Below are 274,592 nucleotides of genomic sequence, written 5' to 3'. Positions count from 1 at the left end.
TTTTTTAAACCGCTCCGAGATTCGTTCTGATCCATTGATCCTAGAAAGGAACCTGGCAAGTGACCAAGCTCATAAACCGAGCTTTAAAACGCTATCGGATACGTCCAATAACGTGTCCCCTCTACTGGTGACAGCTCGCGTGTACCAGTTCACTGAAAGTGCAGTTCGTTGCACACTGGGACAACTCCTCTCTCCTGAGATGATGGTCCCTATACTCGCCCAAGTCCTGTTGGACGTTAATCCCGGAAAGAAATTCGATAATCCTTCCCTTCGCGACCCTAAGTTATCGACACCGTTTGATCCCTACTCGAGCGACAGCTGTTATGGCGGCTAGATAGGAGGCTATTCTCGTTGGGCGATCGAATTTTTAGGGTTTACTCTGGGAATTGGTAATCAAGGGATAAACGACGTTAGAGGATAGTACGAGGCTGGCATAAAATTCTGATTAAAGATCAAGTTGATTTCTGGCCGGTTAAGTTGATCCGGTCGGCTCGATTTTCTCGCGGCAGCTTAGGCTGTTAGAATTGCAGTTTCCGGTGCAGGAGGCGACGTTGTATTCGCATTGAGCGTCGCTGCGTCTCAAGGCCGGACCGTCCGAGAGCTAAGGACGACGTTAAGCCCGTCTCGTCCCGCGGACATCCCACCAGGTCTCCACATGCATCTCCGTGCTCGCCACCGTGATCCCTCCTTTACCTCCTCTCTCTGTCCTTCCTTCTGTCTCTCCCTTTCTGGCATCACGCTCGCGTTCTACACGTCCGTCGCTCTTTCTTCCTTCATGCGGATCATCCTTGTCCGACTCTAACGTTCGGTGTAGTCACGGCTCGAAACGAAACTGCTCCACTGCGTTCCACTCTCCTGCCGTGCATTATAAAACTGGACGCTGCGTTTCCTGCCCAGGCGAATGATTTACCTGGCTCTCCTATCGTCGAGCCGCGAGAGATGGAGGGAAATGGCGACGCGGAGGCGTAATTACGTTTAGGGGACCAGCTTCTGGTGCCGTTGCAACCCTTTCGCGGTGCTCTTGACGGCTGCGAGACCGTTCGTTTCGATGGTTATAGTGGTCACTCGAGTTTGGGCTGGGTGACTTTGGAAAATTGCCGATGAATTGGTCTATCGTTCGATTTCGTTGCGTTTTCTTCTGTAGTATAAAAATCGTGGTTGTCAAAGTTTACGATAGACCTCGAAAAGCATTCTAATTGCGACACGAAAGGAAAAAGAGTAAGGAAATTCTTTGCTGCTGAAGAAGTGGAATCGTTGCGTTCGTTTCGCGAATCGCACACGTTTTCCCGCGACGTGACTGACTCATCCCCGTGTAGGAAGTAAGGGCATCACTTCGTTAGGATTCCTTACATGTCACTGGGTTACTATACTCGCATTCCGCGCATAGAACGGAAGTCTTTAGTATGAAAGAAACTACTTCAGAATCTCGAGCCTCGTTCATCACGCTGCACCGGCCTGGCTGAAGGGCTTCTCCCATTGTGAATTAATTTCCTGCTTCTTTTGCGCGCTCTCCGCCATTCTGTACAGTTACTTTCGATAAAATCGAGCGTGCCGCGAGTTCAATAGACACCGGACAGAAACAATGTTCAGGGGAAATGGATCAGTGTCACGCTCAGGCTCGTCCGGTTGCAACTTCGTCGATCAAATGCGCACGAGGTTTTTACGTGAGTCATGCTCACGTTCTAGAATTGCATAAACCGTGGTGGTGTCGGTGATGGAGTCGATTTCATTCAGTTATTAAAAATCGTATTTACGTTCGAGGATCATGACCGTGTTACGCAACAGGGGTCTCGTAACCGCTTCCTGGAAGAGGCGCAGAATTCATTAAGTATAATTGGTGGAGGAACAACCGCGGCCAGATTAACTCAGTCAACTTTCGTTTTTCTTTTTCCTTCTTTTCTTCTTTTTTTTTTTCGTGGAACAGGTGCACGACAGGCCTCGTGTATCCAAGGTCGCATAATAGGCCAATTCGAAATGCTGGATCAAACTAGGCCCCTATTCTTACGACATCTGGACAACACACCCAACGCACCTTGCTCGCGCGTTACACCACGGATACTCTCCTATTCGTACGGGTGTGTTTCCATAATCGTTTGATCGTGTTCGCGCGAGCATTTTTCGCAAATTGAATTACACTTTCGTATCGCATCGAAAAGCGCACGAGTTTTTTAGCGCACACGTGTAGCAAACCCAATCAGAACTCTGCACGTCCTATTTAAAAGGTTAACTGCCTCGATTGCGAGGAGTCGAGCATGGAAACGAGAAAAATCAGCGACACGTGGCCGGCCACGGTTTTCCGCGGACAATTTCCACGAATCGGTCGGATCCTGTTTAAAATCCTGGTTTACCGGGGCCGGAGCGAGGTTCTCGAATGACGCTCCGGGGCGAAGTCGCCTAATTTACGACCGCCATCCGCTTTCGAGGGCGTTATTTTGGTCGTGCGTGAAAAATCATCGCGAAGGAATGACGGTGATCGTGAATCAGATGGCGCCTCGATTCTCGTGTTGGCCCGCGAGTAACAAATCGATGCGACGAATATTTTCAACGCAACGCCGTGTTTTATGGTGAACAGGAAGTACACGTGATACCACACCCGGTACCCTTCCTAAGGACTGGGATTGTGGAACCGTTAACCTGGCGTGAGCTGTCCTCTTGATGAAAATTCATAACTACCTGACGCTGGACCCATTTTAAATAACGACTTTTACGTAACGTAATTACACGTACTCCTTTGGTGGAGGGTATCCCCGTTGTTATATGACCGGTGCAGATTAACGGATGGGAAAGTTGCGAAAGGATAGAGAGTTACGTAACGTCGAGCGGGAATTTTCTTAATTTTTACTAGTGTCGTCCGGAGAACGCGGCACGTGCCGGAACGAATTGAAAACAGAAATAGACGAACAAACTGGCAGACGGCTTGGCGAAGACGCGCGGGGCATTTACATAATTTTCCCATTCTTCGGGAGAGGAACGGTAAAGCCGCGAGAGAAATTGCGCTGTTAAGGTAAGAAAGTGAAATTTATGGGCCGCTCGCGAACACTTTAAACCTGCTTTTACACGTTAAGCATCGCCCGGATTCGCTCGCCGCTCATTGTTTCGCCGGGACTAAACAATTTCCCTTTCCTTGATTATAAAATTGATACCCGGTATAACAGATACCAGACACTTTCAAACGTACCGAGTGATTCTACATTGAAAAGTGAACGGACGATGCCGAAACGAACCTTTTTTTGTACGTAGCTCCTTTCTCGAGAAAATCGAATTCAAAAATCTATAGGGCTCGCGTCAACGCCCCGCGAATCATTCAATTAAGTTCTCTCCGCGATGGAGTGTCCTATAAGTAATCATCGTACCACGTTTTCGTCTCAGCTTTTCGTGTGCAACGAATTCCAGGAGCGAGAAATTGAAAAAAGATGATCCACCAACTTAGTGGCCGCGTTCAGTAAGAATGTTCGGGCAAGGTGAACCCTTTTATGCAATACGGTCGACCGCAACGGCGTATTTTTCGCGAGGGATCGCGAACCGGTCGTGGTGCGAGCCAGCTATCGGTTCTTTCCATGATTTTCGATGGACATACCTCGATACTCGACTTATTTATAATCGTAGCCCGGATGAAACGGCAAAAAAGAGACGACGAAGGATACACGGAGAGTGGGAACGTAACGAAAGACGAACGAAAAAGACAGGATAAGCCGAGACGGCCGGGCAGGGTGGTGGAAAAGCAAGGAGGGAGAGTGAAAGAAGATCGAAGGGGAAGGGGACAATATGTGCAACTGCAGTCCAAGGCCAAGCGATCGTGACTGGTTTAATGGCATTCGAGTCCCAGCCTCGAGTGCAATTATAATACACTCGGGGAATGTGCATCCACCTTTGGTCCTCTGACATACACGCTCGTACGTGCACACCTTCCCTCCCTCCCGTTCCTAGTTCTACCCTACTCCGCTTCTATCTGTCCCTCTCTCTCTGTTTCTCTGTGTCAGCGATACGAGTTTAGGAGCGTGAGTTATTCGCGGCGAAATTACACGGTTTAGGTTAGGTTCGAGTAATGCTGGTCATGTTGCTTTCATTTAACAGACAGTTGTGACTACGGCGTATCCCGCACCGTGCTGCTAAAATCCATTAAACCGTAGAGGCGAGCCAACGGAAAAACGGGACGTTATTGTCCCACAATTAATATAATGGATCGGCTGTCCTATAAATTTTCAGTACCACCCGACGGAGGTGGAAATAGAATGCACAGTTTGTTGTCGAAGAAGCGAGGTAGATAAGAGAGGAGATAAGATTAACCCTTTGGGCATCCAGTTTCTCAAAACCGACAGATTCCTCAGAAAATTTCCATTTGTCAGCAAACAAACGTAATTTTTCTAGAGATAACGCGTCGAGTGTAAGATTATTTTAATCGAAACGGTTTACTATCGTACAGTCGGGAGGAGACACGATCGCCGCTATTAGATCTCAAACTGTGAAACTTGTATGGTGGATTTTCAGTATTTCGAAAGGCGCAGATTAAAAGTGAAAAATGTAATCGCGAGAGGAAGAATCGGTAGGGACAGTATAAACGGTCGAAATTCGCCAAAAGGAACCTGTTTCTGTACGTGCATGTGTACGTGTCTGTACGTATGTGTGGCAAGCACAGCGGCAAGCTGTTTAGAATTCTACGCCAGGGCGATACGTTATTCCGGTTTCTCTTTTGCCAAACTGCACGCAAACTGCCGGCATTTCTGCGGGGCTTCCCCATTGGCGGGAACATAGCGCAATCAGCGGGCCACGATCTGCGCGGATCGTTCCTTTTATTTCGCGGATTAAAAAGGATTTAAGTGTATCATTTGCATGGCAAAGAGTTCCGTCCTGGTCGGGCCAACTAGTTATCGTGTTCTTGCCTCTTGCTTGATCGATGAAGACATGTTCATCGACGAGTGGGCCTCTTTCGGTGCTAATGTGATTTCGAGGCCAGGGGTACCTAATTTTTCTAATTTCTAGACCAACATCCAATTGATGGATTCAGTTTGAGGTTGCAGAAGAACGTTCATTTACAACCCGCTCGTCCTCGTAAACCCTGCCACGATATTAATAACTAACAAAGCTACGATAGAAGTTCGATCAGGATCTACCGGTCTGGCCCAATAAAACGTGCAAAACCCCGACAAGCCCTATGGGGGCTACTGAAAGAAAAGTGCGTGCAGCAGTGCACCCCGAGATACGTATGAATTAATTGGCGGGGAAGATGGTTCGTTGCATGGTCATGTTTCATGGCCACGGTACGGTGAATATTCGCGCGCGTTCGCAGCGACGCCCGGCGTCGGTCTGCGTGCGTGTACAGCCGCACTGCGTTCGAAACCCGCGGTAGGACGTAGAATATCCCGCTGGTATTGATCAAGGAGTGGTAGCGGGTGTTCTTGAACCCTGCTGCTCTTGCTCCCACTTTACGATGCGAGGCAAAGCACCAGGCTCGACCATTACCTGTACAGTGTGCACCATAGCGACGCGGATACACGTAAGTATACACCGTCGTTTCGACCGAATGGAAAGCTCTGGACAGAATGAAACTCGTTCGTGACAACGCGCCGCTTCGTTCACCGGGAGTGGAATTATTGGATGACTTGGCCGGTGCTAGCGATCTGGCATTAGCAAGATTGGTTTCATGGGGGATTTTTATGTTGGCACGCTTGTCCGATCGACAGGCGCGAGAGGTAAAAATGTTTCCAGCGAGCGCAAGGTGTTTGGACGGCATGGTTTCGTATCGCCAACAGTATCGTTGAAATGTCCCTAGGCTCGATCGAAAAATGTAACCGATGGTGGTCTCTCGCCCGATGCCGACTGAATGAGCAATCCGTTCGTGCGACGGTGTTTGTCTATGCCACGACGAACATCTATAGGTGGTCATGCTAAAAGCATTTACGAGCGATCATATGTGACCTTGCTGAGACATTGCACCGGCGTAAACAGAGACCGCGCGTGCATTCGTGGGCGTGTTTTATAAATCCGCTCTATTGGTACGCCTTAAAGTGGTCCGGACTCTCGTTAACTTGACGTAACGTGACGCGATGGCAATGAACGAGCGTAAACGATCGACATTTACCATTAAAAGTGTCAACCGTGACACGTCCTAGGGATTTTATGCCACGCGATTACACCACACCGGCAAAAAATTCTCAATCTCCCTAGCTGTGGAATGCTTCGATTATAACGCAACGAACTCCCGATTATTCTATTAACCCGCACGACTCGATGATTATGTGGTACACGAGCTGTTTGCGCCATCGATAAGATCTCATTCTGTTCAAGATTAACAATAGAAATTGAATTCGCTAGGAAATCGTTTACATTGTAATAATATCCTAGGCGCGGTGAGAAACAAAGAGCCGGGCGGGCGGATATGATCAGGCCTGGTGGAAAAATGGCGGACAGATCGGCCGTCCGTTAACGCTCAACGTGTACTCTTCGATAATTTCGCGCCGAAAGCGCACACGACGCCAGGTTTCCCTCTCGCGACAACGTAACAATTTCACTCGATAATCGAAGGGTTAGGCCAACGAACCGGTTGATTAAAGGTTAAGCTGGAGAGACCGCGATGCGGGCGCCCCGGCCGATCGCGCGCTTTTTCCTTCGGAATGTCTCGCTGGTCTAACTACCATTCAATTATCGAACCGCACGATCTTCAGCCGTTTAAACGGTACCTTTAAATATTTCGCTGCCATCATCGACGCGGTGTTCGCGGACGGCTGTCGTGCCGCTACGTTCCTACGTTCAGGGTATAACGTCCTCGTGCTAAAAACGACGCAATGTCACCGCGCGCGAAAATACGCGCCAGGTGATGCACGCCATTCGCGGAAATCGGTCGCACTAAAAATACCAGCGAAACGAAAGTCAAGTATACGGCAGCTGTAAGAACGATCGTGCCCGTGCGTACGACTTTCGCTGATCTTCTGCCGGATTCTGGCTGTTGCGTCAACGATTCGATCGATTCTGAGGAATCCGGCGAACTCTAGGGATATCGAATGATTTTAGACAGACGATCGAGGAATTCGTACGGTTACAGGGGAAGTTATCGACCGTTATCGAGTGGTGTTACAGAACGGCGAAGAGAAGGTGGCGAGGATCCTAGAAAAGTACGGTTTCGACGATCGTTATTTACCGAAGCGAACGAGCAAAATTCCAAGTTCTAATCTCTGTTGACTCTGCTCTCGAACTCCACGGCGACATTCGCCAGTGATAAGGCTCACGTTTCCGATTGTTCCGACGCGACTACCAGGTGAAGCAGGGCAAAGACCAGAAAGAGAGTACGAGAGGGAACGGAAATGTCTCCAGAGGGACCCGACGACCAGTACCAGGGACAGGATAAACAAATCATCCGCGTCGGATATGAGGCGAGCAAGAAGCAAAGCTGACTCCAGATAAAACCTGGCTACCGGGTATAAAACGAGGAAACGAATGGGAGAAACCAGTCGCGAAGGAAATAAGAGGGAAAGTCGGCAAGAAAACAGTACATAGTCGTCACGGTTATTCTACGGTATTGGAAAAACCAGCGAGCCGTCGAAGAAGGCCGCGTGAAACCGAGAAAATTGTTTAATGTACACTTCCTTTTAATTGTCATTCGTGTTCGTGTCTCCACCTTGTATCGAGAGTAGACGAAGGAACGCGAATAGATCGCAGCTACCATCTCGAGAAATAGACCGCGTTCCTTTTGCGAGCGTTGCGAGCGATCCGATTCGAGTCGATCTAGGAGCGCAAGGACGACGACTATGCTATCGATGTCACGATACTCTGCATCGAGTCATCGGCAACTCTCGATCTCGCTCCCGCCGCGTCACGTCGCGACGTGACCGATCCAATATATCACCAGCACCTAGCACCGGGTGCAGGTTCCCATGGTTCCCCTTTGGAACATCAAGCGACCGGGAATGATGGAAGACTGGATGGCTGCGCGGCGGTGTACGCACGAGGATCTCCCCTTTCGACGCGGCCACGTGGCATCGAGCTGGTATTCGGGGATGGTTCGAGCCGCTCGACAGGGTAGGCACACCCGTTTCTATGACAACAGACGCGCAAAAACCCCATTGATACGAGGAGATGTACGAGCGGAGGCTAGCCAGTTTCCTTCCACCGCTTACGCACATACGTCGGCCAGAAAAATGCTTTCTGGCTGGCCGGATGAAACCCTCATCGATACAGGCGCTGCTGGAACGCTTCGACGGCCGTCTCTGATTGTTATGCGTCTGAACGAACGCGGATGATTTAGTATACTTTGATCGTTGTTTCGCGCAACGAAACCTGTGGACGTTGGACGTAGAAAATGCACAGCATCGAACTTCACTTTACCGATCCCATCAACTACGCACCCGGCAACTCGTTCAGAAACGGACAGAGCGCATGAGATCCTCATCGATTAACCAACAAATCCTCGGAACAGTGTTCGGATCAGAGGCTCCGGCAATAGTCGAGAGGATTATTTGCATCGGCACTCTAGCCCCGGGGCGGCAAACAACGAAACGACGCGATAGGGTAGTTCCAGAAGCCGGGGTGTGCCTGTAACGAGGTAGGAAGAGTACCGAAACCATTTAACAGCAGGGTGAATCGAAAAATTGCGTCGTCCTCTGGAACGAATTTGTGGCTTGATAGGGATACTTGGCGATTACGAGGAATTTATACTAAAGGAAAGTCTACAATTTTTAAAACACTTAGAGGAATTAACAATTCAGAGAAAAGACTAGGGGTTCTTACATTTCATAGAGGTATAGTTCAAACGCAATATTCTCACACGAAGATCTTGAAAACCGTTCGAACGAGCACGATCGACGAAAAATCAATAAAATTCCAGGGCAAGTACCGCAAGGAGGCGAGCGGCAGGTGTAGGCGTTCCAAGGTGGCCAGCCAAAAGGGGTGGAAGTCCTGAAGAGGGGACAGGGTTGTTAGCCGATGGTTAGAACGCCGACGTGGCTGCCCACGCATCGGACCTCCCGCGAGGTTCTCAACCTTGTTTACATAAATCATCAGAAACGGTCTGGTTCCTCCGCAGACGCTGCTCGCGCGTCCTTCGGTCGATCCAACGACCCCATCTCAAATAAACCCGACCGCGCGAATAAAAGCGAACCGCCACCGGGAGGAAGGACGCGCACGAGGTTGGCCCATGACGAAAGTTCAACAAAACTAACGGAACAATATCAAACAGCGAAGACAGAAGTGCAACGCGATGTATCCGGTTTTACGGTTCCCTCAAAGGCTCTTGGGTCACCTTGGGTTGGGTGCAGGAAGTCGAGCAGCTTGACTCTCCCTGTCACCCGTGACGGATCTAGAGATCCGAGTCTAGAACTTTAGGATGGCAAATCTAGGTTTGTGGGTCTTGAACTCGGGAGATTTGAATTTTAAGACGCAAAGGACTCGAATCTGTTCCAAGCAAAGCGTTACTGCGAATCAAAGTAGATATGCACGGAACAGCATCACGCTTCAATAGCGCCAGGAACATTGCAGGGACAGGGTTCGTTCGGTCGCAATAAATATCACTCGCGATGCAAAGTGTCTCGACTATGCGAGGACGGCGAGGAAGGGAGGTGTCGCGACGCAAAAAGCGACGAGCGAAAGGACGCGCGGCGTGACGAAGGAACGTCTGAAAGGAGAATGAGAAACGTAGCGAGCGTAGCTGGAAGATAAAGAGCGACTAGAGGCGCGCTATCGGGCTGGAACGGTTTCGCAAATAGCTCAAAGGCGGTCCTCGCAAGCTGGATGCGAATAACACAGATTTTTCGCCGGGCTGTCCTAAAAATACACGACACCGCCCGGCGATGCGATATTTCTGCGAATATCCCGCGAAACAACCTCGATTCGACTCCCACAAAGTCATCGAACAGCTTCATTGAAAAGAGTCGTGGCCAGCTAGGCGTTAATCGTTACCGCGGTCTCCGTTACGCGCTGCCCACGCGTGCATGCAACGCGCGATACGATACGAGGAAACGGAACAAGCAGATACCCAGCTTTAGATACCCAGCAAACGTCACCAGCCCACCCATCGGTGACCAGTGTCTAAACGGAAAGAAACGGCAACTGGTGCCGGGCGGTGGGACAGTTGTGGGCGATAAGGAAGAGCCAAACTCGATGGCAGGGACCCCGTGGAATCGGCGTGCGGAGTGCAGAGGGCGCGGTGGGAGCCAGGAGGACGAGAGGGCGCGGTCTTGCAGCGGCGGGAAATCGAGGAACGCGGGAAGGAAGGGGCGTCTGCGTCTGCGACCTTGGTTGGGGTCGCTCCAAGGTCGCCGGAATGCCTCCTACCCCGTGGCTCCCCGCTCTGGCTGCCGAGACGAGACTTGCTCTCTTCCCTTGTCACCCGATCGCCGGGCCTTCGCTTGAAACGGGACCGCAACTACGTACGCACCGCACGCGGCATCGTTTCTCTCTCTTTCTCTCTCTCTCTCTCTCTCTCTTTGTCCGTCTGCCCCTCTATCTCTTTCCCGACGAGGTACTGTGTGTGGTGTCGCGAGATCAATGCCAGGGTCAATGTCACGGCTGCCACGGAGCTACCGTGTGCTGGGTCGCCGGGTTTCGGCCAAGCCCGTCCCGCCAAGAGCGACAGTCAATGAACTCGATGATCGCGATGACCTGGACAACTTTTCGTGGCTACCGGTGCCACTTTTAACCCTCGACGCATCGTTTCCTTGGCTTCCGGTCTGGTAGCGACAGCCTTGGTCAATTTTTCGCCAAGTGTCCCGGATTCTTGATCGATTCGATCGACTCCTCGCGTGGATTTGCGAAGGGTCGATGCGAGACTTTGAGTTGCTACTCCGCTTTCTAGCTTCGTGATTCGATGGCACGTATTAGCGGAACACGTTACGCAAAGGTGAAGGAGTGAAGAGTAATTAGGTTTAGGCGAACGAAGCCCCAGCTCGACTGCTGCCAGTAGCTTCAACTTTGCTCTACCAACTTGTTTCAAAACTTCTACCAGCACAGGCTCGCTCGCAATAGTCAACGATCATTTTTAAAACCCTATTCCTGCAGCAAATATTGGAGAACACTTGATGAAAGATTCGATAAATAGGTAAATGAGATTAAAACAGTTCCACGTGCACGGAGCCATCGACCTGCCGTTTTTCTTCAAACGAAACATATAACACTCCGTCTCGATCTTATCTTCGCCTTGTTATACTTCGCCTATAAATCTTATCAACCTGATAGACATCAAGCGTTCCCTCGGGCTCCTGCCGCACTGTCTCCTCGATGCAAACGTTTTCCGAATTATTCATGCAACAAAACAATTTATCCCAATCGCACGTGCATCAGATTTACCTCGAGGGTTACTTAATTAATAGAACTTGTATCATTTCCGTATCGAATGTGGAAGGTGTTCGTGGCGTAGGATAGGCTAACGCGTGGGCGTTAAACAGTTAATTAACCGAGTTCCAATGCGTGCTTCTGACCTGGGAGAGCTGTGCGTGGACGAAATTACAGAGCGAGCACTACGATAAATTCGCAGAGCCATGACATTGACACGTTATCAGAGCGGTTGCTCTTATCGGCTGGTCGATAACACCCGCGACGAGCGAACGTGCTCGTAAAATCTCGAGTCCCGACAGACTGTCGTCCCGTTAAATGACCGTAATTCAATTTCTAATAAAACGTCGGCAGAAACGCAAACAATGAAGAAATCATTTTTCGCGCGAGATATACGTGTAGCGTCGACTACAGCCCTATTGAAAGGAAAACGTTTGTTCGTACACCGAATTTTTAGCAATCGTTCCTTTGATAATTAATTAAAAATAATTACAGCTCTCTATCTCGGCAAACGATGCTCCTGCAGATATTCGCGTGGTTTTTAAACGCTAGAGCGAACGTAGAAACAAGCTGCTTTACGAATGCAGCGGGAGGTGTTTGATCTTGCCACGGCTGACGTCATTTCTCGCCGCTACGTTAAGTGATTATTCCTAAACAAGCCAGAAATAAAGGAGCACGGTTCACGGCTTATTGAACAATTCAGAACGAACGCGAGGGGATCGTGCATCGACGTCTGACGTAAGTGTATTTACGTCGGCTCTCTCGAAAGATAGGAAAGCATTTAAAAATACACGATCGATCGCGGTTCGCGACCTTTCCCTAATATCTCATCGTTCGCTGATGTCAGCGCCAGGTATGAGAAAATACACAACAACGGAAATTGATCGTCTGGGATTCTGAACGTTTTTCTACATTTTCCAGGCCCCTGCTGAGTATCACGACAAAATACTCCGATCAAAATAGCCTTTCCTTTTTCCAACGATTCAGACATTTTAATAAACACAAAGATGTATTGGCATATCAAATATACAGGAAAGAAAGGCAGGAAATTCGAGACTTTTTAATAATCGAAAGCACGCGATCGAAAGGGGGCAAATAGTCGCTAAACAGGCGCCACGATCGTCCTTCAACTCTCCGCAGCGAATGAACGGGTTCACGGTTTACCCTTCTCCCCCTCCCTGGCCAGTGTGCCCCCCTTTTTCCCTCCACCTTTCTCGAACGGTGTGTATTATGATCTTGTCGAGAGGCAGACGGCCTACAGACTTAACGATCGATAGAGCTTTCCCTTCTCTGGGGAACGTTCTTTGCCCATCGTGCGACTCCGGTTCCACGCCACTTACGCGCGTACCCCTACCATCGAACGCCTCTTCCTCTTGACCAATCAAGTTGCGCCAGGCAGACTATGGCGCGCTTCACGCGACGCACGGACAGTGGCGTCCACGAGGGTTTCTAAGAGCCTCGGTCAATGTTAACCCCGTGCAGTTTTCCCTTTTCTAACGTAACGCGTAATTCGCAGACTTCTCCATGATCCGATTTTCAAGCCACGCCGCGTGTATCATTCACGAGAAGTTGAATTTTTCAAGGAGAGACTTTAAATTTCCCAGTCAGTCATATAGCATCCCCAATAACCATAAAAGTCGTATCATCGAGCCATTCTTTAAACTAAAGGTCTCTTAAATCTATCTTCGAAATCGATAATGAAGGGGCAAGGGATGAAGCGCAGACTGGAGAGCTGTACTTGTCGAAGAAATATCGGGAAATGCACCTGTTCCATTTTACATTATTCAGATGCGCGGGCGGCATCCATTTAAGAGGACACATTAGCGAAGTTCGCGTCTATAAATCGAAAGCAATTTTGGACGCACACCCACACATCAACCCCCACCCGATCGTGGCTCGGTCTGGGGATATCCAGACCGTTTGCATTCGCGAAATTAAGGCCTAGGTCGGGAATGTTGCAGCTGCACGACACATTTGCATTTCTCGAATCCAGTATTTCCACGTCACGTACCCGCTTTTACCCTGGATACGCTGACGAGGGAGGAAATGATGTATCTATGGGGTGGTATCGAGTGCAATCTGCTTTGCTTCTATGACATAGTAATTTCCAACCCCTATTTCCTACCAGATATCAAAAAATTGTTACTTCTCCCCAATTGGACGTTCTCAGAGCGTATAGTTTACCGTATCGTTCAATAAAAAGCGAACAAACAGATCTCTAACGTAAAATATAAAACTGATTCGCGTATTTGGTACGTAATTAGGTCGAAGAGGACTCGAGGGTCGTAACAGGGTTAAAGCCGTATCCTGTCATCCCGAGTCCCAGCGATCGGACTCGAACGCTCGTGGTGCGCGACCCAAAGTCGGTCGAGCGGGGCGTCGCGACGCGTCCAGGAACGAAAGCGCGTCCGGGTTCGAGCGTCGTGCCGGAAAGGGAAAGAGGAGCAGGGAAGCAAAAGCAGCAAGGCTGGCGACACAGTGGCACCGGTGCAGCGGCCGAAATTTAGACTGGGCCCGCGGGGCGTCGCGGCGCCCGGCGCACGACCAACTGCTCTACCGTGTCGGCCGCGTTTATTGATCGACCCGATGCAAGTAACCAAGCTGGGCCACAGCTGGCCGGGCTTACCAGCCTCGCTCGTTGCAAGTTCGAGCCGCCTCCGCTACGTTCGAAACCTTCGCTCTGTTTACTCCCCGTCGGGAGACCTATTTTCGAACAGCGTCGCGCCAATTATCGGGATCGACGATCGAAGGTGCGAACCTCGCCTGGAAATGTTCAACCGACAGCGAGAAAAACAAGCCAGCCAGAGAGAAATCGTCGTGCAGAAGTTATACAGAGAGACAGTACCGACACCGCTTTCCTCGACATCGAACCGCGTGCACACGCCGCGGGAATAAGAATCGATTTCGAAATCGGTGGCTCGATGAAGAATTCTCGAACGGCTCTATTTGAAACAGACGCGCATGTTCCGTTCGACCGCGATATGCACGGAAAAAGTTTCAATTGGAAAGTTTTCCAGTAGCATAGGACGGCGATGTCTGAGCATCCGCTACCACTGTCGGCGGAGAGTTTACTGTGAAGTAGAAAATAATCGACAATGGCAGACAAGCTCGAGAGACGATGAACGGTGTCTGACTTTGACGGACTGATTCTATTCTGGGATTTCTATGCCACCAATCTTTAGGAACCAAGAAGGGAAATAAACCGAATAATCGATTATTGGCGTTATAATGCATATTATTATACTTTATGCTATCCACGATACATGTATCTACCGCAGCGAATGAAAGAATTAGCAATGCAATTCCCTTCACAATTTCTACTCGCGAAATCGAATATTCTAATAACTATCCGTGGTAGCGCGTGTCTAAATATACAGACGTGTACCTTGCAGGCACGTCGACAGTCGTACGTATTGATTTAGTCGGATCTGTATGCGTACGAGGAGAGAGCTTTGTGCGGAGACACCGCTCAATAACCACCCCTTTACACTGGCTTTGGCCTTTGCCAGCCGACTTACATTTCCCTCGCCGTTGCCAGTGTCGTTAAAGGATCGTCCCTGTAAAATACCCTTCTCCTTGCCACGCCTTGCGACTAGTTCTAAATTCCAAGACATAAATAAATCCTGTATGTATATTCAGCTCAATTTTTCTTTATCTTCTCGATTGACGGCAGTATTACTCAAAACGAGTAACTAAATCACTTCCTCGAAGTCGTAAAGTCGTATAACCGCGAAGTTCGTAACCTTGAGATCCTACAACCGAAGACGGAACGAACAAGAGAAGCCCACGCCACAGGTTCAAGATCGAAGATCCGTGGTCGTGAATCTCAAGAGCCAAACCAAGTCCTACGGTCCTAATTCACGAGGGATCCACGCGGACCCTAAAGGACTTACGGAAGTCCAGGACCTCCTCATCAGAGGTCTTAATTTCTGGTAGATCCTGTACGGATTTTATGAGCGATACTTTAGAACAAAGTAGGTCTTACGACGGCAAAGGTGAACTCGGGTGGGTCTAACAACTTTGAAGTACAACGAGTAGAGTTTCCTAATCCCATGCAATCCCATGTTCTGCCATGCAATCTCCCACGACCCGGGGATCACGTGAATGCCAGATCGATAATCAAGTTTCTACGAAATTTATAAGCGCCCGCGTTTCATTCAAGGTGCCCAGCGAATCGTTCAGGTTGAAAGACACACACAATAACTATCAAAGAGTCGACATGGCGGATCCTCGATACCACGGACCGAATGATCCGGCAGATCCTCAATCGAGTTTCTCACGGAATATTCGCCCATTCTACGTACACGATTCTCGCGGTCGAGGATCGAGGCGATCCGTTCACGATCGATAGACCAGTCGTGCATCAGATCGCGGCACGGCGTGTATAACGTGGTAGTTAACGAGGCCGATAACAGGGTCGCCGTGTGCTCGCGTACGTGCTCGTGAATCTGCATAGTAGCGCGGTTAAAGAACCGGGTTATTACCAGCGATTCAACCCTGACATTTCGTACGATGACGCTAATGCCTTACACGTACAGGGAGCACACCGGTACGCTGCTGGTCGGGCTCGTGAGCCAGCGCGCCACTCGAGAACGGTCTCGATGGCTGCCATGGCGAGGAAAGAGGTCGGGTACGAAAATAAACGGGAAAACGGTGGAAGGTTGCGGATTGCGTGCGGACAACTGACCAATTAGGGGTGAAACTATCCGTGCCTCGTCGATGGACACCGATTCTATGCTTACTGGGGAATTTCTGAGGGTTGTCGAGCACGCGTCGAATCGATTGCCTTCAGCCTGAGGCGAAGGCGAGAGGAAACTCTGAGGGCTCTCGCGATTTCAAATGTTACGTTTGGGGTTGCAGTCGAGTATGTCAAGCGAGGATGTCAGCACCGTAGTGCCCTAACCTCTTAGAATCCTAAGAAACTAACCCTGCAGTCTATCGTTCCTTTCGTTCACCTCGAATGCGAGAACAGTGAACTTTCCATCGTCTTTCCTCGCGATATACACTTTTTCGACAGGCGGACAAGCTATAAAAAGATTGTTTACCCGTAACCGCCAACAGAATCGTTTCTGGGTGCAACTATAAAAAGATTGACACTAACTCATCCAACGCGATGCAATTTACCTACGTCAGTATAACCTATCACAGCCATTCTTGACGCAAACGGTGTCCTTTATAAATAGTAAAAAACTTAATTGTTTTAAAATAAACTGTCTCCCGCGTTCATTCACACCGCAGGAGTATTTTCGTTCATTTCTCTATGAAAATAAACTCCGTTTAATCGAATTCTTCCAATGGAGATCGGATTCTCCAAATTGAACTATTTATAATCTATCTACAAGCGGTCAGACGTTTATTCGATATTAATTGTCACGATTAGAATAAAAAGCTGTTATTTGTAGTGGTACCAGGTCCATTGGCCCACAAGTAAATACTTATTGAATCCAATGGTATTTTAAAAGCCTCGAATACGGTAAAGGAATTCGTAAAAGATAATAAATTTCCACATAGGACATTTTAATCGGGGATGAGAGGACTCGTGGCGACGATTGCATTCTAATAATCGTAGCTTCGATCTTATCGAGGGTAAATATTCTAATTCCAACTTGAACTTGAAACGTTCAGTCGTAGACAGACGCGGTCTGACTCATTTCGATTGTTCCTATCGAGATTATGACTCTTTGGCAAAACTTCCTGATAACGAGCCAACGATAGGAAGGATCACAATAATCTTGCGAATCCGTGGGGCGCGATCACGGCCACAACAGGCTCCAAGAAACTTCACACAGCTTCGCCTCGGAAGAACGAATGTTTCTCTTTTGAGTCATTCGACATTCTTTGTTCAGCTTGTGCTAATGAATCTCCTGGCTGCTGTCTGCTGTTGTTTCAGGCATACTGTTCGCTGAACTCGCCGCCAAAAACATTTTCCTCTTTGTTGCAGCCGAGGTTAATGAAATACGCGTTTCGATGCCTTCATCCTGTATTTTATACTCTCGTGATTTTTAACTATTCCGAACAAACAGTTTGCAGACGTTCCGCTTCTCTAAATTAACCGTTATTTGCCTACACTTTTCTGGCAATTGAAAAAAGAAAGGGAAAAAACAAGTCGAGTCTCGATTTCGAGAACGTAAAAGCGGCCCACGCTTTAGCGAGAATACGTTTTGCACAGCGGACTTAACAAAAAAGTATCCGATGTCGGTCGGATTATTTTTGTCCGGGTAGTTCCACGGATTTTCGAGGGCGTAAAATCGAGTGCAAGAAACCCGTGGTCCCGATCGTTGACTCACCCGGAGAAACACGATTTTCGCACGCGAAGCATTGTTTCCTGGTATTCGGTTACGCGCTCGCTTATGCAAACAACAATCCCGCCTCTTATTATCGCGGCTCTGTTCGTGCACGTGATAAAAGTTCAAGGTGCCGGATCTCCGATGGCTGCCTGGCTGGCTGGTGGACGCGCGCGCATGTTCTCCTCGCGAGCACACACATGTGCGCTCTGTGACTCGTGTTGTGCTAACACAGACGGTTATTTTCTGTACCTGTTGGACTTTGGGAATTCGCTGGTAACCAATTTCCGTTAATCTTAGTAACGAACGGTGACGCAACCGGAGAAATAGCTAGGACGATCTCCAAATACTCTGAACGATATCGAAGCGAATACCGAATAGCGATCTTAGCCCAAAAATTGAATTCAGAAACGTTTGTACTGTACCAACGATCTCCTGAATTACTAGAACGAAGAAGTGGAGCAAACAATTAGCCCCTCGTTGGAGTCGATCTCCGTAGGCGCAATCTGAAACCCAACGGAACGGGTTTTATCCGAGTCCGAAACGGGGATCGATACGACTTCCGGTCTCGCAGGGAGCGAGAGGAATAATTATTAGCATCGAGACGCGGATACTTTCAGTGGAACGATGTAAATAGAGGCAGGGAACGAGAGAAAGATAGGGTGCAGTAGGTACGGTCGATCGAAGAAGGATGGCTCGCGAGCGTCGTGCCCGCGGAGAGGGAAACGGTCTGAAGAGAGAAGTCGAGGGGAGACAGAGAGATCCATAGAGCGGAAAGTTGCAATGCCGACCGCCGCAGCAGTTCAAGGCCTCCGGTATCTCTTCTCTCTTTCTTTCCCCTTATCCCTTTCTCACCTATCTCTGTTTGTTTCCTATATTCATTCTATTTTCTGCTTCCCCTTCCAATCCTCTCGCTCACTCATGATCCAGCAAATTTTGCATCCACGCTCCCCCGATCCTCCTTCTTCCATTCGAATGTGGTACCACGCGTTACGTGCCACAAGGCAGTTACAAGACTACTCTTTTCGTCGAGGAAACATTTTCATTGATTCTCGTATTCCCTTTTTATAGTCGCGGATTGGAGCAACGCGTGAAAGTGTGACTAGCTGCTAAATCTCCATTCGCGGTTTTCGATTACCGATTCGGTTGTCCTGCGATATGTTCACCTAACCCTATTCATTCTCTCGATCTTGGTCCCACTCGGATTCTGCCGTCACGCCACTTTACTTATACCCAATCCCTCCTCCCTCTCTTCAACCCCACCGCTGTCTTCTTCCCCACTTCTTCACCCACTCGCTCGCCCTTCATTCGCTAGGCTCGTCCATCGCTGCATTCGTTCCTCTAATCTCTCTCTCGCTTCTATGCGCCATCGTTCCTTGCCTTCATTTCCTACTGCTCCGTCTTTCTTCGACCCGGTAACTTCGTCTCCGTTCCACCGTTGCCTCTGGCACAAACCCCTTTTTCCCTTCAACAGCTTCCCGCGGCATTAAATTGTGCTGATTGATACATTCTCATCGCGACGGAACGTTTCCTCCTTCCTCGCCGCTTGCCGCGTTTCGCGGTATTAATTGCCTAGAGATTCGTCGGTTATACGATTAACCAATTGAAGAGCGAGCAGCGGAATGACTGCAACCGATGTGCAGAACCTTTCATCGTTTTTTTATTAGCGTGAAACCTTTCCTATTTTAATTAATAGGACTGGAAATCTCGTACGATTATATGCTAATTAGTCTGGATACGTGTGAAGGATTAATTGCAGCATTGAAATCTTGCAGTGGACACGCTCGAAGGAGGTATCAAGGTTTCGATTCGTGGATGTAGTTGAAAGGATTCGGTGGGAATTTTAGGGAAACCCCCCTCGGAGTTCATTGACGGAATGCTGGTTACGTAACTGGTGGGGTGCAATTGGGGTACGCGTGTACGTATTTAACTAAGCGTATCGGGTTCGATTCCCTGTTTGGTTTAGTACGCGTACTATTCCATTCCTCTTTCGTTCTCCTGGCCTACAAGCGTTGGAATTCTTGAACGAAAGGAAAGACTATTCCCTGAGGACTTCTAAACTTCTACGTTAAGAAGTGCAGATGACTACACCGGGATTCTAATCTAGTCTGTTTAGTATATTCTATTCATTTGAGAAATGTTATCCGAGACTCGTAGACGTGTGCAATTCATAGATCTTTAAGGTCGACTGCGTATAATGCAGTAGTTGACTGCACTATCGACCGTGTGCAACCGTTGCATCGCGTCGCGGCGTCGTGACGTCACAGTCACTAATGCCCGAGTTACATAAACCCCCATTGCGTGCGTTGTCTCTCTCTTTCTCTCCCTCCCCACATCTCTTTACCCTTTGATACATGCCTCTCGCTTCCTTCCTCTGCCTACCATGACCTATTCGCGTCGATGCCGAAGAATGTGCTTCCAAAATGTTCCAAGAGCTCTGCTCCTACAAACTGAGGCCCTCCGTAGCGTTCTAACTCTATACGTCTGTTTAATTGGATTACACTCGGTATTCCTTCGATTCGTAGAAATAAAACACGATATCGAAACCCTTCGCGAGCGTTTCCGTTCATTTGTTCATATAAAAATGACAGTAACGTGTAGCGTTTTTCTTGAGGTTCTTGGATAGTGTTACGAACACACGATACTACTCTGTAGAATTATTTTTAGTTCAAGTAAAACGACGAGTCGAATAAAAATGTCAACGATCCTCCAATATCGTCGAGTATTTATCTGCGTGTAACGTTATAAATAACGAATTATTTTTCACGACCTCTACTTCAACTAAGCGGAACCCGTTTTTAAAACACCTTGCGTCTACTAACTGTAATAACCCTCCGCGACCGAATGCAAAAGATGCGTAAAATGTTTTAAAACTTCCGTGAGGGATAACTCTAAATAAAATTCGTCCGATTCACCACGACAGAATTCGAATCTCCATCGAAAGTTCACAAGGGATCCTTTACGCTAGGTGCACATGCGTGCAAGCCACGATGCCATAAATTTCCTTGGGATACGGACATTTACGAGACTCTCCAAGGGTCAACGCAACGCGTCCCGAAATGAGGCAGGTTCATCGTGTCTTCCACGAGGACAGCTGAGGAAACGTAACGCGGTGGCCTACGGAACCGTGAGGTGTTTTAACCCCAAAATGCACGCTTTGTCGTTTCAAGTACTACAGTCTCGAGGCTGTACGACGTTCTCATTCATTAGGGCGAGACCATATCCTTTCTCGAGTCTCCTCTAAGCCTCTTACCTAGCCCAAGAACTGTTTTATAACCCCACGGAGAGTGGCTCCCTCTTGCTGTGTTTTTTAATTAGATATACAGATACACCAGTTCTTGTACAACAAATTTGCAACCCTGGGGGGTGACAATGCGCCACCGTGTCGATGTTCCCGCGTTGAAAATCGGCCTTGCAATTAGTCAACCTTACCGCGATAACCATCGGTTATTGTCTCACGCGCTAATTACGAGCTAAGTCGGTAGACACGTTTGCGCGAGTCTTGGGATTCAATCGTGGGAAATTATTTGGCGTTTTGTGATCATTTTCATGGGGTATTGTTCGATACTTTCGTGATTGTTCATAGAAATCGACCCTGAGATTACTCTATTATGCTTTCTAATCATTAAGCTCTTAAAATATTAGGATAGGTGAGAAATTCTAATTATATACTTTTTCTGCTTATAAACGTAGCATAATTTCGACTGTAGAGAGTCGACTAAAAACTATTACAACATGAATATGTGAACGTGTATGACTCACCGGAGGATGAAAAACCAACACCGACACTTTCCTCTCCTTGAATCGTGGACGAACACAGCCAAGAAATTTACTCTGTAACACATTAAGTTCCATTAGAGTTATTCTATGCATCCACAACAATAATGGTTCATGTAAAAACTGAAAACAGTGAATGTTGAAATATATGTATCATAAAGAAAAAGCTAAGAAGACGAATACGATCTAGACGAAAAAATTTTAAAGGAAGGATAAATGCTACAGCCTCATTGAAAACAGTCGTTTCGTGGTGTAACTCGAGTTTCGATTTAAGGCTGGCTTGCAGGGCTCGTAAACTTGCACCGTAATTACGCGCAAGCGATAAAGTGAGACTTAAAATATACGATGGACCATGACAAACAGTTGCACAGCACGAACTAGAAACGTCCAGTAGACTCCGCAGTCATTTGCTGATTAAAAGCTTGCTAATGAATTGAAAAAATAATTTTACATCGACAACTGGTTAGAAAAAGATAAGATAATTTAGCGGTATGCAACTGCATGGTGTGCATCGTAATTCGTAGTGGATAAAAGCTAAAATTTTGCTTGCAAAATTAATAAAATACATCTTCGATTGATATTGTTAAACATTTAAATGAGCTGTACCAACATATTTTACATCTTTTTCCCTTACGTACATAAATAAAAGTTTAATTTTTCATAGGAAACAAAATGTTTAGACAAAAGATGAAACTATGCGCCATCTATCAAAGAAAGTCTCAAATTTGGTATAATCGATCATAAGTATAAGTAAATTTACCGACAGATGATATGTACCATCTGCGGTTATAATATTGTCCTCTTTCAAATGAATAATTAATCTAAGATAATATAGAAATATTATCTCTTGTCGATGAAATGTTTCCCTACTAAATCGGGTATAAAAATACCATAGGTTAATAATATACTTTGCTCATGTTACAACCAAAATGATTCTTTTATGATAGATTTATATACAAAGCTAAAATCATTACCAACATTTGAAAAATGTGTTGATATATATACGTAAGGAAAATGTACATGAAAAACAAAAGAAAGTAAATATAAAAGAAAAGACTGTTTCCGCCCGGGATCGAACCGGGGACCTTGTGCGTGTGAAGCACACGTGATAACCACTACACTACGGAAACTACGTTGAGTACGTCGATCTTAATATAGCAGATAACTACGCATTTTATATACAATAACCTATTTAATAAAATATATGCTTTTAATTATACTTATTACTACAACATACTTCAAATAAGAAATGTAACATAACATTGGACTTTCATAAACAGAATCTCATATCTTTAAATGTCAATAGGTGTGAACATATTCTTTAATAATATTCATTAATCATAACATTTAATAAACAGTAACGTGGAATTAAATAAAGAATGAATATATTTAGGAATACGTATAAGTTTCACGATATAATTTTAATTGTTCAGTAATAGTGTATATACCTATATTGTCGAAGTAAGCTGTACTCACCCTTCAATTTTTCAGCGTGATGTTGCTCCAAATAAGTTGTTAATCCTCCTGCGTACCATTGTCAGTCACTTGAAACACATTAGCACTTGTATTATCGAACATATTATCGACGTAAACGCGCATAAAACTACTAATTTACAACAAAATAACTGGTACTTCAACGACGCGTGCACTCCCGTATTCAACTCAAACGAAACTAATATGGCGTCGGTACGAATAGTCAAGCGACTGTCTCAACGTGCGTAAAAATAATTATTTCTAAAGTAATTTTTCTCAAAAAATACCTAACTTATATAACCAATAGCAATTAAACCATATATATACACACAAAATCACCTTTTAATATATTATTTAAAATTGATAATCGTAAAACAAATTTCTCAACAGACTCTCAATCGATTAGACAATAGTTCAACACACATATGTATTTACTCCCTTGACTCTGTCTAGTATTCTAAAATGTCTAAACAAAATAAACACTTTTAACAATAATGTAACAACGTAAAAGATAAAAGATCCACTCATTGATTAACAATCACGAGTAATTGTACAAGTAAATGGAACATTCTCGTAGGAAAATGCGACGTATCGTATCAGACACGCACTAGTACGTCTACGCGCCACGGGTATCAACAAACTACTGAATGTCCGGTCGACGTTTTCTCTCAACTATTCTATCCGTGTGGTTATTCGCCTGTTTATGACGTAGTTTTTATTTAACTCGTCGTCTACACAGTGCTGTGTCCAATTGAACTGCCCTGCGACATATTACACAAGAAACATGTATTAACCTCCTTAACATTGCGATATTTAACAACTTTTCGTAACAACATTCGATGCGTGCGTGTGTGCGATACGAGTGATGATAAAGAATGTATTGCAAATTATAATACACGAATTTAATAGCTATCACCTCTGATGATACCAGCTACCAATGAGTTAATGCAGAGCGAGACACGTGCGTAATGTTCGGCGTCTCGATGTCGATAAGTTTACGTGTCGCTCGGTCAATCATAGACAAGCATTATCGTCTGTAGAACGAGACAAAGTAAATACGTCGATATTGTCATCGTACGTGATATTCGGGCCGCTATAAGAAGCGAAGTAACGAAATATAAACAAATATCGAGACACACGTCGATCTCGTTCTAGGAGACACGCAAATTTCGTTTCGTCTCTTGTCGTGAAATGGGAAAAGTAAGACGCAACGATGCGGCCAGTGACGCGCCAGCTGATGGACAGAACGAGACTGTCCGGGAAGAACAGAAAGTTCGTCTAAAGAAGAAGAAACGCAAAAGGGACCTGACAGATCTGCACCAAAGGATACTAAAAACGAAGAAGGTATCGTACAAACGCTCGTTCTTGTCATTATCGAGTCTCAGTCGTGGCTCTGTATATTCTACGCGAGATATTTTATTCATTTTCATTTACAAAACGAATGAAGGAACGTATAATGTTGCGTCTGATGTACAAGTATATTTGAAGTTTTACAATGTTTATGGTTATGTCAGATGATTGACACGCGTCATTGAAAGTTTTGTAAGTTATTCTAATATTTCTATACAATTTTTTGTACCAAATATTGTAAGGTGAGCAACAATCTGAGAACAAATTATGCTCAAAGTATTCTTGAAATGATAGAAATATTGGATTGATACGTACAGAATTAGATGTATATTTAACACTTCTTTTTAAATATCAACTATCGAATAGAAACTAGATTTTTTTAAATCAATGCTAGGTATGTATGTGTTGAAATGTTTCGATATATCGAATAAAATCAAAAATGTAAAAGGAATGAAACAAAATATGAAATAACGCGACTATTTACATTTTAAAAAATGTTTCTCACAAATGTGATGTTTTGCATGCAATTTTTCCGCAGAAGCCGCAGACATACAAATTTTGGCAGAGTAGTTATGTAAAACTTTTACAATGTTTCGCGGGCAGACGAGAGGAATATGTATAGCTTTAAAAATTAATTTACCTTTACACCTCCTCTTTTGTGATCCTCATGTGCAAACGAATTTTTCAGGACAAGAAAACGAAAATCGATGGCAAATTGAATAAAACGCGAAACACAAAACCGATATCGAACAGAATTCTTCCGAAACCTGTAAATATTATTAATTATTGTATCAAAAAATTAAGAGAATTAACATAATGATATTAAATTGCGACATTTTACCTCAGGTAGCTGGCATATACAGGAATGGAGCGACTGGAAAAGAAATACGAAAATGTATGTGTTGTGAAATATAGCAAACCTTCGTTATATGAAATAATTAATTGTGGAATCTAATTTTTTATAGTTCAAGTTCCATCAGACGATGTAAAGAACGCTCGTTTGCAAGGAAATGTACAAAAGCTTTTAGATGGCTATGATTCCAAATCAGAGTAAGTAAAAACAGTATGGAAGATTGTCTTTGAAGTAAAAAACATATTCTTTTTGTTTCACAGAGGTATACTAGTTGAAAATGATAATGACCAGGTTTCGAAAGACCTGCTATTCGATGCTAGCATTAGAAATATTTTGCAACCAGCATCTCTTCAGGATATATATTTAAGTCCAGTCTTATGTAAAGTGAATGGGTAAGTCTCAGGTAATTTCATAGATGTAAAGATACATTAAAGAAAAATCACCAAAAACTAATCGGAAAAAGACAACGAAGATGCCAATAATTTGGTCAGTGTAACAGTTTATACACTGTTTACAGAAAAGAAAAGTATTTAGAAGATCAATGCACAAACGATGATGATTCTGATGATCTTAAATGCATTGAGTTCACCAACAACTATTTCAGAGAAAAGAATACGATTAACACGGAAGATTTACGTAATCGTGCATTCACTAAGTACCAGGAATTGTGTAAAATGGTTTGTTCCGAAAATTTCTCACAACAAAATATTTTGGATCATTTTACAACAGGTACGATATTTCATTATTCTTATGATTTTACGATTCCGTATCTTTTAATTTTTATTTCGTACAGATCCACTAACAACAGTGAAAAAAAAATTAAGGAACATATATACGGAATCGTTTCATAGCCAATTTTTGCGTGATATGGTTAAACGTGGCTCCATTCTAAATGATCGCATTGCTTCAAGTGTCTCCACTACTGCAACCACGTATTTACCAGAAATTAAATTGCATCCTTCTGAGTGCACCCAAAAGCTTGTATCCACAACTGGCCATAATTCAGACCGCCAACTTGGTTGCGCAACAAACAAGGAACACGACGAAGAAAACCAAAATTCATTGTTAATGCCGTATGAAAGCATAGAAAGGAAAAGACACGAGAGAGCCGCGTCGAATTTATTATTCGATGTATCTTCGCTGAATAGCTTTGGTGCGAGAATAAAGAACACCAATGAATCGGAAATGGTTAATACAATGAATAATGTAGTAAGTGATCACAGTTCGACAAGTGTACACAATCATACGTCCTTAGAGGAAAACTGTTCTACATCCTCTATATTCAGAAACAACAATAGTCTCGAGTATTTTGTAGCGAACGAAAGGGTGAAACCAAAAAATCATCTTAGTCCTTTCGTTTCGGCGAAACAGCAGAGCAATTGTGTCATTGATAAGAAACACGTAACGAAACGCAAAAATCAACGTGCACAGACGATTCATATCTCAAATAAAGGACCCAGGAGACATAATGGAAAACAGAATTTGAAAATTCCGCATCAAGTTAAAATGAAGAATCTGAAGCACATCCCAGCTATATTGCGGAGGTGCAACAACACTGTAGCGAATGATAACAGTCGACTAAATTTATTCCACGAGTTGATGCATATTAATAAAGAGCCACGAGAGATGCTGTTCGATGCGTCGTCGAGGCAGAACCTTCGTTTCAACCCACACTCTTTGATATCGGAACTCGATGAGAGCTCGAGGAGCTTGCGGTCGTCGAGCATTGCAAGTGACTCGTGTAAACCTACAAATACACAAGATCCCGATGTAAATACCTGTGTAATCGCCTCGCCTAATATACGTAAAGATGAAATACGTTTCGTAAAGAAACAACAGCAGAATGCCCAAAGAAACATTTTCGTGAACAAGAAATATGCATCGAATCAAAAGACTGTAATGTTTACAAAGAAAGACTCGAGGGATATAGGAAACTATTTGTATCTGAACAATTTAATCACTGATGGAACGAGGGATAATTCTAATGTTTGTAAAATGAAAAGGAATGTGAGTATGCAACAGCAAAAATCGATGAGGAACACTTGCGAGGTGCACAAGAATTGCCAGAGAGTGCCAGAGACTTGTTACAAAACGCTTCATTGTTCACAGAATTCGGATAATTTAGGTTGTTGTAGCCAGGAATGTAAGGAGATTAATGCGTCGCAAGTGCAAAATTTGCAGGTGTGTCAGAAGCCAATGATCTGTGAGAAATTGTTGCTACGAAAGGTAGAGCAACAGCATAAATGCGAAAATAGTCAGAAGTGCCACAACGATCAGCACGTTTGCTACGTTGTCGTAGATCAATGCAATGATTCGACTGCTAAGTGTTCGAACGATATTATACCACAGATCGAGAGATCCAGAACGTTTCAAGCTGAACGATGTTGCCAAGGTGATGTGGCTGATATTAGTATCCTCAGGGGTGTACAGAATTTGAAGATTTTGCCTATAGATGAACGGAACTCCCAAATGAAATGTGCTAACAGCCAATGTATGGAAGATGCTGTAGTACTTGAAGAGCAGCCGATCAAGTATTTGGCGTATGAAAACGACTCGAAGGCACAGAAAATCCCCATATACGTCCAGAGGAACAAACATGTTCCTTCCGTTGATAACGTAGAGGTAATTGACCCAAGCATTAATTATCGAATGGTATCATATCCTCAAGAAGTGGCCCGGAAAGTAATATACGTACCCACATGCGAACAGAACAAAGTTGTATACGTTCAGCAACCAAATTTGGATCATTCGAACGTTTCCTACGAGGAATGTTCACATCCAAGGAAGGTAGTCTTGTATCGATCTGAGGTCGAATACAATTCATCGAATGTATGTAAAGTTCATGTTCCGAAACAAAGTATGGTGGAGGTAAGACCATCCAAATGTGAAACGGTTGTGACGAATTTATCACAAGGGGATAACAATAAAAAAACGAGACGATCTATTGTTAACTGCAAGGAAATTCACTATCGACCTAATCATGGTACATTTAATATCAATTCATTTTTTAAAAAGGAAACTTTCAATAGTTAATATCAGTTAATAGTTTTTATTTATTTTTTTATTTCAGAACACAATGCTTGTATGGGAAAACAAGTATTTTTCTATGAAAAATAAATCTGCTATATCATTTGAAATAAATATCACATATATATTTTCTATCATATTTAATGAGGTAAGTAGAATTTATTTATTACGTTTTTTCCCTAATGATATTTGCAGTAGTGCTTATAAATATTGTAATCAGGAAAACAGAACAAATAAATGTTTATTAGTAGGAAGCACTGATGGTCTTCAAGCAATTGTTATAAATGATCAAATATTATTTCTATTTTTTAGGTTGATTAGGTGTAGGTATATTTATATAGAAATGCAAGATTTAGGAAACTAAGTGAGGATACTCGATTTTGGAATCGTATTTAAACTGTATTTTGTTTTGATATATGTGTCTCTTGTAAAATATGAGAGAGAAAATAATTTAGCAATTTGCATACGCCACATACGAGACGCGTTTAATGTCAGTTTTCCGTTATGTTTAGAAATCATTCAAGAATTTGATACCTGATAACATTGCCTTTGTATAATTCCGCATATTAAAATTGAATGTTTCAATACGTCGAAGTTTTGTTCTTTTGGAAAATTAATCACTCCTAAAGATTATCGAACGTTACATGATTTCATGATATCAAATTATTCTTTCCAATATTGAATCGAAGTATTTTCGTTTTTTTGTGGAGAGCCGGTATTAAAATGGAAACTTACCTTGCTATGCGTAAAGATATATTGACAGTCTAACGATAGCGAGAACGGTTGATACCACGTTCACAATAAATTCCTAATAAAACTGTTTTTTATTGTCACTTATAATCTTCGTCTGTACCTTCCTTTTGCACTGTCCAACGTGGGCACTCCCGCCAACGAAAAAAGCTTCGTTAAATGTGGTGGCGCTGCCCGCCGTGTTCAAAATTTGCAATAGCACGATCCAAGTTACGTGAAACCTTTGACTTGTACATGAATTAATAGTAAATTCACGTGTCTACCATTCTTATTAGAGAGATAATAATTTCACAATGATTTAATTAATTACATTAATCGTGATTGTATCATTAAATTCAATTTTTAATAGTATTGCTCGACCGTGCCACCTGTTGGCAGCTCGTTTAAAAAATGCGTAATGGAAAGTGACAGTAGGCGTATATATTTCCGGTAACGATACAGGATATCGTTGTATGTTATGCAAAAAGTGCATTGTTTGCGATATCACCGTGGTTACGTGAAAACTCTCTTACTTCGATCGCAATTGGTAAGTTAGTTTACGTTCTCATTTAATATACTCAATGCACAGTGTCCTATTTATAACCTAGTTGATTGAGGTTACAATTTTTTTACACGATTTTTTGATACACAAGGACGAAATTATACCACACCATGACGTGGTGGAGAAAATAACTGTGTGTACATGTAGATATGCGTAACATGCGATAAATAGGATTAGCTGGTAATAACGTTGTACGAAAGTGGATGGCAAACGAATAATTGCAACCCATTTTAATCAGCAGGCAGTAAAATTTTACACCGAGCTAATTATCCCCGTAATATATTTTATGCCTCATTATACCGGAAATACCGACATGGTGTTCGTAACGATCATTGAAAGGCTTAGAAGCTGGAAATATTACGCGATGTATTCTTTACGATCAAAGTATTTCGACGCCGATCGGATGAAGGGTGCATATTTAAGGTACTCGAAATTTTGTAGCATAACCTTTTTAATTGCGTTCGATCTGTGCTTGTGAATTAAAGAAGACTCTTGTCTCGAGAGATATTTTTCGAAATCTAACAGAGCCAGTGATATATGTAAGTATGAAACGATTTCTATCGCAGAAATGCAAGACGATAGTGACAGAGCCGCGTGTAAATCGAAAGAAAAATAGTCGACTTTCCCTTGGACGTGGAAATATTAAATTGTATTCCTATGGGTCTTCGAGTCGACGGGGTGGAAGCGCAACGGGGGGCGAAGGGCATCCGAGATCACTAACCAATATTTAATCAACTTTCCAGGAGAATATTATTCTCCGGACAAATCAAGGACATATGTATCAGACCGCTAAGGGGGGTTGACGTTCTCTGTATTGATATAAAAGACAAAACGCCGGTTTCTAGGGGTGTTTGTGTGTGTATGTGTGTGTTTACGCGAGTGTACGTGTTTGAGCTGTTGCCATTGGCGTGGATATCGATCCAACGATTACATTTTACTTACCCTCCGATAGAACGATCAATTTATAATCTTTTCACATTGATAAATTGACAAGTAATGTACGAAGAAAGGTAAGTTATGTTTTTACGACCTATAGATACGATAACGAAAGGTTGTCGTTAAGCCTGTATCTTTTAGTAGTGTAATCATCTGCAAATAACTTTTCAAATTTGTAAGGAACATCATAATTTAATTCGTAACATTGTATTTGCATAAATAGGTGCGGTTCGAGTTCTTCTTACTGTGGCATGGGAAAGTTATGGAGAAGTCTACGCCAATGGCTGAGTCCGTACCTATGTGTTGTTAGTATATATACCACAGACGATTTGGTGTTGCACGGCGTGTACTATGTTCGTGTACCCTGGAAGAGAATTCCCCCGGGACGAGACACGGGGAAGAGGGTCGAGAGCACCAGGACTGCTCTCATCGCGGCCCTTTCGTGAGAACAAGTGCGAAACAAGTGTCGCACAGGTTCCTACCACCTACCTAAGGGCGGCCTCGTGTCATGTTTAGTCATGTAATTTCTCTATCTTTGGATAAATCATATTTCGGCCTCTCTGCTCCCATGGCCTCCCAACTCTTATTTATGCGCTATTTGATGTTTCCATTGTCTTATGTAACTGGTTAAGAGACGTAGGAGTGTGTTAATACCATAGGAGGATTATTTATGTACGATATTAATTGTTGCTCGTATTCCTGAATTTCAACAGAACCCATTCTGGGAATACCCATAATATAATAGTATGAGAAGAAATGATTTTACGATATTTTCGAGCGATTCTTATTTCAATAGATCTGTAGTAGCGAAGAATCCCAAGATCTTAATGTTTAGTAATACTCGTAGTGACAGAAATTCACAAAAACAAGTGTCTACAGCTAGTGTCTACAATCAAGACGCGGCAGCAACTACCTCAAGTTCAACCCATTCACCCCAAACACGAAGTAATCCATCATTCTCAATTCATTCAAAAACTAACAGGCCGGCATCAGCAGAGAGTACCATCCGGGAAGCCAATCCTCATCGTACCAAGACAGCCGCGAAAGGAGCCAGGCGTAAACACACGGGGGAGTGTAAGTATACATAGCTGTAGGAGCGTGGCTCTAGTGTCCAGCGGAAACGGCCTGCTACGGAATCGATCGTAAAATCGAGACCAGGGGAGAGGGCGGGCATCATCGAATGATAGCGTTCATTCGGGCTGATGGCTGTTGGGGAGAGGTTGGTTGTGGAAGCGGGGATGGCATGCAGACGGGGATGAACATACAGAAGCGCTCGTGTGGGCGGCGACTTCCTCTCTCGTTCAACCCTGGGGGTGGCACGCGGATCGACGAATCAGCACTCAGTGAACGCCAGACAGTGACCAAACCCGTTCCTCCGTAACGGACCGGCGGCCACACCCCCGGCGTGGCACCCTCTCCGTCAGTTATTGAATTAAGCTTATCATTTGATTTTGAGGAGACCCACCAGTCGGTCGTATCGGGCTCTCTTAAGCGGGCCGAAAAACTTCTTTCTATCCGCGGCTATAATCGCAATAATTTGATATCGCTGATCCGATTACGCGTCATAAGCCGCCGCTATCGAGCAACCGGCTGCTACCCGCGTCCCTTAGCTTGCTCGTCCGCGCACCAGAGAGAATTACGTGACGCTGCCATCGCGGCCTACACACACCCTGGGCTTCCTGCGATTAACCGAGATTTCCACGCCGAAGAAACACGCCACTGCTGGGGCCGAAAGGAACGCCGCGGCTAGGGCCCGGCCGGGGCCCTCAGCGTCTTCTTCACCAGCGCTCTGCTTCTTCGCTCGATCGTATCCAACCTCGAATAGTACGAGTCCAACATGTTCAAGTGATTGGAGGAACGTGCTAGTCTCGTTTACCGGCGATCATCTATCGATAACTTAAGGGACTCGATTAATCGCCTCCTGTCGCGCAAAGAGTCAAGATGGGAAAGAAATAAGGAGTATATCAATGCAATGTCCAGGTGAACTGTGATCAGTGCCGCCGTCGAACTGCCCGTGACGTCCGTGACGAAGACTGTCTCTCTGTTGACCTCTGTCGTTCCGGTGCATCGAGTGAATCATGGATTATTCCTACTTGAATCAGGCGGCAGCAGCCGCAGCCGCCGGTTTCGAAGCCTCCAGCTGTGCCCTGGCGGCCAGCGAGATGCAATGTGGATACGGGGACCTCAGCTCGTGCTCGCAGATGAGTCAAGCCGCCTATCGGTACACAGCTGCGAGGGCTGCCGGTTATCCAGGAAACGCGGGAACCGCGAGTACCGGGAGTACCACGCCGCTGGGGGCCCATCACACCACCCACTCTCATGCCCACGCGCACCACGGGGCCCACGCGACTCCCTGCTCGGTAATGGCTGCCAGATCTCAAGAGGTCCATCGACACGCAGCCTCGATCTTCCCGTCGGCCATTAATCTGCAGAGTGAGTAGACCATTATTGTTTCCTTAGTTGTTGCATTTTTTAACCGGCTTGCATACGTTTCGGCTATGTTTCGCACATTTCGAGATGTTATACTTGTAAGGATTTAATCTGGAGGAATATTGGCGAATTTCTTGTTGCACAATTTTTAATACAGTTTGTCTACAGAATATTAATCGTTTCGATGAAAATTTCGATGAAATTTTGCGATGAACTAGCTTGTGCTTGCTGTACTCTGTACATCATTAATTTACTTTCCCATCGGAGGAGTGAAAAATTAAGGTCTTTATCCATCTAGAGATTCAGAACTTTCATCGCCTTCTCCATGCATAATCTGTTGACGATTTAATTGCTCTTCTATGGTCCCCGTCCTTAAAATAACTAGTCTTCGGTATTTCAATGTGGATATAGGACACACAGTCAATTATCGAATGAAAACAGTAAGGAATAAAAAATTAGATTAACGAGCCAACATTCTGAAGTAACTCTTCGATAAATCTAATTCAAATCCCTTCATCGATTCAACACATTTCCATTCCACAACCACGAATGAACAAATCAAGCACCGAGCGTCGTTAAAACTGCAGAATTTACGAGGGGACAATCAATCGAAGGCGCAAGAAGGTAGGATGTACGGGCGGAGCGAAGGAGCACGTTTTTCCCCAGAAAAAAGAGGGTGGTCCTTCTTTTCTCAGGGGAAAGTTGCCGCGATGGCTCGTCTCCGTGCTGGAACCTACCACCGGTATTTCCTGTGAAAACGACGACAAGATGGCACTGAAAATCAATGGATGTACTCCGTCCTCTCTTTCCCTCTCATCCTCTTTCGTATTCTTGCCTCTCTTTCCGCTCTTTCTTCGTCTCTCCCTCATTTACCGGCTCGTTCCTCTACAGCCGGCTCTCGTCTGTCTCGTACCGTGTCTCCTTCACCCCTGGCTCACTCTTTCTCACCCTCTCTCCCTTCAGTCACTCATTGCTATGGTTACGTTGCTCGCAAACCCAGCCATCCTCACCTATATTCTATAATCTATAAGCTGCCACGTCCTCGTAGGCACCAGGTTCTTGGATACGCTGTTACCCACCCAAGTAACTCGACCACACTGATTTCCTTCATGTTTTATCAATCTTCGTAATGTATGGGTGATTTGGGAACTATAGCAGCAGGTAGTTGTTCGATTTTTGATCGCTGATTGGAAAAAACTTTGGACTAAACTATTTTAAGGGTAACATGTCATGATACGTCGAGGTTTTATGATAAATCAGACATAGTTCAAATATTTTTTATGATATTCTTCTCCACACCAGTCTTAGAAAATAGAAAAAGCAGTAATGTGCTACCAAGCAAAATTTTGATTCTTAATTTTCCTTCTATTTTCAATTTTCAGGTGGGCTAGGATATAAAGCTTACTCCGGGCACGACGGATTAGCGGAAAAGCGGAAACAACGTCGGATACGAACAACCTTCACGTCGGCCCAGCTTAAAGAATTGGAGCGTGCCTTCCAGGAAACTCACTATCCGGATATCTACACCAGAGAAGAGATCGCCATGAAGATTGATCTGACGGAAGCTCGAGTCCAAGTAAGTCATGTTTCATTTAAAAAAATTACAGCAAACGCCGCAAATTCTACTCTATACATTTTATTTCTATCGTGCGGTAGCAGAAAACAGCTACGCGAAAGGATTAACGCTAAAAGCTTAACGGATCCAACAATCTCTTTTTATAAAAAACGTTTCACGGTGATTACAAAAAGAACCGAGTTAGAAGGAACTAAGCGGGAGATAACACCTGCAATAGGCTGTTCTTTCGTCCGCTTCTACTTCAGGGTCCTCCCTCCGGCGTCACCTAAAATGGAGGGCTGGAGACGGAGGGACAAGGGCGATGGCGGAACACGGGTGCCATGTAATTGCATTACAAGCCCCATTTTCGTTTTCACGGTTACCTGGAAGTCACTGCTTGATGGATTATACCGTCTAATACGTGTGACGGATTAACTTGAACTTCTTGCACGCTGGAGATTCAGAACGGATATCCCCGTGTCCTGCTACGACGCGAAATCGAACGAGCGAAATTTATGATCCAATCAACTTGTTTTGCATTTTCGGCGGCTCACGAGCTTTTACGGACACCCCAATTCCGTTTCCGTCTACGAACGTATCGACGTCCATTCTTCACTCCGCACTCGTATCTTCCTCGTCTTCTCGATCACGGATTTCGTTAGCATTTCACTTGATTTAATCTCCCGCGGTATTATTCGATACATCTTGCAACCCTCTGAAAACTGTACTATCTATGAAAGAGATAAAGTTTTCGATAAGATGAATGAATCTCCCTTGACTACTCGTCTGACACATCTCGCGTCTCTTCCAAGAGATCCTAGATCTCACATTATTTCGATTAGCCATGTATTCTTACGTCAATCGATCTTCCACGTCATTTTTAATCTTCGGAATCCATAGCGGGGAAAGGGTGATTATACTTCGGTTACTTGAATCCCCGAGATAAATGGATTCAAGGTGAATGACTTCCGGTTACCGTCTTGCTTCCTGCTTCGCGGTTGAACTTCATGCATCATGAATATTACGATCCCTTTGAGGATGCACACGTTTCCAGCAGGTGTCGGCTGTGGATCCAAAAATAGGCGGGTTCGATAGACGTGGAATATGTCAGGAACCAACGTCTTTCTTAATCTCCGGTCCTCGTGTAATAATAATTACGCTTGCCAATCACGGATGCTACGTTAATGCTCGATAAAATCGTAGTCACGCGACGCTATGGTACAGCCAACTCTCGAATTGAATTAAATTTATTATACCGTAAAATTGGCGAGGATTACTCGCACGGCAATCATGTCGGCAAAGTGAATGAAATTTTGTTAGAACTTACTAAATAATGTATGCCTACAGATTAAAAGATGGTATAATTGAAGTAGATCTGTGAAAGATACATTCTCGTTTGTTACTTCCCATCATTCGTTGATATGGTAAATATCTAATAAGCATTATGCAAAGCCTGTATTCCTATCGATGGAAAGATGAGCGGAGGCAATATTTTTGGAGCAGAAATTGCCATCCACCGACGAGGACAGATTTAATGCCGCACAATTTGTATTTCTCTAATTACGAAACAGGTTGTTCACTTTCGTCACTTATCGTCGGCTGGCGAATTCAGTTAGCGGCAAACTTTATTGCTGATCGCGCTAATCACTAATGCCCCAGTAACATATTCTGAAAATGCTCCGAAATTGCATTTCAGCGAAAATGTAATTTCCTCGATGGGGCACGGCGGGAAATATGCCTGAAATAAACAGGCTTAATTGCCTTTGCAATGCCATTCTATTCGAATTAGTTTCTTCCGTGCGAAATTTTAGTATTCTGATACTCTGTAAGTGTATACACGTTTTGCAATAACCATAATAATAACATAAAATTTAATACTCTCCTATAACTTTGTAAAAAATGTAGTACAGATTATCAGAAACAAGGAAATTATATATTATGCCTAATTAGATGTTTCGCTTAGTTCGTTCAGAACCTGCAAGCGTGAAGGTACATGCACACATGATAATTAAGCAGGAAGTTACTATCAATTTTCTAGTAGTTTGCGGCGTCGCGGACCGACCGCCATTTTCAAGGAGGTTTCCCCAGGCAGAGGGTAGTCCTCTGTCAGTTCGAATCTCTTCTAATTCGAGCCGTTAGGTCCACCTTTAATTAAAGTGCCTCGTACTTACTCTTACCTAAGTTAACTTGTCCTAATCATTCAGTGAAATGAAAAATTAATTATCCAACGAATTAAATGGATTTGAACTTGAAATAAGAAGAAGAGACGAAGAATATTTTGCACTTAACTTTCAAACACCAAGAACTCGACCAACTCGGTATAAAGCAACGAATAATTGGGTTAAAATCCTGCAAGGAGACGGAACGTAACTTGAAAGAAACAAGAAGAGAAGAACTTCAACGTTTTACGGAAGAAAATTCATTTCTCTGTAATTGAAAGGGAAATAGGAAGATTTCCAGGGTAAAGATTAAAAATCCAATCACTTTAGCGTGCAGCTTCCCTTGCTACCAAGGATCAGGTCTCCTTCATCGTTCCCCATAAATCAGCGTATCCGTTGAGAAACAGATCCGGTCGATTCGCCAGCATTATGTATGCTCGCAGGTTGCATGGATCGTTAATGGAGTTGTAATTCATACGGAATGACATGTGACTCAGAATAGTGAAACGTGTCGCCACGCGACACGCGAGCACCCTATGCCCACGGTGTCATCAATGGGGACGTACCAGGGTGCAGAAGCGGGTGGAGGGTGAACAGGCTGGTGTTACTTTGCTGGACCAACAATCGTTGCTCTTACGAGGTCGTAAGGGTCCGCATCCAATTGAAAGAAGTGGAACGATCTGGCTAAGCACAATTAATTCTACGTTGGAATCGTTTCGAGTACCACGAGGCCACCTAAGTTTCATGGAATGCGGTTTTTGTCAAATTAGGGTGGGATAGAAAGAAAATTAGAGAATTTAGAGACGAAGATATCATTAAATGAGTATTTAACCAGTGGAATCTCCTGATTCTAATTTTTCAACACTTTTCATTTCGTTGAAACCTTAAAAAATTTAAATTCGATCAAACTTTCACTATCGGAAGGTATGAAAAGCTCTCACGGTGATATAACAAAGAAATACAGGGGCAATTTAGAGATAGACAGCCTTGGGAGAATCCCGGAAAATCAACATGAATTTCTTTTTCCCCGTGGGACACGGTCGAGCACCGTCACGGGAAGCAGAAGGTTAATTCTGTGTAGGGGCAGGGGTAGGCGGGGTGACCGGGGAACAGAGGCGACTCTGATGAAGTGCCCTCGCCGGTGAGAAAAGACATTGTACTCGAAAAAAAGATAGTAAGAAAATCACTCCCGGAAAATGTCGAGACAGAGGAAAGAAATGCACACACCTGCTCGACTGGAACGCAAACATGGAAGAGTAATGTACATCTCGAAACGCTGGCAGCAGCGCTTTCGAATGCAAAGGAACCATGTAGAATTTTACTTTATTTTTACGTGAGAAAAAGTGTTTCTAATATTTCAATAGATTCCAAGGCCTCGATTAATCCAAGTGTGTTACTCAGCATCTCTTACGTTTAATAATATTTATCGAAAGAAAGTAGGAAAGGAAGCGGAAAAAGCTATCCCCCGCGTAGGTGGATGAATGATAAATGAACGGGAAGACGTAGGAAAGATCAAAAAGCAACGAAGGAATAGGCAATAACGCTTCCAACTCGAAAGGATCCTCGTTGGCGAGGCAAGCAAAGGAGGCGAGGTGGGGTGGCTCGCTGGCACCGAGGGATGAAATGGGGAAAACATTCGAGCTGGCTTGGCTCTGGTAGGCCGAGGGTGGCTGATACACAAGGGGCCCATGGCCAGAGTGTACCCTGGTAATTGCGAGCTCTATGTAGATCCACTTACGGTGATTAAAAACTGTCCTGCTGGGTATCATCCACGGAGAACGACGTACGCTGTTGCAACGCACACCACCTCGTGCGACAGTGTTCAACGTTTGGCTGGAACTCCTGGAACTTCTTCGGTGCCGGTTCTCGCGTTATCGTGCTGATGCTTGAGATTAAGCGGGATAATTGGTGTTAAAAATGGCCTGGCTGGAGGATCCTGGAAGAAGTGAAGGTAACCGGGAGTTACCTTCAGGAGAATAGCAAAGCATTGGAATTACACGGAATCCGCTTGTTGCGAGCAAGTTTATGTTCCTCAATTTTGGGGGCTGTTTTAATCACTTCGCCACAAACGTTTGCAATTAACGAAAATATGTACGAAATATTTTCAGTGGCAATAAAAATGTACATAGTTTCATTAAAGTTTCATTGCGAAGTTATGGAATGCACCGGACAGTGAATCGTCGTGGTTATGGTCAGACACGAAAGTGGATACGCAGTTAATGAGATCTGTCCATGGCGATTTATTCATCAGACGAGATGGCATCGGCCCGTCCAATGCATCTCTTAATCAGGATTTTGACTGCAGAGCCATGCGTTTCCGCCCCGAACTTATTTGGCTAATTGAAGAAGACGATTCCTGCTGGCTGAGAGTGTAGCAATCACCATTGACTGCAATTCTGTTATTGAACGTCTGATTTAATAGTCCTAACGAATCCTCGAGCAGTATAGCTTAACTATTTGGCCCCTAAATACACACACCTATAATAAATTATCTGCTATTTTTCGCATAATGTTAAACTTTTGGACGACAGATAACGAGAAACTTTTACTTTTAAGTATCACAATTAGAAGATTAACTTTTAATTATGATTAAATGGCCCAAACTTATTCCGACTTGCTGGCAAAGCGGAAGTAGTCAGATTGAACATTGATTTCCTCCGACTTCCTGCCGCCACGATATTGATGGCATCATTTCGGATAGATCTTTATAACTCGCTTAATGTGACGCATCGAGAGAATCTTGGACGTGTCGTGAATGTTTCATAAGTTTCAACATCCTACAGCGAATCGTTTGGTCTGGTCTTGAGTCATATTTTTCACTTTAAACGTCTGGATTGGAAATTCTAATGGAAGGTAAAAATTGTAAAATTACCAAACAACCTTATAATTAGAAATACCCATCTCTGGTGTCTTTCGTGAACTCAAAGAACCACTGGTTGCAACAAACTCTATTTGGAACTCTATTTATCAAAATGAACAAATCTTCGATCCTCCTATTTCTCGAACGATATTTCACGATGGAATAATGTTGTTTTCCGGCTTAAGCTTTCATCCGTAGGTTCCGATCAAACCCCTGAGGCTGACACGGAACAAAATCCTTGGCTAATCCGTCCAGAAGGAGGAAATCACTGCGACTGAGAATCATGGGGGTTAATCGAACAAGTAAACACACAGGAAACCCGTTTCTACCACCACTGAATCCCTAATGACGGCTCTATAAGCTTCCAGGGTTCTTTCTGTCAATCCTATATTTGCTGTGGCGCTAAAAATTCCTGTTCTCCCTTTTCGAGAGATGGTATAATCCAAGAAGCACAGTCTGGTGTATTCCAGTGGATAAAGTAACTTGTCATTTGGCTATTTCCTTCGTGTTAAGATGTTGAACGAGGATGTTAAACGTGATTCTAGTGGAAAATATTGCAAGGGAGTAGTAATTTCCATCAGTGTTATGAGTCGAAGTTCTAATCACCGAAGAAAGTTCCCTCCACGGGTCCGTCGGCACTTCTTACCTCGAATTACTTTCACAGCTATAGCCTGCTCATTTTCTCAAACGAATTTCAACATACAATACTAGCGACTGTTCCATCGGTTCAGTTTTTCACATCCTTCGCGTCTTCCTAAATTTTTCGCAAAATCTTTCGAAGGAATTCTTAAATAATCGTGAAGATTGAAAATTTATAGGATGCTATAAAATTACGATCCACTTTTCCGAAACAGTAGAGGACGAAGGAAAAAGTTTGCGCAAAACAAGCAAAGACTGATTGGCGGCGGGTGAAAAGAGGCGTGCGGAGGCAGCAGAGCGCGTAAAGCGAGGCTTAAATATTTATCTAGAACGCGGTGGACATCTGTCGGTGCGGCTCGTTGCATTTTATTTAGGCGTACCGTATTTATTTAACATTAACGCCAGCACGTAGGCTCCCTAATTCACGCCGTCGTCGTCGTCCGTTCGGCAAACAACGGTACACATGCTACGGTCTCTTCGGGGTTTGGTCCGTGGCCAAATACGAATTATTAGTGTTGTCACTGGCACGTACTGGCTTCTGGTCGACGATGACGTAATTTTATTAGACCACCCTCGACAGTGACGTCGCATTTATTAACGGCCAGCTTTCCCTCGCGATAAATACCTTAGAACTACCCTTAAGAAATTCGTGCGCTCTTCAAATGCGAAACCTACATTAGGCAAACTTCAGATCGCGGTTCTCCACGCGGTCGATTATAAAAATATGAACTTTTTTATTATCAGAAATACAAGCCTCGAATTTCAAATCTAACAGCAGCACGCCACACGAAACTTACCCAGGGAAAAGGATCGTAAAATCATCGCCCGATTAATCAACAGAAGCACCGAAGGATCGAGAGTAGTGGGAGGATTTAAACACGTTCGACGTCCCGGAGTTTGCTAGAATTTCTCGAACACCTACCGTTGAACAACAGCAGCAGCAGCAGCAGCTGATAAAAATCCAATAGCAGTGTTTGCCGTCCGGAAAGGGCAATCACGTTCATCATGGTGTCCCGCGCCCCTGACTCTCTGAATCCACCCCTTTCCCCCTCTTTCCCGGTTTCTACCACTAGGAAGCTTGAGCGTGGCCGCCCCTGGAAAATCTAGGGGAGGGATCCACGTGCACACACGTCGAAGAACGAACGAAAGGGGATAGCCGAGGGGGGGGGGGGGGGGGGCAAGAGAGAGCGAGACAGACTGGCTCAGGGGTAGAGAAGAGGGTGGCTTTTGCTGGTCAGATAAACGGTAAAGCAAATAAATCCGCTACTTTAACATGCAGGTCACCACCGCTTTCCGTTTATTTTATTCGTTAAATATTTCATTTGGCCAACTAGAGCCAATTACGAGCGCTGCCTGTGCCGACGTTTCGCTCTGACGAGCTGGACACGACCGACGCTTTTCCATTTGCCCGCTGTTTCTCTCCGCCGACCTGGGCTCCGATATATTTTTGATTGGGTTTCGCAAAATATTCACTGGAATTTATTGATTTCGAATAATTGCGAATTATAGTTTAGAAACATGGAAATAGGGGAACACGTTTCTTTCGTTTCGCTTTCAACCAAACGAACTCGTTACTGGTCACTGGATGAACCAGAATTTGCGTTCTGATTCCAGGTATGGTTCCAAAATCGTCGTGCAAAATTTCGGAAACAGGAGAGGCTGGCCCAACAAAAATCGACATCTCAGAGTGGCATAGGGGTGGACAGCGGTGCCTCCAGCCCAGTGGCAGGGAACGTGAAGGCAGAGGGTCGTTCTCCAAGAAGTCCAGCGACCCCACCGGGCAGCTCCAACAGTGTCATGTCTACGAATGAGGTGAAACCGAACGCAAACCCGAATCTGGTGAGCGTGAAGCACAGTGACACGTCCGCGGAGGTGAACTCGTCGAATACACGAGGAAGCAACGGCGGCGGTGGTACATGGGGCTCATGTAGCCCAAGGCCCTTCTCAGCAGCGTTACCACCATATCTATTGGATCCGCTGCCGCTGAAAACCGCGAATCTTTACTAATCGTCCCGAAGAAATCACTCCATCCCAGTGAACCTGTGTAAATATAGATAATATCGCGCGCCAGAGCGGAAACCGGATGCTGTTCAGGCTCTCGATCCGTCGCAGGATCGCCTCCGTAGGTTGTCCCATTGTATTCTTCTTTGACTTCGGTGAAAGGTTACTGGATTTTTATTTAATTTATTTAGATATTTCATCAAATTTATTTCTCACTTTTCTCATTGGTTTTTAATGTCCTTTTATTTTATGATTTTCATTAGAGACTGCGGGTGTTACTACAGACTACTCGTTAGGATTGGTTAGGTAAGTTTTATTTTATTCGTATTTTATTTATTTATTTATCTTTTTTTTGTATTGGTGATCAGTGTATTTATTTCTTTGGTGATGATAGTGCTTGTGAAATACGACCTTATTGGGAGATACTGATAACGATTCGAAGTGATTCTTACTGGAAAACTTAGTGATACCGATACCTACGTACCGTCCTATATTCCTCATTGATTAGCACATGAATGAATAGCATTTATGCCGATAAATTGCACACGAAGGCGTTTAAAAGCAAAACCTATCAAGGAGAAAAGATGTCAAGAAGGAACCAGCTAAGATTCGAACGAACGAATGAGAAAATTTTTAGTCCGACCCCAAAAGTGATCGAATACAGATTTTCACCGAAGTTTTGACTTTAGACGTCTTAGGAACAATGAGGGAAACACATGAAAAACAGAACTGAACAGCGTTCCTTCCCGTATTTTCGTCAGAGTGAAAGTAAACGACATGTTAATGGAGGATATCGATGTGGCCGGCACCTGTACAGTTGTTGCTATAAATATAGAAGATTAGTGTTTTACACCGTAAACTCATACCTACTATCCATCGAACGAGAACGAAGGATACCTTCGAAATGGACAAAACGGACGAAGTAAAAGAAAAATAAGAAAAAAAAAATATAAGGAACGACAGCGGATGTAGTTACACTGACGTGTGTATCATTGGCCATTCAATATACATTCACAGAATTATACATTAGCTTAATAAGATTTATTAAGGTCCATTCGTAATAAGGATAATGTTAGTCCGTGTCCCTGACGATAACCTTGAGTGATTATTAGAATGTGATCAAGAGAGAGGAAGAGAGAGAGAATGATGAGTAAGTGAACTAGAATGAAAGAAAGGAGGGAAAACGAAAGGCAGTCGTTCCAAATAGTCGAAGGAAAACTTATCGCTCTTCCGTCTGTCCGGTTAATCGCGGGAATTAATCCTTAAACCGAAGAGAAACGACGCACGTCCCGGCCGTTTAATCTTTAAGTGCTCGCGAGGGGTCGATAATCAACAGCCTGGTCGTTTCAGGGATCGAGAAGAAATATTTATTTTACAGAACAGCTCGCTAAATATGATCCATCGATCGCGTCGTGTATCCGTTTACGACTACTTAAAGATTAAATCATAAAAATTCCACCCCGTCCCAGGGACGCATTCCCACAGAGACATCCCCATGGGCTTCGAACGCGTCGTTACTCTCACGATATCCAAACTATTTTTATATAGTAAATGCTTCGGGGGTCTATCTTCTATAAGGACGCACCGAGGCTCGTTTGAAACGATGACTTTTCCTTCGACGAGGTCTTCGATCAGACACAAATGGAATGTCGAGAATGCCGTCGAAACGACGTTTCGCCGCTTCCCTTTCCACGAAACACACAGGCCAAACATTCCCTATTTCTTTGGTTCTCTGCTTTTTTTTTTGTTTTTTTTTTTGTTTTTTTCGAAATATACATTTATTGAAAATAATCATTTTTGCATCTGTTTGTTCATCTGTCGCTCGTCACTTTTGTCGCGAGTTATTACAATCGTTGCTCCTGATTGCGGTCCAGGTATATACGGATTTGCTCTTTGTACTTTCTGCGTCATGCTCACCGGTCCTTTTCCCGAGGTACAGACCCTTGTTCGTTACCCCAAGATCGACGTAGGGACTTAGCCTAACATTGGCCCCGTGTATCGAACTCTGTCCGCTCCAACGGAACTGGACGCGGTTCTATCCAGGGTCTGCTGCATCGGGAAAAGGGAACCGAGCTTCCATCATGCGAATGCTCGCCGTACAAAAGTAATAAAAACTTGCTCGTTACGTACTTTGTTCGATTATAATCGCGGTATCTCGGTCGTTCGTGCGCCACGTCGTCGAAGAGGATCGACGAAACGTGCGTGCAGTCTTCGTTACGATCGATTCGGTCGTCATTAGCGAGAAAAAGAAAAATTTTCCTTCCGTGTTGTTTTTTTTTTCTTTTTTAGATTTTAAAAATTTTAGAGCAGCGTATTCTTCGTTACTTCGTCGGAGTTAGTCGAGGAGTCAGGCGTCTATACATATACATATCCCTATACCTACGAGTAAACGATGAACCAAACGCAGCGTTAGCCGCGCTGGCTCTGACCGTTTATTCGCACGTATATATCCGATACAATTATAATTATGTTTATATTTATATTTATATATATATAAGACTGGTTCGAGCGTATCGATGTTTCTGTAGAAGTTAGGCCATCGTTAGAGTGCCCGCGCCCATGCCGAAGCCTACCCCCTTCGGCCCGAAATTTCGGTTGTAACAACCGCGACAGTAGATGTCCCCGTCCGGGCCATCGTTCAGATTCGTCGAGTCTAACGAACGATGACACTCAGCGCAGCTGAAGCAACGCTTGTGCCATAATCGATTTTTCGAGATCATCTGCTCCGCAGCGTACACCGGATAGCCGCAACGTGCGCATCCGTGTCCGTCGTTTCGCTTCTGGCCAACCTGGGGCTTTGGATCAATGCTGGAATAAAGTGTGTTGATACGAACGAAATTAACATTCATACAGTGCCACTTTTTCACCGGACGTAACAACAGGGCTCGAGACTTACTACGAGGGAGCATGATCTCCGTTCGTTGATACTAGAGTCGGGGTGTGACCGAATCCGAATCCTTTGGGTCCGAAAAGTTTACTGTAGCAGGATCGGCAGTGAATTTCCTTGTCGGGGCCGTCGCAGGCCAGCATCGAGTCTAATGGCCGGTGACACTCGGCACAGTTGAAGCACTTCTTGTGCCACATCGTGCCTTTGGCGAGCTGTTGTTCAGCGGCGAATACCATGCCACCGCAGCGAGGGCAACCCTGACCAGCTGGTGCCTTGATAGCCGTCGTGTCGGGGTTGTAATACGGCCGAGTGGCTGAAATTTCTTCCTCCCTAAAAGAAGAACACGCATTTAATCGTGGGTTTATCAGGTTTATCAATTGTCCCTTTACTGATTATTATTCGATAACTCGTTTGAACGAATTTACGATGAACGTTACTCACGTTAAGCCATCAGTTTGTAAGAATCCTGATCCACATGCGAATCCGTATCCGTGCGGTCCCCATTTCTTTCCGTAGCAGGTCTTGCAGTAGACGTCTTTGTCGGGCCCGTCGCAGGCGATGATCGAGTCGAGAGTTTTGGTGCAGTCACGGCACTTGTAGCACTTCCTGTGCCATTCACGGCCCTTCGCAAGCACCTGTTCAGCGGCGAATACCACCCCGCCGCATCGTGGACAACCCTTACCAGGAGGAGCCTTGATTATAGCGGTGTCGATCACGGTCGTACGAGGAGCGGCGTCGCTGTATTGAAAAATTCAACGATTTCACGATCGACCCACTTAATAAATTAAACGAAACGTCGAGTCGCTAGAATGGTAAATAAATTTCAGCATTTCTCAATTGTATAGATCACGTGAAGGAAGTTCAACTTTCTTTAAGATATTGAATAACGAGATTAAAATTTATTCTCGTTCAAACGACTCGTTCCGGTTGAATGGTTGGAAACTTCAAACCAATACAGTCAGTCGCATGCAAATAGTCGATAATGATGAAACATTAAATTCCAGAAAAAGGGTTTTTAATAGTTATAATCAGAAAAGTATTAATGTGGAAATTTAGAATTTAAGTTGAATCTATCTCTTTTATAGTGTAATCAAATTCTACACGCGTGAAAGGGAACATGCTTTTAGTGCATAATACTACATTAGAAATGGACGGAAAGCTACGCACTGTCAAAAAATCACTTCAAGAATTAGGGTCGCACGCTGTAAAACGGTTTAGTAACTCGAAGATAGAATAGTGGTGAAGGTAAGTAATAGCGCAAAGCGTTAAGGCGTCGATTCGTATATGTATGTATGTATGTATGTACACGTATACACGTGAAGACACATGCAAATGTCCGTTCATTCATTCTTTCACTCGTAGGCCGGATTTCTTCAACTTTGAGTAGTAAATGGAGCTCGATCGGCATCCTAATCCCCTTGAAATAGCTCTATATTTCAAATTTTAATTAAGACACAATTATCCTGTCGTTCAATCCCATCAAGGTAAGTACCATTTTGAGGTACCGTCTAAACTGAGCGTCTACCGTGAAGTAACCATAGAGTGTTCAATCCAAAACACAATTACACAAATTGGCAAGTCTAGAGACTAATTTAATTCCTAAAAATTGAATTCCTCTTGGAAATTCCTCGTCGACTCGAATCACCATCTCTATCGTTACTTCGTGAGACGATGCCAAGATTATGGGGTTTGAAAAGTGTTTCTATTGGACGACTCCATTTGGCGTGAGAATTAGTTGTAAGAAACGGGGCTTCCTGATGATCGACGGGTACAGACGGACAGACAGACACACACACAGAGTGGCGAATAGTGGAATAGCATAACTAAGGGGGCGCGTACCCCTCGTCCTCAATATCGCACTGCAGCCCGATCCACATAACCCCAGCGTGGCCAATACCTCGCGGACCGAATTTCTTCGGATAGCAAGCTGTTAAGCAGACAAGCGCATCATATATAGTGAGAGTGTAGAAGCCGAGGCGGGATATCTCTCGCGTGTTCCCGTCTCAGTCTCGGCTCTGAAAACCCACCCATTGGCGTAGCAGTCGCTTTGTAAGGCGCCACCACCCTGACCATAGCCATAACCCTTCGGTCCGAATTTCTTTCCGTAGCATACTGCAGAGAACATCGGTTAAAGGTATCTGCTCAATCTTTCGCCCTGTTCGCCGGACGTACCAAGGACATGACACATCTGAACATATTCTCTCGACACGAGCAATTAACATGGACGTAGGTTTTATCGTACGAAAGACGAACGTTTCGAGAGGGCGAGAAACGGTGTCGAGCTAACTGTTACTTGCAATGGTTACTCGCCATTGGTATCGATCGATTTCATTTATCGAACATATCCAATGCGTCATGTCTCTGGCGGGACAATCGTGGCATGTTCTTACCTTTGCAATAGATGTCCTTATCAGGACCTTCACAGCAGTTGACCGAGTCTAATCTCTTGGTGCAGTTGGCACATTTAAAGCATTCCTTGTGCCATTGCTGCATGAGACACAAAGGGACATATGTTAGTCACTGAAAGTAGGAGGGACTAACGAATCGTACGTTCTATTACACATAGTTATTCCTTATTTTTGCAATATTTTAGAATAAATTTAGTTGGATAATCTTGCGAACATTCCCTCATCGAAACAGAGACTGAGGTGTTCTGCTGTGATCTCTCAGCTTAGTGTTATAAAATCGTAATAGAACTGGACACTTGTGGGTGAAAAAAGATATAACAGTGGGTTAAGGGGGTATACGCTTCTCAGGCCAAGATGTCGAAGTTTGTTGTTCTCCTAGAACAACGGCTTCCTCTCGTTCTCTGAATAAACGACAAAAAAAAAAAGAAAACGTAGACTACGACAGCGATTCATTTTGTGTGACAATTTACGGAACACTTTGCGCCAGTGTGTGATCATAGAACAGTTCTTGGTTAACCAAGGGATTATCGTCGGAGTGGAGACAAAGGACACAAAGAATTAATTTCAGTACACGCGGGGGGCTGTTGTGATCGAGAAAAAGAGACGAGCAATTGGTAAAAAAAAGTACAGAGTTGTTGGATTGCAAAAGATACCTCGACAATATATCTCGCGATCAGGACCATCGCAATGAAGCGTAGAGTCCAGAGACCGATGACAGGCTTTGCAGCTGTAGCATGACTTATGGTAAGCCTAATCACAAGAAGCAGGAATAACCATTGTGTGCCCGTCAACGGATGAATATCTTCTCGCATGATCGATTCGACAGAAACTTAGTCTTGGTGCCGCGACGTTTTTCTTTCAAATTTTTCTCGACCGTCACTCATTTATCAATCGAAAGGTACTTTCTCAACCGATTGGGAATCATCTCCGCGAAGGGTTAATACCCTAGCTTGAAAACAAAGATCGTATCAATGTATTTCATTTGTATCCCAAAAACTGAGTCGAATGAAAGATTTGGGATGTCTCCAACTGGCCAACAGCTTCGAATCTCGTGTACGACAATAGACAAAAGTTGGAAATAAATTACGCGTTTACATCGGGACGTTCTGAAACTCGATCTATGATAGAAGCTTTGAACGTAGAGACATTCGAACGTATCAAAGCAGTGAACGAAAGCTGGCTGTTCGAAATAATTGAACGCGTCGCGCGACCCTTTGATAGAGGCTGATCCGCGACACAGGTAGTACAGACAGTTGCCTAAGAAAGGCAATTAGCCTCCATCGGTTTACTCCGCGATTCTGCCGTCTGTTCCAAGTTATTTTCCAACATCGAAAGCAAGTAGGGCCAGTTGGTAGTCTGCCAAGCCCGACGAAGACAGGAAAAGCTCTTGGGCTGGCACCAACGGCAACAAGCCGCCGGCGACTCATACTACGGCTTCTCTTTCCGCTCGTATTTTTTCCCTCATTGTTATGAAATTACGCGTTTCGTCAGTCGAGAAGATTACGGTGGCACGTCACGGTCCACGAGTAGCTGGCACCAGCGATCTAGTCAATTTTAGCATCGAGTAACGCGAGGCCGTCCACGAATCCCGCGGACCTCCCCGCGGTCCGATTAATCCTCCCCCTGCTTTCTCTGCAACGATCAAGGAACCGGCCATCTTATTTCGACACAAGTCTCTCCAGAACGTTCAGCGGTAAGATTAGCCGTGACTAATCGGTCGCGAACGAGATTCAACGAAGTTCGGGGAGTCCAATTGGCGGCGTCGATTAATAACTGCGGATTTCATGGACTGTTTACAACTCCCCTCTACTTGGACCACTTTGGTATCGGGTTGCTTGGATAAAAATAAAGCGTACGTAGTCCGAGAATATTCAGCGAGACTTCTTCTACTAGTTTGTTCTACTAGCCGGCGACATAACTCGCGAAATTGTTCTCTAAGCTATTCTATTGGCTATACCGATCTGTTAATTGATACGATTCCAGCTTTGCAAGCTTGTGCAATATTCAAACGTTATGAAAGACTCTGAGAATGAAATAGAAGCTTTTTGGTGTATTCGATGGACATGTGGCGAGTCGCAGCACCAAGGTATAGTACAGTATTCTGATAGCGAACGGGTCGACCAATTTTTACGGAAACTCACCCTTCCTCGAGCTAACATCTGCTCAGCAGCGTACACGTATCCTCCGCATCGAGGACACCCTTCTCCTTCCGGCGCCTTCGCGATGGCTCTTGGTTCCAGAATGGCGTTCGATCCTCTTGCGAGATCCCTAAAAACGTGTCCCTTGTAGAGATCAAATTGTCACTCTGGTCCAGGATCGCGAGGCAAAGCTGTGATCCCCAATTGGCATGCCAGCGCCCCATATTTCCACGGACTAATCTCTGAGGACTTTCGAAATTAACTATATTCACAGCCGGCATTTCCCTAGCATCGAGACAACTTTTAGCCGGTTACTTTGTGATTTTCATTAACAAATCATTCGTCACGTTACCAAAATGTTACTCGATTGTCTTGCAATTCTATACGTGTCAATTTAAAGAAGAAAGTCTAACAGTCCGCGTCGACGGCTGCGAAAATGTTAATTCACCATCAGGATACGTGAATTAATGCTGACGAACTTTTGAATTTTTGTTTAAATTTGGTTACAAAATGATCAACAGGGGTGTGGTGAACGGGGGCGTTGGAACACCGGGGGTGAAAAACCACCGGGAGCAAGCAGATAGTACAAGAAAACGCCACTGCAAGAAAAATAAAAAAAAAAGAAAAGGGGAAGTCGATCTGTGAAATGGTGCAGTCACTCACAGATCGACGACACAGGACTCCAAGTGAACAAATGATTACCAGAAACCGGTGAAAGAGTAACAACCCGGCGGTTAGAGTGTTAGGCACATGTTAGTAATTAGTTAGTACCCCGTGACCCCTTTGCAACCACGCAAGTGGCTTCCGCCGAGCCCCGAGAGGAGAGCCAAGAAGCGGATCGTGTATAACAAGAAACCAAATAATAATACGTTTTACTCAGAAAAAAAAAACAAGTGAGGACAGAGCAAGAGGCACAAGAATGAAAGAAAGAAAGAAAGAAACGGGTAGACAGAAGTAAAATGGAGGGGAAGCCAAAAAACGGGACAGAGAAAAGCTTGGGTTTGATTAAAATTGAAAGAAGGTTCGACTAAAAATTCTTTTAGCAGGGTGTAAAAAGTAGGGGGAAGCTTTTCGTCTACGTATGACACCTCTACGCGTGTATCTGTAAGCGAGCGCGCGTGTACGCGTCAAATCGCGTCTAAATAGAAGCACCCACAGAGTTAAACGTGTTAGCAAGGTTACGAGGTTACGTGTCTCGAAAAAAAAGGTACGAGAGGCCGTGCAGGTGTAGTACGGATCGATAAATCGTTCTAGAAATTTAGTATAGAATCTTTTCTTGGATGATGGTGGAAGAAAATGGAATGACAAAAAAAAAGAATGAAAAAAGAAAAAAGAGAGAAAAAATACTAAAACAAGAAAAACGAGAAGTAGAAGCGTTTGGTTTCTTATATGAGGCGGTTGAAGATATAGAGGCAGAGAGATAGAGAGAAAGAGAGAGAGAGAGAAAGAGAGAGATTCATGAGAGAGAAATATAATAAGATATAGAGAGAGAGAGAGAGAGGCGGAATCTGACTCGGTGCTCACCATTTTTTTCTTTTGTTACTCGCTAGTTCCCTTTATCACGAGGATTTCGAGCGCAGGCTCGTGATAAAGCGACAACATATATTGTTCGATCATGGGCCTCCGGTTGGCTCGCACTCGGCGGGGCTGGCGGGGGTAGTAGGGTTTTTTGCGCTTGGCTTTTTCGGTCGGTTGTTCGTTTACTTTTTTTTGTGTTGTTGTACTTTCTTTCGTTTCTTTCTTAGAGAAGACAAAGAAGGGGTAAGGGGATGGAGTAACAGGGCGCAGGTTTCTTGGTTGCTAGAACGTTAACAAAAAATTGAACAGCCTGGCTGACATTCACATTTCTCGTCCTTAAACTGTGTGCTCGTTTCATACCCCACTGTCGTCGATGCCAGGTCGAAATTTTAAACGCATTTTTGCTGTTTTTTATATATATATATATATATCTAAATATTTCTATATATATAGCTAAAAGGAAAATCACCCAACCCGAAAATTCTACTTTTAAATAAACTTTGCATATGTTCGTAAAACATAACGAATTATGCAAGGAACGATCATTTTTACAAATTCCGTTTGAGGAAGCAAAGTCGACTCTTCAAGCTTTCGTATCATTTCAGATTTTTGAATATAGTTTCGTAACACGGTGCGAGATAGAGCTTGCTGTAATGTGTAGTATTAATGTGACACTTAGAAGGAGCACAAGATCTAAAAATCTTTTAACAAATCCTGTTCACTATAGATTTTCGTATCATTTTCTCAACAGAGTATCATTCTTTTCCAGATACTTGGACTGTTTCTTTCCATTTTATTTCACCTTCTTTCCAATAAACGATAGCTTTCGATTTGTAATCCAAGACCACCCTTCTCACATGCACATTGCTCTTCTTATAATTCTTTCTTCTCTTTTTCGAGAAGATTTTCAGATGACGTTTAATAAGAAAACCGTCCAAGTGTGTCACAAAATTATGTTCAAAAATTGTAATTGAAGATTCAGACCTCGATTCCACAAAGTGAATTCCCTTGCATTCTTTGTTATGTTTCCTCCCTATGTGTACGCGTATGCAAAGTTTCGTTACAGCCAGAATTTCGGTGTAAATAGGTGTGTAAGCATGTACAGTGGGTCAAAAATGTTTTTGACATACTAGAGTGACGGATCTAACTGTCAAGCAAGCTTCGAGAGCTTTTTCTCATCTGTACCATAGTAATCTGTTTTCTCTTCCTGTCTCTTCGAACATTTTTTGCCAATGGCAAGAACATTTTTGTCCGACCGTCAATGCGTTTGAAAATGCACGAAGCACTGTCAATGAAGAAGACCAAATTCTTCTGTTTTTTCTTTCCCTTTTTTCGTCTTTTAATGGCATTTATTACAGATGGTACAAATGATTCTATAAACTAGCGTAATGTAGTGTAGTAATCGCATAAAAGAAACGAGAAAGAGTATATATATAATGTATATACCTATATATATATATACGATTAGAAAGAAACGACTGTTCTTAATCCAGTCGTTCACACGGACAACAACGAAAGAAAGAAAAGAACCAAAAAGAAAAACGAACGAAACGAAACAGAAACAAAAAAAAACGAGAACAGTAAACAAAGAGACGTGAGAGACAGAGAAACGAAAAAAAGAAAAATGAGAGAAGACCAGAAAACGGGAAGTTAAATGTGACAAAGAAAAACGTCGACTAGATTAAACACAGTTAATCATCAATTATTATAAACGTCGTCGTCGTCGTCGTCGTCGTATCATCATCACCATCATCGCTGTCGGTGCCGATGGACGACGAGAGGATTACGAGGGGATAGTGGGTTTGGGCTAGGGGGGTATTAGGTCGATCGGAATTGTACAAAATAAACGTAAAAGTTACAATTAAACGAAAAAACAGAAACAAAATCGGGTAATTAAAATTAGAAATGCTGAATGACAATAAAATGTGGGGCAAGAGAATTTTCCAAACGAAGAAATAAAGAGAGAAAAGGGGTTATCCGGGTGTGAGAAGTCAGGATTACGGGAGACGTAGTTTACACAGTCGTGATGCTGTATACACATATACGCAGACGCATGCTCTCGGTCCATAGGTTCTCAGTAGTAGTTCTGCTCGTGCTCCTTCCAATTCGTTCTTCCGGATACGGTTTATTGTACCAAGAAGAGGATCATGCTGTTGGATCATTGGGCTGTCGATGGTCGGTTGTTGGTTGAGTCGGTCGAATTCTTTTTTTTTTTTTTTATTTTGTGATGTTTTAGTTAACGGCACGTGTACGGTTCTCTATGGGAGATGGTCTGTTCGCACAAACGACTGAGGGAAAAATTTTGTTTATACGGTTTAAGAACAAAGGATGCAGGATAGGGCAGAGAAGTAGGGAAAGGGGTGGTTGGACGACGAGCAGGTGCACTCACTCGCTACTCTTCAAGTGTTCGCCTTGATCCATGGACAGGCAACCAGCGCCTCCACCAAAGCCGTATCCTTTAGGACCAAACTTGCGTCCGTGGCACACTTTGCAATAAAGCTCACCCTCGTGCTCAGAGCAGTTTGTCGAGTCGAGCAATTTGCCGCACAGACCTGTAACACACAGGCATGGATTCGTTTGGCTGCGGCCTATACCGTCACCTGGGTATCGAACTGCTCGAACAAGTAGATTCGTCCGTTCGAAACCAGACGCGATTCTAGAGATCGGATTCGAATTATCGTGCGGCAGCTAGCTTTAGATTATTAATCAGCGACCACTTTGATGATTATATAATCATTAAGTATTCGAGAGATTTTACGGATTTGAATAAAGGCTGTGAAATATTCAAAAGTGTATAAACGCCAGTGATCGCGATAATTTTCGGTGCAGCTTATTTCGGCCGGCACCCGAAGCCGCGGATGAATATTCAATGGGGTTCCTATTTCGAGTAGGATCACGAAGTACGGATTTTTCCCGGCGAGCTAGCACGGGTCGTTGCACCCTCGGCTGCTTCGCGCTGGGTGGTTCCAATTGATTTCTGGCTAGCATACAAAACTAATTAAGGCCAAGACAAACCATCCGGGACTGGCATAAAACTTATTTATAGACCCGGCTAAATTTAAAAACGTCCGATGGTGTTTTGCGCAACGAGTTGCGCGGATCCCGTGATTGATGATAATTCGCGGATCGATTCAACATTTCGTCAAATCCTGTTCAGATATTGATTCACCGATAGCTGAACGATATCGCTAGATACGTTTCACGATGTGTCAGAAACTATAAGTGAGAGTATAGGTGCGCAGAAATTGGACAAATTTTTAGGCGAATATATACGACGCTCAAAGAATATACAAACATGGTGTTCAAGACACACGTTGAAAGAAAAGTTTGAGAAGTTCTGAGGTTGAACGTCGAATCATAAGGCGAAGGAAAACACGTGGCATGCTCTTGAAACAGTCAGTAACAATTTAAGCGAATACTCACCGCACTTGAAGCACATCTTGTGCCATTTGAGTCCTCCGGCCACACGCTCCTCCGCGGCATACACGGATTTACCGCATTTGGGACACTTGGGGTGCTCTACTGGTTTGAAAGGCATTTTGTCTGTACTGAAAACAAAAAAGAACCCCTGGTTAATGATCACGATCGATATCACAAGTCGTAAAAAAAAAGTTCTCGGTTACGAGTGGAATGACTCTAAGTTTCAGATTATCCTCGAGGGTGGAATGAAGCGCTCGTATGCACGTGCCGAATTTTTAACTCCTTTCACGATACGTAAACAGTGGATATAATAGACATAACACCGGTAACTCAGCCTTGCGATTACCTAATCCTACACGAGGAACATAAACAGTTTCAATCTCCACCCGACTGCCGGTGAACGAGTCTATTTTTGCCAGCAGTTTGAACTCCCTCGTTTATATTCCGTAACTAACATCCACAAAAGAACCGAGTAAAAAAAGAAGATAATTTTGGATATTACGATACGAACGAAGAAAATCGCAATAGCTCCACTACTTCGAGGACAGACCTTTTCCCTAAAACTTCGTCGATAAAGATTTTCGAAATCCTAGAAATTAAAATTCCCTGTCACGTGCTGTAATATAACCTACGATTCGCAGCAATGAAGCTTACGTAAATCTTAGTCGAGCATCGATACGTACACCGGAAAAGTGAACAAGTATTCCTTGGTAGACAAAGTAGTTAAGAAGTCGCGCGACTTTTGGAGGCGGCACTGGTGGCGAGTACAGTAGCCACGGTATTAGTAGAATTGCTAGAGAGACTACGAGGGAGCAGAAAGAGAGACAGAGGATTCTATATCCGTGCAGACATATGCCGGATCGCGAGCCCGTATTAGGGAAGGTGCTAGATTCTCCACAACGCGGTCGCCATTACCCCTACCTTCCCATCCTGATGTCTCTTCCAACCTGTATTTCATTTTTTCTATACCTTATCTCTCATTTCCCGGATCAATAAAATTATTTCCCTAGAACTCGAATAATTGATGGATAACTGAAAATCTCTTTCGATTTTTCGGTCCTAAGTGATAGATCCTAAATGTTTAACGATTTTAATCTATTTTGATTGCTCCGATTTAATCGCAAAATCAAATAATTAAATTCTAAAAAATTTCCATTGGTTTTGTTAAGCTATATATCTCGATTGTTTGTATATAAGTTAACGCGGGTTACATCATAACAGCCGAAGAATGCCGCGCCACCCCCGTGTATACTAAATCCGTACGATCTCAAATTTCATCGCGTTTCAGCTTGCCTCGCGTTTTAACTTTATGGACCGCTGTGTAACTTCAACCCTACAGGCACTGGCTAAATGCAGCTGTCCATCGTAGACAACCGGTGTAGCTCTCAAAATCCTGCTTCCTATCGTCCCTTTGGTTTTACAGCGTTTACGTACATGGGACCGTTCAACCTCGACTCTAAATCTCGATTATCAACGGGATACATTATCGACGAGGGACGAGGGAGAATCCAAGGTTCTCCGAAGCGTGGAAAAGCGACTCACTTCTCCTAGACGGTCGAGTTCCAAATCACAAGGACAATCGACAATGGTCAACGCGTAAAGGAGCCCACTCTCTCTAACTTTGTATCGCGATTCTCCACTCGGAGGATCCTGAAAACCAGCCGGGACAGACGTGCGTACGATGATCCCTCACCGGGTCGCGGAACACTGTTGCTACTCACCACCGGGTGTATCGGTCGAAGTCACGAATGAAAATCGGTAAACTCAGGGAGGTAGACAGGCGTCAAGATCAAAAAACACCGAGAAGCACTCTACACCGCACTAATACTGGATTCGAATGGCAGTTCTCGCGTCGTGGCCGTCCTAGTCATAGCCAGGCATTTGCACACGGCACGTGTGCATCGGAACGTCAGTGCTGTTGACGACAACGTCGCGGTGGCAGAGGGAGTACTAGCCGCCTTCCACCTAGCGGGGGTGTTACACTATACTTTCGGATACCGAAACGGCCACAACTCGTTAAGATGCTGGATCTTCTCCTACGGCTGCGATTGTCACCGAGTTTTCGAGAAATTATGACTATAGGAGACTATTCGGGATATTATTGGAAGCCAACCTGCCCGGCTCTTCGCTATGACTGTTTTTGTCGTACAGTTCCAAAGGAATCGGGACGATCGTGGAACGTTTGGGATACCGAAACCGAAGCTTCCCGGTGTCGGTGCTCTGTTACGTTTCAACCAATCGCGTTTCGAGAAGTTCGAGCGATCGGAGAACGTGACGAATAACAGAAAGCTGGATCGAACGTTCGCATCAATCAACCCTGGAGAACGCGCGATGGGGGGAAATTGAGCCTATTCTGAATCATTTTTTCGCTAAGAAATATCCAGTTCTTAAGAAACTGGTCCGTTTTTGCTAAACATTATGAAGGATGCGGCAAATTAAGACAACAATTCGAACACTTCGGAACAAAATATTTATGACCGGTGAAAGAGAGGTATGCGCCACTGAGACGCTAGAGAAATATACAATATGGCGACCAGCGTTTTGCAATAACGTAGATACAGACGGATCCTTAGAAAGAGACCGTAACGCAGCCAGCATAATCTGTAAACGAATCCAGAGAGCAACGAAAGCGGAGGTATGCAAGATGTTTTAGGGAAATCTATAGAAGAGATGGAATTTGAGAACCCGGTACAAAATTTTATTTTGTGGGACGTAGAGTGAAGTCTACTCGTAACTCCTGACGACCATTTTTGTACGGCTTGTTCGTACATCGATCAAACGAGTTTTGAATATAATTAAAACTCAATTGTAATTTTGTTAGAATTTATTCGTTTCGCATTACGGATTAAAGCTCGATATTTTAAGCGGGCTGGCCAAGATCTGTCAATAGCGCCATGAATCAGGTTCCTAGCGATATGGTGCTCCGATATTCGTTTACATTGTACAACACTAGAAAATGTGTTTTCTGAGCGATGAACCAGCGAGAGACATACCGAAATAAATTTATTACTCATACATTTTGGACTAACTCCCGGGCTCTAATGGCATTCGCGGACAACAGCAACGCGATACCATAATTTTTAGATTAACACCAGTCGAATTGGCAGTCTGTCAGTCCGCAATGAAACATACTCGAAACTTTTTCTCTATTAACCATTAAATTTCTCCTCGTTACATTCTAGCAACCATGTTCGCCAAATTTCCCAGAATTCAAAATAAGAAAACGATGAACGAAAGCCTGTTAACCTAAAACAATCATGTAGAACTCGAATAACTGCAATCAAAATGGAATTTTTAAATTCTCTTTAACGAGGGACCAATTTCAGGACGCTCGTCCCGCTGATGAGGAAATTCGTTGGGAACCAAGATGGCGCTGGTTCATTTTGATCGGACCTTCATGGCGGTCATTCATTTCGATCCAAAAATGGGGTAGAGCCACGGATCCCAAGGATCGAATTCCGTTTTTCTTTCGTTTGGTAGGGGCGGCCTTTCCGAAAAGCTGCTCGTTACCAGCGAGCAAAGCCGAGTGAGAAGCACACACACCGGCTGTGGGTACACACTCATCCGCTATTAATAGCATCTTGCTCAAATTTCTATTTTTAGAAAGACTTATATGCGTGCACGTGGCTTCATGTAAAAAGCTCGCCGAGTATATGATCGCCCTGCCCGCGCCCACGCGAACCAGCTTTCGGGAAGCCATTGTGCTGGACTTCCTTCGTGGAACTCTCTTACCGTTACGTGGAATTTATTGGTTTGAAGGTTTATCAAAATTAGAAACTCCCATTGTCGTAGTTGCTCTGGAAATTTTTGTTGCTGCTAGATTAGATGGTTTAGATCGGATTTTGATGCTCGATTAGAAGTATGATTTCTTTGCGTGATGTTGAAGCGGAATATTACGTTCTATTTCTTGCTTGGTGAGGTCTGGGTGCTCCGTTAATTTAAGATTACTAAACTCGGTTATAACATGCTCCTCTTTTTTTTGGAGAAGGTAAGAGAATTTAATTCGATGTTCGAAACTCTGGAATACCATTACGACTTTCCGCCAAATATTAAGTACTGCTATTTTCCGTAGCTATTTTAATACAAAAACGATAAAATATGCATGGATACAGGTACATAATTAGAACATTGTCCGTAGACACGTGGCACATCATCGTGGAGCGTTGTCTCGTTGATTGACAACGGAATCCGATTATGTTTCTGAGAATAGGTGTTCGTTCGATCGTGTCAAAAATAGCGGAAACCGTAAAGAGGAAGTGCTTAAAAATTCATCGCACCGCGAAAAGTAGTCGTTTTATTTATATTTAACCAAGCGGTGCAACGATCTCGACGAGCATCTACTATGCAACGCAGCTGCAAGGGAAATTTGCAAAATGCCCGATCGAAATGTTGACAGAGACGTTAAACGACGCGTATGGTATCCCAATGAGTTTGTACAGAAATTGAACCATATATTAATCTTGAAGTTTTGATCACCGTTTGTGATATAAAGTTCTCTAGGCGTTGAAATTCAGTCGATAATAGCGGTAATTTCACGCGACATAGAGATGGGTCCTATTAACGGGCATCAAATTGAGCTAGTGCAGCGCATAATGCAGAAATTCTTGACTCGTTCCACTTGACCGTCTCTCTCCTTCACCCCGCTTCAGAAGCTGAAATTATTTCCGTCCCACTGCGGGTGTTACATGATCACGGAAGAGTTCTCGTCGTGGCATCCCTCGAAAACCATTGATTCAACCCTTCCTTTCTACAAATTCACCGAATCCTGCGCCATTTTCTCCGAAATCCAACTCCGCGATCACGAAAATTTCACAAGAAAAGCCCAGAGATTGCTCTAAAACTATAAAAATAAGAAAAAAAAGTGGTAAACTAGCTGCTCGGGTTCTCGCATGATTCACTCGGCGAAGATTCATTCTTCTGCTTAGAAGCGATCGGAGCCTGTACAGCCGATCGTTTGTCTTCCGCGGGATAAAGTCGAAATCATGTAAAAATAACGCGTGTTTACAAACACGATACGATATAAATAAAAAAAAGTAAAAGAAACGTAATCGAGATCCTCTTTGCTAAATCCCGCGTTCATTTTCGAGTGTCAACGTTCCTGCAACGCGCAACAAGTTCATGAGAGTTTCGTAATGGACGATGTGCTAGCGATGCGATCGTGGCACTTCCTCCTTTATCACGATAGGTTGAGATCGCGAGGCTCGGGAAAACAGATATAAGTATAGAAAGAGGACGGCCTAGTTGCCATCGCGGCCATCCGAAATATTAGAATAAACCCACGCGCGTAATACAATCCCGATGGTAAGGTAACCAAATTTAGCATGTGACTTAGCAGACGCCCTCGAGACACTTGCACGCAGGATGACTCAGCCCGAATAGCGGAGAACGGAATCGAAGGCAAAAGATGAAGGGTGTGAAGACTCTTGGGTGTGGGAAGTCGAAAAAAAATAATAATAATTAACGGCAGTGATCTGCTTTTTCTTTCATCGTGCAAGAACCTCCAAAAGAGCTGTATACCTTGTGGTTGGTAACTATCTGGTTTACAGGTGCTCTAAGTTTATGCAAGTTGGTAAGACTGAGAGAAGATAATGTATTCTGATTATTAATTGCATATTTAAGTTTAGCGAGATTCTCGTTCTGAGGGTATTGGACTAGGAGAAAGTTCTAGTTGTAGTTGGTTTCTATCTCTGGTCGCATTTAAAACTTGGGTTAAGCTTTCATTCTGCGAGTCTTACCGAATTAAGAATCCATCGTGATTAGACTCCAGTCTAAGTCAGCCTCGTGTGAATCTAAGTTAAGCCTGCGTTTAATCTAGACTAACTTTTGCAATAGTCCTTGGTTCGGTCGTGGTTAGGTCAGGGTTGGATCGAAATTAGATGTAAATAAAGTCTGACAAGAGGCTCGCGAAGTAAATCTTTAGTACTTATAGTATTTTTTGCGATAATCCTTGATCTGGTCCAAGTTTAGCTCGGCTGTAGTCTTGTTCGTTTCCAAGCAGAGTTCAAGTTTAATATACGCAACCTAGCAATCACTCTGAAGTTTGTCCAATGCGGCTAATTAAATTCGTTAATTTTAATTAGTGTTCTTCGAAGTGAACGATTCTTTTAGGCCACTATACAATAACGTATACATACAGGTTTTATAACAACGATCCTACCAATTATAGATAGTGCCTCGATTAATCTTATGGCTTTGTTGAATAGTGGAGTTTAGTGAATACGAACATTTAAGTGAACGACCTACTTATAGAATGTAAGAGTTTGGCACAAGCACAATGGCTCCTATCGGCCTTTCAATTGAAAGAGATTAATTAGATGGATTTTCGGAGTGATGCCGAAGGTTTACCACTTTAACTAACTATTGCCCTAATAATGTCTTCCATCTCAACTTGCTAGGAACTCCGATTCAATCTGTAACGCATACTAACTTTCCAGCACCAGTGTGCATCTCTCAACAATTGCAAGCTTTACAAACTTCACAATTTACACGTGTCAGGATCTTCAATAGCCGACACCTTGGATCCATTTAAAATTCTCTACGAAAGAGAGGCTAGGGACTTTTCAGTTGCGGTTTGGATTCATTTTGGGCCAGGTCTGCGCAAGCACCCAAGAGTCTGAAACCGTGGATCGCTATATACCGTAATTGTTAAAAGTAGAACCGAGACACAATGACTAGTGACGAATTATGTGTTTTGCAAGCAGTATGAATCATTAAGTGCATCTTGGATAACACAAACTAGTTGGCGACAACACCGGTCTTCCTCGCAAACAATTTACTCGGTTCCCAAACTCGCTTTCTTCCTATATGCCCACCCCAAACACGTAAATTATTTATTCATTTGTTTTACAACAATACAAGGATAATCTCTGGCGTGGGTCATATAACGTAAAATACGCGAAGCATCAAGAAGAGAGCGTTCCAATATTTTTAAACAAACTTCCGAATGTTCACTGTCCGCGTTCTTACGCGATATACTGATCCCTCGTAGATATTTCAACCCATAAATATTCTTATTACGCCTTTTTAATTTGCCAAAAATAAAATTGATCCGTTCAAATTTATTAACGTGTTTCGCAGAAGGACAAAAACTTGGTGCAGTTTACCAGAGTTAATTATCGCGAGATTTATGACGCGGCTTCCGGTACCGGGTTGCCTATCAATCACGATGAAATACGCGGTCCATTCGCCATCGAATTTTGGCTGATCGAATTTATCGCGCTGGAGAATTTATACGCGAAATTCGAGTCAGGCGCGATGCTGAAATCCTCTCCTAATTTTCATAATATCGATTCGAATTACGGCCGGTGAATTTCTGCTATGAGAAAAACGACGATCCTTACAACGCCGAATCATCATCAAAGAAAGCTCTTACGTTTACGCGCTTACTCGTAGTTAATTATAGAGGTTCATTATTCACCAAGAACTACTCTGCCAATATTACTTGGACAATCTTCAATTCCCTTTTCCAATGGCACAGTCAGCATCCTAATTTTGATACAATTTCGCGCACTTTGTTGCCGTGCCCGCCACGCATCGAACACCCGGCTTAATTAGTCGCCATTGTTGGTCGGCTTTTAGGATGTAACGTTCGCGTGGACCGCCGCTCGTCGTTCGCCAAATTAATTGCCCGGCTTAGCTTGTAAATTGTTCGTTCGATCGACCGTCCTGAATTCGGTTGAATTGCATCACGTTGTAATTCATATATACACGAGAATCTTTTTCTTCTGTTTCTGATATTACGCATTTACTCAGTCAATTTTTCCCTATCCAAGTTTAATTTACTTTTTCGATGAACAATTCCGACGAATCGGTCAGAACGCGCTTACTCGATTAATCTCGCGCAATTAGGGCCCCGAGGCTTCCGTGCGCGTTACTCTCCGCTCGTTAATCGCTCATTAACGCATTCGTTAAACGTGACAAAGCAGATTAGCCGGCCCATGTCGCACGTGCGACAATTTATCTCGCGGCCGGGGATATTTCGGTGGGCCAATAAAGTTTCCTCAATAATGATGATATCTGATAGGGATCCGATAATAGAAAGGCAGGCAAGAAGTTAGGCAGCCGGCCCAGTTTTTCATGTAGCCGTAACCGCGCGTCCACCGGTGACGAATATTTTTCAAGGTAACCCGGCTGAAATATCCCGCCACCTTCCCTCTTCTGCATAGCCGATTTAATATTTCCCCTCTGGCTGCCAATTCCAAGTCCGCTAACTCGTTACATTAGAGTGACATAATGACGCGATCGCACGCGAATCGTCCTGGACACTCCCGCGTACAGGTTGCGCAAACCTGCTCGCGTGACGAAATACGATCGCAAGTTTAATTGCCAGAATAGGGTGTTCACTGGAATGATTGTATCGTCCATGGATAGTTACGCGTCGTTAGATGTGGTTTCATCAATTTTAGAAATTGCCACAGTTCGTTCTTTGACCGCACGTTAGACTCGGTCAGATTAGGCTAGTCTAAAGAGTGCAAAATAAATATTCCAAAAAGAAGGTTGCATAAACAGAGCCGAGTTTCTGAAAACAAGGTACTCTAATATTTGGCGCGCTATTTCGTTCGATGAAATATGAATGACACGTAAGAAATTTGATCAGCGTATCATGGTTTCTAGGCAATTTGCAAGTGCCTGTTAGGAATTGCCCACAAAGGTGTATTTTCTGATCCTCAAAACGCGTCAAATAATTTTCCAATCGCGTTACTAAAAAATAGTGCCTGAAAATAACGCTGTTAGCATTGTTTACAGTCTCATTAGCAGGTTACAATATTTCGCTCGTGACACGGCCAGTGCCAAGATCTATGAATTGGGAAATTTTCTACGAGACGTTCTCTAGAAATCCGATACGAATTCACTCGGATTATCATACTCCGCCGCTTGGAGAAACTGTTTGAAAATGATTTAAACAAACGGTCGAAGGTAATAGTGGAAAATGATTTAAATTAACACGGCGGCAAATGCTACGACTATGGCTGGCGCCATATCAAAAGGCACAGTTGCTTCTCACGCCAAGTATGTAAGAAATGAGAACGACTACCTCGATCATGTCTATTCCTGAGTCCAAAGTATTCTAGTCTGGTTAACTTCACTTCATTTTATTTTACATTCACCAACAGTAAAAGTTACAACTTGTCTCAATTTGTTAGTTGGCAATATTTGTTTCAATACTATCTCCAACTTTGAAACTACTCCAGGATTATACTTGCAGAGCATTCGATGGAATAACTTGGGCTTTCAATATAGATATTGCGAATATACTTAATTGCGATTGAAGTGATTGCACATTGCAATCCTTTAGAAACATATTAATTTATTTAAAAACAACCTGTTATAAATATTGCTTGAAGTAAATATTTCTGACTTTTTTTCGAGTATTAGGAAAATCCCATATCTGCTTCCTTATAACTTTGAAAATTCAAAAATGACGCATAAGGTTCATGCAGTGCCATCTTCGTTAATAGTACTGCAACATGTTAGGATAGCCCCGCTGGTAGCTACATCGATATTTTACCGACAGTGCTATCCAACAAGTGGTGCTATCTTATTCCACCGAATATGAACCATTTACGTTATTCTACATCGAACTATGATAAGATCAATATTATAATTGCAATTACAAATTATTAAATTTCTTTTTTCTCGTTTCTTTATTAATTGCAGAAAGTTAATTCAGAAAGACACTGAACAGTTCTTAAAAATTTGCTAATAAATATCATATTCGCGATAGATTTGTTTTATTGTTAAAAAATACTTACAATTACTTGCAGAGTGGTACGTAAACTTTTTTTATACAATAAAAAAATCTATGAATGCAATGTACCAACCGAATGAAGTTACTACAATTATCGTTAAAGATACACGCGGTTGTATTTCACTTTGCCACACTGGCACAAAACAGTTCCTATCTTTATCCCCTGATTTATTATGCCTATTCACGTCAATTTGTCTGCATGCTTTTATAAAACATTACATCTCCTCACCTCCAGGTATTCTAATTTTCTCAATGTCGCATTGCAAAGAATCCTTTTCACCTTGAACTTAATAGCAACCGATCGTAAAAGAGCGCCTTTACATGTACCTTAAACATTTTATTTCAAACATTCCTCCAAATTGTACAATCTTTATTCACTCGCTCTCTTCTACCAAAACAAAAAGTTTCTCGTTCTAACTATGTTTTCCCACTGTAAAGAAATAATAAAATTCCTCTGGTAAAGAGTCCAAGGTAAAATTCAAACGAGACAATGATCAATCATTGTGGATTGTAACAACTTTATTTGTGTGACAAAAGTACTCTCTCGTGCATATTTTATAGTTGGCAATAAACAATCATTTTTCGTTCTGTAAATAACACTATTACACCCACCAGATTTGTTTGTGGAGTGCAGTCGCGCGATCTCGTCCAATTTCCTAGTCCCTTATTTCACAAATAGTGTACCTCTGACCGTCCCGAATCGAATTATTTAAGTTCCCGATGGATCCAACATGGCTGACGGTTATAGGATATTAGCGACGATGATGGAACACGTTTCTCCACCGTTTTCCAAAATTGTAACGGCGCAGTTTCACGGCTCCTCGCGTGTCTGGAAGGAGCAAAAATAAATTTAGACCGACCTGTTACGAGGAAGGCCGTGCCAAACTCGCGAATCCCGCGTTGGTTCTGTATACAACTGCGATACACAGTTGCTAATTACAATATCGCCTATTTTCGTGCCGTTCCGTTGTCAGAAGCCAACCTGTCCTGTTGCAATTCAATTCTCTTCCACCTGTTATTTGTCGTCGAGCAATAATTTTCCACGAGATTCGCATTCCGTGAATAGAATTTTTCGATCGCGTTCAAGAATGTCCAGCTTTCTACATTTTTATAAATGTGACGTAAACTTATGCATTTTCAATCCATTTCGTAGCGCTTCTATATGTTTCACGATAATGTACCCGTACAGCAATACGAAACGTTTACTTTCTCGGTTAATGACAAACATAATACGACAACGGATGAGTCTAACACGAAAGTTAGGGTGACAGCAAAGTGCAATCTCAATTACAGTGGAATTTATTATAAATATAACGCGATGCATTTAGTAAATTTATCGTGTATATTTTACCCTGTCTCAACCTATTAGAGTATAGTCTCCGAAAATCATGTGGAACGACCGGAAAATATCATGCATTTCCACTTGTTTGCTTACCTTTAAACAGCGCACGTTGAGACTTTCCGCAAATCGTTGTAACCTTCGACTAGACGTATATTTTTATTTCCACAATTCTAATTATACGCTCGATAAAACGTCATCGCGTGATTTGCCAAAATTCTGCTGTTTCTAGTAAACACGTTCCAGTTTTCTTTTTTACAAACATGAACACGTGAAACTATCCGAGTTATTAATTCAAAATTTTGTGATGAACACGTGAATGTAGTCGAGATATAGGTAAGAAATGAGGTTTTTGTTACGATTTCGAGAACACTCAGCTCGAATCGTCCAAGAAATCGGGATAACTCCGTGGTTATATTTAAAGATCAAAGTGACGAAGATTTCAGTGTGACGTTTCTATTAAAAGACCTACTAGGAATTAGAAAATATCTTAATTATTACCAGGCCCATATCGAGAAAGGAATTTTACAGAGCATGAAAAATATAGGATGCCGTAAGGCGTCGTAAATGGCCTAATTGGGCAAGGGTAGCGTCAATTCAATCAGACCATTATTAAACAATAAATATATATTATACGTATTATTTAATTACAAAATACAAAATAAGTACATAATTATATGTCTATACATGTACATACAAAATAAAAATTTTTCTCCCTGTCTAAACGAGTCAATGGGGTTGTTCACTTTCCCAGAAGGATCTTGCGGGTAGCACCAATACTCTGGCCAGACTGGGTAGCACCCTTGTTGGAACCGGCCTGGAGACCAATCACAGACTCACCAGAGCGCAATTGTTCCTCGGTGAACTCACGTTTGCATTCCTCAGCTGGTTTCGGTCCCAGGTAAGGTCCTTTCCATTCTGGGTGCTTGTACGTCTGCGAAAAGGGATTGAGAGATCAGTTAAAGTGGACAGCTCGAAGGGTGGCGTATCCTGTGCGTGGAATCAATTTAAATTCAATTAAACGGACGTTATTTAAGGTTTCATTCTAACGAAACTCACCGTACGACCAAGAGCGAAGAGGGTCGTAACCACCTGAGCTATGTCTTTCTTTTCCCACAAATCGACCGTTTGGAATACATCAACATCGGCCACGCCATAATCCTTTAGAGCTTTCTGGAACCTAATTCAAAATGGTATTATTTCAGGGATCGTATTGGACAAATGCGTGCCTTAATTTAATGGGACAGAAAAAGTTATAAACTTACGCGTTGATGTTTTCCATCATTTTGAACTGGCCACCGCTACTGTTGATCTTCGGAACGGACCCAGGGGCGATCTTGTTCATCAAGTGGCACAGAACTTGTCCATCCTTGAGAACATCCTCAAAAGTTTCACCAGGTGGGAACTTCTTGCCCAAGATGCTTTCGATCCATTCCTGGGCTTCCTTTTCCTGTTCAGGGTTGCGCTTTGCAGCGATCTGGAATGAAAGTTCGAATAAATCAGATCTTTGAAAAACTTGGAAAATTTGCAAAAAAATCTCTCATCGTTCCGAAAAAGCACTCCTTAAACCTCTAAAACCCCTAAAACTTCTACAAATTTTCAGATATCTATATTTAATCAATAGATTGTCACTAAAACCAGCGATAAAATTCACAATCGATCGCAACGGGGTTTCGAAGGTGGTGAAATCTTAACACTTGGCTAAATTATCCTTCGTGTTCACGCTAAAAATCCACGCACAGAGATCCTCGTACTCATACCTTGGCGCGCACTTGACGTTCGAGAGCCATGCTTGTATCCTGCGGGCTTTCTTGGAGAGGACTGAAGTGCTTAGCCAGAGGGCTGGTGCCTCTTATACTCCACAAACGTGGCGGGAAGACGGCCCACGCTCCGAAGGAACCTGTCCAATCTGTATTTCGAAAAAGACGACGCCACACGGGTGTCGATGTGTGCACGTGCTTGTGGGTGAGTGCTTTCCACGCTTTTCGGTGGTCTAATATTAGCGACTTATTCACTTAGACAGAAGGTAACACGTAGGATTTCCAAAATCGCGGCTGCCAAGCTGTGCCTCCACAACTGACTCGAGAATCCTGCTTTATTGTAACCGTTTGTTAATTTTAAAGACATAGAAGTCCTATTATATCTAATTTTTCTCTATGGAAAATCTGACGTGAATAGTTCTAGTCAAGGATAGCGATCGTTGGGTCACAGGATGAAGAAACAGGAGTTGGACAATGTTTAAGGGTGGCTTGAGACACAGTGCCAATCAGATGTGCAGAAAGTTGGTGTATTTTTTATTGCGCGAGGTGATTTTTCATAGTGAAATTAAATTCGTATAGTTTTAGAATCTCATAGTTTTAGTGCATGGTATAATACTTCTTTCGTTCTGGACGTTTCGTGTGATCTCTTTGGTAGAGATACTGTAGGTGGTGATAGATCGGGAGGCTGACTAATTCTAGACAATTCTCCTTACACTATCTTGGTCACTCTACTTGTGTCTCGCCTCTTGCTTCTTTCAGTGGTTATTTATGTTAACGTTAAACATTTGCTTCTTAAACAGTCGGATAAATAAAGAGTTGCATTTAAAGTACAACAGTCCACGCTTTTACGATTGACTCGCTTTTAATCTAAAATTAATATTTGTTTTTAATTCAAAAACGGGTTTACGGAAAGTATAATATGTGAAAATAATTTTGATTTAATATTTAATTAAGAATTCGATTAAAATAAAGGCAATATCTTTGTTCGGTATCATCTTGCATTCCTCAACTTCCGTCACACAGGACCGCCATATTGCTATCCACAGAGGCGAACAATATATGGCCCTCTCCGTCGTTGCATCCGATGTTTCGAGTATTTGAAAAAAGAAGAAAAAGAAATTGGATTGCGTAAAGTGTCATAGGTTTTTTTCTTTAAATAACCAGCCGCTATACGGGCCGAGTTATTATTAAGTTGATCCACTTTTCGAATTCATGTGAAGAACAGAGCGATTGAAGATGAAAATTTAAAAATTTGTAATCTACATAATGTTTTCATATAAAAGATTTTCATCGTTTGAAACTAAAAATACAATTGCTTACGAAATATAAAAATACATTACATATTTATATCAAAATAACTGGAGTACAGTTTAAAAATGTTTTTAAGGCGACTAACGGAGCTTATTGTTTTAATAAAAAATATGGTCATCTTAGAATTTGTATAGATAATTATATCAAGCATTTAAATAGTTAATTGTCGAAAAAGACCGCCACTTTTATCGCAAAGTAGGACTTCCCCTTTAAGGCCGTTTTCTATATAAACGTTTATGCACATCCAACGTGATGAGTTGCATAATCAATGCGACTTTTAATCCAATAATATGGAAGATTATTCACTGGTGAAATCGCTGGCTACTGACTCAGGTTTAAATATAATCACGGCGTACTGTGTATTTCCATTGCCCCTCTGCGTTCCCAGAATGCAAACTTTTCGTCGAGTTCCAATAATCCCGGTTATTTCGAACTTAATCAAAGCCAGGACCATTACATTTTCTAGCAACCACTTTGCGGCTTTAACGATGAGGCCATAATCACGGATGCTTGAATCAATTTTGAATTTAAGCGCGTTCTATCAGCTATTAAATGCTTACCGTTTGAAATTAAATTTCCACGTGCCTCATGATAAATCGCTACTTTCATGAAAATCCGTGCGCGCAGGTGGTATTCAAGGTATTCTATTATTACCGTTTATTAATCATTTATTCAGTGCTAGAGAATGTTCAAGGTTTTATTGCTATTGTTAGAGAACTCTAGAAACTTAAATTCCCAAAATTTATGAAAAACATTCGTATTATTTTATCCAGAAAAGTTGACAGTAAATAGTAAACATAATCAGGATATAGTTACGTTGAAAGAACTTGTCAATCTTTTTATCTAATGAAAAATAACAAAAAATCAAAGAGTCAAGGAAAACTGCTTTCTTAAAAACACTGTCACTACAGTGTATAGCTGTTTTTCAAGTTAATTACGTTTAATTCAATTGAAACCATCCGTTACAAATGAATTATTTAATCGCTTTACAAACATGTAAATTGGTCTTTAGTCATTTAAAATTGAAGCGCTCAGTGTAGCCAACAAAAAGGAGAGTTTACGTTTCGAACAAGAATTTAAATTTCTCGCAAAAATTTGAATTGAATGATGTCGGTAACATACCATCACTTTACGTCGACAGTGGCTCCCCTGAACGGCGAGATGGGTGACTATTCGTCCGTGATCTGCCGCTTTACAAGAATTTAGTAATCCTGGCAGAAAGTGAATAGAAGCTTTAAAAGCGTAAGTTGTTTGTTCATTATTAGTTGTACTTTACCTACTTTCTCGTGGTCTCACACTTAAATTTGCATCGAACGATATAATATCGCAAGCTAATTAGTGTACAAGTGAACTTGTGTTGTGATAAAAAGTGCACTCCATTCTTACTGACGTCCAAATAAAGTTCTAACAGTGTTTTAATGCTTGTTTTCTTTATATTTCTACCAACTACATGTAGTGGAGTTACCACTATTTAACGTCAATTGCGTTAAAACATTTTAACCTATAGCATAATTAATTCTAACCTAAACAAGATTATAATTAGGTATATCATTTAAGGTTATGTTTTTGTTTTCTCATAGTTTGACAGAAAAATTTTACTACATATGTTTAAAAGAACAGCATTAGTACATTCAGTGTTCTAGAGAAATTAAATGATTTTGTATGGAGAACAGGCAATAAGATACAAGTAAACTTGTTTACAAAAGTTAACATTTGACAACACCAAACATTCTTGATAGCCACTTACCTGAACTATATGTTTGTAAAAGTTATTTGCAATGGTGAATAACATATTGGTGTAAATAAAAGACATGTTCTTCTTTATTGGCAGGGTAATAAGTTAAGAAACATGGCGCAAAGGTTTCCTGTGCCAAATACAGGGAATAATGGCCCTCCACCGCAAAGATACGCAGCAGCATCCGTGCCTCCAAATTTACGGCAATATTCCGGGCCAAATTTTCCTGTGAGTATACATAATAAACTAAATATCTGAATTCTACATAACGATAAGGATTTTTAAAACAATTTTTCAAAACGTGCAGATACAACAGAGATCTGGATTTACTCCACCGCCTCAAATGGCTAATGCGGGTCCTGGACCAGCCAGTATAATAAGAGCAAATCAGCCTTATACAAATATGCGTCAAGGACCCATGCCTACTCCACCAGTTGGAAAGAGAAATGCAGATCAACGTATCCCTATGTCTCAACAGAAACCGTAAGTGCATCACCCTGCATGATTTTTTGTTTACTTTCACATTTGTGTTTGTATTAATTTGCTCATAACTCACTACATCAATGAGGTATTCGTTCGAACATCCCCAAACTATTAACAATTTTTCTGAGCTTTCTTATTTTATACAGAAACTAGAAGCTTATACAGGGTGGTTTACTACTTGTGTGACAAACTTTTACAGCTGATACTATACCTTAAAAGCAACAGAAAAATTCATATTAATTTTTGTTTTTTTTGAGAGAAACGGCAGTTTCTCTCATATTATTGATCGTATCTTCCATACCGTTAGTCCTACAAGAAAATGACAAACAATATTGAAAAGAGCAATAAATTTGCTATTATAATAGTCCCTATTTTACTCTGAAACTCGAAACAGGTGAAGTAATAAAAGTTTAAACTTATTTTGGGATACGAAATTTGTAAATTGTGAAAACTTTGATACCCTATTTAAGTAATTATTTTTAGACGTGGAGGGTAGCAAATTTCATAAAAACTTCTTGATTTACTAAGCTTTGCCATTTTTGTAAATCGGACCTAGGTTTATGTAAACTTTTTTGTTGCTTTTCAGGTGTAGTATCAGCTGTAAAAATTTGTTACTCGAGTAGTGAATCACGCTGTATATTACACATCTATTGCTATCTTGACTTAATTCCTGCCTCTCCCTTCTCTCTGCTGCTCTCTCTCTCTCGCATCTTAATTATAGAATTTTAAAGTACTGCTGATTGAATAACGAAATTCCTTAATTTTCATTAAATAAAAAGAGTCAGATAAATTATATCGCCCGCTTTAGAAGTAAGAGAGAGAAAGATGCTACAAGAGAGAGTGAGACAGATGTTACCGACCCTACTCTAGAACCTCTGGCGCCATCTCTCTAAAAAGTGCTCAAACTGGTCGCACAGCGTTATCGACAGCGAAGTAAACTACTCAAGTACTACTAGCGTCATCTCTTGGAGGAGGGCTAAAACTAGTCGAGCATTAGTTTTTAGTATTTTCCGTAGAGATAGCGCCAGTAGTCGGTAGGTAGTTTACTTCGCTGTCGATAATGCTGTGTGATCAGTTTGAGCACTTTTCACAGAGATGGCGCCAGGGGTTCCAGAGTAAGGTCCATATCATCTATCTCACTCTTTCTTATAGCATCTTTCTCTCTCTCACCTCTAAAACGGGAGATATAATTTATCTGACTCTATTTAATGAAAATTAAGGAATTTCGTTATTCCATCAGCAGTACTCTAAAATTCTGTAATTATTCTGTAATTAAGAGAGAGAGAGAGAGAGAGAGCAGCAGAAAGAAGGAAAGAAAAGCGGAAATAAAGTCAGGAGAAAATAGAAAAACAAAAATTTTTATCTTTCTGATTCAGTTCGAACGAACATCTTCTTATCTAATTAATTTATTTAATTTATCAACTAATCATCTTTTTTTATTAAATGAACGTAGTATGTAGTATTTATAATTTTATATTTCAAAAAGCAATACGTCAATTGATTTCAATTGCTTAATAGTTAATTCGTTAATCATCATCAAAGCAGCCACGTTGAAAAAAAATACCATTTACCAAATTCACCAGGAACTTCACTGCATTTCATAATTGCTTCAAAATTGGTTTATTGATTTTTGAATCTATGGTTTTTTACATAAACTCATTTAGGTATTTTTGGAACAGTGATTTTTCACATTCCACATCCAAGAAGAAGAAAAAGCTGGCAGATAAGATACTGCCACAGAAAGTGCGCGATTTAGTACCCGAATCTCAAGCGTACATGGATTTGCTAGCGTTCGAAAGAAAGCTGGACGCGACTATAATGAGAAAACGATTAGATATACAGGAAGCATTGAAACGTCCAATGAAGCAGAAAAGAAAATTACGAATATTTATTTCTAATACGTTTTATCCAGCGAAAGAAGCTGGCGAGGGTGAGGAAGGTTCGGTTGCATCTTGGGAGCTTCGTGTCGAAGGACGACTTTTAGATGATACAAAAAATGATCCTAATAAAGTAAAGATCAATAATGGAAAATCAAACATAATCAAACGAAACTAATTAATCATTGGTATTAATTTATATTATGTTACAAATTTTGCAGGTAAAGAGGAAGTTTTCTTCGTTTTTTAAAAGTCTAGTTATAGAATTGGATAAAGATCTGTATGGACCCGACAATCACTTGGTTGAATGGCATCGTACATTGACGACGCAAGAAACTGATGGTTTTCAAGTAAAAAGACCGGGAGACAAAAATGTCCGATGCACTATTCTTTTGTTGCTTGACTACCAACCCTTACAAGTAATATTCCTAATATTTTATTCATACTCCAGACAAAATAAAAAATCTTTATTATCATTTCCAAATTTGCTATATTAGGTAGTAAATATACAATTTGTAAACATTTTTTTATTACAGTTTAAACTAGATCCCAGATTAGCACGACTTTTAGGTGTTCATACTCAAACGCGACCTGTCATTATTTCCGCTCTCTGGCAGTATATAAAAACACACAAGCTTCAAGACAGTCACGAAAGGGAATTCATAAATTGTGATAAATATCTGGAGCAAATATTCGCTTGTTCAAGGATGAAATTCGCGGAAATACCGCAACGCTTAAATCCACTACTACATCCTCCGGATCCTATCGTAATTAATCACGTTATTAGCGTCGAAGGTACCTATTAATAATGATTTACCTATAGATTAGAACATATAAGTATTCAAGACCACAATCTTTTGGTCCCCATCTCAATAGTCATTTCTAATCCATTACTTGTGTTGCATATGTCCCTTTTTCTAAATTACAGGTACAGAAACAAAACAGACTGCCTGTTACGATATAGACGTAGAAGTTGACGACACATTAAAAACTCAAATGAACAATTTTCTCTTGTCCACCGCGAGCCAACAGGAGATTCAAAGTCTCGATAACAAGATCCACGAAACGGTTGAAACTATTAATCAGTTAAAAACGAATCGAGAATTCTTCCTTAGTTTTGCCAAAGATCCACAACAGTTTATCAACAAATGGATAATCTCGCAAACACGGGACTTGAAAACAATGATAGACGTGGTTGGTAATCCCGAGGAAGAGCGTAGAGCGGAATTTTACTATCAACCATGGGCACAGGAGGCCGTCTGTCGGTACTTTTACACAAAGGTCCAACAAAAACGCGCGGAATTGGAACAGGCGCTCGGTATCAGGAACTCATAAGCATAATCGAAATAACAGTAAACTGGTGACATCGCTATGTAAAGTATTTATACGAATTTTTTCCTTGTTCTAATTGCGAAACCCGATCAATTAACGTGTTTGACGTTCTTGCCTCGGTGTTATGTACTTCTGTGACGTTGTCTTATTATAGTACGCACGACGCCACATTGGCGACATACTTTTTTTTATTTTACAAACGTTTAAGGATGACGGAAACAGATGTGTACAGTAACCCTTGAAGAATGAATTCCACGGAATGCAAGTATATATTCAATCTTGTATATCTTTATTCAAGAATTTTTCAGGAGCCTTTTTCGTGAAAACATGTATCACGAATCCGCTATGCGCACTATATCCACGATGAAATTCTGTATAATATAATAAAATAAACCTTTGATATCGCTGAAACGATTTTAAAGCTGGATCCCGCGTAGCGGAATAAATATTTTCATTACAATAAAGTAATTATTGTACGATCGTGTTTCGATTTATACAAGTATTTTGTTACAGAAATTTAAAGCCTTGTAACAATTAAATAGTACTATGTAATAGGTCAAATATCATTTATAGTGAATTTCAACTGCGTAAAAAAAGTACATGGAATCAATATTTCGATTCTGTTCCAAATAGATCTGATGGTTGATTAATTTTTAATAAAAAATAGAAGATGGTACTAAATATTTTGTGGCACTGTTTGTCAGAAAAAAATTGAATGTTTCGATAAATATAAAACAATAAATTCCTAATCTATATTGAAGTGTTAGATAAAAAAAAAGATGAAGGAAAGGAAAGAGTCATCAATTTTTCTGTTATCCAATTCTTATTTCATTTGTGCAAGTAAATACAATCTCTTACATAATCAATACACGTTGATGCAAAATATTATTTCCCCGCGGAAACGGCAATATTCGCCAAATTTAAAACGCAAGGAACACGGATCCTAAATTCCTTACGGTTTTTGTATTCTTTATCATACTTGTTTCTTCCTTTTTTTTCCCCATTTTACGGAAATTCCAATTTTTCATTTCAATCAGTGTGAAAGTGCTTTTCTCTTACTCAAAGAATATTATGGATTAATTTGATTTAGTATTACAACATTAACTTTCCAGACATTCACACGGAAGAGAGGGGAGGATGAGAAGTTCTGGTACCATTGTAATGAGTTACATGGCTAGCCATTTCTTTCTTCCTTCTTTCGTTTTCAATGAGACGTTAAGCATTTCACGTACTATCTTGCGAAAACGATTCGTCGAAGAAAATAATCTTGATGTTGCATCGTTCCAATTACACACGCAAAGTTCCTACGCCTTTCTTTTTTTAGAGACGCTAAGCCGGAACGATGCACGCGTGTTACGAAACGTTCTTCGCATACCTACGAGTATTACACGAAAAGCACTCAATCGCGCTTCTATTAGATCGTAACATGCGAACACTAGTAACCAAAAGCTCAAAATATTAACACGTTCGATTTTTTGCTGCAAAAACTAACACATTATCCTGTTCCACCGTAAAAAAATAGCATATTTTCTACGAAGCTAGTCAAATATGCTTGTTTTCGTCGCTACAAACGGTACATGTTACTTTTCGCTAGAAAATCACTCGAACGTGTTAGTTTTCATTGCGAAAGACAAAAAGTGCTATGTTTCATAATACACGCCCTAGTAATCCATGCCATATGCAATAAAAATCCATTTAAAATTTGCAAAAAAATTAAAACGAGTCGCTGCTCGAGTGCAACTCGTAAAGTAACTTCAAACAAGCGTGGCACAGCGACCTTTTTTTTCTTGGCGATAAAATTTAAAAACTTCATATTTTTTTCCTTGCTTGTTTTCCCTTCTTTTACCCTTTCTGAACATAATTCTACCGAAGATCGCATACGCGGTTGTACAACACACTAAATCACACAAGTGCACCAATTGATTGTATCGTTTCTAATACAATAAACTCTGATTAAATTCTGACGTATTCGCTCCGACATCCAAGTCACCCATGAATAAGCGAGTCGCGGTGACTTTTACCCGGTTCAAAGTGCGAACGAACACGTCACGATTGCACCGTTATGAGACATCAAGGTTTATTGTATATAGATTCTTTTTTAACATTCCCTAATCTTAATTACATACGTACATTCACATATATTTCGTCGTACAAAGTTTTAAATATACATAATTGGGTGGTGACAAGACAAGGTCCAACGCATCTTCTTTATTTAATTAGACGATATTATTCACCTAAATTATGTATGGAAGTTTCTACCTTAAAGGAGTAGAGGCAAGGGAAGATGAGGGATTAGAAGTACAGACTAAACACACTTTTCTATGCCCGCGATAAGAAATCCACAAAGATCACATTTTACCCAACAACGAATAGCGATCGTGAATCTCTATACACTCAATTATATCTCATAAATAATCATGGTTCGCTTATCGTTAATTCTTGATTGGATAAAATTTTTTTTTCTTTTTTTTTCGTATTCCATGTTGTTCCTTTTCTTTTAACCCCTTGGAGGTGCACTTTACAGTGGTTTCATTGTGGGATCACCTGTATGAAACGCATCACAAGTTAAGAAATGGTGATCTTGCAATGAAATCACTGCTAATCTTCTGCATTGTTTCAGAAAATAGAAAATAGAAATGATTCGTTTCATGAGAATCTCACGGTAAAATTACTACCTTCCAAAGGGTTAACTGGGGATCGAGAATGCTACAGAGATCGTATATACGATTTTTTTTCGCAACACGAGGTAGCCTTACAGCCTCGAATAGCTTTAGTCCTTTCTTTCTTCTATGTGAAGATATTTGCTATTACATTAATGATCACATCGTGGATGTTGCTTTTTACATTTTTTCCAATAGAGACAAAATTTTCTGCTTAGTTTTTTCATTCAACATCCGACTATCATGTGTACATTCCATACTTGATAACATACTCGTCTTATAGTCCTACTTTGCCATTTACCAAGTTCTTTCTGCACGCATCTGTGTGTAGACGGTGGAATTAATAATAGCGAGGTCATAAAGTAATTCACATCAATAAGCGACAAAACAGATTGGTTCTATAAGATCTCAGGATCGTATACGATTACTTTCTTTTACTTGCGTATATGAAATATTTTCCGTATTGAATTTGACGAAAAATATTTGTAATATACATTTGTGTATATAGTATAATAATAGAAAAAATTATAGTTAAAATTAGAGTAAAATCTGTTTTTTATAATTCCATTATAGCACCGAAATATGCTATAACAGAGTTATAGTTATAACACCGAAACACGTTTCATTAATATTACAGCACTGAGAGATGCTATAATAATAGTTTAGCGCTAAAGTACACTATAAATTTATTTATAGCACGCATGCAGTCTTGAATAAAGTGTAGAGACATTGCATTTTTATAACTCTATCAAATCTTTTATCCCATTCAGCACAATAGAAGCATTGTTAACGTTCGCATATTTTACAGCCTCGCTATATTCCTTCCAGTAATCATGTGTGTGATCTTTTAAGAGGAAGGTAAATTCCATTTGTGTGCAGTCTTATTTTTTTCGATTTTAAGTATAAATGTGAGATATATCGGTGCAAGAGATCCTTTGAGTTTTAAGTTCACCTCCTTCCTCTTGTACAATGACTATGGATACACTTTACGTTACACAATAGCTCGTATGTTAAATGACCGCCAATAAAGCGTATAAATGTCACCTATGATTGCGCTTTGACAATTTTTCGTAACACAAAACACTGATTTGTACTGTTACGTTATTTCGCATGGACAATCACGCGTATGATTCCTTTTTTTTCATTTACAATTTCATTAAAACGAGGCCGTTAGAACAAAGAAGTTGTACGTACATTTATTATGATATTATTTTTTCGAGACAAACATTTAAAAATGATCAATAGCCTCTACCATTCGAACGAGTATAACACGCATATAAATAGAAATTTAAAATCTTGAAATTAACAACATGATTATATAAGTAACAAAGCAATTAAAAAATTGTCGATATGATCGTTACAATCTAAAAAGTTTAATATGTCTCTAAATTTAGGAATGTCGCTTCCCATTCTTTCTTTTTCCGTCCACACGACTTAACAGGAATATTTTTTTTTAAATGCCGCACTTCTGAACAATTACCTAAGAAAAGGAGGAACAAGATAAAACTTACGGTAGAATAAAATTTCTACTTCTCTGATAATTTTCAATACTGATTCGGCACTGGAGCAACGATAGGTGTCATTTCCACGTTTTAATTACTACTATGCCAGTGATAATATCATCTGAAACATATATGCTTTCATTACATTATCAAACAAATTCTTTGTTTCCTTTTATTTTTCGTGTAAGCATCCAACGCGGAATTTTGCATATTTATTCCCCTATATAAAAAAAAAGTGTATTCTTCTAAAATAAATAAAAGAAAAAAAAAATTTTATTAATTCGTTACGCTACGACACAAAGAATTAGATATATGTATATATATTAATCGTTTCGACCCAATTGTATTTTTACAGTTGGATCGTGAATCGATAAACATAGGATATACATAGAAATTATTTGGTATAGTTACAATAGTTTGGAAGATATCTTGTTAGTTGATCATCCTTAATAACATAAATAATTATTACAGACAATGGAGTATAGAATGCAATACAAAACTAGATGTGTTGTAGAAGAACGAACGTTTTCTACTTGTACATCACACTGGATGGATCGTACAGCAAGGCAGTTCCGTGTACTTGTAAGGTTTTTTTTATTACTTGATATGCGATGCGCACATAAATAACTAACAAAGTTAGCCGTTGTACTGAGATAAGTCAGATATTAATGCTTACGATTTCAATATGAAATAATATTACGCTAGAATAAAAATGTGCAGTCATTTGATGGTTTTTTTTCATTTTTTTTTTTTTTTTTGTTCGTTTTGCTTTTCTTTTTCCCCATTTTACGTTCGATCCAAGTGATAATGATAAATTGGCAATTTGAATCGCGTTTTCACGCAACTCGTTAAGGCTTGAATATGTCTTTGACTCGTTCCAAAAATCTGAGCAAATTCGTTAAATGCTTCGACAAAAGTCCTTGCAAACACATGAGCATTAAGAAGAACGAGGAAAGTTCTTCAAAGTGTTTTAGCTTTTTCGAGTAAATCGTTAATGAATTTCTGAAACATATAAATAAACAGATGACACTTGTGTTAGTGACATGTATCAGCTTGATCGAAGAAATCTTCCCAAAGAACGGTGAAAGATACACGACGAGCTCATTAATTCACGAGAACTACTTTGATATTAAGTTTAGGTAGAATATTATGAATTAATAAATTAGTCACGATGTATTACATTCTAGAAAAGAAAGTACTACAACATGAAGGAAATAGGTATACTCACGTTTATATCGTGTGGTGGCTTTTTTGTATCGACGAGTAATTCCTGTAAAGAACAATAAATAATAAATTGAATTGGTAGTTTAAAGAAATAAGAACATTATTAAACAAAATGTATTAACATACTTGTAAAAATCTTCGTCTATGATCGTCGCTATCCATATCAAGAAGTTCGTCTATATCAATTTCAACTTCCCGATTTTTACCACTTTCGTTCTGCAAAATTAAAAACAAAAGATTGATAAATAATTATAATTTATATTTCATTTTAAATGGCGCAATATATTTTAATCCTATAGTTTTTCCAAGCTCTTGAACTTACCACTGATTCGTATAACTTTTCCAGCTCATCAAACAACCACATCTCAACGGCAAGTCTTTTACGAATAAGAGACATTTGATGTGACCCATACTTGGCCGTCAGGAATTTCTCTCTGCGCTCCTTTACCTCTCCCTTTTCACTAAATGCTACATGTAGATTCGCACGCGCTGGACTGCGTTCTGCTGTAAGTACTCCACCTCCTTCCATTATAAGATTACCTATGAATGAAAAAAATATTTTTAATACATTAAACAATAAAAACTACAAGATTATTATATTAATATCTTATATATTAAAAATTAAATAATACTGTCTAATCAGGAACATTAAACAGATAATTAACACAATACATATAAAATTAAGTTCTTTTAAATAACTTCTATTGTGTATTAATGAAATTTCTATTTTTATTATTTCTTAGTAATAGCTGGCTTTTTATACTACAATAAAATTATTGCACTCTATTACACTAAATAAATCTACTAAATAAAGGGAAAGGAAAGTAAAGCATGGTAAGAGTAAGGAAGAATTGTGGGAACGAAATATTTCTTAGTCCAGTCACATCCGTTCTCACGGACTTAATGATGTGCGCGATTTACTTGCAAAAAAAAAAAGGTAGCCGCGTGATCGGTTATCGTGAATCTGAATCATATTAATCGAAGCGGATAATTGTTGCACTCAAAGCTGCGATAAATCGCCTATGCGTTTAACGTTTTTTAAAATTGACGCACATGCCGACCATAATCTTGCATGCTACGATAAACAATGGAACGCCGATTTTGCTAATTGAAACGTTATTCAATGCAAATGTAACCTCGGTCAGACGCGACGCTTTGGCCAGACAAACACCGAAAGAGTATCGAAATAAAATTATTAATAACAATCTGATACAATATAGTGTGGCGAATTAAAACGAGAGAAAATATTCGTGCTGACGATCTTGTAAATAAAATGTTACGGACAATCGACTCGCGTTTGCAGTTCTAATAAAGGATCAAGCGATTCGTGTCAGCATTAATATAAACAAATACCAAGCTTGTCGTTCCTTAGCTAATTACATGGATTAGTAGGAAAATAATATTATTAACGCGCGTTCGTATGATCGGTTGATATTACTTACAGTCACTGCTTCTATTTCTGAATGTACACTATTGGAGCCGTAATACAGTATCGTAATGCCACAATCCATACGAATAATAAACTTTCTTGAAGTTAGATATGTCTGATAACATTTTCCCACTAGGCATGGTTGCCATATACCACATGAAATGGTTCTATTTTATAGCAAATCCTGGTATGATTCAACTAGGGACATTATAGCGTGAGAAATCTGCATATATTATTTAAATAGCAGCATTGTCGTCACTATTATCGATAGTCGACAATATCAGATTGCAATAGTAAATTTTTTACATTGGAAATTTAAATATTTAACAATGTTTCTTCTTAAACAACTTGACATGGAAATTTTTAAGACTCAGCTTAATTTAGTTTAAGGTTGGAGAGTATTTAAATGATTATAGACACAAAAATTTGACAAAAACTATTTATTAATTAGAAATAAATCAATCTTGACTTGCATCAACATTTTCTGTTTGTAAACCTTTAAAGGTAGCAACTGGTATGTACGTGACAAGAGTGTACAACTTGTTCGCAGAATCTTCATCGTCGTTCCTCCTCCTGCTTAATCGTACACGTACTCTAAATGGTACATTCCTAAAAATATTTACATTTTAATTGAGAGATATGTAATATCGCTATGCTAGCATAAACAATTCAATTCTAGTGGAATACTTACCTGATTCCTTTAGACCAAAGCTGTTTGTTGAGACGCGTATCGATCCTTACATCTGGAGTTCCCATTTGTTTCTCGGCGAATTTACGGATTTCTTTGATCGCTCTTGGAGCACGTTTCTTAAATCCAACACCGTGAAGACGTTTGTGAAGATTCACTGTGTATTCACGAGTGACAACCTCATTGATTGCACTCTTTCCCTTCTTCTCCTTGGATTTGGCCATTTTGTACTGGAAACACAATTGCAAAACTATCACAATGTGACATAACCAACTAAATTTCAATAATAGTTAAAAATTAGCTTATGTAAACTTGTGAAGACTTTGCGGAATTCGAGCCACACTTTCTTAAAACGACTAGTGCATTTCTATCGTAAAATATTAAGTTAGGTTTTACATTTATCTGTTAGTTGCTGAGAAAGCAGTAAACAAAACAATGTTGCGCTCATGTATGTTCTAATTATAAAACCTGTTAGGTTATCAACGATAATATTAGACGCGTATTATTACACAGTAATTAATCGACATAATTACACTGAATCTTATTTATTTTTAAAAGATCACAGCCAGATGTTTCTCGATTCTATTTTACGAAAAATTGACAGTACCTCTCCGACTTATGGTTGGACGCAAAAGAACCAACGTTCTTCGCGTTCCTAAACCCAACAATTTCCGGTTGCACTATGTTGATAAGGCTTAACAAACACAAACATTCGTAGTGCATATACAAAGTACGAATTTAATTTTTCTAGAAAATCAGTACTCTATAACTATATATTTATGTACTGTACTATCTGATAATGGAAATAACGTCTTCTGTGTAAATAAAAAATAGAGATTGGCTATTGGAGGAGCGTTGTTTAATAACAAAGAGCCGAGACTTGGTGTGATGTATGGCATAAGGAAGATCGCGCCACGATAGCTTCGAGGACGCTTGCAATAGTGGAAAATGGAGTCTATTAACCTGTGATGTTGATACAATTGTTTTTAATCATAAAAAGCCTTTAATGGAATTAAAATGGCTGGTAAAGTGTGGAATACAGAAATATGGAAAGCTTGGGATAAACATGGAAAAAATGATTTGTAAGTGGTTAAACCGCGTTAGCGTCCGAAAGTGCGTTCGATTAATATTGAATTGATACTGCATACTCTGTGCAATTGATGGTTGCAACTTATCTCTCCTCGTTTCTCGCTCTTCTGAAGAGTTAATTGTCAATTAACAACTGTTTGCAGCCTCAAGTTAATCAAGCACAAATTTAAGGAAGGCAACACTGCAGGTGAGCTTGCGTGTATTTTCCCGTTTACTTTAACAGCTTGAGTAGCCACGTATTTTAACTGTGTAAAATATATTGCACGCGTTCGAATTTCCGACCTCTTAATTTTATCGAACTTTCCTTTGTTTTTTTCTGAAAGGTATAACATTTATTTCTAAGCAAATTTCATCGCGTATATCAGATATAAACTGTACACGAGCATTAATTGTTCAAGAAGTATTTGTGTCCAAACATTTAACTTCTACGTTTGAGCAAGATGTAGTCACAATACTTTTGTGTTTTAACCAGTTATAATTAAAAAATAATGTAACAAGTAAATTCTTTGGTTTACATTTGTGTACGATGTTGTTTTTCCTTTTAGAATGGAGAAGAGGATTGTACGAATTAATATCGAATGGAATCCATGGGAACATAAAAAAGGACAATGTAGTTCAGACATTAGGTGAACTGACGGTAAGATTAACAATTGGGAATTGTGTATTGTACAATGTCTCAATGATTTTTTTATTTATTCTGAACCAAGTTTCTTTTAATATACCTGTAGTCTATGAAATATATTTGATTTCAGAATATTGATGGGGCAATACCATCTGCAATAGTGGATATATTTACGTTAATAGATGCAGAAGCACATAATGAAGAAAGGAATAACTTTTACTATATCGTTAAAGAATCAGAAAAGGTATCATTTTATAGGATTAGCAAAACGATCAAAGTATTTGCTTATACGTTAAAACATTTCTAATGGCATAATTAACTTATGTCATTTGCTTGTTATATAGTTTCTCACAGATAGGATATTGAAGGAACGTTTAGAGATTGATACACTGCAAGATGTAGGAACACTGAAAAACAAAAATTTTCAAACAAAATTCATCAAAGTGAAGACAAAATTGTAGTATGTATTTTACTTTTCCAATGTGTTCCCACTATAATATTTAACATTGATTTGAACGCACACCAAAATTGATGTGAAATATTAATTTACAGTTATAAACAGCGAAAATTTAATTTATTTCGAGAAGAGAGCGAAGGATATTCTAAACTTATAGTAGAATTGAATCAGGAACGTCCAGAAAGTGAAGTAGCGTCGATACTAGAGATTGTTAAATCTCTTATCGGTAAAACATTGTTTCCATGAGTTTTATAATACAATTGAAATAACAGATGACATTACGAGCGTTCGTTTTCTTGTTTTTTAGGATATTTCAATCTTGACCCTAACAGAGTACTCGATATTTTATTAGAAACATTTGAGAATCGACCTCAAGACGACGCGCTTTTTATTCCATTAATTCGTTCGTACATGAGTGATCAACTGGTTCTCTGTGAAGTTTTAGGATTTAAATATTGTTCGACTGTGAACGCTACCCCGTTTTCGTTGCAAAAAGTCACCGCGCTTATGTTACAGCACGGTGTTATTAAATTAGACGATATATTACCATGGTTAGTGCCAGACGATAAGACAATTATCAAAGAACACGAACAGGCAATGAAACAGGCGAAAGAATATGTACGGAAGTTGAGCGTGATTTCAACTAAGGACAAAGAAGAAGTGCCGGAAGAAAGAGAAAATCCTCAGGTATCTAAAGTAAATTACACTTTAATTTCAATTAACTTTAATGTTAATAAGATTCTTGTCTATTGCTTAAAAGGATAAATATGCGAGTAATCAAAAGTTTGGGTTGTGTGAAGCATTATTAGAGATAGGAGCTTGGGAAGTAGCACAAAACTTGTTCAATCGTTTACCAGAACACAGTCTTACCGACCAACGTCCCATCGCGTTAGCCTTGTGCAAAATGATTCAATCCCTTATTGAACCCGTTTATCGGAAGTAAGTTACACTGAAACAATACTAGTTTCTGTATGGTATGCTGTTATATTTTTATTTTGATACGGTGCTATTACATGATATTCCAGATATTGCATAATATCGCCAAAATTGCAAGGTACAAAAGTTCCACCGCTGAAGAGCACCCTTGCGCCAAAGCCAATCGAAAATTTTGAGGAGATCCACGATCAACTATTACCGATGCTTATCGTGCTCGGTCCCAATTTACATCACGATCCCGTTTTAATGTATAAAATCATGCGAATATGTCACACAGCCATAAAACAGTGCCCATTAGATTCGAACAAGCTACCAGTCGATAAGAATAACCATTTATATTACGACGTACTAACTATTCTTGACGTAGCGTTACTGCCCTCGTTGTCTTTCATGGACTGCAACTGTTGCGTTGCTGAGGAACTTTGGAACATTTTAAAATATTATCCATATCAAAATCGATACTGTTTGTATGCTCGGTGGAAGAATGATACACCGTTACAGCACGCCGCGCTTTTACGTAAAAGGGCAGATGCGCAAAAGAAGATTAAATCCATCATGAAAAGAGTGAGCAAGGAGACGATAAAACCTGTGGGGAGATCGATAGGCAAACTCACGCATTCATCACCTGGTGTGCTGTTCGATTATGTTCTTGTGCAAATTCAGTTGTACGATAATCTTATAGGTACACGGGCCAATAGATTATATTTATACAGATAGATAGATTTTTTTTATCGAATTGGTCAAAAAGTCTGACTGTTCTTTTTAGTACGAGATCTAGTATAAGATATTAGGCAAATAGAGTGTTTATTGTCTTAAATGTTACAGGACCTGTTGTAGATTCCTTAAAATACCTGACTAACATCTCTTACGATGTACTTGGTTACTGTCTCGTGGAAGCTTTGGCCGGTGCCGACCGCGACAGGTTTAAACATGACGGCACCAGTATATCACTTTGGCTCCAATCTCTCGCCTCGTTTTGTGGCGCCATATTTAAGAAGTATAATATCGAACTCACTGGTTTGCTGCAATACGTAGCTAATCAACTTAAAGCACAAAAAAGGTACATTGTACTTTGTTACTCTATTTAGATGAATCGAAGGACCAACTATTCGTGTAATTAGATCGTTCCAACAATAATTAGTTTGTTCTTTATTTTTTCAGTTTAGATTTATTAATATTGAAAGAAATAGTACAAAAAATGGCAGGCATCGAAGCTGCTGAAGAGATGACTTCTGATCAGCTAGATGCAATGGCAGGTGGAGACTTATTAAAAAACGAAGTAATTATTTTTATATTTTAAACAATCAGCGCATATGCACGTTCGTATAATCGTTTAAAAAAATTTCAGGCTGGTTACTTCAGTCAAGTACGGAATACTAAAAAATCATCGCAACGATTAAAGGAAGCTCTCGCGGAGCATGATCTCGCTGTGGCATTATGCCTTTTGATGGCTCAGCAGAAACATTGCGTTGTGTATAGAGAAACGGATAAATCTCATCTTAAACTTGTTGGTAAGTATTTTCTACGATATTCTTTTTTTCATTTTACAGGAAAATATACAGAAATGTATTACCCAATTCTAAATCGTAGGGAAATTGTACGATCAGTGTCAAGATACGTTAGTTCAATTCGGTACTTTTTTGGGATCTACCATGACGGTAGACGAATATGTGGAGAGACTACCTTCTATTCATTCTATGCTACAGGACAATCATATACATTCTGATGTCGCATTTTTCCTCGCAAGACCAATGTTTGCACATGCCATTAACGTAAGAGAATAAGATTTGTTTGTTTTTATTCGATCTACATATAAGTATCATGCTTTAATTTCATGTGTTAAATCCAGATTAAGTATGACGCCCTGCGTAAAGCTGACCCAAATTATAAGAAAATGTCCACCGCTATGAAACAAGCGAAATACGCAGAAGCTGCGCAAGCAGTTATGGCACCTGTTGCTCAGTCAGTTAGACCTTTGCATCCTTTGAAAGTATGGGAAGATATCTCGCCACAATTCCTCGTAACTTTTTGGTCCCTATCAATGTACGATTTATACGTTCCTGTCGAGAGTTATCAGAGAGAAATTAATAAACTAAAGCAACTCGCAGCCCAAAGCGCTGATTCCAAAGATATGGTTCGTGTTGATAACTTTTCTTACGCGCAGAACAATCTGTATAGTCCATCGATCTTAAATTTATATATGTATTTTTTTAGAATGTTAGCAAGGGAAAGAAAGAACAAGAAAGATACACTACTTTAATCGAAAAGTTACAAGACGAAAGGAGAAAACAAGAGGAACATGTTGAAAAGGTTTTTGCATATTTAAGGTAAAATTTTATTAATTTAACGCCGATGCATTTTGTTGAAAAGACTAGTTTGTTTCGTTTCACGATGAATACTAATTTTATTAGGCAAGAAAAAGATACCTGGTTCTTATCGCGCAGCGCGAAATCAGCGAAAAATGAAACGATAACACAATTTCTACAGCTGTGCCTGTTTCCACGATGTACGTTTACAACTGTCGATGCCATGTATTGCGCCAAATTCGTTCACACTATACATTCTTTAAAGACTGCAAATTTTTCAACCCTTCTTTGCTACGACAGAGTAAGTATGATTTACATGATCGTTTAAATATTTAACTTAATGAATAATATTTAATTTTGCAGCTTTTCTGTGATATAACATATTCAGTTACCTCGTGCACTGAGAACGAGGCAAATCGTTACGGAAGATTTTTGTGCGCCATGCTGGAAACAGTAATGAGGTGGCATTCCGAAAAAGCCATATTCGATAAGGTATATTGTTTTGCAGCTTTAAAAGTATTAAATTTCTAAAATTCACATAGCATTTATCTTCATTTCAGGAATGTAGCAATTATCCGGGATTCGTAACGAAATTCCGTGTTAGCAATCAATTTTCTGAGGCAAATGATATGGTAGGGTTTGAAAATTACAGACACGTATGCCACAAGTGGCATTACAAGATTACGAAGGTAGCGATTTTGTGAACTAAATTTTTGTTCTTTTTAATCACAATAATTGGTATATAATTGAAATCGTATATACGCAATTTCATAGGCGATCGTAGTTTGTTTGGATTCCAAGGATTATGTACAGATAAGAAATTCTTTGATAATATTAATAAAAATATTGCCACATTTCCCTGTCCTGGCTAAATTATCTCAGATTCTCGAGCGTAAAGTAGAAAAAGTAAGAGAGGAGGAACGTGGACAACGCCAGGATTTACACGTTCTGGCGACGTCGTATAGTGGTCAGTTGAAAGCGAAGACACCCAATATGATTCGCGAGGCAGATTTTCATCACGTGGGAGATAAGGTTTGTATCAAATTTCAATTCTGATAACTATAAATATATTTTCATTTTGTGTAAAAACATTTTTACATTATTATCTTTTTCTTTTGATAGGCCGGAAAAACTCAAGATTCAACTTCGAGCAATGATACATCGGAGAAGGTTGGCGATGGAATATCGACCAAAGAAATCACGAACGGAGACAGTAGGATAGACAAAGAAAACAAAGAACAACGAGAGAAACGAAGTGCTTCGAATCAATTACATCAGTAAGTCGTAGTTTTAAGCAACAGAAGATTCAATTTCTACTTAACATGAGTATTCAGAATTTTTCTATCGAATTTTTATTTCACATAGCGACAGTTCGGAGAAAATCCGGAAAAAAGAAGAAAATAAAGAAAGTTCAGATGGGAAAGAAAAGCATATGAAAAAAGATGAACTTAAAGAGGATGATCCAACAGATAAGAAAGACCGAAAATATTATAAAGTAATTATAGGTTTCCTACAATTTATCGTACATTGTTTAAAAAATATATTATCTTGTCATAATTTTTTTCATTTTGTGTTATAGGAGGAACACTATTACAGCAGTGGTGTAGATAATTTAGACCGTGATCTTTCTAGTGTATCAAATAGTAGTGCTAGTTCTGGACCAACGCAGGATGGATCGGATAGAGGTTTGCATCAGGAGATTACAAGCGTTGTCGAAGCATGGCGTGTGATCGAACGTTCTCGTAGTAATTTTTTTTAGAGAAGATTAGACTTCAAGGAAGAAGATGTTGAGAAAACATTGCATGCGTTAAATTGTATATAATGTATCCTAAATTACAAAATTTGATAATCTCTAATTTCAGATGCCAAAAGAAGAAAAGTTGAGAATGTACAAAAGGTGAGGATCACTAAATTTTACGATGGTAATATTTTATTGAGTATATTTAATTCGATTTTCAATCGTTAACAGGAAGGAAGACGCACGGAGGGAAGTTTCGATAAAAAGGAACGCTCGAGTAAAGGAAAAATAAGGGATGAACAGAAAGAGTTGCGTAAAGAAAAGAAATTTGCAAGAAAAAGAGTACGTTTCTTATTTTCAATATGTTTAACATTATTTAATATTCTTTACTATACGTAATTTAATATATCTATCAACTTTTCTCGTATTGAAGCAGGATAGAACAGACGAGTCAGCAGTCACAACCGAACAGAAACGAAGAAAGGATGACGAAAAAGGTGAGAAACTTGTATATCAATTTTACTAATTCGTTGTAACGCAAATTTTCCCGTATAAAGAATGAACATTATTTTTAGCAAAAGGAACACATCAAAACGGTGATATTCCCGAGCACAGGGAAAAGCACCATTACAACAAGGTTCGTAATTTTAAATGAAAATTTTCACTATTCATGTATCAAAGATATGAAACATTGTGAAACAATGAAGCCGTATCTTTATCAGGATACATACGTATCTTCGATAGTATGATATTTTATTGAAATTAATATAACCTTTTTCCTGTATTGGTGTATAGTTAAAATGGTCGCTTGAAGTAGTGTTTGTATCTATATTAATATATATATATATATATATATATATATATATATATATATATATATATATATATATATATATAACCCTTTCAGTGGTACGGTAGTTCATGTACATATAAATCCATCCTCTTGATTAACAAGTACGTGACGATATTAATATTTTAAAACAAACGTTATTCACAGAATAGATCTGAAGTATACATCTCGTAAAATTACTCGCCACTAAAAGGGTTACTCATTGATTCACAAGATTAGTTATACGTCATAAATAGGGTCATTACTTGTCTTTCCCATACGCAAAATTTGAGATAATCTCGTGCAATTGTCCTGGTTGACGAGAAACGTACATGACAACATATTCCTACTAAAGGTGTCGCACCCGTTTTTTTTCTTTTTTTTTTTCTTTTCTTGCTCGACAGATCCGATAAATTCACAATTTTTACATTCTATCCCGCACATTCAGTCTATATAAATTAACTTTTTTAAATCATTTTTCTAACACTATTCCTTGAACCCCTTAGTTGATAAAGACGTCCGCTTCGAGTACATTGAAAAGACGAAATGGGAGACAATAGCAAAGACCAGAAAAACTAGGTGATACTATCAAGTACCCAAACGCCAATTACAGGATAACATGGCATTCAGAAGGTTCATATGAGAATGTATTTTCAGGAAAAGTCACCCTACACAAAGGAACGTACTCACGAACGGGAGGGCCGTGAAAGTCGGGACAAACAATATCCTTTTTCAAATACTATATTTCTCAATGTTGCTGTTAGAGTAATCTAGAATTGACCAAACTTTCTTGTGATAGTCTTCATGTATATCTACATATACTATTAGTTTGTAGGTTATTATTGTTAGTATTTTTCTCTTTTATTATCGATGACATTGGCAAAAGGAAGTACGATCCTTAATTCTAAGTACTAGGAGGAGTTCGGATCCCAAACGAAGATGATGTACAACTATGGAAAAAATTTGACTTAACATTTTATATACTACGTTTGGTGTTGCATGTAATTAAGGTAGAATTCGAATAATAAAGAAAAAATAGCGAATAATTTGTATATTATATTAACGTCCAGTTTTATAAAATAAACTAGGTAATAAAAGCACTTTGGTATGCATTCTATTCAGTCTTCAAATTTGTACATATACAATTAAAATTTTATATAATTTATAATAGCAATTATTATATAGATGTCGCAATAAAAATTCAATAAGACAACGGTCATGTATACCATTAATTACAAAACTCCTGATTCTGTATTAAAACTAGGGGAACAATGTGATTACATTATTGTTTTAATTAAAAAAAATCGGCAGAACTAGTACTAGAGAAGAGATATTATATTTACATATGTTTCTTTAATGGTCATTGCTTATGGTGAGTTGTTGATGAAGTTGTAATAATACTGATCTGCTTTCAGGCTTTCTTCCTCTAAACGTTTAAGCCTCAGTTTCGCATCCTGAAGAATGTCTTCTGTCGAACTACTTTCGCTGATAATCGTATTTACGTTACCAGTTTGGGCCGCAACTTCCACATTGATGGGTCTTAACGAACGTATCCCCTCTACTTGTCGTGACAACTGAAGGGCCCGTTGTGTTATCTGTTCTATTCTCAGTTGTTGATCCCTTATAAGAGCAGTTAATTCTTCCTTCTCTTTAGTAAGTACCTCAATTTTATCTTTCAACTGTAAATCGTTTATAAAATCTGTCTGTACATCGATGTTTCTTAAAAAATGATTAAACGATTCTATTGGAAGTCCCGTCTGAACCCCTTTTTGTTCGCGCGATTTTTTCAGGTCTTCTTCAATTTTTTTATAGTCATCTTGCTCCCTTTGCAATCTGTATAAAAACAAAATATTTAATATTGCTCATCCCTATTATAAATTTTGTACATTTACCTATCTGCTTCTTGTAACAATAATCTTTCTTTCAGTGTTAACTCCATTTCTTTCTGTAAGATTCGTTGCTCATTATTGTGCTTCCTTTCCTTTAATTGTTTCTCCTTTAAACTTATATTGTGCATAACATTCTGTGGAATTAAAATTTAAAAGGCATTCAGTTTAATTTAATTAATTATAACTTAAAATTGCTATTACCTGGACTTGATATAATTTTGCATTCAATATTTCTATATGTCGTTCAATGAGCACTGCTTGCTCTTTTAATATCATTTCTCTCTCACGTAGCTTATTATCAACCATTCGTTTGTGCATAGAAATCTTTCTTCTCAGGGCATTTAATTTCTCTACGTGTAAATTGTGAGATTGCCAAGAAAATTCTGTCTGAGTGGACTGGTTGCAAAGAACCACCTTTTCTTTTATCGGCACATCATTGTGTATGTTGTAAGTAAACATAGTTATACATTTTAATATGCATAAGAGAAGAGGCATATCATTTTCAATGTACTGCGATATAATGTATTGCCCTTTGGTGTCGTGAGGATTGATACCTAATGTTTCCAAAACGTGCAATACATAATCGCTCTGTAATTTTTTATTACTCTCTTCCTCTTTGCTATCGGCTCTTTGAACTGTTTTATTAGAAAAATTAATCAACAGCGGCACTTCGCTAGCGAATACGGATAAGGTATATGCATAATTGTGATTGAACAAATATTCTGCTATTAGTAAATCATAGATATACTGTTTTGCACACTTGGGACCGTCATTTTTCAGACCAATATCTTTATTTTTCAATGCATTTATTAAGTTTTGACGCAAATGCGTTCTTATGTTCGATATTATTCCACATTTTTCGAACCTATAAATAAATGTTCGATATATAAATTTGATCAAACATATACAAGAACTTAACCTATATCATTTTACACAATAATATGAAGTTTTTATAATACACCTACCATTTGTACAAAGTGGAATAATAATCTTGATCCATGTTACGTTAAAAAATTGAAAATGACTTTGTTGTAAAAGTTGTTATACAAAAGATTAAAAATTGTTGATTTTAATTAAAGACTGTTATATATACATGCACAAAGTTTAAATGCCACACATGGTCCAACATGGGCCCGTCGTATATCGATATATCGAAATTCGAAAAACATTATCTACAAATATATATCAATTTATTATTAATACATTTTAAAAACGTTGCCAATTTTATGTACATTATGTAGAAACGTCTTGCATAATTTAAATAACATACATATCATTAATAAATTACATTATTTAAACGCTTAATATCAACTCGCAAATACTCGTATCACAACTTATATCGACAGAGAACCACACACTTTCCATTTACCTCAATGTATGTGTGGTTTAAAAAACTTGACTACGATACTCAGTATAATACTGAAAGAAATATAAGCTACTCCACGATAACTTATAGATTAGCTGGCAAAGAGTTTTCTAAACGAAGTATATTAATATAAATTACATCTATGATTAGTAAATGACGCATAATATTTATGAGATAATACTATCGCGAACCAATTTAAGAGACTTTAGTCTTTTTCGCGTCTGTTTTATTATGCTTTGTCCGCTTGTTAGTCGACTTAGTCTCCTCTGAGAATTGGTATCTAGCTGCCAGTCTCTCCCTTATGAACAAACCCTGAATCAGCCTTTTCCAATTTCCGTAAACCCGTTTCTCTCGCTTTTCCTTAGCTCGTTTTGCTGCCTCAACTTGTTCGGCTTCCCACGCTTCTCGCAGTGTATCCTCGTATTCGGAACAAACCACGTATCCCTCGATGGCAGGCACTGCACCCATGCATCCAAAATTGAAACCAACCACGGCTGGTGCACAATCGATGTTCAGTTTTCGAGCAATCCGATTCAATCCTGCCACTGTACATCGAGCATATTTTTTTATTAACATGATGTATTACTTAACACATTTAGACGTTATTTCTATTTGTCTAGTTATGATTCAACTTACGATTTATATGAACGGTGCCTTTCGGAAGCATACTCTGTTGGAACAGATCTACGTTTCCATATTCATTTCTTGGAACGATACCATCTTTGGCTTCTGGTGGTTCATAAGGCTTAGTCTGCCATTCGCCAAATATTTCTAGCGGCAAATCCTTTATTTTTGCGCCTGACAGCTATCGGAATTAAATTATTTTAATATATTTAATTATCATTCTTCTTGAAATTAATATTCGAGTGCACGAGTACAAACGTAGTATTTACCTTATCATACTTAGGCCGCGACTTGACTATTTTATAAGGCTCTTGGTTCGGTTTCACGACTCTGGCTTTCTTTAACCAAGTTTCTCTTGAGCAAAGGGTATGTACACAGTGACGAGAGTAAATAGCGTCGCCTGTAGAAGTGTATCCTAAAGGCGCGCAATCTGGAGGATACAGCGCTTCAAATTTAAGCAAATGCTTTTGAATTACATACAACGGATGTCCCTTGCACGCACCGCTTGTTTTTGGCAATGGTTGCTCCAATTCTCTGAAATATTTAATATCAAATATTTGAATACCGGACTCTCTGATTACTGAACTTGTTTTAATTAATTAACAAGATACCTTTGCAATAGCATTTCATCTTCGGCTTTAGAAATTATTGTATCTCTTTCTTTCCAATAAGACAGGGTCTCGACCCACCATTTTTCATCAATTCTTTGTTTGCGCGTGATTGTTAGCCATTGCGAACAGTAACGTCGAGTTACATCTTTTATTAAACTCTGCGAGTTCCAAGCTACCACGTACAGAACAGGCTTCGTCGTTTTTTTCTGTAACAGAACATAACAGGATATTATTATCGCGTTGTGTTTGAGTCCGCGACTAACTTACATATACTTCAGTCACGCAGTGAATTTTTTCCTCCATTATACTCGCACAAATCCAGCTTTCCTCTGATTCCAGATATATCTCAGCCCAAATATCTTGCCTCTTCTTTGTACTATTCGCCTCTTCATCCTCGCTATCCGAGGATACTAATTTTTTGTTGCTCCTTTTTTTATCACTCTTAGAGGTTTGAGCCGTTGCTTCCTTGGCATTATCTGATTTCGTTCTCGCTGGGCGTTTCGGTTTCGGCTGAAACTCTGTTTCGGAATCTGTCGAATTTTCTTCCATATAATACTTCGATTTTGTTCCATCGGACTTTGAAAGCAACTCTGCGGACTTTGTCGGTTCGCTATCTTCCGGATTGATATTAATTTTACGAGATCTTAATTGTCTCAAATTCGGAAAGCTCTTCTTCTGTTCCACAGCCTGAGATACATCTTTCTCGTCTGCGCTACTAGACTTTTTAATTTTTAAGTCCTCGTTAGTATCAATTTTACTTTTCTTCGTCTTACTCTGTGACTTTGAACGCAAAATTTCCGCTGCCCTCTTCTTAGCTTCTGCATTTGCAATTTTCTTTGCTTCTGGACTATTTTTAATCAGATTATCACCTTCTTTCCTCTCTCCTTTCTTCCCCTTTGAGCTTTCTCCTTTAGCTGTATTAGATTTACGTTTTGGTTTATCTTCCTGCCCTTTCGTATCACCTTTAAACAGCGGACTATCGCTGAATACTCTATGAGGAGGGCAAAGCGATATGACCAGCCTGCAATTCAAGCCTAGTGCCCTCAACGCAGCAATATACAAGAGTACCAGCTCCTTGTAACCGGAAACTTTCTTCTCCCTCAGTATTTGTAACAAAGTTTCCTTATCTATTCGTTTGTTGTTATTCGTCTCGACAAGCTCCATCGTAAATACATGTTTAAACCATTTTGTAAATTTCTCTAAATAGGCAAGATCAATTCTATCCTTTGGATAATTACAAGTCGATATCAAAGATAACACCCCGGCCATTACTTCAGGTTGATTGATCTGACGGTTTAAGTGAAAACCATACGCCAACCAGCAAAGTAATCCTACTTTCTCTATCAATACCTGACTGGCTCTTAAACGTCTTCTCAATATCGTTTTCAAATCCTGGGCTTTCTTTTTTTTTTTATTGATTATCATGCTAGTGCCAGGTAAAACGATCTTGACACCATCTTTTGGAATCGTGTACTGCTCAGAAATCTCTTCGTCTTCCTCATTCTTCGTCGTTAGATTTCCAGAAGCTTTTTTGGACGGCGAACCAACGCTACTCTCACCCTGCAGCAAAAGCTCGTCTATTTCATTGAACGAGGTAGAATTATTTGTCTCATTTCTTATCTTTTGATTGTCTTTCTTAGTTTGTTTCTGTGGTACAGAAAGCTGTGAATCTGCCTGCGTATTTTTAGTGTTTTCATGGTCAAGTTCTGATTTTTGTGAATGTTCCAAGTTCTTTAAAACCTGAGTGAAAAGTTCGATGTTACCCTTTTGTCGGACATCCTCGAGATCCTCATCGTCGGTGGTATCACTCTCGGTGCTGTTTTCCACCGTAACGGTCGTTGTCTTTGGCTTTCCTTCCGTAAAGAAGCTCGAGTTCAAATTGATTTTCTCTGGATCGATTAGATATTCACTGCTACTATCGGAACTGTCGTCCTCCGATAAAGCATTCATTTTGAGAATGTTTTCAATAGTAGATTTTTTTCTTTTCTATTACCATTTAATCGTTGCGCGGTTTTGCATCATTTTGCGACACGCTTCTGACGTTTACAAATCGGTAAAAATGCACGAGTGCTCGTAAATGTGTAATTTTATCTTCAAATACAATCTACTGCGGTATTTTTAATCTTCATAGCGTTAGTTTACATTTAATTATATTTTGTTATAATAAAAATTTTACAATTTCTTTGAAAATTTTTTTATTACTCGTGGCGCCATCTCTGTGAAAAGTGCTGAAACTACTCACCGAATAGTTTCCGCGCTCGCCATAGAGATGGCGCTAGTAGTACTTGAGTAGTTTACTTCGCTGTCGATAATGCTGAGCGACCAGTTTGAGCACTTTTCACAAAGATGGCGCCAGGGGTTTCAAAGTAGAGGTGGCATCATCTGTCTCACTCTTTCTTATAGTTTTCTTATATATCTTTCTCTCTCTTATCCCTAAAGCGGCAGATATAATTTATCTGACTCCTTGTATTCAATGAAAATTAAGGAGTTTCTTTATTTAATCAGCAGTACTCTAAAATTCTGTAATTAAGACGAGAAGCAACAGCGGCGAGAAGATAAGAGAAGCGGAAACGAAGTCAGGAAGGCAATAGATGTATAATATATATTAATTTTGTATCGGTATCTATTAGTTTTAAGGGAATTGTTATAATTTTTATGTAAATATACCTTAGACTATTTAATTGTATTGATAGATGGAAATAATATTATATTGTAACTAATTGTATTATATTAAACTTTAGTTTTATTGTATTTTGTTATATATTTCAATCGTTTTGTAAATTTACATAAGTTTTAGTTATAAGATGTATTGTAAATTAGTTTATAACAATAATTTACAACAATTAGGCTGTAAAATTACTCTGTACATTATTTATACATACCAATTATATGTATTCCCGTATGTAAATCATTAAAAGGATACAATAAACGTTTAATCATTCTTAATTAATTTGTTAATCAATTAATACCTGTCCAACAATCCTAGAAAGAGCAATCCCAGTCCTTAAACGAGAAAATACTCGTACATATCCATTCTGGACACAGTTAAACTAAGATAAAGTTTGAATTTCCCGCGCTTTTATTTTGGATACCTCCTCGCATATCATATTCTCCTGATACAAAGTCCAAAAATCGGGATTTTTCAAGCAAAGTGCCCATTTCTGAAATTTGAATTTCCCGCGCTTTTTTCGGATACCTCCTATGACGTCATGTTCTCCTGATACAAAGTCGGATTTTCGAGATTTTGTTCGAAAAATCGGAAATGTATCAGGAGAACATAAGTAGTGAGGAGGTATGTGTGCCACTTCCAGGAAAATGACGTCACTTCCAAGAATCGCCGAAATTCCAGGAATTCTCGATGACGTCATTTCCAAGAAGTGGCACTATTCGGATACCTCCTATGACGTCATGTTCTCCTGATACATTGCCGATTTTTCAACCAAAATCTCGAAAATCCGACTTTGTATCAGGAGAACATAACATATGAGGAGGTATCCGAATAGTGCCAGTTCTTGGAAATGACGTCATCGTGAATTCCAGGAATTTCGGCGATTCTTGGAAGTGACGTCATTTTCCTGGAAGTGGCACGCATACCTCCTCACTACTTATGTTCTCCTGATACTTTTCCGATTTTTCAACCAAAATCTCGAAAATCCGACTTTGTATCAGGAGAACATGACGTCTTAGGAGGTATCCGAATAGTGCCAGTTCTTGGAAATGACGTCATCGAGAATTCCAGGAATTTCGGCGATTCTTGGAAATGACGTCATTTTCCTAGAAGTGGCACGCATACCTCCTCACTACTTATGTTCTCCTGATACATTTCCGATTTTTCGAACAAAATCTCGAAAATCCGACTTTGTATCAGGAGAACATGACGTCATAGGAGGTATCCGAAAAAAGCGCGGGAAATTCAAATTTCAGAAATGGGCACTTTGCTTGAAAAATCCCGATTTTCGGACTTTGTATCAGGAGAATATAATGTGCGAGGAGGTATCCGGAAAAAAGGTGGGAAATTTAAATTCGGGTTATTGCGGATCTGATTGTTAAATGATAAGACTGTGCTCAATTTCTCTTAAATAATTAATTTATTTAAATAAATTATTACAATATACAATAGATTACAATTAAACTTCATTTTACAACGGTAATTGTACTTATAATACAATATTTTGTATACCTAACATTACAATTAAATGTAGCAAGCCTTATAGTACTAGAGAATATAACAGTTTACTTAAAATTAATAAAAAATGATACGAAATAAATGGTGTGACACGCTATCCTCTTCTTTTTCATCTTCGGTCGTCGTTTCGAAGCTTTCCTGCTCTCTATCTCCCCCTGTGGCACCTAAAAGAAAAGAAAAACCTGTTAGCTAATCCACATGTATATCAATGTATTCGATACATATAAAACAATAATGCTATAAAGTTTCACGAAGCGATAGAACATTATTTCAATCAGTTCGCATTGAATCGGTAGGACTGCAAGCGAACACTAAAATTTACTTCACTGCCGATAACGACGTGCGAACAGTTTGAGTGTCTTTTAAAGAGATGCCACCACCATTAACTATCGATAAGAAAAAATCGATAGTTTTCGATAGTACAAACTACGAGAAATGATCGATATGCTATCGATATTTCTTTACGACTACTGTGTTGGCTATGCTAGAGGTGGGAGCTTGCTGTAGGGTTCACTTTTGCTCAGGATCTGATGAGAGGTGGTCACGAGGTAAGTTACTTTTCTGATTTGCGTAATCTGCGTTCATCGCGTGCATCGCTACAAAAGATATAAAACGATAAACATTTTTAAAGCAACTGGCATCTTAGCATACCATTCATTCTTATATTTTCGTTAATTTGCCACTGCATTCTACGCACTTTTCGCTTTATGTGATGACACGCACATAGTCTCGTTCGTATGATGTATTTCTTGATTATAAAACTTAGAAATACGACTCTGAATATGTTAATACACTGAAATCACTTCGACGGCTTAATTCAATCGATCAATCATTCGGATTCTGGTTTATTTGTTCTTCTAGAATTAGCTTAAAAGCGCGAATAGCGTTAAGATTAGTCAGAAACGTGTTTTGGATGGCCTCTCGCTGATCAACTTTGTTTCAGCATGTTTGCAATTTTTCTAGTGAGTATTATTGTTTTAAGTCACTTTCATAAAACACCATATTCCGTATTATTTTGTAGAAGTACTATTCTTTCTGATTTTACCATGATTTCCGTTTATTCTGTTCTTTTGATCTCCATTTCATTCCATCTTTGTCAGTTTTTTGAAACTCTCTCTCACATTTCCAATTAATATTCGTTAAGATACAAATTTCTACAAAAATTGGTATTTCTCATGATGTTAAGTTACTGCCCCAGTCTGATTAGTATGTGAGTGATTCAGTACTCTGAAGAAAATAGTATAAATTATATAGAACTTATTTAACTTAACAGTGAGTAAATTTAAGATTCTTTCTTATCTTTTAGTTAAAAAGGACCAGAAAAATGGATGTGCAACATTCTATAACAATTTTCTTAAGTAGCAATGGTAAGTTTCCACATCTATATAAGTTTAAAAATAGTACTAAATATTTTTACATTTCTCTCTCTGTCTCTCTCTCTCTCTCTCTCTCTCTCTCTCTCTCTCTCTCTCTCTCTCTCTCTCTCTTCTCTCTCATATTTACATGTATATATCACAAATGAATATGATGAATATTAACAGCTCCAGTCAAACAGATATATTGTGAAGAAATAGTAAAACTGAAGATTTAATACAACAAATAGATGTTTAATTATTCATGATTTCTAATAGAAGAATGTATGTAGTAATAAATGTACATGTATCATTTCAGAACCACATAATGAAAATGGCTGAAAACCTAATTTAATTGAAGCATACAAATCTAGATTGCTTATGCAGCAATAAAAAAGAGTAACATGAATTGTGGAAGATACAGGTAATATAAAAAAAAAATTTATTTTATGACGTATATGAATATCGAAAAAACATGTGATGAATAATTTAAGTTATCCCTGTCTTACATATATACATGGTGATACCCACTTCCTGATAAAAATTTAGGATCTTAAAAGTGAAACCAATCATCTATACTGTTTGTATAATAATCTGAAATTATTTAATTACAGGAGTGAGAAAAACACTACATAGACAATTTTATTGAACCATGAGGTCTTCTTCCAGCTAATAAGAAAGTAAATAACTTTTTATTTTTTACCAAACATTTATCTCAATTCGAATTGTTTCATGATGATTTAAAAAATAGACAAGCATATGTCTGATCAGATTGATGCCACTTATTTTCTGACTACAGTTATTGAAATTAATATTACATTTACAAATTGATGTATAAGATTAGCAGTAATGACAATTATTATCATTTTGTTAGGTTTTTCCAATGATTTCACAATTGACTAAGTATAGCATCGTTTCACAATTAAGGTGAGTAATGCTTGCACATTTAGAATGTAACTTAAACTCTGTACTTAATCAATTTCTTCGAATATCAACATTCATAAACAGCTACAAATTTTATTAATAACTATGATGTTACAAAGAAATATACGCTAATATGATCTACCACAGTGATATCCACTTGCCCTCACTGAGTTTCAATTCTTAAATCGAAATACAATTAATACAAATACATGTAAATTTAATGAAATTTTACTTTTTGTCTGTGAAGGTATACTACAATTCTATTTAGAGTGCAGTATAGCACAAGTGAACAACAAGGTATAACACTCTCTAAATAACTAAAAATTAAAGAATATCGTTTTTATTATTATAATGATGCTCGCAATATACGCTATGAATTTTAATGATAATTAGTTCTTTCACTGAAGCTAACTTGAACTTATTATATAACTTGCTTAATCCTGCAAAGTCTAACTTAAATTGTTATAATTTTGGTTCCAGGTAAACTTTGAAAAAGTCAGCCGCCATCGATGTATTTTTATTTTAAATTAATCAAGCAATATGTATTTATTGTATTTAATAAAGAAATGCAGAGACAAACTAGTTTTTATTTCTAGAATGACCCTTTTTTTTAATTATTAAAAAGAATTCAACATTCGTATAAATAATATTTTCCAATCAAAAGTTTTCTCTTTAATAACTTGATTCAATCAATAATAAGCAATAGATTTAAGTGACTGGAAATAAGGAAAATAGTATGGACTAGATGAATTGTTTTATTGATGATTCAAAATTAGTGTAATGCCACTGAGATGCTGTAAATTTAATACTAATAAAATAGTCATCGTAATATCTGTATGTATAAAATAAGTATAATGAGAGAAATAAATCATACAATCTGGTAATCTGAAAGTGGTTTTAATGTTAATATTGAGCATTGTTACTTAACTGACTCCAATGGATAATTAGTTTATAGATTACTTTCCTTACAACCAAATAATTATTGCTTGAACAAAGTTTACGTATTAAAAATTATAATATATTATAAATAGAATGTACAAGTTCTCTAACAAATTAATATCAATAAATGTGTATTTAATAAAAAAAAATATATGATTGGTAAAATTATTGAAATTGTTTTTAATTTTGCCAATTTTTTTTTTATTAAATACGATATTTTACTGTTTAAGTTTCTTTAAAATTATTGCACACAAATGCATTTTTATCATCTAGTTTTTGATTTCGAGGCCGCTTATACATGGAGACTAACTTCAAACAAAAATATATATAATAATCTTAATAATATTCGGAGTGTAAGAGGAAAGATAGTAACAAATGTGAAACAAGAAGAGTATCAAAACACACATTTGCTCACTTTCATATAATTACTATCGGAAATAGAACTTACACGTATATGTGCATTTTTGAGATGAATAAAATTGTGTAACACAAGAATGTTACGTATGATTTTATTCATTTCAAATTCCCTATGAAAAATAATCTCCTATAAATGCCTTAGTTTTTATCGAATGTTTCAGTGAAAAATCGTACTACGTTACAGTTTAATATTTACTTATTTTAGTACTAAGACAGTGTCGCGCGTTTTTAATTCTCAATTCTAAAAAAGATTATCGTTTAGCGTTAATATGGATATGCCTTGAATTCTTTTTAATCTTTGTTACACTTAATATATCCTGGTCTAAAATTTCTAGATATGCAACAAGCTCGAATAATACTTATGTATCTCTTAACTCTTTTGAAACTTTTCTCAAGAAGCTTTCAAAGAGTTCTCAGATCTTCTGTTACCGACCAGTGAGCAAACTTACTGCAGTTTGGCAGCAGTCTGACTCCAGATTCCTTCAGAACCTTGAAGTTAGAGAGCTTGGAAGAGATTCAATTCTTTGAGGAACAAGTTTCACCATTGGTCTTGCGAGGTCCAATAATTTGCTATTTTTTTTCTTTTTTTTTTTTGCCAGTCCATTTTGGATTCGCAAAAAAAATTTGAAAGCGTAAAGAGTTCATAAGCGCTTGTCTAGGCAAGCTTGCAGCACCACTTTTTCAATGTGAACGAGGGCACTTGTGATAATTCCGTTATCTGTGCAGATAAGCTAACAATTATAACCATTCTACACAGTGATGGTGTTACGTTCTCATACTAGATATTCCTATCGCACGCTGTACCACATACGTCACAATTGAAGCTGGTAATCTGTGAGCGGGTCAAATTCTCTTTGATGGCTGGAGTTTGAAGCCATAACGTAGCCCCACAGCCGCATGGCTGTAGTACACACCCTTTGTATCTCATCTACTTCGACAAAATCAAGATCCGTTCGCCAATGGAACGGAGCCACTTTTGAATTACGAAATGTACTCGAAACACCACCCGCATCGTTCTTTGTGTGTGTGTCCAAAAACTTTTTTACGTTTACATGAAAATCCAAACCGTAGAAATTGTACAGCTCTTTTACGTGTCTGTACGGATCTACGGATAAGTCCTCATAACGTACTACCCTATTAAATAAGAAAAACGAAGAATAAAAGATCGTTTCAACTATTAATAATATCGTACGCAAACAGTGAGTCATACCTAAAAGTACGTGGATACTTTTTTATTAATCGTATAGCTACGCTAAAGTCCGAAACCATATCTGCACATACCAGTGCAGGATCTGAACAATCGGGATTAGTAGGGCACCACTCCCTATGCTTTCTTGATTGTAAAATCCCTCTTGGATCGCGAATCAATAGGACTAATCGTATTCCTAAACTGAAACAAATTATTTCTTTCATTTAGGAAAAATTATTGATGGTTTCAATATTTAATTGGAAAATTAAAACGCGTCTCTCACTCTTCTTGCTCCAAGAGTTTCTCCGCAGCGCGTAATCTTAATCGAACGATTTTCATCGACTGAAATGGAAATAACTTGCAAAATTTGGAAACGAATCGTGGATCCCAACAAAGTCTTTTATGAATCTGGCATTGCTTCCATAAATGCGTATTGTGATTGAAGACCCAAGGATGTGTTTTACCATAATCCAAATATCGATCTAAAATAATGCATTATTTTAACAAAATTATACACTTTATTGGAAAATATAAGTATGTGCCAATGCTACTGGATTGTTTTTTAATGATCCTATAGGAAATATTCATACCAAGGTTACTAAAATCACATCTTAGCAAAGATTCGAGATTTCTAAGAGCTTCATCAGCAAGTGGTGGCCCCCTAATTTGTACGATTCCAAAGTCAAGCAGAGGTTCATAGTGATAAAAATTTGCTGGATGTGCGTTAACTACGTCGCCAAGAAACGTGCTTCCGCTTCGCCAACTTGTCAGGATTACACTTCTCATAGGCCTACCACCTTTTTCCAATACTAAGTCTTCCAATTTACTATAACAATTATATTAAACTATATACCCGTAATAACTACATACGTTTTTTATCTGCGTTTTAATTTCTACATTTATGTAAATTTTCCTCAATACTGCATTTGGAAAAAAATTTTTTTATATCAATATTATAGTCATAGAGATCTATGTACCTAACATTAACTCCATACTTTCCATCAGGGTACTTGTATCCTTCCATTTCCCTCTCGATCGCCTTCCTTTGCTGATCGACGACTTCCTGTATCTCAGCAAACGTAACATTTTCTATAGACCCTCTAAGATATCCCTGTAAGCCATATATAATACAAATTTAAAATTCTCTTCTATGTGTACATAACTTATTTTTACACATAACACAAGTAAAAGTGGCAGGATATTTCCATCGTCGTACCGAAAATGTTAAGCGTTAATCGCAAGACAAAACATTTACTTACCTACTTGGATACTTTTTTAACAAGTACTTAAATTTTGTTAAATAAAACCTCAACCATATTACTTTAAATGTAACAAGTACCATTCATAATCTTTTGAATCATTCTTGAATAATGATGATTAATCTATAGTACTTATTCTGGCAAACAAAAGTGTCAAAACATACATAAAATTTACATGTGATCATGCTTGTTGCTTACCATCACTGGATCTTGAATTTTGACGATACGTGGCCTTAATTCCACATCCTACATTAAAGAAAATATCAACATGTTAGCATTCTGAAAGTGCATTGTACATTTTGTGAACACGGTAATGCTGCTGATGTAACCAGGACCAATATCTTTCTCCCTCTTTCTCTAGATAGATAGTGAATTTGTGTCCAAAGTATGCAGTTACGTGAACAAAATTGTAGTGGACATTCTTGTTTAAAATTATTAATACACTTGCCTAAATATAATAAATGTCTGATGAAAGTTATGATATCGCATTAATACTATTCAATAGGAAGTGTGCATAGCAACAAAAAATAAAAGATGCAAGGAAAAGGGTGTCGATTTCCCTTGTCTTTCATCCGTTAATAAAACATGCAAAAGTACATGTGTCTTCACTATATATTGCCATTTTTTATAAATTACTCCACATCTGTACTATAAGTTTGGCATAATGAAAGCTGTGCATTTTAATCAGTAGTGGTACGCTAAATATTTACAGCGGTCTTGTTAGTTTTATTTATGAATTACCCCAAAGATACTTCCAACATGATCTCCGATAATTGTTATGTGTGATGCTGCATGAACAAAAATAATGGGAAGGGAGAAGGCTGGAAACAGGGAGAAAGAGAGCTGGTAAACTGTTCGCAAATGGTTGGGTAGTTCATTGTTAGTGCACGAGTGGAAAAAAGTTAGGTGCAAAAGTTAGACTTTACCGTCAGAAAGAGCGTGTTTGGCGTGACTCAATTTAGAGCAATCCCCACCTCCGATTTTTTACTGACCGATATCACCGGCTGCAGTCGATGCTCAAGATAGCTGCTGTAGCGTTGGTTAAATGCTAAGAAGAAGATGCAAAGGGACGCCAGGCCTACTAGACCATAGAAGCTCAGTCGTTTTGACATCGTTGGTCCTGTGGGCAAATTAATTACATTTGTGAAATTGTATACTAAATACACATTCTTTTATCACCCATAAATCTCAGTTACGCTTAATTATCATTATGTTCTAATTCAAGATCAGTAGTAATAATGAAAGAAAGAAACAGACTACATATGATAAACTTTAAATGCTGATGCGGTCAAGAATCGTTCGTAATTCATTAAAAATTACGTCAACTCTTTAATTTTATCGGATCACATTGCGTACAAATAAGCGCCATGTATTTAATGATTTACCGCATAGCAAAGTGCGAGCGTCATAAGAGCGGTGTTGATACACTGGGCTCTCCCTCACCTCGGGATCGAACGGTATGGTGCGTCTGAAGAGTTCCCAACTAGGAATGACGCGGTTGGCGAAGATTTCACATTTTTCTTATCATTTTGACGTAGTGCAGGCACCGTGTAACGTTCATCGTGTGGTCAGCCTAAGCAGATAGGCGCATATTTCGACTAACATAAATCAACCATATCATCTGTCGGCTTGCATGTGTATAGGCTAATAAAATCCACCACATATGTGATTGCTTGGGCACAACTATAACGCACGGTGACGGGAAATACAATTGACAGTAACAATCGTTACGATTGTGTTAATTGCCGCGATTACATATCTGTAGTTTTAACGAAAATCACTTACTACTTCCCGTATAGCGAAGCCGTACTTTGTTTTATTTAGTTAGCTTTGTAAGTATTTTTAGGTCAATTGATCGCCGCGAAATGGTACGTTCGATTGAGTCGCATTGATACCTTTGTTCTTATATACATGTGTGGACCTTGGTCCGAGATATGAACTTAAGTATTCGTGGTATAAGGCTAATAATTTTGCAGTGCTAGCATAAATTCGATATCGTGGCTTGAGCGTTTTAACGTGTTATACCCACTGTGTGTATAATAATATTGGATACATTTTTTGCATAGACTTAGCGTATTTCATTTAAACAGTAATGTCCATGTTGTGATAGTGAGATTAATGGCTAAACTCCAACACCTACAATTAGATGTACTTATAACTCGAATGCATTTGTTGCAAATGCAGTTTTGGAAATTCCATTGGAGTATGGATTTTTATGTTGGGAACATTCTTAGGAAGTGACCCGTACTGTGATCGTAACGAATAATACATCATTCCATTCGTCTTGTCAAGTATGTGTTTGATTTATACGTAATTATTTGCGGAATCTATCTTTTTGTTTAAAATTTGTTGTAAAATTTTAATAAAAAAAGTAAGGTTAAGCATGTGAGGTTATACCGTCAAGGTCCTACCGCCGCAACAATATTAATAAAACCAGTAAGTGTGCTATAGGAGAAATTATTGTTATGTACAGACGACAAGCGTAAACGTAATTGCAATTGTTAATTCAATAAAAATGGAAAATATAAAAATGGCGAATCCCTTCATTACCGATAGTTTTATCTACAGTCGATGAAAGAGCGGCACTAGCCACAATGGCTTCCAGTGAAACAGTAAAACGTTCGCAAACACTCCACTTAAAAGTGTAATATTTAACAGAATAAAATGTAAAAATACATCGCCTCGTTTCCCCGCTATTTTATCAGGTAAGAAATATTGATCAAGGAAACTCTAACAAGAGTAAAATCTTGCTTGTATATACACGTATTTTCTATGTACTCTCTATTTATTCATTACGCCCAACAACTCGAATATACTGTTACTCCGACTACTGAACCTTCAGATTTCTGGAGCTCTGGTGTTCTAATCAAATTAGGATCTCCATTATCACCGATGGACTCGTGGAATTACACCAGACGTCGCCACCAAGAACAGAATAGGCCGCCCATGGTGTTGATAGACCCAGCAAGCGAAGCAGTCGGATGCTGTTGCTCGAGCAGTGCGGTTGTTGCCGTTAGGGGGAGGTACTTCGCTCGCACGTTCTTGTCCCTTTCTCTTTGGACCTATGTCACGCTCTTAGCTCTTTCGGATTTTTGACTCGCATTGTACAGCAGGCCGGGTTGGTTGCGCGACCAACACGCATAACACGGCCGTCGTTCGTGTCTGTGTATCCCTATATGCTATCGCGTCTCTCCCTCACGGAGCGTCCGAAAAACTGTGCAGCATCGCGGGGTATATTCTCAAAGTGGTGGGACCTCGTGATTAGCGAGCCGTTCCGCGAGCAAGTAAACGTGAATTCACGCAAGCCTGTGTACACGGGCAGGGAACGTCTGCCGGTGAAAGAGACGTGCGAGCCGTGCGTGCATCGCAACGATGCACGTCGCCCCGTGCTTCTCGTGACTGGACGTGATCGGGATAATTCGTGGTGCGCCCGCAAACCAGGCTGGACTGCGTCGACGGCCGGGTCGGGAAATCGTGCAGCGCGACATTTTTGTGTGATCCACGACCACGGAGAAGATGCCACGCTGAAGGGGCTTACGGTGAGTCCGTTCTTCCTCACGATCCGCAATTTTTTAACCGCCCGATCGACTTCCCGATAGCTTCGCCGCTTCTCTTTACCCCGCTGTTTTGACGGGAGCGAAGGCATTGTTTATGCCGGTCGAAATAAGGGTGCTAAATTACGCATCCGCGGTGGCTAGCACGGCGGCCTACATATAAGGGGTGCAATATATGTTTATCCCCGTTTTCCACGACCTGTGACACTCTTCTTGCTCTTGTTGCCATTACTTTGGACTATCAGTGGACGTGATTTCTGGAGGAAAAATATTTCGAGGCCTGCGTAAACAGAGGATGAACGTGGCAGAACATTTAACTTTCCGCGACAATTAAAAGGCTTGACTTAATTCTCGAATGTGCACAAGTAGAGAATTAAAAATTTATCCGATAACGGTACAATGGAATTCTATTACTATAACTGTTAATAGAATGTTGCAAGTTGTTACGTTTCTCGAATTAGAAAAGTTTATTAGAGACCATTAAACTTACGATCCATTCGATGGAATGAATGTTCAATTGTTCGACTATTAAGGTACAACGATCACCACCGCAATTCATCAAAAGATTTGACGTAATAATTAAACTTGCAATTGCTATACGTACAATCGATTCCAATAACAGTTTCCATAATCCAATTAACACGTAATTCCCGATGAAAAAATATTTAACGAGTGACAAGAGTCATACCAAACCAGAATTTCTGCCTGAAAGAAAAAAGGGAAAGGAGAAACATTTAAAAAAGGAGTAGGAAAGAATAAATGAACATTCGAATCGATAACTGCATGTCACCAAAAAAGAAATAGAGAATCCGTACGACAAATGCGCGCGAGTGCACGAGGCAGTAGAAAATTCCTCCTTTCACCTTTCTGCTCAGTTCTCCCCAATTTTCTTGCCGGGGGATTACTCGTCCGAAATTTAATTGCGTGCCTCCACCTTTTGGCCGCGGTCCAAACGATAAAAACGAAAACTGCCGGCCAACCGGCGAATCTCAACCCGTCGTATGATGCAGGGGGAACGACGTGGATGAAAATGTATCGTGAAGCCCGTGCAATTGTGTCAAACAGTGAATAATTTCAATCGATTTTACATCGAATTGCGTTTAGTCGTATTTAAAGTGGCCCAAAACGAGTTTGCTTTGCTCAAACAAAGTACTATTATACTGGAAGACTAACGAACAATATTTGCTTATAACTTGGTTACCGATAAGATTTACTCTTGTAGCTTCGCTTCACTTGTCGGGGTCCTTCAAAGTTGACGCCATCGCTCTTAGTCATTGGAACTGATTTTTCCTGCTTCCTCAAAATCCGGACCCCAACAACTCCTAATATATCATCGATGACGTCGCTGCAGATCCACGGGAGGCATGTGGAATAACATCTTTTATTTTATCCTCGTGTACAGTTAAATAAGTATAGAATTTTATGCATGCGACTCCTTGGACGTAATACGATACGTGACAAGAATGAGGAAAAAAGGCGGGCACGTAGTGTTTGCTATTGCTGCCGACAGGGGGCTAAGTAAAATATGCGATACATATATGAACGTAAAGCTATAAATAATTATCGACATTAACAGTGACATTCCTCGATACACGGTACATTATTAGAATAGTGAAATCTACTTGTCCCGTCTCATAAAAATCGCCCGATATATCGCGTAACAGCAGACAGGTTGGAAACCGTATTGGTTCAACGCGTTATCACCATGCGCTATGAGACCGAAAGTAACAGTTGCTAATTTTAAAACGTGGATCGTTGTAGCCGTAATCGCGAATACTACTGAAATACACACGAGATTGGCACGATTCACAATTTTTAAGTTCACAACGAAACGACCTGGGGAGAAACGAGCTAACTACGATTTATTTATTCACTTAATCAATTATCCATCCAAGTTCGATATTTGAGGAGGATGACCGTGCGACGAATTCCTCGCAGTTTTACCAGTTTCCTGTTCCTCTGATGTATTTGGTTTAATACCTCTGCGTAATTTCCATTCCGGAGCGCAGGATTAATAATCGTTTAGTTATTTATAGTTGGGTGTCATTGGTCGAATTCGAGAGATAAGTTACCAACAAAAAAGTCGTCGCCCTTGTTCTCCACGAGGGAAATGAAACGCTGGACACGAGTTAAGTTACGGCGTGCTTTTACCATTTCCTCCGTGGCCCCCTCGGTTTTACTCGCGTTGTCTAATTTTTGCGCCGCCGTCGCGGAGAGGAGGCTAATGACCGGAATTACGGTAACTTTTGCCGGTGATACGCGAGGAATGTTCGTGATTTGGGGAAGGTAATAGTCCTGGACAGGCAACGCGCATAAGTCAGCCCCGCGAGAAGCATTAGTGAATGAATTGTAGAAAAATACTCGTCAGGGAGGATTGCGTGCGGCCCCGGTTGCTTTGTTGAACACGTTCGCGGAGGAAATGGAAGTATTATAATCGATAGAGAGCACACTCCCGTCCGTTTATTCGTCCACGCAATGTCTGCACATCTCTCGGACGATTATGGCTCGACTTTTTTTCCTTTTAAACAGCGGAATACGTATTCGCTCTACTGCTACTCATTTCGAGCTGCGTGTCGACACGCGAAATGAGAGAAAAAAAGAGGAAGAAACAACTGGAAAGTGAATTTAAAGGAAGAACCGAATTTTCACGGAATTGCCTCCTATTTGTTATTGTTTGAAATTTGTACGCATAACGGAATGGAAGTATGCAGAGCGAACTCTGTTTCTTACCGGTTCGTTAAACATCCGCTGTTCGCATTTGTTCCTTCGGTTTTCACTGCCGTTTTTTTCCTATATAGTTAAAATGAGTCACTGCTCTGCGCAACGGTAGCCGCTGATCAATTATTGATACCTGTACCGTTGAGTATTTTATTCTTTTAGAACTGGAAGGTATCGAGGGACGAGTTACGACATAACTTTCTACGATTCTGCCTTATCTTTATCTACTTCTTCAGAGTATGCAAATTCTTAAACGGAGAATTGCGGCTACCAATACAGTAGCCGCAAGATGAGATCTTGGATTCTTTTTATCAGTCGAGGAGTTGAATAACAGAGTTAAATAAGGCAATCAGGCTGCTCATATCTTTTAGCGTTAATAAATCTTGTAATTCTACAAAATTTCTCTTTAACCCCTATAAATCTCTCTGTCTCATGCGAAACAACTGCTTCTAAAAATATTGTCAGACAGCCAAACGAGGTCATTCAGTCTTCTGTGGGTCATATTACTTATACGAAGATCACGTTGCCAGGAATCGTTAGCCTGGCATGTGACCACCCTTAAAAGCAGGCAAAGTCTATATACGAGGACACGTAAATACCGTTGGTCGTAGTTTACGTAAAATGGTGCCCGCATAGGAAGATTGTTTTTCGGTTAAAAAGGGTTAAAATATGGCTACAGGGTGGTCACAACCTATGGCGGACACGTGCGCGCCATACGGTGGCTGAAACCCGAGGCCAACGTTTGTCGTAATTCGTGAAACTAGTGCTGCCGTCCACCAATTGCCGCGGAAATGCATCGTCCTTGGGCTAGAACTCCTCGTAATTATCTAAATCCGAAGGATTTCATCGGATGACTAACGAAGACCCAACTTTTAACGCCACAATTCCTGGTGTTTTGCCAGACACGGTGTCTGCAACGTTATTGGCGTGTCTGAAAATTGACTGAAACAAAGTCCAAAAGTTCTCGAAGAAAGCGTGCTATAGAACGGTGCATAGAGACAGTAACCAATCAATATTGAAAGCGAAGAAAACGAATGCGGGGACCTATCCAAGCGACATGGCCACGTTTTCGGTTCTCACGGCGTCAATTACTGTGCAGTAGTAATTTATTAACCGGGACGTTCATCTTGGGGAACGTTAACTATAGAGGAGCCATGAATACAAACTGGAAAATGTCGGATTACCTGATCGACCTGGCCTCGCCTACCTCCAATAATCAGTACTTAAAGAAACAGGGATGGTGCAAGGGAAACTTGATAGGATCCCCCAGGAATCCTTCGGACAAAGTTTCACCACCTGCGAGTCTCTACGGTCGTAACTAAGGGGCAAGGGTTCTAAGAGTTCCCGGCTTGCGAACTAATCAGTGCCCGGAGATAAAGTAAAATAGCGAAAGCAATTTAATAGAAAACGCACGGTTGACTAAGCAACCTAACCCAACCCTCCGTTCTAGGTCGACTTTGGAGCTTGCAAGTGCTCAGGCCGGACTGCATCCGAAGATTTAAGGGAATTCCTATGAGGTAATAGAAATTTACGCTGGAAAACCCGGCGCGTATGCGTTTTGACATGCAAGAAAGCGTGTCTTGCACAGTTAAAGGCTTATGACGGCCACGCGTATCTTCGACCGACTTGGCAGAGTATTAAATATTTACCACAGCTAGGTATATGCTGCAGCGGTCGGTCAGCAGCGGATCTCCATGCATATTCCATCCGGAATGACGCAGAGGTCGACTAACATCCTCGAAACGACCTTGACGTACGGCATGTCGGGGAGAGACTAGAAACGGGGACGATCGTAAGGTGAAAGCTCGGCCTTCTCTCTTACGTCGACGCGAAGTTGAGCAGACGGTAATGATGATGACGTTCAGGGATGTTTTTATCTGCTAGCATCGTTTATCGCCAGGCTATCGTGTGGAATCCCTTTTTCCAAGAGTTCGTTAAGTCCTTAATGGAAATTTGAGCTTGATAAAAGGTATTTAACGACGATTAGTTGCTGAGGAAACTGATAAGAAAAGTATTCCGTTGTGCGATCAATAGATAACAATTTGTTACCAAAACAGTTTTTACACTTTGTAAATTTCTTGAAAACTTGGACAGATAGTCTTGGCAAATATTACTGTAGTAACGCTACCGAGAATTTTTGCCGCTGCCAATAAAAAAACTCGACATTTTCACTGCAAAAAAGGCACGCTCGTTAGCATTCGGTAACGCTTTTCTGATCAAGGATAAGTATATACAGCTGGTCTAGATTCCTAGCTACCGCGTAATTCTTCGCAACGGATAAGTTATTCATGTGGCAGACAATCACGTGTACACAATTACGACCACACTAGAATTAAACAAAGAAATCGATATCGCACGTGTCATACCCTTTAGAATTATTAATTATGTAATTAAAGGGTGAAGTGAGGACCTGAAAGAAAGTGTTTGCGTCATGATCTATCTAGCGACCAGCCCAGGAATCCACGAAGTAGTTTTCTAAAAATTTTGTAGAAATTGTACATATAATGTATTATTAAAAAGAAAATATGATACTGTAACCTTAATACATGAACAATATAGAAAACCTTCCTTTCTCTCTTTTTTTTTAAACGCATTACCACTCTGTCACGAGAATGGCGATTGCAAATATTGTTTATATAGCTTAACTGCGCGGGAGATAAATATTAGCAGTAATTTACTGGCTAATATATACGCCCTGTTCGCAATAATAATTGGTTGGTGCACGCGATAGAAATTACGACGAAGTTTCCTTTCGGGAAATTATAATTGGCATCGATCGTGGGTAATTATCAGCATACTAAATAGCGTGCGCAATGTTTATACTCGGAGGAGTTAATTATGGAAAATAAACATGGATGAAACTGAACTTTCTCGTTTGACGATCTCGTCGCCTTCTGCATTTCGCGATAGAAGAATAAAATTTAACCTACCATAAAGGACTTAAATATAATTTTCATTACATTACTATTGGGAATCAGTTTTCGCGAACAAATTGCTATTTCTTATCGGAGAGACAGAGAGAGAGAGAGAGTCATTTTAACAGTTTATATAGTATCTTAACAAGCAACAAGTGTTAATCATATGTCTATGCCAAGCCCAACAAACCCAGCCCGCAACGAACAATTGTACAATCAGTAAATAGTACTGAAAAGCGTACAATCCTAGGACTTGAAATTTGCCTCGCTTCGCCAAGACTCCCACGGTGTTCGTACTATTTTTGCAAGCACTGGTTCTCCATATTAAAAGGTACACGCGAGTATAAATCATCAGGAATCATTGGGAGCAACGTAACAGCAAGCAACAAGTCCGAAACGTGCGAGCATACCACCACCGTGGGTAATAAATTGAAAGCACCGCGAACAATCCCATGGTCCATAAATCTCTGTCGGGGTACCTGGGTATGGAGCAAATTAACAAACTCGCCGCGTCTTTTTCCCGCCTTGCCGGAAGAGCGTGCACGAAAAGCGTCACAGCCTGCTCTGTTAGCGGGCACACACTAAGGGTGTACCTTGACACGAAAGATTCGCGAAGCTGGCCTTGGTTTCGTAATCGTGAAGAAGACTGGGGCAAGACCCTCACGCATACCTACACAGGTTCAAACAGTGACACGTACCCGGAGACCCCGCACACGTGACCACATTCCATGTGAGAATACATGGGAGGCATCGTTCTCAAGGATACTATTTTCATTATCGCATTGCCACGAGATAGGAGCAGAGGTAAATGGATACCTAGGAAATAGAAAGCTCGATCGATTGCATATTTTTGGGGGTGGCGTCATTATCTTGGTACATACTCGTTGGGCAACACGTGAATTATAATCCATGGGTAGGCGGACTGGTTCAATCGGACCAGCTCATATCTACAGTGAATGTAAAATATCAGGGTGGGGAGTGCACCCAAAAGTTTGCTGATAACTGCGTAATGCAGGTCAGTTCTTTGCCTGGAAATCCTTTAAATTCGTCGGATAACACGCTACCTTCGACCCTCTCTCGTTACTTTATTATTATTTGACCGATCAGTGTAATTAGTTGGATAAGTTCTAAGTGAACTTCTTAACTTGTTCAACTTTCAAACGACTCCTTTTCGGCTGAGAAATAGTCGTGCACGTTTACACGTGGCTAAGACATCGTTATTACCACGTTCGGGTCTGGTTTCGAGGGGCCAGAACCGTCGAATCGAGTTCATGGACGTGAAGCGGAGCAGCGAGTGCTCCGATTGAAAGGTAGGATGAATCTACGGGGATATACGTGACATAGATGCGCATACTTGAAATGATCGACGTTAATGGGCAAACAACGCGAGTTACGCACGTAGTCCGGCGGTCATGGGGCAATTTAAACGGAGTCTGCTTGGGCAATTTGTCAGCTACCTGTGTGTATCATGCCAGCCTAGTCCCATAACGGTGGGCCGCTGGCAAATGAGCGGTTCACGGACACTTTATATTGTCGGGATTCCTAAAAATTCTACGGCGAGTCGTAAAGTCCGTGTGGCACGATTCCCCGATGCGTGTCAATGCCATCACGTACGTATGAAAAACTGTTACCTAAACAATCGATACATCGGTTTTAAAAAGAAAAATCAGCCGTGTTTAATAATGGAAAACATCCATTTAGCTGGAAGATACATTGCATACCGACTGAGTCATACTTGGTTCATTATCGAAATAAAAAATGTTCGTTAACACGTGTCTTCAGGTACGACAGCTGGAGATGAATCGGCTATTTATCTTCACGCGGATCATTTACAGATGGGTCCTGTTGTATTAATAGACGTCAGCCCTATAGTCTTTTCTATACCGAAAGTGGCATCTGCAAGTTTCGCAACGAATACTTTCACATAAATGCATCTTCGAACCGTCTCTCTCTTCCTCCTCGGACTATTTCCCCGTTCCTCCCGCGGGATATTATAATGTCTGTGATCCCGATCCCAAGATAACACGCGTGCATCTTCGCACGTTCCACAGCTGATGTAACGGTTACGTAACTTTCCTGCGACCTACTGACACCCAAGTCCGGCTGATTTTACTTTCGACTACTGGAACAGAGCGTGCGGCTGCTTTAGGGTGAAGAAAGTGCCCAGACCTCTCGGACTTTCCCCATTTTCACGGCTCCGTGAGATTCCTGAGCATACTTTCCCGTGGCTGCGCGCTCAACTATGAGCGCGCAACAGTAAAAGCGTTTCAAAGAGAAACTGTGGCACGCGTTCGAGGCTCTCTCAGTGGGTGACCTGATAACCAGAGACGACCGAGGAATTTCGACGCGGTTCATTCGTTTCTAGACATATGCTGGGCTGCAAGGCCCGTTGAACGGTCCATCGGAGCCAATTTCTGGGTATGTACGCGTACGTTTTTAAAGGAGCCACGATGGAAGACCGCTGCTAATGATATGCCTGACAGTTTTACTCGTGCTCTGTGGAACGTGCACTTCTCTCTGCGTCCACGCACAAAAGCGTCTTCAGACAAATAGTCTTCAGTATGCGAGTGCCATTAAGCTGAAGCGAAAAGAGAGCGAAAAATCTACGCAGCGTTTGACTTCACGCTGTTCTAAAGACACCGACGGACTCTCGGTCCCTTCTGCAGCAGCTGTATCACCAATTTATTACAAGAGACAAAGTGCGTTCAGAGGGTAAGAGGTAGGAGGTGAGCGACCGGTCAAAGAGCCACTCCACGTTAGAGTACCTAGCAGAGAGCGACAGAGAGAAAAAGAGGGATAGAGAGCGTCGGTGTAATCAATAAAGCCGGAAAAGAAAATAAAACGGTACGTTATAAACGACGAAATAAAAACAGCAAAATCAACTTGCAGTATCAAATGTTAAAAGTTATCTCTCCTGATAGTATGGATCGATTCGTTTGTTATCTATCTTCCTATTCGCTTAAGTGGAAGTCAGAATTCCACGTATAACGTATTACCACGTATAATCGCTCAAGGTTAATATCATTTTTAACTTTATTAATAATATAGATCCTCTTAATTTTGTTTGCTTTCCTACCTTTTTTATACTCCATATTATTTTCACACCCTTGTTGGCATACGGATCATCTGCGTCTCTCCCCGGCTCACCCTAGTTTTGCTTGGTTTTTCTTGGTTCATTTCGTCTTTCGTTGCCCTTATTTAACTTTTTGATATCCTTCGAAAACTATAATCCTCGTTTCTACTTTACAGAAGTGACTCTTAGCCAGAAAAATGAAAAAGTTAATTGAATAATAACTATATCGTTCGCAGATGTCACAGAGAAGTTGCATTTCATTAATTTAATTTCTGTATCTTCTCTCTTCTACCTAGCATTTTTTAATTCATGATTTTATGCCACCTGTTGCGACAAGTCCGGTGCAATCATAAATTCAACTTTTTATGTTATTTAAAATTCGATTACGATATTGATGATTCAAAGTTATTAGAAAACCCACTTAACTGTTTCATAAACGTGATAGATAAATATTATACTTATCGTTTTTCCTATCTTCCATTTGTTTTTTATAATTATAACACTCCTCGTATGTTGTTCTTGCGTTAATCCAAAATGTGCGTTGTTAGTTTTCTGCGAATTCGTGCGTAATACGTAGTATGGTAGACATCGGTTTATAAATCAAGTTGCACGTTAACGCGTGTAGTGATTAAGCAATCATCGAACTATCACGTATGTCACGAGGCAAGGATAATTAAAACGAAGGCATCACCATCGTGTTCCCAATTAGATTTACGCAAGAATTAAGCTGTGTATACTTTCTCTGAATCGCACGTAAGAGCAATTTACTTATAATACTTTCTCAAACAAACGTAGTAAAATGTTTGTTCAAACGCAAGAAGACTCCTATCTTCTTTCCAACGGTATTTAACAAAGTCTCGTTTGACGACGAGAAGGTAGAATCTGGTTGATAGCGCAGTAATTGGTAAACGTGTCAGTGAATAATGAACGATGAAAATTGAAAATCTCTCTGTAATTGGAACGTATTCAGTCTACGAGCCCGTGATATTCCGCGCTGCAAAATTCCAGCTGAATAGAAATCGAATCTGACGTCGACTTCCTTATTTTGCTTCTAATCAATTCGCCGTCCGATCTCTGAAACTATATCGATTGATTCGACTGTATTGCTATCGATCTGGTCTTAACTTTCCCGTGAGGTAAAAAAAAGAAATGGTCGAACGTGACGGCGCGCGAAAGTTTTAGACATTACCAATCCCCTTGGCGAGCAGTTTTCGATCAAAAGCAATACTAACACAGAACCGAACCGATTGAATTACGGTATCGAAAATATTTGTTGCATCGCTCCAATATTAATCACGTTGTCCATTTACTTGGTCTATTTTTAAGCGCATATAAAATACACGACATTTTATTAATATATCGAGCGTAACATCGTATATAGAGTGCACATGCGGCTTTGGACGAGGCCAGTACACGCAAGGGTGCACCAGAGCCACCAATATCCCGTGTCTGAGACAATTTTCATCTGGTTCGCCGATTTCCAAACGGATCTTCTTCTAATACAAGACCGAAGCCTCTTCGACGATTTATTAAATTATTCGAGATTATATAAATCAGGCTAACACCTATTGACACATCTTCTAACGCTTACATAAGGCACGTCCAGCTGGATTCTGGTAGGCAATCGCTTCGATCAAGATTCCTTGGAAAAATGATGTGTTCGAGGAAAACAGATTGTTCGTTGAATTAATTGCATTTTTTTGCAATAAATTCCTTCAAGCAATCTTGTCTCCTGTAAAATTGTCTGTATTAGTACAATCTGTATTAGTACCCTATTAAAAAGAGAATCGAGGCAGATTTCAAAATTTTACGTATAAATGGTAAGCATAGAAGTGATACTATTCGAAAAAATGTATTAAAATTTTGCTACACGTAGCATTCGAAGGGGAGGTCCGAAGTATCAGTTCTGACTTTATCGATGCACTCGACGGTGCAAAATGAACGCCCGCGAAAGTAGTATTCGTCCTGACCCAGACTTTAGTCCTGTTTTGCTCTCGAAGCACCCTGCTTTTCTTTCTACCGACGCACCATAAATTATTCAAACCGTGGGACGCGCGGACATTCGTGCTTTATTAATCCGACGCGGTGCTTTTTTACTAATAAATCTTCTCCACGCCCGCCTCTCGCCGAATCTCTTGCCTGGCTGTTTTCCTTTTTTCCCTTTCGTTTCGCTTAATTAACGCACGGAGGAACGTGTTTCATTAGGGTTCGTCCGTTCTCTTTCTCCCGTTGAATTTCGCGATAAAAATGTTCTCCGCGGCTTGAAAAAACGTTCCAAGACCAGCTCTCGTAAATTCATAACCGTTCGCCGGCGAGAATCGACGAATGGAAACAAACGGCGTTGTGTTCGTGAAAATTAACTATTTTTGGACAACAATTTCTTTCAGTACAACATACAGTATCTTTCCATTAATTTATAGACGCAACAACTTTACCATTTTTTAGTTTCACACGGGATGAGAGATCGCATGGACGGCTGAGTTCTCTGGTTTAACGCGGGTAAATGGCAAGATCAAAGGGATGCACCGTCCGGCAGCGTGTCGACTGTCCTACTGATCAGGTGTAGAAGGAAATGGCTGGGAAAGCAACTGGGACTACCGATTTTTCTGGCGTCCGGTTCTTACGAGCGCTCGTCAAGCTAAACATCACTTTGTCCGTGGCAACGTATTAACGTGGCGAAGCATCAGTAGCAGGAAACGGGTCTTCGCGATTATTTATAGTGCGGTGGCATGCACTGGTTAAGCACGTTGCCCGTTATTTCGTCAGCTAACTCGTGGCGTTATGAATAATGGGAAGTTTCAAGGGGTTGCTCGTCCCTGTTGGGGTTGACGTTATCGAGAACGTTTTATCGATAGCTGAAAGCGAGTCCTGATACGCGCTTTCTCTACATCCTGAAATGCGACTCACGTTTTTGTTTAGCATATCGGATAGATAACTGCCTTTCAGTTGGCCACAGTAAAAGTTCCTATTACCATGCTTAATTATTCTAATTTCTCTTAGAGAATGGTAAAGGTAGTTTGTCGCTTTCGTGTCCGTATGAACGTACCATTAAGCTCGGGACCCATTCTGGACTTGCACTTGGTGGTCCACGTGTGCACCCTTAAGGGACGAACTGGTCGATTTCCGCCTCGTTTTCTTCCTCTTGCGGATTAAATCGGCGCGGTCAACCTAAAAATCGTATCACCGTAGGCAAAATGGCGCACGGTCGGAGAATGACGATCCTGTTTCCGGGGTCAGGGCGATCTAGCTTCGGATGGGAAAAGTTCTCGGAAGCACGATCGGGGTGATCGCTCGAGGGCGTAGTTGCGAAACGTACAGGCGATCGAGAAGTCGTCCCAAGTGGACGATCGACGGTGGTAACAGGCTCAGGAACCGTGAACTTGCCCATTAGAATTTGTAAGGCTTCCCCACCTTGGTGAAAACGTGGTCTGCCTCGGCTGGTTGCGAGACTTCTCAAGGTTGTCGCGGGAGTTTAACCGGTTCTGAAACTACACTCTCTCGCCTATCCCCCTGCCTCTTTCCGCGTATATACACCGGGAATCATTAATGTCTGTCTGCTTGGGGGAACCTACCCCCACCACTTCCTCCTATGAGAACCATAGCGAGGCGGAACTTCTTTGGGAGCTGGATCAGATTCGTTTTTCGTCCAAGTTAGATAGTTCTCGATCGGTCGAGATTATTCGTTACAGAATTAATACTTCTTTTTTGTTCGAAACCTTCAGTAAACTATGGCGTGGTAAAAATTTACGAGTATCGAATGATTTTTGTCAAAAATTTGACGACTTGAGACGGTCGAGTGAGCTTATTACTCTGTTTGAATATCTAGTCAGGCATTATCACTATTTCAAGATTGATTTTTGGTTATCTATCCAAGCATGCAATATATAATCTCAATTATCCATTACATCAACTTGAGACAGATAATTAGTTAAAACAAGTGGTGAAGAGTAAATATAAGCTATCGTCAAATCTTTATTAATCGCCTCAAATAAACTGATATCGTTTGATACGGATGACGGATGTTTGTCAAGTATTTGCGTACGATGTAATCTTTTCCACGGGTCTTCCACGAATGGAGGATCGGCTAGGTCAATAGAAGTATTAATTCGTGTGTACTGACAAAATGTCGAAGGAGAACGGCGAGCAAACGCTACCACGTACAAAATTCGCGTAACGATTAGATACACGTAGGGGGTACGACTGATACAGTTTTCACGAAGTTTCAGAGCTGCGTGTCTAACGTTTATATTTCACATTTGTTAACCGCACGTTGCTAGGCAAGGAGAACGTGGCAGCAGCTACGATCGTTTCGAGACAATTATTTTCAAAAACGATATTATATAACTTGACCAGCAGGTATTATACGCCTGCATTTATCAAATTCACAAAAAAGTCGAATGCCTTAAAAGTTATTATGCAAAACATTTTTAGATATTTTCACGCGAATCTTGAAAAAAAAATGGATGAGAACTAAAGAACCAATAATAATTCGGTACGAAAATGCAACTGGGTGATCGTTGGTCACCCAGTATAATTCCTGTTCCAATTTCTCAAATGAATTCTGCTTTCGACGGATCGATCTCGATCGCGATCCGGAACGCCCACAATGTCCGGCCGTTCGTCCGGCCGCTTCCGGAAGTAGGCGTAGGTGACCGAAATTGATACGCGAAAGGAACGCCGGGCACACAGAAGTCGTCGTTCACCTCGTCGCCGGGCACGTGTACCACGGTGAAAAGAGAAAACGTTGTTTCGCATGTCGGCGAACAATGTTATCGGGCTGCTCGTTTCGATAACAACCGTGACGGTGTCTCTCAACGTGGAGAACGGACGCGTATCAGGCGGTGGGTTCCATTCGATTCTCCATCCTTTGCTTTTCCGTGCCAACGGCTTAATTATTTTAGTCCCGTGGTGCTTATCTTTTTTTGCAATTAGATATTTGCCTTTGGACGGCTAACTCATTGTCTATGAAAGCTCACGAGGACCAATGGAGGGTCTGATCGTGAGAGATAATACATTTACGCGTGCCTGCACGGAAGCCATTAGAGGTGATGAGCAAAATTTCCGTGGAAACGGAGACCTTTCGACTGAACAACTGACATTTTCGATGTTCCGCAAGTTTGTCAAACGAGCATACGGCTTTTAACGTCGTTACCAATACGCCAGGCTCAATTTTTCGATTTTAATCGCTCGCTTTTGGAGGAGGCGTCGTTTTTGATAACTTCGTTACGGGACTGCACCCTGTGTACTCTTGCAGGAGTATCTATCCTCTGCGGAAGTGCATATTAATATTGTGCATCACGCTCACCATGCGCGACAAGTTAAATTGTTTTTAAACCCGTGGTTTTATCGCCGGAACGAATGGTAATGGTTAACAAGAAACGATTTACAACCGTGTCGATTTGCCTCCTCTCAGAACGCCTAGGAAACATCGACTACCATGAAAAGTACAAAGAAGTTGCGATGCAACATCAAAATGGTTCTTCTCGAGCTCTTGAAAAAGTCGAATGCTAAGTGAAACATTCAAATTATATTAATTGGGCGAGGAGGATTATTTGACAGGCGATTATGAAATTAAAAATAAAAGATGAAGGAGTGGAGCTGCATTGCAGTCCGTTAATTAAACTACTTCATTCCAATTTCAATCCGCGGAGGGAAGGGAATATTTGCTTTATACTTATGGGATGGCCCGATACACTCGGATCGAGGGAACTTTTGAGGGGCTTTAGTGGCTTTCCACCACTATTCAGGCTCGTAACACTTTTTCCGCGACGCAGAGGGACTTATTGAGCCCGTTAAAGTCTATTACCACCGCCGTGGCGACGGACTGTTTCAGCGTTGCCCTCGACGGAGACTGGCAACGCAACGTGTTGTGCGTTTTGCACGGTAATTGACTCCCGATGAATCACTCGTATTAACAGCCGCATCGATTTTCTTCCCCCCACTAACCGATGCGGTGACTTTGCATTACGACCAGGTTCGTCGACCGTTGCCCACCAGTGTCTTCTTTTCGCGCGGTGCGATTATCTTATACAATATGGCGTAATCGGTGGTTGGAGCTCGCGAAAACGGTGTCCTGTCCGCGGCCATTTTTTTCGAAAGTTAGCGAGAGAAGCTCCCCTACGTTATTAGTCTGTTAGGCAACGTCACGTGCATTCCATTTTCCCATTTTTCGTTTCGCAATAGGTAAGGACCTCCTCAACATAGCGGCGGGTAATCTTCCAACACTTTGCCGCACAGTGGTTTTATTAGTTCTTCGTTTGAGCAAGAATTTTCGCAACTCTGTTCACGTGGCTCGATTCCAGCATTGCTTTAATTCAAGATAGTTCTTCGAGATCGATATCCCACTCTTCTCTGTCAGCCAAGAAATTTTTCGTTCACCTCCTTCCTCGACCGAGCAAGGTCGCCCTTCCAGTTGGCTTCAAGTTTTTCCACGTTCAAGATATGCATTACCGTAATTCCCGTTGCATTAAGATAGGACCGTAAATCAGAACGGAGCAATGAAACGGCAGTAACGAGTAAATTTCTAAAGATAGAGACTTCTTCCTTGATCTCGAAGTGGTATGCTCCTTTATTGCGCAAAAAATGGCCGCGTAATGTTAGCCTAGCGCAGGGGCTGGCTTCCTCCCCGTCGAACCGCCGTCCGTTTAATCCGTTCCTCTGGTATAATAACCATCGGAAGCAATATCGCTTTGCGTGGCTCGCAGCGGCATAATGTTGCCCAACTTCAGCTGGCTGACGTGCAATTCAACTTCAGAAACTACTGCGCTGTCTGGGATATCGTATTAAGTCGCGACACAAAGTGCCGTGCCAATTTCGAACGGTCGTTTCCCGGCTGCTGGCTAATAACCGAGGCTCAAGGATTGTTCGACGAGCGGGGCACTCTCGCGGACTCCTCAGGGAGTGGTACAGGAAAAGGCTCGAAAGAGCAGACCGAGATAATGCCAGTCGTAGAGGAACGCGACGTGATAGTAGATAAATGTATCAGTTTCAAAACGTTAGACCATCTATTCGTATGGACCGAGTATCATTAGTCATCCAGTTATCGCTGTTTCCTGTTCAAAGAAGCAATTTTTCAAGATACCTTGTATCTAGCGATAACAGAATCCCATTGGTTACACACGTTTTTACATTCTGCACGCCGATTTGCTGCGGGGGCGAAAAAAAAAGAAAGAAAAACAGTCTCGCGATTCGTAGTTTCGCTCGTTTATACGCGGTCCGTCAAAAAAGTAATGACGCACCGTTTCCCGGTGTCAGACAGAGACCACGTTCGACAAAAGAAACTATCACACCTCTGTCAAAAATAGGTCAAAGCACTCTCGACATGGGAGAGAGGTAACAAAAAAGCAGAACAAAGCGGAAAGGAACAATTTTTGTTACCAAAAAGAATGATTCACCCCATTGTGGCCTTTGTCTAGAGGGAGGCATTCATTGACTAGACCTTGCCCACTCGATCGAGCCGTGGCTTCGACGGAAAACATCGGACAAAAACGAAATTCAATTACGCGATTGATCGCCAAGGCATCGAACTCCGATTTCATCGAGTCTGTTTCTATTTGCGTCTGTTACACTGAAAAATGAATCCGCCTGCATCGATTTTTGACCCGCCAGTTCACCCGCCAGGCCTCTCTGATTAAGAAACGTGCCTAGGTAACAGACTTAATGATTTCTACTGGGCCGCCTCGATTTCACTGGCTGTTGCACAAACGCGGATCGTGATCCCGGGAAGCTCTCTCGAGGCTGCTGAAAGAATTGTTAACGACTCGTTAGTAAACCGGTTACCTAATTCGAGCGAACGGTGATAATGACACGTTGAAGTGGATTCTATCCTTTTTGTTTGGCCTCTCTCACTACGCACGAATAGTTGCGAACGAGCCTGATAATGGTCTCATTGTTGGGCAGGAACTGGTCACGGTGCATTGTGGTTTCTCGATGCAAGAAAACGAACGTCAAACGATCGTGAAATCAATAATAATAATATCTGCTAGAAAATTGTTGCCGTTACTGAAACTGAGTCTTCCTGGCAGCAAGTAAATCGATATCAGTCGACAATAGCTTCCTTCTGATATTCTTTTAGATTAGATTGAATCGCGACCAAACTTGGTTGTCCGCAATGTAAATTTGTACTCGTTTAATATTTCACTTGGACAAACTCAGCACAACTGCGAGTTCGACCTCTTTCTTTCCTGGAAAAAGGCTTCCTAGCCTCGAAACGTGAACAAAGGAGTATTCTTAAGAATTTCCTTAAGAACACTCTGTTTGGATGACCGATTTACGACTCCACGTGTCTATTTCACACGTTTCAAGTGGCGTGTAGAAGAAAAGTTAGTAGCTTCCACTAAGGGCAACTTAATTCTTGTTTCAGCAAGCGGTAAGAAGGAGGAGGTCGAGGCACCCCGGAATCATGCTCAGGTCCTGATCGCGGAGCAGCACGGGCCCCGTTGGGGTGGGGTGGTGGTGGAGCATTGCGTCGAAGGGAGCGAGGTGCTCGCCGTTACGATCTCTATAGGACGGTAGCCGGTTCGTGGTCCTGGAGGAGGCTGGAGAATGAGCATGTTCAGCATACTGCGTAGAAATTGGGCACTTCGGGTGTCTGTGGTGCTCAACGTCTGCGTGTTGCTCTACGTGTGCGCCCACTTCGGCTCCTCCGGGCCCTGGATCGAGGAACCGCCGACGAATTGGGCGGCACCGTTGCAGTCGGAGACGTTCAGCGGCGTCGACATACTGAACGGGACCCAAAAGGGCGCGACCTTGTCAGTAGTGCCAGCGACGAAGGATGCCAACGGCAAGAGTGTCCGCGGTGGCAACACGACCAGCCTGGCCAGGACTAGACTGATCACCACGAGGCCGACGCCTAACGAGGCCAAGGCTGAGATTGCTGAGATTAGCGACAAGTCGGAACATCGAAGCAATCAGACGGTAAGATGAGTTTCCCTGGACTTTGTTGTACGGTTCAGCTATGACTAATCCTTGTCTGTATGGATCTGATGATCTCGCGCGTCACGGTGTCCGAGTTAAAATAGGCTCGGATGTCCCCATTTACAATTGGGAGCTTCACTTCCGTCATAATAGCAGAAACGCGCAACGCTGACCTTCCCCGTAAGATACGTTTGCAATTTTTTTTAAAGGAAGTGCTTTTTTATCTGTTGTTTCCGTGTCTCGTTGCATGGTTACTGCGATGCGTTTCAGCGACAGCACGAACACTTAGCATGGTAGAATCGATGCTGCACATTACGAGGACCTTATTACCCCGTGTTTCCATGGGAGTACACGGTTCGTGTCTATAGAGATTATCTCAGCATAATGCGCTTGTGTTACGTGGGGAAGTTCGTCATCGTGGACAGGATAGATTCGCCCATGTCTATTATAGTCGGAGAAAGAAGTCTAGCAATTTGTCAGTGGAGCGATAAAATCAGAGGGGACGTCGAATAGGAGCGTCTTCTACAGGGCGTTCAGTAAATGATAGCACAATCGGCGGACTGCGCGAGTAAAAAAGTTGAAAGGTTAGAAAATGAGCAACAAAAGACAAGCAAAACAAACCGAGCAACCAGTCACGGCCTATCCGAGAAATGATTAGTCACCGGAGCGACTGTTCGATGGAAAGTCCGATGAGACGAGATTTCTCCCGGCGTTTTTGCTCAATTATCACGGTAACACGTGCGTCTGTCGCACTTGGCCAGAAACTGAGGCCATGATTATTAATCGTGCTCTGGCAATCTGTTCGCGATCGTGATCCTAACAAATGACCCGCGAACTGCCGCTGATCGAATCGCCGATCGATCCGTGAAATTGGCCATGGTTCAGGACATAAATAAACGGGACTGTGAATAATTCATTGACCCTTATACTGATTCACTGAATAAGATGAGGCAACAAGAGGTAATATACAGCGCATCCTTTCCTTCTCTCCGCGCTTCTATCTGGATTAATTAACATGTATAATCACGATTTAAATACGAACGAAGTCCATCGATACAGGTTCTTTGCCCGGTCAATGCTCCACTGGATTCTCAATAAACAATGAATCCTGATGGGCACTTTCTTTTTGCCACCTGTCCCATTTACCTTGAGTGCACGACCAGCGTCGCTATCCTCTTGACTTGGGTTCGTGTTTTGTGAAATCGCATCCACTGTTGGATACTATTTTCGCTGAAACCAAACCGTTCATGCCAAGCATTGCCTTTTTCTCGTTGCATGGAACACGAGTCGACGAGTGGAGAGGCCTGGGTGACGCGAGGAGCTGGTGGGTGCACCCCAGTTCTGGGTTTATCTCTGTAGGTTTCATCGCGGGAGAGTGTGCTCTGTACGATCGGCTTTCATCCAAAATTTACTAGTTGAAAAGCAACTCGACCTCGATTGAAATCGTGATTATTGGATAAGATCCGTAGCCTCTCTCTCTCTCTCTTTCTCCCTAGAGACAGGGGTGTGTATACAGAAGTGGTTGCTTTCGCATTGTGCTCGTCGTATAATTTGATCACCCGAAAAATCTGAATAATTCACCAGTTATCCGACATAAGACGACTACCCGTTGCCTTTCCCCTGCGAGACAATGGACAGTATGATTGCAATAGCTTTCCACGGCCTCCTTAGAGCAGCCTAAACGAATTACGTCACGTTAAACTGGGCTCAAAAGCCGCTCCAACTGTGCAGTTCAATATTTCAGAGGGGAAACTTCCACTTGTGTCTCTCTTGCTCCCCGATGCATCCGTCTCCGTGCAAAATTGAAGCAAAAGCTTTTACCTTCTGCTCCATTCAACCTTTCTGCTCGAGACTGATGTAAGATGCTATGCCTAACAGTAATTCGCTAATAACGTAAGACGCCTATAATGTCACGTGCATAATTTACCGTGGAAAGTCGGTTGGAAGTAGCTGGATATCCATGCCGGTGTTATACTTCGGCGCAAATTACTCCAAGAGTGAAAACCCATTATGTCACATGGCTAGACATTACGACACGTTTCGGTATGTGTTTGCTTCGGCTTTGGCTTCCATGAATTTCACCGAGGAGTGAATTTCGCTTCGAACGCGACCAATCTAACCCGAATGCTTCTCTTCCGTATATTTAGAAATCCTATATCTATTTGTGGACCAAGAGTGAACCAGATGTAATCTAACTCGATCCCCCACCAGAGCCTCATCCGAGTCCATCCTGCGTCAATTTCTGACCCTTTCGACGAGAACCGTCCCTTTAATTCACCTGGTGCCCACCAATTAACCGTTTCGATTTCTAATTAAGGCGAAGAGCGGCACGCCGATCGTACAGTCGACGATGAGCCTAAAGGAAGCCGTGTCTTGCAATGAGAAGTCGTCTGAGCCGAGGAGAGCACAGCGGGGCGATTACTGGGTCCTCTACAATTACGTGCCGATGAGCATGGCGGTGAGATGCTGGGAGAGCGTGACCTACACCACGCACGCGGACTATACGTTCCTGGACAATCTGGAGCCGCTCCTGGAGCGATGGAGGGCGCCGATATCGATTGCAATGCACGCTCCTGGCACAGACTTCGCGGCGACCCTCGACGCCATCAAGTACTTGAGAAATTGTGGCAGTCCTCTGGTCTCACAGTTGGTCACCTTCCACGTATTCTTCAGCAGCAAACACGTGCCAAAAGTGGTGAGTTATGTGCCTGCATTCCGTCGCTTTTCTTCGGTCACCTTCGTCTCCTTTTTACGCGGTCCGCGCACTTTTTCGCCTTAGCGGTGACATCTTGAGTTCCGTAGATTCGACGCGCGACGATCTTTTTATGTACTTCTGTACAGTGGTTTGAAGAAGACAGTAGAAATTGAAAAATTCTTCGAGAGAGAACACGTACCTTTCTTTCAATTTAATGTATCTGTTTAATTTAATGCATTATATTAAGCAGACTTCTGCGTATCTTTGGAAAAATGATTTCATTGCAAGGTAATACTAAAGGTTCGCTGTACGTCTCATTGCTTTTTATTTACACTTAATAATATTGCGTTTTTATTCTGCTCGATTAAATACATCGTTCTTCATTTCTAACTAGTATCATAAACATGAGGTATTAAATCTATCAAAGAAACAGAAATTGAATATCAATCGAATTATATTAAATATTTGCCCAAAACCTATATTCCCATTAATAAATAAATGGAATTGCCTCTACAAAATGGACGCTGACCACGTTGTTTGCAAGACGTCGTAATCTTTCCTTTACTAGTTGCTTATCCGTCATTTCAGTTCTAACAGCAGCCACAATCCGAACAAATTTGTGGGTTGAATTTGGTAGGCTGGGGCACACTCAGAAACACCTGCTCCTTATAAACAGGCTGACTAGGGACCACAAACGCCTCTTCCACTTCTGAGACAATTTGAGCTGAGCTTTGAGCTGAACTTTGTGCTGAACCTTGCGTCTCGTACACGTTCACAGTTTGGTATAGTGGCGGTATCAATTGCTTTGGTGGCGGTTGTGGGACTTGAATGCTGAGAGTTTCGACAGTTTGTGGTGGTGGTTGTGGGACTTGAATGCTGATCTTTTCGACGGTTTTTGGTGGCGGTTGTGGGACTTGAATGCTGATTTTTTCGACGGTCTTTGGTGGCGGTTGTGGGACTTGAATGCTGATTTTTTCGACAGTCTTCGGTGGTGGTGGTTGTGGGACTTGAATGCTGTAAGTTTGGATGACAGGCTTTGGCAGTGGTTGTGGGACTTGAACGCTGAAAGTTTGGACGGCAGGTTTTGGCGGCGGTTGTGGGACTTGAATGCTATAACTTTGGACAGGTTTTGGAGCTGGTTGGATGTTGAAAGTCTCAGAAAGTTGTTCGGATGCTTGAATACTATAGCCTTTGGTGGGTTGCTGAGGTGCTTGGATGCTGATAGTTTGACTGGCCTGTTGACTGGATGGGAAACTTATCGTACCGGAAGGTTGTGGGGCTGGTTGAGGGACCTGAAAGCTTAAAGTTTGGACTGGTTTCGGAGCTGGTTGCTGGACTTGAAAGCTGAGAGTTTGGACAGGTTTTGGTGCTGGTTGCGGGATTTGAATGCTATAACCTTGAATAGGTTTCGCAGCTGGTTGGAAGTTGACAGTTTCGGAGAGTTGTTCCGAAGCTTGGATACTATAACCTTTGTTCGGTTGCTGAGGGGCCTTGATGTTAATCGTTTGATCAGCTTGCGCTTGAACGGATTGGAAACTCAGCGTACGCGGAGGTTTTTGAACTGGTTGGAGATTGACGATTTGGGCAGGCTTTGAGGCTTGAATACTATACGTTTGGACAGGTCCTTCGGCCGCTTGAAGGCTGTACGTAAAGGGTTGTGGACGCGACTGCACGCTGACAGCCTGTACAGGTTGCGAGCCAGACTGGATCTTCAATGTTTGAAGTCCTTCTATGATCTCCGAGTTGGTGTACGTCTGAACAGGTTGTGACTGCACCTTCGCACCTGAACCATCTATGACGTATAACGATTTCTTTGATCTGGTCTTATCTCCGTCAAATTCTTCGATCTTCAAGTGCCTCTTATCCAACGATTTTACAGCGTCCTCCCGTGGATTGCCATGGCAAACAGCCAGACACAGTAACAGCGTTGCGAAACAGATATTCAGGTGCATTTTCTTCAATCCCAAGTTGCTCTTCGATGCCCAACTGTGGCGATCCTAAGGACCAAGCCTGGTTTTAAAGGAAACCACGGCATTTTGTCGGCACGTCTGATGTGGATATCGCTCACGTATCCCAAACACGCGACACCGCTGATCGTGCAGAATTTCGACGTTATCGAGGCACTTGTTGACGCTGACCATTTTACTGAGCGCAGTGCGTGTTGGTCTGTTCGTTTTATCGCTTCGTGACCTTATCCTATCTCCCATTCTTCAGATTTATAATAAAACAGATTACGATACAAACGATGAAAAAGTCGCGCTTACGTCAGCGATCGAAATGTCTGGCCGCGCATAAAACTTCACAAGGCAAATCGTGAATTTTTATCGCGACTTCGTACTGAAAATCAGTCTTCCGAAAATCGATAAAGTTTCGAAAGCTAGTTAGGTATCTATTAGAGACCTGTATCGAGTAACTGATTGGAAACACGATCCAGCATTCTCTAGCGAGAAAGGCTGTAAAGTGGATCGAATTGAAAGGTCGAGAAAGTGGTAATTAAACGATAGTACCGATCAGCAACCGATATCTCTTTATTCCTTTCTGGCCCGCATACATAATCCGCGTGGAACAGAATCGTCCTGGAAACAAAGTGGGACCTTCACGCGTGCAATTGGCGCGCCTCGGTTCGAGTAGCTGCAATCGTGGTTTCGCGTTCTAATTAATTACGTGCACGTGTATTGGCGTTACGTCGAGATACAGAAGGAATTAATAACGGAGTTTCGCCATAGAAAAGTACGGTCGCAGGAAGTGCTTCACCTTAGTAATTTATTTCTCATGCAACGTGTTTGGAAATCATTTCGTTTTTGTTAAATACTATTTCCATTGCTGAACTCGATTCGAACGGAGATTGTAACGGACGACAAGACAATATCAAATTGATATGAAGAAAAAGTGGGAAGTGATTCCAAGTGGCTGATCGATAACGCGGATACTTGGCTTCTCATTTATACGACATTATAGCGGGTTGATTACTGGGTATCGATTTCCGGGCACTTGTAATGGGTTAAAATAGCCCTTGTATTATTAAGTCCAACCTCGCAGCATCTTTCCCAAGGTGTTGGTATAACATAACATGATCTGCTTCTAAAATAGGTACCCCCGACCGAGAAAGTCATGTTTGACACGTACAACTGCTCGCTGGGACCACCGTGGGTGAACGCCACGCTTTCGAAAATGTACAAAAACGAGAAGAAGCTGTTGTACCCTGTGAACGTTGGCCGCAACATAGCCCGTGAATCGGCGCCGACGTTCTACGTGTTCGCCAGCGATATCGAGCTTTATCCGAGCCCGAACTTGCCTGAAAAGTTCCTCGAGATGATCAGAAAGAGGGATCAACCAGCCCTCTACAGTCCAAACCCCAAGGTTTTTGTACTGTCCATCTTCGAAGTGGACGAGAAGAGTCAGGCACCCAACAATAAAACGCATTTGGTACGTTGTAGTCAACTTTTGTATCTAATCTAACTTAACCTAGACCTAACCCAAACCCCAGGGAACTTAACTCTAATCAATCAATAGGAAGCCCTAACGATATAATTGATCCCATAAAGTAATAATGGCACGGTAATAGGATACTTTTAATTACCGGAAATTGTCGAGTTCTCGAGTGGGTGACAACGAGGCATCGTGTCACAGGGTCCATTCGCGTTTAAGGAAAGCTGAACCCGATGGTAATTAAACGCGTGCGAAAGAGCGCAATGGCGGCCACACAATGTCCGGACAATGCGTTAAATGGCACGAACGCGAGGGTCGTTTAATCAATGCCGCTTCCTTTGACCGTGGACCTTGATACGCACAATTAGTAGTGACGCTACGAAGTGCAGCTGGCCACTGGCCGCACTTCTATGGGATATTCAATTCAATTCCGCCACTTCTATGCACCATTCAATTCCATTCCAGCTTTTTTTTTCCAACCGGACTTATTTCATTAGCGTGATATATTACCGTCCCCTCGGCAAATCATACCGCAGAGCCATCCGAATGATGAAGCTATAGTTACGGATGATGAAAGTGCGGTTAGACGAGGAACCGTTGAACCCTTGGGTTTCGCGTCTAAAGCCATTCTTCCTTTCCCGAACTTCCAAGACCTTGAACGCTTAATGGCACACTTCCGTGTCGCGTTACCGCGGCCCTTAAGCGAGATAAATTCCAGACCAAAAAGAGAATAATGTCGAAAACAGGTTCAGATGTTGAAGGCCGGCACGGCGATCCCGTTTCACAAAAAGCTGTGCTCCGGCTGTCACAACGTTCCTCGAAGCAAAGAATGGCAGGAGGCGCCGGAAACGGAGGGCCTCCACGTGTTCCACGTGGGCAAGAGGATAGGCAGTTTCGTTCACTGGGAGCCGATCTTCATCGGGACCAATAACGATCCTCTGTACGACGAGAGGCTTAGTTGGGAGGGGAAAAGCGACAAAATGACACAGGTACGAACGATCTCGCAAAGCCGGCTGAAATGCCAATTCACGCGACGATCATAAAATCATTCTACCGAGCGCGATTTCTCTGAAGAGGATCGTTAACCCAGTTCAACAACCGTTTTAGGGTTACGCGTTGTGCGTGCTCGACTACGACTTCCTGATCCTGGACAACGCGTTCCTGGTCCATCGTCCGGGCATCAAGATCTTCAAGAGGGACCCGCACAGGGAGATGTTGACGGCGAAGACGAACGCGTTGATAAAGAAGATCATAGTCCCGGAATTGAAGATCCTTTACGGGACACGGAAGGGTTGTGCCGTGTAGCCCGTGGAGGCACGGGCACGCCGCGTGCTCCACAGGTGTGTCCCGGTCAAGTGGCAACACCTGAGGTCGTTCTTGACGCCGCTGACGCGACGGGAGACCAAGAACGACGGTGGCCAAAACGGCCAAGAACTCGTACTGATCGCACGTGGACACAGTGACCGCGTTCACCCGCCATTTCTTACAGTTTCCGGTGCGCAGACTAACCTAAAGGACGTTCGTTGCGACTAATAGACGTCGACGGTTCAGAGACGACAATGCCAATTGAACGGTGCCGAAAGTAACAGTTTGTTGGTCAGGTTCCGAGGTGGTGACCTCGCGAGTTTTCAGCAAACTTCTCCTACGATCGTTAGTTCCTGCAGTTCCTCTTCGTTTCACGTCGCTGACTTCTTCTTTCTTCTTCTTTGCAGTACAAAATTGTGATGGCAGCATAAAAAAAAAGAGAAATAAATGGGAGGATCAATTGGTAGAGGCCAGACCTATGCAGCTGTCGCGACATCTGACTAGCGGTCAAACGATCTGGCTAGCCTAGGTCTTTAAAGGGTAATACCACTGCGGGAGGATTGGTACACGAACTTCAGTTGCATGGGCCTGAGTACAGAGAACATTAATTGGTAATATAAGTAGTAATGTTTCTCACAATGATCACGTATAGTTGTCATAATCGTGAAGGGATTTTGTCGCGCATATGTATTTTTCACCCGAGAGTGCAAGGAAGGATGAAAAAATTGTACATATCAGTGTTTTAAAATGGTGCCTCGTGTATACTTGTACATTTACAGGAATGTGTGGTGGCCTGTCGGTGAATGTGTGCATTTTGTCTCATTCCACGATCCCCCTGAATGGGGGGAAACGGGAACCGTGTTTTATGCGGATGACTGTGTTGGTTATAGAAACATGCCAAAAATGGTACACTGCTCAAGTTGGTTCAGGGACGCAGACGTTTTTGAGAAACGTAAGAGGTGTCTTTAATTTTACTCTACTTTATCACTATTATTATCGTTGCTATTTTGAGCAGTACAGGGTGCAGGTGCATAAATAAACTGTAGCTCAAATTTGCGTTGAGGCAGTGGTTGGTCGAGCATTTTTTGTTCCTATAATTTTCCAAAAGTTTATTTATTGTATCAATATACGAAGTTTTGTAAAGTTTACTGCAAACCAAACGACTGAAACGACTTCGTTTTTATCCTCTGCATTTGTGTGCATATACACGAGCATAATGGAAGGAATTTTACTGTTCGAAGATTAAATTGTGAGAAACAAAAAAAAAAAACACAAAAACAATCGATCACGCACTTGAGCGACGTATAAGAATGCCCTTATATATTCAATTAACTATTTAGTTTCGTTCTTAAACGAATACGATGGAAAAAAGAATCAAACAGGGACTACTCGCGAATCAAGGAAAATTTTACTCTCCTAAGACTGAGAAATCTTTGATAACAGTTTATTAGGACTTTAATCCTAAAGATCTTTGATTAAAGAACGTCAAGTCATTAGTTATTTAACGATTCTTTTATTATAGCGTAATCGATTAAGGTTAAATATATTAATCTTTCTTTATACATCTTTCTCCTATGTCTGATAAATATGAATTTGGTGCTTCCAATACTAGGTATCAATTACAACAATCACGAAAGAAATATTGCATTCACTTTTTGCCATTAAAATATATGTTGCAATGAGTCATACAGGGTATTCTGTAATATGTAATAAGACTGAGTATAGAATGAGTATAGAGATAAAAATAAATGGAAAATGTAGAATACGATTTTTTAACGCTCTTGAGATGTTCAATACCAATTTTCTCACAAACGAATAGAAATGTTAAAGAATTTTATTCTACATCTTCGACTTATTTTTATATATAGAAACATTTTATGCACAATATTATTATTATTATTTACGGAACACCCTATATATTATGATTGAAATGGAAGAGAGTAAAGGAAAGCCTCACGATGAATTTTATTCAGAGCAAGGATAATCATTTGGTATCATTTCCCACGAAATCGTGCAAGATCTATTCCGTAACTGTACATTATGTGCTAATACTTTTACTCGATAATTACTGGAAGGGGTTGTATGTGTGTACGTGTATGCGAAAGATTCGCGGTTAAAGGGAAGTGTGCGTGTATTCTTATGCAATTACCATTTCGCGTGTCATAACGTGAGATGAAATTAAAAAAAAAATCTTGAGGAATGTCTAAAATTGTGTATAAAACGAACATGTAAATATTCCTATACCTTATAAGCGTTAGCGCGTAAGTGTAACGTAACTGGTACTACTTTTACACGACTAATTAGTCACATAAATGGGAATTTGAAATTCTAAAAAAGGTATACTGTCATGAAATGTTCGACGCGTTTCAATTTTTGTAAACTTCTAACAATTTTATTTTTCGTGTTATATACGCAGAAAGTATTTAATTTTTCTAGGTAGAAAATCAAAGACTTGGAAATGCTTTAGTTACTCATTTACATTTACATTAGACACGATAACATTTCCATTTCTTATTCTACTTAAGTCTTGTGTAAAGCCAGCAAAAGAGAATGCCATTGTTTAATATAATATTTTTATTTAGTCATTAAAATTGTATATATATATATGTATGATATATAATGTAAAAAGAGGATATAATATGGAACTTTGAAACATAACAACTAATTTTGTTTTGATTAGATTTCGTGCAATTACTTTTCGTTTGCAAGAGTGAATATAGTGTTAAAATAAAAAAGGAAAGTCAAACAAGCTATGACAGTAAATGAGTGAGATAATTAAAAAAAAAATGTGCATAGATAACATCGCTATTCATAAGAGTACTTTCATTAACTTGGAAATGGAGTAAATTTTATTTACGATTTTTTTTACCAAGATTTGCATTCTTCGTGTAAAACTACATAATTCATTAATGGGAGTACTCTTAACGACGCGTAACGTGTACGAAATGCACAACACTTATAATATCGTTCATGTATACATACATATATTTGCAATATTTTTTTTATCACCGCCCCGAGTAATATGAAAAAGGCTATACATGTGTGTATGTAGGTACTTACATATATGCGATCCTTCATGATGACAAAACGAATGAATTCAAAAGCAGTTTTGGTGAAAAATGAGAAGCTGGCTCATCTTTTGTGATAACCCCAGGGCACAAACTAATTATCACTTCAATAATTCTGTATCTTGGTGCATTGTTTAATTTGTCCTGCAACAAATGGAACAGAGTTAGAAAATGTTATTTAACACAAACAATTTGTACATAAAGATATTTTGTATGGAGGAAAATATTTTTTGTTAATCTAAATTCATTATTTTGTTCGCGTGGAGACGAGATGCCCTGATAAATCATTTTTCTTCCGACGCAGAAATCTTCAATACAAGTTCCTTTCGTTCTCTTGCCTTTTTTCCCATTTATCGGGGCTGTGCAACCATGTGTAATGATTGCTCGTAAGTAATAATACATATTCTGTGCCTTATCGTCTTTGTCTTTTAATACATGTATGCGTGCGCGTGTGTTTGAATCGGAAACACGCTAAAATACCGACTTAACTGTAAATTGTTTAATCACGATAATAAACCAATTTCACGGTGCGATAATTCTTTGAACAATTCGTTTTTATGAAAACAAATGAATGGTACTCTTTAACATTGACAACTATTAACATAAAACGCTGTAATTATTAACATTTGTATACTCAACTGTATTACTCTTAAGTACCCTTAGGTAACAAAGATCCATTTATAACAATTGAAATCCTTTTTATTTTGGCAAAAAGTTTTTGCTATTAAAAAAATTGAAAATTTTAGACAACGTTTCCGTTTGGTCATAAAATAATAGAATTATGCAATTAAAGAAAAATTGATTGTAGCCATAGAACATAAAATCTGCTACGAAATGCATTTTAACCTATCGTGTTAAACATTTTATTATTAAAAAATTGTTCTCTTGTACACAATTGATCATTCGAACTCCCATTTTAAATAACTCAGTGTTCTCTTGTGAAAGTTGAAATAATCAAAATTTGATGTAACATTAACATAATACAATCTGAAATATTTGTACTGTTCATAAAATGAAAGTTGTCCATAAAAAATCGCTGGTACAATAAAACAATTGAACGGAAGAATAACGCATAGTTTTTAGTATAAATTTTAGGTTTTACAAATTTCAGTATTGTCTTGTAAAGCTACAGACAATTTTTCTAAACTTCGGATATTCTCTCTATGTGCGTTTAATAAAAAAGAGGAAGCTATATATATATATATATATATATATATGTGTGTGTGTATACATCACAAAATAAAAAGCACTTTGCGTTAGACCATGTACAAGTCATGTATGATAATTCTTCTAAGGAATCGTATTCTGTCGTTTCTTGTATTCCTCTTTACATTATAATCCATCACATGACACTATATTCAAATGTCCTGGTAAATGTGATGGTTTAAAACAAAACGAAAGTAATTATTATTGGTATATAAGTTAAATCAAATATATTTAGCATGTACATTGTTATGTATGATACTATATAAATTAACATTACATCTTCAGACGTGTATGTATATGAGCTAAGTATACCTGTGCAAATGCCTACAAACATTGTGCAAGTTACATAGAAAAAGAAAGAAAGAATCCGACTTAATTGTGTCTCTGTATATATGTAAAATTGTATTTTTTCAAATAACAGCATAGAAATATATAACAGTGGTTTAAGTAATTGCTGAAATATCCAATTTCTCCTTTTAAATTTTTTTATTTTATAATTTAACCAATTAATATATTAACTATATGTTTAAGTCTGTCATGCAATTCTGTTATGGTTTGAAAGCAGAATGAATATTGTCTACATGATTTTGAATTTCTATAGAATGCACCGTGTGAGTACATCCTAGGATATATGAAGGAAACATATCCTGAAAACATTTATATATTCAGTTTATTTAATTAAAATGTACAGCTTTGAAACGTGATCACACATTTGTTCGAGTTCGCACCACTCTTTTGACCTACGCTTAACCTGAGATAGACCACTATAAATTTTTTCTATTTTACGCTCCTACCACTTTTAGAAATCTTATTTCTCCGCCTTTTTCCCCTATCCTTTTATTTATTTTGCATCTCGGAAAATACTTTATTCTGCTTCTTCGTCTTTTAATTCTCACGTTCCCTATATGACGAATAATAAATCTACAAGCGCAATCAGACGGATACCTCCTCCACGTCCTCATTTTTCCTACAATTCTTCGCCCTTCCTATGTATATTATAATTTCTCATGTATATAAATAAACACTAGCGAAGAGTTTCTTTATTTATCCCTAAGAGCATAATTAGCTACAATTTTTTTTTGTTTGTATCTACACGTATATAGACAACTTACAAATATAAGTGTTTTCTTTTTTTTCTACATATGTATGTATATATACGTTTCCATGTACATATATTTACATACATACTTATATATTTATATGTATACATAGTGCTACTTTTATCGCATACACCAAGAAGAAATAAATAGTTTTACTCGATGATCTTACTTACATGTATATATCTATATGTATACTTCATCTTTTTTACTTAATTTATGTATATCTTTTTTTGGTACTTGTAGCAACGAAAAATGTACTTTCTTCTTGGTCCATGATGTATGGATACACTTTATACATATACATATATACACAATTAAATGGTAACTATTGTAGGCACGTGTCATTTTATTTACTCCTTTTTTCCCTTCAATATCCTCTTCCCGTCTTTAATATAATTATGTTTGTCTGCACTGTCTATACGATGAAACATAAAAATATAAAAATATCGACAAACTTGTATATAAACATATGCTTCTCAACGTATATTAAATATTCCATTATTTTTAAAAATAGTGGATACAGTAAAGTCTCTTTGCGCAAGATATTTGTTAACTGATAGATTAAAGTTAACTAAAAACATGTCGGATGATGATTCTACAAGTAACGTTGTATACTTTTTAAAATAGATTTTCCGACTCTCTTCTGTGAACATGTAAATCGACATTGTAATACCTACATGAGAGAATTTACTGTTTCCACCACAATTATTTTCATTTGCAACACACATTCAACTAAATTTTCAATCTAAATTATTTGCAAGGTAAGTTACTTGCTACTTTACAAGTTTGAAATTATCTTAATACAATATATAATACAAGTTAAAGATCACATTCCTAAGAAGAAAGAAAAACGAAAGAGAAGACACCAATAGAATTCATATTTTCTACTTAACAAATTTAAGCACAGAATTGTTATTACTTTACACTTATAAACAAACGAATCTGTTACTAGATATTTTTCATTCTAACAAACTGTTTTCCTTTTATTCCCTACATATAATCTAAATTTTCGTATATCGCATTATAGACAGTCATTTCGTGACCACTTCGCGCCAAGATGGTTGCTATTCAAAATTCTCTTCCAGTCCAGTGACTGGTTAAATGCTTACGATAATGAGTAGCCTTACGAGTTGTCTACAAGTCTTTTAAATACAAAGAGACGCTCTGTTACTTTGTGCTGCCATTGTATCAAGTTCGATATAAAAATTTAATTATTACACGTTTCGCCTTAGTGTCGACCGACGTACGAACGAATTTTGAATAACCACGCTATGCTTGGCCAAGGCGGTCTTGTGATTACGTACCTACGTACTTACTAATTTTAACGTTTAATCTTACCGTAAACGAGTTACGTTCTCTTTAACGACTTCTTAATTCCCTCAAAAGTCACTTCCTTCGTAGAAGACTGCAATAACTTAGAGCGATTATTGAAAAACAAACAACATGGCTTCCTACAAGTCACGCATGCGCTCTGTCGGTACAGTCACTCTCTGTTCCCATTAACCTTTTCACGATTCACACGTTTTATACACGTTTTCACTTCAACTTTTTCCCTCGTTTCCCACTATATGATCAACGCTCGTGTAAGCTAGTCAAATATTGTCGAAAGCATAAAAATAATGGAAGGGGTCTTAATATTGATTGATCAATTGTTAAAGAAACGAAAGGTAACGAAAGGTGTTGTTAGCTTCCACAAGCGGCAAAATCTGTCCAGTTCGAATGTAACTGCGGCATAGTAGCAAAGAAGAACAGTTTAATCATATCTAAAAAGCGAGATAACACAGACCCTCTAAAATGGAAAAGTATGTGTTGCCAGAAGTAAAAAAAAAAAGAAAAAGAAGCATATTCAGAAACTTGCGCACATGGGCAACAGTAAAATATTCCTGTGCATAAATTACAATTTACAATAATTATATATATATATATATGTATATTATAAACGAAAAATAATCGTGTAATTCTATTCGTATTGCTCACTTTGAAAGATCGAGCACAGAAAACAAAATTAAAAATTAAATTATACGTTTAATTATTTAGTTGGTGTTAATACTATTGCTAGATATTCTTCTCATAGTATGCGTGTAAAATACACGGATACGAAAAATACAATCGACTTTTTATCTCCAGTATGTTGTGAAAGTTGCAAAACCCTACTGTATCGATAATGAACTGTTGCTCTATTTAAAATATTCTCACGCAGTTAATTAGTATGTACATATTCAACAAAATGATTTAAAGGGTGGTTAGAAGTAGGAGATTTGGATGTGCTAAAAATAGGAAACAGCGAAAACCGATGATTTTCCTTTTTTTTATACGAATTGTTTGGTTTCGTGAAATGCAAACCCAATTCAGTAAAGATGTTTTAAAAGTTGACAGAATTTTGCCAATGGTGTTCATTGAAAGTGTAAATACGCGATTCACTTGAACTCTAAACAAATATTGTCAATCGAAGGAAATCACCGAACAAAAGTATATTGGTCAATTAAAATGAATCACAAAAGTGCATTTTCGCCAGAAATTTTAAAAGAAAAAAATGCAACAGTATAAACGGGGATAGTTTACGTTTTGTTTCTCCTGTTTTGATCAGCCTTTCCTTGTGAAGATGAAAAGCGAAACGTGGAATAAATAAAAACTTATTGAGGGTAAGAAAGAATATACCCTGTGTGTAATGTAACAACGTATGGTTGCCCTACCTCATTTTCCGAGGCGTTTAATGCGAGATCGCGTGCTTAATGATCTTGCGCTTGGATTATAGGGCGATTTCACTCTCTTAGCCATTCCTGAACTAGAGTTACATCCTGTATTCGTTGGACTGATAGTAGAGCAAGCTCCGTTACCAGCATTACTGCCGTTCTGTTTTATACTGGACGATAACGAGGAAGACCTCACTCTACTCGTCTGTAGAAATCCGCCATTACTCGGCTGCTTCAATTTACTTGGTAAAGATAACCGATTCTCCTTTACCATTCCGCACTGATGTACTAATTGCGCGGATATCGTGTGACCAGTTATGTCTACATTACGCGAACGTAGTGTTTTTACAAGTGTCGCTGCGATGGTGTCTGACCTGGAACGAAAAACATGGATATATCACCTACACGACATTGCCGATAACGTTTAACGTATGAATAGTGTTTCAGGGAATAAATTTTTATGTATAAAAGGTAATAAAACGAAAAGAGTAGAAGGAGAACCAACCTGAGCCAACGTTGTGGAACCGTTGTGCTATCCGAAGAACCTATAATAGACACAGTTCGATTTATCCTTCGCTCGTTACAATTATTCGATCGATTACTTCTCCCCTGATCCCATTCTCTTGCGCTGAAGCTAGCAGCCAACAATTGTTTCAACAGACCTTTGATAGATGGTCTTCGGATGGCCTTCACCGGCGTCACTTTCTTTCCCAAATTTCTTTGGAAGTTATTTAACGAGGATAGCCTCTCTTGTACAGTTACAGTGGTAGCACCAGACGTAGAACGTGCAATATTAGTCTCCGTGGTGGGCCAACTCATGTTACCACTCATGTCTTTCGTCGTTTGATTCGCAGGGTCATTTTCGTCGACGGGATTAGGACGATCCTCTGAACGTGTTCTCCTTTTAACGGAGGGCTCTTGTAACATAAACGACGGCTCGTCGACCGTATTAATTACCGTCTGGGATATTGCATTGTGCTTTCGTTTGGTAGCTACAGTACTACCACTCGTTTTACTCGTAGAGTTCTGCACACCCTCTTCTGCAGTGCTCCCAATTACTCTTGTACTACGCGACTTAAGTCTAGAATTCACGTACGTTTTCGTTTCTAAAGGACCACTCTCCACAAGACCGTTCGCGCGCGAATGCGTATTCAAACTATGTCTCCGTCTCGCGCCATGCACTTCCGTTTTTGAACCAAACAATGCGGGCTGTTTATGACGCAACGCACTCAGTATTTTCGCCCTTATCTCTTTGTGCTTGCGAATGATATTTGTGGATTCTGTGTCATTACATTCGCTAGAAAATGCACTTTGGTGTATCACATTTGAGACATTTGGGTCACTTTTGCATTCCGATTCGCATGGTTGTTTGGATTTTGGATCTTGTTGCTTGATTAAATCCTCCTGCTCCTCGCTTGCTGGTTCTGTGTGTACTTCCACATTCTCGATGCTTTCTTCTGGTATTTCTTTAGATACAGGATTATCTGTTTCTACATTTTTTTCTAATGCTTTATCGGTCGATTTTTCCTCAATATTTATTTCTGGGGGGGTTTCTATAATTTTTGTGTGCACTTCATCTTCCTGATTTTGATTTTCTTCGAGTTTTTCTACGATTGATACATTTTCCAAATTAGATTCATTCTTACTCTGATCTGGTGATTCTGGTCTTTTAAGATCGACAATATGGTTTATAATGGGAGTAGGTCTTGGTATGCTGGATGTAATTGAGTTGCAGTGCAGTTTTTCTGGACATTCTGTAAGCATAGGTGCCGGGGTGTGTATGGTATGATGTGTGACAACACATTCTTTTTGACTTAGCAAAACCTTGAAAAAAAAACAATTTATTTAAGTTAAGGAAAAAATTCTTCAAATTCGATATATAACGAATATAACATGTTAAATAATTATACAATGCATACCTCGCTACGAGATGGACCTGGTGGGTCTAGCATTAACGTAACCACGCTTGTATTATCCGCGCGTAGCCTCTTCAGCGACCACTTTTCCAATGCTCTATCCACTAGGTTTTTTGAGGGATTTATCCATAATTGAACATTATCTGCATGCTGTTTAAAATTATAATTAGAAACACCGCTGTTACGCTTTCAATATTCTATAAAAACATTTCTAAATGTACCCCATTGCATGTCTGTTGTGAAGCAATCAGATGTTTCTCATTATGCCTATCTGCATTCTGAACAATAGTCACTGCAGCCTGTGGCGTCAACATGTTCCACAGTCCATCAGTTCCAAAAATAAGGCAACGATGTGATTCAACATCAATTGCAACCACTTTAACATCCGGTTCGGGGGATACAACGAACGTGTTCAATTCAGAATTGTAACTCCACAGATCACCTGTAAAATGGAACATGATTAATCGTAAAGTAATCCATATTTATCTTCGTACTTTTATCAATGCATACCTAAAGATCGTGCAACAGCAAGAAAAGGAATTTCATCTATATGAGTCGATCTTCGAACTGGACCTTTGTGTCCTATGCGAGGTCTGTTCCATACGACTCTTGGTACCCCGGACTTATTGACAACTTTACCACCGGACTCCCGTATCCTGTTCATTTCAGGTCCGCTTTCCGGCTTGTGGTCCTTGGTTAAAGCCTTAGCGCGCCACTGTGGGTCACCGTCCACTTGGTATCCCAGTATTATACCCGAATCGCCAACGTGACCTATGTAGATCTTGCCCTTACGAATGAACGCTATGCTGGCCGTGGTCCCGGCTGTAGATGGTAGTCCTGACGCGGTTCTTGGCCACTTGTCTGTCGTAAAAGCGGGTCGACGTCAACATTTGTACCCGGCAAGAATCGCCGCGGTTGAATCACTCTTAACGATTCCTCGTATCACGACGAACGAATCGATCACAGAAATACCGACAGCGTTGAACATTTTCTCTCAACTACTTTTTCGCCGAGTTTCGAATTTTCAGGTTAGCTCGGATTACATAACCTAAATTCTAACCTAATCGGGCACAGGTGGTGGGGGAAATACGCGGGACAATGAGAGAAATTCTCCAAGGGACGATAAATACACGAAGTTTTCAGGCGAATAGGCACGGGAGGTAGGATGGTTTTGGCGGGAAACGGGTAATACAACGATAATAACAGAATGGAAGACACGAACGGATAATTCTTACCAAGCTCCCGCCACATCGCATAATGCGTGTTCACGTATCCGTCTCTGATGGCTCTTAACACATCCTCGTCGCGATCACTCCAAAAATTCTTCTGCTTGACGATAACGTTCATCAGGTGCTCCTTGGCGAACGTGGCCGCCTCGCCGCCTCCGTGGCCGTCGAATATACCGAAGAAGGCGTATTCCAGATCTTTGTCATCCGGTGTCGATTGAAAGGCCACGCTGAACATGTCCTCCATGTACTTACGACCGCCCTGATTACAGTGTCCGGTCACTCTTAGGTTAACCCCAATACTCAACGGCATGATGGACACGCCGGTGACACGGGACGGCGTCGGGACGAGACTTCTTCTCTTAACTACGCACTCTTTCGACACGTACACGGGAACGGAAGCCTCGTATTTACTGGGCAGGTCTGCGCGTAGCTCGAGGGACGCACGCACACACACGAAACGATCATGGCCCCACACAGCACAATGACGTTGCGCGCTACGAGGAGTAGGGCAGGAGGGGTCGTCCCCTCTACGATTTCACCGTCGTCCCAGTGCGCCGCACCACGTCCGATGTTTCTCGAGAATCTTCAAAACGGAAGATTTCCGAGAGGCGCGACGCGTTCCCTCGGCGAAACCATTCCTTTAACCTCCACCAAAATCCCTGCGAAGATACATTAAAAATGGATCACCATGGTTATCCATACATGGATGAAATTATCTTTAAGTCCACGCTATGCGGATACAATCGCTCGTATCGTGTCCGAGATATTCCAACGTTTTACGTCGTCCAGTCGAACATGCCTATTTAAATCGATTCGCGCGCTGAAGCCTGCTCTAAACCGGCCGTATCAAACGATACATTATCTATGCGTTCGATAATCCGCAAAATTTGTCAGGCATACGTATTTCCAAGATATAATTATTCCCGTTAGCTCGATTTCCATGAAGCATATGTCGAACGGGTAAGAGAGCGGATCGATTATCGTCGCTGGACGATTCGATTTGCCGCGCTTCGAATTTAACCGGGAAGCTAGATGCGTGCTCGTGAAATTTCCAAAAACCCTCCGTAAACAGCAACTTGGTAACATTACCTCGGTTATATTACCCACACCGACGACTACCACACGCGGCGGCTATCATGTCCCCCTTTCGTCCCAACGTTTCCCGGCCATCCCTACCATCGTGGAAACTTTTACCCCGTCCCTCTCCCCTCTCAGCCCCTGACAACGGGCCGGCCCATCAACGTCGGTGCTATTCATGCCGCGCATCTCGGCTCACGCAGTTTCCTGCGTTGCCACGTTTTCTTCATCGAACCTGAACTTTCTTGTCCAGCTGTGAATTCGAGCTTCCTCTTCGAGAAATTCTTTTCGAAATCACACGTTCCACAGGAGACGTACGCCAAGTAATTACGTACAATCGATCACGATTAATTTTCTGTTGTATTTAAGAAAGATGACTACAATTTTGGGGAAGGTTACGCGATATTTAAAATATCCGTCGAAACGTGTAATATTTAAGACCGTTCACAGATTTAAGTTTCCCTCTTCGTTTGAATATTCGCACGGTTTAATGTTCGAAATGTACGATGCGGGTTCGCCAACTATAGCTACGAGTATTGTTGGTTAAATATCGTAGAATTTTTCTATCGTTTGCGCGGTTTTTTCGCATCGAAGTTAGAGGAAAAGCTTTACGACATATAAAGTGGAAAGCAAACATTCTGTTTTGCCAGGCAGTGCAGTTATCTCTTTCCAAGAGCAAAACACGGGGCACGTGTTTGAACTTGCTCGCCTTGCGACGTGGCAACGTCGCGGCCCGTTCAAAATAGCACTCCCAGCTGGCGGCTTTCGCTTAACATCCTATAGGCTATGGTTTGATGGGGTCTGTTTCGATACATCGCAAAAGTTAGAAATGATTTCGTTGACATTTCGTCGTACGATCTGCATTTTCGTTTCGAACGGCGGCAAAGAAAATTCACCGTTTAAAAACGATAGGCGATACGGTCGATATGTGTCATCGATTGCATCATCTCCTCAAAAAGATGGCTGTCCCTTTCTGCTTGGAAACAGTTATGCGGAAATACGCCGCCAATCAGTTACCGGTTACTCGTTTCTAATATATTGTTCGCATGAAACATTCATCCGATTGTTAATGTTCCAGGAAAATAATCGCTGACGTACTTTCGCTGTTGAATCCCGATTGCTGATTAAACGGTAAAAATGGTAAAAATCATTTTAAAAGTAAATGAAGTTCGGAACTGGCCAACAGTAGTTGAGCTACCATCTAGTGGCAATTAGTAGAATCACTGAAAGTAGCGGATATTAAAACGGGTGTAAAAATAGGCGCGTACCATAATAGTATAAAATTACTTTTCCCAAGTATCACGGTTGAAATATATCCAATTGAATTAAAAAATCACTTTTTCATGGTACTCTACATTGTGATTACCAAATAAAAGATCAATATATCAACGCAGTTTAAAGATTCATACTTTTTTCAATCTACGAGACAAGAACTACGATGTAATATTTGTAATATTAGACATTTGAAATAATCTGATGTAAATCAAATACTTATTGGTTAATCGACAGCAATATCACGGTATGTTTCAGAATCGATGCATAAGAAATGTTAGAGGAATGTGCAAATTGAAGCAAATTCATATTTTAGAAAGTAAAGGCTATTTTTGGTTAATTAACGCCAATTAGCGTAAAATACATAATTCATGCGCGTTTGAATTTTCGAAGTTATTTTTTCGCGGAACAACAGGTATGAAGAGGAATGCGTCAGGTCGAATGATTCAGATACTCTCCTCTCGAACAAGTCGGTGCACGTTTAGTCTTGTCGGGACACACCTAACGACATCTTCGAAGCGCCGATGTGTTACCAAGCCGAATACATTGATTGTTCCGATGCAGAGTGTCTGGTGACGTTTCCTTCGAGATATGCGATAGTCATTTATTTGATAAGAACAATTATTCGATTCATTAACTTACACCGATTCGCTGAATTAACATATAACTTGCGTGCTTGCCGCAATCGTCAGTCGTGTTTCATGCGAATTAATTATAACTTCTACGATTTTTTACCAACATCGTGATGCTTCGTATAATTTAGAACGTAGAATTTAGAAATTGCATTCAAACTTGAAATAAATTCTTTTGTCTTGCGAGACTTGTAGATTAATTTTACTTTTAGGACTTTGTGACACATGTTAATGGCAGCCGCTAGGCGGCATCCAACCGGATTCGCTCTCCCGCGAGCGAATTGCATTAACGCATAATACGCAGTGCAACCACTACGTGGCGCAGCGCCTGAAGTCTTTCTCGCAGTCATTAGCGCAGTGCTAGCGCTGATAAGCATTTGCTTGTTGCTAAGTGTAGAGATTTTTCTTTCAGTTTTCAAATTAATTTCATCTGTTTTGTGAATTGTAGATGTGGGTAAATTACTATCAGAAGTTATGAGTATTCTTTTCAGCTGATATTGTCGCGAATGCTTGGTTATTGACTGGTACTTGTGGTACAGATATTCATTTCGCGGTGGTTAGTAATATAGACCATGATCAGTATAAGTTAGCAATAATTGGACTAGTATATGATTGGTTAAATTATAATAAAACTATTGAAATATACTATAAATTACAATAGAACTAATAAAATGTACAATGAGCTACAATAAAACTTAAGTTTTATATAATACAAATAGTTATAATTTGTGATATTTCAGAATTAATATATATTACACATCTATTAGCCTGATGACTTCGTTTCCACTTCTCTTTCCTTTTCTCTGCTTCTCTCTCTCTCTCATCTTAATTACAGAATTTTAGAGTATTGCTGATTGAATAAAGAAATTCCTTAATTTTCATTGAATAGAAAGATATCTCCCGCTTCAGAAGTAAGAGAGAGAAAAATATACTAGAAAGCTATAAGGAAGAGTGAGACAGATGCTACTAACTCTACTCTAGGACTCTGGCGCCATCTCTGTAAAAAGTGCTCAAACTGGTCGCACATAATTATCGACAGCGAAGTGAACTACTCAAGAACTACTAGCGCCATCTCTACGGAAAGTACTGAGACTAATGCCTGACAAGTTTCAGCACTCTTCCGAGAGTTGGCGCTAGTGCTTCAGTAGTTTACTTCGCTGTCGATAATGCTGTGCGACCAGTTTGAGCACTTTTTACAGAGATGGCGCCAGGAGTTCTCGAGTAGAGTCGGTAACATCTGTCTCGCTCTTTCTTATAGCTTTCTTATATATCTTTCTCCCTTTTACCTCTAAGCGGGAGATATAATTTAGTCGACTCCTTCTATTCAGTGAACATTAAGGAATTTCTTTATTTCATCAGCAGTATTGTAAAATTCTGTAATTAAGATGAGAGAGAGAGAGAGAAGAAATATTATATTATAACTATTTGTGTTATATAAAACTTTTTTATTGTAATTTATTGTACATTTTATAGTTTTATTGGGTCTCTTGAATGAGAGGAATGGCTTACGTACGAACACTGCGGAGTTGCAGCAACCTCTGTTTCCATTTAGTAAAATTGGTCGCAAAATTAAAATTGTTAATAAAATTGGTCATTACTTTTGTGGAAAGCCGCCTTTAGGGTCAAAAAGGAAATTAATAATAAAAGGAATAAAGAAGTTTTTGCGAAGTTTTCTGCCCTCCACGTCTAAAAATAATTACTTAAACAGAAGATCAAAGTATTCGTAATTTACAAATTTTTCCTCCTGCGATAGGTTTAAACTTTTATTACTCCACCTGCTTTTTAAGTTTCAGGGTAAAATAAGGACTGTTATAATAGAAAATTTATTGCTCTTTTCAATATTGTTTGTCATTGTCTTGTAGGACTTGCAGTTTGGAAGATGCGATCAATAATATGAGTGAAACTGCTGTTTCTCTGAAAAAAATGAAAATACCAATCTTCTCTACCATTTTTACAAACCGGACCTAGGTTTATATGAACTTTTTTCTTGCTTTTGAGATGTAAAAATTTGTCACACGAGTAGTGAGTCACCCTGTATACAAACGCGGGGATGGGAGTGCGGGAAATTTGGGTGGTTCTGTTACATTTATACGAAAGAATTGCATTTACATTAATACCACTTAATACCAGGTGTTATCGATTCGAATTGGTAATTGCTGGATGAAGTCTACTCGCTGGTGGACCATGCAATGGCACAGCAAGAATCCCAGTTATCTCTCCAACCTGCCCTAAAACGATAAAAAGCACATTTGCGTGGATCTCTTATTAAAATCACGACTCTCTCGAGCAACGAGATTTTCCACTTTGATATTTATCCTGGAAAAAAGATTTTCCACGACAACCACTATCTCGTTCTGTTCCATCCATCATGGTTGGCATCCGGAAGTATCCGATTTGAGGGACGAATGGTACGAGAAAAAAAAAGTGAACGCTGGTGAACGCGTTGCAAATTTCATTTCAAAGGTGGAACGGAGCAAGAAGATTCCCCGTAATCTTGTTAGCTTGTTTGTTGGCAACGCAAAAGAGTTGGTTTCTCCGTTTTTCCCCTTTTTTTTTATATATTTCGTTCCCCATGAAAAGAGTACACGTTTAGCGGATAAAGGGACGCGGCGTCTTTGGCGTGCGGCTTTTTATAATTGAATCTCTCTAGACCATAAGGAAGTTTCTACTTCTTACGTTGTCCGTGTTTCCGTTGGGGAGCCTCGTTGATTCTATTTCATACGATCGATTTTCATTCAGCTGCAGTTGCTCCGGGGCCTCTGTAATTAATTCGCTGAATCTGGCGGCTACTTGCTTCCATTTTACCAGGTCAGCCGGCTGTAACGGCGAACAATCGATCAGAGTTCAGATACGGTGTCGATCTGCATCGCGGATTCGTTCGCGCGGTGTTTGCCTCGAAACTAGGAAGCGTGTTTGTTCAAGAGACGAGGGCGCAACTGGGTCGAAGAGGACCCGGGGTACATATCCTGTGGTTCTCTAATGAATCGCGATTCACCGCGTTGCTACCCTTATTGCTTTAATTTCCACGTAACAAGAAAAATTACCGCTCCCAAGTCACCATTCATTAACCTTGCGCATACGCTTGAAATCGCTAAAGTGACCGCTTACGCAAAGAAACCGACAGTCCAATTTCCCTTTCAACCCTCGAAACGTTCATGCAGGACAGCGCAGGAAGAAAGATAGCCAGGGTAGAATTTCACGTAGAATTCTGAACAATGTTTTACCGTTCAAGTCGCCTCGAACTGTTCCATTACAATAGTAACGATAATTTAAAGTGGCGATTCTTCTTGCTCCGTCCTGTACAAGCTGCGAAGCGAATTGCAGCGGGTGCCCTTTGATCCCAGATCTATTTGACGTTGGCTGCCCGTTTGCGAGTTGCCACGGCACGCGCCACTGCTGCGGTTAGGCCTCCCCTTTTCGGATCATCGTTGTACCACTGCTATTCCCCTTTCCCCCTTCAACCATTCGCGACGCGTGCCGCGTATGCCATCGGACTCTTTCCCTTGGGAATTACCATTAAATCGCGATAGTCGAGTGGTAAGTCGAGCGATACACAGCTGATCAATATCGATCAGCCACGGTCGAGTAGGTTTAGAGGACCTTGCGGGTATTTACCGTCAGAGTGAAGAAGACCGGAAGCAGCGCTATCGGAAGCGGCGAGCCACGGAGTTCCGATCTTTCAGACGGTGGCCCGGATAGAGTCAAGTGTCTCAGCAGATCGAGCAGACCAGCTAATAGTTCACCGTGTCGGCCTCCAACGTCCTGTCGTATTAGCCCAAGTGCATCCGTGGCGATCATGCGAGTAGTCACTCCCGGATTGTCAGCTGGTCCACATAAAACCACTATTTTTAAACGACGCTCGAGGGGCGCACAGGCGCGTCTGTTAATGGTTTTCTAGAGGGGACTATTGTATCGCGACTATTGACCGTGTCGACTGGACGATTCTGCCTTCAGAGGGTTGATCGATCGTTTAATTTATCATGTTTACTAGTTGGTTCAACTATTACGCGCGCACGTGTGTCATCCTCCACGTCCGTGTGCGCTGGTGTCGTATCGAAACTGCGCTCGGTTATTTGAAAACGTGTCAGAGGGGAAATGCGAGGGCAATCATAACGTTTGCAAATATCTGCGGTTAGGTAACATACAGGATTATTACTTAACGTGCCGCCGTGCAAACCTGTTAATTTTATGAACGACGCGAGTCGTTTCGGTGAATTGCAAACGCGCACGATACGCGGCCAGAAATTTGTTATGTTAATCGGCTAATTTAATCGCACCGGGATTCCAGGGGTCGCGAGCTATTATAATAATCTTCGCTGGTATAATGAAAAAGGAACTCGGGGCGGAGGGACGATTGAGGCATAAATTTGTACGAAAAGTCGTCTGGTTAAAAGTACCCAAGAGGAGTTGCTGGATGTGTTGAGGCATCACCGGTTTTTTCAAATGGCTCAGGAAAAGCTGCAACGCCGCCGCGCATTCCAGGGCCACGTTATTGTTGCCCAAATGAGGTTTTTCCCCTTTCTTCAGCGAATTTAATATTCTTCTTCGGAGATCGCGACGGCCCGCGCGTCGAAATAAACCTTCCTCCCTGGCATCTTGAATGAAAAAAGTCAGTCCAGCGGTATTTCTTGTCCAATGATCGTTTAACGGTAAGACGTTTAGCGAAAGAAAAATTAAAGATACATATATCTAAACGTTTTTCTGATTTCTACGATGGATCGTGGGGATAGAAAAAATACTTGTTCTTCGACTAAGACTCCTTACGTTCCTTCAGGAAATTGATGATCAGCTTGACCGCCTGCAGCGATTTCTTCGATATTATATCATCGTCTGTGTCTTGCCTGAAAAGAAACGTTCACTGGGTGAGCATTTTTATCGCAGCGTGTGGCTGAAAAAAGTAGACAGCGAACGCTGTATCGACTGGGGGTTTGCGCAAAGCCAGTCCACACGGTGATTTATAACGAATTCATTCAAAAGCCTTTTACCAGCAGTTTATACCTGCAACAATCCCCGAGAGCATTAGCGAAAATTCTGCAACCGCAAACATCTCTCGTATCAACGCGTTGCGCTGTTCGTCGACCACCATGGACGACATTTTCCTTTAAATTCCTGCCTTTCGCATTTTTTTTTTCATTTCCGCGATCCTTTCATCTTCTGATTCGTGCGCGCACGTTACTTTATCCCGACTGAAAATTCGAGGGGATCGCGGAAGGTTGCCTCGCGTGCCGGTTGGCTCGCCAGGAGTTTAATTCGAACGAATGGGAGGCAAAAGTGACGCGTTCGAAAAAGGTGCGGGAGTTCCGAAGCGAGTCGAAGTATCGACTGAAAAAGGTAGGAGTGTCTCGCGCGCGCGGAAAGGCGAGGGGTACAGTTATGAATGCGACAGTCGCACGTGTAATTGGGCGACGGTAAACAGTAATTAGTGTAATTGTTCTGCGTGTACAAAGCGCAGTTCGGGGCAAATATGCGTGGGACGAGGAACGGAGGCACCTCGCGTATTTCACGGGGAAACTTTAGTCAGCGCTTGGGTAACTGGTGCGCGCCTCTCGCAACAACGATGTATCGCGTTATTTATTATTATTTTACGCCCGCTGACACCGCATGCATCACTGTTTTCTGATTATTTTCACTCCGTTCCCTTTCGCGTCCGCGTAGCTGCGATCCGCAACGCGATCGGTCATTGGGTAAAAAAAAAATCGTTCATTTTTCTACTACCGTTCTCCGTTACTCGCGTAAAAAAGCTTTTACGCTCCGTTTTGCTGCATCAACAATTGCGCGGGGAAGTGGATCAAGGTTAGAATCACGACGCGATTCAGCGGAATCAGTAGAGAAAGATAGCCAGCGGCCGACGGACGAACTCACTTCCGGCTACGTAAAGGAAACACAGACGGTTCTGATGCAACGCGGAGGAAACACGTCCTTGTTGGGCGTGTAGCTTATAAAAAGGCGGCGATCGGCTTTGCTTTCGATAACCATATAACATGTTCGAGCGAAACTTTCGAGCGTTCGCTCTGCTCTGGCTGCTGGTGAACGCGATCCACGGATCGCCGCAGTTTCACAGTTGGGACCAGACGAGGCGTTTCAGGCATGCTACCTGTCCCTCTTGCCGACGTGAACGGCCCGACGCCCTGGTGTCCTGGTGAGAACACGAACCCTTCGCCATTTCTGGCACCCGTTCATCTTCCATCAATTTTCCAGCGATATCTCACGGAATAATGAATATTGAATTATTGCCTCCAGGGACAGGCCACCCAGAAGAGGGTTGTATCCTGAATTCGAGCCAGAAATCGATCCTTGGCAAGTCAGTCAGCCGTATCGAGCGAAACCCAACTTTTACCCACCCCTACGCAGTAGTCCATACGAGAACCCGTACACAGACCCATACACCAGTCGATACAACGGAGCCTCTGGAGGCAGAGGAAGCCCAGGATTCGCCAGACCCGAAGGTGCCGTTAGACGCGAGAATCTCTTCACGATCGGGCGAGACCTCGATTTTGACATGGCTCCTGCACAGACCGCCCCTCTTCCGGGTATAAGTGGCTTCGTCCCGCCTGTCCAACCTCGCATACCATTCCCTAGACCCTCGATCAAGACACCGTACAGAAGACCCAGCTTCTACGACCCGATCAGAAGCCAATCGAATCTGGTATCAGACAACGGATACAGCGATTACAGCCAGTCCGTCAATGAACCTTACTTTGACGACACGAAGAGGTACTCGAGCCTGTACAGGGAGTCCAATAGGGAGTTTAGGCCAGTGTACAGGACCGACAGGTATCTCGACGACTCGTTCGAACAGAGCAATCCCATGCTCGAGCACTTCAGAGGACAGATTACCTACGGAACAGGTCCAGCAAGTATACAAACGCAGGAGAGAGACCAATTTTTAAGGCCTCGGAAGAATCAACTTGAACACGTTAAGATGATCAATCCGCCGGAAGTTAAGTATAATCGTCACGGTTCTTACAGCCTGCCATCGGATTCGAACGTGTTTAGGACCATGCAGAAGTATGGTAAAGGGGTTAATGGGGTTGCTAATAGCAGCAGATTGCAGAATTGGTTGGAGGAGCAGAAAAGACAGCAAGCTGGCGGACGCGGTGCAATCAAGGGCGAAGAGAATGGCAATCAGATGAGAGTGGTTGTGGAAACGAATGACAGTAATAGAAATGGCGGTCGTTTTGATCTTAGTCAGAAGCTGGGGGAGAATATTGGGCAAAGGAATGGTCGAGACGAGGGCAAAACTTCCGATGGATCCTCGATTGGAGATGTCTCGCAGTCTCAATTGGTGGTCAACGAGAGAACTCCTCAATCTGTGGTATTGGAGGCCACGACCCCGCAACAGCCTATAATCGTCGGCTAATTAACTGGGAATGATAATTGCCAGCCTAAACACTCACTGTTGTGGAATTGATTGTACCTGTACTGATTCTTGTGACTGTAACCCTTCGACAGATGCTTTGGAGAAATAAATTTTTATGAGAGAAAACTGTCCCCTGTATCAATTTCCATAATTGAAATAACAAATGCGAGAGACGGACGCGGTACGTTCGTCCTTTGTAAATAAAATGTTTCATTCGCTCGTTGTTTTTCCACGCGAGCTTCCTTTGCGAAAGAGGGCATGAATATTCAATCCGATTTCTGCCTGGGTAAAATTTCTAGATACGGAAGAAGGCCTTGATTTCGAAATATATTGACGACAGAATTTTTATGTCGACTAGTAAGTCTAATTACATAGTTAAGATTTCGAATAGACTGACAAAGTTATGAAGTATTTTCACCGGAAATAATTATTTCCAATCGAACGAGGTGTGTACGAACTTCGCGTCGCGATCGAGGGGAACAACCTAATCTGAATGGAAGTTATGGGAAAATGTAACATTTTCCAATTGTTCTTTACTACAGAGTGGCGAGATTCACCTTGATACGTTAAACGTAGGTGAAAGGAGGAGCTTTTTTACCAAGAGGCTTCAAGTGTCTTGTATCGTTAACTGATCAGACACTCGAAATCGTATACTTTAACGGGGCTCGAGATAAGAGTATTCCCCGCTTGAAAATGGCTGCATACGTGCTTCCGGCGAAACTGTTGCACCAACGTGCTCTAATCAGGGAAGATAAGAAGAATTATAGCGGTCCGTGGTGAAAAGCGCGCTCTCTGGGGATTAAAATGTATCCCATGAATGGCTGGAGAGGAAACAGTTCGAGAATGAAAGAATCCCGAAGGGAATCGTTAAACAGATTGAGATTAACTTTAACATTGGCCGTGACTCAACATGAGCGCGCGTTCGCGCTCCCGATATGCACTATTTCGTAACTGGAAAACGAACGGTCAGCAGAACGGTGCCACTACATATTTGTTTTTTAATATACACCAATTTTATAAATAATTTGTGCAAATTTCGTAACGATAATATTCACTGTACTGCTGACAGGGACGTAAATACAAAACATTCGATTCTTGTTATATTCCTGCATCAACAAGCTATGAAATTACTTCCTACAACAATCGCACAGAGAGTTCGATGATAATAATTATTCATCGGAATAACACAACAACGTTAATTATAGAGAATCCGTTTCTGGACGATGTATGCTCGGTTGTAACACGTCGATACCACTATTAACAATCGAAACGATAGCATATGCAATTACTTTACGCATTGACATGTGCGTCGTTCGGTGGAACCAACAATGTCAACAAGTAACTCGATGAGGACGAAATTCTGCGTGGTCAGCAGCGTTGGTCATTACGGCGTGTGCGTGATTTCCTAATCAAACGGATCGAGGATTCCTTTAAAAGCTGGAATCGTCGCCAAAATCTTCACACTTCGACATCGAAGAACGAAGAGGTTCAAAGTATTCGAAGAGAAAAAATGCGCTGTTTCGAGCTTCTATTACTGGGTCTGGCACTGGCCCAGGCCCTTCCAGCGGAGAAGTCGTTGAAGGACGAGAATCTGAAGATCGAAGAAGCTGGCGATGAGGCGGACAGATCGAAGAAGTCCATACTCTGTTTGGAGTCCTCTAATCTATTTCCTCAGACGCAGGCGTACACCAGTCAAGGAGCTCTCCAGCCTGTTCAAGCCCTCAGCATCCAGACTGGATCACAGCCTGTTCAAGCCCTCACCATCCACACTGGACCACAGCCTGTCCAAACGCTCAGCATGCAGTCCGCTGCGTTGCCTTCAGTCCAGGCATTGAACGTCCAGCAGGCTCCTCAAACCGTTCAGGCGTTCAGCATCCAACCGCTTCAAACGATGAACCTCCAGCCAGTTTCACAGTCTGCTCAACTGGTGAACACGATCCAGTCTCCGCAGCAAGCTCAGATGATAAGCGCCGGCCAGGTCCCACAATCGCTACCAACGATGAACCTCCTACCAGTTCCACAGTCTGCTCAACAGGTGAACACGATGCAGTCTTCGCAGTCAGTTCAGACGATGAGCGCCGGCCAGGTCCCACAATCGCTTCCAACAATGAACCTCCAGCCAGCTTCACAGTCCGCTCAGTTGATGAACACGATCCAGTCTCCGCAGGCAGCTCCACAGTCTGCTCAACTGATGAACACGATCCAGTCTCCGCAGCCAGCTCAGATGACGAGCGCTGGCCAGGTCCCACAACCGATTCAGATGGTGAACACGTTCCAGGGTCCACAGGCTTCACAGCCTTCTGTGTTCTATCAGCAACCCCAAGCCTACAACGTGGAGGTTGCCCAACAACAGCAACCATGCCCGAGTACCAACGTGAACATCATTCAGTCTGCACCGGAAACGAAGACTGAACTAACTCCAGAAGTGGAGACTGTCGTTCAGAAGGAGGAGATCGTGAAACCTGAGTCGAAATCAGAGAAGGTGGTTACCACCAAGGTGGAGAAAGAGAAGGTGATCGTGCCTGTCTACAAGGAACAAGTGATGGTGGTCCCACAGAAGTCGCATGTTATGATGATGCCAGAGATGCAGCCATTGTCTACCTACGTGAAGGTGCCCCATTGCCACCAATGCCAGCAATCGATACTGCAGTGCAACTGCAAACCGCAAGGTGTTGGCGTTATAAGGTCCAACATGATAGCTCAGCCGCATATGCATCTTGTGAGACACAAAGCACACTTGATGGGAGAGCCTATGTAAGCGAGGGATGATTAAAAGCTCTACAATATTGGGATTGATAGATTAATCGCAGTCTGGGGTTAATATAAAGTTTCGAAAGCAATATGCAGCATGCGTGAATAAAAAGCGTGTTCACTTGAATCGAGTTTCCTTTTTGCGAGTCATGTCAGCAGCCTCTCTCCATACCAAATCCAACCTATCCATCTCGCCCTAAATCGAGCTTCTAATCGAGTTTCTTTCCGAGCAATTGGTTTCGAACGAACCGCGTCATAATTTGTCAGACCGACAGCTTCGAGGAAAGCCCATTTACCAACTTGACGAGTGTTTGGAATCACTTACATCGCTGAGAACGGTGCTCAGCAGATTTCGCCGGCGAATCACCGGCGATTTATCACGTGGCGTCCAATGGAGCGGACTGTGACTCCTCCAGCGGAGCTGTTAAAGAACTTTACATTTTAACTCTCATTGGAGCCACTAATAATCCCATATAGACACGAATCGAAGTGATTCTAAGTAACCAATCGTTCTTATCGAAATCGCGAACAATTGATTAGTAAAAGTAAAACGTGACGACGAGTGATAAAAAATTGTGATCGATCGTGAATGATTGGTGAACGGTTGGACGAACCTCTTCGAATTTTGAGCGCCCATGGCTCTGGTCCCAGGGCTAAGAATGCTTCCTACGCGATGTTGACAGTCGACTGAGAAATTTAAAGGTTCATCTGGACTTCGAAGGTTACGACGGGTACACATCCGCCAACGGCGTGAACGTATATCTGAACGTGCTGCTCGCGAACGCAGTCTTTTGTCCAGCTGTCAGGCTTATAGATGGGGTGTCGCGAGAGTATCCGCCGGTTATTTCTGTCCTCGACTACTGTGCCCCGGTCTGGCGTTAAATTCACGGTTCAATCGTATCACCCGCTGTCTCGGGGTCTAATGCAGAAACGTTGTCGGCGCAATTACGGAAATGTCGACGATCCCCGTGTCCTCCTCTGTACGCACCAATTTCAGCGATCCCAATCTATTTTACATTTCGAGCGCGAACGGGATTTTACCAAAAATACCGCTGTCGGGTACGACAGATTAATTTATCGCCAAGTCAGGCGGCGATTGTAAATTAAAAGGACCGTCTTGATAGTCCGATAAACATTTTCGAGTCATTCCCTCGTACCTCGGCACAAAGGCTTGGTTCTTACCCCGTTTATTGCCGGTCGAACAAAGTCTTACTTCGATTTACATGTTCATTTACATTTATATTGTTCCCCCGTTGTGTAATTACGACGTGAAATAAACTTAACAAGCGAACGTTCATAACGCCACCGCGGAATCGTTCCTATCTGCGTTTATTATTCATGACCACGATGAATAAGCTACTGTGCACCTTGTGCAGCGAGAGGGAACCGGTCCTCATCTATTTCTCTCGAGGAAAAACTGCTCGATATCGGTCAACCAAACGCATACGTTCGTAAAGTAAACGATATTATTAATTCTAAATAAAAACGAAAAATTGAAAACACCAATTTTAAAAAATATCCACGATAATTGTAAAAAGATTTCGAAATTAGACGAACAGTCGTATGACATCTCGAGTGACTTGATCAATCAGTTCGCAAGGAAATTATCAATATCCTAGGCAATATGTAACCGCATACCTCTATCTGTCCATTACGCTGAGGAGTGGACCGGAAATTGCGGAGGCCACAACCGGAAATGGCAGAAATTTCATTGGTCCCGTCCTGGAAGCAGAACCAAAGACATTCGAATGAGTGAAAGAAATCGTACGACAGATTTACAACTAATCTTCTCATGGTGCCGTTTTAGTTACCAGACCAACATGGCGTCGCTCAAGTCCGCGTCTCGCACGTCGTAGGGGTGCAAACAGTGGTAACTCGAGAGTCGTTTCGAGTGTTGAAAGTCGACTGCTAACTTCGGTTGGCTGTTCCGAAGATAAACCGTGCCGCTGGCGCGGTTCAACGGTCTGAAGATTGAACCCAAACACCAGCGCTGCGGGTTTCCGTTTCTCTTGTTTCGCCGCAGCATTTTCTCTTCAGCGAGGCGTCGTCGAGCGTCATCCACCGTGCGGGTGTAGCCGCGTGAACATCGGAATACAATTTCCAACCCGTTCCCCTTGGCCAGGCCACCTTATTTTCTTTCCCGCGGCGAACAGGAAACGGCGAGGAGGATGTAGCTTCGTCGCGGTCCAACTCCACGGAATGAATTCGAGGTCGACGTTTTATCCATGAAATCGACGGAAGCCACCGGTCCGCTTCTTCCATCCGCTCTCTGCCGCACATTTCCGGACACGACATGTCGCTTTTCTGCGTTAGAATCGTTCCTTACACACCGGATGGATCGCGTTGCCCGTCCTTATTGGATTGGTTCGATAAAACGTGCGCGACCAAGCAGAGGTGTTTTCGTCTGGAGATTGGGCAAAGTTTGACCGCGATAATTAGCGCTGTTGGGTTATGTTTGCTGTCTGTTTAAAGTTTGCTGGGTTTCAGGCAAATTCTAGCCTGAGAAAATCTGCATTTTGAACGATGGAGAACAGTTAAACTTGGTCGCCATGTTCGCTATTCGAAATGAATCGTATCGTATCTCGTTCATCCGATGAACGATCCCAGAAATGATAAATATTTGGAGAACCTCGTATTCTTATAATATTTTGAAAACGTCCTCGTGCTATTGTGCTTGCTAAATGGAATTCCATATCGTAGGCGGTGACCAGCCTGTTCCAGTTCGTGGTGCTGTTGATGTTAACGGGCTTCCTAGTTGCTGTAGCCGCGGTGTTGTATTTTATGGAGCTGACCCTCAACCTGGTGTATCCGATTACTATTTTTATGCTACACGCATCAGGCAGATTGGTCATTGTGAGTATCCAAATGGTGTGCTAGGGTAAAAGGCCCTGGGACCCACTAGAAAGTATCCTTTGATACGAATCTCGAGTCTGGAGACAAATTATTGGAGACTAATTAGACGAAGACTAATTATTGGAGGCTAATTAAACGAAGACTAATCTTTAAAAAACGTCAGAGAGAGGGTATCACGTTCAGATGAAATAGGAGGTCCGTGAACGTAGACGAAATTAATTAGTCGCGTTGAACATTCGCGGACTGGTTTGTCGTGTGCAGTTTGCGAACGTTAGAGAAAATGGAGTGCTCTCTGCCCTCGGGACCGAGGGAAGCGAGCTAAAATATTAGGTTATTACACGATTTCGTAATCCAACGTCGTCGTACGATCTCATCGCACGAGTTATTCGGGAAAATTAGATCACCTATTTCATGCTCCCCTTCTGAAATTCATCGCCCGCGAGTAACTTCTTATATCCGCGTGCCATCCTTGACGCTGGCTCCGACTAACGCACCGTTGCATCCTCTCGATCTTGGATCTTAAATCCAGGAGCGTACGAAATTCCTGTATCCTTTGATTGAATAATAAAAATTTTATATCCGATTAAAACGTATCCATAAAAGGCAAGTAAGAGGCAGGGCCAGAAAGCCCATGGCCAGTTAATGTCCCATACCTGGTTGTCCGCAGTTTGGAGCGGGCCAGACTAGAGCGCTGTTGATCAACTTGAGAATCTGTACCGAACCGTGCGAGGAGGAGCCTCCTGCGATGCCAGAACCGGAAGTTACAATTGAAATAAACTTGCGACAACCGTACGTGCCTTATGTTAGAAGCGAAATACCCGGATTGGTGAAGGAAACGTATCCCTTGAGAATGGACAATGGAGAGGAAACGAAGTCTAGCCTCTCACGAAATGGAGAAGAGACAAAGATTGGTTCCTCTCTAAATGCAGAGGAAACAAAGTGTAGTCTCTCGCAAAATGGAGAGGAGACAAAGTCTGGTTCCTCTCTAAGTGGAGAGGGAACAAAGTCTAGTCTCTCACGAAATGGAGAAGAGACAAAGACTGGTGCCTCTCTAAATGCAGAGGAAACAAAGTGTAGTCTCTCACAAAATGGAGAGGAGACAAAGTCAGGATCCTCTCTAAGTGGAGAGGGAACAAAGTCTAGTCTCTCTAGGACCGATGAGGAGGTCTATTTCTCTCTGACTGATGAAAGTAATGGCAACCAAGTACCCACAGAAGCTAGTTCCGTTCAGGCAGCGGCAGAATAATGGCGACAGTGTGCCTGAAAATGTCCAGAAGAATCCCAGGAAGTGGTTACCGTCCGATTATTTGAAAATTGTCAGTTTGATTTGAAATATACACGTACATCTCTTGTAGCTGCTGGTTTTATGGTCGAACCTAACATCAATAGATTGTAGAAAAGTTTATGAATTAGTTAAGCGCCATTATGGTAAGTTTCAGCCATTTTCGATGGTTGTTTAGCAAAATGGCAACTGGGATTACACGTATTTCTAATTGGATACATCAATTGAATCTGTCCGAAATGAGAAATCATTAATTTTTTCTTGCATTTCAAAGGGAATCTAATATATGGATTTAAGGTGCTTCCTAATCCGGTAGAACGTTTTCTTTGTAATAAAAATTCCAGGAAAAATTCACGCTGATCCATGGCCAAGCTTGGAATCTTGTCAGCCGGTGATAATTAATTTCCCGCGCGAAATTTCAATTAAAAGCACGTCGATTTCCACCTGACCCCAAGCCATAGGATTACCGTGTGACAGTTGATGATAATTGGAAATTTTTGGAGTGTTTTTTAGGATCCTCGTTTTTAGAATGTTTTCCTGTCTGTTAAAGACAGGAAGCGAGTTGAGATAGAATCAGATTAATCGTAGATAATATCATTACGAAATAAATGGAAAGTGTTTCATCTATATTTTTATCTCATCTCTCGATTTTCTATTACCAACGGTGGCAGGAAGTTCGCATTGATTTTTTAACTCTACGTTTCAAGCAAAATTCATGCCTCCCAGTTATTAATAGCTTAATTTGGAAGTTTAATATTCGAATCGTGCGGCTGGAGTATGACTTCCAGTTTTAATACGTTGTTTTCGTGCTAGCGGATAATTAGATTTGTTGCAAGAGAGGGCTACTAATTATTTTTCATCGTAAATTAAATTGCCCCCGCCTTTAATTTAACTTTTATTAACAAGAGAAAGAAGTAACGAAATTTAACGAAAAATTCAAACATTTGCAACCCTCCAATTTGATTAAGCTCTTCTCTCTATAATGTTTAAAACTCCTCTTCATTATTTCAGCCCAGAAATTCTCCGCACCTCCGCAGCCCTCGAATAAATTTGTTAAATATACTCTTAAAAAAAGCCATAAAAGCGAAATGTTCTTAAATATTTTCCTTCCCGTTAGAAAAGGTAGCAGTGCGTGTGTTTATCCCCTTTTCGAAAATGCAAATATTTCCACGTTCCTTTTATTTTGTACACGAAGCTCATTCAACGTCATTCATTTTTTTTTTCTTTCGTTAATTAAATTATTTTACAGTTTTGCGTTAGGGGAAGAAATTTCCCATCTTTTTTTATTCCTTGATGAAAAGGGAAAGATGGAAGCCCTGTAGTGCTCGAGGTAAAGAAACAAAAAATATGTAATATATACCTCGCGAGAGTTAACCGTAGAATTTTATTTCCACTATTTCATTAATTAAAAGTTCAGCAAATTTTTTGTTCCCAAAATGAAATCGATATTTCACTTGACATTTTCGAACTTGAGAGTGAACGAGAAATAGGTTAATTAATAGTTGGTTGACAGTGGACTGTGCAACGTAATATGAAGTGGGGATGAAAACATTTTCCTGGATTATGGTAGCTTTTGAAACGTGATAAATTCTTCTAAAGCGAATACAATTAGCCAAAAATGAACGTGAGTATATATGCATATTAATTTTAAAAACAGAATCCTTTTAAAAAATTATTGGAGCGTTCCAAAACAGATAAAGATTCATTCGGCGATTAATATTCACTTAAATTTCCAACTCTGGAATTCCACTTGCTAGAAGAACGTTTAATCAATTATTATAATCATATTGCGTGCATCCGTGTATGCACAAGTTGATTCAAGCGTAATACAGTGTGTTTTATTGTCGATCAATTTTTCATGCAGCTCGAGGTTATTCTGACAGATTTAAGGGGTAAATTTCCCTGGCTGGAATATGTCCTGCATCCACGGTACACTCCATATTTGAACACGGCTGGAACAGTGTTGTTAGGGTGGTTAATAGTATCCTGGATTTCGTCCGTAAGCATACCTCATCAATCTCCATTTCTTCTATTACGAAAAGTGCATCCTTCAATTTCCCTTAATTACATCCCCCCCTTTTAATTCACCGCATACTCCCCAATTTTGTTTACGCACACATTCGACAAACGTCCCAATTATACGTTTCTGGTTAATTATTACGATACCAACGAAAACTTGTTCCTAATTAATTAATTCAGAAATGTTTCCAGTGTTTCGTTTCGTTTCCTTTTTCCTTTTCCTTTTTTTAACGAAGAAACAATTGCAAGCGTGACGGTCACAATTTAACATTCACCAAGCCCGTTTGCAGCGAGGCAATTTCTTTTAATGATTATTGCGTAACGATGCTCAGATGATACGATCGGTCCTGGCGCCGCTGACTATCGCCGCGATCGCTATTATTCTCATCTGCCCGATGACTACGAGGTGGTACATAAACCAAACTGTCCCCGGCTTCGGAGCCTTTTGCAACGACATCCTGGAGAAGTTCCAGGCTATTTTGCCGCAAATACCCCAGTGAGCGAAATTCAACAGGGAGAGTTCGAGGTTCAGGCGCGGGCAAAGGAAATTGTGTTTCGTTCAAACGCGATTGCGCCGTTCCTCTTCTCGACAGAGACATTTTCAGATGGAAAATGTTAATCACAGAAGGTTCGTTCAACCGAGACGAGAGAAAAAGAATGTGAAATTTGATGTTTCACACATTTATTAAATTTCAGTGTATATTTTATTTTTGAAGGTGTCTTTTCTCTTTTTTTTATTAGGAGATTGAAACTGTTGAATATATAGGATTTTCTATTATCGTATGGCGTGACAATATGTTCGAAAAAAACATAAGGAAAGAGGAAGATACATGGCAGCATGGGTAATGGCAATATATCTGGTTTCCATTTAAATGGTCCGTGGTTCAGATCTCCTCTCTTACTCAGTTAGGTTTTTCATCACCAGAAAGAATGTGTTTTTCCGCCCATTATTTTAGAAATAAATGAAAAAGTAGAGAGAACAATAGAGATGGAAAAAGGGATTTTTGTATACCAAGAGATGGAAACTCTCGTGTTAAGCATTTCCACGCTGCTTACGAGGATTCTGTTCGAGGAGAAGACAAGTTTCTTGGTGTGTAATTAAATTTTAGGGATTTCAGTAAGCGCCAAGAAAGTAGTTGCAAATAACAGCGAGGAATTTGAAGGAATATACAATTGGAGCTTCCTCTCCAGCTGCGAACGAGTTTGCAACAGGACTGTTTACAAAGTTCAAGCAAGCCATTTGTCGAGGGAACGCATGGAGCTTGCAATTTAGTTGCAATTTTGGGATGCGCTCATTAAAGCTGGGACGCAGTGTCGAAGGACTCTTAATTGCCCTCTCAAACCTCTGTGCTTTCAACTGTAAGTGCGACCAATTTGTTGCGCACAGAAACGACAAGAAAATAAAAAAAAAAAAATAGTCGTCCGCGAACAACGAAATTTAATTCCGTTTCTACGTGCCTGGAACATTTTCCACCGCGCTCTGTTATTTGGTAGAACGATTTGCTCAATGGACACGCAGTTTCTCTCCAAGAATTGATGAAAAAGGGTGGATCGATCCATCGTTCGTTTCAGTTCGCACGATCCTGGTCGTGGAAAGTGGATCATTTGAATTCGTCGAGGAACTTTTACGAGTCGCAGGTTGATTTACACTCCCAACCCCCTGGTCCCGTTCCATCTGGACTTTCCACCCTCGTATCGTCAATTTTTGGCACGTGAACGTGGGGGATAAGATTACGTGAACAAAAGCGAGTTACTTCGAGCCACCGTAAAAAAAAAGGAGCCTGACTCGTGAATCAGTTCGCCAGCTTGGAAGACGAAATTTCTCGCCGTTGGTCGACGGAAAGGGAGAATGGAAAATCGAAGGTAGAGAACGAGAGAAGTTGGAAATTTACGTGGGACAGTTGTCAGGGATCTACGTTTCTCATTTACCATTCCTGGCATTGGCGATATTCTCATAACTTTCGCTGATTTCGATAATTTCGCCCTTCGACCGTTTTTCCTATTGGCCATTTTTTTTCTCTTCGTTGGAGATTCAAGTTCGACGGGGATTCAGGCATTTCCGCGCCACGAATCAATCGCACAAAAGGATTTCTCGCTCAGTTTTGGGCTCTACGCTAATTCTTCTGGACCATTGTCCGCGCGGGAGAAAATGCAGTTCGGTCTGACCTGGAAAAGTTCCCGTCCAATTGTCAGACGAACATCTGTACGTAACCGCACACAGCCGCCCCCGTATGTGTGTCACGCGTTCAATCAACGTTAATTAGAAATTAATTTCCATGGCTGCGTGGTGCGTGCGCCAGCTTGGTGATTTGCGCCTCAACGCCTCTGGACACAAATCCGGACCGTTGTTCAATTAGCAAGCCGGGAAATCAACATGTAAATCGCGGGCCGCTTAATCAATTTCAAATGGATCGAAATCGGTCGAGTTTTTTTCGTTACCACCGGCAAATAATCGCTTCAAACGCCGCTCTGTCAATCGATTTCGCGATTCCAGAGTGAATTTCAATCCTTAGCCGATCGTGCGTCCCTACAGGACATTTCACGCGTGGTGTCTACCAGAAATAATTAAAGAATGCCAACTACAAATCCTATTTCGTCGGTTTATGCGAGATCAGGTTGATCGATTCAACGAGGAGAGTCAAAGATAAAATATTCAACTTGAATATTCACACAGATACCTTTTTTATACTTTGTAGAAGTACCAAGCCGGAAGTTCGACAGCAAAGCACTCGATACGCTAGGCACAAGGAATTATTTATCGACTGAAAGGCTTTTTACAGGAGAAGCGTCACTTAGAGGCGATACCTGTGAAAGTATGGCGATTTTTAAGGCGCAGGATTACTTCCAGTTAAGGAAAGAGCATGGGGGGCGTGGTTCACAGTTCCCAGGAGCTGAACGACTAATCTAAATGCGTAATGCTCCTAACGACCGAGAAAACTGTCAAGTTAAACGTTTAATGGGGCAGTAACAGCGGCCATGTTAGGAGACCACCAATCTCCGAGGGTGGATCATCTAACGGACCACGAGCACCAACTTTCCTCGCTGAATTAATGCCAACACTGTTACGCAAGTGACGATAGAATGTTCGATGGCGTTCAAAATGAATTAATTAATTCATAAACACCACCGCTTGTTGTTTCTTTTCACAAATTGTTGCACAAAGTGGGCAAGAATTTCCCAAGGAATTTTCCATCGTGTTAACGTAAACAAACAATGTCCCTCGACTATGTCTTCCACCGACAATTAATTACCAGACAGTGAAAATGCCCTCGAATCCGCTTAATGAAATAGCGGCTACGTAAACTGGTAAACAGAGCATCGAGCGGGCTCTCCCCCGCAAATCAGGCTGCCGCAACGAATGCGAAAATAATTAATGGTACAAGCCAGAAGGTCTATTATGCGCCGAGGGGGCGAAATGGGAAAGTCGTTTTACAAAAGGCAAGAAAACCAGGGTAGGGAAAGATGACACGGCTGTTCGAGTTAATGTTTCGTGACAGAGCACTATTAATTCGCGTTGAAGTCGCAGCGTTGCGTTGAACACGAACCGTGGTTTGTTCTTCCTGTAGTTAAGAGGGCTGGTGAGGGATTTCGAGGTCTCAGGGACACTCCTGGCTTTTCAATTCGCTCGAACTATTTTCAAATTCACGATTTACTCGTGATTGCACACCGTTTCAATTACGATGCGCCTGGGTTAATCAGTATTCAGGAAGAACGGAGAAACACGGTTGCCACGGGAAGAGGAGCGAGCAAAGAATATTAACCTACGGCTGCGTCGTAATTCTTCTTTCGTTCATGGAAAGGGTAAAATACAATATATATAACGTGACCGGTTGATTAAAATTCAGTAGTCAGGGGAGGTAGAAAAAGAATATTAAAGTGTCACTAGAGGCTAGCGGCAAAAAATTCAAACACCAAATCCCTCGGTTACGATAGTTGGTTCAGTTGTCCCCAATTCCATCAGCCGCAGGAAATAACACGAAAATCGTACTTTCGCGGAATTCGATCACGAAGGGGAAAACAGAAGAGTAGCGATAAATCATCTCCAATCCGGAAATAAAACTAGAAAATTGAACCTACTGAAAAAAAAAGAGGGGGAGAACGAGAAAATATGATGGATCCGCAATTTTCCACGCGAGACACAACATCGATTGCAACTATCAATCGCGACTGGCACGCCTCGCTAACATGAAATCGGCATTTTGGGCTGAAAAAATATTGTATCCTGCCTATCCTGGGAGACTGGCGAATGTTGGCCAGCTTGTCCCATGGAATTTACGCGCGCTGGTATTTTACATTCGCCCTGAAAATCGTTACAAACGCGAGCTGGGTCTCAAAGGCCAGTTTGCGGCCGGTGATATTTACGCTGCTTGTTACATGTCCCCGGAAACTGGTCCATGGAGCACCGCCGCGCCGCTACCGTCGACTCGCAGTCATCACGTTCGAGCACGGTCCAGTTTGTTGGACGACTTCCGCCTGGGATCACGGGCAACCGGTTACTTTGGCCGAGTTCCAGTGAAATCGATCGCAGCCTCGATTGGGTCCGCAGAAACATTCGTAGGCACCGCTGAAACTTCCGCAAGGAGTTAGAGGCAAGTTTAAGTTCACGTTCAAGTGGCTGACATTTGTACATAATGCTCCACTTGGAAGCATGTGCATAACAGGGCACGTGAAAATATTGTGGCTGAGGATTTCATGGACCTGGGATTTCTGACGTGGTGTTGGATAATGTTACAATCAGTGAAGCGTCTGTATAGTATTGTATAATACTACTCGTGGTTTCTTAGTCTAAAGTTCAAGGCTTGGAGAATCTGGCATCGAAAATCTAAGGCTTAGAATTTGGGATCCAAGATCTAATGCTCAGAGTTTGGAATCTAAAATCCAAAGTGCAGAGTTCGAAACCAAAGGTTACGCCTAAAGTTTAAGAACACTCTATTAGGATACGAATCGAGACATCAGTAAAGCAGCACACGTTTCAAACTGGCGTGTCTTTGTACCGTGCACGAAAGTTCTCACCATTTCTTGGTCGTCGTAAATTGCCTCGAACGAGATCGAGCAAATGCACGATATATCACGAATGCATGTCCCAAAACGCAATACCAAGACCGAATAATTCATAGTTTGTCGTTCGTAAGAATGAACCGTCGTATCTATTCAGATTCACCCTCATTTCCATGCAACGAACAATATCGTTCGCCGTTCTACGTGCACCACACGGTGCATACGTTGTCGTGTGCAACGCAACTCCAGTCAGGCATGAACGTGTCCTAGCGGAGAGCAATTCAAATCGTGCACCATCCATTTTTCACCTCCCAGTGTGCCTCTTGAAACAGCGCACAGCGTGCCGGATGTCAAATCTAGACGGGCAAAATTAATAACTCGTGTACTGGGGGCACTATCCCATAGAAAATTTAGAATCGAAAATCCCAAGCGCCGAGTTCGAATCCAAATCTGAAAAATATTCAATGACTGATAGAAAACTGTCTTACAACGGTATAAATGTAGGTTCAAATTGCGAAAAATATATAAAAAATCATGTACATTACTGCGATAAGTTGCAAAGAGTGTAAAATTACGATAAAAACATAAAAATTAAAAAAATTTGGGCTGATATACTATGAAAAGTGATTTTGATGACTCGCGACTTTCAGGAGAGTGGGGGAGGTGACGATAGTGGGAACGGGTGTATAAAAGCAGTGCGAGACTGTCCATGTCCTTTTGGCTGTTTGGACGCCGAGCTGATAAGGTCAGGATGGGGATGAGGTGGTTGCTGGTGGTGGCTAGCTGTGGAAGAACCAAGGGTAGTGGACACTGATGGATGATTGTGGACGATGGTGGAGGACGGTGGAGTGGACAAGGGTAGTGGACACTGGTGGATGATTGTGGACGATGGTGGACGATGGTGGAGTGGCCAAGGATAGTGGACACTGGTGGATGATTGTGGACGGTGGTGGACGATGGTGGAGTGGCCAAGGGTAGTGGACACTGGTGGATGATTGTGGACGGTGGTGGACGATTGTGGACGATTGTGGACGATTGTGGACAATTGTGGACGATTATGGACGATTGTGAACGGTGGTGGACGATTGTGGACGATGAATAGTGGACACTGGTGCATGTTTATGGACAGTGGTGGACGATGATGAAGTGGTCAAGGATAGTGACAATGCTAGATGATTGTGGACGGTGGTGTGGCCAAGTGTAGTGGATACTGGTGGATGATTGTGGACATGGGTGGACAGTGATGACGACAATTGTCTGCCAATTGGTGAGTGAACAAATTAAAGATTTAACTATTCAGAAATGTATTATTGGGCCCCTGCGTAGTCACCTCCACGTGGTGGGCCTGGGCCCTTGGTAACGTTTTCGAGAGACCGGTCTCTCGAAAACGATATCAAGCTAAGGACTACGCACGTAGATATAAGTATAGTTGTAAACTCGATACTAAAAGTACCCGAATTAGTTAAAAGATTACGATTTATAACTTCTGTTTCATATAAAGATTTCATAGATTTACTTTCATTATTTCATTTATTTATTTCATTATTCAACCATTATTTCATTAATTTTGCAATAGATTAGTATAATTTAATAATTGGTACCTTTAGTATCGAGTCTTCTGCAGTACAACTTAAATCTTTCAAGTCCTTTTCAGGACTTTGAAACATTCAAGTTGGATTGCAAATAGTATAAGTTAATTTTAACGAACATATTTGTACATTCACATAATATAATATTATAACTGTGTAACCTGAATCCCTCCTATCCTGTCTTCCCTAATTTATCTCAATCGAGTATAATTATGGTTGTCGTTAATCAGTTCATTGGGTATCATTTTCATTATTTTTCTCTCTGTGGTGTTTGTTCTCGACGGAGGGTTGTTCTGTAAAGGAGTTTCACTATTCTCTTTTCATTTGGAAACGAGAAAATGGCATCTCTGGTGCGTTGGAGTTCCATCTTTTCCAAAATTCTTTCCAACTATTTCACGTGAATGTTCTGTTTTTCTCGTCATTTGATGGTTTGATATCCATTTCGTTCCTTCTTCATTTCAATTTCTACGTTCGACGCTGGATCACAGCTGGATCGCCGATGGATCGCCGTGGGATGCGTGCGTCCTTAGTTATAAGCACTTAGATTTAAGTAATTTAATTGTAACTAAATTGTAACAAAATTGTAAAGAAATACATTTTCTTATCCGAAGTGAGAAATGGCCATTCTACAATCGCGTGTAGTCAGTACCGATAAACATGCGTTATATTCTCCCTTGAGTATTCTAAGTTTCTGTTACGTGAAATCGCTTCACGTATTTTTTTTTTCTTTTCTTTTTTATTCGTTCGAGATTTAGACTTCCATTTCCACGCAGCGAAATAGTCGATACTCAATCAAACTGATGTGGTTTTCGGAGCCCATTGAGATTTCGCAGCCCTTGTCGATTGGTACGCCCGTTGGGTACTCGACTTGGGTATAGGCTTAGTACATTGGACGCGCTCACGCGGGTTCGTTCCGAGTAGCTCCTACCCCGTGTCGCTGGGGTCTTCGGACCTGCTGTAAGACGACTTGGGGCGGTCTACGAAGTTCGTTCTTGTCGTTGGGCAATGCGTCCTACTGCTAAGTCTCGCTGAATTCTTGATGGTACCCGCATTCACCATTGGGGAGAGCGTGGTATCAATTGTTTCGACGTAAGACGTGGCACAACTTGTTCGCGATTCGCGTCGGGTACGGTTCGCCTAGTGACTAGTGCTGAACCATCGGGTTAGAATGCTCTCGCGAGAATCTAACGCATGTTTATTGGTACTTGTTCGTTTCGATCGCGTCGCGAATTTCATCTTGCTTCAAATTAGTTTTTTTTCTTAACTTTAGCTTAATTTCATCTTAAATATCGTACCGTAAAATACTTTAATTTTTCTAAAGTATTAGTAGATTCACTTTACAAATTTCATTTTGGATAAGATAGTGGCATTTCTAATCATCCCTTTCGCAAAGTCCATACTGCAATCTCTAAAATCTATGCTAGATTTTGGAGAATGCATTATGGAATCCGGTTGTTTGATATTGAGAAGTAGAGTCAGTCCTCGGTACCTTCTGTACCGAGAACACAAAGATGTAATGGAGGGTGGATGGGATTAGGGACATAGGGTTGGGTCCCTGCGTAGTCACCTCCTCGTTGGTGGACCTGGGCCCTTGGTAACGTTTTCGAGAGACCGGTCTCTCGAAAACGGTATCAAGCTAAGGACTACGCGCGTAGATTTAAGTAATTTGCAATTCAGTCGAAATTTTCCAAGTCCTTTTCAGGACTTTAAAACTTTCGATTGGATTGCAAATTTGATAATTACTTAAGTTATGGTTCTTCCTTTTCCGAATTATTTCTGCTATCCTTTTTGCAAAAAGTGCGAGTGTGATAGTATCTGAGGGTGCTGTAGGGTGCCGCAGAGTACGTCGCGCGTCGCTGAATGCCTCGGGATCAGATGGGGTTAATTGTCCCTTGTCCTCAAGTGCGAGATTTATTCGCTAAACGGGGACTTCCGAGCGACGAATTTCCGCGTCGACAGTTGTAATTAAACTTCTATAGATATATCACGGTCGTCAGGTGACGTTCCCACCACTTCCCTCGTTAACAAGCAGCGGCGTTCGTTATGGAAATAGACTTTCCAGCAGGCCAGACGCATCCAGGCGATCTATTACTGCAAACAATTGGCAAGGCGAATTTCTCTCCTTATCTGATATATACGTATACGTATATATGTATAGTTATCGGAGAGAACTAATTTAGCGTGACCCATCTTGGCAAGTTTTCCAATTTCTGGGGCAACTAACAGCGAGTTCTCCAGCTTCTGCCAGTGTCACACCGAGTAAGACTTGTCTGTTGACTTCGCTCCCTTTACTTGAGCTGCCTGAAACCCGAAGCTCGTTGCCATTTTCATAATATGGCAGATATCTTTTAAAAAAGCGGAAATTTAAACGTCTGACAGCCTTATTTGCAAATCCTCCTCTCTGTTTTCTGCGTTACCCAGCCTAACGTAACCCAGCGCTTATTTAATCCACCCCTCTGTTTTCCACGCTTCCCTTAATAGCGCTACCTCGGGTTACCACAGTGCCAAGTCTCCCAGATATACGCAGCCACTAAAATGTTCACTTTTCTCGCGGAAGTTCGCGGCGGAAGTTTCGAAACGGCACCCTCCTCTGGTCCCGGTTTCGGAGTTTCGATACAATTCTCCGTTTAAACTTAGCGAACCCGGGGGCTCACAAATCCGTGGATGAAACAGAAACGTGGTGGGAAGGACTCCGCGATTCTGAACGCGACGCGGCTCTAGGCGTATCGTCGTTCCGCCAAGACGGAGCTCCGAGGCTTATAACATCCCGTGTAATTTCCAGATACCCGTGTTTACCGCCGAACCGCTTGATCCCGGCATTAAGCCAGGCGTCCAACAATTAAGCAACGTGTCTGGCTGTTGCGCAGTTCGACGGATTAAGGCGCGCGATAATTAAGTGTTTCCCCGGGAAAATTCACGCTCCATTTGTTCAATTCACCGGGGAAAGCCTCGCAGCCGTGATCAAGCGATCTAACCGGACCTAACCCAACGTTTACCTCGATCCTCCGCGAGGGAAGCGCGGTTCGTTCGCGGCAAGTGGTTCAGCGCTACGCATGGTCAGACGCGCTCGTAATTTCACGGATACCAACGTCAGCTGATTGAAATTTTTTGTCACATTGTTTCCTGGCCAAGTGTACTTGCTAATGGTTATATTTAACCGGGAATATTCTGGCTCGATGGCTCGGTTAATGGAATTTCCAATGGTACGGCGAATTCTATTCGACGTTAATCGTTGTTAATAATTGGTACAGCGGGGTGCGACGCGGTGCGTTGTACTGTCTCATTGCAATTTGCTGGAGCACGTCGATGAAGCTCGCAGGATGCTCGAGGCGAGCCCCTGGCAACGTGAATTACCGTATCGACGACTAATGCCTGGCAAACCGCGGCGCGTCGCGATACAGCGACTCAAGAGCCTGGTTTCCATCCCCCTGTACCCATCCACTGTTCGTTATCGTGAACGCGAGCTCTTCGTTTGTTCCTGACAGCGATTCCTATCTCTTCGAACCGTCTGCGTGAGAATTTTCGCATCGAGGTCGAGATAAAATTATTTCGATGGGAATTGACAGCTTGAATGTTGAAATTCTCCTGTGAATATTGCTCAGCAAGCTCGAACGTTCAAGAACACGGTTGTTGGCGACGATTCAAGAGGAAACAAGCGTGCAGAGATTAGCCTGATCTCGCAGGCGATCTCTCTCTCTCTAGAGAGAGAGAGAGAGAGAGAGAGAGAGAGAGAGAGAGAGAGAGAGAGAGAGAGAGAGAAGGAGTGGAATAAGCCGTCGTTTGTCCAACTCAGCCATTGCTTCTTCATCCAGGAGGCAAGGGAAGCCTTCCTTCTTACGGATAGGATTTCGAGTCCTTGGCACGTACGATTTATGGTAAATCCAGTTGAACCTGCTCCCCTTCATACTTCATTTCGTTTTCAGCCGTCCGGGCTTAAACGATGCCATCAATATTTATTGCTCCGCTGGAATGGCGTCCCAGAGGGTGGATGCAACCTGTGTCGGAAAGTTTATGAAAGCTACCAGCCGTGGAAACGTCGCGAGAACGGTTGAATATCTCCGTCGAGCGCGATTCTAATGGGCGCGCCTTTGAATATCAACTCGAGCCATCCCGCGGGCGATGCTAACCATTCTTATTCGATCGTTAGTGTTGGGAATTGTCTATTCTCGTGGAAATCGGTCGTGCTTTTGCAGGCGAGCGTCGCTTCGTTTTTTTTTTTTTTTTTTAGAAATACTCTCTGCGTGAACAGACGAAACAGTCGTAATAATAACTCCATAAGGGAATTATTATATTTACTCTTCCTTTCTTATCCTCAAGAAATATTATAGACGTATTTTGCAAAATTGAAGATTTCACGATTTAAATGTTTTCTAGACAAAGTTTTCTCGCGGTAGATACGAAATGATGACTTTGAAGACGATTTCGTCGCACACGAAACGTGCATGCAGTGATTTTGGACCGAATTGCTCGCATAAATTAAAAGCGATGGTAGCCCTTTCAAGACGATTCTGAACATCTGTTCGACACTGCTTTTAGTTAGCCCAACGAGCGTAACATTCGCCAGTATGGAAATAGTTTCAAGAATTCCTGGGATCCCTTCGAACTCGCCACGTTAGATGAATTCCGTTCGATGAAAAATGGGCTTCACAATTTTCGAGTCGCAGCCAAGTTCAAGAATTCCCCTCGATTTTTAGTAGTCCCCTCCTCTCTTCCACTGTTAATCGAATCTTCGAGGAATTCCATCAAATATGAGATAAAATCCACGGTGGACGACGCACGAATGAATGCTGAGAGGGTCCTTGCAGATTTACGAGGATCGACGGTGCAACGAAACAGCTGGGTTTCGTCAGCGATCTAAGATGGCGAAGAAAATAATAGATCCGAGCAGTCACGTTACGGGGCCAATGACTTATCGTCGATGCTAATTTCGCGCTCGAGTTGTATGGCGCTCGCGTTGAATTCAAATGCGGCGATCACTGCGATCGCATCGCTAAGAAGCTGGCGGGATGTTCCATCGATCGACTGAGTAAAAGCTGTTCTCACGATCCGTACCGGATACCAAATCCGAATCTGGCTCCAGCTTATCCAAGAGGAATTTAAATCTAACTCAGATTCCATTCGAACATAAAGAATAATTGAATGAAAAATTCAATCTTCCTGTGGAGAGGGATCTTCCTCTCATCCAGAGTATCTCCTATTAAATTTTTCTCACAGAAGAGACCTTCTAGTATGCCTCGATCTTAGAACAATACTATGCAAGAGCTTCCAAACGTGACCAAACTTGGTCCACAATGGACCAACTCGATCAAACATGTCTCAACATGCGCTCTAAATGTCCCTTTTCACTACAACTACAGCTGAGCGCGTTCTAATAGAAAGCACATTGCTTCATGTAACTCAGTCAGCTCCGTATGTGGCTAGAAAAGGAATAGGAAGAAAAGAGGAAGAGGAACGTTTCGTTCTGTGCTTGTTAGGTGGACTCAAAAGTAAGACCTACCTAGCAGACCCTACTTTAGACGAGGGATGTTAGGGACAGGTCGGAAAATTCTGTACACAGCGATCCACCTTGCACCAACCTCGTACAACACGCTCCAACACAACCGAACGCTAAAGGTCTCGAACCAAAAGCCTGTACCTACGATTGCGCACGACATCACCGACGAAACAAGCTCCAACCACAACAATAAGCCAAAAGACGATGTACCACTTGGTTGGAATATCGATCGTATCCTCTCAACAAGCCCCGATCCTCTCGAGATCGATCATCCCTCGTCCAGCGATCGTCAACGTGTTACGTGGTCGTCGTGTTAAACATTCAACCGGAACCCGGTATTTATTAGGGAGCAAATATCGACACGCGAACCAACCGCTGTCCATCGATGCCCACTCGACCGACGCTGCCAATAAACATTTCACGCTGCACATCGTGTCGCTTGCTTGGTAGCGGTCCCTGCTGGGTTTCCGCTTTCAACGCCTCCGTACCACCCGTCCCCGGATGTCCTCCGTGAATACTCCAAAGGGATTCGTACTGCGGTCACGTGGATTTCGACGGAAGAACGGACCAGGGAAAATTGGCCAGATTTCACGGATTGTCTGCTCGGTTACGTAAGGATTTCCCAGCGTGAATTTTTACGCGCTATCGCTGTTAAATCGCCCGCGAACTTCCGAATCGTGGTTTAAGAGGGACTGATTTCCGCGCGGGGGAAAGAATCTTGGTCGCGTTCGATCTGTTTGGTTTGTCAATTTGGTTGGGTTCGAAAAGGTTCGAGGGTCCAGTCTTTAGTCGATTTCATCGTCCACTCTATCGACGATCCTACGTAAACCGTTGGTATCCGAGAGAAGAATATTCGAAATGAATTTTAGTAATTAGAGAGATCTGATTTCGAGCAGCGTAGCAGCTACTGGTCGTTTTTAATTTCAAGTAATTAACGAATTAATTAAAAGACTAACCGAACCAGACGTCCTTTAATTGATCCGGACGAAACTTACACAGCTACCTCTGAGGAATTGCGAAAGCACGTTTGCTTCTTAATTAACGGAAGTTCGTCTAATTAACCATACTAATTAGCGAAACACTTAGCCGAGAAAGTCGTGGAGAGTGAAAGATTACTCGCGAGATCGAAAGTGACGGGGTGGGTGCACTTTGAAGTCGGAGCGTAGAAAAAGCTACGATTGGTCAGACGCGATACTTATTTCCACGTCGTTTTCGGTGGCAGCGATTTCGTTCGAGCGTTTAGTCGCGGACGATTTGCCGGGTTGGTTGGAGAGCCCGCGGGAACAACAGCCCGCCGGGAGGAAATGAAATAGCATCGACGATTCCGATCTTTTTACAACTCTGAGCCCCCGAGTTACGGGGGTTGCGCAATGGCGCATGAAATAGCTCCGCGGCGGCGGAATTCTCGCTTCCAACTCGCGCGTTTCCTTCTTTTATGGCAGTTGAATTTCTGATGCGATTCTCATTTTACGAGACGCCAGGCGTCCCGCGACTCGGACGCTCTGGAATTATGAAATTTTACTTTCGCTGCTAGGGGTGCCTTCCTTTTAGGGAACACAGTTTACACGACAGTAGAGAGGAAATCGACGCCAATTATCGCACGTAAATCGCGTAAAAGTTGATCAGAATTTCTCCACGTTCCCCACGGGAACGAGTGTAAACGTCGAGTTAATTAAACAGCAGCCCGACGGTATCCCATGCCGCGTTATAATAATTTCAACCGCATCGTTAGACCTCTGAGCGGGCCAGCTGTCGGAACGGTACCGAATTTGCATGCGAAACTCGATGGAAATAGGGGGCGAGAGCCACCCTAATGCAGGTATCGTGGCGTGGTATGAATTTTTCATCGCGTTTCTTCGATTCGTCTTTGAGCGGCTGACGGGTATTCAGCTTGAGTGCTGTGGAGAAAAAAAATATCGATACCTTCGGGTGGCGGGCGTTAAATTGCGTCAAAGGGAGAGCTTTAACGGGTGCGCTTTTCAAGCGCGAACCTTCAAAGGCGAACTCCACGGCAGAGGAAAAATTGGGGTAATCTTTTTTTCATTAACTGCAAGATCGCGGGGGAGCCGATGACACGGCGGCGGTTGACCGTGGAATCAGCTTTGAGGGTGCAATCAACGGAACGCCCGTCGATTTTACCAATTAATTGTACAAGTGTCCGTGGCTGGTCAAAGTATCCTCTCCAAACACGATCTAACGACGTTTCCCAGTAAACGTCAATATGGAGGCTCGCTAACTGCGGCTCACTGTCGCGAAATTATCTTGCCGGCTAATGAAATTGCTAGTTGCGACAGCGCTGGGGGAACTTGCCGTCACCCAGTTGCAGCGCGAGCGTGTAGTTGTAATGCTGGCGTGGAAACGGGGACGAGATTTGTCGGGTCGAATTCTAAGAGCAGCTCTCGATGGGATCTGGCTATTTGTCGAGCATCGGGAATATTCATCCTTGAATAATTGAGCCCGTCGCGGTCAAAAGACGGGACGTTTCTGGCGTGGCAATTTTATTATCGGTTGATGCACGACGGGTATCAGAGTTCAAATCGATCCTGTCCAGAGCTACCTGGCTTGAACAATTTTTGCGACAGCCACATATATATTTTGTCGGCTGATAAATTCTTGAACAGTTTTTTGATACTCTGCGCGGAACTGGATTGAACGAAAGGGGACGAGGCAATAGCGCAGCAGTTCTAATTAACGCAACGGTTAACAAGGGCTTCCAGCCTAACTCCGCACGGTGGCAACTAAAATTTATTCGAGCAAATTAAATCATCAGGGGACTCGACTAGCTACCGCGTAAACAACAATTACGACACTCGATTTGCAATAAATAACGATTAATGACTAACTAAATAATAGCGCCAAAATTGGAACTGTGTCACCGCGTGTCATCCTTTCATTACACCTCTAATTAGTGTCCATTCTAGCGGAAATGATGTTCTAATTAACGACGACCATTACGTTAACCCCCTGTCCCATGAATTCTCTTTCTTATAACCGATTAATCACAGCAGAAGTCGCTTGTTCCAGCCATGAGATCCCAGGCTACAGCCTGTACGAAATCTATCGTTGCTCAAGGTTACGCCTCCCATCATGGAATATTCTCCGGAAGTTTGGTTTTCAGCGATCGATGATCCAAAGCGCGATTACCACGTTACTTTTCTTTGCACGTACCTAGAGGATAAGCTGATCCGTGTTTCTCGCAAGATAAATGCCGACCGCCAACCGTTCACGTGGTCCTCGAATCGAGACCTCGAACCGACGTGAAACTTATGTGTCCCATCGGGCTGAGGTGCTCCCAGGAAGGCTGCTTTCAATTAGTGGCGGCCAGGAGGAATGAATCGATCTATTTGCTTCGACACGTCCGATACAAGGGATCGATGGCGGCTGGCATCCGGTAATTTGTCCCAGCCCAGCCAGACAGATTAATTAAGCTCGGCTGTAAGTAGGTACACAATGAAGCGGAGGTCTTGCGGGCGCACGATTTTGTTCGGAAATACGTGGGGAGTTTCGCGAGGGGGCGAGTTGGCAGGGTGCCTGCAAGATCGACCGCTCGAGACTCTAACGACCGTGAATTAATTCGATTTGTTCGACGTGGCTGTGAACGGTGCGGTTTTTCGGTAATTGAATGGGCGAGGTAGCACGGTTTTTGGCAATACATTTGGCCAGGGCTAAGGCCCAGGCGTGTGCTCGTTACAGACCGTTTTATGTCGCGTAATCAAACATTTTACCGTGCGCCTCGATTGTGGTACACAGCGTCGATTAAATTTCGTTACTAGTTGACTATACTTATGTACAGGTCATTCCATATTTAAGAGTATCGAAGGGGAAATCAATGTTCCCACAATGTTCGCAAGTTTGAAAAATGCTACAAGTTTGTTAATGGAACTCGACGCCGTGGATACGCCACGGGTACACGCAGTAACGAACTCAATTCAATCTCGAGTGCAAACAAGAGGGAACTCGCTTATAAAGCGGTAAAATATGTAACGCTCGTTACTCTTTCGGGTAGATGCGAGCCAAACACATGTGAAATGTCCAATTAAGAGTCTGGATGATATTTATTTTAAATGTTTGTTCGAAATAAATTGTCGCGCGTGCCGGAGACATGCGGGTGAAAAATGTTTCGGACGAATATTCATCCGTTTTATTTGAGAACGATTATTCTAACCCAATCTAATTTTCAACACGAGTTTCTGTATCCCCAAGTTTTAATTGTTCCCTTGCTCGAAACTATGGTAGCCATCGCGTCTCATTTACGCACTCGTGAACTCTCAAAGTGGGTAACCATTTTATAAGTATGAAAATGTTTCGACAGTACTTCCTCTCGGTAGTGGATGCATCTTTTCTCTTTGTACCATTAGAAAGGACCGTATCTGAGGTTACTTACGATGCAAAGGGAAGAGCATAAAGGGTTGCACGCAGATCTGGTGTACGTACACGTGCATACATTTAACGCGTGTTCTGACAGAGCGTGCAGAGTGGACGCTCTGCTGAATTTCTCGTTGGCTGAGCTCGTACGTGTGAAAAATGGAAGAAAATGTGGAAATGGACAGTGGAAAAGTCGAGAAAATTGGAAATTGGAAAATGCATTAAATGCAGAATGGAGGGTGAGAAAATATGGGGTCGCTTACTTGGAGTATCAGAAAATTGCTTCTTTAATCTTGAGGAAACATCGTCGAATGTTTGATCCAGCGTTCGATAAGGAGCTCGTCGGTCGTCGATTAATTGCGCTTGGCGAACGTTGGTAGTCGGTGATTTTGCAAGGCCTGGCTGATGAACAATGGCGCTCCGCGTTTGATCGTGCGACAAAAAGCGTCGATACGTGCCTCGAATTAGCTCGAACCGCGAACGATTCCACTTAGTGTATTGATTTTACTGTAAGAACCAGTTCAAAAGCGTCTTTATCCTCTTCCGCGTCGTAAACTGCGGCTTCTTCTTCGTATACGACTCGTTTTCCCCAGCTCACGAGGAACGCGATGGAAATATTTCGAGCCGAAGAAATGAAATCACGATCGCAGGCTTTAACGTAATGTCACGGATCTCCCAAACTACCGTGCATCTACCGTCTGACATTGTATTATCCACATCCAACTCGTATTTTTACTTCAAACAATTCCCACGGTACCTGGCGGGGAACAACGTGGCATAATTTAAAAGTTTATGAATTTTAAAGAGCTTATAAAGCCCCCGTCAACTCGAGTAAGTCTCGCGTTAGACAAGTTTCGAAAGTAATTTACAAACCGCGGGTTTCCCGCGCTCTTTCCCGATTTTACCTGGCTAGAGCGGCACGTCCCTGCTCGAGCCGCGTCGCTAGCGTTCTCCAAATATTAATTCCCGCTAGACACGCGTTAACCAGCGTATTAATTCCGTCACTAGGCAAATTGGAATTCGACCGATCGAACGCACCGCGACGGAGATGTAACAGAGAGGCATGGGAACATAGGGAACCCTAATTGTCGGCTGTCTTTGCGTCTGAGAGCTCCCTATTCGAGAGCGCCTCGATGTCTCGTTGCTCATTGCCAGACAAAGGAGTCGTGGCGTCGCCATTGGTGGCTTTGAGCGTGGCGAACTTACTACAGTGACGTTGGTGACATCGAGGGGCAGAATTGTTGCCTTCACGGACTCCCCTCTGATATTTTTCACCTCTTTTCTATTCGCTGGTGACGCAGTGCAAGTCTCGGATGCAATTTCGCAGAGAGAGAGAGAGACGCTGTTGGGGTTGTCTTCCATAAATCGGCGACGAGTTCGCGCGAGTTTGGTCGCGTTAACGAATGGTGTCGTTAAAATAACCGATCGAGCCGATATCGCGCGATGAGCGTCGAACTCGACGACTGGAAAACAATGCTTCGACGCCCTCACCCACCCCACTTTTGTCGTAACGACAACGTGTAGATTCCGTTCTGTATTGAATCGTACGGGAAATATATCCCCGATTTGCATAATCAATTTTAATGTGCCCGTTAATGGCGGCATGATGCGGCCCGATATGCTAAATGCGGTATTAATCAGGATAATTGGTCGGTTGGTTATTATTATCGTCCGATTCGGTGGTTAACAATGTTGTTTAACAATGCAAAGAGGGTAGAGCTTGGCGTGGATAAAACGGGACGAGCAGGATCTTCCTCCTCTTTCAGAAAATGGACATTTCGCAGAAAATTTACGTATAAAACGTGTACGCGATACGTGTCGAGCGAATCGAAATAATTTTATTCACTTATTCGTTTATTAATTCATTTACTGACACGCTTGCCAGTTACAAGCAAGGTGTAGCGTCACATAAAATCGATCGCCTTAAAACCAGTGTCGTTACTCTAGGAATGGAATCGATATACTCGAAATTATTCGAAGATCGATCGAATAATAACAACATATATATTTGTATGTATTTATATCTATAGACTCGCGTTCGTTTTCAACCGGTTAACTGGGAGTCCACGAGGTGAACACTCGTCGCGGGGATTATTCATACTCTTGGACGCAATGATTCATTTTCTCATGGACGCGCATTGCTCCTCGATTCATTCACACCGTTCGTTCGAAAGCACGATTCAACGCGCGAGGGTTAAAATTGTCAAGCGCTAAAATCCATTCAGGAATCGATCGGCGAAATTTCCTTCGTTCCAGTCGTATCGAATTATATTTTTAAACGCGAACGCGCGCTCGCGCGTCCAGGTGTTTCCGGCGAAGCATTGACCCAGTTAACAGATTAAACGGGGCGCAACGATGAGAATAGAACGGTTGGTTCTGCCGAGACAGCGAATAAATCGTTCCTCGAGTGTTTAGAGCATCTTCTCCTCGACCATCGACTCTGTCGAAAGTTCCGCGAGCTCTCGGGAGTTGAAAAACTTTGGAACCGTCGCCGATCGGGTGCGGGACAAGCCAATACGACTGTAAGCAAGAAGCACGACAACGGATCATCCCGGAAACAATCGTCGTGCGCGGCTGGAAAAACAGCGAATCGGACGCGAGCCGACCCGTCAAATAAATTGGAACGTTTTTTTTTTTTTTTTTGCCTTCGAATCGATACTCTCCGAGGCTCGCGACACCTGTCAAACGTTCGAGATCAAACTATCGGCGATAAACTTCGCGACGAACGTAATTCGAGCTTCGACTTTTATTCGCGGATTGTTCGACGTCGTTTAAAAAATTCCCACCAGGATGAAAAGCATCGGGAGTCGTTGAATTCCCATCGTTTAACACTGTTGAATGCACCACCGCTCTTTTGGTGACCCTAACGAAGATCGTGGCTCTATAAAACACTCGTCAGAACATGTTTCAGACGATTCGATATTGATTAGGGCCACGAATCGTCGCGGTTACTGATTAACATTCGAACTTTGGCAAAGTGAATTAAATGCGGTGAACCAGCGCCTCCTCCTTTTCCTGTTTCACAGAATTCGAACAGCCCGCGCTGCGGCGTGCCAACGGACGGTAAACAAAACCGTAACTCGAAGGGAAAACGAATAAGGTATTCCGTTTGCGTTTGTTTGCCTTCAATTTTCTTCGCCGCGAGGCCCACGGAATCGAGGAAAATTCAGGCAGGCGTTTCCTTCTTCGAGAAGGAACGAGTCTAACGTAACGCGAAAGCAAATCGACTAATTTTTGAACCAGAGCCCGGTATACCATCGGATTAAACGCGATTAAGGTTAACGCCGCGGCTTATACGCGACGTTAATGTAGGTTAAGTTTGGATTGGACTAGTTTTCCGTGTCTGATGATTAATCGCAATCTGTATCAATGGTAAAACAAGCGTCGTTAACCAATCCGTGGGAAAATGGACGCGTGGATCGCGTGCGAAGGCACGTCGCTACGCGGGTTTCCTCCGCGTCTCCACCGCGAATCGACGACCCCACGCGCGTATGTACATCTGTGTAGAAGGGGCTTATGGTCGTTCTTCATCGAACGACTCGACCAGACGCAATGCCTCGATTTAATCAAGAAAGCGATATTGCTGATACTCGTTATAGCTACGGTGTTTCTCGTTATTATAGGAGGTAACGTGATCCCCTCGCGTCCTTTGGGAGAAGAATGGTTGACGGTTTCAGCCGGTATCGACAGGAGTTTATCGGAGGCAGCCTCCGCTCGGGTGATTCCGCTCTAAACTGACGTCTTCCCCTTCCGAATCGATCACCGACTATCGCGTCAGATTCGATTATCGAGATCCGATGCTGGCCTTCGAACGATACCATCGTCGCGGACGTCGATGCTCTCTCGTCGTGTTCTCCGTGTTGGAGAACGCGGAAAAACACACGTGCCATTTAGCTGCGAGTTAGGAACAGTTTTCTACCGCTGATTGGTAACATTGATCTCTCTTTTTTCCCGTCCAATCACTTCTGTCTTGGTCCTTGGCTTGGTTATTTGGTACGATTATCGTGGAACTCGAGCATTGTTCGATACTGGGACTGGAGAAATGTAATCTTTCTTTTTTTCCCGTCGAATCACTTCTGTGTTGGCCCTTGACTCGGCTATTTAGTACGACTATCATGGAACATACTGGGGATGGAGAAATATGTAGAAAATAAAATATATCTCGCGCGTGCGGCTGTAATTTTGAAAGCAGTTCACCGTTTCGCCTGTTTACGGGCTCGGATAAAAATGGCGGCGGCCGATAAATTGTCGGGTGTTTAATAACGGCTGAGATACATCGGCTGGAATAAACTGACGTTAGATTAGATCGTAAAATCAGGCATAAATGGATGAACCATCAGAAATTTATTGTCATTACTTTGAACGGATATCCCAGGGCGATGGAATACCTTCGAGCGTCGTTCCTGATAAAGTAAAGACCGGATCCCATTGCCGTTTGAATCGAGAGTAGCCAATGAAAACCATACGAAGGGATGCCCTCCCTTCTGCCATTAGTTTCCTGGGTCTACGATTTCGTATTACACGGCTCTTAAATTCATCCAGCGATCGCATATTCGAAACGTGTTCACTTCCCAACCCGGTTAAATCAAGATTGATCGACGGGTAGTTTGAATCGTAGAGCGTCCGTCCAGTTTTACGAGCCCATCAAAATTCCAGGCTCAAAAATTCGCTCGGCTTCGATGACCGCGTGACGTCAGTTCGATCGGTTAAAACCGTCGCGTCTCCCAAAGGACCTCGCTCGCGGACAGATATGCATAATTAAAACGTTTAAAGGTGGTAAGTAGGGTTTCGTGTAGTGTGGCGGTAATTAACGGGCATGTCGAAGTTGCCCGACGACTCGTGATCAACGATTGCTCGATGATCGACCATTCGTGGCGGGCGATCAATCATCGTCCCGCGGGGACAGGCCGCAACGACCGGAAAAGTCCCTAGATTCTTGTCGAGTACGTTTAATCGTCGCGATAATTGATGGCTAGAGCGAAAGAGTTTAGCGACCCGAGCAACGGCTTCGATTAATTAACGATTGGTCCGCTTGGAGGCAATAATTAGCAGAGTGGGTGCAAGCGTTCGCGGACGAGATCGTCGAAAGTCACCGCGTCGGAGATATTCGCTTCGCGAATCGCGGTATCGCGATCACCCTTAATCGATGCCGCTCGAACGAATTAATGGAACGCGCGCGAAGATAGTGAATCAATTAAATTACCGTTATCCTGAAGAGGATCAGAGTTCCATTACCGCCAGGGTACTCCGCTCGTTTATGAAGCGATGCCCCGTTTCGAATTACTGGAACCACGTTCGTACGCGAATAAAGATCTCGCCCGTCGAATTCGTTGCTCGAATTCTCCTGCAACGTTTAATCCGCGTGTGTTTTCTGAAACGATCGAGGGAATCGGCGAGAAATGCTGCGAACGGAAAAAAAGAACGATCGAGTCGAGCTCGGATCAATAAATCTCCGCCTGTCCCCGTCACTTCGAATCGGACTAGAATGCACGATCTGATAACAATGAAACTATGATCGTTCTCGATCTAACACCGATCTCGTCTTCACGCGTCTATTTACAAATGTATTTACAATCCGTCGACTGATATGAGTCAAAGAGAAAGAGAAATTGAAAGACGGCGGATCGTCCTTCGTTCTACAGCTCGAGAGGCCTCGGGTCTCGATCTAGGGAATAACGCGCGATCGTTTTGGCGCGCGTTCGCGGAATAGTGCTTTTTTTTTGTTCTAGTAATTTGTTTCTCTCTCTGCTGTTCTTTGGTAAAGATTATTTACAGATCGTCTTAATTCTATGGCAGAAGACTTCGGATAAGCAGCTACGACGATATTTACAGAAAGCTTGCTCGCGAGGTTCGATTGATCAGTTGCGCGACAAGACGTTTTGCAGTTGACGGACGTGTCCCAGATAGAACCATGTGTATGCTCGGTAAATAAATAATCGTGACGGTGGCGGACCGTTTTCAGTCTGGAATCGCTGTCGGGTTTAGCTCGACGGTGCAACTCAAAAAGCACGAACGCGAGTACTCGCGAAGTAAGGCCAGCCTTGATCTAGTTACCTCGAGAGACTTCGATCTTTAATTGCCGACTGAAACAAAAAACGGCGTTGTCGATGTGTGTGAATAGCGATTTCGAATAAAAACCTAGCGAGAAAGTCGGGTCTTTACAAATTCGGACAGTCTATAATTTATAAATCTAATTTCTGTTCTATCTAGGACGGCATTATCGATACGCTTTCTTTTTTCCAAAAAAGTGCATTTCTCGGAAATCTCGCAAGTTCCTTCGTCATCTTCCCTCTTACGACTTTTTTGGAAATAATCTTTTCAGACCTGTTCAGCGTTCGTAGCTTCGCTGTGTCTCGAAAACCCGGTGGTTTTCGTTCCCGCGGCTTTTCGAATGGCGAAAAAGCAAAGTCGTGCTGGGGAACTCCGTCGAATGTATCTTTTCGTTCTTCGTTTCGTCTTCTCTTTTCACGCTGAAAGCTTCGAGCTCCGGTATTAGCGTTTTCGAAAGAAACACGAACGTTCATACGCGTCTACTTTTACGCAATTGCTTCAACTAACGTTCGATCTTTACTAATTAACGCAGGTTTTGTCCTCGAGACTGATTCCCGGTCACTTGTCGTAACGATATCACAATTTTTCCTTAGACCACTAAAACGATTAAAACTTTCACAGAAAAGCTTGTGCTTTACGATCGATTAACTTATATATTTACATGGCTCGCAGCCTGATTTCACTTCTTCAATCGCGTTAAATCACCGTCTGTGTAAACAACGCCGCGAACGATTATTAATACAGTGGAAAATGGAGTTCTGGGAGCAAAGTAATAAAAGTAAACCGTTAATTGAGCAAAACTACGTTCGATCAGAATTTTCCTGGGAATTTCAAACGAAGGAAATTCTGCTAAGAATTTTATAAGTTCCAATTGAAGTAGGCAGACAATGCGCATACGCATCGATGGTTAATAATTATCCTTTCTTCCACAAATTTCGCGAATACGTATGAATTTAGAATAAGAACGAATCCCAACTTTTTAAAAGCTAGAGCGCAAATTAAAGCTGTTCTCCTTTTGAATGTAAAAAAGTAAAACTGAAGGAGAGGATATCCACTTTCAGCTCCAGCTTTGCGCGTTCAATTATAAAATTAAGAGGAGAAACGAAAAGGGGTGGAAGTCCCCGGGGACATTATTGCTGTGCGCCGTTAGAAGAAAATTCAATAAAGAGGAATCTTGGCCCGATTGGGGTGTCTCTTCTTGGAACTCGCAAACAGAATTAACGGGGGAAGTTTTCCTGCCTTAAACTTTCCGGGAACAACATTTAAAGGACGAAAAAGAAAACGAACGACTGAAAGGACAAAACGCAAAATTAATCCAAGGATCCCTTTTGCTACGCGTTTCTCAAGGTGTTTTTAATAATATTAAAGTGCTCGTTTCGAAGGATCTGAAATTCGCAGCTTCCACCTCGAACTGCGACACTTGAACGCGAGAACTTCGATCCTAAGCTATTTTTCTCGCGACGAGATCCACTCTGATTACTTCCATTGCGAAACAGAACTTTCATCGCACGTTTAGTAATTTAAAACGAAAAACGTCGATTAAAATTGCTTAAAAATCTCCAGCGGTGAAATGTACCGTTCAGTTCCACCAACACAGGCTGATGAGAAGCCAGCATGAAATTCCCTAGTCACACACTCGCTCGAGCAAGACCATCGTTGGTGAATCGTTTCGTTTCACGTCCCACGGCTTAATGAAATAATTAGAAGAACTGACCGTTTTTAAACAGTGACTTCCTCCGAGAATCTGCTTTTGTCGTCCAAATTGATTACTATAGCGTGGGTTCTCGCGTGACCGGATTTGCTCTTACTCTTGTCACGCTCTCTAACCTCGCCTTCTTTGTCCTCTCGCTTCGTTTCCGTTCCTATGTCCTCTGTGGCCGGTCTGCCGGAAGTGGAGACGGCCACATCGTTGGTCCTCGTTGATTTTTTCGCCTCCACAGAGACGAGAACTTCGGCTTCTTTGGAGGAACCCTGGTCCTTGCTTCCCATCCCATTCTTCTCTACGCAGGCTTGACACCTCTTTTCTTCCTTTGTTTCTGCACCTGCACAGACGGTCGTTCGCTCGTGTTTCCCGTGAAAAATTACTAAACGCCTTTCTTTCGTCGAATAATGGGTGGAAAATGCAGAAATTGTCTGCTACCGTTGAATTTAAAAGATTGAAGAGTACAGCTTGGAATTTTGGATTTTTAAGCGAAGAGAAAGGAACTCTAGTCAAATGACTAGGTTCATTAGACGCAGTCTAAGTAAAATGGTTACTATAAACCTTTCCACTGAAGCGAAAACAGGGAAATTCCTGTCGCGAGGTGAAAACATCCTGATTGGAAAGGGAGAGTAGAAGGCGAGCATTTTCGGGAAAAGGAAAAGTGAGAACCTTTTTGATCGACGTCACTCTTGAAGGATCCTCCGACGTCCGTTTCAGCGATGGTCGTGGATCCGTTGAGATCGTTTAACCTCATGCTCGACGAGATCGCTTGGATGGTGGATACCTGAGTTTCGGCGCGATTCGCAACTTCCTGCATAGCCGCAAGTTTGTTCACCAAGTGATGATTGCCTAGCAGAACGTTCTTCTCCTTCAGAACCTCTAATTGGTTGATTAATCGACGGAATTCCTCCTGAAACATTGCAACAGCAGGCGATTCACTAAAGACAGAGCAGCGTATATTATCAAAATACGTTTTAAGCTTTTTTTTAAACTATTTTGTCGCCAAGTTACTCTAATTTAAATCGTCCTATATTTACACCATTTTGGTAAACAAAAGTTACTCTTTTCTTGTCATACTCTGTCGAGCGATGTCGTTTATCTTTCCCTTGGGTCCGTTCTAGACTGTCCATAGCAACATTAAGGCACGCTAGGTCTCCCTAATGGTAAATCGGATTTTCTAACGTCGATACCATAATTAACGAAGCACGGTGGCCTATTAATCGGCTTTTCGCACAATGGGGCTTGACGCTGCTATGCCGATTAATCGTCTGCACGTGGCCGATATATAGGGTGTTTCAGTCCACTGTGTCGCTCGCTAGGCGTGATCGATCTTGAATAAATTCTTAGGAGAACAATAACAACGTGAACAACGAGGCTCGACATCGGTTCAAGCTGTCGAACTATTTAATCGCTCGCGTTTTTTCTACAAAGGATGATTGATCGATTAATAAGACGACTCGAACGAGACACGCTCCTCTTTAGAAAACACGCGCACAATTGTTTCGACACGAATAATAGAATAAGACTAAAATAATGTTAATAAGTTAAATAGCCTGTTGCAAATTGATCTAATGATTCAATGTAGCGTGTAGGTCTCAGAACGCGTCTAGACAGAACTGTGGAGCTCGATAACGACGTATTTGCCCGTGAAAGCAGAGCTGTGATTAATAAAGGATCAAATGGTAGGCACCCTTTATAAGCTTTCACTCTGGTTTGCCTTTGACCAAAGAGGACGTCGTTCAAGCGCCCAACAAATAGGTGCAACGTTTACTCGCTGCACTTTGCTTTTCCACTTTTCAGAAGTGGAAGGCAACGAGTCACTGCCAATTGATTAAATGTCCCTTACCACGCTACTTTTGTACAATTGAATGGTCGCCAAAGTTTATATTTTCATGTCTAGAGCTGACTGATGACACTATCCTTTCTTCTGGCAGCTCGCAGTCATTTATATTAATCCTAAAACTACCATTAGAGATTATATTCAGTTGGGGCGGATACGTCGAATGATGCGCTATAATCAAATGTCAAAGCGTTAGAAGCCCCTTCTCCATAGCGTTTCACCAACCGTGTCATCCAGGTCGACACAATTTTTCCAGCTTTCTGCCATCGATCTGGCAATAATGCTTTGCTCTAAAAGCGAACAAGGATGATATTTGTCGACCACGAACAACCTATTTCTCGTAGTGCCTTTCGTCGAGACCAACGAGACCCTATCTGAGAGATCGTGAGATTTTCGAGCACTGTTGAGTCAATATACATCCCGTTTCTGCATAAATATTCACTCCTTATTAATAACACATTAACAAATATAGATTACGTACAGATTGCTACATCTTCCATGAAAGTTATGCATTAGCGAGATATAGATTACGTACAGATCCCTGTGTCGTACGTCAGAGTTATGCACAGGCTGATACAGGTGCTGCACGAGTTCCCATGGGAATACGCAGGTTACAGTCATACACAGATCGAACGTACGTAGTGCATAATTTATACTCGCTGGATAATTGTAAGTTATGATGCGTAAGATAAGTCAAACGATCAGGGTGCGATATGGTGGCGAACAACAAGTGCCGTTCTGCCAAGTTCGCAAGGAGAAATGTCAACGGAAGCAGACGTTTAGCTCTCTCTTCCCGGGAATCTCTCCAACGATGGTAACGGTAGATGGGACAGAATGGTGCCCTCTGAATTCAGTTCTTTAATAAGCTTGTACGGCATTATCGTGAGTTTACCGCTATAACTTTCATAGCCTCCGTCTCTTGGAAACTTCATTAGGACGATCTGCTTGTTAAGCGGATTTCTCGTGAGGTCATCCTTTACAAGCCCTATGAAATCAAGCGATTACTTTTAATGACGATAGCTCTGCGAGCGATGGATGCTGCGGTTGGTTTTTATTCCGCTACTCGAAGAACGAGAAGCTATTGTAACGGTATACATTCTTTGAACAGTTTCCCTGTTTTGTATCTCGAGATTCTCGTTCTTTTTCTTCTTGAAATTTTACTTCTTTTTAAGTTGACATTTTCATGGACGCTCGGTAATTGACACGACGGAATCGAAGTTTCGCATTTCGACTGGCAGACAGCTGGTTGAACGACATTAATGATGGTGCTACGGATTTAGAGGTGGTTGATTGCGTTCAATTATGAACAGAATTAACGCCTCGGGAATTATAAATAGCTGTCAGATTGTGCTGCGTATTGAAATTAATTACGTGTAATCTGTTGGATATATAATTACGAAAATATTCGTTATCCGTAGATAACAGATGACAGACAGTGTTAAAAATAGAATTCACTGCTTCTTCCACAAAACTTAGAAATCCTATAACCCTCACTTTTGTATCATCCAGTATGATATTTGAAAAACAAAATGCGGTACTGAACCAACTTTTGACCAATCGTTATTTGTTTAGCTGCCAGTGGGGGCTTCACATATTTTCAAAGGATACAAAGGATCCTTTATATCTGAATACCAACAAAAGAGCATTGAAATACTGACCAAAAGGAATTAAAATATTGACCAGTAAAATACAAGCCAATTTAAATTCGATCACGAGGCAAATTAACGATCGACAATTAAACGATTGTACTCAAGTCGAGCGAAAAACACTCTTACCGTGGCTCCGTCGCTTTCGTCCGTGAAGTTCCCCTGCTGAAGGGATATCGAGTTCGTCTGGTTGCTAGTGCCAGCCGGACGTCCGCTTTTCCCCAAGAATTTCCCAGTCGCTCCAGAGTGCTTCGAGTCCTCCTTGCCTCCGCTACGGAACACCACGTAGGCCTACATTAAACAGGCAAGTTTCAGTGTTTCGACGCTTCTATCCTTCCACGTATCTCTGGTCACCTAGACGGCATCATCTGAGGAGGTCGATGGGTCTCGATAAGTCTTTACACGGAAATAACGTAGCAGAACTTGCTATTTTAACCAACTTCGGTAATGCTATTTCGGTTGAAATATTAGTTACACAATTAGAAACTATTTTTGGGTCTCGCGAATCTTATTTGCACAAATTTATTCATTGAATAGAGGATAATGTACGAGCAATTCGTTGCTGTGATACGAGTAATAACGATATCTGAGAGAAATATACGGTGGTAAAAAATGTCGGCCATTGTTCGGTTTCAATGCGAAACGGCGTTCGCCACAGTGGCTGTGCAATAAGTGGACGACCAAACAGTTGCTGCTCGGTAGGGAAAGTTCGCTAAATGCCATGAATATCAAATTTTCCTGAACGTACTTTCGTTGTTGCATAATCCATAGCCTTGTCCGCGGCGCATTCATCTGTCGAATTAATGACGGTCAGGGGATATTAACTTGGAGAGAGGGAAAGAGAATTGAGATGAGAAATGACTGTTATCCAGCCTTGGTTGTTATATTTACGAGGATTTACAGGGCTTGTTCGCAGACGAGGAATATTGTCCTTTATTAGAGGAATAATTAGTTGAACCGATGCGACTAACAGAATTGGTTAGGCTGCTCGCGCCAACGAAACGGTTAAACGATACGGACGATAACTTATCGAAAGCGGCAAAAAACGGAAGTGTGCGTTGGAAGTTCAGCTTTCAGCGGCGTTCAGCGTTAGCGGGGAAACGTGGCCGCGATTTTTCATCCGAGCCACGGATGGAAATAAATTAGACCGCGGCTGTTCGTACACAACTATTTTACAAGTTCCGCGGGCGCCAGCCGTTGCTTTCGAATGATCAATATTCACGCCGCAAGATAAATAAATTTCAATGGGTTGGAATTCACGATCCGGCCCCAGCCGCCATTTGTCACACGGCGGACGCGATGAAAATACGGGAATCGATTCCCAGTTTCTTACCTTGCTGCCGAATATCAGGCAGAGCAACAGCGTCACCGTGAGCTGGGTGTGACAGAAAAATATCACGTAGAGCAAATCCGGATTGGCCGGCGACTGCAGGAACAACCTGCAACCAGAAAGATTGCGCCTCCTGAAACTGTCCCCTGGGAACGAGCGCTCCTTTTTATGATGTGCACGCGGACCACCCTCGCGATAGGACCTTCAGTCGTCTTACTTTTTTCACGTTCTTTATTCGAAATCGTATAAATTTGCCGAGGATAAGAAAATTGCATTCCTCGACTTTGGTCCTCGACTTGTAATACTAAAAAATTCCTTTCGTGAAAAGATAAATTGACTCTACAGTTACTAGTAACTAGACTTTAAGGATGTAGCGATAAGTGGAGTGATCGTTAGGTGTCGCGATCCTCGAGGACCTATGCACCCCCAATTTAACATGCAATTCCATTATATAGATCGTCAAGTGTCTGACGATATTCGAGATGTGCATCAGAGATGGAATCGCGAGTTTAGAATTCTGAAAAGTGTCTACGATATTCTGAACATAAGACGACAGGATGGCCCCTGCTGATCCTAACATCGGATAACATATTCAAGCCGTCCCGATGTCGTTTCGAAAGGGCGTTCATGGGCCACCCCATCGAGGTGATATTACTTATGCTGAACGTGTGCAGTTTCCACTGAGACATAATAGCTTCCTGTGTTCTGCTCCAGTTCGCGGCGAACAAGGCCGGGTATCAACGGAACACATTATTAAAATTAACGATTCACGGCCGGCTGGTGTTTGTAACGTTTCGTCGACTCGTTTAGCGTATTAAAATTCGACGTCTCGCGATGGCGTACTCCCCTATTCATTCACGTCGTCCGACATTAAATAACGTCGCGTTGGAAATTATTCAGCTTCGCATTGGACGGTGTGAAGCGGATAGAAGAAAAAAAACTTTTTTTGCAAACCGCGCAGGGGTGCGGCGACAGCATTGAAGGGTGATTAAGGTCGATGAAACGATCTTCTTCTTGGAATACTCTCGTTTCTGAAATTGCTGGACTACAAAGGAAATGATACACGAAAGCAAATAATTTCGAGGAATTTTGTGGTTCATAATGGTGTATCGTTTCGTCTTGTACAGTTCTACTAAAGAAGAATTCAGCCTCCGTTTGTTAGACTTAGCAATTATCGTGGATCTCTAGGCACGCTTTAAGCCTGCTACCTTTATACTCGCTGCACGAGCGTTTAAGTCGAATTTCTGGCTCCTTGAGCAAATTTGTCGAGCGCCCTGTGCCACCAACAGCTTCCAAACGAAGAATCGTTCCTTATCCTCTTGTTATTATCGCGGAGATAACATAAAATGAATAAATTAATCGAATCTCTGTACTTACATCGAGACGTTGAGGAAGACTGAGAGTAAAAATTCGTTGTAAATCGCCATCGAGATGAAGCGGCTCTCGTTAAACTCCGACGGGGTCTTCCTTACCACGATGCACAGCCTGATGCCCCATATCAGGAACATTACCTCGACTGGAACAAAGTGAACGTTTCTTTCTTCAGCGTGACGCAATTAAAGCCTTTGCCTTCTCGTGTAAAGAGACCACTATCCTACTTTCTAAAAGCTAACTTCGCGCAATGGCTGCTGTACTGTTTTAACAGTTATTACTTGGGATAATTGTGCGGTAACGCAAACGCGAACAAGACGAGAGTTCGTGAATTTTCCGCGAACCACAACCGTGATTTTTATCGCGAAATAATTTTTATAAAACGAACGGAGTATCTTTTAAGAAATATGCTAAACAATGAATCGTCTTCTCCCAAGAACGTCTCCTCAGAATTAAGTAAACAAATCCATTATAAAGTACAAATTCCCATCGATTCTCGTCACGTTTCGCTCAGTTTGCTTTTCGTTATTTTCTAGAATCTCGATGCTACGTTCGTCGACTAGGATCGTTATATAAATTGCTCCTCGTCAAACAAAACAGTACGACCAGCGCGAGTGTTCCATTGCATTACGATTACACAGAACCGTCCATAACTGCGACTCCATTTATAATCGCACGGTTTCCACTCTTCTCGGAGTGTGGACCCATTAAAAGCTGAACGAAACGGCAAACAATTCGTCGAATAAAAATTACGCGAATGAGACACTCGATCGTCTCTGCGAATTAATTTACAGTCGCTTCGAACGGGAAAATTTACGCAGGAGGAGTTCGATACTTTGCTGGAAATTAAAATTGCTGGAAAAATTCCCTACAGACGGACACACATTTACACAGCACTGCTGACAATCGTAACGTTATTTTTTACGCGCGTTTAGCGGGATGAAAAAAAAAACGAAAGAAGAACGGAGGTTATAAATGAAGCGTTGACGACAGACAATGGTCGCGAGGAACAAAATGAAAAATAAAAACCGCAAAGGGTTGTTTTTCCTCATCAAGAAAGCTCTCGCGCTAATGCGTCCGCGAGAAATGGACTGTCCAACGGCGAAAAAAAAAAACTGGGCAACTTCTAGCGAAGCTGCGCTGGGAAACAAATCCACTCTGGTGTTATGATAGAATCTTCTGTGCCGTTCGAATTAATAGTATTGCATTGGGCACGGGTTTCGAAACGTTGCGGGGCTTCAAACGGAATGTGTAACAAAAAATGCAGCGGACTTTCGAACAGAACTTGAAGTTTCATATTCTTTTTAGGGTCGATCGAATAAGGGCAGGTCTCGCGTGGGTTATGTTCAGTTGGTTCGATCAATTCAATCAGTTCAATCAGGTCAGTTACGTCGGGTTTGTCTTTAAAATCTGGGCTCGGTTGGCCCGTTTGGTACAGAAATAACTCGAATCGGCGATCTGAAAGGATCGTGCGCCAAAGGGTTAACATGTTTCGTTGGAACATTTTCCGTATCGCGGGTAACGACAGTTCCTCCGGGGGAAATGTGCGTGCAGAGGTGAAACGTAAAGGAAACTGGGACTCCAGGAAACTGTCGTCCAGTAATTGGTCTTTCCATCCATTTTTTTTCTTTTTTTTCCTTTTTTCTTGTTTTTTTTTTACGACGACGACATCCTTTCGTCCGTCGTTTCGTTTATTTCTTTGCATCGTACGTTTCGAAAACTGGGAACACCAGGGATTTTTGGTTGGTTCGAGTTTCGTGTTTACCGTGATGCGATCAAAGGCCTTGCTTCGATAGCAGCTTATTTTCTTTGACGTCGGGTGTTCGACATTTTTCCACCGTCTGTTTCAATTTCACCAAAGCGAATAAAGCAACGCGTCCGTTCGGCTAATTTTTGATCTTCTCGAGCGTTGAATTCGGATCGCGAGAAATTAAACGGAATATAATACGAATAATCCTTGCCATTGATTAAACCAGTCAAACGACATTCTGTTTATAATTACCGTTCTTCGATCCGAATTTTCATGCTGTAAATGTGCTTATAATTGCCAGTTTAACGATATCTAAACAATAAAATTAATCGACACAGAAAACCCCAGCAGTATTGTCTCTTGTTAATTGCAATATTTATTTACTCGGTTGATTTCAATTTACTCCCTCCTACAGAACAATTTATTTTCCCTTCAAATAGAAGGAGAGGCACTCGTGAAACCACTTCCAGTTTAATTAAATTCATAATTACCTCGCAATTTAATTCATATCATTATTTTAACGACAGACGGGAAGCACGAAAGGGTGAGAATCGTTGGGATGCCGGTTACTTTGAAAGAAACCGAACCAGCTATCAAAAATACCCATTTGAAACATTTCCCGTTGGGTGAAGGCCAAAGGATCCTGAAAGCTTCTATTGGTTAGGATCCTGGCTGCGTTTTTGGGTGTAAGCCATTCGATAACCTTATCCAATGACGCCGACCGATATTTCCTAAAGTATTTCCATATTTATGGAGGATCTTTTGAGAAACCGTTATCTTCCAATAAAATCCGTTATGTACGACCAATTAAGTTTGAATATAACTCAAGCTTGGTGCAGAGAGTAACGTAACAGGAAGATAAAATTCAGTAATCAGTAAAAACATGGTCCCTCGACCAAAAAATTGCCAATTTCCATTAAAATTACCGAAAACGCTAGACTGATTCGTTCTCCTCGTTTATTCCTGCATCAAGCTTGGTGCAGAGAGTAACGTGACAGGAAGATAAAATTCAGTAATCAGTAAAAACATGGTCCCTCGACCAAAAATTAGCCAATTTCCATTAAAATTACCAAAAACACTAGACCAATTTAACGTTACTCCGTTTATTCCTGCGTCTCATCTAAAATACCAAACATTACCAGCTCGGTTTACGATCAATTCTCCCCGTTCCAAAGTTCACCAGTGGAACGACGAATTAATCTGAGCCATTCAGCAGGCTTATATGATCGAGCCGATAGCACTAGCCGCGTAACTAGCGTTTCATCCGCGGACGATCGCACGTGAAAAGAAATGAGCATCGAGTGATTGGACCTAGTCAAAGCACTCACGTGTAGTGAAACTGTGGTCCCACCAGTCGGTCCGGCATAGGTAAGCCTTCAGGTCGTCCGCGGTCCGCGCCACTATCACCACTGGCGGTGCAACCAGCGTGCGGATGCTCAGGAACACGCTGAATATCATCACGATGATGCCCAACCGCTTCAGCAGGCTGCCATCCGTTATTTTTACCGCTTTCGCCGATTTCACGCGGAATATCACCGATATGCTGAAACCAGAACGAACGGACGGTCAATTCGGTGGTTCGAGGAGCATCGATTCGAGCAACAATTACCATTTCGGTTGGGTTTCGACTTTATGGACATTTCGAGGGTACTCGAGGTGTTCCAGTTACCAAATTCAATGTTTATTGTTAATTATCAATGATAGAGATCGAGATGGCACCCTTTGAATGAGAAGTGACGCGAGGACTTTCGAAGTCACTCGATCGCTGGTTAGCAAGAAATATGAGAGAGCCGGAACGTTCGAGCGACTGCCTCTAAACGGTTCTGCAAATACGATGTTGCCATCTCGAGGAGCAAGGGTGAGTGGTTGGCCATTTTCCTGGCAGCGCGTTCAAAGGGTTCGCCTTCTCCGGGAATGAAATCTCTTTCGCTTAGAGGAGTACACTCGTGGCCATAAAGGTGCAGCGATCGAGGAACGAATTGAAAAGGGCCATTATTTCCCCTTATAAAGCGAGCGACGGAAGTGGATCGGGTTTGGTAATCGTCTTAGGGGCCGTTTAACGGTACGTCCGCTGGCGTATCCTAATACACCTGAGAAGGCAAACTCGGGACGAGATGTGTACCGTTTTTAGAGAGGTTACGCTCTACAACCGCTCCATCCAAAGGATTCTAGCTCTTAAATCTCGACGACAAGGTAGCGTCGTCCGTTTCCTCGAGTTATTCGAGAGAGAGAGAGAGAGAGACAGAATTCCCTCCTATCGATATCAGTCACCGATCTAATCGAGTCCCGTTTCAAGATCCCCAGGCCAGAGTGCCGCCTATTCACCAACCACTTGATGCAGATTAAGTGCATTGTACGCTGATCCAGAATTCATCAACTCTCCGTAGGCGTGTCGTGGATGGAAGCTACCGAGCGATACGGGGATCCCAGTTTGTTCTCCCAATGGGCAGTCACCTATTACCAGGACAATACACACCGTTCCGCCATGGAACCGTGCATTTACCCACGGGATCTCAGCAATTACGCGTGTATCTTGGCTTGACCTAGTTGTCACGGCCACTTGGAACAATCCTCTGGACGATCGAGAACTTCCGCGAGTGAGTTATTAGTTTGGTAAGAAGGTTCGCCCGGTCTATGACACCAGTCGAGGACCAGACGAACCTTATGGAGTTCTCACGACATCCAAATGGATAAAGTGAATCCACACGGGGGACGGATTAGAGAATGGCCCCTTTAATGCGGATCTGGAGTTAATTCAGGGCATGTTTCCTACGTTTCCAGTGAAATGCGAAGATGCAGAAGACAGATGGTATCGTTAGTTACCAGGAAGTTATCCGATCGGTTTAATTAATCGATAGAAAGTTTGGAAGCGTCGTGACTGAAAATGTCCACCAGCTGAAGAATGGTGAACGAAGATTGATGAACCGTTGATTAAGATACGAAAGAAAATGATACTCGCGACAGGATTCAAGGAATCTTCATCGCTTCCAACTTTGTCTCGAAGAACCGAGTCGACTTCTGGAACTAAGGCTGACAGCCTCGAATTATTCTGTTCCAACTGTGCCGCGAGTTAAATTAATATCTCGGAAAGTTCGCTGCTCGTCGTCGCCGATGGTAGCGCAAGTACAAAGGTGTACGGAGTTGCAGAAATCTTCGGAATTTTTCAATTTAACAGAACCAACGGCAAGTTTACAGCCGTGTCCCGAGTTCGATTAAAATTGGATTACTCTGATCCATAGGCAGCCATCTTCGTTGGATCAAGATTGGAACCCTTCGAAATCTTACCCAGCGGCTCGAATTTAATTTAAAATTATAAATTGCTCCACCACGGAATACCTTAACTTTCCATCCGAAACTTCTACCCGATGGTTTAATTAATTCCTGCCGAGTTCTGCCGCGAAATTTTCTTCGGGTTTCGAGTGTATCGAGTGAAAGGGCACGTTGTTGCTGCGATTCGGATAGCTATCTCGTAACTCAGCAAAGTTTTTCAATAACTCGATTTTCCATTGATCGAAATTTTCACGACTCACCAGGATTTTCCACGGACTCGAAACAATGTTCCAGAGCTCATTAAAATGTTTCGAAAATTTCTGACTCGTCAGAAAACTTTGCTTCGCTGTCCAATAACTATTTCGTATCGAAACCTAAAAGAGAAAAAGAAACAAAAAACGAACCACTCCATCCAAGGAAGTTATTCCTTTGCTACGTTGTCTGTGAAATAAATCAATGCATCGCGACGCAGGGGAAGTCTATCACTCTGGTGGTTGGCGGGTAATACAACGAAGAGAACCGTGCTCGGTTGGCCGTGGTTTATTCGCAGAAACGAAAGGCGTCTCTGTCTCCAACTGGCTTACGGATTCGAGGGACGAACTTTCTTTTTCTTCGCCGCAACAGAATAGGACCGCTGATAGCGGTCGCGAGAGAGAATGGGGATGAAAAGTCGTGGCAATCTTCGTCCCGGAATCTCGACAGCGGCGGAAATCCTGCAACTGTTCGAAAATAGCGATCCCGTGGCGGCTGGGATCTCTCGAGGAAAGAAGATACGTTACACGCTGGTTGACCAGCGATCGTAGCAAACTCCTGACCTCCTTTTTTGCCTTTCGTCCCTCGTAACCACCCGTTCGAGTTGATCAGTGGAATTCCATCGAACTCGAGAGGTCCACGGGGGAGGAACGTGAGTAGAAGCGGGATGTGGGCGTCGATGGTGGCCATTTTCGAGCCGCGCGAAACGCTCCTTTCGATTCTTCCAGGGTACGCCGTGAAATATGAACGGCGTTTTTCGTTGCCAGAGGGAATTTTCAAGTTTGACGTTCTATGAAGTGGCGATAAGTCAACGGGCGTAACGAAAAATTTCTGATGATTCACGATGAGTCGTGGAAGAGCATTTTCAATCATGGAAAATTATGCTGATTCAAACCAGTCCCTTTGATCGTGGGAAAGCATACGAAATCACGATGAACTGTTCCACACGATAACGCCTGATATCATTTTCCAACTCTCTCTTCGGCGAGATTGTCATCAGCTGAGCAAACTTCTTCGCATCTAGGTTTGAGCAGGGAGTTAAACAGCATTCGGAGAAAAGTCACTTTTACTCACCGCCAAGTTTTCAGCATCAGAGCGCCATAGGTGAGGGAAAATCCAATTTCACGTAGCCAGACTCGTATCGTACAGGTTATGACGTTTGGACGGGGGTACATTACGATCGTCTGGAATAAGAAAATAGTTCATTACTTTCGTTTTGGTCCTCCGTAATTCATCGCTATTTGACTCGAATATCAGGATCATAAAGTGCATCGATCTCCTGGGAATTTTCCTGGCTTCCATTGAAAGAGGAAAATACGACGCGAGGGAGAGACAGGGAGAGACTTCGATGTTCATTCAGCTAATTGACGAAATTTAATGGAAACGAATACGCGATGACCCTTTCGCATCGTTCGCTGAGATAAGATATCTATTTGTATTTTTTCTAATCGAAAACGGATAACTGAAAACGGAATGAGGTATCATTGGAGCCGAGCTATCGATCGGAAACTAAACGCGTACCCAGCGCGTGCAACGTTCTGGTCATTTTATTTTCTCGCACAAAATATCGATGCATCCGTAATACTTGGCGAAGTCGAACGTATTTTTTTCAAACCAGCTACATGTATTTTTTTTGCTCTCGTTTTCTAAACACAAATATTTTGGCAACAAAACGGGCCAGCATTGCCATCGAGGAACTATTTATTTCGTCGTATATATTTCCTATACACCGCGCAGAGTGCTTTAAAAGGTACGCTATTGAATGTTTCCCTAGCATGACCTACGATATTACCAAACGATCCACCCAGATAACCCTAGAAAATTTGCGACGCTCTAAAATCTCTAGAAAACCTCGAACCAAATTTAAATATCCCTCGATGAACCACCTCGATAAATGTCTCTGGATTAATAAAAAAGCACGAAATATCCGAAGCGACGTGTTTCGTTTCAAGGAAGAGGTAAAAGCATCGAAAAGTTCAGCATAATTGCCTTCCTGGCTGCGCGACTAACGAATTAACGGCTCGGCTCTTTGTTTCAAAGAAACGTAACAAGTTGAAGCTCATTTATTCCTCGAGTGGTTGCATTCTTTCCGTGCGGATGATAATTCGTACCCTCTACGGTAATGGATCGCGTGAGGGTAATTGGCAATATTCAGAGAATAATTTTCATAGAGAAGAACTCGCGTGCCGCGTTGGCTTACCACCTCCGATTCGGTTAGGTTCGTTCAGCCGTAGTATTACCGATCTCGTGTCGATAGTCCGTTTCACAGTCAGTCGAGTGTATTCGATCGCCGGATAAAGGGGCTCTGAACGAACTTATCAATTGTTTCCCTAATGGGGCGGAAATTCCTGTTGTCGAAACGACGAGGCGTTTATTTAAATTACTCTCGAGCGACACGAGCTCCAGCGATAGTAAAGAGATTCAATAACCGTCATATTCAGTGAACGAACCAATCTTTGCTTCCTGAAAAGACCGCCAACGAAAGTACGCTTTTTTCTAGGGCAGATTTTTGCCAGTATCTTCGAACGATTTGTATAGCTGGGTAAATCTACATGAAAGGTGCGAGGAAGTTACAAAAAGCACGTAAAATAAAGTTTCAGTGGAGGATACGCTACTTACCGTGCAGTATATGAAAAACGCACCGAGAACGATGACTCGCAGTAGAACTGGGCTGGCAGCTCTTACCACCTGGAACCAAGAAAAGACAGCAGAACATTAATCCAGATCATCAAAGTATTTCTCTAATAATTTCCAAATAAAAATGAAACGAAAAATTCGGGATACCAAATAAAATATGCAATTTTAAAATCGAGTGTAAGTTAGGCGAGAATAAAAAACCTCTAAATACATTTCTCTCAAGAAAAACGATCCATATCGTGCGACGGTACTTTTCATATTACTTCGAAAGAGAGACGTAGCTCGATGGTCAGATGGACCAGTATACTGGTCGAGCTAGAAAATCATCGATGGAGAACCGGTCCACGTACAAAACAAGAGATAGAGGACTGAAAAGAAGAGAGTGCCGACGGATTTTTAATTGTCCCGGAGGTTTCCACGTCCCTCCTGGCTCCTCTCGCTCAGTCCGTGACACAGTTTAAGCAAGAAACAGGCGCATTATCGAAACTCAGGCTGGTTCGTTAAACAGGAAATCGGAACTTCGGGAATTGCATTCGACGAGCTGTAGATAGAGTCAGCACGAACTTCCCAGACACAATGGGTACGTTTTCTCGAACCCACTTCGACTGGTCCCGCGGACGGTTTTCGTTCTTAATCCGAAGAAGATTTTGTAGCTGTAAACCCCCGCGAACCGCCAGTCGATAAGCGGCCCTCGTCTCCAAGTTAATATCGTCTGCGGGTTGGAATTCTTCTACCCTTCCCATTTCCTCGAGCCATTCGCCAACTTCTGCCAAGTCGAATATCACAAGTAAATAAGTATTATCGGTTGGAGCTCCATCGAGATCGGCTACCTTCGCGCGATATTAAAATTCTTACTTCGATCAGCACCAGGGAACTTGAGAAGAAAAACAATCGAAATTTGTATCGTCGTTTGGTTCGATTATCTTAATTAACATTTCGTTTAAAACAACATGCGAGACGAGAACTGACCTAATCTTGCACGTGGATGAAGCTCAACTCTGTCCAAGACATTGTGAAACGCGCGGCGTTCCAAATACTTCAAGAGGCCCTGAGAAATGAAGATACCTCGGCCATTTCAGTGACGAGGGCTGCTATAAATTAGGGCAGTTTTTCACGTAATTCGTCAGGATTGTGTACACGATAGCGAGCAGAAAATTCTCGTTCGAGATTAAAATACGAGGGTGAATTCGCAATAGGACGGCTGGCGTTCGCGGGCTCCTCGTTTGGGGTACATTTCTGCTCGCTCCCCAGGGTGGAGCGCGTTTACGTGCAGCCGGTCGGCCGCGTGAAATAAAAATGACCCGAGGGGACGCTGGCCGGAGTAAAACGCGTAAAACCCGCGACCACTTTACCCGAACGTCACCGTGTGTCCCTCGTATTAACATCGCGTTACGTTGCTTCCTGTTGGACACGCGCGTCGCGGTGTTACCCTTGGCTGTGTCACTGCCACCGTCGTGCCATGAATCTTGGAGTTTCGCCTCAGCGTTGTCGCGCTATTTTTTCATTTCGAACATTTCACTGAATCACGAGCAGATTGTTTCTCCGTTTACAATTCTACATTGAACGATTGTCATCGATTAGAATGAAGTGTCCTCTTTTGCAATCTTAATACTCGCGTATCCGAGACCAGTCGACAGTATATTCTACGAGGAATTTTTACGCTCCCTATCAACGGGATCGTTTAATATTTATGGAAAATTTGATGGCACCAGAGAGGGAGAACCGTGTTCGAAGAGGAGAGTTATCGAATTTTTGGCGCTGGATACGGCAATGGGGAAGTAGGGGCTGAGAGATACACCGGTGGCGAATCGCGCGACGGTGAGGACGCATTAAAATAAAGCCTGGAAACGTGGGAACGAGCCGGAAAACGTATTTAAATGAGATATAACGAGAAAATAGCGCTTAAATAGGATGGTGCCCGGGCGGAAATGTATTTAATCAGTTGGAGTATAATTGAGGGTGAATGGGAATACTTTAATTAAATTCTAGATCCGCGAGAAATAGCGAAATATTTTCGGGTGCCGTCGTCAAGCACGGAGGACCCTCGAGTAAGAAGAAGGAGGTGGCCTTCGAAAAAGCCACTCGAAGGAACACTTCAAAAAGAAAGAAAGCACTCGTCCCGCGGACGGGTGAAGGGAAAGGAGCCCTCTTGGAACGCGTTACGCGAAAAAACCATGAGAAATATCACGCGAAAGCGAAACTAATGCATTTAAACGAGCCACTCGCGGGAAATGGAGGCTGCCGGGTAACAATCAGAATAACTCTCGAGCGATCGTGGGATAAATAACAGTTAAGACAAGTTTTAACCGAAATCTGACCAATGAATAACAGCAAGGCGAATACCACGCGTTTTGGGGTCGATCGAATCGAATATACGGTGATCGATACATAAAAAGCGTATAATCGCATTGTTCGTCAATTTCAGCGCGATCGCGTTCAAATTAGCCGAAACTCTGGAAAGTTATCTCCACGTTTTAATAGGATTTGCTGCCTCGCGAAAATGGGATAAACATAACTTGGAAAAAGAAAGAGGAAAAAAACGAGAACCGAGCCACGGACGCAATTGTACATAAATATACATTTTTGCCTCGGTCCTGGCGGAGCTATAAATTTCCTTCGCCGCCGTGACTCACCCTGTGGATAACTCTAAATCATTTTATACCTTTTCTGGTTCTGTCCCGACCAGTTGGTTAATTTTTCGCGTTCTGCTTTTTACGGGCTGCCTCGCCCAATTATCCTCCACGTAGCGAGCTTACGCGCGCGAAACAGTACCTGATGACTTCCGAAGGAACGTGCCGCTCCTCGTAACTCGCGCGCGCCAGCTCCGTGGTATACGTAAAAGTACGAATCGACTTCCTGTTAATTGTACACGGAGATATAAATTCCATTTCGAGAACGGTTAAATGTAAATTCGGGACGCGTTAATACCCGCTCGATGAATTTTATTATTCAGTGATCCATTATGGGTGGAGCTGCAGCGGAAACACTTTTTCCGACTGACTAATGGATCGTGCGTATCGCTATAGACACGAGAGGCGTGAGTACATATTGAATAATTCGCTGTGATTCGTGGAATTCGTACAATATGCACTGGTCCGTTTAAATATTTGTCGAGGGGGGTAGAGGGATTGGTGGAAATATTTGCAATGCGTCAAGGATTTATTCAAAGAACGCCTGCCGCACGTTTTTGCGCGGTACCAAAATCGCCATTACATTTTTCCATCGATGGTATCGACGCGTTTTTTCCTGTCCACGTCCTGTTCCCACCGACCACTGGGGCTAATTCCTCGTATCGAGAACGCGACATTTCATTTGACAACATCGATTACGCTCGGCTAAACTGAAATCAGCTTCCTGCTCGAGGGAAAAACCCCCTCGACTCTTAATGGGGAGTCACGTCAGTTACAGTAGTGCGGACCTGTCAGCAGTCAGACGCTCCGAGTGGAACAGCCGGCCAATATTCGAGACGTACCGATAACTTTTACTTTTCTGAGGACTGTCACTTCTCGTCGATGGATTATTGCTTAGATATACAATCCAAACTTCGTTATGATATTTCTAAGAAATTATCTCAATGGAAAGTATAATTCTCTGTTATTTAAAGAAGTAGAAACTACCGATAGAAGGAAGACGAAGATGATATTAAGACGCGAGAGGCGAGGGAGTAACGAGACGTTCGACGTCAATTAAAAAAGATGAAAGAGTCGAGGGGCAGTCGAGAGATAAAGAATCGAACGTTTCGCGTTTATTAATCGATGGCGAAGCGGAAGAGTAACGGGCACGAACAAAGAAGACTAATCCCCCTTTTGACTGACGAGCCGGCTCGCCTCGAAGCCATCTTTCATCCCTTTAACGTCATCCCTCTCTCGCGTGGAACCGCGTCGGAGAGCGTTTTAAAGGAGAAAAGTGGACGTGAGAAATAACATCGGCGAAATAACAGCGCGTTTCCCCCTGGCAGGGATGCCGTTGGTGTTACGTGGGTGTGGCCAAGCGCATCGCCGCAAAAGTGCATACAAACGGCCGGTGTTTCGGCGAGAGGTGCATTATGCACTTCGTGGGAACGTTGCAGGGCTATTTCGTCGACGTACGTACCCGCTGACCCGTTCCCGGTCGAGAATTTCGCCTGCTCAGGAATTCGCAACGCGCGCGAACAAATTCACGTCGCAACAGATCGATCCGGTTGTTGACGAGCGAACGAAAAACACGCGAAGTTTTCTCGTTGGATGCCCCGTTTACGCGAATGTCACACTCTAATTTCGCTCACCTCGCTCTCGCCTCGATATCGTTCGAGTTTCGTTACAATCCTGGCTGTACATCGATCCGAGTCGTAACCATGTTTGAATAATTCCGAGGAAGTCGAGGGTGCGGAGCAAGATACACCCCTGAATAAAAAACGTGGCTGAATCCTCGAGAGGGCAACGAGAATGCCGAGCGAAATTCTTCCAGTCGAACGACGACTGTCGACTCTGGATAACGGAAGCTTCCTGTGACATTAACAACAGGCGAATCGATTCGCCAATAGCTGTCGACGAACTTTCCTTTTTCCAGGATCAGGGTCCGTCTCAGCGTACGTCACGTGCGTCGAAGGTTTCACTTTTCCTCTAATCATTTTACATTGGATATTGGTCGAGGGAGAGGAGAAGTGAATCTCATCGGGAAACAGGTTTGTTAACTCGATCTCAGTCGAGTTTCTTTTACATAACCAGTGAAACTGAACGAGTACGATCATTGTATTGCACGTAACAACGCATTATCGCGCGCGGGTCTCGTTAATTATGCTGCTCAATGGAGTGAAACGAACTTCTATTTTTAATAGGGGAAAGGGTTGACCTAGTTCCAAAGAAGTTACAGGAGTAGGTGAAATTTTTTGTTAACATTACTTGAATTATTAAAATCTAATCTTGAACAATTTCTTCAATGTAATTTCACTAAAAAAAATAAAATGGTACAGGAATTTTAATCTAATTGAACAATCAACCTTTTTCTAACGTAGAGAAGCGATTTTTAGAATTAATCTGATCACGCGAACAGATCTTAAGCAAGTTTACGCTGATTTGTAACTCAGCGTGTCGACGTCTGATCAAAGTCGGATCGATACTACTGAATCTTTACCATAACCCAGCCCAATCGTTGGGGCAAACAGGATGTCGCAGTTGTTCTTCAATAAATGTAACGAATTCATCGAACATTCCCTAACCAGAGAATACGTACGAATGGACGAGAAACCAGACAATGATAAATCGTTATCAGGGGGTGCAGCGACCCTATCGATGATCCTCAGTCAGTAAAAAATTGCTTCGTTCATTAAGGAGCGCAGGATGGCTGCGATTGTTGAGAGGATATGCCTGGCCTTATCGTGGTTTTCCTTTGTAACGAACCTCCGGGGAAATAAGGGCGGAGGGTTGCGCGGTAATACTGATTGAATCGCGCAGCTTCTTTCCGGCTAGATAGATTTTGTTTCCATTAACCCACCGTTCCTCAGGCGAAGTCTTTTTATAAACTCAGGATGAGTGTACACGACGCGTGTGTACATTTCTTTCGACGGATAATGCTTAATTGCAAACATCTGGTTCGATTTTTATGAAATTTGTTTAATTCGATTTTATTAATTACGAGCCATTTTTCGTTCGACGCTGTTCTTACTCTTTTTTTGTCGAGGGATAAAGTCGATTTTAGATCGGTATTTCCCTCGAGATCTCCGGCGAAATTGAACTTCCGTGGATTAAGTTGTAATCTGATCGTAGTCGCGATTGATTCCGCCTAACTTTCTTTAATGGCGAAGTTCTCGTTTGAAAGTCACAATAGCGTGCAATATTCGCTAATGATAAAATTTAGTTATTACAGTTTTGTCAGAGAATCTCATTGCCCCGGCCAACTAATGGCAAAGTTAAGTTTAACAATCGAATTTGAGCTAAGTCGGTTCCACCCCTACGGTTCGCTCTCTTCTTTCCCCCGTCGCTTCCCACTCTTTAACCAATTATTTTTATTATCCTCGATTTTTGAATAACTTTTTCTTTTCGCCAAAAATATTCAGTGAAATATGAAGCATTATTTGAACTGTTTAGAAATCCCGTTTTAATTCTCCGGAAGAGGTGCTCGCCGAAGCTCGGAGTAAATATTTGCGATTTTTCGGGTATCTCGAACAGAGGTGGTAAAACTTCAAATTAACGCGATGGAAAATGATGCCGTGCCTCGCGGTCGGTCTCTTTTCATCTCTCGATTTCCCGTCAGAGTTTCGTTCCGCTGGGCGAAACACTGCTACGTCACAGCCAGAGGGTGAGAAATAAAAAAGATGGCTAGGGAGAAGGTATGGACGCTGTCGCGCATATTTCACCGCGTTTTTCCCTTTTCTTATCGAGCCACCAGTTCTTGTTGTTCCACTAATGACCGTAGTAATATCGTAAAATCGCCGTGAGAAATTGTCCTCTCACTGGTTTCAATACCTCGCCTTCACTTCTAAACAGAACTCGTAACGAAAACTCCTTTTACTTTAATTAATCGTACTAATAACATTATTTTAGTTCTCGCATTGGTACGTTTCGAATTAAAGGAACTGTGCATCGCTTTTCGACGCTTGCAAGCAGAGATGGCCACGTGAAAAGAAACCACAGAGGAATACCTCGAAGAGTGGCAAGGCGAGTGAAGAGGATAGGGTGGCGAGGGTTGTCTGGCTTGGAATTCGGAAGGCAAAGTCGTGGAAGAACAGTTGCACAGTTAAGCCGCTCGACGCCAGAGCAAGGGCTCTTCTCTGGCTAATGATTTCCTCTGTCTTCTTCGTATCGCGCCAAAGGACACTTCTCTTAATTTTCCGGCAAACGGATACACTTTCGCGCACGCCTGGTTGGTTTAATTCTCCACGGTTCCTCGTGGCGAGATTGCTTCCAGAGAGCATACCAGGGCGAAACGTTCGCCTGGTGTCGCGAACGCGAGCTGTAAAATCGCGCGACACAATTCATACGAGAAATCCTACGAATTCATTTTCTCCGATCTTAAAGTTGGGTTTCCTTTTCGAACATTTTTTCTCCGTTTTAATATTGAATACTCACAGACACGCGATTGTTTAAACGATTCGTTGAAGCTCGTCCATTGGATCTTTGCAGCTGTTAATCAAATTGTTGACTCGGTATATATCGATCTTTCCTACCTGTTGCTGGAGGGGAGAATTTACTACTACTAATCAAGCGTTGACTAATACTACTGTCTGGCGTTAATTGTAAGTAGTTAACTCTATAATTCTGCAGCCGTACCCAACGTTCAAAAACTGTATCCAGACGCATATTGCGCCCATAATAATTCAATTCTAGTCGGACGATTCCCGTTAACGGTTCCACTTGCTCCCCATTTGTACGAAGGTAGTATATCCTGGCATTAGTCAGCCACTCGTACGCCACTTAACACCGCTTCGACGTCGAATTCCTCCAAATTCCCCAAACTTTTCACGTCGTAATTCCTCGCGCGAACGAATTTATTTAACTTTTTCACGATAAAGTCCGGCTATAAATTAAGGCGTTACTCGAGTTAGAGAAGTTCCCAGCGGAATAAAGGGCTGCATGGCGCTTCGAGCGAGCGAGCGCCGAGTCAGTTGGGAAAACTTTCGCCTCAACACCTGTCCGACCTCCAGGGTGTTTTATTTCCCCGTGACAGGGTCCGTGACTGGCTGCCCTATCGGAAAGCAACCGACATTAATTAACCGAACGCGAAGCAGCTGATCTACGGAAGCGCTTCTGACGTGGTACCTCGTCTGCCGGTGTAATTTACCTCCTACGTGCGAATCGAAGGGTATCCACTAGACTCTGACACGGCTGACACTGGTTCGGGTTTCCGCTGGTTCAGCATGGATATGCATTTTTCTCCAACCATCCACGTAAGTGGAGCAATCGACGTATGAAACGACTGGCGTTGATTGATAATTAAAACGCCAGAAGATCGTCGATTTCCTCGTTCAATTTACCCTCGCTACCTTCCTCTACAACGTTGAAAATTAATACGACGCTTTCATTAAAATTAAACGAAATCTTTCTGGGCACAAACAACTGTAATCCTCCGAGCGCGTTGAGAAAGGCAACGAGAATTTCCATGTGGAAAATAAATTGCGTTTGACAACCTGTCCAGAGGATATTGTTTAAAAATCCGCTTTGAAAGGTGAATTAAAGCTGACGTGTAATTTCGTCCAGTGTAAGCACGTGCTGCGCTGTCGGAAATACAGTTGCGTTAGAGGCCCTCTGGAAACTCGGTCCGACGTATCGTTGAGCTATATCGCTAGCTCCGCGACGAACAGAGAGCACCTCTTTCCCAATTTCCAGCTGCTCATACCGTCCCAACAATATTTAACTGCGATTACGGAATTCTCTAAATAACAAATGTTCAACACGGCCGATGAATAATGCATGGTACGATCGTCGCATCCGCTAGTTTGAAAAGTAGCCGCCGCTGACGCGAGGCGAGCGCGTTTCGTTGGGACGCGGTGTTCACCAGCGAAACTCCGCTGCTCGGTTTGGCCCACGTACGCATTACCCAGGCGCAATTGTCTACGTGATTCGGCCGACGTGTAATAATTTCCGGGGGGGATAGTAACCATCACAACTATGGCGACTTGTTACGCTAATGGGCCACGGACAGGTCGCGTATGCGGTCTCATTACCACTATGATCGTCAACAGAGGGTCAGTTTCGGCGTCGCTCCTCCACTAAGCGTACTATTTAATTGTCCACCGGTTCTGCCGGCTGACCACCCGGATCGTTAGTCTCGCGAGGTGAAGAACATCGTGTTCCCTCGCTGTATACCGAGCGAGGGCGTTAATCCGCGTGTAAATCAAACGGACTCAGTGAAACCATACCACAGCACCATCCAAAACCCCAGCGTTACCAAGAAACCCTCACTGTAGGTAGTACAATCTCGCATAAGTCGGACGGGTTGGTTCATCGGCAAACAAACGTATCCCTTGCCGGTAGCCCGTAATTTTTACCCGCGATTTGCATAATCCAGCGGTAAACCACTCCCAGTAGGGCAACTTTAATCAACCCCCAACTTCGCAGCGCTGGAATTCCCCGACCGGTTCCGCGAGATTCGCGAGCGCCGTATCCAAAATCTCGACAGCCACTCGAAGAAACCTAAACCGGACTTGGGGTACCGTTTGAGGGGGCAATTTAATTACTGTAACGCAATAACGGAGGAACCGCGGCGACCAAAGTGGGGACGCGAAGTTGGCCAAAGCGAAGAAGCTAAGCGGAGGGATGAAGTTTCGAGTTGGGATCGTCCTGGCTCGAGGGTAATCGAATGCGCCAGACGCTGAGGAACCGATCCGCGCTTCGTTTACAGCGCTAGCACCGTTAAATTGACTGACCCCTGCGCGAACACCAAGGGAGTACACCAACGTCTGCGTAGGGTTAATCTATTCGACGTGGCGATAAAGCTCGCGGTGGTGGTTGCTCAGGATATCGCATCTGGCTGGTTGGAGCACGAGGGAAGACGCGAATATTACGTGGAACGGGGCCCGTAAACGCTGGCGTGCATATTACACGCACGCTCGTAAACCGGTTTATTACGGCTGGCCTTCAACAGAGTTCGTTACATCAAAGAAACTCATTAAAGACGCAGGACTAACGGACGAAGGAATGAGAACAGTCTATGGGCAACGTATGCTGGGTTGAAGAAGAGTTTTTGCGGGATTTCAGGGACGCTGGCGTTACTGTCACTCGGCGAAAGTGAAGCGAATTGAATGGATGATGTATTGCGCTGGGCGAGTTTCTGGTGGCAGCGATTTCTGGATGAAAAAAAACCGGAGAGACGAGTGGGATTGGATTTCACGGAAGAAGAAGCGAGGAAAGTCGTTTTTCAACGCCGTGAATGGTGTTGGTAGCGTTGATCCGGCGATTCTTTCGCCTCGCCTTTATGCATTCGGTGAATGGCGCCTGTGGCTAGCTGTGAAAATGTGGGCTACTTTGGACGAAGAAACTGGACAGTCACAATAAGGTCCATTACTGGTAATCCGTCTTCTTAGATGTTGTTCATTACGACTTGGAATAGCTTCTTATCTGGATAATGCACTGCTGTGGTCCATTGCTGGTGCATTCGAGGCTTCCACGCAGCGTTCCTCGAAATCGTTCCAGCGGAAGGTCCAGCGTCCTCGAAAACGGATAGATATCACAAGGCTCATCACCAAACCACCGAGCAACACTCCAGCACACTCTGTCCAACTATCACGATCCAGAACGTGATCTGACGGTCGTTTATCTCATCTGAACGCAACGAAAACGCGATCAAGCCGGGGCGAACGTCGTCGAGGGAAGTTTGATCGAACGATTCCCACGGGGGGACGGAGTATTCTCGCGCGAGCGGTTCGTGGTTGATCCACTGAGGAAAATCGGTTATCAACCCACGGTGCGCGTGATCCGCCAAGCGGAAAAGCAGGATGCTGAGTACGTACGACGAAGAACAGGCAACGCTGGCAACATTTCTATGTTAAGCGACCATATATCGCTGGGATACATGGCTTCCGGCCAACTTTTACGCGCCCATGTTTATTCTGTTCACGCGCCATACGCTAGGCTCGCTGCTGTATGTGCACGTCGGATTGCCGTGACTTAAGGTGCCTCGTCTGCTCGCTATCTATTCGCGCGATTTATTCCTGGATTTTTTTTTTAAAGAAAATATCCAACTTTTTAATTTTTTCGACTGCAAAATTGTACTACTTTTGCTTTGGGGACTTCGATGATATTTCAGTTACTCCTTGGGGATGCTTCGTGTACGAGAGATATATTTCGTTTCTCCTATGGAAAAGAGAAATGGCACTGGGGTGGGCTCGTAAATACTACTTCCTCCTATGAGCAATTTTTGCCACAATTGAAAACGAAATTTATCGCGTGTGCCTCTGCTTTTCCCCCTTTTCTGCCCGGTTGCTCGATCCCGTGGGTGTCTCGTTCGTTTCCGCGACTCCATAGAGCACCGAGAAATTGTATTTTTAACCGATAGGGAAGATTTCTCTCCGCGAAGATCATTTTCCTGTGACTCGAAGCAAGAAATTGACCCGGGTACACTAGACTTTTTGCTATCGATACCAGTTACGACACGCGATACTCGTATAGTATTCGCTGGCAAGGAAGCACGGAAATGTCCGCTCCAATTTTTCCATCGTCTGCTCGTTTCCGAAAGCGCGGGGGATAATCGTGAAAACTCGAGGTAATTGGAAACGTCACGGGGAATTTTTCATTTCCGAATTCTGCGTCGTGGGTATGGTAATTGGGTTCGTCATGCGGAGGCACACGTACACAGGTGCAAGGGCTCGAGCCGGAGTTCTGCAACTTGTTGCGTTTCGCACACTCGTAAAGTGGTCAGCGTTCGATTGCAAGGTCGTGCGGGAACCTCATCCCGAAATATTATTTCGATTAATGGGCTATTTTGCCAAGCGATATTTCGATTTCGATACGCGATTCTGTCACGTCGGAAATACTAACAATAGTATCGATTCGACGGTATGCGGTCGTGACAAAAAAAAAAAAAAGAAAATAGCAAAATGCGAGAAAACAGGGACAACTGGATGGATCGTAAAAAACAGGGGGAACAAAAAAATGTACCACTCTCGATGATCAAAGCTGGATTAAAAAATAATATCAATCGTTTCGCCGATGGAAGGACTAAAAATTCATTTGGGACGCTTCGAATTTCCAACATTAAACAACTTTGTCCGCGATCCACAGCTGCTGTCATGAACAGACGCGTATTACCGAATAAAAAGAACGACGAACATTACGCGTCAGCACTACTGTTGTAAAGGGAGCAAAAGATGAATTCGCACGAGAACGAATGAATTAACAATCCTCCCCCTGAGAACGATTGTTCACCCGTGCTTTTATTAACCATGAAAACTTCCAACGTCAAAATTTACTTCACCGTAAACTATTTCATCGCTCGAGTATTTGTTCGCACGCTGTATCCTCCGTTATTTTACCGATTATTTTCACAGATTTCGCTTATATTTACTATTATTGCTATTACTAAGCGGGTACACGGTCGATCCGTTCGCCTGTGGTTGGATGGGATTATAATGTGATTGGTAGTAAGTTAGAAGTTGGGTTTACGTAGGGGCTGGTATAGTTTAAGGATAGGAGAGTTCATAATCCGCGTGGAAATCTTATCAACGCTGACTTGGGAGTGGAAAGTTCAGGATCCGTTGGAAACAATTCTGTCTTTGGGCGATTCCTGTAATAAATTTCGCTAACAACTCGCGGCGGTAGTTAAAGGGTGTGCCTTGCAGCTTAGGTTTCAGCCTGTTTCCGATTAATTAAAGAGAATTTACTAGCCCGCGGCTGTTCCAGCAACGATGCTGTACCAGAGTGCTTTCCCCCTTTCTCCGCGTCGAGTTGATGGTTTTGGATCATCGTGTTGTCCAGGTAGAAATTTTTTTTCTCTACGATACCGCCTACATTTACGCTCCAGTAAATGGAACACTATTTTCTACTCAAATTTTGCCCTGGACAACTTCAGGATTCAATTTTCCAGAAAAAATGGCTAAATGTACGAAAAAAAGGAGAGAACACTCGATCCGCTAAACCTGACAGGTTACTGCAGGTTAGCTTGGGTCGCGCTTTTAATTTCCGGTGCCAATGCGCGCACCTTTTCCGGTCGTAGAACGTGTTATTTTCCAAAAATGCGATCACGAAACGAGCAATCACCGGAAAACGTACGCCATGCGAGGTCTATAGTGTTTGCCAGGTGGAATAGTGGCCGCTGCGCGCACGGGATAACGCTTTTCTCCCTTTAATCACGCTGGCCGATTGGACAGGATAGGATTCGTCAGCCGAAGGGTTTCCATTATCGGGTAGGAATGGAAACTGGCTCTAGCTGGACGTAGTAGTGTGACGGTTCGACGCGATTCGTCCGTCGATTCGGTTAGGCCAGCTATTATCCTATGGCGGAAAAGTCAGTGCCTAGGCTTTCCCTAAAGCGATACCAAAATCTCTGCGCTTGCCTTGGTTCGAGATCGAGGATTGGTTCTAAATCGAAGAACCATCGGAATTTACATTGATCGCTACACGACCATTTTGTAAAGCAAACACGCGAAAAGCATTTGGAAGTTAATCAAGGCAAACAGAATTGGGATTCTAAATAATTAGGAAGATGACTTACCTTCACGTTCCCATATTTCCATGTGAAAAGAGCGACTGCTGGCAAACAAGCGATGACGCAGCACTCTAAGATGAGAATAGCGGTCCTCATCAGCCAATTCAAGGACACCACGCAGGGGGAGTCGTCCTCGCAGGACTCGCAACCCTCAGCGCATGGAAGACACTCGAATACACCATCCACATCGTACTGACTCTCGTCACCCTGTTAATAACAGAACGAGAAGATAGAGTTTATAAACCGCTTGGAAAATCGAGCTTCGATCTCTCTCGTTTTATATTTCCTACACGTATGCAAACATCATTAGCCACCATTAATTCACGTTAACATTCATTTCCATCGAAGCTAACGAGGAATTAATACCGCGAAGGTTCGTTACAGTGTGCTGTTTTTAGTCTCGATGTTATTTCGTTATACGTGGCGGTAGTAAAATCTGAGCAAGTCGTTGGAAGCGCGAGAGCTTCCCCTTTAAAACGCTCTTCGTTCCACGACGATACGGCTCTCCGTTTCTGAGATATCGCCGTTTAAAGCGGACAGCAATCTCCAATGCCTAACTATCGCCGTCTTACTCGCACGCACCACTGACCTACCATCAATGCGCGCATTGCTCATTGAAGGGAGCGCAGTCAGCGGGTTTCTTTTTACCACGCGCACACATTCCTTGGGAAATATTGGGCGGAGCTTAATTCCTGGAATTCCGTCGACGCATCAATGGTACGACTTCAAAGGCGTATAACTCTGGAACGGATTGGCGTATCGACGTAAAACGAAACGCGTTTTAAAGGGTACATCTTCCTCTACCTTCTCAATTTAATTTCTGTAAAGACAGCGCAATTCTACGGTTCGTATTTTAGGACCAAACTAAGTGGTACGTCATCAAACCTTCCAGCTTTTAGTTGTCTCGCTTGGAAGGTAATATACGAGGTGTTTCGTAATTGATATGTAATTTGCCTCCCTGACTGCTCATGAAAGATTCAGGCACGTCCATTGGCCTTCGACGGTTGTTGGCTATGCGCTTGATCCCATCGACGGCCATAACTCAGCCTGTTCACCGGACGGTTCATTACTGTCCACGTCGAAAGCGGCGCTGGTAAAACGAATGCCTCCCACCCAAAGCAAATTCCGCCGCAAACAGACCGCGGCAACTTCCGCGTAAATCCGGGCAACAACAAATCACACCACCGTAAATCGTGTTCACGATCGGGACTTAAGTTCCTACGGATTTATCGCTGTCGCAAATCACGACCAGCGGCGTTATGGTTCAGGATATTAGGAGCAAGTAACTACGCCCAGATGCCATCCCCACGTATCGTGAATTAACTTTACGATGCGTTGTCATTAACGCGTACACGCGTAACTTTTCCGTTACATAGATGGAAAGAATCAGGACTCGACGATATCTTTCCAGAAAACTGATAGAACGAGCAGGTCACAGAGACGAGAAACGATCTGAAAAAGAGGGAGCATCATCCGCTTCGTGATGCGAAATACGCAGCGTTAAAGTACCTTTTGAATTTGCCAGTGAAACAGGTCAATCATTGGACAGCCTTTCCCTGATCGCTGATCCACCGCAAACATCTGTCGAGATATACACTACAACAGACTACAACAGTCACGAGCGCTATCCTGCTCGACGATTCAACATCTCCATTCCGAGTGACAATAATGATTGTCAATCGCGGAAAAGGGGATTAAAATTCAACGGAGCACAATTGATGGCGCTTCAGGGATCACTGAATCGATCAATTGCCATTTCGTTCTGATTGATACTGAAAAAGTCGGCTAAAATTGGAGCACTGATGTCGATTAATAGTCTGGCTCTATGTGTGATCAAACGAGTGGAGCAATCAGTAGAACCGCTCGACGATTGGTCTGACAGGTGGCCGTGTCAGCGGATCGAGGACGTTTACGCTTGGACAGAGCGTGCTATAAAGTCGAATTAGCATAATCTTCGAGATCAATCACAGGATAGGTTCAACTAAATTTCGAACGTTCCAGGCCAAGTTTCTGCATTCTATCCGGCCTGTTATCATACGTGGCATAAATTCCATCTGAAACCGTGCTTCCGGTTCCCGTCACCGTTGACAAGTGCATTCTAATCAAAAAGCAATCAGAGCGCGCTTAGGGTATACGGCAGTTTCCGTTAAACTTCGGCTCGGATGTCTGGCGTAATCAGAAATGACACGCTGTCACGGAGAGCAGACACTAAGCTTGCAATATTGACGATCCCCAACGACCCACGTTCGATTCCCTTGTCAGGTTAACTGCAATGCCTTTCGAACATGCAATCTCATCTGTTGACGAGCATCTTCGTGACACAACTGGCTACACTATCTGTCATCCGCCTGGCGAATCCTTCGAGTGAATCACATGACTTGACGCAAAGCAGTCTTGCTCTTTCCTTTACTTATTCATCCACTCGTTATTCCTACGATTGTTATTCCTGATTAAGAAGCTTTCAGTCGGAGAAACCCAAGCTCTGACGAGAATTTGATCTAACCAAAGAGTTACCTACTTAAAATCAGACAAAATAGCAATCTCAATTTGTACTATTTATTTACTCGTAATCGATAGAATGCAGAGTGTTCCAGGCACCCTCGAGGAAAAAGGTGAAGAGAAGCCACCAACAGAGCGGAGAGAACGAGAAAGCAATGATCCCAACAAGAATACAACCTGAAAGTGGCGAGTGCAGCGTGATTCATGGAGCAACGATCGGCGGCTTAAAAACCGGTCGAGCGTCCAACGAAAGAAATAAATGGCCGAGCGATTACGGAAACGGCTCGTTAGGCGAGAGGCTCCTCCGTTACTTTCTGCATTCCGCCGTCTAACCAGCTGATCGATGGAGACCGTGCCGCCAATTATAATGGTAGGCGTGGCGCGATGAAAAGAACGATTTCCGGTGGCCCTGACCAACGACCAGCCGCAACGTCGATTGATATCGGTCCCGATAGAGCGGATCGAATTTGGGGGTTGGCCAACTCTATACGCGATAAACGGAATGACGGAATTCCAACGCGCAACCCGCGCGGATGGAATTTAATTCTGATTTTAGAAGAGCGAATCGAAGCGAACGGCACTTGAGAAGAAATTAGATCCGAGGGGTTTAAGGGAGAATTAGGGACGAATTTCGCCCAAGTGGCTCGTCACGAGTTTCCGCTGCGCGGGACCAGGATCGATCTGAATCTCAGAACGTTTCAATTTTCATATGGATTCATTTAATCAGATCGAATGATAACGGAAAAAGGTGGCTAAACTTGGATCTGATATCAATTGGGTTCAGGTTGGGTTTAGAGTGAAATTCGGGTCAGCCACGAATCGGTTCGAATCGTGTTCGGATCGGATTCGAATTAGAGGCGAAGTTTCAGCAGCAATCAGGATCAGTCTTTGAGATTAGCCTGAGACTTACGTTCGATCATTTTACGTTGTAATATGTTCGATCTGAATGAACAAAGGGTGGGAAGTGTTACGTCTCCTTAAGGGTTTCGTCTAAAATTGGAAACCTCCCAACTATGCGCTGATCTGATGTGCTCTGGTACGATGGGACGCGGAAAAATGAAAGAAATGGAAACGGGCGAGCATACAGACTGGATTTATTGTTCGAGCATTATTTCGCTGGAACAAAACAACAGCTGAGACTTCGTAAAGCAGCGGGAGTCGCGGATGATAGTGGCGAAGGAAGCGAATTATTGTTCTCGTCCTGTGTTTCGTTGTTAGGACGACGGTAAATGAGGGGCTGCATCGGATGGCGTTGTATCGCACACCTCTCGAAATCCCCTTCTCTCAAGAGAGCGCTGTTCCATTTTACAGGGCTTTTCAAACCGTTGCAAATGCCACCCCCGCTGCGTAGTTACACAGGTTGCTAATAAATCGGTCGTTACTTCTACGCAAGGTCGTGCCCTAATTTAGCTCCGCGTTTTTGTGAACGCGGGCTGGCGCGCGGCTGCAGCTCAATTTGCAATTGAAAAAAAAAAGAACCAAGCGTAAACTTAATTAAAGGAATCCTCTCCCTTTTTTCGAGGGGACCAGTGGAGGATGTTTTGTGGTCACGCAGGATGCGATAGAAATTATTTCATTTGCACAGCTCCCCGGAGCCGCGTTTAATCTCGAGCGCAGCAACGAAGGTGAAAAAAGAGTCACGAAGCTACCATTTTTTCTCCCCTCGAACGGAGAATGTGGAGAAGTTCCATGGCAGTGTGCCAGTGCAACAAATATTACGTCTTCTACAGACTGTTGGCATGGGAGCCGTGCGGTAAAGTACGGAGAGGTCGGCGCTGGGATCTCGAATTTCAGTGATTTTTCACTCGACGCACGTACTCTCGTCGTGCTCCTTTTTCCTGTTTCGAAACGGCGGTACGGGCTAGGGAGATTTTTCACGAAAACAGTTAACCGTATTCCGAACGGAATTATCGTCGTTCCAAGTGCCAGACTTCATCGGAAATCGCTGTATAAATTCTAGTCCTGCCCCGGGAAAAATGAATTAAAACTCGTTAATACGAACCAACCACAAGTTCTTCATGATTCTTCGTGCTGACCCAGTAGAATATTCTTTCATGATCACGCGATCGCTACACAGGAGTTCATTCTCGTTTACACTGAGAGATAAAGAAGTTACTAGATTTCCTCGTACGTTCCGATAAAATTCCCCAGACACGTACACGCATTCCTACTAGCCTAGGAATTCCATGGAACCCTTCTCACGACAGTATAGCATTTTCTGCTTCAGTTCGCAGCCACATCTAACAGATAACTCGCAGTGGCACGAAACCGTATCAAAGCTTGTTCTCCAGAGTTTGAAAGTCTATTAACGTCGTCTTCGAGTTACTATCAAGAACTACGGAGATTTTGACCTTCCTTCGAAAAGGAGGCACCTCGCGACCCTTCGCGAGCCGTCACCGTCCAACGATCGTGCCCAAATTTCTCCCTAATTGTACACCCGTTCCGATTCGAGCGTCCTGCATGTAATCCCGTAGAATCGCCGGACAGTCTGTCGATTCGTTCGTTCTTTTGCACGAAAATGGATATCGACAGCAGTTACGCTGTCACCCGCACTGTCATCCCGAGTTATGCGTCCGATTTGACGCGGACACCTGCGTCAGACAGCGAAACGACTTCCCATTCGCGTTTAAGTGAAACGTTATTAATTCGACGAATCTGTTCCCGGTTAATATGACACTCGAAGCGAGCTCGTTTCATTATCAGATCCGTTGGATACCCAGAAATCCGATACTCGATATTACATTAGCTCCCCTGATAAGTTGGCGAACCGTGCAACGTGCGTTTCTTCCACGTTGCCGAGGGTGTTATTTCCTCTTCCCGCTTTAAAGGTGCCCGCTGCATTTTTTAATATTCGCAAATCACTGGCCGAGTGGAATCAATTTAATAAACGCTCGCGACCAGAGAGGCCAACAGGCCTAGGGGCGAAATTGAATAGATAGCACCCTTAATCTCTTCGACGACAGGGTGCCACCCCCAACCACTGAATTAAAAGCGGCATTTTTCTTTCGCGCCACGGCTTATCGCGTTATCGACGATGAATACGAGAGGAGGAGCCCGGCGACATCAAACACATCGATCGGAAAGGGTGAGCAGAGGGTTCAGATGCTTCTCCTCCCGCGTAATCCTGCTGGATTATTCCCTTACGAGGCCGTGACTGACGCAAGTCCCGTGGAATCGAAAAGGGGATTGATCGAATCGTTCTTTTTCGTCGTATAAATATCTTTTCTTATCAGACGGATCGTGCGATCGGTTTTTCTTATCGAAAGGTGAGTTTCGCTGTTTTTCTTTTTTTTCCAGCACTCCTTTTTTCTCTTCCTTCTTTTGGACGATCGAATTAGCCGTTGAAAAAAGAAATTGGTTTCGCCGCTTGGTTCTGACTGGGCGAGGAAAGTGTTTCAACTCGAATACGGACCCGGCGTCTGGCTGATTGGCATCGTCAAGAAAGTATGACAAGAATTGGGTCACTTTTTCGCATTCGTCTGCGACGTGTACCCGGTTCGTGACAGGCTAATGGAAAATGTGAAAACGAACGGAACCAGGCCGGGTTCGTATTGCGCGAGGCATGGAGTAATTTTCGAGCCTCGCGTGATTTCGCCTCCACGGTGTGCAAGCCCGACCTCGCGACTGCCTCTGCGCTATTCGAACGTCGATTAAAGTCTACGACTGGAAGCGGTAAAAAGTTTCCCACTGCTAACCTTTTACCTCTGACAAAGAAAAGGGACGTCTTAAGTGACGCGAGCTGTTCCACCGATCTCAAACAATTCTCGAAGGAACGAACGTCGATTCAAAAATGTGCAAATGGTCACAATTAACAATTGAGATCCTCGTCACCCGTTTTCCTCCTCGAGTCATTAAAAGACACTCTACATAGCACAACCTGATCTTGTCAGCTGATTAAGAATTCTAGCTACGTTCAAATATAGCCTACAGGAACAACGTTTAACGTCGCATGCAGCGCATTAAAATGAACCCAGGCGTCTCCCCTGCAGTCTGGCAAGGCTGCAGTTGCTGTTCAACGTTGGCAAAGCATTGAGAGGTTAATCGTTCAACCGGCTGTCACGGAAATATTAATTACGACCAAGGACGAGCGACGATGCCCGCCTTTTGTGCGTACGCGTGTACCCCGGCCATTTATCAGCAATTACGATCGGACCGCGGCTATTCCGTCGTCGAGACAAACGTCATATTCCGTATAATGGCGAGGCAACGATCGGTAGTACCCTTTGATGCTGCGGTGAAATTAAACGGCCCGATTCGCTCGCCAGAATCGACTATTTGAAACAATTTCGACGCCAGGTTTCGATGATAATGATCCGGGATGAGAGTTAGGCGGATAGAGAACGTCCAGGGGCGCTGATTCGATGGATCTCTGGATTGGTCGAGGAGAACGGGAGAATTACCGATCGCGCTGAATAAGCCACGGTCATGGGCTAAAACCGAACATGACCTAAAACAGTCCTGACGTTAATATCGAGATGATATTTGGGCAAATAAGTGTTACTCGTCCCCGTTTTATGGGAGAGATTCAGTCAGAATTGCTAATGTCCATACTAGCCGGTATTACGATGAAATTCTCATCAGTTGAAATAACAGGGATTCGTCTTTACAACTGGGACCACGAATCCACGCGGATATTTGCTGTACTCATCGTGGCATAGCTAATTTTCCCATTAACAACGAGAGGTTTAGTTATACCGGGATCTTTGGTCCTTAATTAGCTCTTGGAGTAATCTCCTTTCTTGCATTTTTTAATAGTCATCCACGCCATGCTCCTAGATCGAGATTACAGGGTTTAAAGAGGTCCAGAGCGGGTCAGAAGAGACGCTGAGTTCAGTTCTTGTATATTTTGGCTGGCAGAATTCTGTATCAAGAGTGAAGCACCGAGGCAACCGGTACAAAAGGACTCAGAAAGTATTTAACCGCACCGGTTGATTTATGGCGTGGCTGCTTCTGAAAATCCTCGCAAGAAAGGAGTATATGTATAGTTAGTATAATTTAAGATGTACGTATAGGTATCCAATGACCTGGAAGTAGAGGTGTGCTCGCATGCACGCGATTTTTAGTCGTCAGTGAACGACACTGACAAACTATCACCGAGGCTGTCTCTTAATCTGCCTAAAAGTCGTCGGAAGCTGGAACAGACACGACTGCGACCCGAATAACTGACTGTCGAGAGTTATTTTTCATGGTGGCCGCGCGCCAAATTTCTCGAACGGGTTTCGTGACGCGTCCACGTGCTCGAGGATTTGGTTGAGTCTTAGTGGGTCGAAGGACTCACCATCATCAATTTTTCGTATTCCTCTTCGATCACGGTGCCATTGTAGTATCGACTGGCGGACTTTGTCTCCGGATAGTAGAAGCCACGTTTGCAGATGCATCGATAACTCCCACGACGAAATCCCAGTCCTGGAATGGCGATGCACTGCAATAAAAAATGACGTTTAGACATCAAGGAGGAGAATGGTAAAAAATTGGACCAACGAAAGTGATTCGTTGCTCGTTCGAGATAAAAAGGTGCTTGAAAGTAAACTGACCTCGGTCGTTCGCTTCTTGCATTTGTCGCTGGCTGCAAAGATGTTCAGCTGAGTGGAACCTGGTGGCAGTGGACATTGATCTATGTCCAGCCTGCGCAAATCGATGTCTATTCCACTTGTCCCTCTGTAACGAACAATATTTCATCTCACAAACTGTACAAAAAAATCCAAAATCTATGGTCTCATTTATTAAATACTAATCGATTGTGAAACTTTGTCACGTAGTTGGTTTAACCGTCGACTCGATTTCGCGATAGCTTGTTTTTTTATCCATTTAGTGTACAACTTTTTATCGTGGACCAGCTAAATGGCCTTAGGATGTGCGGGGTGGCACAACGGGAGCAAAGTTCTACAGTTATCCGCGCCCAATGGACCGGGCACAGCCAGTAATTGGATGAAATTCATATTCCCGCGAGAACAAGGCTACTATCGTCGAAATTTGTGCCTGTGATCGACCATAATGGGCGGCGGTGTCAAACGCTCAAGTATGCTACGTGCAAAGCTATTGATCGTTCCATCAATTTATTATACGACAAAGCTCGGTTAACGTCTCTTCCGGGTGGACAGTCCCTCTCGACGAAGCTGTAGTGTCCTGAATCTGACAATCGTTCGAGTATCACTTCGTGTGGCTGACCATTCTAGACTTTCGAACGTTCTCTTGGCCATTTTTGTACGCTCAAGCTTCATCTACCACGTGATCTTTTTTATATTTGAGAAGAATATATATGTCGACGCAGAGGTGTCCTTTACGTAGTCCTTGGTGGTGCCATTTGCGTTCCTTTTCGCGTTGGGATAAAATAACAACATATGTTCTATGACAAACATCAATGCGACGCGATTATTTCTGATATTCTTGTGACGATTAATACTGTTCCAATCGGTGTCTCGTGTGTCTCCCATTACAGCTGTAACGTATATTGCTGTTTGCGCTCCAGCGTTGCATCTCGCGTCTTGTCATTAACGACGCAGAACACGTACTTTACAGGGGGTGGGAAATTGATCCACGGGCCGTTTCGTGGTACCCGTCGCGTTATACCAGGTATTTCATTTGAACAGGTGCATTCTATCTGCAAGCCGCTTAATAACTTCTGATACTACTGGAATCACCTTTCCGGTTACACGCTCGTTAAATCATCGACTTTGAATATTAAATTGGTTACGTTGAAAATTACGTAGCGTTTCAAAGTTTTGATTTTTTTATGAAACGAAGTAATTGGATTCCTTAATTCCCAGGGGAAACAGTAGACATCCTACCGGCGAACAAAGTACAGCGAGCAATCGAATTGCTAGCCTGCGAATCCGATTCTCTTTTAATTTGGCAAAGATTAGCAGAAAACTCTCCTTCATTTCCTGCATCCGCGAAACAATAGCCAATCCCGGATTGTATCCTAACCCAGCATGTTTCGACGCGTTCGATTTCATGCAGCGTAGCATGATCCTAGAATCCCGGCGGGCGATTCATTTATGCAGAACGAAAGGCAGTAGCGCTCCAATTAACGGTGGCCAATTAACAACGGCGCGCCTGAGACGACCTGGGAGAATTTTCGCGCGTCCTCGAGCACCGATAGGGACGATCGAGCTTACACGCGCGATTCGAATTAGCGTTGCGCAATTATCCGGGAAACGCGAAGATAATATAAAGCGCCGGGCGATTCGAGGCTGGGAGAATTGAAAAGGGCGGTGCAAAAAAGGGAGAAAATCGGGAAAATCTCCGAGCACCGACTGCATTTTCCTTCGATATCGAGTGGCGATGATGTCAAAGCGATTCCATTAGAAAGAGCTTGAATATTGCTCGAAGGTCCCTGAAAGGAACCCTCGAACTCCGCCGCTAATGGACGCCGAAGAAAATGTATTGCCCCTTTGTGTTCGACGGGGAGCATAATATTTTCAGTCGGGTCGTGCTGCGAATTAAAAAACGAAGGAGACGCGAAAACACCCACGTTTCGAACCGGCGTACGAAATACGAGCGGCGATTTAGCAACGCTGAGTTAGCAATTAACAAATTAATCAGAGCTGCTTCGCGCTCTTTGGTTTCATTCAACGGAAGCGTTTAATCCCCGCGCGGAGATTCTCCAGGTTCCCTCGGTGAAGGTAATTCCAGCGTATTCGCGGAGGTGGGCGAATAACAAAAAAGGATTGTTTGCCACGGGTCTGACGGTAAAATATTAGACGCGATGCGAACGGGAATAAAATGAAAATATCCGCGCGAAGATGTACGGTTCTGCTCTCATTTTAGATCCCCGTCACCTTCTCCTGGATTCCAGGGAAATAATAAGGCGCGAAGGAATGGTTTCCCGGTAGAGAAAAGAAACATGCACGGTGTAGCATAACATTTTTCCGTCTTGACAATCTTTTGTTACGAATTCCTGTTGCTTTTAGGTTGCGCCTGTGACACATTTCACTTGTCCGCCTTATAACTAGTTTATTCTACTGTCTGACCAGACGCTGCGCAAGTAACGCTTGTCTGGCTAGTCACAGTGCTACTCCACTTGGTCTGTCACCGACACGCGACGGTCTCGTTCTACGTGCTTAGTCAGATACGACGTTATTCCACTTGCTCTGCTGGTAATGGTCTCATCGTCTGACCGCTAACCATCTTACACTACTTGCCTCGCTGAAAACGAGTCTATTCTCCTTGCCAGACCAGTGATTATAGATCCGCTCGGTTCGCTTCGTTATTAAATGATCTTCACGAAGTATCAGCATCCTGGCTGACGAGTAACGGTACATTCTATTTGTCCGTCAAACAAACGTCGCAATCTACTCGTCTGAGAAGAGGTAACCCGCAATCTACTGACTTCTATTGTAGCGGCACGGTATTGCACGAAAGTTCGCGCTCCTCTTCCACGTTCGAAATGAGTTTCTCGCCATCCTCCGCCACTAATGAGAGAGACCAAGCATTGTCCAACGTACGAATTTCATTTGAACGCGCGGCTGAACGTCGTTTAGGAGTCCCCTCGCGATTACGTCCCCCGTTCTCGATTAACCATAATGGAGCCACGATAATAGGGAGGGACGCGTGACGGTCTTCCGTGATTGTAAATCGGACGTCGAACGCGAGACAGCTCGTTCCACGTGACACTATGAATTACGATCGTTCGAAACTTTACGATCGCCATCGCTGCCAACTAAACGCAGTCGTTCATTTTTCTCGTTCGATGGCCCGTAGCCGGGGCAGCGCTTCCTGTTCCCGGATACGCAAAACCGTCGCCCGCGCCTGACGTTCGCGATGAAAAATGCGGTCGTTAACGTCGCATTAACCGAGTTACGTAGAATCGTAAGCTTTCAATGGCGTCGGGACACGCGCGACGAGACAGATTCCCGCTATTCAGCTCTCTGTTCGTATGCAACCCTTCGGGGACTATAACGAAGCGAGGACAGGAGTGAAAGACGGTGCGACATGCAGGTTCAAGTGGGTCCCTTATTGAGTCGTTCCTTCGTGTCGTCTGAAACTGGCCTACGCGTTCAACGAATGCCTTTTCCCTCTGCGTTAACAACTACAATTTGGAATCGCGCGATACTTCGCCAACCTCGTCTCTCGCATTCTTTCGAGGATCCGTTTTCTTAGGAATTCAGGCGGTGCTAGCAATTATTTCTCGATCAGAGCGCGAATTAGCTGAACGCGGCGGTAGAAAAAAAACGGCGAAGGGAAAATTAAAATCCACTCCGCGGACGGCCATTTGCATGCGACACAGATTCGTGCACTCCAAATGGCGACGCCCTATTACGACCGCGTTCGAACAGAAAAGTGCAAGGATTCCTTTCGTTCATTAAAAGTCGTTGATTAAAACGCTGAGACTCGCCCCTCCCTTCTCGCTCCTCGTTTTTCCCACGGCTAACCGTGAACCTCTTTATCCCGACTGCAAGCGCCACTGGTTTCCCGCTGGTTACGAGGAACAGAGCAGGCTCCAAGCAAGAACGCGGTAACACTTGGGTGGAGGCCCACGGAAGTGGCGCATTAATCGCCAAAATTTGCTCTCCGAACAAGGAATTAAACCGGGAGAACGCTTCGCCCCTAATGAGGTATTCGATTGTTTTCACATGGAAACGGGGGAAATCGAGGCGTATCCGCCACGTAACATCTCGCGTAATTTCCTGTAGATTCAGGAGACTACGCGCAGTCACATTTCAGAGACTGCATCCAGCCTCCCTTTAGAATATTTTTTTCTGAATGTAAACGAGATTGCACGGTAAACCTTCGCGCCGTTCAAAAGAGTACCGCGTAAGCGTAACAAGTTCGCCGCAGATATTTCACCGGCCTGTTTTATTACATCCACGTTCCCCGGGTCCACTTTTATTTTCTGCCACGAAATTCGCTCTTTATAAAATTCTAAAGTCGCGCATAATTCGATTTAGTCGCTCCTGGAACTTATCGAGATGGACGCGAGCAAGTTTCATTGGACGCGCAACAATGTTGGCTTTACAACAGCTGTTCGATTCAACAGTTCGAGATTATTCCCTTTCGTATAAAGTTTCATAACCATCGGTTGGCGCAGGACTTTTTTGAACTACCTCACAAAGGAGGGAGGTTTTGTCATAATGAATTTTTGTCCAGAGCAACGCGTAGACGCGGCGCGGGGATGAATAGGCGGGTGGAATTTTCATGGCGCGCGGAGCGAATGAAAACCTCGCGGCTGAAAGGGGAAGACGCGGGGTTAACAGAGCGGAAACTGAAATCTCCGGACGTGTACCGGCGACGAAAGGTGTTGCAGATTCGCTGGGGACTCCCGTCGATTCTCACGGCAGGCTTAGCTGCTCTTTTTATCGCGCTGCGATTACTTTAGTTGGCTTACACGATTCCGGGGAAAGCTGTGGGAAAATCGGCAACTGCCGCTACGTAATCGGAGCGTGAAATCGATACGAGCGGTCCCAGTTCCTTGAACGCTGTAGACCGCGATTTCGCGAGAACTTCCCGTTGAAAATGTAATCCGAAGAAACTCGTTCGAAGCACCCTTCGCGTAGACCTCCACTGCTGCTCGAGGGAAAATCATTTTCCAGCCATCGTGAATTAATAATAATTCGTACGATACGTATTGAAAAAATGTGCAAAGCTTCGCAAAAAAGAAATCGCCAACGATTCGGACGAAACATTGAAATGCAAAAACAAGAGAGGAGTAATTCGTTTGATAAAAACCTGCTGTATTGATAAATTTTACTTTTGCGTGAAATCGTATTCGACCGTGTGTGTATTTTGCTCGATAACCACAGTACGACGAGGATGAAAAAGCATATATAAACATCGCCGTGTGTCCGTCGAATCGACGGAAAAAGAAAGGAAGAAATGCTCGATTGGAAGGGAAAATATTGCTTTTGAAATACTGATTTCGAAGAGACGTTCGATGAAGAGGTGCTCGTAAAAAAAAAAGGAGAATCGCGGGGAGAAAAAAATGTGCCGCGCAAATAAACCGGGAGATCGAGCCGTGTAAATGGAATTACAACGTGGGATCTGAAAGGAATTCCATCCGCGTGATATCTCAGGCGACGATTAAAAGTTGCGCCCGCTGAACTCTCGAGGAGTCTCGAGATCCCCGATTTTCCGATATCCACGACACGAAATCCGCGAAGAGGAAATATCTCGCGTGCCACGCGAAGTTCTGCAACTTTTTTTCCCGAGTATTTCCCCTTTTTCTCTCATACACACCGTCGCTTAATTAAAAAGGTCGCTGGCTCCGGATAATTTCCTTATAATCACCTCGATAGCCTGAAAGTTACTCAGGGGTTCAGTTCCGATAGCTGAGAAGTGCATTTTTTTAAATAGCGTCGGAAAAGTCGCTGGAAAATAACGCGAGCTTTAAGTATAATTGGTCCCACTTAATTTCATCCGGTATCAGGGGAAGTTTTTTTTCGAAATAATAGCGAGAGATAACGTATCAACATCCGACCAACAACAGTGGTCTGACGTGGGCTTACTGCGACCGTGACTAACCCAGATTTGCGTGTGTTGTAAAATTTGTATAACGCGCGTATGTAATTAGCTCAGAGTCAAGCACGTCTGACCCAAACAGGGAAATGTATAATTACCCATCTGAGAGTAAAGTCTGATTTTAAATTCCGCTACGCGTCTGTTTGCCGAGTAGGAAATGTGCATCGTTGGAAAATTGATGCAGCTATGAAATTTTCAACGGCCGCCGTGTTGCGTGTCTTCCGGCTGGTAGAATTGAAATAACAAGGATTTCCGGTATTCTCTATGTTATTTCCATGGCATTGTTGTGCTAGAATTGTGCGAAAGGTGACAAAAGAACAAGCTACCAAGCCGTGCCAAAATTTTCATCAACCTCGAGTCTCGACAACTCGGTTAAACTACGTGTCTGGGGAACATTGGCGGAGGCTTGTCTCGCGAGGAAAATTAATTAGATCCGTAATCGAACATTCGACGATGCTATCTTCTTTCGTGGATGATAAACGAACGTCTTAGTTGCTTAATTAATAGCACGCCCCCTTGCTAGCTGGAAGCGAGGATTCGAGAAGATTACTTTCGATGGAAAACAAGGGATTGGCGTTTTAAAACTTGAAAGGATAAAATGAATGTTTCTGTTCAATTTCATCTTGGTTTCTGGGTATAATATTCTGGATGCGATGCGTGATTTCATTTGAGTAAAATCTGAGACTGGCTTTTAGAGCTGAACGTATTCTTCTCGAACATCGCGATACTACTGCAATAATCATTATCCGTAATGATCCTCCACGAAAGTTTCATAAGTCTTAAGACACTCTGCTTAATAACTATGTTTCCAACTTAGTACGCAAACATGCACGTTACCACTTATAATTAACTATATTGCTTCTTTCTCAATGCGTGATACTCTAATCATTACTATTGTTAATATATTAACCCTTTTTCTACCCTCTACTTTTTCAGTATTTGGCCAGGAGATTTATTAAACGCACGACTTCATAAACGTAGTGGTAACGTGTTCGCGATATTATGCGCATGATTGTCGTTCCCTTGGAGGAATTCAAGCTCCTGAAAATCATCCCCTTCGACGGGTTTATTGGATCGCCTGAAGCTGTTATCGCGTTCACCATAAAATTAAGGCTGCAGTGAAATTAAATGCAGTGCCTTAAGCTGCATTCCGCACTGGACGTGTGCTCCACCCTCTCCTCGAGGCGCTCTTCGCTGTCTTCAGGTCCAACTGGGGATGTTTAGCGCGTTGAACCGGTCGAGGCTGCAGACCAATAAACATACGCGTCCAATGACCATTTGAGACAAGTTATGTTAGACTTAGAAATCGTACAACCAACAATTAGCACCTCTGTATTTATCACGTGTTCAACGTTGGACACTTCCAATTTGAAAAAACAATAGTTTCGTAATATTTCGTATAACAAGTATTCTTTTAAATGGATAACTACAAATGCCAACACTAATAACTAACTGCAGTCGGCAAAATTGTAGAAATAAACTGTGTTAGCTTTCAAAAAAAAATTGACCACGCATCGTGAATTATTTAAAAGCTTGATTCGTATTCATTCGAACATGAATTTTGGTAATATTTGAAATTCAAGGGGTGTATGTAAATGTTCGTTCGATTTTATTTTCATCTTTTATTTTAATTTACTCGATCCGTTAAATGTAGTATCGTATGTATTTTCGTGTTATGAAATTCTGATGAAACAATGATATGTGATACCATGATACTTATTTTGAAATTACACCAAAAATAACCAAACGAATGCCACCTACAGAAATACTGCGAAATGTAAGAAGAATTTGACTGGGTACATAGTGTCACACCGTGGTGTCTCAACTACTTTGTTTTTTGTTTCAATTAACATATAATCCTCGCGAATGAAGATTTCAGCTTACAGCCACGAAGAAAATCTCGTTAATGCGGGGGGGTTGCAGGGAATAATGCGAATAAACTCGCAGACTCTTAATCACGTGCCACGTCGTATCACGTTCGTCCAACTGCAGGACGTGCAGGACTGAAAAATCCAGTTACGCGACAAACAGGCTCGCTTCCACTCTCGTGTTGCAATCGTTAAACGAGTTATCACATGGATAGAGGCCTGCGAATTCGATTTGCAATCCGCCTGTCGACAGGGCTCGCAACATGAAGTTCGATGGACAATGAAACGTTCCTAAAAATTCGCGAAAGAATAATCATTATTCGTTCCGTAAAAAGAGCTGTTTCACTTAAAACGTTGAAACCCTCTTTACGAATATGATGCGAAATAATTGGTAGAGTTTGGTGTGCTTGCTCTGTGCTGTAAAAACAATCGTTATGAGCTGGATCAATTTTAAAGCGATTGAAAAAGTGTTCCAAAGTGAAAGTCTCGCTGCTCGAGGGCAGTTTCGGTGCAGGGAGGCTGAAGAAATGATAAGTGGCAACGACAGCTGCGAGGGCTGGCAGCGCGCCAAGCGGGTTTAGCCACATTCCAGAGTGATACGACTGCAAGGCTATGAATGTAGCAGCGTTGATAATCGCAGGGAGATCTCGTTAGGCTGATTTCCAAAATATCGCGATGCTTTAGGAAATTTTGTTTCGCTAAAATTTTCGAAATTTCGAGGAACACTAAAAATTGATAGAAAATTGACGAAGAAATTTGGATCCATTATTCCGAAGCACGAATGGAACTTTAAAAGAATTCCGTTTGAAATCACACTTGACTTTTAATCTTCCTCTGTCCCTTTGATACCCGGAAATGGGTTTTAAGCTCGAGACAGCTCAAACGTTGCTGGAATACCTAGAAGAATGTAGAGAGGGAAGGAAACGGACACGACGTGGCATCTTGAATTGCACTTGAAATTCAACTTTGCTACGTATCAAATGGATTAAACCTATCCTTTTCCACCGACGAGCCATCGAAATACATCCCTTTAACATTATTTAATACTTAATTATACTGCGAATACTTTCGAGTGTAGTAAAAATGATCTTCGTTCGCATGAAAGAACACTTGAAATACTAATTAGTTCTCCAGCAAACATTTATTCAAACGTCCCGCTAACAGTTTAACAAAAAGGACGGGCAAATAACCTCGTAATTACCGACCAACTGGAAATTTCATTGACAACTTCTCATTAACGGTAACAATAATTTTGTACTGAACTGCTCAGCTACCAATTTATTATTGCCATTATTATTCTACGCGGTACAGGTTAGGCTAGATTAGGTTTGGTTAGCTTTACGAAATTCCATTCCCCCTTCACCTGATAATTACACGTGCCGTTGTTCTCGACTGCGTCCACGGCGCGCTGCCCTTTAGCTATTGTATAAGGGCCTCGCCCGCGTAAACCCGTGGCCTGAAACGTGACTTACGGAAAACGAGTCCACTTTCAGTGTCGCCGCGATTGAACCGCGAAAACAGTTCGAGAATCGAGGCAACTTACTGGCGAGAACTTCCAAGTTGTTAAAAACTCTAATACAGTTTGGTTACGCGGAAAGAGTTCCAAACAGTAGAAAAAATAGTACATAACAATCCTCTACACCGACTTCCACGATTATTAAAAATTATACAGAATTAAACAGAGTTCTACAGGAAGCCTAGTCGTCTATCGCGAGGAATCGATCTTCACGCGACGCGATCTTATCCGTGCAGTACTGCTACCAGCGATACCAAGTGGAACACCAGGGATAAGTGCCTCTGCAGTTGCACGTTATTTAGGAATTCGCGTAGACGGATGTTACGAACGACGCAGAGGGAACCAGCCAGCGCACGTGGAACGCAACCACATGAGGTACACTCGCGTTTCAATCAAGCTTCCTAGAGCCCGGAAGTCACGCGACGTTGAAATACCACTGGCTGGTGGAACGGGGGCTGGCGGACCGAAATTCTCGTATCCACCCAGCATGACACCCCCTCCTGGCCACCGTCATTTTCCACGTCGAGTCATCCGCGACGATGTATTTATGGCGGCCTATAAACTTGGCCCACGGACGCTGCGACAGGGGTTGAAAAAGGGGGACGAGGCGATGGGTGTCCGCGGTCAACCAATCGAATCGCGTCCGCGTCGACTTCCGATCGGAACACACAGCTGGGACCAATTAGGGGGACCGTGCAAGACTCTGTCAACGACCATACTGATCGATACTTATTCGCGTACATACACGGCTGAACGCATCGTACCGTGCACCGTCTCGGTTCGCCGTCAATTTTCACCATCTGAAATGGTCTCACTTGTTACCTGCAACAATGGCGTGGAGTAGACCCCGGATAAATACGGAGAACTTGGCATTCGTGCAATTATTGAAGCGTGGGTCGAGTGGGCACTTCGGGCTTGATTAATTTCGGGTTGAGTTTCGAGCGAGCCTTTGTAGCGGCTGGCGTAGGAAACCGGGGGTGGGGAAGATGGGGTTGATAATCGAAACAGCCGGGACAAATGAAGGTCCAGGCATAAATCAGACAGCTGTAAACGCAATTGTAAAACTATTTTAGCTTAATTATGCCAGACTGGTTTTAAGCAGGGTCACGCCAAATTATTGGCAGAAAGTAAAAGTGGAGCCACGATGTCGTGCCGCATCAATGTGGTTCAGCTGGAGTTTATCTTCGAGTTTATTAATCACTGTCAACGGAATCGTGAAAATCGAACGCGATGAAAAGTTGTACGAGACATTAGTAAAATCCTGGCGATTCTTTTGACGATTTCAAACAGATTATTACGTCATCTGACTAATACCATTTCCTCCTCTCTTCCCTTTTTGTTCTTTCTTCTTTGCATTACATCAACCAGGCGTAATTAATCACTCAACCGGAAAACCAATCGTTATTCTATAGATTTCGACGCGTGAATCGTATCGTCGGTTTCAAATAACTACCGTCCAGGTTAATGTTGATTTATGGTGATTTTTATTAGCGCATCGGCTCCCGAACTGTTGTTTCGTCAACAGTGACTGCAAGCAACAAAAACATTTGATTTATCGCTCAGCGTTTAATTATTCAAGAGTAAAATAAACCTGCCCATTTCCCTGTATACATATAGATCAACTCAATATTGTTACTCTCTCCCCCGATTCCTCCCCCGGAAAAAAAATATCTCACGAATGCTCTCGCTGCTCTCTGTTCGAAAATTGAAAAAAGGAAGAACGAACCGAGGGGTAATTTAATCTCAAGCATCGAATGGGAACGAATATCATCTTTTTCTATGCACATATTCCTTCCGTGTGTTCCTATTGATTGATGGCCAGGGTCCGTCGACGGATAGATAGAACACATATCGAAGGGCGCGCGATAAAACGAATGAGCCAATCGTTCATCAATAAAATCGTGACGTCGACAGAAATTCCAAAGCTTGGCCCCGGAAACGCTGAATCCACGGATCGTCCACCTCGTACATTTCCGCGACTTTAACCAGTCATAATCATATTCAGGGCTCGTGCTACGGCCAGGGGCACTACTATGAATCGATCCAATCGATAGTCGTAAGAGTATATCACCTTGCGCCTCTTGCGAGACAATATGCTCGTCGCATTTACTTTATTTCCTTTTTACGCTACTAGATTTTCAATGCTTTCGCACGTTTTCATATATCGACACGTTTCAGTATGGGCGTGGAGGATATGTAGAGAAATACGTGTACAATTATTTCTACCGAACGCACGGTAATATTAATCGGGTATGATTTCTTGTTCGATACTGTTAAAGGTAGAACAATGGGCAGTAAACCGTGTTGCGAATTCGAACTGAATTTTGTCAGCGTCACGGTATTATTCATCGAGAGACAAATGAAAAACGGACGACAAAGCGGGACAAATAATCGTCGGATTAAAGTTGGATACGGTTAATTCAGTTTGCTGCGGAACGCGCGTGCAAAAAGGAAGGACGCCAGGCGTTTAATTATTTACCGTCCCGTGCGCTGTTATTAAAACCCGTAAATCTTATCGGGCGTTCCTTTATTCGGAAATTAAATTATCATTCAAACTTGGCAGTACGCGAAATATATCGGATCGAATTGAATTACTTCAATATCGACCGCCGTGGCTCGCGTGAGCACGTGCAATAAATTACGAATAATTGGTAGATTAGAACTCGCTAAACCCCCGTGGCCCTGGCACGATGCGGAACACGTTGATTCGAAGATAAAAGGAAGAAAACAATGGACTATTATTTTCACACCTAACCAGAGGCCATTAACAAACCCATAAATAATAGGAAATTGTACGACATCGGTACTGCTCATTTGAATCTTGAACAATTCGAATGAAAAATTCAATAACAAGGGGAACATATTTTTAATTTAAAATGGTCACAGGAGACTGACTTCTTCTTTGTCAGTCAAGAAATTTGTGCTTTAAGGCTTCCAATTGTCTCTGTTAAAATGTTACGATGCAGCCATCGTACAGTTTTGCAATTGTTTTCGTATAAAAAGGGAACATATGCATGTATCATCCTGTTTCCAAGCAATTGGAGAAATTTAATTTCTCTACCATGTGAAAGATTGCAGCGAGCCAACATCTTGCACTATTTCGGGTGAAAAGTGTTTGAACAACATGAAAGACGCTGTTTATTAGTCCTCCGGAACGAGTAATGGAAAAATCGTCAGAGACAAAACTTTCTATCGAACAATAATTCTTTTAAGAACAAATTGGTCGATGGCAGCGTTCGGAATGGTCGCGAAATGAAACTTTTATTGCGGGTAAAAACCAGTAATAGAAATGTAAGTACCAATAACGTCACCGTGCGGTCTATCATTGCACCAGGTTAGCTCCATAAACGACAGTAACGTAACCCATATTGCACCCAGCGTACAATCGATCACATGGTATGTACAGTAGCTCGGGAAAGTGCTCAAGCGTTTATATGTACAACTGTACAACTTACAGCGAGGTGAAATATGTACAGATATCAGATTGACGCAGTTAAACTAAAATGTGGCGTACGTAATAAATGGAGGACCACTGGATCGAACGAATAAAATCGGTAATGCGCGGGTATGCTACTGCATTTAGGATACGTGCTACCCAATAGTCGAGAAAGTTCAACGAGAGTAGTGGGCCAAGTTAGAGGGTAGAGTACTCACTTGAAGAAGTAGGTGTCGTTCACGTAACCGAAGAAGGGAACGGTGTAGGTCAGCATCCAGATATTCCCGCCGCCGCAATCGTAGTAGGGCTTCGACCACCTGCCATCCTCGTATCTCACCGTCAGGATCTCGTCCTCTTCTCGCTCCGTATGGGTAGTTTCGTTCAGCGTGTACGTGTGCAGACCTGGGATAAGAAAAAGGCGCGAATTATTATGAATTTTCCTTACTAATCATACAAGCAATCGTCGAATGCAAATAACCCACTACGTACAATAAAATGTGAAAAGCTGAACGCGAGAAGCACACGCACTAAAGTTTCACGATGTTTCCTTGTTCGCTCGCGAACGGTGACTGAAGTCGATAAGTCCCTGCGCGGTTTTCTAAATATATTTAGACGTGCGTACGTGCGGACGTAGCACTGTTGTGATTCTACGCGTGTATTCACATTTCCGAGAGAATCGTATTCCGACGGTATACGCTGTACAGTCGCCGGAGAGATAAGGAAGACGTAAACACGGCGGAGTTTGTTGAGTTTAATCCGCGGGGAACGGAAAATATCGAGCACGATACCTCTGCGACGTCGCGCGCTTTAACCGGTTATTTTTGCATGTTCTTTGAGAGTCATCTAATACCCGCGAGACGTTCCAGGAGCTCGTCTTTGAAAATCGCCGTGCGGTGCAATAAAATCGATGGGAATGGCTACGGGCGAGCAGTACGAAAAGTTGATCTATTCCTCGATTCCATTTCGTGCGGCCATTATCTATTCCACTTCATCCTAGCCTCCATCAGGGTGCCTTATTTGGCCGCGTCTAAACCCCGTTTCACCCGGAAACCCGCGATTTCCTCGCCCAGCCACTGTCCTCTTTAAATCTCCCCGGTGGAACAAGCTGAATCCCGGTTTCAACGGCTGACGCATTCCCCGACGAGAACCGGAGGAACAATTTCGAATAAACGCGAGCGCACGAAAATACGATCTCATGGAGATTCCCGTCCGTATGGCGAGCAACGAACACCGCGGATGGAGACAAGATTTTCCGTCAATTTTCTATAGTTAAACGGTCCCACAGCGTTCGACATCGGAGGATTCAATTGCACGAAACGATCGTCGTTAATGTTATCCCAACGAAGGTTCCGAGTGTACCTTGGATTAAGGAAAACGAATCAAACCGTATCCTGACTTAAAATCTTAAACAACATCTTAACATCTTACTCCTCAAACAGTTGCTATTGATATTCAAATAAGGGTAAAGGGAAATCTTGTTGACACAGTTGTTGATCCACTGAAACGGTAGCGTCGAACAGGCCAGATGGAAGGGAAAATGCAATAAAGCGGCAGCGATCACAGTTAGCCCGTGAAGGAAGGAAGGTGCACGGGGTAGGATCGCGCGATGTGAAGTTATCGTCGCGAATGGAGGCTGTCGCTGTCAGGAGGCTGGTGCAAATAACGTTCCACGCATTCCCAGGCCGGAAGTAGGGTACAGCCGATAAAGTCGGGGCAATTTCTTCTGGGACGGAAGCTCATGGCGAATAAGAACGTTATCGGGCGGATGGAGATGGAAACGAAGAGCTGGTAAGGAAACAACGGGTTCGACAAACATCATTTCCTTCATCTGCTCGCGGCAATTTCCTCCCAGGTCGTCTATTCGCGTTTTTAGGTCGCCTTCTTGGCCGCGACTTGATGCATATCTCACTCTGGTGATCACCACAGATGCACCATAGCCAAAGAAACGATAACTACTTGATTTGTACGCATTAGCGTTGTATAAGTTCGTTTAAAGTCCCGAATGTATGGCTAGTCGTGCGCGATGAATTGTCGAATAACCTGTTATTGATTATGAATATTTGCAACACGTGAAAGGATAGAATCGACGCAACAGAGAAACAAAAAACGATAGAGCGCGCTATCTGGCTCGCCTATAAAGCATACAGGAGATTAAAAATTTTATGAAATGCACAGACAATAAATCAAACTTTATCTTGGTCCTCGATTTTTTCGCAGCTCCAAATTTTCGTTTTCCCATCAGCTCGTAGCGACGGATAATTCTAAACATTTTACGGGTAGCAGGTGAAGTTACGATTCGACAAATTCGAGGTAAAAAGTGTTTTAGAACCAACAACGGGAATGAATTCTCCCGATACATATATTTTTTTAGATTAAAATGACTTTGTTGCCCAATGCGCAACGATTCGCAAACTTTCGTGCTCTCCTCCACAGAAAACATTTTTAAAGTACATATTACGAAGCTATATGGAGGGTGACACAAGCTGAACAAGCTGAACTTAAAACAAGCTGAACTTTGTTCATCCTAACTTAATAGGATTTAACACAAACTTACCCTACATCTCTCAAAACTTTCCTCCTTCGACGATAAAATATAATTGTACCAATTATTGTCTCTGGTAAAAGGCAGAATCGAACTGAACCAGCGAGTTATAGTTTTCGCGAAACGAGGAGGGTAGTTGTTCGTATTAGTAATTTTTTCTTGCGACACAAGATCGAAGCTAAACTATAACGATAATCATAAATGTACACGTATCTTCAAGAGACACTGTGCGATCCGTTTATATAAGAACAAGCCGTTTACTCATAAAATACGGTATCCGACGTGGCCACGGTCGTTCGTCATTAAATTGCAAATTCTTGGGGCTACCAAAGCACCGTCAAAACGCTATAAAGGCGACACGATAAATGTTGAAAGTATACGGTGACCCGAAAATTCCCTTGAGATCGTTCATCAGGAATCGCCATGAAAAGAATATGTATTATTAATATTGCTGAGGAACGCGATATAAGATAGAAGGGTAAGAGGATCATGCAACACCGTTCCTAAATTGAACCATCTTAATCGCCACGAACTCCTTAAAGTACACACGTTCTAAAATAATCTACACGCTAACCAATTACCCTTTCTTCCGTTATAAATTAGATGGTATACCTTATTCTGCTTGCGTAACTGTTTCATAACCTCGAGGCAATAAATGTAACGGGGGTTCGTTAATTAAGTAGGTGATTCGAACGAGGTAACGGTCTCGTTTTCCATTTTCTGTTCGATGCCATCTTGGTTGTGTCATAGGTTAGGTGATACGCGTCTGCGGCCATAACGGAAAGAAGCTCCCTGGGTAACGAAGCAAAAAACGGAAATGTGAGGTATAAGAGAGGATCAAAAGAGCGGATGGAGGTTAGTTTCTGCGCAGACAGCACCTAAGCTCGCGTAAATGTAATTTAAGACTGCGTTAATGGACGCCAGAAGCACGGCCAGACGTTTCCCCTCTTTCTCTTTATTCGTGAAAATATTCGCGCTTTTATCAAAGCCGGTAGAATTTCATGGAACGCTGGTCAATCGGGCTGTGTTGCAATTTCTTTGCTCGAATTCGTACCTCGAGTATCCCACGCCCTCCGCGGAAACTACACAGACGCTCGACCTGTTTAATTCCCCGGTTGAATCCGATTTCCTTCCCGTGGAACTTGCCTTTTAATTGGAGAACAGTTTTTACAGTTGGCTAATGGAAACTTCTTAACTGAATTCGACCTCGCCGCTCGTGGGAATCGTAACGCGAATAACAAGAGAGAAGTTACGCGGAACACCTTTCAGCAAATGTTCAGTTACCATCAAGGGCTTCGAAGAAGATCCTTTTATTACTCTAGCCGAATCTTCGAACACCCGTGAAACGTACGACGCCGCGTACGTTTTAATTTCATCTCGCATCGAGGCAACAAGAGACAGTAGCCGAACGTTAAAACCCAATATAACCCCGGAAACGACAGGCAATGACGATAAATATCAATTTACGGATCGATCGGGTGAATTCAGTTTAGACCTAGAGCAATCTCGATAAGATGCGCCTTGGTATTCCAGCGAGACATTTTACTGGAAGGAAAGATGCGGAGCGTTGCGACAGACAGAGCTTAGACATTTGCGAGCATCGGCTGAATATTGGCTGAATCGAGCTGAAATCTGGATATACCGTTTCGCAACATGCACTTCCGGGTGATAACGGAACGATATTAGCACCACGTACGTCCAGCTTAAGCAGGATTTGTCCCGGGCAGGATATGTCGGTATCGCGAAATTGGGAATGCGCCATTCATTCCACGCTGATAGGGCTTTTAACACGCCGCTTTCATTTGCAAATGTCCCGTCGGGCCGCGGTAATGCGAATTAATTAAAAGGAGAACGTGCCCGGATTACCGTCCGTCCGAGACCCCTGCGCATTTTAAAGACCATCAGCGGAGGACGCGGCCAACCGGTGGACATATGGCTTATATCGAAATATGTCACGGGACCAAAGGCCATTCCATTCGGTGATCCGACGTATTTTGGGGTCAAGTTTGCGTGCGACTATCGATCCGAGTTGACAAATTTCGGTTACCTCGTGGTACCCCAATATCGGTATGAGAGGAGGGCCAATTTAACGGAAAGGAACCTTTCATCGATCGAACTTTCTGTCGCGATTAACTAATCAGGAGTTGGATTATATTTATGCTGGTATCTAGCAATGGCCTAGATGTAGCTTCCTCGGTCGAGGGAGCTTATCACAGTGGTAGGTTCCATAAGGCAGGTCTAGCTAGGAATCGATTCAACGATTGGTCAATAAAATGCGGTATCGATCAGTCGCAAGGCCGTGCTTATTTTTATGTCCGACTACAGTGACCTTTTAGATTGTCTGACATGACCAGATTTCAATGGCCCCCACCGCAGCGAGGACGCGATTAAATTTTGCCTGGTCTGGATCGTACGGCCGGACAGCCGAGTATCGGAAAACGGGGTTAAACATATTTTACGCCTCGGACAGTCTGTCGTTCACCAGTCAGTTTAACGTTGCAGCCTCGGGAATAATCGAATGAATGCAGCCCCCTCCAAACAGCTGACTGAGATCTCTTTCCTAATCGAATCAGCCTGTCTTCTCCCCACCCCCTTCTGTCTCTTTTACCAGAGAATCTATTCTTGAAAACCATTCCCTTGATGAATCCTTCGAAGAAAGGAAAGCTTTTCCCCATAAAACTTTTGGTATGGAGCCTCTTTAAGAGATTGTAAAAAGAGAACCCGAGTTTTTAGGTTAAGCTCTTGGGAAGAGGTTGAAGTTCAGGATAAGTTTGGTTCTTCCTCAGCCGCAAGCACCAGGGGTGCTTTCTAGAGGTGTCAATCTCATTATCTCGGCGTTTCCCAATTCAGTCCTTGAAAGAGACTCGCCTCTAAATATCAACTTATAAATAACCCTGACATTTTCTTAGTCACTCAACTGCTGAACCGGCGGTCAAAAAAGAGAAGTGGAGGGTAAAGAGGTAGACGTTCCCTGTGACCCACGGTCCCCCATCTCTTTCCCTCTAATTCATCTTACGCCAGCTTTACGAGGACAGCTCGTATCTCTGTGGGCTCATCCGGTCGGAAACATCGATTCTCGGGATTTTCGAGACCAATATAAAAGTTGAAAGCGGACGCAGTACCGTACTCAATGCCCAAAGCACCCTAGGTGCACTTTGCTCTCACCTGAACTCTCTGGGGAAATACGTGACTGTGATCTAGACAACTTCCATCGAACTGTACAAGCTATGATTTCACAGCTGGCTGGCTAAAAGAGTTAGCCATTTAATAATATGGATGAACTTTGAAAACGAAACTGTGCTTGTACTACTTCATAAAAGGCAACGAGTTCCATTCAACCGGAATTCATCGAAGAGAGAGCTTTTTAGTTCCTATTCATAGATTGAGAACACGCGTCGGATCCACAAAGGGTCCTACGGTTGCAAAATAAAGTTAAACAAGTTCCCAGTGATTCCTGTTGATGGATGGGCGGTTCACAAATATGCTGCACGGTCGAATAGAGTGCGATCGTATTGACACAGAGCATGCACGTCCCCGCAGTACTACTGATCCCCTTTCAGCAGCGTGAAGATTGCAATTTCGAAGTAGTGAAACGTGACGGATTTCAGAATGGAATACCGTCGACGGACAATAAAAACACCGAGACTCACTTGCACCACGATGACCAATCAGCGGCGGAATTAAATTTCACGCTTGGGAATCCTCGAATGATCGATACCGACGATTTTCCCCGCTCAGCCATTTTATTCGAAAAATACCGCCCCTTTCGCGAAGTTCATAGCCGACGTCGGACAAATTATAGCCCCGGGTAATGAGTAATTAAAGTTCAGAGGCAAGCAATTCGAGCTACGGAACGATCCAGAAGATAGGCTGTTTGAAATTGCAGACAGTGGGTGATCAGAGTTGGCGGGTATACCGCGAAGAATCCCAACTTGAGTGAATCGAAGTCCGAGAAATAATCCGCGCTAAAAGAAAGCAATTAAACTTGGTAAAATACCCAATCTCGATTGAAGCTCATCGGACCAGAGCTTTTCGTTGGGAACGAACAAAAATATATCTTATTTTTTAGATCTTTTTTAGTGAAAATAAAAGTCGATTGAAGAGGTAACCTTTTAATGATCGAAGGGACTGTATTTTTAAAAGACAGTCTTACCAGGTTTAGTGAAAAAATATTGGAAACTGAAACGTTGGGTCAGGTACTTTTATACGGCGTCCATTTAGCGTACGATATCCTTGTTCCAGATATAACTAATGTACGTTTTAATTGAAGTAAAAAAGTATAACAAACGTTTCAAATTCGGACCGCGTTTTTTTCGGCCAAAGCGAGTTTCTTTCTTTGTATAAAAAAACTAGGACGAATATCGATTAAATTCTACGCCAGACTAGATAATTCCGTATGGAATAGTTACATAAAATCCTATCTAAAACCTTCTAGTAGGGCTTACGATACTACTGGTACCATTTTTTTTTTAGAACTCTCTTTCTCAAAAAAAAGACCAATACCCTTCTTTGTAAAAAAAAACAGCTGGGATGGATATCGGAAAATTTCTGGAACTAATATTTGTAAAAGCATTAAGGGAAAAGGAAAATTTTGTTATCAAACGGTTTAATTCCCGTTAACGAGGTGCAGAATCTCTCTACCTGCGTTCTGTGTGGTAGATATCAAAGAGCAAACTTTCTTTCAGCGATTAAAAAAAAAAAAAGCCCAGGGCTTTAGGTAACTATCACGTAAAATCAACGATAAAGTGGCTGCTAGAGTGAGACGCGTGTACGTGTATGCTCCTCCCTTGAGGATGAGGCTTGTTAAAAAGTCCGCGTAACAACGTACCGTTACCGAGCCATTGCCATTTCTTTCACGTTTTATAATCCTTTAGATCTGGTTCGTCACCTAAAGGGCTGAAAGCCACGAGAAACTCGATCGTAAAATGTGCATTGTAAAAAGCGCAGGTCCCATGTGCTTTTCGCTTGCGGTAAAAGGAATTGCTCGTTTTCCACTCCGTTTATTAAGTATGGAGGCCAGTTAAGTTAATCGCCATTTTAAAGTATCTGATTGAACTGGCGAACAATCTTGCTGTGTGAACGTAATAATGGTTTCGAATTTGTTACAACTATGAATTGAATTCAACTAGGATACAACTGTTACTCTCTCCATGATGTATGCTCTTCGAAAAGTTTCGTGCCCTATGAGATTTTTTGTAAACGAATTTACAACTTTCCCGTTCTTCTTTCGGTTGAAACGTTCTCTATACGATCGAAGCTACATGTTTTATTAAAACTTCTTTTCGAAGACTGCAACCCAACGTTCGTAACTTCTATTTTCGTAACGCACACTCGAAGGAAACGAACCGATAGTAGAAGATAGTTTCGAAAGTATCGTATCGAGAATCGCATCGGTAAAGTGAAAAATAAATTATTTGGGGGAAATAAACGGATCGTCAGGCTGTCCAACGTGATCGTACAAGTTTGGTGAATAATTGTAAAACGCGATTAATTCCAGTGAACAGTAATTACATTTCACACTAAGTGCGGAACGTTTTTAATTAAACTCTGGACCAATTACGTTCCAGTGCCGTTATTAGCGGATTGTATTTTCATTCTTCGAACTGGACAGCGGAATAAATTCACTGTGTAAACGTTTCCAGGAACGTTAGCCATCTTAACTGTCTCGAATCGACGTTCCTAAATTAAAACATCGATCAGCTCCACTTTTAATCGTCACGAATTATTCCGAGACTCGGAACGAGCACCGTGACAGGAAGCTTGTGCGAGCACCTTTGTCGGTTTTAAAATCGACAGATTCAATCGACTGAAATTCAATCAATCGCGGGAATTAATTCATTTAGCCTGGAATCTTGTTTCTGGGATTCCTTAAAAATCGATACAGGGTCACCGTTCGATCATGATCGATCGACTATCCGTGGTTGCGAAAACAACCATGTATTGGCGAAAGTACTCCAAGTCGCTGAAGTTGCATCGATTTGAAAGTTGATCTTTGTTGCCGTTGTAAAGTGCATTGAAAATCGCTGTTCAAAATCAGACGATGAAACATTTATTGGGTTTACAGGGGCTTAACTGGAATTGGCAATATGGACCTCTGCTTTATCTTTAATCAGATTATGTTGATGTACTCCGATGTAAATTTAGATGGATCTACTAATAAGTAGAATGGAATAATTCTCCCTTGAGTTTGACCAATGCGACTTCCAACGAGTTAATGGCTTAAGACGAATACATTAAAGATAGTTTAATTCTTTGTGGTACCAACGACGTTTAATCCCAACTGATAAACAAAGATGCTTCTAAATAAACGATCGAAGGAGGAATAAATACCAGGAGTACGATGAAAGAGAGACCAATCAAAGGCAGGAAATGCCATCGAAGCAAATATCACCCTTATCCCTCATCAAGCCCAGGATCTCGAGCTTCATCTCCGCTTTCACGTTCTGCAATTGCGAAGGAAGAATCGTCTCTTTCTGTTGAAGCACTCGATTAGTCTCGACCAGAGATAGAAGCATTCTGGGACGGTTTTTTCCCTGTTGGATAGAAGCTTTGCAGAAACGAAAGCGGCCGAGCAGAGCCACCCCCGTCGGCGGTTGGACAGGGGTTGGAAAGTGCCGAGCTGACAACTGGAGTAATAATTTATATCACCCCGCCTACAAATATAGCGGCCAACAATCGTGGCTCTGGGAAATAGCGTGGAGGGACAGTGGAATATCGGGGGAAACACGTGTGGGTGGCCTTGGAAAACGAGAAAGTGGGTTGAAAACGTGAACGGACAGAACGTCCCCTGAATCAATCTCTCTCACGACTTCTCCGAGTAACAGAAGCACCAAAAAGTCTAGTTCTCGCGATATTGACCGCGCGATATCCATAAACAGAATCGAGATACATGCGAGAAAAGTTTGTCGGTTCTCTTGGGGAAAGGTATACAAAATTGTTTAAAGTGTAACGTTGGTAAGCCAGACCTTCTCGACTTCTGTTAACACGAGCACACGATATTAATACCTCGAGGGTATATCGATGATTCTAAAGTATGTGCACGAGGATTCTGATGGTAAGTGGAAGAATTATTCCTTGAGTATGCGATCTCGCCGCTGGTACTCGAATAAATCTAGCCCCTCGGGCGAGAAGCACGCGTGGTATAGACAAACAACCTTGCTTCCTGTTCCCTCGAATAATATTCTCTCGTCGAATGCAAGACTAATTTCAAGAATCGCTCGTGTTTTGATTCGAACAATATATTCTAGCCAGCAGTCTCTCCTTAATTTACATAAACCCAGATTCTTCTTAATTTAAACAGACGGCAATAATTAACTATTAAGTGAATCGAGGAAAGGTCAGACTTGAACAGCGTAAAATAGCTAAATATATCCAAAAGTGAATTGATCGCCAATGAATTAAGAAAAATATGCAAACGAATCGCCAATCGTTCATTGAATCATTCAACCCTACATAAAAATACCTCTTAAGGTAGTTGAGCCAAATAACGACAGGAGGATGGTGTTTAACCAAAAAGCAACCCCTGTTCCGTGGTGTAATAAAATAGGCGAACGGAAGGGGAACATTTATCTCGACGGTAAAACGTTGCTAAACAAATTTGCCTCCCCCGTTAAACGCTTGTAATGCCGGGTTAGGCTCGAGGGCTAACCATTTCAAGATCGGCGACTGCTCGGAACGGTGGGTCAATATTTCGTCGTTCAGCGACCTATATACCACGGATTCTGCTATTTCCGGCTCTTGTCCGAATTATCAGCAGCTTTCCCGCATCTCTGATCATCGGTTCCGATGCACGATACCGCCGAGGATTTTCGTCGGCTATCGTCGCCATATCCCACGTTCGATAACCAAGAGACCCCGTAATCGACAGATTACGAGGGCCTGAGATCGGTCCACAAAGGGAACAGCCAGAAGCCGACTGTTTCCAAGGATTACTTCTAATCTCCTTCGAACGCAGCCCTATCTAATAATCCGTATATAGAAAATGTCCCAACTGGGCTCATAAGAAGTAACTCCCGTTCTGCCGTGACAATAACGCGTGGCAGCCAGAGAAAATCCTTGGAACCAAACTTGCCCACTGCCAGGGCCGCTGTAGATCACTGTAACCACCTCTAAGCCATAAAAAACCAGGAGACAGAACGTATCATCGGCGGAATTCAGGGAAACAAGAATTGCCATACCGCAAACGAGTTTCTTGGGCCAGCCAACTGTTTCAAAAGCTCATTAACCATAAAGCAGTCGGTGAGTTCCAACCCGTTATCATTATTTATGCTCCCATTAGAGCCGCAACAAACAAACTCGACGGTGTTCTTCCTGATTCCAATTTACGATGTAATAATACCCGTGGCCAGTGTCGCGTCCAGCCATTTGGGTCGCGCAGGAAGGTCCAAGTCGTTCTTTGAATCGGCCGGAGAAAATATACCGATCCGATTCGATGAAAAGGAAACCGCCAGCTTCTCTAACCCCTTTTCAAGTCGACCGTGTCGTGTTTCGAGGGTTAATTACCACTTTATTGGGACCTGACCTTCCTCCTCGAATGGTTCTTCGCGAAAATACCGGATCGGTCCACCTGAAATTCTCCACTGATCGTAACACGACGCAATTACGTGATTTAATCGAGGCAAATAAATACGCTATCTCGATTGGTGTTTCAGCGGAACACGCACCTTTGCAAGTCCCTTTGTGCCCCGTTAACTTTTGGCGGAAAGTATTTCCAGCCGGTAGGAATCGATAGCTCTACCGCTTTGTCCTTCTTGAAGAATGGAGGAGTCAAAGGGCGCTATTAGGTTCAACAGTTCCGACTGGTGGAAACCTGGTAATTCGAGTAGAAGATTGGGAAACTGGCTGAGAATGATTGAACGCGACATTTCAGGGAAAGTTTCACCTACTATTGGACAAAGCATTGTTTCCAGATTTTTAAGAAATACCCAATCGTTATCTATTTGGGTTACGCCTTATCATTGTCAGAGTAGACTAAGCCTTTAAAATTATACCTTCGCTGTGCCATAAGAATAACCAGTAAAAATTGATCTTCTGTTCTTTAAAAGGCAGCTTTTATCTTAAAATTGTCACCAGCTGTTCGAATGGTTTCATAAGTGGTAATGCGACTTACCAAGATCCGAGATAAAAGGCAACAATGGCCTCGCGGAGGAGAGAACGAGAAAAAGATGTAGAAAAAGACGTTCAACAGATGATAGACTTCGATGAGTAATATTAATGGAGAAACTTAGCGTGGAGAATTTGTTGAACGATAAGTACCCTTTTACGACCGCCTCGATTATCCTGGTATCTCTTTTTTATCGCTCTCGGCCGTGTCTAAGAGAGGACCTTTAAAAAGAATTCCGACTAACTGAAGTGGAAAACTTTTCATCGAAAGTACTCCCGTGTCGGTGTTTAATGTAAGCGAATTTTTAATTGGCCAAGTTTCTTGAAAAAGTGCCGAATAACGGAAATACCTGGAAATCGATTAGCGAGGGAATCTTCCGAACTGGACGGGAATTCTTTGTCAAGACGCTAAGTAACTGATCACCGATAAAAAGGTAACTAAGCGACACACAGATTCCGAGGAAGTCTCATAGAAACAACTGTATCGTTGTTTTTTCAGTGAGATTGTTTAATAAACCGATCGAGTCACGCAATTATCGCGAATCCTTGATCAATTCGAGGAGACAAGCTGAGGATCCCGCCCTAAATAGACTTCTGACATTTAATGGATCACGTTTTCTTGGTACGAACAACCTTCAAAGTAAATATCCACTTTCTTCGATTCATTAACGTGCCAAGGAAATCAATTTCGATAATTATTGGCGGCTAAGTATAGCGGAGCATGCAAACGTCAGCTGATTCCGATATACCGCGGTTCTGGCAAACTGGGAGCGTTGTTAAAGCAGAGAATTCAATTATCTGGCGGGCTGTTGCGCCTGATATTTTGTTAATTTTCAGGGAAAATTGTTCGTCCACAGAATTTGCATATACTTTACCATTCTTTATTGGCTCCGTTATTAGATGCAAATACATCGTAATATCAGAATATTTCTGACGGCAGTAATTCTTTCGTCAGAATGGCTATTCCGAGAGAAAAATAATTTCACATTTTTTCCCACAACGTTGCATTAAACGTAAATATATATTATTAAATACAATTTTTATGCGCACATTATTTATGGAAATCGAACTGTTATGAAGGGAAGCTAATATCTCGCGGTGGAAAGAAAATAGGCGGTTGGAATTAAAATCGAGATTAAAAATTCCATCCATGCGATTCGATTCAGAGAACACAATAACCCATTTCTCTATCTCCTTGCAATGCAACCCGAACCGAAATTTCCACCAGTTAACAATTCTCTTTCCGACCTCCCACGTATAACGTTTCCGGCTTAGTATTTCTTTCAAAACATTATCGATCCCTTTCCTTAATTACTAAATATTGATTTAAAACCATTGTACAGCGACTTCAATGGCGTCCGTCATAAGGACGAAGCTTGTAGTCATACTCGAGCCTAGAAAGTACCTAATCGTCGCTGGAAGTTAACAGAACAACTCTCTCGTAAGAAGATCACGTTAACTTTTAAAGAACGTGGCTACGCGGTACCAATGGGAGCCAGAAGTTGTCCATTCTTCAAGAGAATACGCGCATCAACCTGCAGTTCATCATCGGACCGCGATGGCGGACTAACGGAGGGCGTGTTGGCGGTGCAACCGGCTGGCTGAAAAGTCCCTTATCAACCCACGGCTGGGGACACTTAAAATAAATAATGCCTGTCCACGCTTGCACGGATTCTCTTGGGAGCTGAGCTTTCAACGAGGAGAAGTAATGCTCATACAGAGCCGCGTGATGAATCGCCGTGAGTTCCGCGGCGCGGATCGCATCGATCCACGCAACTGGAACAAGCGTTACCGCTTTTGAAGCTAAAGCACCGTGAAAAGTCCGCGAAAGTGGAAAAGAAAACGCGACCTCGGGTTTACTGGGCTGGTTGGATCAGCTGACGACGCTGCATTGGTCGGACAAGCAAGCTCGTTGATCTCTCACGTTTATTCCTTTCTTATTTTGTGCGTCTTATCGGAAACCTCCTCCAATATGTACATTTATCGTGGGGAAAAAATTTCGCAAAAATTTTTGATAGTACCAATGTACAGATGAACGAGAAAGAATGCTGACGATGGTCAATACAGAGAGAAACATCTGTGCAAAAATGCAATTAAATGCTTCGCCAAAAGAATGCAGACATGCGTACAAGTAGAGAAAAACAGATGAAACATTTCGCAAATATTTCATCTCAAACTTTATTTCCATGTTCGTACTCGATGCTGAAACGAGCAGCCTGACAATTTTATTTAAAGCAGCACATTACCAAGCTAAAAACGGGACTTCTTTATCATTTCTTCAGGCAGCTGTTTCGAAAGCTCAGTATGTGCACCTTGAAGTATAAACATGGGCGAAATTCTTTATGGGTAGAGTACTGTAAAGGGTATATTAAATAGTATATTTTTGGAGACAAACATTTTCGAGAAAACTTTCTCGCATTTTCACGCGACGATGATTCTGCTTGCATCCAATAGACGTTACCAAAATAAGCACTATAACTGGTAGATTTTGCGGCGAAAAAGCGGAGCCTGCCTCCATTTTCTCAGATGTTTTTCTTCGTGGAAGGGGGTCTTATCGACTAGCCCCAGGAAGAACGTAACAATAAATACCAGTGAAACCTTCGTTTGTTTTGTCAAACGAAATGAAAACTGAGGGATTATATTGCAAGCCGCGTAGCGACAGAGAAAACAACGTAGGGTTAGGCTCAGATTAGATTCTGGTTCAAATCGAAGCCTCTGTAAATGAAATTTATATTGCTCGTGAAAGGCAGAAAGTACGTGGTGGAATTAATCAGAAGTATAATTACAAACTGTTTAGTATTACGTGCGGGTACAATTGAATGAAATAGAGCGCATCGAATGCTCTAATGCAGTTAAATCAAAATACAATGACCCGTTTAACTTCTTCAACCTCTTGATCCACTTTGGATGTTCTAGGCAAACGCACTCATCCGAATTCAATGTTTCGTGGTTTGACCCCATCCTACCTTCCAGATAATTTTGATATTCAGGTAAATTCATTGAAATTCCTACCAGCATACTCATTAGCATACTTTCTTATTACAACAGTGTTCGTTTCAGTAGTATTAAACACGTGTCACACGCGTAACAAATTTATTACTTTTTCAACAATGTCTTCGACCTTATCGTGTCAAGTTCAATCAGAATATTTATCAAGGACTGTCTAGGTGTTTCCGTGGGAATTAAATGTGGGAAAGAAATGTTTAATTATGGCATTTTGATCGCGGATACCGACGGATCTCATTAAGGATGCGGTTTTGAGAACGATCAAAGCGCAAAGAGATGGTTTGGTACCCAATCGGGATTTCAATTCGAAATTCTATGGCCCCCCAAAGTACAGATGCGTGCTACCGGAAGTGATGGTCACCTCTGGTTACCGTGACATGCGATACCGCGTATCAGTGCTGCGGGTCGATAATAACGAGGCTGATTAAACCAGTAATTGAGAACGCAATTAGCGAATTCGCCTGCATTTTTTACAGACTCTTACACAAGACTACCCGCGAAAGGGATAATGGCGACGAAGCGTGTTCGAAAAGCCATTACGGATTCGGGAGAACCAGGCTGCCACGTGATTCATTTTTCATCGTACCCGACCGATCTTTTGATGGATTATTCATTAAAAAGTTTTTCGCTCCATCTTCCATTGTACTTTACTTTATACCATTATGTGGCCATTTAATCATGGCGCAGAACCGTTACGACTCCTCTCAGGCATTTGTTTCCACGCAACGACGCGGAATTTTATTTTTCGCTCCAGGTGGTAAAACTTTATTAGCAAATGATGGGCAAGCGAATGGGATCTCTCAGCTCGCGTAAACATCGTCGTGCACGTTTATGGAGTAATCTCTGTTTAGTATTTCTCCTGTCCCAGGCACCTTACGGACTCGAGGTGAACGTCGCGGTCTCCATCAACGAGTTGCGGTGCCTCCTTCGAGGCTCCATTGTTGGGCATCCCTCTGTACCAGAACGAGTTCCTGTTTGTTGGAACAATGATGTTTGTCGAAACGCTTGAACTCGTTTTGTGATGAGGTTTACCGTAGTTCTGGCGGAATTTTGTATCGATATTATGTCCAGCCAGGCCGAAGGAATGGGCACCCTTCGTGGAGAAGAATTGAAAGGGGCGAAACGAGTGTACCAGAGGTTCTCTCCAGCTGGGTTAAAACAATCGATTTCCTTTTATATTCTCCACAGGTACGTATATTTGCAACGTGCCTAATATTTAATCGAAACTAGTTGAAACTGAGGATTGCGTGTGCGGACGTACGTGGATGTAGAGTTGAAATTGTAAATTATGTAAAAAAAGAAACATTCTAGGGAATTGTTTCTCGATACCCCGTGTAGGCTGGAAGATATTCACCTGCAACAGTTCACGTGACTTAACCCAGTATATCCGGAAATTCTGACCGTGCGGCGGGCGCACGCGACGCGAAAAAGCGATTATTAAGCCGACAGCGTGGAAAACTTCCGGCTAATCGTAACCGTGGCTGCGATACGTGTGCAATTAGCACACCGCCAGAGGGGTGCAATTAAACATTTAAGCGTTAATTCGTCGGGCGATGTAATGATCCCATCGCCGGTAACGTTTCACGCCACGACTTCAACAGGCAATCGAACGCCAGTATACGACCTTGTCACATTTGAAATTACGAGTTATTTCGAATATTCTAGCGAATGAATAAATTGAGACTGTGAAAGACATTCCTCGCGAGCATTTTACAGAGCATTCTACGTAATCCTCTTCCTTCTTAGACCCATCAATGTTTCTCAAATGGATTCGATAAGCGAAATAAAAATCAGCTCAGAAGAACGTACGGACATTCTTGCGCCAGTTCCGCGAGGTGTTCGCTACGGCAAATACCTCGAAGAATTTCCTGGATTTGCCCAAGAACGGAAATCGCGACGGAAAATCTCGGCGTCCAGCAAACTGATTCTCCAACCCTGCATATTTCTTTTTTTCCCGTCGGTCGATCATTCAATTTCGACAGACAATGAAGTGCTCCATACGGGAAGCGGAAGTAATCTGAGGACTGGTCGGTCTTCCATTAAAATCTGGGTCGGCTCTTTACTACTCGACGAGACGGACGTTTTCAATATCCGTGGCTGGGAAGAATTTCCTAGGCGAGAAATTGGGTTCCGAGGAATGAAAAAGCTTGGCTTAGATCTGTCAAACATCTTTGTAAATTGTGCATTCGTTTCTTCATATTGAAACCACGTCCTCCCTCGAGCAAATCAAGAGGTAGTATAAATAAAGAATCCCAAGGGAGATGAACAGAGAAGGTTACACCAATAATCCACTCACCACGACTAAATTGATCATTGTTTGCGATAACCTTCTCAGCGTTCTTCCTGGCGATGTAGAACCACTCGCTGCTATTGGTTAGGTACTTGTACTCGACCGCCAGGTCTTTCACGAGAATTCCATCTTGGTCCTGCAACCGATGAGCAAAGGGACAATAGAGCCACCGGTCCCTGTACTGCAGCTTATCATAGCAGTTCCCAGCGGCGAATATGTCCTCGTCGAACTCGACCATGGACAACACACTCGCGTGTAGCAGGTACTCTGACGAGAGCATCACCTCAGGCGCGTACTTCCATAGTCTGGTCAACATGTTTGCTCTGTTCACCGCTAAATTCGCCTCGAGTCGGAACCTTTCTTGGGCATACTGATCCACGATACCCTCGCCCAGGTTAAGATCCGTTCCAGCGGTGCAATTTTCACCTAGAAGGTGTTGATTCTCGATGATACGGAGGAATCTGGTCACAATGTCTACGTGGACAGGTTCCTTGTTGAGCTTGCCCTGGTCCCCGTTCTTCCCGTAGTCCTCGTAATCCTGGCTGTCCGAGCTGTTGGTACCACCATCGCTGTCGTACACGTCGTAGTCCTCCAGGATCGCTAAGTCCACGTCATCCAAATCGGTTCTGTCATCGGTAGAAGTCCCGTGAACTATGTGCCCGTAAACTTCCGTCAGGTTCCCTGTTGTTCTGTTGCCAGACACCCTGGACCTGTTCCTGGCGATCACTTTCCGCAGTTTATTCAAGGAGTCCCCTTTGTGCCGCACTTTCCCCTCTTTCCTGCGATCAGACCCAGCTTCGGATAGTTTGGTGAGCAATTTATCCAGATCCACGGTAGATCGTTCGTCGATGTTGCCAGAGGATCTCAGATCCTGACTAGTTATTGCGTTAGGCCCTGGACTTTTGTTCTTGGACTTGTCTAAACTGATAACGTCCTCGCTTTGGGACTCGTTGTCCAGTAACAGGGTCCTTTTGCTGGATCCACCGGATATGTAAGATACGTCTGGGTCGTCCAACTTGGTCTGTCTGACAAAATGGTTCCTAGATCGACTGTGCCTGATCTGCGTAGCCGGTCTCTCAATGGTGGTCTCCAGTTTGCTTTTGTGGGACAAGTAACCGGCATTCTCCAAATCATCCTGTTCGTTCAAGTCCATCGGAGGCTCCGTGGGTTCGTATGACATCTCTAGCTTGCGGTCAATGAACGACGGCCGTTGATTCTGTTGGTGACGTAACAACTCCTTGGGCCTCTCGATCTGCACCTCCTGATCGGCGAAGCCGGCCAATCCTGGCCAGAGCGAGCACGTGAGCAGAACGAGGGCATACCAACGGCATGGGACACTCATCTTAGACCAGTCTTCGCTGCCATGAAGGGCTACAAGCTGTCCAGACTTCGGTCCAGTCACGTCACCCTCGCTGAAGATAACCTCGGGTCTGGTTTAAATGCAGATTCCATCATTTTCGTCACGTGCAAGCTCCACTACGCTTCACTTGAACATTACCACTTCGTTACGGCGACGCTCTACGTCCCTGTCATATCTTCTCGCTACACTCTCGTGACGTGCTACACGGAATCACGAGCAACAAGGCGGCGTTCGACTCTGGTTTACACTATTGATAAATACTACGCGGAAAGGTCGAGCGTTCTCGCTGGATATGTTCATCTTTTGGGGGAAATGCAGAGGGGTTGGGTTTGTTACACTGTTCTCGGTTAGTGTAAGAGGGCTGTTCATCGAGTGTCACGTCGGATCATCGGATTTCGAGCGACAGACATCGGCTGTGTCGCGAGGCATCGTTTTGACGCGAAACCGGGGGGGTGAGTGCGTTTCCGGACGATGTAGCAGCGTGGTCGACTCGCGCTCGCACGCGGCGCCAGACTGAGGGTTGAATCTTGCCAACCCCCGTGGCAGCCGAACTGCAGGCTCCGCGCATGTCCCACCTGGCTGATTTTATTAGAATCATCAGAGGAATAGTGCTCTTTTCAGCTGCGTCTCACGTAATCGCTAACGTGATGATAGAAAGAATTTCTACTTATTTAATATGAAGCCAGGAGGTTGTTTTTTCGAGGTAAAGGCTATATGGTGTCGCGGTGAAATTGGACACAACCGAGCCAAATGCAAACATTTTCTACGGCTATTGGACCTTCTTCATTTAGAAATTTAAATTCATTTCCATTTAAATGCATCGCCCAATAAATTTTAGCTTAATTTAAATGTACAGTGGGGCGGAAAGAAAAACACGTGCGTGTTCATTTGATAGTCAGAATCCGACATTTGTTTCCACGATGTGCCACAACAATTTTCGGCGCTCGGGAAAACATTGTGCATCCACTGGTTTTCCAAGCACGTAAATTCTCGTAACAGCGTTTCCTTTTTTCACTCCCCGGTCGCACAACTTTTTGAATCGCATTATCTCATAAACGAAGCTTCTTAGGGGCGAGATTTATTCCACAGGTTTTTTGATCTATTTTTATGGATGTACAATGCATTTCAATTCCATCGGTTCTGCCACGCCTCGTGCTTCTAGGAAAATCGGGAAATCTGTTTAAGGCCAAAGGGCAGACATGTTTCTCTCCTTACAGGAAAGTTGCAGATTTTTAAAGTTCCAAAGAACAGACGCTCGCTCGAATGGAAGTTTTCAGCGAAAATGCGAAATGAATGGAAACTTCAACGATTCCCTGCCCCGTGGAAGATGAAAAGTTGCGGCGGAAGTTCCTCGGGAAAATTAGCGAAAAATAACGATAGCTCGACAACGATCCCATTCCCGGATGGTCAAAGGCAGCGAAACTCGAATAAAATACGTAGTTCCTCTTTCTGAAAAGTCTCGAGTTTCTTAAATAGTTGCAGACGACTGCTGGCAGATGAATTTTTGGGAAACATGCTATCAGTGGGTTTTGAAAAATCTTCCAACTGTAGTATGTGTATTTCATTCCTATTTACAACTAAAACTGATTAACTATTCGACTTTCGTTTTAACTCGAACCAATCCAGACTGAAATGCGATCCGGCTGGTTTGACCACTTCATTATTAGCAAAGGAATGTCCATGACGGTCGATCTCGACAGACCACGCTGTTCCCACTGTAGGCAACGAAGGACTTCTCCAGACACTTGTTGCTGTTCGTGTCTCTGTTGGCGATAGTGATCGCCATTTCTTTTCAAGAGCAGAACACTATGACTAACATGGGAAATTGACACGTTCAACATATTGAAAAAGCTGCACGATATGAACAAAAATACTCATTTTGGTTGAGAACAGAATTTTTGAATACATTTAGGGGCTACGTAGTTTGCAAGGACCTTTACTTTCGATTACACGGTTATCGTCGAAGCCATCGAACAAGTCTAAAACCGTGAAAAAGAAAAGAGTCAACAGGTGAAATGGGAACAGAAGAGATTTATTTCTCACCACCTGATACCATTAATCACGAAGCTCGTTCCAGCGGCTGTGAAATATTCCATTCTTGGCCACGTTTCCGGCTACTGTCCAATGATGAAATATAGTATCGATTTAATATCTTATAGGATTTTGTGTCGCGTGTAATGTAATATCGTGCTTGAAGGAATTAAAGATTTATATGGTATCCTCGGCAATGTTAGAGGATACAATGGCCAGTAACGAGTAAAGATTAACTAACGAGAAGCAAAAAGTTACAATCACGATTACAAGGGACGAAGAAGACAATTTGTGACCAAGTATCTCCCCAGGTATAATGCAATCCCAAACGGTTGATAGCTAAAAAGCTTAGTGTTTCCGTCTCGCCTACTTGTGAGATACACATTACGATAAAACCCGTAATACCAGGAGAAGATATCTCGAAATAGGAGGGGGGCCTAGTATAAGAACAACCGGTATGGATATGCCACAGGTTTTCAGTGAAGGTCCAGAGAAGTGCGTAGTCAGCTCATACGAAAAATTGGTAAGCGATACGTGCAAATTTTCACGAAATAATTTCCATTTGGATAATTGTGCATGCGCCTAACACAACTAAAAATGATTCTAATTAAACCTAACCATGTCTACTCCGCTGCAGGCAATGAGGAGCTTCTTCAGACACTTGTTGCTGCTCGTATCTCTGATAGCTATAGCGTTCTACCCTCCTGCAGAAAGTCAAAATGCGAAAATTGAAAAGCCAGGGGAGTCATCTCCTCTTTTCGTTCCATATCAAATTCTGGTTCCATCATTGATACCATGCCCTCCTGGCCAGAAGAGGGACCAGTTGCGGCATTGTCAAATAGATATAACTAAGGATACTCAAATTTCATAACGGACCAACGAAATGCATTATATCGGTGCTATTCGGGAATAGTGAGTAGCTTTTGTCATTTGTAAATGAAATTTTATACGATCGTTCAATTAAATCTTTCGTGTATTAATCGTATATCCAGTAACCAATATGAAGATCGACCAGAAAATACAGATCCCATACATCGTCACCTTAAAAAAAGAATTTCTCCCCTTTCTTGACCGCGATAAATCATCGCTGCGTCATGTAAATTCTATTTAGATGTTGAGGTTTACGCAATTACAGATCTGCGCTATACAATAGAAAACCCGATGATTAAACGGGACGCTGAATAATGAATAGTAGCAAAGGGTTCACATGTGAATAATGAATAATCGCATTAATAAATACCTCGAATAACAAATAAATGAAATGGCGAATAATCATGCGACAAAATTTGATTTAAAATATACCAAACACTCTCGTGATCCTGCTCGATAAGCTGCTAGCGAGTTGCAATTGTTCTCGGTGTTATTACAGTTTAATTTAATTTAATTAACGTTAAACAGAAGCGAGCGTCCAATTTTGTACATATAATATAATAAAATGTACAAACGCGCGTGTAAATAATTATATTTTATGATCATTTCGTCGCATAGCTCTCTACTTGTGTAAGGACGAGAGAGATGGTAGGAAAAGGAATAAGGACCTGGCTGGTTGATAGCCTTGTAGGACTACCTCCTCTCTAGCACAATTATACAAACTAAGGTAGATTAAATTGATCCCATTCCATCACCTAGATAGCGCTATCATCTTATTCTGAATTGAATCGATAATGTCGCATGCGGCACAAAAACGATATCAGATACTAGGTGGCCTCTAAGTCACGCGTAATAATTTTCACTGAACGTCTGGTCTATATTGTAAATTATTCGTGCCCGTGATAAATTGTCTTGTAAGACATCAGTGAACTTAGATTGCCATCTATCGTTGCAATGAACAATCTGATCGCGATACACTGTTTTACCGAAACAAACTTTAAATTTGATATGAAAAAATTCCGAACTATATTTTTCCTCTGCAAATACTTTCTTCATTGAACTAAATATTTATTGTTTCATTAAAAAGAAAGCGATATACCTGCTGAAATAATAGAAAACGATGAAATTCTAATACGCATAACGATAGTCTTGGTAACTGGTTCCTTCTGGATAAGCTAGAAAAAACGCTTGATTGATCAATCATACATTTGCCAATTAGCGTTATCAACGGTAATCGTGTGCAACATAAACCTGAAAAATTGTACATAATAATAACAAATTTCTGATGATCTCCAGGGTTAAGTCTATTGATTGCGCAAGGATACTTATAGATTCGTGTTACAGCCGTGATGAAAAAAGCTAAATCTATAAACGTTCCCGGATATTTAATTTTCCTTCGAGGTGACAGTAAGAGGAATCATTTGAAAAAAATTGTTTGCACGTTGGTCTGTATCTTCAAGGTACATAAACGTGACGTAGAATCATTAAACTTTGAACATTGATGAGTCAAAACGTTCATAACCAACCGCTGGCCCAAAAAATTATCAGAACTGCTTATTGAGGCAAGCCTTCGGATTAAAATAGATCGTCTAAATTTATTATTCGATATCATTCTCGTTGCGTCTCGCGTCGACTGATACGCAAAATTGAATGCTTCGGCAATCTTTTACTCTTCACGGTCTCATCTTGATTTCAATGAACTGTTATCGAAAATCATGCCTCGATCATAAGTGGAAGTCTTAATGTAGTTTAACGTGTAACAGTTTATAATTGGTCTCGTTATATTTATAAAAACAAAAAACCGAACGCAACTGACGCGCACGATGACTGTTCGACTTTAGAGATACGTATTCTAGAAAAAAGTGAATCGCATTCATAATGCGTCTCGTTAACTTATATAGTTAAACTTGTATGATATGTTTTTTCTAGTAGCAAGAAGGGCAAATAATAAATTAACGAGGAAAGTAATTAGAGGAAACTCGCTCACGTTCTGCATATGCGAATAATGAAGCTTTACGATTCTCTGATTAATCTAATGCTGAGGAACCTTTGCATGAATCATCTAATTGATCATGTTCACACAATTATCCATATGATTCATATGATATTTATCACTTTGGTGTTTTACAGTCAAAGAGTATTACCATATATTTCTCCAACAATGTATGAAATATTTGTGTGAAATATAATAGACTGTTTTGAATTGTAGAGCGGTCTAGTGGCGTGTTCGACCTATTGTGTTCGACCCTCGTTAAGTGCAAACGAGCATGTTCAGCGATCAACGATGCTACTATAGGTTATTTAGCATAACTTGACCATTGAACCATTATGCGGGCCAGCAGTCTCTCATTCGTCCCGCAAATTGCCCAAAAAGAGACGTTTCAGACGCGCATTTCCGTAGCGTGCGCGTATTCGCGCTGACGGTGGATCCCATCGCGGCACTGGCCATTTCACAGCAGCCTAATTTTCGTTTGTCGCGCAATTGATGCAATTAGATACGTCAATCAGCGGGATAATGGGATCCTCGCGGTGTGCGCCGTCTAACAATACGAAGTTAATCCGGCTTCAAACGCCCGGGACGACGAAAACATGCTCCAGTCTCCGTTGAATGGACTCGACTATAGTGCACGTCCGAGAGTTTCGCATCGCCTCTGATTAGATAGAGTGACTTTCGGCTAAACGTGATTTCGTACGTAGAACAAGCATCAAAATGCTTTACCAGTCGCTTAAAATATGCTCTCTTAATACATGCCTTTCGACCCACTCGTGACGCACACAGTTTCGTTTTTTGCTTAATTGGAATATTACATCGACGGACATACACAAGCGAAACGTTGCTTATCGTATTCTCATAATTAGCCCCGCCTTCAACGAAAATGAATTATGTAAATAGCAGTTAACACAAATATTTTATATCCGACCAACAGAACGTCGGGTATATTAAAATTCAATGACGGGAACATACTCCAATGCATTATAATTTGCCGAGTCAATATTGGACATCACTTACAGGATGATCACCAGCCCAATAGCGGAAGGTAATTGAGAAAATCTTAGGTAATAAGCCTCGCGCTAGCGCCGCTCGAGATCTTAATCTGAAAAGAAATCCTAGACGAAAAGAAGTTAATCCTGAACTTGATACCATTCCATCTCGAGTATGTGCGCGTGAACATTTACTTGAAAAACATCTCAAGGCAACGTTCAAACTGTTTCGCGGAAACATCGCGTGTTATCTGACAAAATAGTGGAGTCCAATAGGTCAGTCGAATTGAAAAATGGAAGTTGGTTAAGTCAATCATGAATGCATCAGGTAAACGATGGCCGTAAAGATCGCTGACATTCTTCTTTCATTCTCTTTCAATAAATCATTCTACATAGAAAGCAAATAGTACGTAACAAGTCGTTCTTCCATCTGCGCAATTTGAATAATTAAGTCCGCAGTTCGTCATAAATATTCAGCGTAAATTGTAAAAATACGTCAACGCGAATACCGAAGGCCAAAAATGTTGCTCGTGAAGACATCGCGGATCGGATTTGAGCCTGGACGAATCGCGCAGATGTGTTTGCACGCGTTCTCGAGGGAGCTGGACGGTTCCATCGACGACACGGGGCCTTCCGTTCCTCCTTGGGTGAGAACACGACCGGGAGATTGATGTTATTGTAGTTTCGAGAAGTTGAAATAAGTGTTTTCCGAGTTTGGGACGGAATGGTAACCAATTTGGTGACCGGGGATTGGTGGCCCAGGCTGTTCTGCGGAGGTGTTCGCGAAGGTGCCTCGATTGGGTAGAATAGTGAAACTTCTTCTCAGTGGTCGATAAATATTCACTATTTTCACAATTGACTTTGTGTACGAAGCATTCAAGATGGAAATGTGAGAAGTGGTTGGATTACGCCATTCTTAAACGTCAAACTCGCGGAATTACAAAAGAACTGAAAGTAACAAAAGTCATGAGCTTCAAATTTACATGAAGCTTCATATCGCAGTGAAACGTAACGATTTAATGTCCATGTGTAACTGCATTATGCATAACCTGACGTAAAAGATAACTTTTTAAGAACGCAAGGCGTAAAACCTTGTGCAAAAGGTCATGCGTAAAAGAAATACTATACAATACAGTACGATGCTCTAAATCTATTTCCGAATTCTCTATCGTTCGTATTTATTCGCATTAAAATTCGATAACGCGGTAAGAGCACACGGAGTGGAATAATCCAGAAACCAGCTGTAACCATAGAGCTTTATTGGCCAGAAGGGAATTACTGAAATTTCAAAAATACTCGCTGAAGAGCACGAACCTCGAGTCATGAAGCACACACGTGACACGAAATTTCATATCTGACGTTCGCGAGAAGCGACAGATAACCTTAACACTTGAAGGTTCCCTCGATTACTCGCGGTTCCCATGAGACCTTTGACAATCAGAATTTTTCCATTGCAATAAAAAAGGAGGAGAACTCGAATTTGTCGCACATACACGTACGATGGGAACTCACGAGCATTAGGGGTCATCTTGTCATGGTCAGAACCATGGAATAGCATTGGGTTGTTTTCGCAACAAATTCTTGCACACTTTTATCTTCCCAAGATTCTTAACTCGATAATCTTATTTATTAATTGGCAAAATTTGAAAGCGATATCTCTTAACATTACATGTTTCCACACTTTTTCAACTGCTGCGTCAATCAAATGAAAAAAACAAAACGAAACGATGGGATCTTCTCGCGAACGTAATAACTCTAGAAGTTTGCATGATTGCAGAAGAATTTTATGAGGATTTGTGGTCAGGATCGGTTTCTTTATTCTGGATTGGATGTCGACTTAAAGGATCATGTATCTAGAACATTCTATACGGCTTGATCCAGTTTATTCATCGTTCGAATTGAAAATCACTACGAACTACGTTAAATATGACCACATTTCCTACAGCAGAATTTGATAATTTTTGGGACACGTTCGGAGAACTTTGGTTCGTAGATAAAAACGTGATCTACTCTATCGACATTTTTTGGAGATTATTAAATACCAAACCATGTTTATGGATTCGAATTATGGTAAGTTTAAGTTCAAATATGGATATAAAAAAATCAAATTGAAGATTCAATTTTGAAATCAAGTCCCATTTTATAAATTACTCCTTTAGATCAATATTTTTTACCGTGCTCGCATAAATGTATACATTTAGTTTCCAAATTAACAGTACAATTGATGTTTGTATTATGTTATGTAATAAGAGGTCAGTATATATAAAAACCAACCAATAATTGTGTAATTAGAAGTCCAAGATATGGGTTGATTATGTAAATTAATTTCTGCAGAGATTCATAAATTATTCGTGGCGAAAGATCAGAACGGATATGATTTTGGATATTTTAGTGCGAGGAATAAGATTATTTATAAATTGGCGGGTAAAATGACACTTATGCGGCAGCCATTTTTTACTTGACAACAATTATAGCAAAAAAATGATATGAAAATTTATTTATACGTTCATACTTTCTTCGAATTATTGCAGTACTGCAGTACTCTCAATACGAGTACGTGTTTCGTTTAACAAAGCGCGTATAGAATTTAATTAAACTCACCGATTTCTCGTCCTGTTTCTATTGATTACATATTGTTGCATATCCGTGCATCAGATTGTCTGCGTGGTTACATCAGATCTACAAAAGAAGTAGATATAAAATTTAAATATAAAGAATCTAATTAAAATTTAACGTTACAGTATGAGGTTGGATCTATGCAAACTGACAAACATTCAAAAGAAGGAAGTTATCGCTACTTTTTGAAAGCAAATAACATTTTGCGATATAATTACTAACCTTTCACCGAGTGAATATTTATATTCATAATACACATGTCATAAATATTACTTATTTCGCACAGTTTTTTTCAATTAAAGCTGGAGTTAGCACTTTTCAACGCGACGCGATTGAATCTAACTGAAGACACTGGCGCCCTCGGCTTTCTCCTTTCAAACTAGAATTCAAATACAAAATACATAATATCGTCATGTTTATAAAATACATTGACGATGTGAGATATAAATCATTTTTAAATGTATCATTATCAATTTGACAACAAGTTCCAATTTATTCGCTATAAGAAATAACAAGCATGGTAAGAAACGTAAAGGATGTAAATTTCACTCGTGTTTTAACGATCTGTAAGTACATTTCATAAAATCTATTACGTCGACTTAATTCGTGTATATACTTACAGAGTCTATTCACCTTTACCATAAAGTGTTTATCGTTTATATTTAGTTACGTTCACGAGTATTATATTATAATTCTCATCGAATCCTTTCAGACATCGAATTAGATATGATCTCGCTACTATATCTAATCTATGAATCGAAATTCTTGGAATAAGAAATATGTACATATATATTGATGTTTTTCAGAATTGTTTGTTTTGAAGAATATACAAACGAAGATATAATAGTACAGATAAAATAGTAAGCGACGTGCGTATGTATGACTCACAAAACGAATGCGAACGTTCGTTGAATCGGAAAACGTAGCCGGTCCCGTTTCCGTTCATGGAATTATAACATTTTTCAGCACGTGCGTGGCAATACCGCGAGAGTGGTCGAGTGGCTGCATAACGTTAAATGCACCTGCGATTGGTCGGGAAACGGAGGCTTGGCTCGAACCGTTTAAAAATAAATTAGCTCCCTTGCAAAGCGTCGCGCAAGTTAAATTGAAATCGGCCAGTGCACTCGAAGAATTCACGCCGGTCGTTTGGGTTGATTCGCGAGTCGCTTCACGACCGTCGTCGCTCGTGCCTCGCCTCCGTGCTCATTTAACCGTGGAATGACGCGCATTACGGAACACGTGTGAGTGATCGGTGCCATTTCACGTCGTGTCACGACATTAATCCCTGTATTATCTACGCACGTAAATGCGAATTCAAGAGGAACGATCGAACCTAACCTGAAAGACGCGCGCGCTCTTATCTGTTTCGCCAACCACCGTGTCTCCCGTTGCTTCCTGGTGCGTCGCATTTCCTTCTCGAACGGAATTAACGCCGATCGCGTACGCTGTTTATTCCGCGGGAGAGTGATTTTGACAAGTGCGCAATTCTTCCACGAGGTATTATTCCATGGTAACAGTGCTAAACGAATCGTGACGATGTCTGTTTAACAGTGACCGTGTGTCGTCGAAGGGGATCGTTGCACTTGTTGCTGTGTGCTGCTTGTTTGTGAAGTACGCGATGTAAAGCGAGAAGAAGCCTGGCCTCGAGAGAAATGATATAATTAGTACCGTGTTCATCTGTAAGTAATGCTATCTGCGATTTGTCGACGTATATTCTCGTCATACTTATCCGGCGAGTTACGTTTTCCTTTTCGTTTATTCGCTATTGCGTCATAAATTCACAGCGAACGAAATCGTATTTCCTCGTTGCAACCTGACCCTCTCACAGTGTTCTAGCAAATATGTTGAATTAATGTGGACATTGCGTAATACCATTGATAACACGAGAAAAACACGTGGACGTGTTCTTTTTCTACTCCATAATCGTTGCATGTAAATATTTTCATTATACTAGTATCTGAGTAGATACGTATAAAACACGGGTGTCGTATTAATAATTAGAAATTCAACAACTTAGTGGGAAAGAATATTTCGATACTGGTAGTACTGCTACTGTACAACATTAATTTTCTTATTGTAACTTGTATTATTATTACTTAGATTTTTGGTGTTTTTCTAAGAAGTAACATTTTTTTATTTGCCATTCAATTATAGACGTCTTTACTTTTTCCTGTGTCGTTGTTAACATAACAAATACATGCTATATTTGCACCAATGTCTGTATCATCTTATGCGGATCTCTTTTCTTTTTTACAAAGGTTCCCAGGTCGAACAACATATAATATATAAGACATGTTAGTGAGTCAGCCTTAAGGTGCAATGTTTCGTTGCTTACCAGACAGGGTGGCTGGGCTGTTCTACGCCCATGGCCTATTTTGCTCGTCTCATCCTGTTACAGCCATTTCGTTGGCAATATCGATCGCTTTGCTATGTTGGTTAGTAATACATTTTCCAGTTTTTGTTGGTAACTTAATAGATAATGTAACCGACAGGTAATATAACAGTTATTAATTATTCGTTTAGCTACCCTTTGGTCAATTTGCCAATGCCTGGCAATGCGCCAACAACTGTAGTCAATCATACTATTGTACCTGAAAATAACACGGAGAGCTACGCATTTTATGTTCAACAAGTGGTATTAAGGGTCGGAGTTATTCCATGGACAGAGGATTTAACACTGATGGACGCATTCAGGGGTCCGTTATACGAAGTTTTTAATCTTTTAGAGATCATACAAAATTATCAGCATCCAAAAACGTAAGTGTCTTATAACCAAAGGGGTGTTTGCTCTAGTTTGCACTTAAGTTTGTTAGTGTGACAAAAAGAAGTTTATAAAAACTATTTACTTAATAGATTTTCATTCTGACATTGTATCTTTTAGATTAAAAACACTTGATCAAGTGTGCTTGCATGTAGAGGCAGTGAAAAAAAGAAGCGGCAAAAAGTCAGAGGTTCTGCCGGAGTATAACTGTCTTGTACTTTCACCTGCAAACCTATGGCAAAGAAGCATTGAATTATATTCACAAGATACAAATCTTATAAATACCATATATTCATATCAGGTATGAATGCTAAACAAATAATAGATTAAGCGTAATTCAGAAATAATATTAGGTTGTAACATATGAGATGTTCGTTTGAATATTTGCTGTCCTTTTAGTGTATTGTAATTAAACATATATTATTTGCCTACATTACACAGTGAAAAAGTTGCATGTCATTATTACCTAGAAATATATATATGTGCAGATAATGTTAAAAAATTGTTCGTTTTTACATTTTACAAATGGCATTGAAGTTGTATAAATTGAAACATTAAATGATGTCCCATTTATGGTATGGATTTAATTTTAACTTTCCTATCCGTATTCAATGCTACAGAAAACAGATATTTCATGTGCTACAATCTAATAAATTGTTCAAACCATGTTCCGTTACAATTAGGTTACTATGTGTTATAGAATCTGCAAAAGGGTAAGATTAGTTTAGCAGAGATAATGTTTGGGATGAATCTTAAGGAAACTGGAATAAAACGGTACCCAATTCGACTTAGACAAAGAATTTTACAATACGCAGTAACTATTTATCTCAAAGAATATGATCCTGAGTGAGTAGTTAATTACTCAGCATCTAGATGAATTTTATACAGATCATATTATTTTATTGGATTACTTTTCAGATTTATAAAAGGGTTACAGAGTAGATTGAAAAGTTATTATCATCTTCATCAACCAGAAAATGAGAATGCTGCTTACGTACCCATGAATGAGACGTTACATATTTTTTATCCTGGTGAATTCAACTACAGTGATTTTTTCCCATTGATGATGACATTCTTTGCTTTGTTCTTCTATATATACTTCTCTGTACGAAAGATAGAGTTAATGAAATCAAAGATTGGGATAGCATTTAGTGCAACTGTGACAGTAGTAGGCTCGCTCTCAATGACTGTGGGAGTATGCTTTTTTTTTGGCTTAACGTTAAGTCTAAGTGGCAAAGAAGTGTTCCCATATCTGGTGATTATCGTAGGGTTGGAAAATGTGTTGGTGTTAACCAAAAGTGTAGTGAGCACACCTGCCCAATTGGATGTTAAGATACGTGTCGCTCAAGCCTTGTCCAAGGAGGGTTGGTCTATTACCAAAAATTTACTTACAGAAGTAACAATTCTAACAATTGGGTTGTTCACTTTTGTACCGGCCATACAAGAATTTTGTATATTTGCCATTGTGGGATTGGTCAACGACTTTTTCCTTCAAATGGTATTCTTCTCAACGATTCTTGCAATAGACATCAAACGGTCAGAGTTGTCTAGTGAAACATCCAAACTTCACTTCCCAAACATCTCAACTACACGTAAACAGCAATTCACAACGACGATAACAAATAGAAAGCCAAATATTTTCCGGTCAAAGTCTCATCCAAGGTTGAATGGCTTATCCAATGGTCCAACGAATGTCATAGCTCCAAATACACAAAACACTCATACATTGGGCAAAATCCCAAAACGATTGCGTCTGGTGCATTTCTGGGCTAGGACACGAATATTTCAACGTGCCTTTATGGTATGGATGGTCGTTTGGATAAGCATGATTATTTACAATTCTGGAATCGTTGAGCATCTCATACACTTGAGCGAAACACTGAAGTTAGAATCAGATATTGAGGGATACACGGTAGATAGAACTCAATCTTTGAATAGTTATGTCGAATTGAATACCATGAAGCCTGTATCAATGCTTTCTGCCACTATTGTTCCAGACCATTTGAATAAAGAGGTAAATTACAAAAAATATATTAAGCGCTTCTTGTACAGAATATTAATTATTATTTATCTCATTTTATTGTATATTAGGTTGATGTAGCAAATAATATTACCGAAGAATTAAATAAATTGAAACCAGTGGACTTTCCACCTTGGAATCGTTTGTCACTCTATCACTGGTCTTCGATTCTTTCGATGTACAACATCTCTGCTGCTGGTGGACATATAACTATATTACCCACCATGAGATTTGCCCATGCTGTCAGTCCGCAGTTAGCCAAACAAATTAGTAATCCAAATGATGTGCAACACTTTCAGTGGCGAAGTCTTGCAACCGCTGCTCTCGATCCATTAGATTTTTCAGGTAAAAGAATAATTGAATGAACTTTGAAAATTAATAATTTAATCAACTGGACAAAATTGCTTTGCAAAAAGGAAATATGAAATTTATTACAGATATGGAACTACCAACTAGATCTGAAAGTCGAGGATTTAACACAGATGCCCCTTTCATTCCCTCGAGTCCAATGGAAATATTCCTAGCCGCTGTGCTTTGTCTCATTAGTGTCATTGTTGTTGCTTATACCATGGTTGTTCTATACAAATGCATTTGTTCGAGGAACTATGCTGAGTGGCGGGCTAGCTGGTATCAGCCTGAAAGAACGCATGATTCAGCAACGCAATTAGTTTTAGAGGCCCTGCCATTAGTTCTCGAGGGACACACTCAGGAAGTAGAGTGTATTGCTACAGATAGCAACACTATAGCTAGCACGTGTTTGGCTGGCCATATCAAGGTGTGGGATGCAACATCTGGTGAACAATTAATTCACATAGACAGGAAACAATTTTTCAACAGTCACCAGAAGGTTTTGAATTACATGACACCTGATGTGGATGAGTTAATGTCAGATTATGAAAGCGGGTCACCACCCTCAAGGGAGGAAATGGAAAACACCAATTCGTTTGGATTGTATTCAGCTGCCCTCTACAAAAAATCTTCTCCTGGATTGCATAATATGTACAAGGGACAGAATAATGACAGCAAAAGATTCTCAGTGGGTAATACATTGGATTATGACTATCAGATCAACGAATTCGGTTCGGAGAAGAGAAAAAAGGCGCGTAGAAGTTTGGACAATGCTTACGATCTTCCCGATCTGAAATCAGCAATAAATGTCAAGTTCTCTTCCATGAAAGCAATCTCCAGGAAACAATCGTCAGCACAGCAAAGCTTCGATCAAGGTTTTGACTTTGGTGTTCAATACAAACATATGCTCGAGGAACATAACAAATCAGTAGATGAGCTGCAGAAATCGGAGAGCTCAGAACAACTGTGCATTTATAGTAGAAAAGTAAATTCACCAAGTTTGCTGGATGTATCCTTGTTAAATGCAGATACTAAAACTATGCAAATCACATACGCAATTTCTCCCATTTGGTGCATGGATTATCAGGAGAACTTGATAGTCGTAGGCTGTGCAAATGGGAATCTAGAATTTTGGGAAGGTACTACGGGTAAATTTAAGGTGATTAATAGAAGATTGTAATATTAATGTAATTAACAAAACGGTATGGCGATCACTATAACCATTGTGATATCAACTGCATAGATCACAAAATGATCACTGTGATTAACAGTCCAATTTCAATTCAGCATGTATTCTTACCAAGATCCCCACAAAGTTTTATTAATACATTTTACGTGATAATGTGACCACAGCGATTTCACGGATATCGTACATTTATCCTTAAGTTATGATCCAAGTGATCAATCATTATGTATGAAAACTTTGTGGAAGAGGGACGTCGGTAATAATGATCGCCATGATCCGTGGAGAAAGTTTGGGAGATATGTCAGCGTTTGACCTGTTAATATCCTGAAAAAAATATATTAAATATTTTAGTGTTTCTTTGATGATGGATCGGGGCTTGGAATATCTGCAGTGAAATTTGTGGGCAGTAGAGTGATAGCAGCTAAGTTAAACGGCTCTATTGACTTTCTACAGCTAGAGAGTTATAGTGAAGGTCAGCAAATTGATTGGGGCTTCACTTCCTATAGAAGAAGTATGTTTGTTCATAAGTACACTGTCATTATCATTTGAATGTACATTTATAAGTATCAGCATCTTCTTTTATTAGCTCATGTTAGGACAGGAAGTGCTGGCTCGCCTATGGATGTAAATAATATCATGCAGTCTGAAGAAGATCTTCGTTGCATGAAAATTAGTTCACACAAAGCGCATCAGCAAGCAATAACCGTACTCGATAGCGAGGGTGGACGAGTGTTAACTGGTAGCCAGGATCACACCCTTAAAGTGTACAGGTACATTGTCTCAGTTCGTGATAGTAATTCAGTAAACATCTTTTTTGCTCTAACACAAAATTGCATCTAATTTCAGGCTGGAGGATCAATTGCCATTGTACACCCTCCATGGTCACTGTGGTCCAATATCTTGCTTGTTCATCGATAGAATGAGCCCTATGACGTCCGGTAGTGGATCCCAAGATGGCCTCCTATGTGTTTGGGACCTCTTGACTGGTATTTATCTTACTACAAATTAATAAATATTAGACACGAATTTATGTATAATTTTTACGTTCTGGTTTGCCACAGGAACCTGCATGTATAGCATACAAGCACACGATGGTGCTGTAGCGGCCATTACATGTTCCGTGTCATATGTGATAAGCATCGGTACTGACGAGAGATTGTGTGTCTGGGAACGGTTCCAGGGACATTTACTACACGCTCTTCCAGCACACAGATCAGCGTATAGTTTGCAGTTGGTCATGCTAACGCATCATCTACTCATAACCAGCAATCAGGTCGGTGAACAACTTTTATCTTGTTTTCAATTAAATAGGAAGTTTTCCCGGTTACCCGTGATTATCCTGGCCTGGCATGTTTGGTAGCTGTTGCTGTATAGATATCACGTGGATCGTCAAATATATTTACGAAGATGAAACAATGAATATTAGCGAATTGTGTTATTTCAGGGATCACTAGTAGTGTGGGATGTCAGGACGGGGGAACCAGTGCGAGAAGTAAGATTGGGTCACAAGGACAGTTGTATTTTTGTAAAACAAATGTTAGCATTAAGGGATAGCGTAGTGTGCGACTTTGGTCGGCAGTTACGAATAGTCAGATTCCCGTTAGTCTCTGACAAGTTAGACTAAGGTATATGCATATGCACCGTTGTACATAGCTATTTTCTTTCTTATTTAATTTTAAATAACGGAAATCATACCAAGACCTGTTTGGAGATATAGATTTTTACACGATGTACATTTTACACTTTAAAATTATCGCAAACTTTTTAATAGGATAAATTTTTACATTACCGACTACGATTATAGTCGCGCCTTAATATTTCTACTCTATCGTAACAATTAAATAGACAAAGAAATTGCTTGTTCTTGGATGAAATACCATAAAGGAAAATTTATATCGATACTCAGGATCTTTCCTGTACATTTCAATCGATTACGGAGGCACTATAAAATAGGGAGGATGTATAGATAAGAGTAACGGATACACGATACAGAAAATCATATTTTTAGATAATCAAAGAGAATCGAATAACTTGTTGGTATCTTCGTTCGTTGTCTGAAAAGAAAGGCTGTGCTATATTTTGAGGCATCCGTATTTGTTTCGCAGCGCGATTTAGGAGTATTTTCGTAGACGTCGTTCATTCTTCTCTCTTCTTATTTTTTTTTCTTTTTTTTTAAATTTAAGACATATCTCAGATCCGTTAGTAGAAGCTGGATTTGCTAAACCGGTGCTGTTCGAACACAGACGTGCTGGACTTTCACTTCTGTGTTATAAAAGCATATACGTAGTAACCATATTAATTGAACGCTATAACATTTTTGTTGCATGAAGAATGCGTGGTGTAGCGTACTGGTTTGTCGAAGCGAAACTTTGAAGTCAGAAAGCTTTGGGATTTACACGTGTCGAGGATGTCTAACATGTTGGCTATAATCTGAATATCGAGTAGAGACCCCTCGGAGATCTCGCACATTTTTGACTGCGTTTTTATTTAACTATTGACTCACAGTATCTTGTGTTCTTTGTTATTCGTATTGTTGCTCTCTTTTATATACTTTTTAACCCATTCGCTGCCAAGGACGAGTATACTCGTCTTTGGCAGGGTGTTAGGCATTGTCAAGACGAGTATACTCGTCCTACTTTCAATATATTATAATATACTGGCTTTACAGTATATTTACAGAACTTTGATAAACAATACCACTCCAAATATAAATGGCAATGGAAATAGTTTCATATAATCTGGGCTTGGCAGCGAATGGGTTAAAGAGTTTTACGTTACGATACATAACGTAGCAATATCGTGAGAACTGGCGCGCTCTAAGGTACTTCAATATTCAGATTATAGCAACAATACTTCTTCCTGTCCCTAAATGACTTCGTTATACGCATCATGGTCTAAGAGTGCCTTTACTCCATCTTCATTTAGTCTAAATAAAAGAGTGTTGTAATAAAAATTTGAGAAATCGTGGAATTAAATCTCAATCTTCTAGATACCTTCCTATGTAACATCATGGAAGGCTTACTTCGTCAAATTTTCAATGATGCTAAACGTTGACTAATTTGAGACATTCGTGGAAAAGTAATTTAATCAGACCTGCCAAAGAGTTTATTGTGAGCTCTTCGAGTTGTAGCTTCTGAGAAACAGAACTCTCAGGCTGGATGATATAATGTTTAACATCTCGTGTATTAAAAATACGTTTAGTCTTGTTTAGCTTTAGCGGTCTATTTTTGTAAGGAGAATCATTGTTCTCGAACGAACTAAAGTGGGTCCTATTTTACAAATATACATATATACATATAATGATATACATCGTCATAGAGGATTTAACAAACGTGCAAATGTATCCTTTCGCTTCGCAATTGACTGTAGTTAGAAGAAAGGAATATGCATATTTCTCTCTTCGCGACAGATTAAAGTAGAGACTCGTACAATGGTACAGGGTATGCGAGTCGAGCCACTAATTTAATTCTTTCCGATGAATAGAAAATGTTGGTCCGAGAGGAGATCGTGTACAAAAGTGTTTCAATCAAGTCCACCTGTGAAGATATATATATATATAATTATTGTTGAATAGAGTGTTTTAACGTTACAGAAAGAATTCTAAACAGTTAACTGAGTGTATAGAAAGTTTCAAAAATTTTTTATTCGAGTGTTTTATTCAAGTGTTTTACGCTTCTAGTAATGTGATATGTAATAATGTACTTGGACTTCCAATTGTGTACTGGGATTACCGATGTGATTAATCCGTGACAATTTAAATAAAAAAAAATCAAGTATCTAAACGGTCCAATAGTTTTTGAAACTTTTTGTGCAACAAATATTTTCAGTTAATTGTTAGGATGTTCTTCCCTTGACCTTGAAGTTTCGCATGTGTGTTGAGAAGACGAATGTTAAAAAAAAAAAGAAACAACAAAGTGATCTATAACGCCTTTAGACTGAAGTGTATCACGATTTGTATCGACGAAGTCTCATTTTTATTTTCGAATACCCTGTTCGAGGTAACTAGTGCTCGTCATTGATCTACTAATAATAGAGGTATATATTTTTCTTAACCAAAGTTGTAAATCATATCACGATCATGACACGCTCTTATTCATAGAAGTTATTAATTATAAAGAGAACCGAGAAAGATGAGGTGAAACAAAGGAGAAAAATATGTAAACGGCGCGCATTCAACGGCGCAGTTGGCTGGCTGAAGTTCATTTAGAATTCCGCGTGATTTTTATATTTATTTAATTAATTTAACATGTGCAAATGTGTCGTACACCATATACTGTTCTTAATAAATTCTCACATTTATTAGACTTGAGAGTTTACGAGAAACTTTCCGTCCTTGTCTACAGGCTGTGATTCACTACTCGTGTGAAAAATTTGTACAGCTGATACTACACCTCAAGAGCAACAAAAAAGTGCATGTAAAGCTAGGTCCGATTTGCAAAAATAGCAGAAAAAATTGGAATTTTTTTTCAGAGAAACAGCAGTTTTAAAAGAGCAATAAATTTGCTATTATAATAGCCCCTATTTTATCCTGAAACGCGAAAACAGGTGGAGTAACAAAAGCTTAAACTTATCTCGTGCTGTTCCTCGCTCAAGTATGCATGCCTACAAGAAGCTGCATCAAAGACTCCACTCCTCACCCTTGTAAGGCTTCAACGAAAATTCTCTACCATTATTGCAAACCAGAGTTGGGTTTATGTAAACTTTTTTGTTACTTTTCAGGTGTAGTACCAGCTATAAAAACTTGTCACACCAATAGTAAATCATCCTGAATATTATACATCTGTTGCCTTCCTAATTTCGTTTCCGCTTCCCTTTCCTTCTTCTTGCTGCTCTCTCTCATCTTAATTACAGAATTTTAAAGTACTGCTGATTAAGTAAAGAAATTCCTTAATTTTCATTGAATAGAAAGATATCTCCCGCTTTAGAAATAAGAGAGAGAAAGATATATAAGAAAGCTGTAAGAAAGAGTGAGACAGATGATACTGACCCTTCTCTAGAACCCCTGGCGCCATCTCTATAAAAAGTGCTCAAACTGGTCGCACATAATTATCAACAGCGAAGTGAACTACTCAAGAACTACTGGCGCTATCTCTGTGGAAAGTACTGAATCTAATGCTTGACTAGTTTCACATCTTCTTTGAGAGATGGCGCTAGTAGTTTTAAGTAGTTTACTTCGCTGTCGATAACGCTGTGCGACCAGTTTGAGCACTTTTTACAGAGATGGCGCCAGGGGTTCTTCAATAGAATCGGTACCATCTGTCTCACTTTTTCTTATAGCTTTCTCATATATCTTTCTCTCTCTTACCTCTAAAGCGGCAGGTATAATTTATCTGACTCTTTCCATTCAATGAATATTAAAGAATTTTTTTATTTAATCAGCAGTACTTTAAAAGTCTGTAATTAAGATGAGAAAAAGCAGCAAGGGGAAGGAAACGAAAGCGAAAACGAAGTCAGGAAGGCAATAGATGTATATTATTGAGGATGATTGAAAAGTTTGCATAAACCTGGGCCCGGTTTGCAAAAATGCAAAACTGTTTTCGAGTTTCAGGGTAAAGTAGGGGCTATTATAATAGCAGATATATTGCTCTTTTCAAAATTGCTTGTAATTTTCTTGTAGGACTTACGGTTTAGAAGATACAATCAATAATATCAGTGGAACTGCTGTTTCTCTGAAAAAATAGAAATTCCAATTATCTCTGATATTTTTGCAAATCGGACCTAGGTTTATATGAACATTTTTGTTGGTTTCGAGGTGTAGTATCTGCTGCGAAAATTTGTCACACGAATTGTGAATCACCCTGTATTTTCAGGAATAATGTAGCGTTCAACGTTAACAAATAATTTTTATTATGTCTCAATTGATATTCTGGAAAAATTATAGTTTGCGTAATGGATCTAATGGAAAATTATTCTGGCGTTGAACGCGAATCACATATGATGGAACTTTTCCATCAAAGATGATTACATGTATTGATCTAAAGAGCTCTAAGATAATGAGAAATTATTTTAACAATGATTATTCAGAAGATCAATGGACGATATTACAGGTGGAGTATAATTCCATTATTAGGCAGCATGCATATGTTAAAGTCTTATCATATTGAACAGCAGTACGTAGCTGTTATTTAGCGATATATAA

At 42.0% G+C, this 274,592-nt stretch overlaps 16 protein-coding genes, 2 long non-coding RNA genes and 2 other non-coding genes across 41 annotated transcripts; 8 read left to right on the top strand and 12 right to left on the bottom strand.

Moving 5' to 3' along the window:
* Positions 1–22,377: 22,377 nt before the first annotated feature.
* Positions 22,378–22,450, bottom strand: Trnav-cac (transfer RNA valine (anticodon CAC)). The gene has a single exon. It is a non-coding gene; the product is annotated as a tRNA-Val (tRNA).
* Positions 22,451–23,984: 1,534 nt separating this feature from the next.
* On the top strand, positions 23,985–28,500 carry LOC143427064 (uncharacterized). Its single transcript, XM_076900892.1, is given in 10 exon segments — positions 23,985–24,137; positions 24,832–24,912; positions 24,990–25,038; positions 25,109–25,193; positions 25,257–25,388; positions 25,460–25,486; positions 25,574–25,725; positions 25,790–27,979; positions 28,067–28,171; positions 28,336–28,500. Coding segments are annotated over 9 exon segments (2,916 nt in total). The 3' UTR covers positions 28,114–28,171; positions 28,336–28,500.
* Positions 28,501–32,328: 3,828 nt separating this feature from the next.
* LOC143427027 (uncharacterized) lies at positions 32,329–41,913 on the top strand. Its single transcript, XM_076900824.1, has 3 exons — positions 32,329–32,683; positions 34,063–34,256; positions 41,508–41,913. Exons 1-3 carry the CDS (start codon positions 32,329–32,331, stop codon positions 41,898–41,900), a joined length of 942 nt encoding a protein of 313 aa, XP_076756939.1. The 3' UTR covers positions 41,901–41,913.
* A 1,325-nt stretch (positions 41,914–43,238) lies between these two features.
* LOC143427316 (muscle LIM protein 1) lies at positions 43,239–56,142 on the bottom strand. 6 transcript variants are annotated; one of them, XM_076901348.1, is made up of 9 exons: positions 56,008–56,142; positions 54,269–54,416; positions 53,235–53,397; positions 49,331–49,457; positions 47,843–47,939; positions 46,621–46,708; positions 45,223–45,519; positions 44,791–45,111; positions 43,239–44,702 (listed from the first exon to the last, which is right to left on the bottom strand). In XM_076901348.1, the coding sequence occupies exons 2-9, from the start codon at positions 54,381–54,383 to the stop codon at positions 44,426–44,428; spliced, it is 1,485 nt and encodes a 494-aa protein (XP_076757463.1). In that variant the 5' UTR covers positions 54,384–54,416; positions 56,008–56,142; the 3' UTR covers positions 43,239–44,425. The 6 variants fall into 6 exon arrangements, with proteins under 6 accessions (XP_076757463.1, XP_076757462.1, XP_076757465.1 ...); XM_076901347.1 differs by having other exon boundaries at positions 54,269–54,393; positions 55,987–56,141; XM_076901350.1 differs by lacking the exons at positions 46,621–46,708; positions 47,843–47,939 and adding exons at positions 46,809–46,893; positions 47,172–47,268 and having other exon boundaries at positions 54,269–54,393; positions 55,987–56,141.
* A 9,819-nt stretch (positions 56,143–65,961) lies between these two features.
* Mp20 (muscle-specific protein 20 transgelin) lies at positions 65,962–67,258 on the bottom strand. The gene is made up of 4 exons (XM_076900674.1): positions 67,113–67,258; positions 66,618–66,829; positions 66,412–66,532; positions 65,962–66,286 (listed from the first exon to the last, which is right to left on the bottom strand). Exons 1-4 carry the CDS (start codon positions 67,140–67,142, stop codon positions 66,095–66,097), a joined length of 555 nt encoding a protein of 184 aa, XP_076756789.1. The 5' UTR covers positions 67,143–67,258; the 3' UTR covers positions 65,962–66,094.
* Positions 67,259–69,551: 2,293 nt separating this feature from the next.
* Positions 69,552–74,261, top strand: Bap60 (Brahma-associated protein 60). 2 transcript variants are annotated; one of them, XM_076901345.1, is made up of 7 exons: positions 69,552–69,665; positions 70,255–70,386; positions 70,466–70,641; positions 72,306–72,651; positions 72,740–72,937; positions 73,055–73,317; positions 73,451–74,261. In XM_076901345.1, exons 2-7 carry the CDS (start codon positions 70,273–70,275, stop codon positions 73,851–73,853), a joined length of 1,500 nt encoding a protein of 499 aa, XP_076757460.1. In that variant the 5' UTR covers positions 69,552–69,665; positions 70,255–70,272; the 3' UTR covers positions 73,854–74,261. The 2 variants fall into 2 exon arrangements, with proteins under 2 accessions (XP_076757460.1, XP_076757461.1); XM_076901346.1 differs by having other exon boundaries at positions 69,553–69,665; positions 72,321–72,651.
* Positions 74,262–75,044: 783 nt separating this feature from the next.
* Positions 75,045–80,815, bottom strand: LOC143427331 (protein phosphatase 1 regulatory subunit 14B). 3 transcript variants are annotated; one of them, XM_076901372.1, is made up of 5 exons: positions 80,679–80,815; positions 79,559–79,776; positions 79,363–79,452; positions 79,241–79,282; positions 75,045–78,232 (listed from the first exon to the last, which is right to left on the bottom strand). In XM_076901372.1, exons 2-5 carry the CDS (start codon positions 79,763–79,765, stop codon positions 78,185–78,187), a joined length of 387 nt encoding a protein of 128 aa, XP_076757487.1. In that variant the 5' UTR covers positions 79,766–79,776; positions 80,679–80,815; the 3' UTR covers positions 75,045–78,184. The 3 variants fall into 3 exon arrangements, with proteins under 3 accessions (XP_076757487.1, XP_076757490.1, XP_076757489.1); XM_076901375.1 differs by having other exon boundaries at positions 75,045–78,133; XM_076901374.1 differs by lacking the exon at positions 75,045–78,232 and adding an exon at positions 78,269–79,014.
* Positions 80,816–81,090: 275 nt separating this feature from the next.
* Positions 81,091–82,058, bottom strand: Rpl31 (ribosomal protein L31). Of its 2 annotated transcripts, none has more exons than XM_076901376.1 (3): positions 81,961–82,058; positions 81,357–81,583; positions 81,091–81,274 (listed from the first exon to the last, which is right to left on the bottom strand). In XM_076901376.1, exons 2-3 carry the CDS (start codon positions 81,575–81,577, stop codon positions 81,124–81,126), a joined length of 372 nt encoding a protein of 123 aa, XP_076757491.1. In that variant the 5' UTR covers positions 81,578–81,583; positions 81,961–82,058; the 3' UTR covers positions 81,091–81,123. The 2 variants fall into 2 exon arrangements, with proteins under 2 accessions (XP_076757491.1, XP_076757492.1); XM_076901377.1 differs by lacking the exon at positions 81,961–82,058 and adding an exon at positions 81,887–81,911.
* A 229-nt stretch (positions 82,059–82,287) lies between these two features.
* Positions 82,288–90,376, top strand: Tho2 (THO complex subunit 2-like protein). 5 transcript variants are annotated; one of them, XR_013102294.1, is made up of 29 exons: positions 82,288–82,435; positions 82,586–82,629; positions 82,988–83,079; positions 83,195–83,308; positions 83,409–83,524; positions 83,617–83,747; positions 83,829–84,208; positions 84,282–84,460; positions 84,547–85,139; positions 85,283–85,517; positions 85,619–85,736; positions 85,806–85,968; positions 86,048–86,229; positions 86,307–86,591; positions 86,672–86,784; positions 86,869–87,064; positions 87,127–87,255; positions 87,324–87,452; positions 87,538–87,795; positions 87,886–88,040; positions 88,129–88,258; positions 88,343–88,448; positions 88,626–88,660; positions 88,733–88,843; positions 88,938–88,998; positions 89,077–89,138; positions 89,837–89,909; positions 89,988–90,052; positions 90,243–90,376. XR_013102294.1 is itself a non-coding variant. In XM_076901295.1 (28 exons), the coding sequence occupies exons 1-28, from the start codon at positions 82,371–82,373 to the stop codon at positions 90,271–90,273; spliced, it is 4,269 nt and encodes a 1,422-aa protein (XP_076757410.1). In that variant the 5' UTR covers positions 82,288–82,370; the 3' UTR covers positions 90,274–90,376. The 5 variants fall into 5 exon arrangements, 3 of the variants coding, with proteins under 3 accessions (XP_076757410.1, XP_076757408.1, XP_076757407.1); XR_013102293.1 differs by having other exon boundaries at positions 88,935–88,998; XM_076901295.1 differs by lacking the exon at positions 89,837–89,909 and having other exon boundaries at positions 85,295–85,517; positions 88,935–88,998.
* Positions 90,377–90,494: 118 nt separating this feature from the next.
* On the bottom strand, positions 90,495–92,326 carry LOC143427318 (uncharacterized). Its single transcript, XM_076901354.1, has 4 exons — positions 92,185–92,326; positions 91,421–92,084; positions 91,223–91,353; positions 90,495–91,163 (listed from the first exon to the last, which is right to left on the bottom strand). Exons 1-4 carry the CDS (start codon positions 92,217–92,219, stop codon positions 90,698–90,700), a joined length of 1,296 nt encoding a protein of 431 aa, XP_076757469.1. The 5' UTR covers positions 92,220–92,326; the 3' UTR covers positions 90,495–90,697.
* A 264-nt stretch (positions 92,327–92,590) lies between these two features.
* Positions 92,591–95,777, bottom strand: Xpc (DNA repair protein complementing XP-C cells homolog). Its single transcript, XM_076900597.1, has 5 exons — positions 94,088–95,777; positions 93,821–94,026; positions 93,479–93,743; positions 93,222–93,390; positions 92,591–93,130 (listed from the first exon to the last, which is right to left on the bottom strand). Exons 1-5 carry the CDS (start codon positions 95,768–95,770, stop codon positions 92,781–92,783), a joined length of 2,673 nt encoding a protein of 890 aa, XP_076756712.1. The 5' UTR covers positions 95,771–95,777; the 3' UTR covers positions 92,591–92,780.
* Positions 95,778–98,475: 2,698 nt separating this feature from the next.
* On the top strand, positions 98,476–99,783 carry LOC143426936 (uncharacterized). Its single transcript, XR_013102221.1, has 4 exons — positions 98,476–98,554; positions 98,868–98,968; positions 99,313–99,373; positions 99,678–99,783. It is a non-coding gene; the product is annotated as an uncharacterized LOC143426936 (long non-coding RNA).
* Positions 99,175–99,243, top strand: LOC143427781 (small nucleolar RNA SNORD31). The gene has a single exon (XR_013102361.1). It is a non-coding gene; the product is annotated as a small nucleolar RNA SNORD31 (small nucleolar RNA).
* Positions 99,784–101,956: 2,173 nt separating the features above from the next.
* LOC143427319 (carbohydrate sulfotransferase 4) lies at positions 101,957–106,123 on the bottom strand. Of its 5 annotated transcripts, none has more exons than XM_076901357.1 (8): positions 105,872–106,123; positions 105,079–105,206; positions 104,285–104,332; positions 103,805–103,938; positions 103,418–103,653; positions 103,111–103,309; positions 102,849–103,028; positions 101,957–102,772 (listed from the first exon to the last, which is right to left on the bottom strand). In XM_076901357.1, the coding sequence occupies exons 2-8, from the start codon at positions 105,196–105,198 to the stop codon at positions 102,451–102,453; spliced, it is 1,239 nt and encodes a 412-aa protein (XP_076757472.1). In that variant the 5' UTR covers positions 105,199–105,206; positions 105,872–106,123; the 3' UTR covers positions 101,957–102,450. The 5 variants fall into 5 exon arrangements, with proteins under 5 accessions (XP_076757472.1, XP_076757470.1, XP_076757471.1 ...); XM_076901355.1 differs by lacking the exon at positions 105,872–106,123 and adding an exon at positions 105,530–105,626; XM_076901356.1 differs by lacking the exon at positions 105,872–106,123 and adding an exon at positions 105,472–105,619.
* Positions 106,124–107,054: 931 nt separating this feature from the next.
* On the top strand, positions 107,055–133,182 carry LOC143427314 (beta-1,4-glucuronyltransferase 1). Of its 2 annotated transcripts, XM_076901344.1 has the most exons (7): positions 107,055–107,625; positions 124,709–125,262; positions 127,580–127,957; positions 131,048–131,383; positions 132,133–132,375; positions 132,494–132,726; positions 133,099–133,182. In XM_076901344.1, the coding sequence occupies exons 2-6, from the start codon at positions 124,891–124,893 to the stop codon at positions 132,689–132,691; spliced, it is 1,527 nt and encodes a 508-aa protein (XP_076757459.1). In that variant the 5' UTR covers positions 107,055–107,625; positions 124,709–124,890; the 3' UTR covers positions 132,692–132,726; positions 133,099–133,182. The 2 variants fall into 2 exon arrangements, with proteins under 2 accessions (XP_076757459.1, XP_076757458.1); XM_076901343.1 differs by having other exon boundaries at positions 132,494–133,176.
* Positions 133,183–133,260: 78 nt separating this feature from the next.
* LOC143427709 (uncharacterized) lies at positions 133,261–140,443 on the bottom strand. The gene is made up of 3 exons (XR_013102348.1): positions 139,404–140,443; positions 135,752–135,903; positions 133,261–133,279 (listed from the first exon to the last, which is right to left on the bottom strand). It is a non-coding gene; the product is annotated as an uncharacterized LOC143427709 (long non-coding RNA).
* A 196-nt stretch (positions 140,444–140,639) lies between these two features.
* On the bottom strand, positions 140,640–144,464 carry Pp2c1 (protein phosphatase 2C). The gene is made up of 6 exons (XM_076900437.1): positions 143,910–144,464; positions 143,185–143,535; positions 142,896–143,116; positions 142,678–142,824; positions 141,264–142,582; positions 140,640–141,132 (listed from the first exon to the last, which is right to left on the bottom strand). The coding sequence occupies exons 1-6, from the start codon at positions 144,211–144,213 to the stop codon at positions 140,760–140,762; spliced, it is 2,715 nt and encodes a 904-aa protein (XP_076756552.1). The 5' UTR covers positions 144,214–144,464; the 3' UTR covers positions 140,640–140,759.
* A 4,495-nt stretch (positions 144,465–148,959) lies between these two features.
* Positions 148,960–253,621, bottom strand: LOC143426611 (metabotropic glycine receptor). Of its 4 annotated transcripts, none has more exons than XM_076900188.1 (14): positions 252,286–253,621; positions 235,558–235,741; positions 222,597–222,720; positions 222,341–222,484; positions 214,570–214,770; positions 201,427–201,495; positions 199,882–199,991; positions 196,614–196,828; positions 193,542–193,680; positions 192,168–192,273; positions 190,964–191,125; positions 188,018–188,258; positions 187,361–187,688; positions 148,960–149,112 (listed from the first exon to the last, which is right to left on the bottom strand). In XM_076900188.1, exons 1-13 carry the CDS (start codon positions 253,619–253,621, stop codon positions 187,366–187,368), a joined length of 3,354 nt encoding a protein of 1,117 aa, XP_076756303.1. In that variant the 3' UTR covers positions 148,960–149,112; positions 187,361–187,365. The 4 variants fall into 4 exon arrangements, 3 of the variants coding, with proteins under 3 accessions (XP_076756303.1, XP_076756301.1, XP_076756304.1); XM_076900186.1 differs by lacking the exon at positions 148,960–149,112 and adding an exon at positions 178,558–178,663; XR_013102174.1 differs by lacking the exons at positions 148,960–149,112; positions 187,361–187,688 and having other exon boundaries at positions 188,122–188,258; positions 190,964–191,105.
* Positions 149,500–151,730, bottom strand: LOC143426615 (uncharacterized; the record flags this gene model as incomplete). Its single annotated transcript, XM_076900195.1, has 4 exons — positions 149,500–149,701; positions 150,500–150,708; positions 151,282–151,479; positions 151,649–151,730. Coding segments are annotated over 4 exons (660 nt in total), but the record flags the coding sequence as incomplete, so codon positions are not given.
* A 9,446-nt stretch (positions 253,622–263,067) lies between the features above and the next one.
* Positions 263,068–271,018, top strand: Scap (SREBP cleavage activating protein). The gene is made up of 14 exons (XM_076900185.1): positions 263,068–263,379; positions 263,690–263,817; positions 264,397–264,573; positions 264,662–264,895; positions 265,020–265,200; positions 265,600–265,745; positions 265,818–266,913; positions 266,991–267,264; positions 267,357–268,426; positions 268,805–268,964; positions 269,040–269,223; positions 269,300–269,439; positions 269,515–269,726; positions 269,898–271,018. Exons 3-14 carry the CDS (start codon positions 264,458–264,460, stop codon positions 270,075–270,077), a joined length of 3,993 nt encoding a protein of 1,330 aa, XP_076756300.1. The 5' UTR covers positions 263,068–263,379; positions 263,690–263,817; positions 264,397–264,457; the 3' UTR covers positions 270,078–271,018.
* Positions 271,019–274,592: the final 3,574 nt, after the last annotated feature.

The sequence above is a fragment of the Xylocopa sonorina genome, chromosome 9 (genome assembly GCF_050948175.1).
Source record: "Xylocopa sonorina isolate GNS202 chromosome 9, iyXylSono1_principal, whole genome shotgun sequence".
Classification (NCBI taxonomy): domain Eukaryota; kingdom Metazoa; phylum Arthropoda; class Insecta; order Hymenoptera; family Apidae; genus Xylocopa; species Xylocopa sonorina.
Note: the sequence above shows the minus strand (reverse complement) of the source record. Positions and strands in the feature narration are given on the sequence as shown.

Coding starts and splice junctions, on each gene's coding strand:
- LOC143427027 (XM_076900824.1), top strand. CDS start 32,329: ATGGATTATTCCTACTTGAATCAGGCGGCAGCAGCCGCAGCCGCCGGT. Junction 32,684..34,062: donor GTCGGCCATTAATCTGCAGA/GTGAGTAGACCA, acceptor TTCAATTTTCAG/GTGGGCTAGGATATAAAGCT. Junction 34,257..41,507: donor TGACGGAAGCTCGAGTCCAA/GTAAGTCATGTT, acceptor TTCTGATTCCAG/GTATGGTTCCAAAATCGTCG.
- LOC143427316 (XM_076901348.1), bottom strand. CDS start 54,383: ATGCCTTTCAAACCAGTAGAGCACCCCAAGTGTCCCAAATGCGGTAAA. Junction 45,520..46,620: donor TGCGATATTGAGGACGAGGG/GTACGCGCCCCC, acceptor TTTTCAATACAG/CGACGCCGCTCCTCGTACGA. Junction 45,112..45,222: donor TTACAAACTGATGGCTTAAC/GTGAGTAACGTT, acceptor TTCTTCTTTTAG/GGAGGAAGAAATTTCAGCCA.
- Mp20 (XM_076900674.1), bottom strand. CDS start 67,142: ATGGCTCTCGAACGTCAAGTGCGCGCCAAG. Junction 66,830..67,112: donor AACGTCAAGTGCGCGCCAAG/GTATGAGTACGA, acceptor CTTTCATTCCAG/ATCGCTGCAAAGCGCAACCC. Junction 66,533..66,617: donor ATGATGGAAAACATCAACGC/GTAAGTTTATAA, acceptor ATTTTGAATTAG/GTTCCAGAAAGCTCTAAAGG.
- Bap60 (XM_076901345.1), top strand. CDS start 70,273: ATGGCGCAAAGGTTTCCTGTGCCAAATACAGGGAATAATGGCCCTCCA. Junction 70,387..70,465: donor ATTCCGGGCCAAATTTTCCT/GTGAGTATACAT, acceptor CAAAACGTGCAG/ATACAACAGAGATCTGGATT. Junction 73,318..73,450: donor GTTATTAGCGTCGAAGGTAC/CTATTAATAATG, acceptor AATTACAGGTAC/AGAAACAAAACAGACTGCCT.
- LOC143427331 (XM_076901372.1), bottom strand. CDS start 79,765: ATGGAAGGAGGTGGAGTACTTACAGCAGAACGCAGTCCAGCGCGTGCG. Junction 79,453..79,558: donor AAAAGTTATACGAATCAGTG/GTAAGTTCAAGA, acceptor TTAATTTTGCAG/AACGAAAGTGGTAAAAATCG. Junction 78,233..79,240: donor AGCCACCACACGATATAAAC/GTGAGTATACCT, acceptor TTTTTTATATAG/GGGAATAAATATGCAAAATT.
- Rpl31 (XM_076901376.1), bottom strand. CDS start 81,577: ATGGCCAAATCCAAGGAGAAGAAGGGAAAGAGTGCAATCAATGAGGTT. Junction 81,275..81,356: donor CTTTGGTCTAAAGGAATCAG/GTAAGTATTCCA, acceptor AAATATTTTTAG/GAATGTACCATTTAGAGTAC.
- Tho2 (XM_076901292.1), top strand. CDS start 82,371: ATGGCTGGTAAAGTGTGGAATACAGAAATATGGAAAGCTTGGGATAAA. Junction 85,737..85,805: donor GAGACTTATTAAAAAACGAA/GTAATTATTTTT, acceptor AAAAAATTTCAG/GCTGGTTACTTCAGTCAAGT. Junction 88,661..88,732: donor AAGTTGAGAATGTACAAAAG/GTGAGGATCACT, acceptor AATCGTTAACAG/GAAGGAAGACGCACGGAGGG.
- LOC143427318 (XM_076901354.1), bottom strand. CDS start 92,219: ATGGATCAAGATTATTATTCCACTTTGTACAAATG. Junction 92,085..92,184: donor TATTCCACTTTGTACAAATG/GTAGGTGTATTA, acceptor ATTTATTTATAG/GTTCGAAAAATGTGGAATAA. Junction 91,164..91,222: donor TTGTTACAAGAAGCAGATAG/GTAAATGTACAA, acceptor GTTTTTATACAG/ATTGCAAAGGGAGCAAGATG.
- Xpc (XM_076900597.1), bottom strand. CDS start 95,770: ATGAATGCTTTATCGGAGGACGACAGTTCCGATAGTAGCAGTGAATAT. Junction 93,744..93,820: donor GATGAAATGCTATTGCAAAG/GTATCTTGTTAA, acceptor TAAATATTTCAG/AGAATTGGAGCAACCATTGC. Junction 93,131..93,221: donor AGGCACCGTTCATATAAATC/GTAAGTTGAATC, acceptor CTCGATGTACAG/TGGCAGGATTGAATCGGATT.
- LOC143427319 (XM_076901357.1), bottom strand. CDS start 105,198: ATGTCAAAACGACTGAGCTTCTATGGTCTAGTAGGCCTGGCGTCCCTT. Junction 104,333..105,078: donor GACTGCAGCCGGTGATATCG/GTCAGTAAAAAA, acceptor TCTTTAATGTAG/GATGTGGAATTAAGGCCACG. Junction 103,939..104,284: donor AAATTCAAGATCCAGTGATG/GTAAGCAACAAG, acceptor TATGGCTTACAG/GGATATCTTAGAGGGTCTAT.
- LOC143427314 (XM_076901344.1), top strand. CDS start 124,891: ATGAGCATGTTCAGCATACTGCGTAGAAATTGGGCACTTCGGGTGTCT. Junction 125,263..127,579: donor AACATCGAAGCAATCAGACG/GTAAGATGAGTT, acceptor TTTCTAATTAAG/GCGAAGAGCGGCACGCCGAT. Junction 131,384..132,132: donor CCAACAATAAAACGCATTTG/GTACGTTGTAGT, acceptor TGTCGAAAACAG/GTTCAGATGTTGAAGGCCGG.
- Pp2c1 (XM_076900437.1), bottom strand. CDS start 144,213: ATGCCGTTGAGTATTGGGGTTAACCTAAGAGTGACCGGACACTGTAAT. Junction 143,117..143,184: donor TGCTGTTGCACGATCTTTAG/GTATGCATTGAT, acceptor TCCATTTTACAG/GTGATCTGTGGAGTTACAAT. Junction 141,133..141,263: donor GTTCCACAACGTTGGCTCAG/GTTGGTTCTCCT, acceptor TTTTCGTTCCAG/GTCAGACACCATCGCAGCGA.
- LOC143426611 (XM_076900188.1), bottom strand. CDS start 253,621: ATGAGTGTCCCATGCCGTTGGTATGCCCTCGTTCTGCTCACGTGCTCG. Junction 192,274..193,541: donor GTCTTCCTCAACGTCTCGAT/GTAAGTACAGAG, acceptor TTCTGGTTGCAG/GTTGTTCCTGCAGTCGCCGG. Junction 188,259..190,963: donor ACGAAAGCGACGGAGCCACG/GTAAGAGTGTTT, acceptor GCAATGTTTCAG/GAGGAATTCCGTCGATTAAT.
- Scap (XM_076900185.1), top strand. CDS start 264,458: ATGTTTCGTTGCTTACCAGACAGGGTGGCTGGGCTGTTCTACGCCCAT. Junction 268,427..268,804: donor GTACTACGGGTAAATTTAAG/GTGATTAATAGA, acceptor TAAATATTTTAG/TGTTTCTTTGATGATGGATC. Junction 269,727..269,897: donor TACTCATAACCAGCAATCAG/GTCGGTGAACAA, acceptor GTGTTATTTCAG/GGATCACTAGTAGTGTGGGA.